The sequence below is a fragment of the Chelon labrosus genome (assembly GCF_963514085.1).
Source record: "Chelon labrosus genome assembly, chromosome: 10".
NCBI lineage: Eukaryota > Metazoa > Chordata > Actinopteri > Mugiliformes > Mugilidae > Chelon > Chelon labrosus.
This window is the reverse complement of record NC_140360.1, coordinates 22,010,790-22,299,147: the sequence shown is the minus strand read 5'-3', so window position 1 is coordinate 22,299,147 and position 288,358 is coordinate 22,010,790. Positions and strand designations below refer to the sequence as shown.

The window sequence follows — 288,358 nt, the reverse complement described above, 5'->3', positions numbered from 1 at the left end:
AGCACCTCTAAATCTCATTATTATTATTATTTTACGATTATTCAGAATTTTAAAAAAGTGGTGTTTTAGAGGTGCTGTTATGACCTTTTGGTTACTTTTAGACAAGTTGTTTCCCCGTCTCCAAACTTCATGCTAAACTAAGCTTTACCTGGCACGGAATCATGGGACAAGGAAAAAGGTGGACCACACTGCTCCTATTTTTTAAATGTTTGCCTTTAAAAAAAACATGGCACCACCTCCATGCTGTCAGGCCAGGAGTTTCCTCTTCATGGTCAGCCTGTAAATGATTTGGTAGCCATCGTCCCAGCCGTAGAGTTGCTTCTCCTCTGGGTTGTATTTCAGACTGGCATGTGCTCCATACCTCCTGGGGAAGTAGAGTAGGGGAGCCTCCTCGCTGACCACTATGTCATTGACGTCAAACACACACTGGACCCGGGAGCGGCTGGGCAGACGGGTGTTATAAACGACGTAAACAGTTCCGCAGACTACAAAAGCCGCCTCTGCATTCTCCCGTGGGCACCGGGTGTCCCAGATTTGCTCTATGTCAAGTGTAGCAGCGTCCATCTTTGCGAGGTTGATATTTGGTTCACTATCACTGGTAGCATGCAGGAGCCAGAGGCCCTCGTCGTCTACTGCAAGGTCTGCAACGGTCTCTGGATTGAGGCTGTAAACACTAGCTTGACTCTCCACAGGGAACATGGCAGTTTCTGTCACTAAGCCGCTAAGCAGGTCATATTTGACCACCTGCATGTCTGTATCAACCTCCTGCTGTATGTAGTACAAATAACCATTATAAATGGCATTACCAGGGCCGCTCCACTCAGAGGGAAGCCTGACGTTACTGCTGTGGGTGACTCCCGGAGAGCGGGAAAAGTCACGTACAGAGTTGAACTGGTAGATGGTGTCTCCTGATGTCCCATTAAAGACGTAAACCTTGGATGACCTGGGGTCTCTGGTCCACATGCCCTTGGGACTGCCCACTCTCTTCAGGATCTTCACAGATCTGATGCCAGAGATGATTTCCACACAGTCTGCAGCGAGGAACAAAATACATCAGAGGTAGGGACTGCTTTAGTGCTTAGAGAATCAACCATGAAAGAGTGTGTTCACAATGACTGTACTGTTGCTATACCAAGGCTTTCTTTCTCACTGGATGCAAAATGTAAGTGAAAGGGAAGGACCTGTATTTTGAAGTTATATTTTTAATATGCCAAGCCATTTGTCTGTTGTGTTGCTCCAAGCAAGTTGTTAATTATTACTGGGAGCAAAATATATCTAACAAAACTAGTCTTTCTTACTGGGACAGCTTGATCATCTATTCTATGTAGTCCTAAATTTAGCTCCCTGAACTCTGCAGACACCCGGTTAAAAAAAATGCTTAAGGGAAAACAAAAGACCAAAGCACACAATTAAAAACCTGAAATTTGGAAAATGCGGCATCCAGATGCTACACCTTCAGATTACTGACTAAAAGACATGAAACATTATATAATTATAGAAATGTTTCACAGATGTTAAGTTGAAATAACTATAATAATTGGATTTAGATTTCTATCTCTTGACACAATTAGTTCCATTAGCACGTTTCATTAAAGTGCCATTGCTTGGCTGAAATGTGCGTCTGCGGCCTTCAGAAAACATTGAGCAGCCTGCAGGCGTCAATATCTGGCTCTCTAAATTAAGGCAAATTCAAACCAGTCAGGGGGAAATCGGACACAGACGCATAATGAGACAAAGTATGAGTTCAGCGTACAGACGAGCTGGAGATGCTGTCTGGAAAAGAAGGGCATGCTTTCACTATAATGCACAAACAAAGGATGCTCTGATGCCTCATGTGTCCAGGAGCAAAATCAGCATTATACTCACAGATCTGAACTCGGTCCCTACAATGCCATAAAGTTTGTTCTGGGTCACGTCACACACATTCACAATGGATCACTGTGTGCAGAGCTCTCTGCTGCGAACATGAGCTTGGAGAGTAATGCCGCGGACCTCAGGCCAATTTCCTGTCTGTCCTCCATTGCATTCAAATACTAATAAAGTAGGCTGTTCTCTGCGCTTTGCCATCACTGACTTTGTGTTGTGCATGACTAGCGTTATGATTCTGAGCTGAGGTCTTATATCACTCCATAATTCTTGTATTTATGCATTATTGATTTCTTTTGTAAGAAGTCTAAATGGCACCAACGTAATTTAATGATCCATCTTCAGAGGTTTATTTTTTTTGGAAACGTTTACGTGCAAAAATAATAGATCTATTTCTTAATGTGCCACATTCAGTCAAATCTGTCAAGACACAGTCAGGAATTGAAATCTGATTTCATAACTTCACAGCTTCCCAGCTGTACAAACTTTAAGTCCCTGTATTACCCAAGTAAATGACTCAGTGCAGCAGTGGTGTCTCAGCATCGTTAGTAGCAACAGGCTTTGGGATGCAGAGATTATAATGACAAACGCTGTGCTCAAACACCACAAACAGGGGAGTAGCTCTGCAGTAATAAATGAGCTGCATTAAGCCACATTTCTGCTGGAAAACATGACTGCACACTGACTCAAAGCACTCCGCTAAATGACTTGTAACAGCGCCGTGTTTGTTCCCCATTTTCCAGTGGCTTTTCCAAGACAGCAAGTCTGCAAAAGATGCCTGGTGGGAATAATGCTAAGTATACAGACCATATATCCTATCCGTCCTGTAAGTTATAGCTTTACCAGGCCTGCACCGCAATAAATGAAAGTGAAAGATCAAAGACCTCCAGAGCACATTTGGCTGAAGTGTGTGTGCACTTCCCTGCAGCTCACCAGAGACTCTAGACTGAAACTCCTCCCACTCTTCTTCCTCTTCTTCCTCTCCTCTGGTCTCCTCCAGCCCCCAGGCCTCCTGCTCCACCACCTTGTCTGCCCTGTTTGCACAGGCTCGAGGGGAAGTCTGGGTCTCCACAAAGTCCATCTCTCGCTCCACCCTGTCTACTCGGACTGCAGCTCCTTCCAGGTCTTTGAACAACATGCTGTGATCATTCTTCAGTCCCTCCATGGCTTGAGCACTCAGCTTTTTGAAATCCTGCATCTCTGTGTGGTACCGATGAAACTGTTCGTGCCACAGCTGCATTTGGTCCTATGAAACACGGAGAAAGCAACACAAGCGTTATAATGCACTGTGAGGAAAAAAGTATGTTTAGTTAGTTGAGGTTTAAGCCCATGTCTAAGTCCTGGCTTATTCAAAAATGGGCAGAGAGGTGGAGCTGAGGCAATTGGGTCAGACTGAGGCAGAGAACCTTTAAGGACAACCACCTGCCACTCCGATTGGCCATGACCTCAATTATGCATAATGTTATGCCCCTCTACACCCCTCTGGCTTTTCATTAGCAATTGGAGTGTCTTTGGCTGGTGCATTGGCTTAATTAGACTAAGCAGGCACATATGAGAAGGTGGACATGAAAGACTTGGCTGAAGAGGCCTGAGGTGACATCACATTTCAGCTGCAGAGACTCACCAAGTGTCACATGTCCTCCTATGCCTGTTTTAATAAATTAATGTGGGATATTTTGAACTTCAGGGTTTTGTTCTTGGATGAGTGAATTTGTCTTAAGTTGTCACTGTGGTTGTTGGCTATGGTCCCTGTTAGTGAGCTGCTGCAGTTCAAGAGTAGTGTCTCCTCAGGTCTCTTTAGCTGTGTCTTTTAGCCACACCTTCTGAGGCGCTGCTGGTTAGTCTAATTAAGCCCATGCACCAGTCAAAGACACTGCCACTGTATGGCCAGTGGGGGTGCAGTGGGACATAACAATAACTTACATTTACATTCACCTGCTGTGCAGTTGTCATGAATGGACACCTTAACTAAAAAGACAAATAGGGTTGTTGTTTTTTTGTACCAGGCTGTAAACATGTTTACTTCTGCTGTGAAGCCTCAAGTGGCCATTCGAGGAACTGCAGTTTTTGGGACGTCTATGTTGCAGGGGGTGGACTGAAACATCTCAACATCTATAAGAACTTCAAAATGGACTGCCATGAAATTTTATTTTTTATTTTATCTTAACATGTGTGCAGTATAAAGTAACACATGGATTTTACTTCAGTATTCATATCCACCTTCAATAAATTAATTCAGCATGACATGAGTACGAGCATTAACTCTTAACAATAGTAAACATTGATCCTAGTGGTCCTTTTAACACGGATGAGGTTGGCAATACTGGTATCTAATATAAATTTGTACTACTGGCACATAATCCACTAGCAAGAAAGGTTTTGTGTGTGTACTGGGCAAGTGGCTCTAAAATCCCCTCAAATGTGGTCTTCTCTCACTGGAGACACAAATTTTATCAGGAAAAATCCTCTGTCCAGTTCATTTTCTATGCTCATACCTAATCACCAGCAGTCTGTGGTCTCATCTCCTCTACACTGTCCTTCTTTTTGATTTTACAGACGCTGCCGCTCTGCCTCTTCAATTTCCTCATTTTCCACTGTGCCCTGTTTGTCTCCTTCTGGTTTATGATCGTGGTTATCAATCAAACACTTTTATTGTTGCTGTTCTGCACGTTAGCTAGAATGAATCCCAGGAAGAGCTGAACGAGTAACAAACTAATAACGCTATGAGTGTTGCAGTTGCCAGATTGGTGACAGTTTTATTCCCTTTAATTCAGAAGCAGTTATTTAGGATTTAGTAAAAACAATGAAGGCATGTAATTTAGCCCCTATTTATCCAACACAAGCCCAACATGTAGACGCCCAAAAACACTTTTTGTAGTTCACCAAAAGGCAGCGCATCAGTGAGGTCGGGTAGCTCTTGTGCTTCTTGTGAGCATCTTAACATGCTAGCCTTTGCATTTACACAGCCTCTCTGACTCCTCATCTTGTTTCCGACTATAATAAATCTTAAATAAATCAAATATCCCTGTTTAAGTCACAGCATTGGGACCAAATAGGACCGTGTTTCTCAGCGTGGTGACTGGCACAGTGAGAGCGACAGGTGAATTTTTCAGAGTGAGATGCAATAACTGATGTCTCCTCTGCCTTGGTTTCATTTTCTACCTTTGCCTGCTGTGGGCCTGTGGTCAAATGGAAAATGAAAGTTCGGTGAAAGCTCGCTGATGAATCACCGTGTTCATATCAGTGCTGAGGCCGGGGCCCACATATTGGAAGTGAGACTGAAGGAAAGCGAGCAGGATTTAGCTGTAAACAGACGATTCATTTCACGCATGTAACACTTTAATATTGTCATTTTTTGCAACATGGACACGGTGTTGATGAAACAGAAAACTTCAGACTTTAGAAGAGGGTAAAATTACTTGATCCCCGACGTGAGCAGACATCTAATCATCTTGCGTTTTACATCACACTTAGCTGAACACAACAGACGATTTAATTTACACAAACTTTACTTGACATTGATGCGGTATACTGCCTTATAACCACCCTTTTAAGAGAAAACACCAAACTATCAGTAATTTGATGCCTTCCCCGAGGCACTTAGTTGTAATACCTTTGCTACGCTTTCGGGATGTTTGATGCCACAGCAGCAAAGGTTGAGCTTGTACTCATTACTAGCGGGTCATTGTCTTAAACGCAGAAGAAATGGTAATGCTGTTGAACAGAAGCTGCGTGTTGCATGAGAAAGAGCCCTCTGCATGCATCAACTGATATCCCCCCAGAGGCCCCAGCAAAGTTGATGAGCTGGGCAGAGATTGCATTAATTGGTTTGTATTAGTTAAGACATTAAATTCAAATAAAAGGAGGCAATCAACTGGTGTTTTCTAATTTTTTAATGACTGCAGAGAGAGGTCTGTGCTCCCCCTGAAATCATAAATCATTTAAAAGGGGAGCTGCTTCTTACCTCTATGGCCAACAATCTGTTCTCGAGATAATCCATCAGCCCCTGGTAGTAATACTGAGCTCCAGTGAAAGTCCAGGCAGTGGAAACGAGGAGAACAAACAGCGGCTTCATTGTGATATGATCAATGGGACAGCTGAGTCTCTTTTTCCTCAGGTTTCTCCCTTTGATGTGTTCCTCTGCAGAGCTGTCCTGAGATATGCGGCGTGATGAACAGCTCTGAACTGTAGCTACTCAAGCAAAAAGGTGAAGAGGATACAGAGAGAGTAAGAGGCCGCTCTGAGAGTTTCCAATTCTTCGACCGCTCTCACTTTGCTGGAATGTTTTCACAAACTCTCAGGGAGGAGCCTTGAGCCTCAGAAAGTGAATGTGCTCCGCTCACTTTGTGCATGTGTGCTTGTGTGTTCATGTCATATCATTACTTACCTTCTGTTTGTGCTAATGCATCATGATCAAATCAGTATTACAGGATGAAAACATTTTCACATTTGAATAGACAGCAGGCATTTTGACTTCTCATGACGGAGAAACACAGCTGTATCAAGTTTGGATGCATAAATTGTCCCAGTAACCCATGACTGCACTGTTTACATGGATGCTAAATACAATATAATCTGATCAGATACACAGCATGTGTTTACATAAAACACCAGAATATATCTATTTGGGATATGGGAAAAGTCTTTCAGTCTGCTGTGGATCATCAAGTCTCCTGGAAATATAACTAAAGAAGATGTTATTTGTTTGTAACACTGAATTCATTGAATAGAGGAAGATGACCAAAATGAACCCATGTTTTTAAAGGCACTGTCCACATCAAACAGCTTCCTTCCTGGAAACCTGTTGCCTGATGTACACTCCTCGCGAATGTTTCCATAAATAATGTATTCATTGCAACCAGAGAGAAACAATCAGATACACGGTTATTAGGTGCCAATATCTTACTATTGAACAGATTACAAATGGTCTACAGTACACCATCCCTCTGATCCTGATTGAAAATTAATTCTGCTCAGGTCGGTCAGTTGAGATGAGGCATGAGGCAGTTTTATTCCGATTCGGCTGTTATCAGTGTTGGGCACGTTACTTTTAAAAAGTAATTAATTATAGTTATTAGTTACTTCTCCCAAAAAGTAACTGAGTTAGTAACTGAATTACTCCACTATAAAAGTACCAGTGAAAGTAAGTATTCCATTGCTTTTTTTTTAAAAAAATATATGTTTAAATACGTCTAAGATTTAGACTTTTTTCAGAATCAATAAGAAATGAAATAAAATCAAAGTGCTATATATATATATATATATATATATATATATATATAGTGTTCAGAACCACAGCGTAGTGATGCAATCATGTCGGCATGGAGCATCTCAAAGTTTCCAGCATGTGGTTTAATCCATAACATTAAGAACTGAAGAAGTCTGAGAAGTCTATGCCCTCTGGCTAACTAGTAATGTCGTTAAAACTGGGAGCAACATTGCAGCTTTTGTATGTGAGATCAGTCTGATGGTCACAACAAAGAGGAACGTCAATGAGCGTGTATGTCCTGACAACATAACATATATTAAGAAATGTACTTTAATTCACAAACTAACTTTACTGCACTTTATTGCATAGTGTGGTGAAGATTAATTTCTTTACTTCTTTCCTAGGGAATGTAATCAGATCAAAACAGAGATAAACTTGGAGTAATTCAGTGCATATCATATTATTAGAACAAAACAAGACAAAAAGTGGAAAAACGCAGAAATGTATCTTTAAGTGAAGAGTTTATACAGAAACTCTGCCAACAGATAAGATAAGGAGAGCAAAGCAATTGAATGTGTACCAAACAGCAGTTATTTAAAAGTTCAGGGAGATAAAAAAATATTTGCAGTGGTGCATTTGCTCCATTAAACACGATTCAGACATTTATGGCTTCACTGGTCCTCATGGTTGAGCTGTGTTATTGGTCTGAGCACGCAGCTCTCCTCCCACTCTGACAGCTAGAATGAGTCAATACCACTACACTGCTGCTCGGAAGGGGATTGCATTTCTGTGATATGAGCGTGCAGGGGCATCGGTGCATGAGGGTTTGATTACACAGGTAATGACAACATGCGACCTCTGACCTGACAGAGGTGGTTTAGAAACATTCATTTGCGGAGGCCAAAAACTGAGGCCTGGTAAATGAATAAAAATGTGTTAGGCTGACATTTAAATCCCACAAACCACACATTGTAACAGTCATGAGCAGATTATGACATAGACAGGACATCCTCAGAAGGCCCATGCCCATGAGTCACAACTATTTTGGAGGCACAAGCGAGACCTACACAATATTTGGAAGGTGGTCACAGTGTTATGCCTGATCGGTGTATTTCACTGATTTTGGTCATTTTGTATTTGTGTGTATTTGTGCCTAGAGGTCCAGTCCGCTTCTGCGCCAATCCTGACTACCCCCCTGTCTTCACCCCAGCTACAGGTCAGGCTTTAACCCTAACCCAGGAACTGTTGTTGTATACTCGAGGAAACAAATCACAAAGTTGTACTGACCTTGTTGCTGCATCGAAAGTCTGATTAAAGACCGGAGCCAGATACTCCGGCAGTCTGATGACTGTGGTCTAATCATGCTCCAGATTTTATTTTTATTTATTTATTTTTGATTGTCTCCTGCTCACCATCATCTTAGTGAGTCCTGAACTGAACCACAACCCCCCTGTCTATTTTTATGCCGGCAGACAGCAGACCAGACTGTGAGTGTCGTCATGGTAACAAAGTGCAGAACGGCTGCTTTTAGAATCGAAATGGGCAACCTGGAGTTTGATCTAATCTGGAATACATTGCCTGTCTGGAGCTGGCAGGAGAGGGCACTAACAGGCCACCGGCTGTAAACAGCATGTGTGTGTGTTTTTTATGCCCCGGAGATTTTTGTTCAATCATACGTTTTGATTGATGTAAGTAATTACAGTTTCAGACCTCTTTTTTCATTTTGCAAAATCGATTTGAAGCATGCCTCTCGTACTGCCTGCCACTCATTGTGAATTTTTAATCTATTATTCATTACTGGCTTAATTGCACCATTGAGTACTGTGGTATGATCAAAGGGCAAAGCATCATTCAAGATTCATTATGTTCCACTGAGCATCGGCATATTTCAGTCTCATAACCTTTTAGCTCAGGGCTGGTGTACGATGAGAGGCTAAAACGTTTGTTTAGGGTGGGTCTTGATTACATTTATTCAAGGAAAATGTCCTGTGGCAAGTTTTCCTATCCCCCTCTGCGGAGCACTGCTCCTTCACAAAGTTATCCACAAGATGGCAGCATCCGTCTTTATGTGAAAAACTCACTGTGTTGACAAAAAGTTTTTATATCATTTACTGGTTTACTGAATATACTGTTAATGCTGATACAAGTGTTAAAAGCTTCTCCATCCTGACCAGATGGAGAAGTTTTTAACTAAATAGTTGGGTTGTTTTGTCCAGTGGCTGCCAACCTGAGGTTTATCATCCTACAAAAGGTCACAAGATAAATACAAGGGGTCTGTTGATATGACTGGAAGAAGAAAGAAGAAACACAATTGTGCCAAGATGTTGAATGATTGGACCTCGTTTGGGTTTGGTAAAATGTTATTTAAATAATCTGACAAGTTTAGATTTGAAATGTTTCATTAGTAAAACTGGTGTCAACTTATATACATCTGAGACAGGAGACCCGAACCTGACTCTTAAAGGGGCCACACATTGGTTTGTTGGTAACTTCAGGTATAAACTTTTTACACTTCACCTTATTGACCCAGAATTAAAAGTACAGTAATTCACCACAGGCACCGTAATATTGTCCTTCAGATCAGTTCATTTGAATAAATTCCACTTCCCACCAATGACCCTCAAATGGCTGGTTTTACTTCCTTTTTATTTGGGATCAATCTAACTCATTTTTCAAAAATATTTTCACATTTCTTACGACTTTATTAAAAACAAGTGATACCCTGTCTCAAGCATATGATGTCGATTAGACAAAGTTAGTTGTGCACATCCTCAAAACTACAGTGGAAAAACTCATTAATAGGAGCTCCTGTTCATTTAAGCCACAATTACCTTTATTAGCAACAAAATTATCAGCAACATTTAAAACAACTATGGGTAAATATTCGCAGAACTGTGTCAACGTATGGATAGACATATTACTAAAATACACTAGAGCCTTGCAGAGACCTCTAGTCATCAGGTCAAAGGATAAAACAGAACAAAATATCAAATTCTTTGGTTATTAAAGGGAGTCATTAAAGGGGAATTACTGTTTTTTACAACCTGAACCTCATTTCTGGCATAGAATACGATTGTTTACTCACCCATATAACTTTGGTGTCATTTGGAGTCGTTCGGAAGATATTTAGATCCAGCGGAGCGCTGCGTATATCCATATAGTGGGAGTGACTGGGGCACCGAAACACAGCCTCCAAATAAGGCCTCTAAATATATCTGCTGCGAAACTCGTTCATTTTACCAATATTTTGTTATGATACGCTAGTGCTATTCCCTGTTGAGTCCGGAGTTACCTGTTATCTATTCGTGGACGTGCAGCAGTTTGTTGTTCTTTGGACAGCTGTTCCTCTCTCTGCTTCCGCATCCTTGTTTCAACAAGCTCCTCATCCGTACACTCTGGCTCAAAACGGTAAGGACGTCCATCATAAACAAAGTCGTTGTCCACAACCTCAGAATATTCAGCCATGTTGCAAAAAACTAGTAGTAGCAAACAGGGAAACAAGCCGACCGTTGCGGGTGCGTGCCGCACTCAGAGATGACATCATCTAGGTCGGACGTTAGTAGGTCAATCTACAGACCCCGGATGATGATAACAGGTAACTCCAGACTCAACGGGGAATAGCACTAGCATATCATAACAAAATATTGGTGAAATGAACGAGTTTCGCGGCAGATAATGCGTTATTTAGAGGCTGCGTTTCGGTGCCCCAGTCACTCCCACTATATGGATATACGCGGCGCTCCACTGGATCTAAATATCGTCCGAACAACTCCAAATGACACCAAAGTTATATGGGTGAGTAAACTATCGTATTTTATGCCAGAAATAAAGTCCAGGTTGTAAAAAACAGTAATTCCCCTTTAAGAGCAAGTGCACGAGTTCAAATCTCAGTAACAGTCAAAAACTATTTATACAAGTTTTTTTTTTAAAGTTATCCATCTTGGGTTTTGTTTTGTTCTTTGATTATTGTCTGCTTATAGCATTTCTCATACAATTGTATACTCTGTGTGTGTGTGTGTGTGTGTGTGTGTGACAGGGTGCAGGATCTCATTTAATCTCACAGCTCTCTGTGTGTTTGCCTTCACACCAGGCATCAGGAGCCAGCCATAAAAACCTCTTTCCTCCGCAACTAAACAAAAAGCCAAATACCCGTAAAGGCAACATTCTTTATTACCCTTTCGTATTGATTGAGGGGGTCAGAAAAACGCAGCAGCACGGTGCCAGGTCGTATAAAAGCGCAGACCGGGTGGGTGAAGCGACGTAAATCCTTTAGTCCCTTGTAAATAGCTTTAATACACCCGAGGCGCCAAATCACTTGACCTGCGTTAGCCCTGCCGTTTGGGGTCTTTCTGGCTGACTGAGCAGTGTGGAGCCAGCCCTTCTCCTCCCATTCTCTGGCTGTCAGTCCAGGTAATAGTCAAGGCCTGATTAGTGACACGCTTGCTCTGCCTGGCTGCAAACCTTCATCTGCTGTGTTTCAGCCACCGAAGCCACATTTTTATTAAGTTTTCCTGAAACCGACCTCTCTTTTTTTCCCGTTTATTGCAAGAATTTGAAGCGATCAGTTTGGAACCCAGAGGGAGAAACATCAACTTTCTTGGGAAGTCAAATGAGGTTTTCAGGATTTATGATCTCAGAAATGGAGTCAAGACTTTCTTTCCGCAGAGCTCCTCGATATCATTTCTTTAGTTAAATAGCTCATTAATAAAAACCAAGATGTCCATCATACAAAATGCAGGTTTTATTTCCAACCTATAACCTGCAAATATGTGAAAATCTTCGAACTTGATCTTGTTTTTAAAACCAAGTGCATCTTATACAAATTCTGTGTATTTGTGGATGAGGAGTGTGGGAACCAAGAAATATAAAATTTTATCAGGCTCATAATTCATGTTTTAGTAAGTTCACCATTAAAACAAACACAAAAGTGCATATTTATGTCACACAAAAATGTGTCCTACAGGGGAATTGGAGAAAGGGGGAGTTGTCTCATCTATGTTTTATATTATATTCATATTTTTGTGCCTGTTTTAAGTTAGATATTTGTTATGTACTTTTATTTTGAAAGTACACAAGCTCCATGTATTTTATAGGTGTTTTTTTTTTTTTTACATATTCTATAAATCAATGTGATGAACGGGCCTGCACATTGTTTAGCCAACTGCCCTGATCAAATACAGCAAGACAGGGGTAGTTCCAGCTGGGAACTGCTTACGGTGTTGGTCAGCGTTGTAATGTCTAAGGTGACCCAGTGGATGGGTAAATGAACAGGAGGCTAACTAGACATAGTCACACTTCTTTGAACAACTGGTTTTTGCTTTTTAACTCATGTAGCAATACCAGCAGTAACCACTAGATGGCTGTTTTTGTAGTTCATTCGTCAACAAGTCACGCATTACTAAAATAAGTCCTTCAGAAATCCATTCAGACTGTAGTATAGCGGCGGCAGTTCAAAAAAGGACGCCTTCATTTGAAGCCATGTTGAAATTGTCCAAAGGGGCGGGTCAGCAGTACTCACAGCTTGATGATTGGACTTTATTCAGAGGCACAGGAACAACAGTGACAATCAGTGACAATTATCTAAACAGCTTGAATGTGGTAGAAAAAATATCCTCTCTTTGTCCCTTTGGTGTTGCCTGATCGTCCCCAATGGGGGAAGCGTCCATGCTGTGTGATAACTTGTGAGTGATCAGAGCGTGGCTGTGGATTGTGGGTTTACCTCTTTTCGTCACCTCCATATCTTCTGCAGTGAAAACTTTTCCATAATCCACAATAGTACTGTCTATATACTGTCAAAGCGGCGCCAGATCTTCATGTTTGTGTTGCTGGCTACATAATCTTGGAAAGTTAACAGCTTAGTGAGACTACAAACCGACTTTGGGAACGTTCACAGACCATCAATGAGTCATGTAACTACCAGGAATTGTGAAATGGTTTGAGGTGTGAGATGTATCCACGCCAGATTTCAGTGTGGTATGCATTGTGTACACACATCACGTTCACACATTACACAGGTGTGTCTACTTTTAATTTAATGCATACAGGGGTTTCTTGACAAAAATATTTTTTTCCCAACGTGATATCTGAAGTGGGCTGTGCTCTATAATGAAAACTGTCTCTCAACCTGAACGTTCACTGACAGTCGACATGCACTTGCTCGGATTGCTGAGCAGACGAGAGCCTAAGGGGCTGCGGACAGCTGCTCAGAGGGGAAAAACTCTTGACAAAGCTGCATTTATCCATGGTGGGAGCTGCATGGGAGCTTGACCGCTGGAAATAAAGACACAGTATGTGAGAGAGTATCCAAGGAAATGCCGTCACAGGCAGTTGTCCCTGGACAGGAGCACACAGCTGTTAGCCATACTGCTGCACGGTCTAGACGCCGCTCTCTGCTGAGCATCCACCAACAGCTCAAGTTCAAGTCATTTGCTGCGTTTACATGGACACCGGTATTCCACTAATAAGAATACAAGCGTTTCATGTAAGCAACACCAAGAGGGGTGGTGTAATACCTTTGATAATCCATTCAGTAGCAAAATATTAGCACACAATAACGATGAATTTGAACCATTGGATCGCTCTGGTTGGAATCAATACATTCTTTCTGCACATGATTGCCCCACGTAGGGTAAAAATCAGGTGACATGACGAGTTTCCAGGAGGGACAGAAACATGGAGGTAGTAAAAGAATCAGTTGTTCAAAAAAGTGCTTGAAAAGATGAACGAAGCCGAAGGCGATGTGGGCATCGTCACTGGCAACGTAGGTTGGTCCTAGTTATCTTCTTCTATTGAATAATTTCACTGTTGTTCTTCTATTATATTTCTGGCAGAGCTGATGCTCTACAGCAGACAGAACCACTTTGTTCTTTTGTTTTGTGGCATGTAAACCCATAATTCTTATCATATAATTTTACTGAGCGTTCATATAACTGGTTAAGTTGGAATTTCTTATCAGAATGATTCAATCGGGTTGAAGAAATATTGTTCATGGCAGCGTAGCCTCTTCCAAAGTAGAGGCTCCTGCACTATATTGGATTTAGCAGTCTAAGGGATTGTTTTACGAGCTCATAACATTTAGCTTGCAGTAAAAACTGAATTCAAAATATTTCTTTCCATTATTCTTTCTTTACAGGAGATGAAGGACAGATTTTCAAGTGCCCTCTCTGTGCCAAAATGTATCCAAAAATCTATTAACGTAACCTTTAAGATTAGCTTCATAGCAAGTTGCAACTCATTGTTTAGCAGAGCACATTTACTGTTTGGGTTTGCTCTCACTGCTCATTTTCAGCTACAGTTTGCAGCTGCTTTCAGACAGTCTGTTCTCTCAGACCAAGAGCTGGGCTAAAAGTAGAGAGAGCATATTAGACTGGAACCTTAAAGTGATGGTCAGATAGGCCTCATGAGATAAACTGCAGATATCCTTCAAAGTTACAGCCTTTCCGGTGTGTGTTACTCTTCATAAAGAGAGAATAGGGTTTTAGAAAACAGTCGTTCGATTACATTTTGTGCATTTGAACAAGGGGGTTTTATTACCAGTAGAGATGGAAGGACTTCAACGGAGGCGTGTAAGGATTGTTGTAAGACAGATTTTCCCTTAACATTGATGACAGCTACAAGTGGGAACAAAGAGTTTCCAAGCTGTCAGCAGTACTTGGGAGTTTTATTTAGTGCAATCATCCCCTCATAATCGTGTGCCATGTAGAAATCAGATTATATTGCCTACACACCCCGCCAACCCGACCTTGTCTACATGACATGTTTCGGCATTGTTCCCGTTGTTTCTGCCTCTGGATCTGAGTGAGGAAACATAGCAGGAGGTGGGGTCGTGCATACCATTATCTCACAAAGCACTCATTACAGGAGTGTCTCCCATATCCTCTATACCAGCAAAACATGTCACCTCATGCTGTCCGCCGCATTCTGAGCACTGCGGCACTCAAACCCAACACCTTTTTGGCAGGGCGCTCCACGCTAACCATGACTCACTTGAGTGAAATGCCTCAAACATTACAGTTGCCAAATTATGAAGTGAGCAGAAATGTATGCTTGGGGTTAGGCCTCGTGTTCCTGTAAGTGGCAGCCACCTGCAAGCCCCCCTTATTTTTTTGGTCATGTTTTGCTACCATACATCACGATGACATATATTTCATTTACAGTAAACACCAGAGCAATAAAAATGAGGTAATAGTCTGCGGACATTAAATTACAGCTGCTGTAATTGCTCAGGGTCATTATGCTAGACGGTGATTGGAGTGTAAACACCAGATCCAAGTACTTATCTTGCTGAAAATGACCAGATCATCTTGCTTTAAGTTCTGTTGAATGCATGTTAACAGGTCGTGCTTCTTTTGTAAGGTAATTACACGTTTAGTGGCTCCATGTTTGGATTAGTGAAAGTATGAATGCATCCTGCCCTGAGCTTTCTCTATAGTTGCTTTATAATTACCACATGTCACGTATGAAAAAACGTACTACAATACTTCAGCCATGACATCCATTGCATCACGCTAAAACCTGTGATCACACCGATAAGCAGCTACAATTAGCCCGAGTATGCTGCTGCAAGAAGGAAATGATTTCCAGGATTTCAGTTAATTTAAATCAGATGTAGTAGGAAACCCGTTTTGTGTATCGGCCCTTCGTCTTGTCGTACGTCCTGAGAGCACCCTTCACCCGAAAAGCAGCGTCGCTGTCAGAGCGTCACAGCAGACTTTAGAGGGACTCGGGAGAGATGGGCTTGTCAGCAGCTGTTTCAGTCTGTTGCACGGTGTGGAAAAGCTCTGTCATGACCTACCTAATGGTAATTGTTTGGAGCGGTGAGAGCCCAGCGTCCTGTCTGCATGCTGGTATCTCAGGGGTTTGCAGGGGAGGCGGCAGCAGTGCTAGCAGAGAGAAAGAGGGGGGTGTCTGTTACAGGATATTTTAAGATGTCTCGTAGATTAAGATTTCTCACATTTTTATGCATTAATGTACATGTCGGTGGCTAGGGCTTGTTCTAAGTCTCTTAAAGCAGAAGTTTATGTACATTTTGTGGGAGGGCGGAAAGCTTCTTATTTGTTGTTTCAGCCTCCCTGTATAAGATGTATTATAAAAAAAGAAAACATCTATTAGTGATGGTGTGTGTTACGTGCCAGGCAGCAAGATGTGTGTTTTTGTTTCTCTCCTCCCCTTTCCCTGTGTTTTTTTTTCAGGTGATCACTGCAGGATTGCTCCTCACCTGTGTAGGCAGGCCTTGCTGCTCACTGGTTCCCTCCATCCTTGGCCGGCCTATCATGAGGGAGGCTATTCTTTAAGTAGAGAGCATGTCAGGCCTTCCCTCTCTTGCTTTTTGACTGCTTGCCTTTGTTTGAGATCGGTGTGACTTGTGTTTTTGAAGGTATGTGGTGGGAGGTTTGTGGACTAGGTCAATTTGGGGTACCCTGTACATGACGCATTCACGTAGGTGAAACTTGTTAAAGACACTAGGTTGATTGGTTGTGCCACTGCTGTATTGTTTTGGTGAAGTTCTTTGTTTTAGATAAGCCAGTTAGGCATTTTGTTTGTGCTTTACTTTTTTAGAGGAAGTTTAGCCAGGCCTAGTTTTGTTATATTAATTTCATTTTATTTGGCACAACCACTTTGTCCTGTCCTCCCCCACCTTTGTGACCTTCATTATACTTTGCAGACCTGTGGTTTACAAGCAAATAAACCACTTTTGTTCACTGCTACTGAGTCTCATTTAATTTCTTGATTGTCGTGTTTTCATCTGTTTGCTGGTTTCAGCAAATGGACGTAACACAATTGGGGGCTCGTCCGGGATACTTTTTCCTGAGCAATGACAATCAAAATTGATGAGTTGATGTGGTTGTGGCATTGTGAGTAAACATGAGCTTTAGTTTGCAGGACTTTATTGATGATCCTAGTTTTGAAAAACTTGACTCATGTCGCAAGGAAGATTTGTTGTGTATTGCAGCACACTTTGACATTACTGTACAGAAGTATGGTGTTAAAAAGGAAATCAAAAATAAAGTACGAGAAAAGCTAATGGAGTTACAGGTCCTTACAGACCCTGGTGACTCTGTTCAGTCAAGGGCTGAGGTTTCTCCAGACTTGGCTGGACCAGGTGCTTTCTCTGTTTTAGATGAAGGACAGCAGGTTGCACAAGCCACACCTCTGAGAGATAAGGCTGTCCATGAGATTCCTCCTGCAACGTTGCCTCGTTTTGAAGCTTTCTCCCCAGAGAGTCATGGGTTTAGTGGCGATGCCAAGTTGAGAGTTCGTTTAGCCCGCCTTCAGCTTGAGGCACAGGAAAAGGAGAGCGTGCGTAAAGCAGATTATGATCTTAGACTACAGGTTCGCAGGTTAGAGATAGAGGCTGAGAAAGAAATCAAGCTACGGCAGCTTGAGGTAGAGGCCATGAGAATCTCCCCTGCACAGATGACGGCACACACATCTGAGAAGTTATCACCTTCACAAACAGTTTTCCAAAAACAAGGTTTTGATGTCAGTAAAAATATTGCCCTAGTGCCCACATTTCGAGAGACAGAGGTTGACTCTTATTTCAGTGCATTTGAAAGGATTGCAACTGCACTAGAATGGCCGAGGGACATGTGGCCTATCCTGCTTCAATGTAAGCTGGTTGGTAAAGCACAGGAAGTTGTGTCAGCTCTTTCCTTAGAGAACAGTTTGGACTATGATGTGCTGAAAGAGACAATTTTGCGTGCCTATGAGCTTGTGCCAGAAGCTTATAGACAAAAATTCAGAAATCATAAAAAGTCAAGTGGTCAAACCTTTGCTGAGTTGGCACGAGAGAAGGGAGTTCTTTTTGACAAGTGGTGTGGTGCTAGTGATGTCAAGAAGAGTTTTGAAGCACTTCGTCAGCTGATGTTGTTGGAAGACTTCAAGAATGCTTTGCCTGAGAAGATGGTGATTTTCTTAAATGAACAAAAAGTGACTACACTGTCTAAAGCAGCTGTCTTGGCTGATGAGTTTGTCCTAACACATAAAAATGTGTTTATATCCTCTCGCCCTGACAGAGTCTCAATGTCTCGACCCATGAGACCTGACTCTGGTCATACTACTTTTGAAAAGGCTAAGGGACCACAGTCACCCCCACGTGACACTCGTGAGTGCTTCTACTGTCATAGGAAGGGTCATGTTATTGCTGATTGTCTTTCTCTGAAGCGTAAACAGCAGTTTTCCTCTAGCTCCTCACAACCGAAAGGCATGGGCCTGATTAAGACAGTTTCCCTTCCAGACACTGAAATGTCAGAAGATGATGCTGAAGATGATGAACCTGATCCCTGTTTTAAACCCTTTATTTCGGAGGGCTTTGTTTCACTAACTGGGGATCCAGAAGATCAACGGTCGGTAAGGGTGCTTAGGGATTCAGGAGGTGCTCAGTCCATTATTCTAGAGGGGATCTTACCTTTAACATCTGAATCATCCTGTCAATCAAGTGCAGTTGTTCGGGGAGTTGAAATGGGTTTCATACTTGCTCCTCTGCACAAAGTTCATCTTCACTCACCTCTGATCAGTGGATTATTTAAAGTGGCTGTTCTTCCTGCCTTGCCCATTAAAGGTGTTGATTTCATTCTTGGCAATGACATAGCTGGAGACAAAGTTGTGCCAGCCCCTGAGGTACTAGACCGACCTGATCTAAACCTAGAGTCTGACAAAACCACCCAGAACTCTGATATCTTTCCTGCTTGTGTGGTAACCAGAGCCCAATCAAAAAAATACGGTCTTGACTTGTCTGACTCTTTTATGGTTACTGAGCAGGATCCTGATGTGCTGATGGCTCAGTCCAAAAATCAGGTAAAGGTCAAACCTGCTGATGCTGATCCATCCTCTTCTAGTTCAGAGGTTGTGAACCTGCCAGCCACCAGAGAGGAGTTCATTGCAGCACAGCAAGGTGATAGCACACTTTCAAAATGTCATTCTTTTGCTGTTAGCCAAGAGGAAGCCAAACTTAAGAAAGTGGTCTATGTTTATGATGACGGCCTGTTGATGCGTCGCTGGGTTAGTGATGTCTCTGAGGATGCAAACTGGAATGCAACATACCAGGTCGTTGTGCCTACGGCCTATCGTTTGCAGGTGCTGTCCTTGGCTCATGATCACGCATGGTCAGGACATATGGGGGTGACCAAAACCTATAACAGAGTCCTGAAACATTTCTTTTGGCCAGGACTCAAGACTGATGTAGTCCGATACTGTCGTACTTGTCATCTGTGTCAGGTTATTGGGAAACCAAACCAAGCTATCCCCCTTGCTCCTCTTTGTCCCATTCCAGTAACGGGAGTGCCATTTGAGAAGGTCATTGTTGATTGTGTGGGACCATTGCCAAAGACTAAGACTGGAAATCAGTTTCTTTTGACAGTGATGTGTGCTTCCACCAGGTTCCCAGAAGCCATCCCGCTCCGGAAAATAACAGCTCCAGTCGTCACCAAGGCTTTGGTAAAGTTTTTCACAGTGTTTGGTCTGCCGAGAGTAGTCCAAACAGACCAAGGCACTAATTTCAAGTCCAAGGTGTTTGCCCAGGTTCTTAAGACTCTAGGCATTAACCATGTAACATCTAGTCCTTACCATCCAGAAAGCCAGGGGGCATTAGAGAGGTTTCACCAGACCATGAAGTCCATGTTGCGCAAGCACTGCCATCAGTCTCAGAAGGATTGGGATGATGGTGTCCCATTTGTTTTGTTTGCTGCCCGTGAGGCTGTACAGGAGTCACTAGGTTTCAGTCCTGCTGAGCTAGTGTTTGGACATGAGGTTCGGGGGCCTTTAAAGGTCCTTAAGGAGCATCTGGTTACACCAGAAGAAGGAGTCACCAATATTCCAGAGTATGTTGCCAAGCTCAAGAACCGCCTCCAGCTAGCCTGCTCCTTAGCTAAAGATGCCCTGACCTCTTCCCAGGTGAAGATGAAGAAACATTATGATCAGAGAGCCGCTGCCCACTCATTTCAGCCAGGTGACAAAGTTCTGATTCTCTTGCCTGTTCCTGGTTCTAACCTCTCTACTAAATTTTCTGGCCCTTATGTTGTGGAGAAAAAAGTCAGTGACACAAACTATATCATCAAAACCCCTGACCGCAGGCGGCGGTCCAGGATGTGTCATGTCAACATGATGAAACAGTACTGCTCCAGAGAGAATCAGTGTGGGTCATCCACAGCCCAAGATGTGCAGACTGCTGTCTCACCTATGGCTTCCATCTCAAAGGTGAGCTCTCTTGATGATGATGATGATGACGGTGATGGTGATGATGGGTTGGTGATGCGCAGTGCTACACCACAGGGAGCAAGGCTCAGTAATACTGAGGTATTGTCTGATTTGTCCCACTACTTGTCTCATCTCCCTGATGACCAGCGTTGTGATGTTGAGAAACTTATCTGTGATTTTCCAGGTCTGTTCAATGACATTCCCTCCCAAACTTCTGTCATAGCTCATGACATTGTTCTGACTAACCCAGTACCGATCAAACAGCATGCATACCGGGTTAATCCCACTAAGAGGGAAATTATGAAGAAAGAGGTTGACTATCTCCTACAGAATGGATTTGCGGTACCAAGTTCTAGTCCATGGAGTTCCCCTTGTCTTCTGGATACAAAGTCTGATGGAAGTCCAAGATTCTGTACCGACTTCCGCAAGGTAAATGCTGTAACTGTACCTGACGCACATCCTTTACCTCTTATTGAAGACTGCATTGATGAAATCGGTCCAGCAAACTTCGTCAGTAAACTTGACATGTTAAAGGGATACTGGCAGGTTCCTTTAACCCCGCGAGCTTCTGAGATTTCAGCTTTTGTGACCCCTGACAGCTTCCTCCAGTACACAGTTATGCCCTTTGGACTGTGTAATGCACCTGCTACTTTTCAGAGGCTAGTGAGTAAGGTACTGGGGGGCGTTTCGAACTGCAGAGCATATTTAGATGACATTGTTCTGTATTCAGATGACTGGCTTAGTCACATGATGACACTGAGGGAAGTTTTTAACCGTCTGTCCAGTGCATCTCTGACCCTCAACCTTGCCAAATGTGAATTTGGAAAAGGCACTGTTCTTTATCTTGGTCAGCAGGTTGGTCGAGGACAGGTGTGTCCTGTGGATGCCAAGATCTCTGCCATTGCTACGTTTCCCATACCAACCACCAGGAGGGAGTTGCGCCGTTTCCTTGGAATGGCCGGCTACTATCGCCGGTTCTGCAAGAACTTCTCCTCTGTAGCTGCTCCGCTGACCGCTTTAACCAGTCCCTCAAAACCATTCACGTGGTCCAGTGAGTGTCGACAGTCTTTTGAGAGTCTAAAAAGTTTACTGTGTTGCGCTCCTGTTTTGTCCGCCCCAGACTTCTCTTTGCCTTTCAAACTTGAAGTTGACGCCAGTGCAGTTGGAACTGGGGCTGTTCTTCTGCAAGAGGACCACCAGGGCATCGCTCATCCTGTGAGTTACTTTTCACGGAAGCTTAACAAACATCAACTTAAGTATTCCACTATTGAAAAGGAAGCTCTGGCACTGCTGTTTGCCCTGCAACATTTCGAGGTTTACCTCGGATCTAGTGTGAAGCCTATTCAGGTATTCACAGATCATAATCCTCTTGTGTTTCTCTCCAGGATGTATAATCACAACCAACGTCTCATGCGTTGGTCCCTGATCATTCAGAACTACAACCTAGAAATCTGTCATAAAAAGGGTTCTGAGAATGTTCTGGCTGATGCCTTGTCACGTGCTTAGTAGTTATATTGAGTGATGTAGTTCTAAACATTATGTTTGGACTTATATGGGTGGGGGTGTTACGTGCCAGGCAGCAAGATGTGTGTTTTTGTTTCTCTCCTCCCCTTTCCCTGTGTTTTTTTTTCAGGTGATCACTGCAGGATTGCTCCTCACCTGTGTAGGCAGGCCTTGCTGCTCACTGGTTCCCTCCATCCTTGGCCGGCCTATCATGAGGGAGGCTATTCTTTAAGTAGAGAGCATGTCAGGCCTTCCCTCTCTTGCTTTTTGACTGCTTGCCTTTGTTTGAGATCGGTGTGACTTGTGTTTTTGAAGGTATGTGGTGGGAGGTTTGTGGACTAGGTCAATTTGGGGTACCCTGTACATGACGCATTCACGTAGGTGAAACTTGTTAAAGACACTAGGTTGATTGGTTGTGCCACTGCTGTATTGTTTTGGTGAAGTTCTTTGTTTTAGATAAGCCAGTTAGGCATTTTGTTTGTGCTTTACTTTTTTAGAGGAAGTTTAGCCAGGCCTAGTTTTGTTATATTAATTTCATTTTATTTGGCACAACCACTTTGTCCTGTCCTCCCCCACCTTTGTGACCTTCATTATACTTTGCAGACCTGTGGTTTACAAGCAAATAAACCACTTTTGTTCACTGCTACTGAGTCTCATTTAATTTCTTGATTGTCGTGTTTTCATCTGTTTGCTGGTTTCAGCAAATGGACGTAACAGTGTGCGTAACAGGTCATAAACGGGGCAGTTTACTAAATGCTGATGACAAAAATCCTCTTTGCACAATCAACTGGTGTGTAATGGGAACAAATTTGTGACTTTTAGAGGTGTCCCATCCATTAGCTCAAATCCCTGTGCAGCATCACCCATTATTGGGCCTGGTTCACATATTCCTAAATGTGTGTTCATCTGATCTTATTTTACAGTGAGTAGAATATTCGCCACAATCTGACTAAATAGATTTTAAGAAAGCCTCGGTGTGGGAGATTTATGTTTTAATTAAAGGAAGGGTGTTTCAACTTCTCTCCTCTGTTTCGCAATGGAGTGTGGATGTACAGATAAGGCATCTCAAGTGAGTTTATCAGATGATTCTGAACAAACTTCTGCATGCTGAATCATAGCGAGCCAGTGCATTAGAAGAGAAACGGAAGTGAAGAAGGTGAACAAAACAATGCAGTTTAAATGCCACACGCAAAAAAGGCTCTTCTCATTTTACCTCTTTATCTCATTTCAACATTCAAATATGTAGATTTATGTTCCAACAGCATGATCATGTATAATGACTCGAGTGTGGACCAAGTGATGAGCACGATTCAGGAGAGGAGCGCCGTGTACGACAGTTTGTAGCTCTTCCAGGCTTCGTAGCCTCCCAGCTGAGAGTAGATCATCTTGAATAATACAGACTATTGCCACCATGGTAAGAAGAGATGTCAACTCCTGTCAGTTCTTCCTGTATCTAAAAAAATAAAATAAAATACAATAAACACTAAGAAATCAGAATCAGAATCTTTATTGTCACTATGCCAAAGTACAACAAAATTGTATGCACTCCTATTCAGTGCCGAGAAAGCAACCTAACTATCTAATTAAAACATTTCCCTGCAATGGTTCTTAACTCCTGCAGTGTGGACTCATTATAAAAGGGCAGTACATCTTCCTACTGTTATAGGAACTATGAAAAAGTCCATCCATAACTACCCACATTCCCCTTGATAATTTTTTGTTCATTTCAACACAAAACTTTAAAAAATCTGAGCAAGGAAAAAAAGTGTGGTTAATAACTCAATGTTTGTATTTAATAACTCAAGTTTTGTATTTAAAGGTTCATGATGACTGAATGAAATTGAACATAATCAGTTCTATTGTGTTATTTTGACGCGTTGTCGGGAGGGTGTTGCAGTTTTTCTTTCCAAAGTAAATATTAGTTCCTCCGGGGAGTCTTTTTCTTTAAGTGCAACATGAGGTTCCGCACCCCTTCCTGCCCTAACAAATTTGATACAGTCCCTGAGATAGCAAGAGAGGTGAGGAAAGAGGGAAGAGTGGGAGACAGGCAGAGAGAGAGAGAGAGAGAGAGAGAGGGAGAGAAAGTGTCAGGAAGAGAGAGCGATGGCGTCTCAGACAGACAGTCTGGCTGCAGCGGGATCTCCAGCACTCAGCGTCATATGATTCTGGGGTCAGAGGTTATCCCCACTGATGAATATCGGGCCGAGCCTCGTCTTCCTCACAAAAGAAAGGGAGTTGTTTTCACTCCCCGGGTCTGGAAAGTTTATTTCAGGAATCCATCCTGCCAGCACGAGACTGTAAACCTGTCTCAAGGCAGAAGAGTTACGTCCACAAATATTACTTTTCTCAAAGGTTTTATCAGATCCTCTTCTTCATTGAAAAGTGTCACATAGCAGTGGGAGAAGGAAAGTCCTTACAAATGTGTGTATTTACCAGTGAACCGTACTGTACATCCGAGATTTTGACAGGATTTGGAAGATTATAGTTTCCAGTGTGTGAACTGTGTGAAAGTACACTGCTGTTTTGTATTTATCCTTTCAGACTGAATGTTTGATCAGTAAGCCGTCTCATTATATCCTAACACCTTAAGGCGATAATACACCAGATCTTTGGATGATGTAGACCTAGTAAGTTAGAAAATATATCAGATTATTTTCTTTTTTTTTTTGTGCTTTTTGTTTTTTAAGTTTTTCCCACAGATGTGTAAAGGAATTATCTCAGGGTATTTCAATTAACACTGACAGAAGGATTTCTCCTAAAAGCCTCTGGAGATTATAGCTGCTTAAGAGTCACAAGTGTTTTATATGAGATCAAACATGTGAGTACACGGATGACAGGCATCTGTGCACTCATGAGGATCAGTCTTTGCCGAGATGTCTTGCTTTGAGTCATGAAAAATCACAGAAATGCTGGACACTGACTCAGGTGTTTCAAGGGTCAAGTTGTTGGGGTTCAGCTGAATCATCTTCTCCTTCACGCTTGAAAGGGCAGAAAGACGCCCAAAGGGGAAAGATTAACGCATGGTAACGAGTCAGGGTGTGGTCAAGTTTGAGGTTAAGAGTTCATTAAATTGTTGGCGACAAGCCGCAACGCTGCTACGTGATGAAGAAGTGTTGTTCACATGCTGCATCTTGTCAATAGCACAAATTAAATCAAAGATTAGCACCTTTTTCATGACAAGAGTTTCAGGTGTGCTCAGGAGCAAAAGAGAATTTACCGCAGTTATCGTCTATGATCCCCAGAGGATGGATCCTAATGACTTTTGTGATCCTCTGATTTTCCATCTAAAAGCCAGAATATGGCCAAATCCCTACACAACTAATACAATTCCCATCAGCCTTAGCTGTAACTCCATAAGGAGTCCTTTCTTGACATATTTGATATGATACCAATCTCACCAACTGGATATTTTTGGTAAGGTCTGAGTTCATAAATTCTTAGAAATAGTAAATGTGCACGCTAAGTTAATACATGATATGTAATTTATTTGTGTATAGCTTCAATTTGTAATTTTACAATGTCTGAATCAAATTTTCATCTTGTTGTTTCATTATCCTTTTTGCGTATGCACCATTAACTTACCTGGTCGTTAGCTTGCTATACCGTTAGCCTCGATGGCTTCTAAACTCCAACAGTTGCCTAGCAGCGGTGTTCTCACAACTTACGGCCGATGTTACTGCTTGAACGCCAAGTATTTTGTGTACACAACATCCCATGTTGTAACCACAAGCTCGCAAATTCCACCAAGGCGAGAGAGGAGTTGAAAGCTAGTAGCAACTGGGGATGTCCTGATCGGTATCAGAAGATCGGTATCGGGCTGCCAAACCCCATCTTTAATATTTGTTTTACAACAGCCTTAAACCAAAACCAAACATTAAAGAAGGTGACTAAACATGTCTGTTGTGTGGAAGTACTTTACGGAACTGAGATTTCTGTTGTGTAGTTTCATAAGAATTGTGATTTAGTATTTATTGTCACAGTACTCTACACCAGTTTATTAGCTGCTTACTTATTTTGTTAAAACATTCAAATGTTTTGTGTTTCTCTGATAAGAGCCAACATACTTTTAGTTACTTTACCATTATTTATTTTGCGAAACGTCGAAGGTGATACTGTTATCTACTAAATAAAATGAAAATCTTCAAGGAATAGCTTGGAGGCAGTTTATTTTCTTTTAACTGCATATAGGCCTGCATTGGCTTAATGTTGATGTTTCTGTACTGCAAGTAAGATAAGAAAAACCTTCATGAATCAGGGGACGTACATTTTGCTCACTTAGAAAGCATGCAAAGGAATCGTTTTTAAAAATCTGACTTGCATTGACTGATATTTAATATTGATGGATCAGGAGCATAAAAAATAACTTGATCAGGACATCCCTGGGAGCAGTATACAATATGACACACATACCAGAATGCAGGCAATCACTGTGCTAGTTTCCAAAGCATAAAATTACATAAATGAACAACTTTTGTTTATCTATACATATACATTGCATGTGCATAATTATATACATATACTGTATTTATAATATAGTATGTTTTGTTATTATTACAAAGTCTGACTTGATGGAAAAAAATGGGAGTTTATCAATTTACACAGAAAGTGAATGTATCTGAATATTTTCTAAATCCACTGTTTATGTACTTATCTACTCACATAAATATTTAAACATACTGCAGTGCCAGTTGCAAACCAAACACAGCTTATGTTTATACTTTTGCATTAAATTTACACTGTTCCTGTGCACTTTTGTACAGTTTATACTAATTATACGTGGCCAGCTACACTGTCCTTTGCATTCGAGAAGCAAGCTTTGTGAGCCCTTGTATGACTCCTTAAATACTGACACCGCCTCATCACTCAGTCGTCCACACATCAGTCTCTGGACTCTTATCACTGCGAGGCCTTGTCTTATCCACACTATCAACCGCAACCTGAGATATGAGCTACACATCCTCGATCAGACCAGCAGATCTGGTGTTTTTATTCCCAGGAGCTCCAAGCCTGAGCCGCCCCATCTGTAACCCCTGCTCCATCCTCTGTTATCAGTCAGGGAACAGATAACGAGGGACATTTTCCCTTATTAGTGTCAATACTGCTATTTAAGGCCTAACGATCTGTCATACGGAGAGGCCTGACATGTTTTTCATAACAACCGAGCCTAGTTGCGATGCTATATAAGAAAATATGAGAAATTCAAGTCAATAGAGGATTATAACTTAATTTAGTATAAAGACTACATTAGACATTAACATGTTTAAACTCATCATCATGAAGGACCTACAGCCCAAGATACTGACCAAATCTAAACACAATCCTCTTTAACCCATGACACACCAAGCCAATAGTTGGCTGTTGGCCATGAGCGTTTGTGGCCTTAGGTTTGGCAGTGATTTTGGCAAACCGTTGGAACTAGTTGGACGCCAGTCAGTGGCGTTTTGGCGGTGGCATGTTGAGTTAGCGTTGAGTTGGCTGATCAGGTAAGAGATGCCATGCAGGAGAAGAGAAACGACTGTGACAAAAGAAAACAAATGGCACACACTCGCTTTTCATCTAATCTGGACACTCAAATGCAAATATTTTCATCATAGTAACATGATCATTGAGGACTAAACCTTAGAGCAACTGATCAGTTGATTCAGGAGAGGCCTGCTCTCTGTGACATGTAGCTCTTTCTAGGATCCTAACCTTCCAGCTAATAGAAGCTCGTCATTGTCGGTATTTCCTTGATGTCGGTTTGGTGTGTCCATACCTTTAGAAATTGGTAACTCCTGACAGTCAAGTACCATCATACTTTCTTTAAGTGATCAAGTCAACACTACATTCATGGATACACTGCAAACAAGAACAAGCCAAAATTGTGCAAAAGATGGAATGTACCAGCTGCAGCCTAATTTTAAAACTCATAGCCACGAGAGTGCTATCACACTTTTTATCTGGCTGTTGTCAAAAACAAACTAATTTCCCCAAATTCCTTTAACGCTCACAAACACACACGCAGTGTATTGAGACATGAGAAAAGTCAGACCAGATAGGTCCCAAATTAGCAAAATAGGTCCTAGTTCTGCATGTGCAGTTGTCCCTAATTATGACAATGATTCAAGGGAGCTCCACATTCCAATGCCTCTTATGGTTTTGCTGCTATGTATCTTGGAGCCTGCAGAGCCATTAATACGATACCAATCTCACCAATGGCTCCAGTTTGGGCCTCCCATGGGCTCCTGAATGCAACCTGTCCAGCTCAGGGGAGTCCAAACATCCACTCCCCTCCCTCCCCTCACCACTCACAAATGTTGCTCCCCAAAGAGGTGGGCATCAGGACAAACAATCAGTGCTAATGACAGATCCATGTCAGACAGAGGATAATTATGGGAATGGCGTTCTGAAAGATACTGCGTCATTAAAACCCACCGTCTCCACTCCAACTACAACAGACTCCTTTCCTGCTGCCTGTTCATGCTGTGAGGTGTGTGTATGTGTGTCTGCATGCTGTGTGAATCTCAAGCTGGACCAGCGTTTCTAATGTGTCCTGTGTCCTCATATAACTTTCTGCGTAATTGCACCAGACGCTGCTGAGTGAACCTGTAAAGATGCAGAGATCGAGACATGATAGAGACATGAGACACAATTTAAGGGGCCTTGCACGACTGAGGGAAGCCTCAATGCACTTGACAGGCGCAATTTGAGATCTAAATTGAAGAAAATGCTTACATAGCTGCTGTCAGATTTTGAAAAAACATTGTTGCCCATTTACCTGTGAGATTACTCAGAGGAAAATGTGACATGGTTGGTTTGCATGACTTTGCAGAGAAGTGGTTTTGGCACTCATTTGCTCAGGTATATTATGATAATGTCCTGCAGGCGCTGTATCAAGACATGATCTGTGTCTTCTTCAAGGCAGTAATTTAGTTGCTGAGACAGGTAATGAATCACGCGGTGGAAAAACATCCTGGAACAAATACGCCAGAATCGAAATAGCCTCTTTCTCTTGTGAGATAGCAGTTGAGCCATTATCACTATTAGCACAAGGACCATTTGTTCTGCTTTAAACAGCCAAAAAGGAGCAACTGGATGTTTGGATAAGATGGCGATCAGCAGCTATACCACCTAAATAAGATATAAATGATTATTCTGGGTGGATATTAGCAACAAAACAGAGCTAAAACAAAACTGCACTGACACAATGTTTACCAGGCTAATAGCAGCCAAATGCTGGGTTAGCTTAGTTAGTTAACACTGGCACTAGATGTTTTTGGTCTTCACCAGCTCCTAGGAAAAACATTTAAGTCTTTTCCTGCTTTACATTGTTCACCAGATACATTCAGATACTAAACCTTACTTGACAGTATAATTTTACCCTCTCCTTTTAATGTGCCAGAATAAAATTCATTATATAGAATGCATTTGAAAAGATGTAATAGGTTTGAATATGATGCTGTGTTGTAGAATACCTATCTGACAGTAAAAACATGCATGCAAACATGTGAGACATGTTCTCAAATCTTTTCAAGCAAGTGCTATACTGGAGGAAGATTTATTTATTTTTTTACAACCTGGCACCCCGAAGTTGTTTTTATTAACGGTTAGAATAATATTAAGGTCATTAATTGCAGCTTGCTAGGAATAATGTTAATGTGAAAACCAGCATGCAGAGAGCTTCACTGTGCTGCATTTATCTTTCATCTCGTTCTCTATACTTGGAGGACGGTATCACAGCAACAGGTTTGTTTAGGGCCGCCTTGGTATCAGCAGGACTTGGACTGCTCGGCTCTGTTTGGAGTAACTTAGGCTGTGTTGAAAAAATCCTAGGCATGCTAAAAACATAATATACAGGAGCCTGGCATCCCTAAGAGAGAGTCTCCCTGTCTGTTGCGCTCTGCAGGTAGCCATGTTTGGAAGTGCTGACAAACAGAGAAGAAAGACAGAAAGCATGGGGTCAGGCCGGTGGCTGGCCCCTCGCCAAAATGTCACATCCTCTTCATATTTGGGCTCCAACTATGGTCACCTTTCATAACCACGCTTGATTGTATGTATTCAGAGTAAACTTAAGAACTTTTAGTAAATATTAGAAGTGATTCGGATTGATTTTTCTGCTCTACATTAGTTAGGAGTTTGTGAAGACAGCATATAATCAAAGAAATGTGTGTGTTGCCAATATAAGGTCAAACATTAGTGATAGATTAACAGTAGTTCCTACTCATGAACTTCATAATATTATCTCTTAATGAAAATTATTTTGATTAATTACTGTGCTCTGTTTCCACGTGGTACTCAAGTATTTGTTGCACTGAGACAACAGACTTCCCCCTTCCAAAGGCGGCCCTTTAGATAAACTAAAAGCATTCTTACAGCACAGCTGGGCTATACATTTTTAGATCTAGTTTTGACAGGATAACCTGGAGGGTACAACTGGTAATTGCTAATTGTTTGACTTTATTGTGTAGTGGTATTAAGGCTGCAGCCAATCAGCAAGTTACCTTCTTGCAGTGAAACAGTGCACTACGCCAATGTGTTACCTTAAAATTGAATTGATTAAATCACAATGAAGCATGCAAAGAGAGAAGGGATTTGAATATATAAATAGGCATTAGGTAATGTGAAACTGCCTGAAATCCAGATAAATTTCTGCTGAAAGATTAAATAGTGAATCATTACAATGTCAGTCTCTGATGTATTCTTATTTAACACCGATAAAAATGAATTGTATTCAATAATATATAGAATACAGGGGGGGGGGGGGGGTATTTTCTACCCTGAATTCATCAAGGATCTGCTATTAGACTGCATTTAGAGTTTTTTGTTAGTTTTTTTTTTAAAAAGAAAGAAGATCTAAATGTTGGAGGACTACATGAAAACAAGAGGAACACAAGGGAGATTGTCACAGATGAACACAAACAAGACAGAGGCAAGAAAGAGGGACTCAGCTATATATACACACAAAGTGCTGATTGGACAATAAGACACAGGTGAAACAAATCAGGATGAAGCACACAATCACAAGGGCAGGAAAACAAAGACAGGAAGTAAGAGAAGTGATGTTACAAAGTAAAACTTTGGACATTGGACAGTCATCCTTTACTATCGTCCTCTATCCATTTTCTCTCCAGTGACCAGTGACAGGCCATAAATCTAGCTTAAGCCATTTAATTAATGTGTCTTTTTGCTGACAGACATGCATTGAAATGGGAAGTGCAACAATTTGTGACCTAATGAATTAAATAATGCTTGGCACTCAAGTGGTAACATCGACTGTAAAGGGGTGTACACACAAAGACAAGAGGCAAAGACAAAAAAACTGAATTAAACTCAGTGAATTGTAATAATGACAAGAAAAAAAAACCTTTAGCGTTGTAAAGTGAGCTGGTACAAAGTTGAACCAATGGAAGAGACCAATATAGTTGACTGACATAATACATTTTCACCACGCTGAAAGCAAGCTGAGAGCATTGGGTGGGCCCAGATGGAGTGGCAGCATCGTGGATGTTTTTTTTGTTTGTTTTTTCAAATAGGGAGTCTGGACGGTAAAAAGAATTAGCTCTGTTCATACATGCCAATATATTCATGTTCTGCTTGGTTCATGAATCATCCGGGGTGGGAAATATACAAAAAAGTTACCTAGGCAACCGGAGTCTGGGTCGTCCACTAGCAACCAACTTGAGTTTTGAGAACATCATCGCTAGGCAACTATTCACGTCTGTAAATCCCTGAGGCTAACAGTTTAGCAAGCTAAGGACTGGCTAACTTAATGTAGGAAAAGTAAAGGAAAAAAATGAAATACTTCAAATGACTAAATTACAATAAATTAGATTAGCATCCACCGCCACCATTTCTGAATACATCAACAAAATGGTTACCCAGGCAACAGGAGTCTGGGTCGTCCACTAGCAACCAACTTTAGTTTTGAGAACACCATCGCTAGGTGACTGTTCGCGTCTGTAAATTCCTGAGGCTAACAGTTTGGCAAGCTAAGGACTGGCTAACTTCATGTAGGAAAAGTAAAGGAAAAAAATGAAAAACTTCAAATGACTAAATTACAATAAATTAGATTGGCATCCACCTCACCATTTCTGAATAAGTCAACAAACATATCACAACTTGAGACCTTGTTGAAAATGTCCACTTATGGGGTTGCGAATGTTATGAGACAGGGGTGTTTGTTTTCTTGTAAAGACGACCCCACTAGAAGGCAGCATCGACAAAGACTTTTGGACTATTGGGTTGGTCCTTCAGATGTTCCTTCCAGGTAAATAAGGACCCTGGTCTCCTTTTGTCTTAAGGAAGCTGTCCTCAGAGCTTATAGCCATCACCCAATGAGTCAGTCACTAAGGTAGAGGAATCTCATAATTAAGGCCTCATTAAATCTACACAGCCCAACTATTTTGGTTTACAGGGCAGACAGGAACCTCAGAGAGTCACAATGGGGCCTTTCATAATACCTCACTTCTCCGAAGGAAAAGAGAAAAAGCAGTTGCTCTTAGCATTTGGGCAGATGTAATTGCAATCACTCAGCTTGTCTGATGCTGATAATGGGGCGATGGGAAATTCCTGTCAGAGTCGTGGCGCAGGGCGGTTTCGCAACCACTTTGGCAGGCTCCACGTTCCACTGCAGGGCAGCGAATGCGTTACGGCATGCTCACATAGCTGTCATTAAACACATTTTGAAAAAAAAAGAAAAACATAAGACAATCAAAACTCACAAGTGTGTGCCATTCTCCTATTCCTTGAGCAATGAAAAGGCAAATATTATATCATCTGTCATCCCCACACAGTTAAACACGCTGAAAGACTGCAGCTTATGAAATAATGGAAAGTGAAGAGAAATCCCACTCACCTAATACACTATAAATTGTGGCTGTGCTATTTTCAACATCTTTATTTTCATTTTTATTTCTCTTGACTGGTCGAAAATTACACTGTGGGGAAATAAAAACACATAATAAGTGGTACCTAAAAATGTTTGCCAGTTCACGTATAAATAAAGATGTTTGTTTTTCAAATTTCGGGTGTGCTTTTCAGCAAGTTCCTGTCTGAAATGTGTGCTACAGTAAGAGGCTGAAATAGCACGTGGGTGCAACGTTCTTGTGGTTGGTCTTTGGGTACAGTATGTGACACTTGGCATTTCAGCAATGCTTCCATGAGTGGGCTCTATTATAGGGCATTCATGCAATGATGCAAACAAGCTCATTTTACTGGCTGGACAAGCATTCATTGTGAGACCACCCAAGAAACAATATACTGATATTATATTTTTTAATAATAGCACAAGAGTAGCACTGATTTATCAGGACTGCAATGTGCTGTGAGGGACAATAGCTATTCTGTTTTAATTAAATTGGAAATTTGAGGAATATAAAATACATGAAAAAGCCTGGATGAAACAATCACTGGATTTAGTTGTATGGACACATGGTCCGAGATGCTCTGGAAATACTTTCCAGGTAAGGAACTGCAGTCATACTTACTTGGCAGCCTGCCAGCAAAAGTATTTGAGATATTTGGGGTATATTACAATTCAAATGAAGCCACATAGAAATGAAGAGCTTGATGCTTTCAAGAATAAGGAGGAGATGAAGAAAGAAAAGAAATGCTGCATTATTACATGCGAAGACCAAATAGGGACATGTTTTATTTCAAATTACAGCATACAGTAATATGCTAAAAAATATAATAAAGATATAATTTTAATCTGTGTTTTCAACTGCCATCAAAGTGTAAATCAACACGGGATTCACAGATTCTGCATTAAACTGTGGTTACATCTCAAACATCAATGCTTTCCAATGATATCTGTTGTTTCATAAATTGCCGCCATCTATTATGGCAAGAAGATACCGATAAAAGAAAAAAGTCTTTCAAAACAATGTGAATGAGGATTTGTCTGAACCTAATAAAAGTGTTGCGTCACTTTGGAGTCACATTGTCGGATAGACATGCTCAAGATTACAGCGTAATAACATAGGACCATTGATATCTAGTGCTTAAGATATTTTTTAGATAAAGATATATAAACAGAATTATGTTAAAATTGGCGAAGAACCAGAGGTCAGACATCTGCTTTCTCTTCAAACAAGATAACCAGGAAGTGTTCTCATATATTATAAGATAATAAGATAATTTAGCCAAATATCCAGAAGACAACAATAATCATCTGAAAGTCACATGTTGTAACAGCTTGACTAATTAAAAGCATAAAAGAGCCTACAACCATGCTAGTGCTGGCTATGTAGGCAGAGTGATGCTCTGAGCTACATGCTAACATCGGCAGGCTAACACAGTTACCACGACAACAGTAATGGAGCTTTCAAATGGGGCTGTGTTTATCGCATTCACAACAAGAGTCTATATGAAAGACAACCCTTGAGATATTTACAACCTTCTGTATGGACATTTTCTGTAGTTTCGTAGGTCTGAAGTTTTCAGTAATGGTGGAGGTGAATGTAAATTTATTGTAATTCAGTCATATAGAGATTTCTCTTTAATTTTATCTCTGTAGAAAATGTTGATATGTCCAGCCTTATGGCCTCATCCTTATTGTTGACTTTACATTTCTTACTTTAAGCTAGTCAGTCATTATCTTGCTAAACTGTTAATGGCCTATAGACACCAAAAGTTGCCTAGCAACAGTGTTCTCAGGACGAGAGCCCATCCACATATAGAGTGTTTCACTCTTCATCCATTACTCTGTAGTAGGACAGCTGGTCACGAGTAGACATTCTAGGCTCTAGTTTTTTTTCATTTCCCACCCCAAATATTTCCGGGTGAAATAAGTACAACATAAAAATATTGCTAGTGTATGGACGGAGCTAGCCTAGTCTGAAATAGTGACACTTCACCCATATTTGTTTTAGTTTACCGATAGGTCAGATCCATACATTATGGCATTATGGATCAACAAGAGCTAGCTCTGCTTGCCGTCACAGCTCTCTGTTAGAAAATCCCGCCAACTCCATCTGGGTTTACTCAACGCTCCAAACCCGCTATGGTTAGCAGTTCATTTACTAATTTGACCATAGTTATGGACGGTGTTTGTGATAAACATTTGGGGAATTCTGTATTTGCGTCAACTGTATCAGACAGTCCAATTTGTCTTTGTCTCAGACATGTCACCTCAAAGTTAAGATGATTTCAGCTTTACCGCTGACATTACTACTTGAATGCCAAGCATTTTGTATGTGAATTAGCATGCTAGTTAACTATAAAAAGAAAAGTACAGCTGAGGTATTTAGTCACAAACCCGAGTATTGGACAAATTAAAATTCTAAGACTTTAAATATAAAGGTTTGCAAGGGATATAACATTTTATTTGGGGGCAACAGATTACAAACTGTGTAATTATGTAAATGGAACATTCTGCCTGTTGAGCATTTTTCAACTGTCCAGTGTACTCACAGAGTCTATGTACCATTTAACATACATAAATGTGAATTTTAAACCATAAAATAATAGTTCATGAGAGTGTACACAATCGATATAGTCGGACAAAAACAATGACATGTCAATATACATTAAACACACAAAGATACTATTTCATGTTCCCTAGAACTTTAAAAAAAAAGTTGCTTGGATTACTGCAAAGGTCTTCAACAACCATGAAAAATATGCTGTAACAAACATATTTCTTGTTTTATTTCAGGTTATTTTATTGGTGAAGCAACATGCATCCAAGTTCCTGGGGGAAGTGCCAGTGCACTGTGAAAAACAAACTCAGTCCTTGAGTTCTTCACGCTGTCCTTTCACCATCTGACTAGCAGTCAGGTCAGTGTCAGTCTTACTTCCTTTACCTACTTCAAACCTCTCCTGTGGTTCGGTCCTGTGTGACAGTGCTCAGAAGCAGTCCTTTGAAAGACACAAAATAAAAATGGCAGCAGTGGACGGCTGCAGTAAATAGTGGAGCGGATGCCCTGCTCAGGTGTGAGGCTATACGCCAAGCAGCATGCCCATGAAATCTGAGCCGTTCTGTATTGTTATGGAAGCGCCGGCTGCGTTGTCCACAAATATGGAGGTGTACTGCCCAGCCTGCAGAGAAAAACACAACTTTAATGTTCAAAGACTGCACAGATTTTTATATTGTAGATGTGAGTCTCTTATCATGGCACTCACCTGTAGCTCCAGCAGTCCTTGAACACTGACGGTGAATATCTTGCTGTTACTTTCTAATCCAACAATCATCTCAAGTGAACTGCAACCAAATTAAAAATAACATAACATTGTCAATACTGCATTCTTCTAGAGTTTGGAAGGGCAATCAGGTGTAAAAAGCCTTTTATTAAAGTGATAGACAGTTGGTGTGCTTCCTTGCCAAGCGTTGGTTGAAAGGATCAATGAGGATTTTTGCTTGACATGAAACTATGTATTTATTGTTTATGTCCCTATGCTACGACTTTAACCTGCATTCAACAACTAGCCACTGCATGTTCGGCTGACTCAGACACTGTCTGTTTTTAAATCCCATCTTAAGACACACTTCTTTGTTCTGGCTGTTTAATTTAGCATTAGAGCAGCTTTTCACAACTAATTTTTTTTATTATTTCTTCTTCTTCCGTGTGTTTGTTTTGACTGTGTGACTTTATAGTCTTTGCAATAGTTGTTGGTCAACTTTTGCTGTTTTTAAATGAGCTTTAGACATGAAATTGACTTGACTTGGCTGCCGTCAAATGGAGTTACGTTTACTGTGTTCATGAGAAACGTCAGTACGGTGCCCTCTTGTGGTATGCATGACTTTGTAAGTGGAAATTTGCAGTGAGGGCCAAGTTCCCGAGTTGTGACGTGTTTGCTGACATTCTGAATGACATAGCTGCATGGTCAGTTAATGTATTGTAATTTAGTTGCATAGAGTTTTCTTCGTAATTTTATAATTTGTCTGATATTCCCAGCGGCATCATGATTTCATTACATATACCTTTGCATTTCCTACATTAAGTCACCCAGTCGTTAGCTTGTTACACTGTTAGCCTTAGTGACTTCTAGACATCAACATTTGCCTAGCATGTTCTCACGACTGGTGCATTCACGCTATGAGCGCCAAAAACTTATTCAGCGTTGCCAGTGTCATTCAAGCAGTCATCACGTCAATGACGGGGGTTTGGAGCGGGTATTGACTGTAAATATAGCACAGCAATCAATGGGTGAAGCAAGTTGAAGCCAGGTCAACCTTCATGTTTTGCTTCTTGCCCAACAAGTGTCAGCTCGTATCGCCGGCTTCCATTTATAATGTATTGAAGCCCGTCGCTACTAGTGTGAACATAGCATTATGGCTGGATGATTAATGCCACTATCATATCTGTATGGTAAACATGAGGTCACCATTATCTGCTAGCTAACTTAGCTTTAGACACAAAGGATGGAAATATGCAGCTAGGCTAAAGTAATTCACATGTTCAAATTTTTTTTTATTCAACCACTACAAAAAACAAAAAACTCTCTATTCTTGTGTTTTAAGTAGCCATGGATAAAAACATGAAATTGTATTTTTTGGGGGGTTTTGTACGAAGTTACAATGTGTGAATAGGGAGTGCTGATTGGTGTAGTCTGCTAACAGGGACAGAGATTAACTGTTTCTTCCCGTTTTTAGTCTTTATGCAAAGATAAGTTAGCTAGCAGCTGGCTGTAGCTATTCAGCATAAATGTGTATGAGTGGTATCTTCTCATTTAACTCTTCCCAACAGTCAGAGTGTTCCTTAAACAGTTCAGCGTTCTCAGCTCAGAGCCTGCATTGATGGTTTGTAACATCCCTGCAGATATAACCGCAGAGAAAGACCACTGGCTCCTGTTAAGTGGAAAATGCTACATTTTTATGGCAAATCAATCACGTTTGTCTTCACTCCGAGCTGCCGTCACAACGAGCCTCATTTCACATTCTCTGCATTTTCATGTGTGGGAGGGCGAGACTGGCCTGGGTTTTGGCTCAGAAAGACCAAAAGCCCAGAACTCTTTTGGGTTACCTTTCATAATAATATTATTTATCATTGTACCACACTAGGGGGGAGGCTGTGGAGCGGGGGAAGAAGACTTCAGGGAGCCGTTCATTTCAACTGTTTTCACTGACTTTATGTAAATAGAAATTTTGAAGCACTGGAAAGAGCTCATTCTAGATTTGTATATATTTTTTAATTATTTGTACAGCCGTTGCATCAGTTACTTCATTATCTGTCTCCCACATCCCAAACAAGGGCATTTCACTGCAGTGCTACTCTGCCTGAAGTGTCAAAGGTGACTCTATAAAGATTAGTTAGGCGACAGGGACAAGGGCTCTAAATGAGAGGACATTTCCTTTAAAAACCTGCTCTGTTTTTACACAGGAAATGCCAAACTGGTTCCATACAAAGTGTAACAGACAACACCGTTAACAGCTCATAAATTCTGGTGAAAGTTAAGGCAGCATTAAACCCCAATAAAGTATCTCTGTTAAAGGGAAGAAAAATAAATAAACTGTCAAGAATGTCGAGAATGCAAAGTGTGGTTATTAGGGTCAGATTAATGATCGATTTTAGCAACTCGGTAATCGGTGGGGTCTGCTGCTCACCAGCATGCCATAACAAATGCAAACCACATGGTTACAAAGGCGCCAGATAGGTAGGTTATTTATGACTTGGATGAGTTTGCAGGAGACTCATCTCCAGCATGATAAATAACCTTATAGAATACCTACGTGTATCTGTGGCAGAGTGATTCAATGCAGATCAACACCCGAACGTTATCCCTGGCCTTAAGCTGACTCTTGCTCCTCTTCACCTCGTTGTGATCTGCAAGCAGGCATAATGTTCAGCGTCACATAAAGTATAGAGGCTAACCAAAACATATATTCACCTTTTGAACTGAACTGGCTAAAATTTACAGGACACGTATAAATAAAGTAATTAAAGTATAGCATTTCTGCACATAAGGACTCAAATTACCTTTTACACCCGTGAGGGATTTACAGGCTTCTGTTTCAGCCTCACTATTTACTGCAGCTCAAACATTTTCCGACTGCCAATTCACATTAAAAGCATTAAACTGAAACATGCAGCAGGACGATTTATTGTGAAGCAGTCACTTTAGATTTAATGTATTTATTACTAGCATTTAAGCTTGCAGCAAATACAGATCAAAGCAAAAGAAGACAATAGTAATTTCCCGCATTTTTAACATTGGGTCAGTTTTTAAGGGTTGCAGAGACTAATGGAGTCTGAAGAAGCAGCTACAGTGAGCTGTTAGATGAAGAGTTTCTGCACCTCCAACTTTTCTGCAAGGTAGCCGACTCCTCCCTTGAAATCAGATCATAGCCATTCATGGTAGGGATGTGCTCTTTAAATAGTTCCGGTGTATTTCACACTAAGTATCAGCTCAAGGCGTGCTGGTGTCTGCTGCCAAAAGAGTTCAGTGATGTGTAATAGTTTTATTACAATTAAACCGTAACTAGTGTTACTGTCAGTAACCGTTGGCGTTTCCAAATCAACCAGGACTGAAAGTTTGTGGATTATAACACCCGTTAATGTATGTGTGAGTGGATTATTGGAGTGGCGGTCTTTAAGGTTTTGGTATGTGTGATGCATATAGAAAAGTGATTTACCAATGTGGACATTAGCAGAGAACTGGTAGATCCCAGTGATGGGAGCTGTGAACCTCCCAGTGGACTGGTCCATTCCCGACCCTCTAAGAAACGCTCCTTTAGCGGGCGGCTGAAAACACATGAAAACACCTGAATTAATATGTGTACATCTCATGGCAACGATGCATTGGTATTTTCTCTGAGGTCACAAAAAAAATGGTACCTAATCCTAAAGTTATAATGAAGCTGACAAGTTTTGTTAAGATGGTAATTCAGCTCAGACTTGTTTGTTTGCACCAATGGCCAACTGCAAGACATCTTGATTTTTGAATAAGAAGAAGCAGTGTGTCAAAAATGGAGACAGACACTGTAGCACAGCTGCATTGCATCCCTCACATCTGAGTATGAAATAAGAGGAACTGTCCACAGATGTTTTTAAACAGTTACACAAACATGTCTTTTGAATAAACTGCATCAGATTGCTCGCTTGGAGAACCCTTCATTAAATCATTATTTAATAAAATTATGCACAGTCCTGACAGCAAAAGACAAAGACAATGACAATGAAAATCTTGTTAACTTGTGTATACATTTCCAAGAAGAAACTGATGGATCAGATTCATAAACTGTGTGTATGCTAAGCTCATAAATAAGGCCCCTTGACTTACTGCCGCCTCCTTATGTCCCCCCTCGCTGTGTGCCTCTTTATTTCTGACTCTGCAAAAACATTCAAATCTAAATTTCCAAAGCCACATAAACACGTCTTCATAACATCGTCCTCTGTTAGCATGTTAAATAGTTTGCAAAGCTTAATCCTCCCTCCTCCAGCCTTGTCAGCCCGTCCTAACAGGGCATAGTTCTTCCACTACAGCATGCTGTTTCAAACAGTGTCTATTTCTGTCCTCTCCACACTTTATTCCAAGTCAGAGACAGAGTGCCTTTTGTATGCCGCCCAGAGAGTGATGTGTAGAATTGAAAAAGTAGATATTTTTGACCAAAGAGGCAGTCAGAGTCTCAGAGTGGCACCGCATGCTTTGCCAGTGCCAGTTACCAGAGAGGGGATGATCCGCTCATAATTCTCCCACATGCAAACTAAGCAATGATTACTGAACACTCACTCTTTCAAACACAGTTAAGACAGAGAAACAAAGCATGTAACCACGCAGAGGCGGATTAGCTCAAATTTTACTTTTTCAGTCACGAGCAGGGAGCGAAGCTTCACCGATTCATAAACATTTACTTGGTTTCAAACAAACGTACTGTCTGAAAGTTCTGGAGCTCCACCAGAGTCTTCTTGTCGACCACCACAGGTCCCTTGAGCTTGCAGTGGAAAGCCTCTTCTATTCGACGGTAGGAGGTCATCCCCTCCAGGGTGAGGAGGGCTGTTGGTAGCTGGCTGGGGCTGGTTTGTCTGTCCAGTGCTGCTGCTCTCCTCTCTGTAGCCTCTGACAGAAATTCAACCAGGTTATTAAAGTGCAGAATGACCACTAAACTATTCTCTAAAGACGATTCAATAGAAAAATCTGTTGTATTAGGCATCTTGAGGTCATTTCAAGAACAACTTGCTTTTACCTTTAATCATCTCCTTGAACTCCTGGAGAAGAACTTCCTGGGTCACTTCAGCCCCAGGAGAGCCAGGTGGTCCCTGCGGGCCAGGAGGGCCTGGAGGACCAGGTGGACCTGGCTGATGGAAAACAGATACAAAAAAATCGAAATGTGATGTAGAGATACTTAAGTTTCTCTTAAAGTTTTTGAGATACACTGTCTGCGTTTACCAGGGGTCGTTTGCGTTTGCGACACTTTCCAGGAAAGTTTCCAACAGGTCTTTTGACAAAGTCCATCCATGAGCCCAGTGGATCCACCCTCTGGTGATCAGAGATCTGCAGCAGAAAAGAAGGCCACGTATACTTCAACCAATCAAAATAGGGTATCAAGAGAAATGAACCCAGTGATAGCAGCCTTGACAGGGAAACCTCTTTCTTTCTTCTTTCTTTCTTTCGTTATTTCGTTCCTGCCCAGTCGACTGCAGGGCTTTTCAGTCACCATTCTCCTCCGAAAGCTTCACTTCATGCTTATTTTTTCTTCCCAGATAATTCGCTCAGGTGCCACGTCAGTTCTTATTTGCCCAACAGACTCGGATTAATGTAAACAAACCTTGTCAAGTGATTTTTTTGTTCAGCACATCGAAATTTCCATGAGCACCCTAGTGAAAAATGAATCTGCCCGTCTATGTGTGATGTCGATCCTGTGGACCGCAGGCCTCAATTACTGTAGTTTATAACAACATGTCAAAGTTGCCAACACTTTCTCCCTCACCCAGAGACAAACTAGTGTTTTCTTTTATTATTTGACTCGCATGAGTTATGCAATGACGGAAAATTTGCTAAGCAAGATAACAGATGTATGTGCAGCAGGTTTTAGGCTATGAGTCTGTTTTCTAATTGGGCTGCATGGTCTGAAATAACTCTTTTTTAATAAATTGCTGTATAGAAGCCTGGGATCTGTTACAGAGATAAGAAACCAAGGAAGGCCTCTGGAAGCAATATTTTTATGCACAGTGCTACAACTGGATTGTTTTCATTTTGGTAAAATGTGAGGCTGAATGAAGTCCAATTACAGCGAGCTCAGATCTTACCCTAACCCTTCCCCAAATGTCAAGAGCCTTCAGTTGAGATAGAAGAGGAGATAAAGACGAGCCATGGAGGTGAGCTGTCTGAAATGGAATTTGTTTAGGTTTGGCAGCAGGACACGGTTCACTTATCTGCTAAACCAACATGCCCCTTTCTTCACTGCTAAAGACTTGCCTCTTGTTTTACCCCAACAAAGTAACTCCTTGTTTGTCTTTTCAATATGCTGGAATAAAAAAATCTGTTTTTTTATGTGTGGGATCTGCAGCTCTCTCCCTCTCTCTCTCTCTCTCTCTCTCTCCCTCTCTCCGACTTTCTCTTCTTCCTGACAGCAGACAAAATAAACAACTTAACAGGCGCTGCGCTGGCTGCATGTCGGATTGTTCTGTGTTTTTGTTGTGATTTTGAGGCTTGGAGGCAGATAAAAGCAGGACTGATTTGGTCAAGAATACTCTTACACTGCTCACAACTGTTTCCAAAATATTGGAGGCCTGTTGGGAAAAAGTTGCTTTTTCCTTTGCCATGTCAATTTTTCACATTTGTTAGCACAACAGTTCTGCAAGCTTTAGTGGAAATGTTTGATAAAATGTTTTAAATTTGTTTGCTGAAATTTAGATGAGAGGATTGATACGACTCATGTCTGTCTACAGAATATGAAGCTAAGGCTTGTAGCAGGTTAGTGTAGTTTAGCATGAAGACTGGGGGAAACAGCTAGCTCTGCAAATGAAACAAAATCTGCCTGTATACACATCATATGTGTATTGCTGTTACCTGTTCCTTATATTAATCACTGACTGTTTATAAAGATGGACCAACCTCTCCATGACATCACCTATATGTTTCCTGAAAAGAGGTTGTGAAGCTCAATGGGGGTGCCTGGCTGCCGCCATCTCGGCTGTGCCCGATAGAGATGGCTTTCTCTCGGGATTTTGCGGGACAGGATTTTTTTGGGGGGGCAGTCACGTGATCGGGATATGTATATATGAGTATTTTTGTGGGCTCAGGATGGGATGGTAGCGACAATTGATTCCCGTGTCACCCTCTAGTGCCCGACTCCAACTAGCTCCGGTCTGATTCAAAAATTGGCAAAAAAATTGAGCATGATTTGAGCCGAGACTGAGCAAGAGTACTAGCAACAAGTGAAGGCACCTACCTGTCACTCAAAATAGTCACACCCATAATTATGCCATACCTTAAGAATTTATTTAAACGGGTGAGTTTTATAAACAACTACTTCATGATGGCTTTTAAGATAGGAAAGCTTGGATTTGTCCTAATACACTTGTATATCTGACTTAATAAAATAAAGCAATTAAAGGTTTGCCAAATTCCACTGTTCAGTGCAATTTAACCCTTCAAGCCCAATCAATCTTGGTCGCTACACATACTTTGGAAAAAGGTAAGAGTGAGAGAAAAGTTCAGTGAAGAACAGCCCTATAACAATGACTCAATAAACACTGGTGTTATTGAACCTGCACTATAAATTCTTAACTGCAGCTCTACCAAGTTTGACGCAACAGAAATTAAGCACTACAACACCACACCCATTTTAATCATAGTAATACTCAGCAGACTATTCACTGAATGTGCCACACTTCTATGTATGGCATCAGCTTTAACACCTATAATTAATAAGATACTGCCTGGTCCTGGGGCAGAGGCCTCTAGGGCGAAACTTGGAGTTGATATATAAATACATAGTGGTATGTTGTTAATGAAAGTATTTTAAACACACACCCACAATCAACTCTGCAACCACACAATGCTCTTGAGTTGTCAGGTAATGCGTATGCATGTACACTTGGCATTCTTTCCCATCCATTCCATCTGGCATTAAAGCAACAATAACACAACAAAAAATTTAAATGTGTTGGTTTGAACAAGCAAAATATAACATTAGTGAGTCGGGCTAGCTGTTTCCACTTCCTGGTCTTTATGTTGGGCTGAGCAAACTTGCTGCTAGCTATAACTTCGCATTTAACCTACAGACATGAAAGTGTTGTCAATTCTCAATCCTACTTTCAAGATATCAACTGTTTTTTTAATCTAAAGCTCTATAAGTTTGTATAAATACTGACATATTGACGAGTAGAGGTAATGGTGAGCTTAATAACCTCTGAAAGTAAAATAATGCAACTGTAACACTTTCTGACAGCTCAGATCTGAAAGTCACTCATGATGAAAGCCACTAATTGCTCTTAAGTCAGTGTCATAGATCTTAGTTTTTTTTTTTTTCAAAGGTACGAAACAGTGCAAGTTGGCCCACACATGTGACTTATAATTACATATCTCCTCCGTTCCCGATGTAAAAAAAAGTAAAACAGACGGCATATCCTTGCCAGGAAATCAGCCATACTCTGAGCTTGGTATCCTCTTTAACACACGCCATTGTAATTAAACCATTAAACCCTTGCCCTCAAGGATTTTCTGTGCTCAAGGAAGAAAGGCTATGACCAACATAATTATTACCTTCATTTCTGAGCGAAGAAAAATAACAGCAAATCAGTGTATAAATAATTTAATCATCAGCTCAAGGCATGCTCAACTCTTTCCATTGAATATATATAATACAATTCCAGTGGTCTGTTCTCTGTGCTGTTAAGAGTTACATGCTATATATAGAGCCGGCTGGGATGGCTCACACAACTCTTCAAATACCGCCTGATTCATTGTATGCAGGTTGGCGTTTGTCTCAAACGAGAACTTCAAAGACTCCACAAAAGCAGACATGAATACCATACTGCTTGATGACACAGAAAAAGCTGTCAGAGGCGTTCAATCTCTCACTGGCTGCTATTGACTGCAGCGTAAAGTAAACTATGGATTCTCTGGCATAGCTCTGTATCAGCACGTACAAGCCCTGAACAAAGTGGGGAGGGAGTGGATCCAGGTATCAGTCTGAGAGTTGATGAAGAACACCGGGGCTCTGGCTTTGATCACCGCTGATGTGTGAGTGCCTCAAAGTGGCCTCGTCTGTCGGCAGGTGTGAGCGTACACCGTCGCATCACGGACCGCGAGAATGTGTCAGGTATTTTGTCCGAAGGTGAGAAATGTTAAATCTTCTAGACAGTGTTTATCCTCGCTGATAGGGCTCCAAATCCCACCACATTACCACGGCTCAGATCATGAGAATGGGAAGCATTGTGTCTACGATTGGAAAAAATCAGAGCTTTCAGTAAAGTAAAAATACCAGAGTAAGCTTATTTGCTTCCTTGCAGAAAGATTGATAAGATTGTTAACAACTCTCTTGATAACAACTCTCTTATCTGAAGCTACAACCAGCAGCTAATTATCTTATCTGATCTTGTCTTAGCTTATCCTAGCTTAGTTTAGCTTAGCTTAGCTTAGGTTAGTTTAGCAGACTAAAAAGCTGAAAGCGGGGGAACAGCAAGCCTAATTCTGTCAAAAAAGGAGACAAGATTTCAAATCAACATGTTGTATTTCTTTTGTTTAATCCATACAAAATGCTGCAGTTTTATGGCAGCTTGCAGAGTATTTCTTGGTAGGCAACCTTTACCCGTACTTTATATACAATTTTGTAACGTAGTTCCCAACTTAGGTGAACAAGGGTCAGAAGAAAAATACACTGTTGCTCATAAAGTTGCAATAAAATACTTTTCTACCTCTTCTTATGAAATGATTGTGACAGTGTGATTAATATAAATAGGAATAAAAAGAGGAATGTGTCTGAAAACAAAATTATTCCAACTTTATGGGCAACAGTGTATAAGAAATCATCAGATGGGAGGGAGGGAGTGAAGAAGCATGAAATACAGTGACACAAATATGCACTCATATTTTGGATTTATACTCATATTTTGGATTTTAAATGTGATCATATGAGAATTTCATAAGGTAAAATGTGGTTTAAACGACATTTTTGTAACACCAGCCAAAAATGCTGGGAACCATTGCGTTTTTAAGAGTTTGAACTTTTTGTCTTTTATGTAAAATCTAAAACAAGTGACTATGGCGAGTGTTAATGTGCAAAGTAACGTAAAGTGGAAATATTCCAGTGTAATTACCAAAAAGTTTATATATTAATACAGTATTTGAGTGAATATACTGTAGTTGGTCCTGTTCTGCCGCTGATTGTACCGGGTGTCCATGGCTTACAATAACACTAAAGAGAGATTGTTTCATTAACCAGCAACACAGTGAGTTTAGAGCTTTTGGATCAATTAGTGGATCAGCTGTAATCATTGCTGATCATTCACAGAAGCCTATAAGATTTTATGACCCAGAAAAGAATGACTCCGGTCTGTATGAATAACTCTTCTACGTGCGCTGCTGTAAATGTGTTTGTCATGTAGTTTGGGGAAAATTAGGTTGAATTTATTTGAAGCCATAAAACGGGAAATATTTCCCTGGGGCAACATGCCACCAAAAACACAAACACAACTGTTAAAACATGTCTCTGGGGCTGCAACCAGATACTGAAACTCTACTCCTCTGCAGGCAGCTCCTGAATTTTTCCGTGTGTACAGTGCAACTTATCTTCTTTTTTAAGATTTTATCTGTTTTCCTACCTTTACGTACACACTAGACGACATGAAACTTTTGGCTGCTGATAAAAATGTTGCAGATGCAGGTTTAAGGTTGGGCGGGATGATGGAGAGCGTTCTATAATCCCTTGTTTTTACATCCCTATACTGCTCCCTGTGCAGTCATCCATGCATGGGTGGAAGGGCCTAATGCTGGGCCAATGCCGCCCCTGGAGAAGCAGGGATCCCCGGGCTGTGTGGGGCGAGGGGATCCTGCTAACCTGCGTGCATCCCAGTCGTCATGCATCCACCCACATGTTCCCCTCCGCTGCACTTCACAGACACAGATTGTCTTGAGGATTTATCGCTGTACAGCTAAATACAGTTAGGCATGCAATGTTGACTCTGCTCTCTGCCTACTGTATTATTACTCAATTGGGAAGCCGCCTTCCACTATGAAGACGCTGTTATTAGTTCAACAAATGTTGCGGGCACACATATGGAGATATAAATTAAATATGGTTATTATATAATGATAGGGTGAAACCCGCTTTTGATTTTAAGTTACTGTTTCTAAGAGCGTCTGTGTTGTCCCAACAGACGTGCATCTCTTTTGTTGTCAGAGAAAGTGAATAAATTTGTGTTTATGCTTTAGAAATCACCAGAGACAATCTTGGTTTCCTCTTAAAATAAAAAGGCAATCTAAGCTGAACGAAACATTGATCGCTGTGTCACATCTGTTTTGTGTACAAATTACAGCTTTGAAATCGAAGTGAGTGCTCATTTTCTCTGTGGTAGGTAAAATGAGCTGTTGAAAAGCGCCAGTGATCCCGTTCCATATCAGGTACAGGTTAGCCCACAAAGTTTAACAGTGGGCAAAACTTTAAGGAAGTCATTAGATCCGGCTTAATGTTACATAAGTACATACCAGATTTCTTTTTGTACTTTTATGTCACTAATTTGCCCTTGACGAGTTGGGTTAAGCATATGTAGAAATATGAAAGGTGGGAACATTAACAGCTCAGGATATTAAATGAAACTTCTAGCTTAGCTTAGCACAAAGACTTTAAAAAGGGGGTTCTATTATTAACACAGAAGCAACAAATAAGACAGGCTAGCAGCAGACAGTTAGCTTAGCTTAGCTTAGCATAAAAACAGCAAACAGCAAGTGAAACAGCTAGCCTAGTTCCGTCCAGAAGGTTTACCCAACATAACCCTTCGTAAAAGAATATTAAAAATGTATATGTGCAAAATTAACAGCCAAGATAAGCTAGCTCAGCATAACGATTGGAAAAATAACAAAAAGGCCTGGCCTGGTTCAACACATTTTCTTTGCATAACCCACAAAGTTAACAATGTTTACTTAACTACTAGGATAAACAGACACAATTTTAAGTTGTTAATTAATGAGCTTATAGGTGCACCAATTCTGGCCAATTACAGCAGATTTTGTAACCTCAGTCTCAGGTCTTTATGCTAAGCTAAGGTGTGTTAAGATAACATCTGTTGGCTATATGTTATTTACAATGAGTGCATAAGCTTAGTTAGAGGAATGTTAAACAATTCCCGGACAAACATCGAAAATGTTCAATAGACACATCTGCAGCATCCATTTGAAATATAACCTTAAATAATAAAAAAAAAGTGTATGCAGATGAATGAGCACTAGAGTTGTTTTACTTCAAACCACAGTTTACTCAAGATATTCTAAAAATCGTGGTTTCAGGAACATGAACTAGCACATGACATGAATCAAGCAAGATTAAGAGATTTCTATAAATCTGGCATCAATCTGAAGTAATTATAAATAGAACTACAACCAAATAAAACTGTGTCTGCGACATGGAAATACGACCCTGTGGTTTGTTTTACTTGCAAATTTCAGATAAAATGACAAAGGGCTATTATTTGTTTCTTTTTCTCACTCTTTCAGATGACTTCATTAGATAATTGTACAACGTTAAACAAGCATAACCTTTGTCTGGCATGTTGAAAGCGGGGTTCACTATCACACCACAGAGGCCATAGGTAGGATCAGTGGTGTATGAGAGGTGTGTGCTCTCACAGTGGCCCTGTTTCCTGGGGAACTGGACCTCGTCTCTTATGTGAAGGTTGATCCAAAAGGTCCCACACGCAGCTGCATTAATCATCACAAGGGATGAGAGAGAGGAAACAAAAACCCTCGCCTCAGGCTAAAACCCAGCCATTACTCAACGCGCCAGGCGTGATGTTTGACTTGACTCCCTCCATTACAGCCATCAGAGATCCCTCGCTGCTCTCAACAGTGACAGATCCCTCTCATCTTTAGAGTGGAGAGCAATAAGGCTTTGACACACTGCTCTAAAACTGTACGACGTGGCGGTTCACAGAGATCACAGTTGTTTGAAATGTTCATCATCTCATTAAAAAAATTCCACCCGCAGCACAACTCCACACCTCACTGTTGTGATCACTTTCAAATGGAAAATCTCCAGAGGAATGCAGCGTTCGAGTGCACGCTGCCAGCAGCCCACACACAGGATTGGTCGGATAGAAAACGAATGCCATCATAAGAACTGTTTCCACTGGGCACAAGGGAAAAAAATGTAAATGTGGAGTGTAAATGTTTGGCTTGTTTGAGAATACAAATTGCTTGCCAAGACAGCTCCAACGGACATGTTGTTTTCTCTGAGACCTAACAGATGTGTAATAGGATAAACTCACAAACTGCCCAAGAAAAGCAAGTTTACCACTCTTCATGGTGTGTGGCATGCTTTTTTTCCTTTTTTTACTTCCCTGAGCAGAAGCTCAGATACAGGGGCACCAACAAACGCAACCTTGAATACAGCCACTTCCACTGATGTCAAGCTTAAATCTCAAGTTCCATCAGAGGTGACAATGTTTGGCAAAGGCCCTATGTGGCATAACACTGCGTCTTAAGAGTGATTATGTCATTACTGTCTGATTGTGGGAGATGAGATGAAAAGAATGTTAGAGAGGGAGGAACAGGGGGCTAATCCTCACTGAGGTGTTCCCTTTCAGGACCCTTTCTATGGGGCTTTGTGAGGGGCTTACACGACATGCTGCCCCAGTTTTCAGAGCCACACCGCCCCTATCGGATGTCCCAGACACAGCGGAGTCAGACTAGGCCTGTGAATGACAGAATCAATGGGCTGGGAACAACGTTGTTGCAGGTCTTTAAATATCTGCCCACCTAACTTTCCCAGGAGTTGCATCGCGGCCTATAACGCACCGCTGGGGAAAGCAGTGGTTGTGTAGACACCCTGCTCCCAGAGGGATGAGACGTAGGAGTGGGATCCCAATGGGTGCAATCCCCATCCAGCTTTAGGTTGACACAAGGTCATCCTTCATAGCTGCTGCTTTTACAGGGCGACCCAAGACAAATAAACACAGCTAGGCCACAACCACCTACAAAGTGTTCTTAAAGTTACAAAGGAGACCTCACTGTGTGGTTTGAAAGGCAGTGGAGGTTACTGCCTGGTAGGACTGAAGTGAGGAGTGGTATATAGAGCAGTGAGGGTTACATGAGAATGCCAACATAATGGGTGGGCTGAAAGCAAAACAAATACCCTCACAAATATGCAACACCAGCAATAAACCAATAAATAACAAGAGTCAAGGGCCAACTGCTGCTCCTGAAAATGGAAGTATACCACAGCAGTGCTCTTTCGCAAGAGGACTACGTTTCTAATGAAAACAACGTGGCTCTTCAGTTACCAATGAACACTTTTTTTTTAACAAGTCTCTCTAGAAAACAAAACTCTAAAAGTTCTATCTTAATCTGTTCTGTTTATAAATTCATTTCCTGCTGCAGTGTCGAGGTGTTTCTGAGGATCTGGATCATGATTCGTTTACCATAAGCTGGAAAACTGGTGGCAGACACCCGCGGCGCACACTAATTGATGCATTGATCAGTCTTCAGACATCCACATTCCTGGCATTCCTCCGGAAGTCATCCATTTAGAGTTTCACACATTCTGGTCTATCACACTGTCTGAGGCTTGACCTGGTGGGGCACACCTGTCCAGTCCGGGTTTTTACCCTTCCCATTCATGCAGCCTGTCCTGCAGTCCTGACAGGGACTGATCTGCGGGCTGACCTCAAACTCTAACCTGAAGCTTGTAAATGCAAAACAAGATTAACATACAAATAAAAAAGTTAACTCACTGGCTTGGTGCTTCCTCCAACCTCCTCGCTGTTGGACAGAGTTGCGTTGTACGCCTCTGTGTGTTGTGGAGTGGCTTCCTTTGGCCTCTTTCTCTCCTTCTTGGCATCCACCCCATCTAGAAGAACACACTGAGTCCAAAACACAGCAGCCACCACGGCCAGAGGCCCAGCGCCGCACCACATCTTCACGCTCTTTGGATCAGCACAAGAATACCTTCAGACAGAAGCTGAGGATGCCCACGAGGCTCACAAACACAGAGTCCCAGCGGGGCGAAGGAGACCAGAGGAATGCAGCTTCAGGGACTCCCTGTCCAAGAGGCTGTCAGACTGACTGCTGCCGCCGCTGCTCCTCTCTTGATGAGCTCTCAGCCAGAACAACGTTGCGGGGGCACTGTTAAGTCTAGCCAGAAAGCCAGGAGGCTTACTCAACTATGAAATGTGTCAAGCAGAATGGTCCAAGGGAATGACAGATTGGCGCGGATCTGACAGCAAATAAACCCATTAGTGAGATTTTTCACGCTTTCTGCTCTGTTGGGGGGTGAGGTGTTGGAGGGGGTTGAGGTGGGGTGGGGCGGGTGTGCAGGGGGCAAAAGAAGAGGCAGAGAGGAGGGGCGTCCGAAGCTGAGGGTGGGCTGCTGGGAGCTAGAGATGGATGGCAATATTCTCTTTTTCCCTCACTCTCTCCTGCTGTTTCTCACACTGAGCAGTAGATCCAGGCCCCAGCACAGTGGTGTCGAAAATCTGCAAGATCCACGGAAGTTTCAGGGCTTTCATGAAAAGACGCGGGTCAGCGCTAAGATCAGTCTGTCTGTCAGGACACCGTGCACCCACAGGGATGCAGAAGGAGGAGGTGGATGAGGTCCAGTATTGATCTTGAGCTTTTCTTCTTATCTCCTTGAAGTACAAACTCCTCACAACACGTGAAACTCTACAGGTAGCAGTGTGCTCCTCTGCCTCCGTCTGACACAACTCAGCCGCTGCCTACTGTCTGTCCCAACAAGTCCAAGAGATTTAGTGCCTGGTAGGTCTCTTTTCGCCTGCTCCGCTGCGCTCCCTGCCCTTCTGGTCTCAGCTGCTCTCTGACTGAGCTTACAGGAGAGCTCACTGTGGAGTTTTATCATCACCCATTCTCCCTCCCCCTGTCCCTCACTCTCTCTCTCTCCCCTTGCCTCTTTTCTATTGGCAACCTTACTAGCCTATTCAGCTCTGTTTTATCTCATAGATGAAGCTGAAGAGGTTCCCTGGCAGTCAAGTTGTGTGTGTGCGTGTGTGCGTGTGTGTGCGTATGAAGTTGTGTATCTGTCACTTTGGCTCAATACTAACCTACCCTACCAAAGCCCTGTGTTTAGATCCGAACCTGAAATAGAAACAAATTCATGCACTGTTTTATTTTTTGTGACCTGAAGGCAATATCTTGTGTAATCTGCTGTTTGAAAACCTGCCAAAGAATCCTGATTCATATACTGCCCTGCGTACCTGCTTGTTTTATTCACTCTTCAGCAAAACGTCTCACTTCTCTAAGTTCTCTAGCAGGAAAAGGAGTGAGAGTAATACTCATATTTCGACTGGTGTAAATTGTGGGTTTCAGTAAATACCCCTATGACTGATGAGAACAAACTGTTGGTGTGGGTATTCCTACAATACCCTCATTTGTCTAAAATGAATTCAACCCTCTTGTGCTTTTATTAGCTCAAATAACATGTTAGCTCATGGGTGCATTACATACATACATACATATATATGTATACGTATATATATATATATATATTACAACTCACACTTCTCACTTCTCTTACACACGTCTGCTGTTTGGGCTGTGTAACATTATTACATTTTAACACAGTGCCACCTAGAGGCAGCAGTCTGAAGTACAAGCAACTAACCATTACCTCTCCACTATGGCTTCTTACTGTGACATCTCAGTTCCTGGATCCGCTGGCACATCTGTCTGCAAACGTAGCAGGAAGCTGTAGCCAAGAAAGGTCAAGCTAGACGCCGAAAGACGGAACGCCACCGGAACCTGCTCAAAATAAACAGGCTGAAGTAAATGAACTGGAGAAAACTCTTCTCGTCACAGACCAGATTGTGGTTCTTACTTATTTTTCTACTATTTATTAAATACTTTTGAGCTATTTCAAGCATTTAACTGTCATCTACAGCTTCAAATGAATATTTACAACTATGTTAACTGTTTATCTGTTATTATTTCAACTTTTAGCTACCAATATCCACTATTTTTAGATGTTTTAACAATATATCCATTACTAACTAACTATATGAACTGTTTTTCATTTATATAAAAACAACAATATCCAATCCTTTTATAGTTTTATCTATGCATCCATTCCATGGCTAAAACTTTATTTACATTGCTTCTAGCTATTTGCTATTTTTTCCACAATTAATTCACTACTTTTTGCTGTTAACTATTTCAGACATATGTCAGTTGATAATAGTTATTGATGCTTAGTTGCATTACTTTTTACAATTACATCCAAATCACATTGTTGGTCATTTCCATCGCAGAGAGGGAAAGGAAGAAGCTGGATAAGATCATCAGGAAGTCCAGCTCTGTCCTGGGCTGCCCCTTGGACTCAGTGAGGGTGGTGGGTGACAGGAGAGTTCTGGCTGAACTGTCCTCCATGCTGGACGATGAGTCCCACCCCCTGCATGGTGACCTGACAGGACTGAGGAGCAGCTTCAGTGACAGACTGCTTCACCCTCGATGTGTGAAGGAAAGATGAAGAGGGTCTTTCCTTCCTGCTGCTGTTAGGCTCCACAACGAGCACTCCTAATATGTGCAATATTATTACACCTTGTGGTGTAATAACACCAGTCTGTGCAATATATCTATTATCTGTTCTATCTCTGTCATTTCTGCATGCTGTTGCAAACTGCAAATTCCCCATTGTGGGACAAATAAAGGTATTCTTATTCTTATTCTTAGTAAGGTGAAGAGCTGAAATATTTCAACAATATTTGCCATCTGATCTACATTACTTTTGGCTATCTATATCCATTACTCTTAGCTAATTTTACAATTTGTGGATCCTTCTCTACTTATTCACTATTTAGTAGTATTGTAGTATTTATTTATTACACATTTGAAATGAATCTTAGCTATCAATGTCCATAAACTGTTTTATCACCTTTAGCTACATATGTAGTTATTTCAGTCATTTATTTATTACTTATGTATGATTATAAACAGTTGTTACCTTTGACCATTTGTTATTGAGTCTGGTAACACATTTGCTGTTAGCTATATTAACAATGAATCCATTATCTATATCTGTTTATCCATTACTTTAAGATACTTCATATATTTCTCAATGAATTGTAGTTATTTAAATCTTAAATAGATGCACTTAAATAGATGCACTTCCTTTTTCAACATTTTCTTTCAACTGCTCCAGCTGTCCTTTTTTTAAGAATACTTGAGCCACACATCGCCCCCCAGCCAACATACCGCACCTTAGTTGAAGTCAGGGTTTTTACTTTGAAAGTGCTGACCGGAAGTCATACGTGTAACTGTTAATTGACGGAGTCTCTCGGAGCAGCGTTAGCGGTTAGCCAGCCACCAGCTCCGGTGACAGCCTGAGTGAATTAACTTGGACGTCGGCAGTGACTTGGCGTCCGCGATCGTGTCTCCAGTGTTGTTTTTAGACTGAGCCGTCCCACCTTCTGGAGAGTGTTGTGGAGGAGCCACGTGTACAGGAACTGGACTCTGACAGCTTGCCTGACTGACTGGAACCACTGCAGGTCTGGTTGAATAGGAAGTCACCGCTAATATTAATGTTAGCTAGCTGGTAATTCTGTCAGCAGTGAACCGCCTCCAACTCCCCGGAGTCGTTTTAACTAGACTTTAGTCACGTTTCTAGTCGCGTTTAAGAGGTTCGTGTGACTATTTACTTATTAACAAGCGCTGGCGTTAACCACAATGTTTTTTGTTAGCCTAGCCACGTAGCATTGGGAAGTAACGTCCGGGGATAAAATAACTCATAGTGCGTGACGAGGCTAAATTAGCCTGCTAACAGTTACCTTGGCTAAGAAGCCGCTGGTGTTCTTGTGTTCACGTAGATGGTTACTGTTTAATTATATCAATGCGACGTTGCTAGCTAGATTTGCTTTGCTAATTTGTGTAACTCCTAATTTGCCTGTGTTTGTTTATTTGATTCTATTCATCCTCGTTAGTATTTGAGGATACTGGGGTCAGGATCAGACTGGATCTTTCAGTGGGCGTGGACGCGTATTTAAAGTTGAAGCAGCTGTGTTTTATTATTTGCAGCAGCATTACTGTATTTTTGCATTTGCTAACTTGGCCTTTTATAGTAAGAATTTGTTCAAAACACTGATCTTTTACTTCACATTTACCTTTCTAAAGGCAACCATGGCTGCTTGGAGAAAACTGTGGTGCAGAAACCTGCTGGCTGTGTCTGTGCTTTTCTCTGTCCTGCTGCTCTCCGTGGATGTTCACGCCCGTCCGGCCAACATGTCAGCCTCCAAAGATAAGGCTCCTGCCAGCAAGGATGAGAACGAGATCCTTCCCCCAGACCACCTAAATGGGCTGAAGATGGAGATGGACGGACACCTCAACAAGGACTTCCATCAGGAGGTTTTTCTCGGGAAAGAGATTGAGGAGTTTGAAGAGGACTCAGAGCCGAGGAGGAACAGGAGGAAGCTCATTGACATTTTCACCAAGTAAGACATGCTTCTCATTCTCTGACTCTCAATCAGGAGTTACAACATTCCTCAAGGGCCAAAGGAGGCCATGCCAGCTAGGTGCAGATATGCTCCATATAGATTATGAACGTCCACGCTGACACATACTGCTGCAGGGATAGATGATTTGAAACAACAATGACTAAAAAGAAAAGGTCTGATTTGTGCTTTTAAAAGTCAGTGACGAGGAGTTGAGCTTAGGAATGTGGACAGTCCAGAGTGAAGAAAGAATAAATGTTCAGGCCTATGTCAGGCAGCCAAGAGAGACTGTAGGCTGCTCAAACACGTGGAGATCTTGGATAGGTTTGGTTACAAAAGAAGTTGTGACAAATGTTTTTAATTGATTTCTTAATGAGTCGATTAAGTTAAGGATTCTTATTATTAATCTATTATTTTAAGATTAGTCAATTTATCCTAAATTTTATTTACCAATAAATAATTACATTAACTTCTACATTAACCTTCCAATCTTTTATTCATTCATTTTCTCATAAACATCTTAAACGGCCACAACAATGTATATATTGCCCAACCGGCTGTTCGTCTGCTTACATTCATTGTATCAGTGACTGTATTCTGGAAATCTAAAACTTTTCTTGAAGTGGTTTCACCACTCATCAAAGTTGCTTTTGGAAAGATTCACCAGAGTAAGAGAAATGAGCACCTGCAATGAGAGCACCACACTGTTCCTTTTGCTACTGCAGTGATAATGTGTGCATTTCTTCAAACAATTCAGCCCTACTGTAACAAATTAGCCCAGAAGTCAGTACAACTTCCCCTTCTTACAAATTTTTTGCTGTGGAAAGTTTCTCTAGATACACTCTGTTGAGAACTGATCATGCTTCATCAAAGATTTGCCAGGCAAACTGGATGGGCCCATTACTTTTACCTTAGATACATTTGATAAGGTGTAAGATTTTGTCTCAAACGTAGCAATACATATGGTGCAACAGGTGATTCTACTATGTAGAGACACTTTTCAAGTCAGTTGGTGCAACCCTTAAATTAGATTATTTCTGCTGATCGAGTTCGTCATAATTCATTAACATGAAGTCTGCAACACAATATGCTATTACAAGACTCGAATTATCAAACATTTGACATGCTTGATAATCAAACGGGTGCTACCCCTTGGATAAATATCCTGTGTGCAGTTGTACCTGAGCATATCATTGTTATTAGAAGCTGGAGGTTTGTTTGATTTCGATGTGCTTGGGCTGTGTCACAACAACACAGTGTTGCAGAACACACGTAGAATGGACAAACGGAGCTACAGGGTTGTGAAACCCCAATATTGTTAACTCTAAGTTACGTACCTCTGTGTAGGAGGCAGAAAGAAAGCATGATGCAACGTCTATGTCACTATTCAGATTACAAATGTACCCAAGGGGGGGAAAAAAAACAAGCAAATGCAAATATTTGTTTGCATAGTGGTGCCATATTTTTTAAATTATATTGACACTTTATCAAATTTCCTTTTAGTGACTGGGTTAATTAAAGGCATGAGCCCTTTGCATGTTTGACACAAGCCAGACAGAGAGTGCCTTCTCAGTCAGTAAACCATATTATTAAACTGAGCCAATAATGCTCCATAGCTGGAGCTAAATAAGGAGACATTTATATTTTTAAATTGTCTCTTCACAGAGTTGACTTCAACAAAGACAAGAGCGTGAGCGCCAAGGAGATGCAGCGCTGGATTATGGAGAAGACGGAGGAGCACTTTCAGGAGGCTGTGAAGGAGAACAAGAACAGTTTCCGTGCTGTTGATCCAGATGGCGATGGTGAGAAAGTGGCTTCCACTGTCTTTTGCATCACAATGTCTCAAAATAATGAAAGCACAAATTTGAAATGTATTCTCTCTGTAGGTCACGTGACATGGGATGAATACAGAATCAAATTTCTGGCCAGCAAAGGTTTCAATGAAAAAGACATTGCGGAGAAAGTAAAGCACAATGAAGATCTGAAACTGGATGAGGAAAGTAAGTGCAGAACGTCATTGATATAGCTGTTGTCAATAATCTCGTAGATTCTTATATAGATATCACAAGTTGATATCTGTTCATATTTTTTCTTGTCTTCATCACTGCAGCTCAGGAGGTCCTGGAAAGCCTGAAGGACCGCTGGTTTCAGGCTGACAATCCTCCAGCTGACCAGCTGCTGAATGAGCAGGAGTTCCTGTCGTTCCTCCATCCTGAGCACAGCAGGGGCATGCTCAAATACATGGTCAAGGAGATTGTGCGTGACTTAGGTACAGTTTACCTGCTCAGTATACATATTGTGAGCTTCACTGTCTTGCAGGTTTTTTGGCAGGGTAGCATCAATAAGCTGTAAAAACAGACGTACCATTGTAAACTGATACATAAAACATGTTAGCAGATAGTGGCTTCTTTTCATACTCTGTAAATATGGAGCAGCAGATAAATTGATGGACTTCTGTCTTTTAGTTAACAAGACAGAAATGATATTGAATGAATAAACGTACATCCACGGCCTATATTGACATTGATGTACTGCAAACATAATAAATGTTAAAACTAAACAGATGACAGTGCTGACAGAAACTGTGTAATTAGGTACATAAATACATAATTTAAATAAGTGTCTTGTTCACAACAAGCGTGTAATATATTAACGATGGTGCTGTACATGTTGAAAATTTAATATCAGTCTGACATTAAGAGATAATTCTGTTCCTGACTTTGCTGGATGATATGGTTTTGTGTCAATGAATGTTCATTTTATGCCATAGTTTTGGTTACCATCTTAAACTCACATTCATACTGTCAAACATGTTCATAGGTCATGTTAATTTCTTCCTACTTCCTACTCACTCTGCAGCTCTGTCTGCACAAACAAGCCATGTTGTTATCTGTTGGTAAGGTTATGTCATTAATGATGAGTTTTTGTCTAAATGACTAGTTAACTGTCACATATTACGCAGAGAAGTCTGTTGATTATTGAAATTTTACTTTCAAGGTTGATGCAGATTAATTGTCTCTTGATCAGTTAATTAATTGACTAAATATGATATTGATAAAATATGCATTTGCATATTTTAAAGGGGAAGAAGAGGAATTTAACCACTACAGAATAAAAATCCGAGGTTTATTGTCCTTTCCTCGTAGACCAAGATGGTGATAAGAAACTGACCCTGTCGGAGTTCATCTCTTTACCTGTGGGCACCGTGGAGAACCAGCAGGCTCAGGACATCGACGATGACTGGGTCCGAGAGAGGAAGAAGGAGTTTGAGGATGTCATCGATTCAGACCGTGATGGCATCGTAACAATGGAGGAACTGGAGGTGAGTAAAGTAAAAATCTATTGTGTCAGTTTAGTGTAATTCACTACATCAATATTTTTTAATCATTTCACTCAATAAAATACAAACTATTTACAGCACAAAGCATAAACTCCAGGTGATACAAATAACACAGATGTGATAGAAGAGGTGAAGCCAAGGGACTGTACTTTATGTGCAAAAGAGTTTTTATCTTAAAGATGTTGTCGAATCATGGAATTATAAGGCCCATCTTTCCACCCAGTAACTGGTGGTGGTTAATGTTAGAGAAAGTAGTAGAAAGTAGTAGTATTCATACCCCTTCACAGTTTGCACAATTTTATTATGTTGTAGGTTTAATAAAGTTGTGTCTCCTCCATCTACACATTGTTCTTTGTTTAACTATTTCACACAGCAAGGTCTTTGTTCAAATGTGAGCCTGAATTGAAACTGACATTTCATTTACTGATTCGTCTTTCAGGAGTACATGGATCCAATGAATGAGCACAATGCTTTGAACGAGGCCAAGCAGATGATTGCTGTGGCAGATGAGAACCAGAATCACAATCTGGAGCTGGATGAGATCCTCAAGTACAGTGAATACTTCACAGGAAGCAAGCTCATGGACTACGCCAGAAACGTTCATGAGGAGTTCTGAAGACAGATTCATCCCCCCCACCTCTCCTACATCACCTTCAGGGACAAGCCTAAAAAGTGGGAGGGGGGGGCAACATAACAATAAAATGTTCTAGTGTGCAATTCAGTGTATAAAAGCTCAGCATCAATGGCCTCTGTCACTGCTGACTCCAGTTAATACTCCCCTCCTTCAGCCCTGGACCATCAAAGCCAACATGGTCAGCCTTCTGCGTGCCATTGGACGTTTTGACTTTTAAATGTTTCCCATAAATTTGAGGCGTTACATCAGTTCCAAATTAATTTGTGTGATATTGTGAAATGTTTGTATATCAGGAATTTTATCCCTAACTTCATCTTTGGTTGCAGCTCAGCGAGTTGTTTGTTCCACAGGATCTGTTGTTTTTATCTGCCGTGTTTAGATTCAGTGTAAATAGTCACATTTGTCACAAACTAATGCCTTTGTTAGGGATAAAAGCTGAGAAATTGAATGCTGCTGAACCCTTAGAGAAATACTATATCCTTGTTAAAAGACACAAATGATGTCTTACTATTATGTTCCCCCAATCCAGCGTTGTTAGTGGTATACAGTTCCACTAGTTTCCACAATAGTTTGTATCCGTCCTTCTACAGTACTGAAATAATAGAGAAATAGAACTTAAAAGCAGCCACAACAAGCAGTAAACCTACTTAGGACAGACTTTAATAAAAAAAAAAAAAAATCTTACAGATTATTAGTTGCTCTAAATGGAGGAAAAATTATTAATATATGAGAACAATGTGTGTGATATTACGACCCACTGAAGGAAAAGCACAGGAGTCATCCGCAACACAATTCTTCACTACAAGCAGTCTCGTCTACGAAATTATTTATTTGATTGGTTTCATTTGAATCAGCTGGATCTCTGAACGTCACACAGGTGTATTTATTTAGTCCTCATCTCAATTAGCTCCTCACATTTACTAAACTTTGAATGCTCTCGGTTAATCTATGTACTTGTTTTCAAATGCATGGACAAATGATAGAGTTCTATTAGTTGGATTTTTTTTTGCAATTTTCAATAACCTGTGGAGACTTTGGGTCCTGCTGCAGTTTCTTCTGCTCTTGGTCCGATTGTAAAATAAGATTTATGATAACAGAATGTGACACAGCTTTATAAAATGTACTGCAAATCTACCAATAAATAAATATTTCTATCAAATGAAGATTGTCCTTGTCCTCTGAAGGGTTGTGGGACACTGACTTTTTATTAGCAATTTTTGGAGACTCTGACGGTTGGATAAAGAAGGAAGGTTCGAATCGTAACGTTAAAAAAAAAAAAAAAATTGTCAGAATAAAGTTTATTTGTAGTGCTAAACATATTTAATGTGTTTGTTACTCACTTCTTGTCTCTCCCACGATGTTACAGACGTTGCCCATAACCAACAGGCTACATGGATTTCTTTCAGCTTTTCTTGGCTGCCACAAATCCTACAAAATGTAAAAAATAGGCTAAAAAAGTGAGAATTACATCTGATGTGCCATTTAAGGCTCACAGCCAACGTACTTAAAACATCATCTCCTAAAAGCCCAGGACTGACCTGTCTAATGTGCGGGTACATGCAGCATGCAGAGGTTATTTCTGAAGGTCTCTGTAGCTCAATAAGGCCGCAGTCATCGGGTCAATAATGATCCACACTGTAACCATGGGAGGAAAGTACAAGACTATAATTAATGAGAGAATCATCTTGTAATATAAACACACCTTTTATTTATATCTGTCATAATAACGTAGCTGACAGCAAGTCAAAATCCGAAAAATCTGCAGTTGTATCTTAATAGGAGCAGTCACATATCCACTTACAAACGTATGACTAAGTAAACCAGTGCCAATAAATCGTTTACAATTAAAAATGAGTACCTTATGAACGATAACAATAAAGTGACATTCAAATAAACGACAAGTGTTAACTGAAGTTAAAGGAATAGTATGTAGGATTGTGGCCAAAACTGGCCAAAACTGGTACTGCAATCACTTTCAAAATACTGTAGAACGGTGTATCCCCTCCCCCTCCCCCCTGACTCGAGGTTGCCAGTTAAGCTGCAGGATCCAGCAGGAACGTAGGCTGCTACAAGGAGCTTCCAATGGCAAGTGACGAGTCCTACACAGTAAGTTTTTTTTTCTGTTAATAAAGTTTATGCTTCATGAGAGATGTTTTGCGAAGTAATTATGTATCGCAAAAATTTACTAATGGCGATTAGCCAAATGTTTCGTAAAGATGTACTGTAATACCACATTTCAGTAATACCATTAAAATGCATAACTGTATGTAAAATAGCATCAAAATATTTCGCCGCTGAGATATGGCCTGTAGGTTCAAGAAAAGAGGTTATACGTGTAAAACAATAGATTTGGCTTACAATAGAGCTAAACATCTCACAAGAGAACAACTACTAGTTAAGAATCAGAACAGAACAAGAGACTCTAATCAGGTGTACTTTGTGACCCAATATAACAGCGAGGGACACAAAATCAAACAAATAATTAAAAAGAACTGGGATATACTGACTAGTGATGTCTCTCTCAGGGAAGCATTTCCTGACGCTCCTACGATCAGCTTTAGACGAGCTTCTACTCTGAGTGACAAATTGGTTAAGAGCCATCTCCCTCCGATACAGACAAAAACTTGGCTAGATACTAGAAGAGGTAACCACCAATGTGGAAATTGTAATCATTGTGGCAATATGACAAAGACAAACTCTTTTCTAGACATTACAACAGGTCAAGAGTATAAGATACATTCATTTATTAACTGTAATACTACTTATGTTGTTTACAGGCTTGAATGCCCATGTGGCTGCTTCTATATAGGAAGAACAAAACGAAAACTCAAGACAAGGTTGGCCGAACATAAATACGCCATAAGAACATCTAATCCCAGGTACCCTATGGCTTTGCACTACAAACAGGCAGGCCATAGCAGTAGTGACACACTAAAAATATTAGGAATAGAACATATTGCAAAATCAATTAGAGGGGCTGATATTCTAAAAAAACTTTTACAAAGAGAATCGTTTTGGATCTATACTTTAAAAGCAACAACATACCCAGGACTGAATCTTGAACTCGATTTCTCTCCTTTTCTCTAGGTTATTTCAACATCCCAGGTTATGCCCACATTAAATGTGATGGAGATTAGTCTTTCTGTTGTCTAGCTCTAAATTATAAGATAAAAAAATGACAAAGTGCTTCTGTATTTTGATAAATAGTGTTGCTTTATGAAATGTTTTGTATTGATACCAATTGTACTTCTTGTTTTCTATTTTCTTTTTTAACATGGATTGTCATGTGATTTATCAAGCAGGTGATCTTTGTTAGTCATGTGACCTGCTTGATTGATCAGCTTAGAAAGAGTGGCAAACACACAGCCATTTTAGAACTGCTCTGATGAAGGCCAGCTAGGCTGAAACGCGTAAGCATGTTTAAGTAGTCTAATAAAAGTTTTTATATGCATCTTTTTTGAGTGCCTCGGATCTCTCTTCTTTTTCAATTTCGCCGCTGTGTTGGGGGGCCCTGTAAAGATTCTTTTCATGGGGCCCAAAATCCCTAGCGGCGCCCCTGGGGCAACGAACACTGCGTGGATTTCTTTCCGTTTTTAGCATGCCTTCACTTTTTTTCTGCAACTAGCTGGTGCAACATCATCATCAGTGTCTAAGTGTGTCCTATCTGGACATCTCTTTTGACCTCCAGGTAAATAAATTACCAGTGATTTGTTTTACTTTTAATTCCTGCTCAGCTAATAGCATGGTACTGACCCAGCTGTGTTATAAGCAAGCGGCAAACACCGGGTCTGAAAAGTGAAGCCAATGCGGTGGCTAACGAGCATATGCTAACATTATGCTATACGTGTTATTATTACATTCATGGAAGTAAAAAAAATGTTTGTCTTTGCTCCACACCGGACCAAGTTAATCCTACGGGATCATAGGGATTTGATTTAACTGATTTAGCACAGCTGCCAACACACCTTAGTGATTAGAAGACCTCTGATCTTCTCTGACTTCTGGTCAATTCCATCCAAACTGTGTCCGTGGGAAAAGGCTTGTTAACGTTTAGCATGTTAGCACGATGACACGTATTAATTAGTTCTCTGTTGAATGAGATTAGTTTTACAGGTATTTGAGAAATTATAACCAAGAGATGGCGCTAAAGGACAGGTCAAGTGGAATAAACTTATTTATACTATTTTATAACCGAGTATTTTGAAATATGTCACGTTCAGTGACTGTATAAGCCAACAAAAACCTTCACAAGAAACAGGAAGTAAAATGTTGCCATGGATACAGTGAGTCGCTTGTACTTCGCGCTTCGTGCAAACGAACATGAACGCTTCAGAACTGTGCTTGAGAATCAATAAAATTTAAGATGTTTTCATTATCACAATAATCCATTGATAGTCGTAAATACATCCAGTGGAAAATAGAAAAAATAAACAGTTTATAGATGATTCGGCGTACTGGCTTTTCCCAAAAATGTTAACAAATCTAAAATAACAATCACTAGGTAATCACTGGGTAATCACTATCAGCATGGCAACTATTTCTGGTAAAAGTTCACATGTGACGACTGTGTGATCATTTTATTAATTATTAAAATAAAAAATCAACTACTTTGATAAATAATTTAATGCTAGTAATTTTAAAGCCAAAATCCTTTTAATACTGAATTTCCTTGGGTTATATAATGTTGGCTGAAAAAAACATTTTCACTGTTAATCCTGAGAAAAACATAGAGGTTTAAAGGTTAGAGTATTGTTTATATTTAAATCAGCACAAAGTCCCAAATCCTGTTTTGATCAGATTTTATTGCGTATATACGGGTTAAGGTTCATTGTGTGTTCTATGTAATATAGCACTTCACAACACAGCAGGATCGGAAGAACAACCATCATTTCACCAGACCAATGATTTGTTTAGAAGCAGTAACATACTGAACATCAATTTCTATTCTTATAAATCAGATTTGATTATTCACAATTCAAATGCAGCACTTTGAATTTTTATCTAAATGGCTTTTACATAAGTGTGTGATACCCAATCAGATTTTATGTGCACACTTTACTTCACAGACACCACTTAAGACAAGAACTTTGACATTTTCCCAATATTATTCATGTGTTTGTCGCACAAATTAACATTACTAATCTGTCTGCAGGCAATGATGCAGATTACAAATCTCTCCTGAATGCTACTCCATGTCAGACACATGCAACCTTAACAGTAACTGTAAACAAAAGTCCCAAGTCCATCTGAATACATACTACTAAGTTAAAATGCACCGTGTCGCTAACACCCTCAACATATAAATACAATTAGTCAAAGATCAGTAAACAGAATCGTCATGGAAAACAGTGACACATTATTATACAGTACAGTACGTAGCTTATGATTTCATAGAGCACAGCTAAAACACACGCAGTATATTCATAAATAAAAAGCACAACATTAATTAATTAAAATAAAACATGTGCCTAAATAAGCAATTGTGTATATGCAAATGTGTAATTTTAAACTTGATCTTTAAAATAAAATAATAACAGAGCAGCATAACAGTTAAGTATCAGTTTCTCTGCAACATATGCCCTACATAAAATCCAAATTTTGGGATTTACAGGTGAAGAATGAACTTTAAAATCTCAGTCTGTGGAATTTAGCTTCATGTTCAGTCTCCTAAATTTGGGCACCATGTATAAAAAGGCTTATAGTTCCTACATGACATGGTTACAAACACGTCTGAATGCTTTTAAGCTTTAACCTTCCTTAATCTTTTATTTCAAATCATACGTGCTGCAGTACAATACTGTGATCGACCACATTAAACAGACTGATCTATTGGTTCACATGATCTGACGCAACAGAAAGAATCCTTTAAGGTGGAACTGATAAAAACTAAACATGAATAAAATATAAACACATTCTGGGGCTGGACAATCAAAGTAAAGAAAAGTTGAGTTGAAAGCTAGTTCAATCACTGTGATGAGCTTGTGCTCGTCTCTAGTCTCTCAGTTTGGTTTGGTGTTTACAGGTAGGGGTATTGGTTGAGTTTTCGCTGGTAGGCAGCACTGGAGCGGTGGAAAGGCTGCCCTCCCAGCTGTTGCTGCTGCTGCTGCTGCTGTTGGTGGTTACCGTACTGACCTGGGGCAGATCCCCCCAGGGCTAAGCTTCCGTTCTTCTGGAGCAGAGCCAGGGAGGAGTAAGCCCCGCTCGCCCTACTGTGGCGGGACGAGCCGCCCTGCATCTGGTCCACAGCATGGGACACGGAAGCCAAGGCAGCGGAGGCTGGGTAGGCGTAGAGGTTTGGAGTTGAGCTGAAGAGGGTGCTTTCATGAAGGCGGTAGGATGAGTGGGAAGAGACGGAAGGAGGGTAAGTGGGGTGCCGCTTCAGTGAACTGCTGCTTCCTGTTTGGTCGTGTGACGATGGAATCACAGACTGTTGTATCTGCAATGACAGAGAAAGATGTAAACCGAGGCTCTGTCCCAGTGCCAACACTTGTGGTACCTGAAGTGTTAGTCTCCATAATGAGGGCAACAGAGATTACTGGCAGTTAGTACAACAGTCAGTTATTGATTTTTTCACCTGGCTGACAATTTGTAAAGAAAATTGCAAGTAGTCTTAATGGACACTGTAGGTACTGTTAGTACAATTGTAACGCTACAAATGTTGGTTTTGGGACATACTTTATGGGTTCACTCCTCGGCTGAATTTAAAAACCGTTACCTGACTCAGGTTTAGAGGCTGAGATCTGCTGGATGCGGCCCGTTGATGGCGATCAACAGTGGAATCTCCTGGCCGACCGGACGCCTTCTTGGATTTTCCTGATCCACTTGTAGCCTCATCTAGCAGTGCAACACCAGACAGGAAACAGTGAGCACTAAGAAGACTATAAATTACAGCTGCAGGAGGTAAATCAGTGTCAGTCCGTGATTGATCGGAAAATAATAAAGTGAAATTGCTCTGGATTTATAAATTTCCTCTTAAAGTGCAGATAGTATGTGCTTTAAAAGGATAGGATTTTGCTCAGGTTTCTAGCATGCCATAAAATAATTAAAGCTCTGGTTGTTCTAAACTAACGAGTTTTGACGAGCATTGATTTGGCTGTGATATCAAGGTTTTATCCCAGTGCTTAGATGTTTGTCTGCGGCAGGAAAGTCATGACTAAAATCCACTTGATGGTGGCTCCACACAAGTCCATCAAATGTGGATCGAAGGACAAAATGCGTTGGGGAAATTAGAACCTGGAGCTGCTGGAGCCTTGTGGGTTGTGCTCTCTCCAGGCTGGCTCTTAACAGAGGGCATGATGATGGCTAGAGACTTGGTGGGCTGAGAGGTGTTTTTGGGGCTCAGGGGGCTGCTGGTGGAGGAGTCGGAGTCATGAGAGTCGTGCACTGTCACACAGCTGATCACATTGGTTCTCTGGCTTGTTCCAGAGCTGCAAGTCAAAATAAGAGAAGAGTAAATTATCATTTCACCTCTGAAATACAATAGGACTAGTAAGGAAACGAACCCACCAGGCAGCAGGGAACTTGGTCTCATCTTCGTCTTCTGAGTCGCTGTGGATGGTGATGATGCTGACGGCAGGACTCGGTGTGTCAGAGATGACGATGGGCTGAGACTGGTCACCAGCAAAAGAAGAAGTGTTGTGGACCACAGTCGTGACAGAATGCACAGACGTCACCGGCCTGGAGAGGAAAAAGACAAAAAAAGTATGTAAAATCAGTGCTGCCACTAGGGAAGAAATCTATTGAAAGGCTTTCCTCAGTCAGAACAAATGCTGTTACTTTTCACACACGGGATGTGATTTTTACCCACCATATAGGATAATATGTTTTACTTCAAACATTAATCCAGCTTTAAACCTTATGAACTGAGCTGAACAGAGGTTTCAGAACAGCTTTCCCAGAGTTAATTTCCTTTTAAGCTTTCCCCGGCTTACCCATAACAAATCATATAATAACGAACATACACATTATGGAATTAACCTTAAATACTATTCAAGGACCTTAGAGATTGTGACAGCTTGACTGAATACCTGGCTCTGTTCTCGGTATGTCGAGCCTTCGATCTCTTGCCCTGTTGGGATCTTAAGTGAGCAGCCCCTGAGCTTTGGTTTTGAGAGGCAGCGTGACGGCCAACACCAGAGTCTTGCTGGCTGCCACCATCGTACTGGCTGCCGTGACGACCCCTAGGAACCCGGAGATATCACCTCTGTATGAGTGACCAACATTTACTAGTAACATTAGAACGGCTCAAAGTCATGTCAGACCCAACCAACCTCCAGCCAGAAGCTTGTTGACTGTCGGAGATGGGGCCTCCCATGGGCGAGTCAGGCACCACAGCCTGCCCAGTATTGTGGAGGGCCATGCCTGGCATCTGCTGCCACGTGGAAGGGATGAGGATCTGCTGTGTTCCTGCTGGCCAGCCCTGCTGTTTGCACACACACACAAACAAACTGATAAACTGCATGAAACAGATGTTAAATTCACAGTTCGGTGTGTCAGCAGAACAGAAGTCTGAGTTATTCAGAGAATCACATGGACAGAAAAGATTTAACGAGCACATGCAGTCTGCAGACAAACGCATCTGTCCTACACAAAGACATTCAGCAACTCTAATATGAAAACTGAGATAGGTTGACAGCTGAACAAAACGCTGCTTGGTTTCTTGCATCTTGTCTCCACTTCTCTGTTCCTGTTTAGAGATAGCTGCATTAGTAACTGAAGACAAGGAAATGGGTTACTCAACAAGCAGAGAATACCGAACAAAAGAATAAATGAATAAATCTCAGAGATGCCGAGCGTTCATGCCATAGTCCTAAAGAGAAAACGATCCAGGCAACCTGAAAGTGAAAAGAATGTGTTCGTTTGAGAAGTATGAGAAAGAGAATGAGTATGTAAAGGTGTCCTGCTGTCTACAGCTGTGGGATGTCAGCTAATGGCAACACTTATACACATTAAACAGTTCTTGATGAGTGCTGCCGAGGGCAGTAGCTCGGTGTAGAATAACACACCAGAAAACTCCAACTGAACTGCCTTCAGTGAAATGCATCGTGGGTAATGTAGATCTACTTGTATCCACAAGTAGACACAGAATTATGTGATGAAGCTACTGGACACCGAATTTCCTTGGGATAAATAAAGTATCTATCTATCCATCTATCTATTCATTTATCTATCTATAAATCCAGACGGTTGTAAGGACTCAACTGCTGTAGTAAAAAAGCCACATCTCATTAACATTATGTCTAATTAACAGGTAACCTGTGGAGTTCACATCATTTCCCTCAAACGACACCATGTATCAGAGTTGTAGGTAAGAATAAACATGATGAGATAACGCAGAGAAATTTAAAAAACAGAGTGTCAGTATCAGACAAATAATCAGCAATGGAATGCTGGTTACACTAAAAATACCGCACACACTTCTGTGGCAACAAGATTATTCTGCACTTGTTCCTCTTTTAACACAGTGAAACAACAGAGAAGACCAGAGGCTACCAGTAAAAGCACAAACCAGACTGCTACATGCAGCATACCGCTGGGATTTATGAAGAAGAGAGAAGCAAGTTCATCCATGGTTGTGATGACGGTGCTTTACCAGCATGGAGGTATTCTGATCCAACGAGCCGCCGAGGCTTCCACCTCTGCAGCCGAGCGCCAGCTGGGCTGAACCTAAACCTGCCATTCCTGCCACTGAGGCGTACAGGCTGCCTACCAGCAGGGGGTCAAAGGAGGCCTGGGAGGACGTGTGAAGGGAAGGCGGAGGAAGTGGAGGTGTTAAGACATCCAGACCATGTCCACGCTGAACTGAGCTTTTACATAGATGTTAACATGGACTCAGTCGTTCCTCTCATAAGAAATGAAAATGCGTCAAATGACCACCTTAATCAGAACCGAGTGACCGGTATTGTCCATGTAAACTTAGCCAGTGACTAAACAGATAGGGGAAGTAATTTTTTATTTTTATTTTTTTTTTGAAGAGGAAGAAATGTTGTTGATTTCTGGTTATTCTCAGACAAGGAACTAAAAACTGAATTTGTTTAAAAAAAACTATCTTCGCAATGACAAGAAGAACCATCTGTCTAGATATTTAAATATACAGCATATGGAAGTATTTGCAGAAACAAACTGTAAACACACACGTCTAGACCAGACCTGCTGAGCATCATAAAGTTGAATTTGTTTGCAACAAAATGGCACTGATTGGTTGAGGGACTATCAAATTGTGTGCAGAGTTTTTTTTTTGGCATTTAGGCATTTAGGTGTATATTTAATTCTAAATAGTGGATGTTTTTTTATCTATTTAGGCCATAAAAAGATACTTAAATTAAACCACTGTTTTTTTTGGTGGAAATGCTAAGTCCTTCTTCTCCTTCTTCTGAAACATCATGACAGGTTTCTTTTATCTTAAAATCTTTCTCTCTTATCACAAAAGTAGTTACTACAGCTGTCAAATGAAGTTCAATATTTCCCTACGAAATGGGCAAAATATAAGGAGAAATAAGTCAGAATGCTAAAGTATAAGTACCTAAATAAAAGCACAGCGGGTCTCACCTGTGCCAGCATGCTGGGCTGGATGTGAAGAGACTGGGAGGACTGGTTCTGAGGAACTAAGGGTACAGAGTTGTCCATTCTTACTGGGTAACCGGACGGCTTATTGGAGGTTTGAAGACCTACATGGAAAAGATAGAGGCAGATTATATCACTGAAGATGATGGCACAGAACATTACATATGGTTATTACTGTTAAACTGTTATCTCACCCTGGATGGTTGGTGGGCAGACTATGAGTGTTTGTTGGAAGGGTTCGGTTTGGGTGCAGAGCTGGGTGGGTCTGGTCTGCAGAGGGACGCCCTGCTGGGTCAGACCGGGAATATTGATGGTGGCCTGCTGGTAGAGGCCGGGCTGGTAGTTCAGCAGCGGGACGTTACTGCTGAGGGACAGGGACTGACCTCCTGTAGAGGCCATCTGGAAAACACCAAACATTGAGCCTGAAACTATGAAATGTGTTCAGCAACCAAAAGTCCACAGCCCTCATTTATGAACGCACAAAGTCGATAAGATGTAAACGTGCTCAGAGGAACTGTCCATACGAACGAGAACAGAAGCTTTTTCGAACATGTGGCTGCACATTTTGAAACAATGCTAAAAAAAAAAATCATCTCCATCTGCTCGGACTGGTGCATTACAAGAGAGGAAGACAGAGAAGAGCTACCGACGTCCATACTCTAGCATTTTAGCATTTTTATGTTCCGCTTGTTTCTCTTGGAAAACATTTGGGCTGGGAAAAGTGGAAATTACCTAGGCAACCAGAGTCTGGAACATCCACAGCTTCAGAGCAACGGACGACAGCAAATCAGAACAAAAGTCTTATTTCATCATGATTGTTTCTGTATTACTTCCTGCCGTTTAAAATTAGTATGACTATAGGGCTACAATCATAATTAATCATTTCTAATAAATAGTTTCAGATTCTAAATGAAACAGTTAACAGTGTGCATGGTTTAAACACAAATGCTCTCACTTTGCAAAGTCACTGACCAACTGGAGATTAACTGGATCACTGAGAATAATGTTATAGAATGAGTCAGATCAGAGTTGATATTCTCACCTGATTGTGCTGGTTTAGCTGGCTACTGAATGTGACGGTGAGGTTGGTGGCTGCACTTGGGGTGTTGTTGCTGGCAAACATATTCTTCCCGTTCTCAAAGGCGCTGCATCTGCGTTTGCATATGTCCATGTTTTGGAAGCAGGATTTTACACTGCAGAAGGAAAACGATTAAAAAGCGTCATCAGACAGGAATCCTATGCGTAACCACAGCCACCACAATCGTCTGTGCAAAAAGCATCTTCACTTGTCCTCTTACTGCGAGCTGTGAGGGAAGTGCAGCAGGTGCGTCATGGTGACAAAGGGGTGGTTCAGCGTCTTCATGGGCGTGATCCTTTTGTCTGCGTCTAGTGTCAGCATCTTCTTTAGCAGGTCTATAAACTCCCGTCTGTCAGCCTTCTCTGCCAAGATGTCCGTGCCCTCCAGGTTTGTCATGTTCACCTGCAGGAAGTCAAACTGTCAAACATCCTGGCGTGCCCAAAATCAGAGAGGAGAGCAGACTGACTCCTGCAGAGTATTTGCCTACACACACACACACACACACTGTCCTCCTACACCATCTTAAAATAACCAGTTCAAATAAAGGTGTTTTACTGTAAATGATGTTACAGGAGTTAAGAACAGGAGCTGATCTGAAATCAAACGGTTACCTCCTCACCTGCATCATATCATCTAGACAGTTGAAGATGTATTTTCTTGCCTCCTTCGACTTAATACCCATTTCTGCCTCATGCTCTGCAGGTGTCTGCATTAAAAATAGCCACAGCATGAATTCATTATGTATACTACTGTACATACAGTAAACTTAATGCAGAAGTATCGCGTTTGTTCTCTTTGTTGACTCGTCTTGCGCGGGGTCACCTACTTTGAGTCTCCACAGTGGGTAGCTGGAGTCGGGTCCTCTGTTGAAAAAGCGGCTAGTCTTGGTTCCTGCACTCAGCAGGTACTCTGCTGGAAGGCCCTGCGTCTGGGAAATGTAACGAATCTGAGAGACACAAAAAAAAAAAAGGGGGTATGAGAAATATACAGCTTGTGACCTACAGTGTTGTGTTCAACAGCTAAAACCACCTCTGTGTTGCTAGTCAGATTTAATGGAAAGATATGGCAGCTCTATTCCTGTTTCTATTAATGTTTAAGATAGACAGGATTATTTATTAGCATTTGCTACTAAAAGGTAAAAAGGTGAAAAATGTCACTTTGAAGTATGAATGCGTCAAACTGACCTGATCATACTCTGAGGCACCAGGATAAAGAGGCCATCCCAAAAAGAGCTCAGCAATGACACATCCTAAAGACCACATGTCAATGGCTTCACAGAAAGGAAGGCCCAGAATGATCTCTGGAGCTCTGTCAGAACAGACGAATGACGCAATCACAGGTTGATAATTCAAAGCTGTAGTTGTTGCTGTGCAGCTCAGGCTAAAATACTCACCTGTAGTAACGGGACTGCAGGTAAGTGGAGCAAACCGCTTTGGACACGTGGCTGGCAGAGCCGAAATCAATCACCTTCACCCTGTACGGCTGCCTCAGAGGGTCCACCAGCATGATGTTTTCAGGCTTCAGGTCGGCGTGGATCAGCCCCAGGCTTTTCAGCTTCATCAGCGCGGTGGCGACCTGCTGCAGGATGGGCCTGATGCATTTGAGCAGCAGAGGGCTGAACTTGCTGTGCTTCAGGAAGTCGTAAAGGTTCTGCTCCAGCATCTCAAACACAAGGCACGTGTGGTTCTTGTGCTGGAAACACTCGTAGGAACGGACAAAGTTGAACTCATCGGCGTTCTCTGTGCTCAGTCTGCTAAGGATGCTCACCTACAGGAAGACAAGAATTAAGCAATAAATCAATGAATGATGGGGAAAACCTAATCTATGGTTTGCTTTTCATTTATGTGACAACCCATGCTACTAGTGGCAATGTGGTCCAAAAAGAGAGCATACAATACAAGATGTATGAATTTAGATAGAGCTGGACATGTATAGAACAGCCTTCTATCTATCAGCCTCATACACACCTCAATTTGACCTTGTCGAGCATAAGAGGGATGATTCTTCAAGATTTTAATGGCCACTATCTCATTTGTGCCCCGCTTCCAGCATTTTGCCACCTGACCGAAGGTGCCGCGTCCCAGAAACTCTAGCACCTCATAACTGTTGGACATGGAGCACAGAATCTCATGCTGGACCAGCTGGTAGTCGCCCTCGCTGTGAGAGTTGCTGCTCTTGGTGGTGGAGGTGGAGTGTGCTATGGACTGGGCTGTGGTGGTTCCCCCTCCGCCACCGGTGCGGTTCGAGACCACGGGGGCCGAGAGCTCCTCCAGTATCTGGACACTGTCGCTGCTGTCCACCTCCTCGCTCTTCCTCTTCAAGCTGTACTGCTTGTGGTAGAGGTCGCACGGCTGCGAGGACGACTCTGCATCCTTGATGCGCCTGCTAGAGGAGGAGGAGGAAGAGGAGGATGAAGGAGGTCCACGTAGGCTGCCTGTGCTGTCTGCCGCCCGCACCACCGTCTGCTCCCGGGAGCCGACCGTCGGCGGGTGCACCTGGTTGGAGTTGTACACCGGGTTGAAGCTGGAGCCGGAGGTGGAGGGGGCGGCTCCATGCGTGGGGCTCTGCTGGTAGTAACCGTTGTCTCCCAGCTGACTGGACACATCCCAGGCAGGGTTCTCCACTTTGAGCCTCTTTGAACGAGAGTAGGCACTGGAGGATACGGAGGGAGAGGAGAACGCCTGGAGCTGCGACGCCATGTCTGCAGAAGAGATTACAGACAAGATGCTGGTCAGTTTGGTGAAGACGGACACAGATATAGTGTGAGTGGTCTCAGACCATTTGCCATTGTCGGTGTTGTTATGTTGCTTACTCCATGTTACCCACATTAGTTCAATTCATTATTTATGTATTTATTTTTGTTGGAATGTCTGTTTGAAGTATTTATCTTCAAAAGATAAAAGCTGCCATGGTCAATTAACAGAAAATCTGTTAATCCTTATCCTTTTTATTCATCTTTGGTGATAAACTTTTGATTGTTTCAACTTCTTACATGTGCCCCTTTGTTTGCTCTGATGAAGTAAAACATGATCTGGAGACTGTGCGTTGACTTTCTGCCTCTCTGATTTTCAATAAAAATATAAGATAAGATATGTCTGTGAAGGTCCTCATTCATCCAGGTCATGGTACATCCACAAAAGGTTCAAAAAAGCAACTGGACTTGTATGCTTGTAAGACGTTTCACCACTCATCCGAGTAGCTTCTTCAGTTCTAGGGCCTGAGGGGAAGTCTGAGGTTTAAATAGGAGCTCCTACTGGAACTTGCTTGTTATGTTAACAACCAGAAACCGGTGCAGCTAATTTCCATTAACGATAAGATAATCCCTTATTTATCCCACATTTATTATTTATCCAGTCTTTTATAATTAAATGATTATTTCTTCTTTTTTTCACCCTGGCATACACAGGCACCACTTCCCTTGCAGAGATTCAAGAAGTCGTGCAGGACATGCTTTTAGAACAAAGCTAAAAAAAAAAAAAAAAAAGGCAAGTGGAGATTTTTTGAAGACATGTCACCCCTGATCCAGGTTGTCAGGTCTCGACAGTACACCTACACCTGAAGGACAACGGATGCTCTTTTGAGGACAACAGTGTACCCACTGTAGCCAAAGAAAAAAGACAGATTGAAACGAGTGAAAGAAGCCATTTATGTAAAACTGGAGAACTCCTCTCTGAACACGGGAGGCGGACTGAGACATAATTGGCCTTCCCTTTATAACACAGTCACACTGGGTCATGAAAAGAGGTTACCACGCAGTTTGGTCTGAACAACATCCTCTAATTACAGGTAAGTATTATGCGGTTGAGAGACCATAATCATGTAAGTTTCAGGTGGGCACCACCCACAAATGTTCCCACTAAAACCTACCAATTTAAAACTGAAGAAGCTACTTGGATGAGTGGTAGTTCATCTCTTCTTGTTGTTTATGTTGAAGCTTTACCAATTCAAATATTCAGTAAAACCCAAAGGTTTAAATAAGGGTTTAAATATATATTTTAATTCTTTTACCTGCTTAGGAACTGGATTGTGTTGTGTGATGTTCAACCGTTCTTACATATTGATCTGTCTGGCTGTTATCTCGTAACCAAGTGGCTTTCATATGAGATGTTCTGTATTTTTGTTATTGTTAGCAAATCCCTTCATATACAAGACAGAAGCCTGTTTTTTTAGAGACTATTTTCAGCAGCAGACTGATTTGGTTTGTTGCTATAGTGCAGGAGTTCCCAACATTTTTTTGCTGATCACGTTCCAGATGGATCATTATATAACACTAATAAATACATAATACAAGAGGAGACTGTTAGGACAATTCTTTCAGCCAAGACCCTCGTCCAGATGTAAGGGTCTTCAGACAGTGTGCAAGAATTACACACAACCTATTGGTCAACATTAATCACATATAAACAGCACTTGGAAATGTCCAAACATCAACGATATTTAGTTTACAGGGACAAAAGAGAGGGACACTGGAGAGTTCCTTGAAAAAGTAGCCTGAATAATGAATTAGTCGTCAAAATAGTTGCTATTAAATTTTCTCATTCCATTTCCTGATTCATCGACGAAGAGTTCTTGACGTAGACTGAGGATGCTGGGAACGAGAAACTTAATTAGTTAGTATTTATTTGATTTATACAAGCAATAAAATGCCAATTTCACTGTATTCTCCCCTATCCAGACAGCAACATATACTGTGCACTTATCAAACCTACACTCAATTAACACGTAGACTCCAGCAAGTGTTTAAAATGCAGTTTTAGATTTGTGACACCTTTGTGACACCTTTATTTAACTTGTACAAACAACAAAAAGAAAGATTTCACTCTTTTTTTTCCATCCAGGCCATGTGGACCAGGTCTAATCAAAATGTGCCTACTGTATAGCTTTCTTTTTTAATTATTCAAAAAAATAACTTGTTAAATAAATCATCCATGACAACAACTTCAAATACCAGTCCAGAAATCCAAACTCTTGGACCAACAAAAGCAAATAAATTTCTCATTTGTAACAGATTTTTATTGTTTATTGTTGCAGCTCTAGACACCACACTCACCTAAACTCGACTTGTCACACCTTCTTTGCCAACACACAAAAAAAATTTGAATTATTTTCCATTTAAACCCGTCAGCCTGGTTCTAGATCAAACAAGACAAACCCGACATAAAACACCTGTAACATGTTAAAGGCTCATGTCCTTCTTCTAAGCATCTTACCCTCCTCAGACTTCCTCTTTATGTCTCACCTGGACCACACATCAGGTCCTGATTTCCCCCCCACTAGTAAACCCCTACCCGCCAGCTAGTGTTTCACCAACCATGTACCTGTATTTGAAGACTGAGCACACCGTCGCCGATCTGACATCTAAGGCCTCCTCCTCATCTTCTCGCCGGGCTCCGTGTGGTGCAGCAGCGGATCAGCTGAGCTGCTAGCAGACTGCCGGGGAGCAGCAGGATGGATGAGGGAGCGCTAACTGAGCTAACAGCTAACTAGCTGGCTGCGAGCATCCGAGTCATATCTGACTCCAGTCAGCGCTGTCACATCGCTCGTCAAGCGAGCAAAACGTGAAGCATGTCACTCGGAATGTCAAACGAGATCATGCTGAGCACCGTAGCCCGGTCAGAGCTCCATCATCTCGGACCGTCTGCTCGCCCTACTTCCTGTCCCGCGGACGTAACCGACGGAGAGACGTGACGGACGTCAACGGCGCCGGTGCTGTGTCAGAATCCGTTTCCTGGTCAGGATATGTTCCCACAACTGTCAGAATCTGTTCACTCGCCCAAACCTGTACTTTAAAACAGGTGGAACAACTTCTATCTGCAGCCAGAAAGTTGTTAGTCAGGAAAACGGACCACTTTTATTCACTTGCAGAGGACTTCATAGTTCCTGAGAACACCTGACAGAAACCATCACAACACATGAACAGGCAGGTCCCTTTTATTTTGTTAAACTATAACTGCAGTAAACTCCCACTGAGATCATATGAAACAATGTACCGATGTGAACATGCTCTGAAATCTAATAAAGCTTTATTCTCTCAGGGAGAAGATCATCCAAATCCTTATAAGCTTTTCACACTACATTTCCCAGTGACTGGTGTCTTAATGCCAGTCCTCTCTCTGGGACGTCTGTGGAGAAAATGACTCTGTGCTGTTTTTCATCAACATGATCTGTTCCCTTCGGTCAAAGCATCTTAAGGTTTTTGCATAAAAATCACAAACAAGACTCAAACGGCTTCTACCCTCATGACATTAGACTACTGAACACTTCCCCATCGATCTGACTGACTGGGTCTGTAGCACAAGGCACTTTCTCAAACTCAGGTTTAAGTTTTTAATGTTGCTAATTTTTCCTGTGCCTTTTTGTAGTCTATTTTGATTTATTGTTCTTAATATGGGATACTTGAAAAGTAATACGGCTGCTCGAGTCCTCCTCTAAGTCTACAGGACACTAAGCGAGTGGACACTTGCATCTTGTTCTGCTGCTGTTAGGTGGTGCAGATAATTACTTTGCATCCACAAAACATCTTAATCTTTAAGTTTACTCACATCTCACATACTGAGAACAATGATGTGTACTCCTCACCACACCAAAGTCAACTAAAGGTAGGCCAGTACGGGCTGTTCCCATGGTTAATGTGTCAACAGCCGGGTGTTGCCTCGTGAAATGGATCTGTAGTGAAGGGTGGATGAAATCTTTCTTTCTACTGGTGCTGAATCATGGAAAGCTTCAGCAGTGCAAGGACATCTGGTGCTTTCACAAAACTCATCTCAGCTGTTCACGTCTGAAGCGTCACAACAGCTTGCTGATTTTAACCTGCGTGAGAAGTGATTGAAACGCTCTTCGGCATCTTCCTCTCATCTACAAATCTGGTATCAAGAGAGAAAAAAACTCCTTTTAGTCGCTACTTGTCCATTTAGAACAGCTAACGTGACCTTCTGTGGTTAAGTGACATTTAATCCATCATCCATGAGGTTCAGTTAACAGTTTATTATTTGGGAAATGTCTAGTGTCACACTGTGTAATCACATGTGAGGGAGCGGAAACTTGATCTGACGTGAGGATCAAATTCATTGTGAGCCAATGTCATCTGTGGAAGAACAAAGCTTGTTTCTTAGTGACACTGTTCAGCAGTTAGGGTTAAAGAAAGGCGTTTAGTCAGACGCCATCTCACATTTCAACACAAGGGGGCGGTGTTGTATCATCAAGGAAGGAGGCATGAATCAAACACAGACACTATTTATTTCCATCCAGCTTTCATCATTCTGATATATTAGCATCTTTACCTCTACAGCATGTTTACAGTAACAGAAGCCCTGCATTTCATAGTGGTACTGCAAAAGTACATTTTGACAAATTATCACGAAGACTACACCAGCATAGTCCATGCAAAATAAAAACAGACTGCAGCTTCAAGATGACAATAATGATATTATTATGACACTTTTTTTTTTTTTTATCCATAGCAGAGTTCAAGTTTGAGTATGAAATATAATGGAGTACATGCATGCAGGAAAAACAACATTTATATAAAGTACTGATGAAATTCCTTCGATGGAACTGATGGCAGCATATAAATGAATGAAGAAACAAGTGCTTATCTATCAATGTACAAAAGCAATGCTGTATTTAAACACACATTTAGGAGGAAAAGACCAGCAGATCCTCACAGAACACAATCCTACCAAAATAAAAGTTTAAATCTGAGAAACAATGCAGCTATCCTAAACTTCTTTTCTTTGCTTTAATGCATTTTAAATATGACTTTTGTACGTTTCTCTGTGGAATAAAACAAACCAGGTAGTACATTTTGATTTATTTAACAGTATCAGGCTTCTCCTCAAGGATCGCTTGCCATTAAACTAACTCCAGCTGTGACTAATGTATGGAGAGTTGCTCTTCAAGTATTCCTCCTTCCTCCTCTGGATGCTCGGAGGACTACCTGAAGGAGTGTCGGAAGTGCAGACTCCTTCGTTTCAGCTTCTCTGGGTTGTGGGATGCCATGTGGGAAAATTCTCTGAAGATGTCGAGGTACGTGGCGTCTCCTGATGAAGAAAACAAACAAACAAAAAGACAATGAAACTCACAGCTCGCCTTGCTAGAGTCAAAACATCTTTTATATGAAGAGTACAGGCAACGAAGGAAGCACAGCAGAGGAGCCTCATGAATGAAGGCCCCAGAAAGCCTCAGAAGCTTCCCCTCTTTCAACTTCCCAAACACTGAGCTTTTACTTTTTCTGTCGTCATGGTAACCGCTGAATCTGCAGCCACAACAAAAGCAGCTGAACTCTTTTGTGTCCGTGAGAGCTCCCAGAGTCGGCTAATTAAAAAGGGGATGGACATTCCTGGTTTTCCCCGTTTGTGTCTGAGAGTAAGTGACAAAGAGTTCACGTCTAGTCTCAGATGTGCAACTTTCTCACTAACCCCCACTGTTTGGCGTTAATAAGCAGAGCAGAAAGCTGCAACTGTTAGTGGATCAGTTTGTCCATCAAGAATTAATAGTTTCTAAAAAAAATAAAAAATAAAATGCCTTCGCTTCATCATTATCAGTTATTAAATATAGACCTATGAGTAAAAATGGCAAGTTTGTTCATTTAAAATTACATTTACATTGTAATAAAGTGTGGAAAAAGTGTCAGCGTTTGCCAAAGAGGCAGTTTCTGACTCTCGAACCAGATGTTGAATTTGACATTAATACAACAATGACAGAAGTACAGGGAAGAAAAACATGTAAAGCAGCATGCAAGTTAGAAGGGTGAGTTTTAAGATTACATGCAAAGGACAGGAAGAATAACTGTTTAATATATTTAAGGCTCTTATTGTGAAGGCCAAACGATGTTTAGGACAAAAATCCCTCTTATTGTTAATCTGTTGCCAACATAAATATATATATATATTAATGAGTACAGTTTTAAGGTCTTTGCTTTTTTCAAAACCAAAAAACAGGTTTACCGGTCTCTCTGAAGAGGAAATACTTTCTGTATTCTTTTCTTGTTATAAAACTTTCTGCCCTGTCTTCTATGTGATAAGTTCTGTACATAGTTCACGGTTTTATTTCACCACAGGAAAATTTCCTTCGTTTCTTATATGGCCATGTGCCAGTTATTTGTTACATGCATAAAGTTAAACTGTTACTAAACTGCACAGGGAAATGAATATACAGATTTTATATAATTTCATATGTCACATTATCAAATGACGGTAGTAAAAAGGCTGTTAAAGACAGAGAAAGAGGATCAAGAAACGAAGCACACAAACAAAGGGAGAGGTTAGTTTTAGTCACACAGTTTATTTTCAGAATCACTTTGGAGGGAGGGGACAGGTAGCAGTGTTAATATGCACAGGTACTCTGTATTCAGAGACACACGTTCTCTTACAATATTCAAAGAAAATGTACAGATAACGGTAAGAGACAGAAAAAAATACAAGGAGGTTAAAAACAGCATGTTAGAAGCAAGAAGTTAAAGTGTTAGTAGATTTTAGTTTCTATACACAACAGTCACTGTAGACACACTGAACTGTACAACACGTGATCCTTCAATGGCTCAATGCAAATGATTGTTTTTGTCGTTCATCTCTGAACTTTGCTGTGGCTCCCACGGCCCTCACACCACATACTGCACTAGATAAGAGAAGGCTGATTAAGAGAGAGAGAGACGGTGTGTTTTCAAAGTGCTTTGAATCTATCGCTGATGATGAAGGACTGCCATGCTTTTATAAAACATTTAATTGGCGAATACAAGTGGACGACTGCACAAATATTACAGAAAATAGTTTTTTCTTTTTTTGCTGAAGGGATGGTTGTGTGAAATGTCTTTAAAATTCATCTAAAATCAGCCCAAAATGAGCGAATTTTACTAAAGTCTAAATTTTCCACTGATCACCAGCAAACTATCTTGACTGGGGATGTCACTAACACCAAAATTCCGATACCAAAACACTACCAAAGTTTTAAAAAGTGACTTTTTATGTAGAACCGCAGATGCTGTAGGTGCTAGCAGCTGCGAATGAAACAATAGGTTTGTCTTTGAGTAAAGACCTCAAAGACAAACATCTGTATCTAAATCTTTCAGTTATTTACCTTATATTAACCATATACTGTATATATGTATTTATATACAGTGTGTAAACAACAAGATATAAAAAATGTTATCTGAAATGCTAAATATGATTGTCGGCAAACTGCGACAGCTACATCTGTTGTAGCAATGCTCCATTAGCAATGTTCACAAGGACTAGTTTTAGCTTGCTTAAGCTAATGTAGAGACAGCTCACAATGTTAGCAGGCTAATGTTAGCAGCAGCCTTTGAAAAGATCTTCGAGACAGAGTGTTAAAATCCCAGCAAAACCAGAGCTGGTTACAGACAATTATGAGACTACAGTAACTACAGTAGTGAATCATTTGTAAACTTATTGTCTTGGTACGGTGGCTAATAAGCTTACAAAGTAACAGTTACCAAGGCATTAGCAAGTCTGTTATGTTTGCAGTTGCGATTAACACCTTTTATTTTGTTGTTTATTTTAAATTACTATATGTGCAAATCAAAAAGAAAAATTGTCAGATGGGAGACAAAACACTTCAGAAAAAAGAAACAACATGAGCTGTTGTGACTGACTAGCGGCAGTAATAGCATGTTCCTGGATGATTAGCGTGTTAGCAGTTAGCTGTGTAGCAGCAAATAGCCCCGTACTGTCAAGCTTTAGAAGCAAACTCAAGTGCGTTTGTTTTTTCTATTTTTGTATTGACTTTTGGTGCAACTGGGGCTTTATATTTTGTTTTTGTATTTTAATTTTAGTTTTATGGTCAATACACGATTGACTAAACCCTTAAGACCACTAGGATTTGTAAAGGTTCGTAAACAATCACGTCTTTGGAGTAGGGTTTGATAATTCGGGATAAAGACGTAAACCAGGCATATCATTTTTTATGCTTACTCTTAATCTGAAAAAAAGCTAATTCCATTCCTTATGTGCAATGTGGCCAACATACAAAAAGACTGTTCAATAAGCATATTACGTCAACCATCCACTCCATTACTGTAATTTTTGCACAGTCCCTTGCAAATTAAAAACAATTATTCGTCCATGTCTGGCTATGAAAACAAAAAAAATGGTAAGAACACTCGCTGGCTCTCTGACAAACTGCAGGTTTTCTTTGGTTTGAACTAAACCCCAACAGCATCTTTGAAAGGCGAGCAACATCTTTGGGAATTCACCATTATTTTTCTGTCGGCTGAACTGGCCTCAGATAATGCAAGATTGCATATCCAGCATATTCGGACTCACTGCCATTTACTGTGAGCTACAACTAAAAAGACTCATGTTATAGTACAGAACGGACGGATGGATGTAGCCATGTTCACCGTCATCAGTGTCCAGCTAACGGAAGACAGCAAAAGGGCGTTTTGCATTCACTGATTTGTGTCATCAATGTCACTCCATGCACTGTCATCATGATTTGGCAGTATATCATAAGGATATCAACATTATTCAACGATACTACATGTCAAATATTCACATACACTGGGTACAGAAATAAACAAAAGCAACAGGGCTTTGAAGGACCTGGGCAACAGCCACCCATGCATTATAAACAAAGAACAAATCTAATATAGGCCTAGCTGTGATACATCAGAATACCATAAACAAACATTTTAACATACAAATAGTGTATATACAGTAATACATAGCGTGATTTATCAAAAAATGTCTGTCTCCCACTGCAGTTTGTTCTGCAGAATGACTCCTACCAACAAGTGATTATATATTATGAAGCTGTGGAGTATACCAGTGCTATGTGAGTGCACGGCAAAATAAAATCTAACAAAATATATCCAGCTTAAAAAAATACCATCTGCAGTTGTTGGTAAACACAATAGAAAAAATACTGATTATCTGCAGTGAAATAATCACTGCACTATTGCTCTGGGAGTTTTGTCATAAATAAAAAAAATCAAAACAACAAAAACTAAATTCAAATCACTGTTGGTAAGAAAAAGTGCATCGTTTCGCTTTTAATCAAACGATTAAAAGCTTCACTTGATCAATCTCTCAATCAATACAGAGACATGATCCTAAGATCATTTACTCTCAGTCACAGTTATCGCTAGCTTCACAGTTTCTCCTCTGTCATATGACCACACGTACATGGTGGATAGACCCTTGGGTTAAATAAAAAAAAAAAAAGAAAAGACCCACTGCACAGATTTAGCTGATCACAAACAGGGAAGTGAACTGGCTGCAGCATTATCTATTATTATTAGTACTGGGCTACAAACACTCAGCAGAGTTATGAAGTGGGAGAGATTGCTGGTTCCAGCTCTTTTCCATTTCAGTAGGTGGTGCCTATCCCTGCTGCAGTTAGCAATAGGGACATTCCAGAGGGATCATGTCTGTCATCAAGGGCCAAGTGGCAAATGGCTGAAAAATTAGGTTAACAAGTAAACAGCAAAACTGCAGTTCCTTGAGTGGCCACTTGAGACTTTGTCCAAAAGTAAGTCAATCCCCATGGACCTCTATGTTACATCCAAGTCTACAGCTGGAATAAAAAATAGTTGTGGTCTCCAGAGCTCATTTATCCAATAATGACATCTATAGGGGGAAAGTTTAATATAACTCACCTGTATAAATTATTTAAAAGCTAATGTGCGATTTAAACTTCAGCTGCAAGTTGGCAGCGTAGTTGCGGCATCGCCCCAGACCCTACGCAGACCCTTAGAGTTATAGGTAATTACGGGTGTGGCTGCTTGAATGACAGGTGGATGTCGTCACAGGTTGCTAGCTGTCTGCATAAGCTCTTCATGGAAATGCCCTCCTAAACACTGCTTGTTTCTCAACAACAAATGCAAAGAGTGCAAAGTTAGTGGGATCGACATTAAAGACAAAGACTGCTGGATTTTTTCATGCTAATCCAAGCTGTAGAAGTGTTCCAACTCTGAGTCCTGTAAAAGGTCAGTTCGAAATATTCAAGAGCCTTTCAATTCAGGAACCGGTGGTGCCCAGAATATCAGCTCCCACTAAAACAACAACTCAGCCACACGATGGAATGAAACCTAGAAGAGCTGTTCTTTAGCCGGTCTTTGGTTCAGAGCACTCCGTTCCCTCTAAATCTCCAAACAGAGGGAAGCATTGGTTCCAAATACTCTGGTGACTATTTGTGGTCCATTTATTAAAAAGTAAACTTTGCCTGGCAGTGATTTCTCTGCTGTGTTTGGATCAATCAGCACCTCACTAAAATGATCTATGACGACCTTATTTGCTCAAATGTGACATCAGTAAAAGGGGTTAATGCTGAGTTCTGGTTTGATCCTGAGATGGGAGCTGACTGCAGGCAGGTTTCTGGTCTAAGGTAGTGCAGGAGGGAGGAACACTAGTAATACTGTATGTTGACAAGAACATAATCTGGTAGAGAAAAGTCTTTTTTTAGACGACCTAAACTCCTCCTATTAGATCCCAAACGTGTGTTATCATCTGATTTCTGGCACCCCCTGCATTCTAGTTTTACACTGTAGTCAAACCTGACCGGACTCGATTAGCAGTCTGCTATATTGAGACAGATAAACTCCTGAATGCATTTTTTATACTGTTGCTCGGTGGGACTGCTTGTTGGGTATTGACCTGGCTGTCCGAAGGGTCCCTCCGATTCCCGCATCTCCTCATTCATCCTGGCGAGACGGAGCCTGTAGGAAAGGTGGAGAGACGAGTAGAGGACATTAAATATTCATCAAAACAGGAGAAAACCAGACTGTATAGCATGTATAATATACATTAACATACAGTGTAACTATATCTGCATTGGCTTGCTGCACGGCTATACTCAAAGGGTCCTGGCCGTCTTCGTCGCCGTCGTTCTGTGTAGCTCCTCTTTTGAGGAATAAACACACCTGCCTGGAAACACATAGGAAATTGAGTTAAATACCAGCAAACAAACATCCAAGTCTGATACTGTACATATGTGTAGCTACGTCACAAGGAAGTGGACTCATAATATGATATATTTGTATATTAGAGTTCCAGTTAAAAGGAAAAGCAGATGTCTGCTGCAGCAGAGTGTTACGCTATGAGAGTGATAACAGTGACCCAAATTGGTAAAGCTGCAGACAAATAAATGAAAAAATAAATAAATAAATAAAATGAGCTGGAACTTGATATAAAGCTCAGTAAAACCAAGTAAAGTTACAGCTTCCACAATGTTTTTAAATTGTTATTTAAAACATTACTTATATACAAATGTCACTGTAGCTCAACTATTGTTTTTGTTTCGACTTGTACATGAGACACCTATGAGGATTAAAATCAAGTCTCTTAGATTACTCACGTACCTTATTTACATCTGTTCTGTTCTGCATGAGTCCCATTGTACTGGACATGCTGAGCATTACGTCAACAAAGTGTGTTTTACTGAACTGTAAATAGTGTGTGAAGTGGCTTCAAATGCAACAAATGTAACCTGAGGAGTAAACAGCTCCGTTGCCCCTTATGACTCACCCTGTGTGTCCCAGACTGGTTGCATGATACAGTGGACCCCTCCCTCTCGTGTCTCTTTGGTTGACGTCAGCAGCGTTCTGGAGCAGGAACTCGCAGGCGATCAATGACCCCTACAGTAAAGTTAGCAGTTACACTAATTAGCTTGGCAATGATGACTAAATTAAATGGAGTTTAAAATTAAGAAAATGACTAACCCCGATCACAGCCTGTATGAGGGGCGTCTTTCCTTCGTCCTCATCGTTGACCAAATTAACATCGGCCCCGTGAGCTAATGCTTCAGCCATGACCGGCAGGTTGCGAGCTTTAGAGGCTTTGTAGAGCAGTGCTCCAGGGTGAAGGTCTCTCGTGTCCTCTGGGTCTGACGTCTCTGGCTCTGCCTCTAGTTCTGCTTCACCGCTCGAGTCCTCGGACACCTCACATTCTGAGGGCAACACAACCACGGACACTTAGAGTGATCACACGACAGCAACGCAAGATACACAAAACATAAACCGATCCTGCAGCTGATGATAGTTAAACATTCCTCTACTGGACTCACCCTCCTCTGTGACGCTGTTCACCACTGAGCCAAACACCAGGATGTCTGTGCTGCCATCTGTGCTGCCTCCCAACCCACTGTCACTGCTCAGACCTGCCGGACCGGGAGACGCCACAACATGGACACATTAGTCTCTAGTGTCACTTTCAGGCTGATGCCAAGGAGTTGTACATTTTAATCACATGTGATTAATATGGGTGTGTGGTTAAAGGTGTCAAACTAGTGAGTCGCTTACTTCGAGGACCAGATCCTGTGTCAAAGTAGGAAAAGAGAGAGTCCAGCTCATCGGGACAGAACAGAGATTCTCGTCTGAACTTAGCAGCTGCTATGAGACAAACACAGGTCAATGATACCTGTTAGATCACATTATATTGTCCATAATGTCATAATATGAAAACAAAGGAACAACATCAACCTACAGATAAAGATCAGCTGACATACCTGAGGAGAGTGTAGAAGGGGAGGTGCTTCCAGGCTCTTGGCGGTACCTTCTTCGTGTTTTCGGCACCATGGTGGCGCTGTTGTGTCTCCGACACTTCTTCACGCTCCACCGCCGCTCTGACTTCCTCTCTCCATTGATGAGTATCTCTGTGGAGCCTAGTTTCTTGAGGAATTTCTTCTCTACGTACTTTGCCTTAATCCAAGCCTCTTTTTCTTGCCTGCATGAGACAACACCATATGTGACAGATTTGAATGTCTTCATAGTAATGCACAGTATTTACTGTCTATACTGGCTGGCTGCATTTTGTGAATTCTTACCTTGAACTGGACGGTAGTGGTTTCTTCAGACCTTGTTCTTGGTATGAGCCTTCATAGATGTGGTTGATGACACTGTTTCCAAGCTCACACATTAACTATGAAGAAACATTAGGTATAACATCAATAGTGTTCACATTAAGGTTGTGACTTCAACCAATAGTCATGACATTGTGAAAAAAAAAACCTGATTTAATCTCTTGTCAAGAGTGAGCAAAGAAGATCGTGCTCATATCTACTCCTTAACTACGAATGTAATTAAGTAAATAGAAAGTGATGGTTAGCTTAGCATTAACAAGGGAAAACAGTTAGCCAGTCAGCCCGGTTTTGTCCTAAAGAGCAAAAATCCGCTTGCCACTCTTCTAAAGCTCATTAATTAACACATTATATTTTATTTGTTTAACCCATAGGTTGTGGTTTACAAGAGTTAAAAGCGTTTGCATGCCTACTTCTTGATGACCATTAATAATTTAGGTACTTGATTTCAGACATCAGTTTCTTCCAGTTAGCATCACTGACACATAATGATTACTCCTTATTCACAGTGGTTCAACAGGTTGGAGATACTTTGGGAGGTCAAGAGAACTGAGTAAGACTTTACCATTTTTCGCCCCTGGTTAACTGGTCCTAGCAAGAAATGGTTTTGCACATAACCTTCAGTAGAACTACAACTTATTGATCTTTGTAAGATTTTTGTATGGATGCAAGATACCGAAATGTAGGTAGGTGGATTTGGTTGGTTGGTATATCTTCAATCAGAGCACGGCTAGCTGTTTCCCCTTGTTTACGGCCTTTATGTTCAGCTAAGCTAACAAGCTTCTGTATGTGCGTTCTTATTTGACAGAGAGATAAGATGGTAGTACCAGCCTTTCCATCTTATTCTATGTAAAACACATTCAAATGCATTTCTCAAAAATTCCTATAAGGCATCAAAAACATTTCTGTGGCTCATATTTTGAGACTGTACCTTTAATAATTCTGGCTCCCATGAGTCCAGCGTGAGTGAGCGCACCTTCGAACAGTGTACTCCAAGACTCCTGCAAGAAAAACATAGTTTAAGTCCAAAATATGTTGTTGATGTTCTGAAGTCAAACTATTTAAAGTGGAACAATTTAACTTTGTTATGAGGCAGCAGATGGTGAACCAGTCAAATAAATAAAAAGTACTTAATATTCCACTAATATGAAAATAGGAAGTTTAACAAATGAGTCATGTACTATGTTGTTGTGCGGTGACCTGGTTTGAATAGCTGCAAGTGTTATCCCAGCTCCTAATGTCATGCAAATCACTGTATGGTATCCAGGCAACAGTTGCACATTAGAAAGAAACTGCATTGGAACAAGAGGCCATGTCTGATCTCACTGTGAGAAGACGAGCCCGAAGAGAGCACATGAATATTCAACAGGTGGGAACACACACAGGGACGGGGGTTTGTGATTACGTAAGCAGAAATAATCGCAATTTAAAAATGAACACACGACTCCCAAAGGCTTTTTTTCCCACCGGGAACATCAATGACGCAACTGTGTGATGTAACAGAACAAGGTCGTGATGCACTGATGTGGATAATGAGAGGCTGTTTATCGCACGACGATAGTTTCATTCAACATCCTGTTCACCAGGAACTGAATTATACTGGCTTTCCTTCCTCACTGAAAGCTCAATCAAAGCCAGACTGATCCAATAAGCAACGTACTGCACTTTAATCCTTCTGTGGTGTGTGTGGCAGAACGTGCTCGCTGTCTTTAGCAGGTCTTAAGGCACAATAAGAGACAACTGGAATCTCTTCCCATCTTCAGAGCCAGCAGCCTCACAGCACATGGCAGGATTGGAGGAGGCATTCAGATCCTTTACGTACTTAAGACATTATATCCAAACATGCTCTTCATCTGCAGTACAAGATCAATAGACTTAACTTTTAAAAGCCTCCTCAAAACATACTCGCACAAGATGACCTACGTCCAACAACATTTTCTTAAAACATCACTTCTGTAATCCTTTTTTAAATTGTGGAAGGTGATATAATAATAATAAATAAATAATTTTATATAGTCTTAATCATGATCATATCTATTTTGTGCTCAATTGTTTCTATTTCTTGTATGTCATACAGGACCTACATACGTCCACTGAATCAGGTTGAAACTACAGTGTAGGCATAGTTGTTCACTTATTAATTTACCACCAAACAGAGAAGTTCTTGCAGTGTAAAAAAAACTCTACCTGTGGATGCCGGAGCACTCGATGCACAGCAGGATGCCCAAGTTGATTGAGGCCCAGCGAGGATCGGCCTGACCACAGTCGCAGCACTGCTCGTTTCCCGGCAGACACTGGATGCGTTGCAGGATGGTCTCCCCTCGGGCACTGCGCTCCCGTGGCTCACTGGCTGAATCGATGCTGCTGGTGGATGGAGAGGCCGTTCTGTCCAGATGCTTAAAATAAAAACAAGAAACATGCATTAGGATTGCAGGAATTTCCTCCAAGTGTCTGTCCGTTTACAAAGTAAAATTAGCAAATCACAAGTAAATTTGAGTTGTTATTCACCTGTTGTCAGGAGGATTATCTTGGATTTTTGTGGCATGAATTGTTGTTTTAACACTTAATTTGTTGTAGAGATTAAATGTTGTACAGATGATAAAAAAAAAACACAGGAAGCTTTATGACATAAGAATTGTGACTCACCTCTATATAGTAGGTGTCTGGGCTCTCTCTGTAAGCTGAAGCAATGCTAGCTTGAACTGCTTGAATCCACGCTTGTCTTAGCTTCTCAGACTCAGCCTGAAGCATGCAGCTCCTGTATGACGGACAAAGAAGTATTACCAAATCACAAACCTACTGTAGTGTAGTTATCATTTCATAAAGCACAGTTTAGACTTAAGAGTAATAAGAGGGTTCATGTTACAAATGCTAATATGAGCCTGCTAACATCCATACAATGACAATATGTTAATGTTTGGCATGCACGTCTACCCTGTTCACTATCCCAGCGTATTAGCATGCTAATATTTATTTATAAGTACTGAACTATTACAGCCAAATGTATAGGACTAGGCATTATTTATGTAATTCAACATACAATTTACATTTAAATAATATGGCTCCAAAACGGTTGTGATCCTGAAAGCATGGATGCATGTTAGCATGTTATTCATTCATTAATTAGCACTGAACACACAGTAGAGCTACTGCCATTCATTATTCTGTAACCATGTACTTGTATAGCTAAACCACACAGGTGTTATGATCATTTACTAAAGCACAGTAAATCCTGATGAAAGTGCACATTTTTACAATACTAACGTGGACCTGCTAACAAGAATGCTAATATTTGCTAAACTACACTAAGCTATTAGTTGAGCTGAATTAATTCTGTATTTTCACTTAATAGTACTAAACAGCCATGGTTTACGTTTTGCTTAAGAAAAAGACACTAAGACTCATTACATCTATGTTACCCATTTGAAAAGATTAAAGCAAAATATAACTAATGATATTGTACACTTAGCAATGCTGACGGGAGCATGCTAACATATGTACCATAGACTGTGTAAACTGACAGTACTGATGTATGCTTACGCTGGCCACTATTAATACTGAACTATTAATACCAAACTATTAATACAGACGATTAAACAGTTGTTTTTTTTACAAACGAGGTGTTACAACTATTTCTCAATAATTAAAAAGTTTAAAAGATTATGACTCAATTGTCGTCATGCTATCTTGCTCACAGTGATTAAGATGTGCTAATATTAAGCACATTTGCAAGTATTTTAATGCTACTATACGAGTGTAGCATTATTGCATGCTAACTGTCAGAAATCTGAATAGACTATCTTTTAGTAGGTTTTGATGCAAATAACTAATTTTGAATAACTAAACTATAATCTCACATTGCTGCATGTTAGCACGCTATCATGCGCTAAAGTGCGCTAAAATGAAAGCCCATATGCTGTGGATATGGGCTTTCATTTTATCTGGAAATACAACAAAGCACTAGATACATTTTAACTTTGTGATGCGGCGAGAGGAAAAGTCAGGGGATAATCAAAGCCAGTGTGTTCCACTAATGTCCATGACAACTAAACAGACCAAAATGGACCAAACGATTGACTCTGCCAGTCTTACATAAATGCTGTTAGTGTGGCTGAGTGGGCCTTACTTGGAGGGGGAGACGACCTCAAAGCAGAACCTCCTCTCAATGTCCTCACATGGTTTAACAGAGCACAGTCTGAGGTCCTCCACCACCACCGTCAGAGAATCCTGCCAACACAAAAATAACTTCTCATTTATGCCCTTAACAGCTAACAATAGAACATGAGCAGAAAACAGCTGTCTCTCTCTGATAATACATTTTTCCTGGCAGGTAGAAGGCTCTGCGTACCAGGTCATTACATATTTACACACCGTTGTCAAGCAGAAAAACAACCTGAGAGCCACACTGCAGATCGAGTACCCTGATATCAGCTGAAATCTCTTGACCCAGTCGGTGAGCAATGATAGATTGCAGTGAAGATCAAGGTAAAGAACTCTACAGCTGCACTTAACCTCGAAGAGCCCACGTTATCCCCAGGGGAAAGCTGATAGCTGGGAGATATATGCACTTACCTTGAGCTTCTTCTGATAGACCAGCTGACTGTTCTGTATGGAGAACCACCGTCTAGAGAGGGGGAGATAAATAAAACATATTTGAGATATCCAAAAGGGTCAGTGCGCAAAGATGAATTACTGACTTTCTAACCTATTGACATTTTTCATAGTATATATTACAAGGCATAGTATGGGGTTTCCACTTTGGGCTTTGTCCTGTATTTGTTGCTTATATGGGTTTACATTGTGACCAAATTAGCTATTAGCAGCTTCTGTTTGAAGTGTACCAGTGGACAACTATCACGGGTTTGTCTTCCTTTTAACAGCCTCTTCCTTTCATTACGCCTTTGTTCCTACATTAAGTTACCCGGTTGTTAGCTTGCTGAAGTATTAGTCTTGGTGGCTGGCAATAGCTGGCTGGCACGTAAGCAAGTTCTCACGACTCACTGCTGATGTTACCACTAGTACCACAAGTATTTTCGTCTACACAACTTCTCATGTTGTAACCATGAACTCACAAGTTCCATTTGAACTCACAAGTTTCATTTGAAGACGCAATATGCTTTTGAAAAGGAGTACAAGGTTTTATACATGTTAACTACATGAAGATTTGAGTAAACAGAGGACTATGAGAAGAATTAAGAGTTTACTGTTTGCAAAAGTCAAAAGTTGACATCCAATGTCTTAATTTCCAGCTGTTTTTAGCACTAAGTTGATTAAACCCCTTTAACACCTTTAAAATGTGTTTTGGCTTTATTCTCGCAAAATAACTTACACACACATAAGAATTAAATAAACAATGTTTAATGTACTGTATATGTTTATACTGTATATGTAGACTTAATTTTCTGTATAGTTTCACATTACTGTGTAATGTTAGAAAAACAGTAAACTGCCAATTCTGCTTTCATAGCAGCATTACTGAAATATACAATCATCAATTCCCTGTGTATAATGTCAGATATTATAGAGTTATAGAGCTATAGCAGTTACCTGTTCCAGGTTTTAAAGGCATTGCTAGCCCTCTTGAACAAGTAGCCCTCCATCACAACACCATTAGGAGCATCCACGTTGAACTCCACCTTAGAGTCGTCATATGAAAAGTCCTGGAGGAGAAGAAAGACAGAGGTGAATTTAATCCCGGCTGGAAATCAGCAAGCCTCTGATTATTTCCAAGGGTGTTGATCTAACCTTTTAACGATCAAACACTAAGCTAAACATTTCTCTGCAGTGAAGAGGCAGCATGTGAGATGTTCATGGCACACCAGTAGCATCCCATGTGCACTGCAATGTACACAGAGTACATAAACCAACCAGATCAACATAAATCGTGCGATCGTGTAGAAACGATCACGTGCGAGTCCATGTATGCATAGAAGTGGCATACAATGTTCCTGTGTGGCACACTGGGGCATTTCATAACTCAACAGATGTGAGTGTGACGCAGATTATTATATAAACCGAGAATGATTTATTTAAAATTAGCCTCTAACCTCTTTATGACTTACGATGTGACACTTGGCACTATAATGTTAGCCAGATGAAAATGGTCCACGGTCTTCCCACCAGAGCAAATTTTAGCTGTTTCCTGCTAACACGCAGAGAATTTATGAACGTCTCTGCTGGCGTGACCCATTTAAATACAACCTCCAACTGCTGTTTCATAACAGGGTATATGTACTCACAGCAGCTCCTAGCACTCCACTAACTTCTTCCTGCTTGTTTGAATAATAGAACGACTTACTGTGTGAACGACTCACTATTTTAACCTCTATACATATAAAGATAAAGGCTGAATTCCTGGAGACACAGCTTTTCGGTTGAAAGTCTTAACCCGACATTAAAATCACAATGTGAGACGAAACATAATTATACTAAAAGCACCGTTTGTTGCAGCCAGTCGACTCTACACATCACTAACTGATCCTTAAAATAAGGGAGGCAACCAATGTAAGAAACAAAAATATTTTTATATGCTAAGAAATGAGAAGGGTAATGCAACATTAACCGTTTATGAAGGGGTTAAAGTTTCATAACCAAACAAGCAACGGATTAATGAAGATGAATAAATTCCTATTAAGGATATATGAAATCATTACACTAATATTGCATGAATTATTCAAAATGTGCAAAATTCAGCATAATTTTCCTACGTATATGTCTCGCTGTGTACATCTGTTATAAATATGTACACATACATCATTGAACATTATGAATTGTAATCGGAGAGACTGTCACTGATCCTTAAAATGCGGGAGGCAATACATGTTTATGACAGTGTTCCTGTCGAGAATTTTCACCAGGGATTAAAATCACAATAGGAGACGAAAAACATTTTTATACTAAAAGCACCATTGGTTGTATCCAGTCAATGTTCAGCCAACTAACTTATTCATTAAAAAAAGGGGATTCAATGCATGTCTGACACAAAAATACAAATAAAAGAGAGACTGTGCTGAGAGAAAGTAATAGAGAACCAGAAAGAGACAGTGAAAGGAGAGGTAGAGATACTTAAAATAAAGTTGAGCATGACTACGATGAATAATGCAAATCCACCCACCAAACTGTGGTCCCACTGGCAAAAGATCTTCATTTTCAAACGTTTACTGTGTTCCAGAAGCATTAGGAAACTCAAAAAACGTAAAAGCAAAAAAAAATAAAAAACTCAAAAACTCAGAGTAGAAACATGTCCCTCTTCACTCTGTGGCGACTGGAGCTCTTGCAGCGAACGCTGTGTGCTGCATCAGTGAGGAGAGCAATTCCAACACTGACATGTGTGCCCTCCACTCCAGCCACCTGCCTGCTGCCCCGTGAGCCACAGGATTACAGCTAATTACCATACAGCTGCCAATGAATGCTGCAGAGACATAGTGGACTCGCGGTACTGTAGCAGCTCTTGACCCAAAAACAGACAGGCTGCTTTAACACTTCAGCGCTGGGTTTGCCTCAGTTTTACAACTCCCTAAACACACCTCTCTTGCTAAAGTAGGTGGGAGTTTCAGTCCCATACTGACCCATTGGGAATCTATCTGGCAGGCAGCCAAGATCACCAAACAAATATGACTGAAGGCTTGATTTACTCTCGACCGACAGCAGTTTTGCTCACCATCAGTTGCTGCAATACAACTAATAAATCTGTAAAAAAGCCAATTCAGCTTACCTTGATCCTCGCTGTTGTGAAAGTAGATCACATACATGAGCGGAAACACTGAACAAGACGTGCACTGGGTGGTACTCTGCAATCTCTCAAGCCCACAACAAAGATCATCTATTTTTAATGAAGCAACGTCACACAGACAGAAACTGAATATCAGTGAATAATTGAACAAGAGGCAGACTTGCAAACGTTACAAGCAAGTAAGTAAACTGTTGTGGATCAGCAGGCAGGTAAAATAAAAACAGCCCCACGATGCAGACAAAATGTCCTGATGCCCCATTCACCTGCTGCTGCTCTACATAGGCTGGTCTACAGGCCATGCTGCAGAGCTCCAACGCCAAATGGTGAGCCGTTGGTCGCAGTGATTACTCAGTCTGCTGTGAAGCGATTGTTTATGGTCTGCAGGATCCTTCTGTGTCTCATTATTACTACAGTCAGACAGCTTTCACCAGTTTCAGACCGGCTTTGTGGCGTAAGTACAGTACCTGCCTGACATCTGCTCAGCCTCCTACATCTAATCCTCAACCAACCTGCTCCACTTCACGACAAAGACATAGAATGTCTTTTCAAATAGGACCTTGAACCACTGATCATAGCAGACAGTGGGCAGTCCACAGACTTGTGCCAAAGTGATGGAAACTACCACAACACAGCAACATCAAACAGTGATGATCAGACACATCCAAGTTAGCGACAGTCTCCAGGAGCACGTGTTAACGAATCACTCAAATCCTTGACAAAACTATTTTATTCTGGACACACTTCTCTGGAAATCTGTCCTTTGAAACATGACTTTCTGTGACTCCTCTCATGAGCTGTGCTGAGGTTGATGTTTCGGCCCCTCAGTCTATCTAACGAAGGCCTGAGGGCTGAAACAGCATGTGTTAATGAGTAAATGTGTTAAGACCTATTTTTGTTTGTCCATTTTCACTCCTGAAGGAGAGGAATATTTCAACAAAGAGGACATTTTAGCATCAAAATCTTTTAAAAATAGCATACGAACCATCATTTTAAAATTTATTTTGCTTTTACAGATGAAAAACAGCAATGCACAGAGGCAGTAGGTAGTGCTATGCTGGCGTTGTAAACACAGAAACACAGAGTAGCAGGCAGAGCCGTTGCCGTTGGACAGGACTTCTCCATTAAACCTGCAGTTAAAAATGAATGGCCCTGGCATTTAGATGCTTTCCCTGCACTATGTGCCCTGCCAGCACGGTCGGAGCACTTTAACTCCCGTTCTGCTCTCCTGGTTTTTGCTTGCACTGAGCAAAGGCTGCCCCTTCGTCCTGTGTAAATTTACACAAGGCTTATAGCACATACTGGAGGTGATGAGGACGAAAGAGAAACAAGGAAAAGGAGACTATGTTGTTCTAAAATTGGCTAACAAACGGAAAAAAATAACTTGTGTGCATAAATAAATGTAATTTGTCAGATCTGCCATTAAATATTTCAGCTTCAGAAAGATTACTTTTTAAAAGACACATAAACTGAAATGACAGAATAATAAAGTATGGGATGGTAAAAATAGAAAGGCTGACTGGCTTAATTTTATGCATGAAAAGCCCATTCTGTGGTAAATACTTACGCTGAGTTACCTATTTTAGGATGCTGCAATGATCTTTTTTCAGCGGCTGATGTAACAGACAGTTCCTATATAGGCCATTCAAACTAAGTTTCTAATTGTTTTGTATAAATGATTCAGGATGCACTTCAGCTTGCCCCCAAGGCTTCTGGAGTCCAACTACAAAAAAACTTCAAAGGGGTTTGCTAATGTTCCCTGAGAACACTGTGGGCTACACAGCAACCGCCTCACACACAAAACTACAGTAAAAAGGAGAATACAGGAAGGAAAACAAATGGTGGTGTACTCACCTGCATGAGGGTCTTTGAGGAGGGGGTGCCATTGGGAACGGAAAAGCAGAAGAAAACAGAAGAGAGCATTAGAGCCGCAAACCGGTATAAACGAGGATAATACAATAATCTTTCACGGTCAGTACACTTGTCTTCTCATCCTCCTTGATGGCTCCCCATCACACTTCAGCAACAAGAAAAAAAAAAAACCAGCTCATAACACAATATTTTATTCAATATGGCCTCAGCGTGTGACCTTGTTTATTTGCCACTGCATATCCCTTGGTGATGGATGTTGTATGAAGCTTGGTGTCTAAAAGCGCTGGCAAAAACAGATCAATAACTCGCCCCACATGTGACCCAGCCCTTCCCAGTGGGTCTCTCCACGACACACACCACAGCGCCTGGAGGCTGGAGCTGTCTGACAGATGGTCACTGATCCTGGGGTACAGGGGAGCTAGACACTGGCCCCACTGAAGTTAAGGCTTTCTGAATTATTAAAGATGGAGACCCCGTATTTATTGATTCTACTATTTGAACAATAGGAAATATACTCCAGATTCTGAAATAACTGCTTATCAAGACGAGCGTCAGCGGTTACACTTGGTACTTGGACATACTGGTCATTTCAGCTAAATGCTGAAGTCTGCATGCTAACATAATGCTACCGATTTTTGGCAATTAAAATGCATCTCTGCTTAGCGAGTTAGCATGCTAAAATTACCTAATTGCCAGTAAATGCAGAGCACAGCTAAAGGGGGAATGACATTTGTTTGCAGGTAATACATTATCTGAGGGCCATGTAACCGAGCAGGGTTTCAATATAGCTAAGAAGCTAATCTGCAAACATTCTGCCTACCAGATTATTACTGCTGACTAAAATATCTTGAAAGCTAATTGTTGCACTGTTAAGAAAGTTTGTATAGACATTTATGGATACAAGACTTCATCAGTCTTAATTACTTTGGTGATTCACTGAATTTTACTTTTGCACCACCACAGGATTGTGTTTTGTGGTCCACCATGAAATAATTCACCATTGAGGTGATAACCATAAAATTAAATTGAAATTAAATTAAAAGGTCCTCTGAGGAAATGGTGTATGAACTTTGGTAATCCTCTGACTTTCCAGCGAACAGCTTTAACGTCATCTGTTTATTTTGTCCAATATTTTGATTCAAGACCAAGTAGCTGTGTATCTGTTGACATTCCCATTACCATGCTAACACACTTCAGTATTTACTCTGTTGGATTGATTCCACACGGTTAGTTTTGTCCCTGCTAATCATCAGCAAGTTAGCATCACTACCGTGAGTGTTTTAGCATCCTGATGTTAGCATGTACCTAGGAAGACTGTAGACTGTGAATTGGTATATTACCATTATTCATTCATATCAGGCCACATTTGTGAAGGAGGCCAATTTTTTCAAACCACAAAAAACTAATTAGTGTTTTACTAAAAATCCCATTTATATTTTTTGCACATCAAAAAAGATCAGCTAGCAAAGCTAATAAAAACTAGCTCACTGACACCTGTGGCTCTCGCCATCAGTCACATGACCCTTGTTGGAGGTTGTAGAAGTTCATAGAGATGAAATAAAACCTGATAATAAATTCTGTGTTTGAACCAAATAGAAGCAAATTTCAGAGCTTTCCAACTAATATATGAGATATCCCACTAAAACACAAATATCAACCTCACAGTGGCAACAGACATATAGTCAGTGGTCACCAAAGTCAGTAGGATGAATGTATAAAATTAGTTCAGTTAACCATAGCTGTTGAGATATTTCAGTCTGGACAAACCATCCATAGAGACATTCTGCTGACAACACTAAACAGACCGTAACGTCAGCAGTCTGCTGGACTTAAATGTCTTAAAGCCTCCTGCATATTCATTAGTCCATACACGTGCTGACTGTTTCCATCTACAGCAGACAACACTGGGATTAATATCTCTTAAAACACTTAATTCCACCTGATTTACTGCTTAAATAACTGCCTGGACTTTGTTAGGGAGATTAATCAAACACTTCCCAGCTGCCCAGGTCTAATCCCTCCCCAGTCACAACAGACGCACTGGACCAAGTGGCAGACTGGATCTCAGAGGTGTGATGTGAGCACATTCACACCCTGGTAGCTCAGAACACCTCGGTAGAAACCTGTCAGCCAACTAAGCAGTCAGATGTCATAGGCATAACTTAAAACCAGAGATAATGTCTGACATACATTTATTCCATTGTAAAAGAAAATATGATAACCAAGACATTTAAGGCCACATAATGTAGAAGGTCATTGAATACTTGCAGTAACCTGTATGGTAACGGTAAATAAATGTGACCAGGACTCAGATCAAGAGCCTGATATCTGGTGAATGGATTGAAAGACTAACATTTTAAATTAAGGTTAATTTTATGACACAAGTGACAGTGTTTACATGGACAATATTTGATCAACCTAATCAACAAATATGTCTTTACATGCCCCAAAATGTCAATCAAATCTCCTGGAAATCTAACAGAAGAAAAAAAAATTCCCCACATTTATTCCAAATGTCTTTATCTTTTCAAACACTTGTTTGAACAGCATGTTGTTTTACTACCTCCATGTTTCTGTTCCTACTGGAAACTCGTAAAGACTTTACGTGGGTGGCTATTAGGCATTAATATTTTCCTATTGAACAGATTATCAAAGGTTTACACCACCCATCTCAATCTGATTGACAATTCCTTCTGATCAGACCAGTCTGTTCTGATTGAGGTGGTCACATGAGACATATTTATTTCAAATACTAATTGAATAATAGTGTCCATGTACACGAAGTAACTGCTACACATTTTTATGTATTGTCTTGTATCTGCAAATAACTGTAACTATATAAAAAACACAACAAAAGTCCAAAGACACAAACATTATTTCCTCTCCAATTAATTTGGAAGGGTCTGAACCTTAAGCATAACTATTTCATAAACTAGTTAAAACTGGCTCTGTCTCCAGCAGCTGCAACAGTAATGTTGCACACACACATTTATGTATTAAGGAATCAAATAGTATTTGTTCGCTACAAGTCTGATGCTGCTAAAACAAACTCCTGCAGCACAAGCCACTGTCACAACAATCACACTTCTCACTCCCAACAGACTGCAGACTGACGACAACCATCATGAGAGTGTGTAAATCAAATTTAAAACCTTTTACTACACACAGTCTAAGAGATTTCTGAGGTAACTCATCCAAACCTGTATATATTATCATGTTCAGATTTTATTTAGATGATCTAAACAGAAATGGACACTCACCCTCTGCTGAATGGTTGCATGTTTGTGCTCCATTTCCCTCTTCTCCATGGCTGAATCAATCACCAGCTGATCGAGCTAAAAGTCAGTGCACACAGACAACAATCAGTCAAAAGCACACTCTGTATACACGTTGCAGTGAAATAACACTAACTCATACTGTTAAACAGTAAACACTGCAGAGCTGGAGTGAATCAGAGCCGCTGACTGTAACACAAGCAAACAGATTCCAGTCACACATTGGGTCAGTGTTTTGTAATGAAGCATTGATTCAGTTCTCAGCCTGCAGCAAATAAGCTGCTTCGAAAGCTATTCTTAAAGGGAAGTAGACCAAAATCAAATATCTAACGCTTCAATAATCAAGCACAAATTTAAAGGACAAACTGCATGGAGACAGAAACCGACTCAGCAGAGGGCGGAGTGGGGCTGGTGGAGGTTATGTTGATGATGGCACTTTGCTCACCTCAGCAGCCAGCTTCTTCATGTATGGGTCGATCTCATCCAGCAGGTTGTAGCCCTGCTGGAACAGCGAGTACTGGGCGTGCATGAATGACAGCATCTGTATGGGAGAGATACATGAACAATAAATACAGATACAAAGATTGAGATTATTCATGAGGAATATACTTTATTAAAAGGGTGTATCTGCACTGACTCACAGCGTCTAGGATCTCAAACTTCTTTTTTGCTTGCAGGACATTAATCTGTAGAAAAAACAAGGACAGAAAATGATCATGCATATAGTGTTTGGGACACAAGATACTGTGATAACTCCCTCTAGTGGACATTGGTTTCCTTTTTCTCACTGAACTTTATAACACTGCCTGATGGACTTATTTCCTTTCTACTCCATAAACACAAGTAAAATGAAAGCCTTTTCATTGTACTTCATAAACGGCGCAAACCTAAATGATATTTTGAGCTACATTTAACAGGTCACTTACATATATAGTGCATCTCCCTACAGCGTTGACCTTTTCTGCCTTGAGACACTTTCAATTAAGACTCAAAAGGGTCAGATGTCTGAGAGCCGTGAGAGAAGACTGCCAGCAGACAAGCTGAAGAATAGAAGGAGGGCACGGCCACCACGGCGATCACTCTGAATCAGTCTCCTTTTGTTCCCGCAGGCACAACTTATGGACAATATAAACCCACGCTGCACACGACCAAAGCGACCGGCAAGCAGAAGGACGGAAACAAGTGTCGCTGCAGGCTGACAAGATACATCATTCTCTGAGCGTACCACCAACATGAGTTCATCTAGTGGCAATGTAAACTAATTATTAATTGAAAATAAATGACATGTGTCCCCGTCACCCACCTGATCTGCCACAAGCGTCTTTCTCTCAGAAAAAGTAGTGTGTCTCTCTCACTGAATATCAAAAGTAAATGTTCTCTGTTCCGTGTGAACAGAAGCACCTATTAACAAATGTGGCATCTTTGGCCGCCAGTTACTTTTCAGATCAGCAGCTTCCAACTATTTTAACGTGATATGTTTCAGTGTCCAAATACATTTATAAAATTGACTTCACTCAACAGAAGACTAAATGGACCCACGTTTTCTACGTTGCTTCCCATATTTATCCCGGATTCATTAATCTTTTCAACCACTTGTTTGAACGACCTTTTGTTTTGCTAACTCCGTGTTTCTGTCCCTCCTGGAAACATCTGATCATCTGATGTTTAAATGCATTTGCTTCGTCCAGAGAGAAACGATCAAGGTTTACACCACCCCTGAGTAAAAATTCCTTCTGATCAGGTCCGATCAGTCTATTATGCCTGAGGCGGTTACATGAAGCATTTTTATTCTGATTATCAGTGGGATACTAGAATCTACGAATAGTTTCAGATCTTTAAATAACTGTAATTATACAAAATTTTGCAACAAATGTTGGCAAAAATAAATAATTTTTCAGTTAACACTACAAATAATTTGGACATTTGTACCCTTAAACTTAACTCTCTAGTAATTTAGATTTAAAAAAAAAAAAAAAAAAAGCCAGCAGCTACAACACTAATGTTGGTAACACACAGATGTATCAGTATTAACAATTACATAATGCCAAATTTAATGATATATCAAACACGGGACAGTTATTTGGACACTTTAAGTATATTTTGCTGGTAGATTTTATTTATTTCTTCCACCACTACTCTATATGAAACACTACACAGAAAGAATAAAGAGGCATCGGTCCGCAGTCGTGTCTCTGACCTGTAGTACATAGTCCAGAGCGAGGTGTCGGAAGCACTTGCGGGTGATGCTGAGTGTGCTGGTGGCTTCTTCAACCTCATGAGGCTTGTTCCTGGGCGCCTGAGCGTTCTTCACCTGTGCTATTTCCAAGTCTTCACGAACCCTGTCAAAGTGCTTCTTGGTCTCCTTGAACTTCCGAACATCCCTGACAGAAATTCAAGCGACACGTCAGCACAGAAACTTCGCACCGAATTGCAATTTCAACTCAAGAAATATTCCCCACAGTTGCCTACTTTAGCTGCATCGCTCATGATACATCTCAGACAACATATTTGGGCTGTAGCAGACTGTGTCATGTTTAATATTTAAACACACTAAAAAGGTTTTCAGGGGTAACAAGGACATGTTTGCCTTTTAAAGGTTGTAGACTTCGCTTTTTTTCCACCTGTGCTGAATTTTTTATACACTTTTTCATATTCTGCAGCAAAATCTGACTGGAGCAACATGAATCAGGGGTTTTACTCACTCTTTCACAAAGTTGTGCAACTGCTGCTTGACAGACCGCTGGGCTTGATCAAACAGAATCTGCATTGGATGAAAACAAGACATTAGTGCTTCTTGATCATTTTCACTGGATGTGAAAAGAATCAGCAAACAATATCAGACATTATAAGATTACTGTTTTAATAACGGAGTCAAAATACCAGATGCCTCAAAATTCACAAACATCTAAAATGTGACAATTTGTTGGTTTTCTGTGTCTAATGTGACAGGAACAGGAACAGCCAGAAGAGCTTTAGGAAATTGTGTGATTATTTATCTAAATTAAAATATGAACTGTTGTAATCTATTAAAAATGAAGTTATTTTTAAATAACTTTAAATAAGCCTGCAGAACAGGGGATTTTACTATTTCTTTTTTCTTTTTTTCTTTTTTTTTTTTTTAGGTATTTTGGAGGGAAATGCATTCTTAACCAACAGGGGGCGACAAAGAACATATGTTGTTCACAAGATTCTTCATGCAGATTATGCAAATCAGCCCTTAAAGCCTGTTGGAATGAATAGAGGAGGAATGTGGCGCTCTGAGACGAACACACCCGGTCTAGTACAATAGCACGCTGCCTTCAGTGAGGTGTTTTACATTCAAGATCCCTCCTATTCTCCATCAGCTTCTGAGCACTTCGTCTGTGGTTGTTGCTTCTAAATAGGTCACTCGGGCGGAGAGGGAGGGAGGGAGGGAGGGAGGGAGGCAGCGAGAGGGAGGAGAGGAGGTTTTTGGTACAATGTGACACTGCAGAGTCTGCATCCGAAGCAGGGTGACAACCAGTCAAATTGTCAAACCCCATGTGTTCACCACTCCTGAGCAGCTAGACCGGCTAAAGGGTTTTCACCCTCATCCTACCTGAATAATTGGATGAACAAGTGCATGTGTGGATTAGATGATTTGAGTTTGCCAGGCCCGATAAATCTAAGCTTATAGGTGTTTTAGCTTGGAGATTACACACACTGATGATGAGACTGTTGTCGGATAAATGGGCGTACTTAAAAATGAACATGTGGCTCAGGTGGAAGCGATCAGTTTTACTGTGTTTCTGACACCTAAAAGCCTGGACAACAAAGAACAACCGGCAACAATTTGCAAGTGTTTGGACCAAATAGAAGCAGCTGAAGACACCACAACGACTACAGCCAGCAGCCTGCAGGCACAAACAGTACCTTCGTGCGCCTGCATGAAAGGAAATAACTTTTCACACCAGTAGGTGGCAGAAGTCTTTATTATGGCTATAGACTTTATTCCAAAGGCGAATCAAGAAGAGCTACGCTAGAGTATTTAGTTGCTGCCTTATCCAACTCCCCAGTTACACACTGAGAAGTGAGGCAACATTTGCAGCTTCTTAAAAAGCAGCATGTTCACAGGCAGCAACACACTCAGGTCTGATTGCACATATGTGGTCAATCTGTTTCCATGGATGCAGTTTAACAAGCATCCTTAGAAAAGTGCAAGTGAGAACTAAAAGCTTGTGCCATCAGGCGCTCCCACAAACAGGTGATGACTCAAGACAAAATCAGCAGGGCAGCAGTGCGCGGAGGCCATAAAAACACCAGTGTCAGATTAGTTTGAGCACAGTGCAGACAGATCGGAGATGGACGGTGGCTTGATGTAAACCACAGTCTTTAAATGCGGTCAGCTCAGCCAGCACACCTCCGTGATGTTTGTGTGTGGCAGGAGAGCTGCTGGGAGACTTCCTGGCTCTGGGGGTAAGAACAGGCTGTTGCATTCCTGAGCTGCTTTGTGGCAAGTTGACACCCTGCTTTCATTGGACCAAGATGCCACAGGTTGTCTCTGCAAAATGTGAAACAGAGCAACTGAGACGAAGGAGAGCAGCACTAAATGCACGGGACCTAAAGCAAAATGGAAGTAAAGTTTGCTTATATTTTATTTGCATAAATGACAGTGGAGTACTGGGGATTGTGATGTCAGTCAGTTGCTCTTTGGGTGTTAAATATGCAGAAAAATACTGGACTGATTGCCATGAAATTAGTAACAGACATTCAAGGGCATCAAAGGTTGAACCTTAACAACTACTGCATTATCTGGCAGGTCAGCATCAGGTCAAAAGCTCCTTTTATCAGATATTCTATTCTAATTAATGGGATACCTAAAAAACAAAACGGAGTTTAAGCTTGACTTTGAGCTTAAAGGTACCACTTTGAGTTTTGATCATTGAACATTACATCTCCTGTTTATTTTATACAGCAAACAAACATACTTTGCTGTTTTCTGTTTGATGCTGCTCAAATGATCAACTGTTGGCGGCAGCTGTCTTAAAATGTGGCTACAAACCATGAGAGATAGGGGAAAAGAACACTAATGCTAGTGGAAATAAATAAGGTTGTAAAAATTTTCAAAATATGAAACAACTTTGATTTCCAAAAATTATATTTGGAAAAAGAATTAAGAAAGAAAAAGCAAAATGATACGTGAGAAACATAACTGTTTACAAGAAACGTTGACAGGCTATTATCCTATCATCTTTAGCTTCTATAATATAATGTATTTCCAGTCTAAATAAATATTTTTTTCAACTGTGATCCAAACAAACTGTTCCTATTTTGTTGCTAGCTGCTATGACACAAGCTAATAATCAATGGTTTGAACAATTCCTAGCTAGTCACCCCAAACCACACCGGATAGCATTACAAGAACAAGAAGTATATTATATTTTATAAAAATATGCAATCTTTTACATACTATATACTCAATGATGATTCTAATACACAGAACTACAACTTTTCTTCTCTGTTGAGAATGTTAGCATGCTAAGGTGCTAAAAACGAAAGCATGCTAATATGCTAACTGTAAGCATTGTACCATCCTGGATTAGAGGGCTCCATGGAGACAGTACATCTGAAAACTTGGAAAATGTGTTTTATTATTTAACATGCTACACGTTCAGAATATGAGTTTCAAACTGTATAAACCTATGGACTAACTGAGCGTCTTGCATTTGTATCATAGACTACACATTCAAGAAACTCCTGTTGTGGCAACAGATTAGTCATGTTAGCATAATGAACGAGATGTCGCTATGTTTGAACTTGAAAGACAGACCACCGGAGCATTTTACTTCCATACTTGACAGATAAACATACATAATGGAGCTGGAATGTGACTGAATGTAAAGGAAACACTGTGAAACATGTTGTAAGTAGGTCAAGAAAATTTGGCACATCTTCAGCAACCTGATATCAGCGCTAAGGAATGAGACGGCTACAGATATATCACAATGGACTACTGTACTGTCTGTCAGTTTACTAATTCCCCTCTCAGTCAACCAGCGTGTTCAGACAGAATAATGTCATGAAATCCGTTGAGCAATTATCTTTATCCCTGTACAAGCGTCACAACACAACTTAAGCACCTCTGTTAAATCGGGGGAAATGTCTAATTGCTATAAATTACTGTTGTTTTTAGGTTTTATCCAGGAAGTCGCACATGCTTCTTCCAGCACATAAATGGTCAAAGTTCCTAACATAATAACATGTGGTTGTCCACAGTTTCCTGTTGCCAGTGGGCAGCTCCGGTTATGGTCGATGCATCAGACATTTCAATGACTGATTCTCCATGAAAAGATGAGGGAAATACTTGAACCTTGAGCATTTACTCAACCAAAGCTACAATCAGCAGCCAGTTAACTTAGCATTAACAATGGAAACGAGCTAAAAGCTAAGCTAAGAAGAAAAGTAAATTTGTATTACTTCAGTGGTTTTACACTTAGGTTGGATGAAACAAACAATCATAATTGATAATTAATATGCATTAATTGTGTCTGTAAGAGAATTTTGTACTGGAGTCAGGCAAGCGGTTTCCACCTGTTTTTATTTTAAGTTAAGCTAAAGAGGTACCTACGCAGGAAAAGACTAGCAGCATGTGGCAACATGTTAATGAAAATCAGGAAGTTAGAGCGTTTATAGAAGAAAAAGCCTTTGGTAATGTGAAATGGACGGGCACCAAGTTTAACTAGTCTCACATTTGAGGCAACAGCCAACTGGAGTGAATAATATATTTCAAAGACATATTAACACAGAGTTCCCCAAACGTTTGCTGCAAGGAAACACCATCCAATACTTCGGTTTCTACTACCACATTCAAAGTGCTGTTAGTGGGCTTGAAGCATGGGGTGAAAGCAGATGACACTATGTTGTTCTGCTGTCACACAGAGAGCTAAGAGACCAAGAAGAGCCACTTCTTGGCGATCCATGTCACTTTATGTTCTGCTTGAATAATTTAGAAATATTTGGGGTGCAAAATATGCAAAAGGGTTACCTAGGCAACCAGAGTCTGGAACATCGACCAGCAACCGACTGTGAGGCACAAAGCGATGGGTGACGAGCGAAATGCTTTACACATGGACGGAGCTTAAGACTCCACTCTTGGTAGGTTTACATTGACTTTATAGACATTAAAGTGATTTTGATCTTCTCGTCTCTCACCAAGAAATCACCACACGTGGATTTGGAGGACTCACATTCATGTCATTTCTTTCCATGAATAAAGAACGGAGTAAGGAATGATCAGGATTTCGTTTCTTTCCTACTGTGCCTTGCTTTGTTTTCCAGTTTCCAAATATAACTGAGAGACAGTTTGGCTTTGGCATCCCACAAGGGAATTCACTCATTCAGTATTTACATCCTACAGCAAAAACATAATTATTTCTTCCAAAGTCAACCAAATCCAGGAAATCATACTGAAAATGCATCTTGAAAATCAAATTTCATTCTAATCTACCCACTGTGAATCCTATCTAAATATGACCTTTTACATTTTTCAGTGCATTAGGACATGGCAGCTCAGCTCATCTCTCTTTGCCTCTTTGTGTCCGTCTCCCCTCATTTCTAATGTATGTTCAGAGAGTCAAACACAAGTCAATAATTCATTGAGTATTCAAATGGAGTTTCATGCTTGAATTAAACAGAAACTGATAAAATGCTGGCCTGATTCTGGTGATGTTTCTGCCCGTGTGAAAGAAAACTCTATTGTGAAATCTTTGGAAGGGAAAGGACTTGCAGGATTTGAGCTGAAGTAAAAAGAGCTATACTTGGCCTGCTCTTGACATTCATACAAACAGAGCCTGTTTGTTCTGTTGTGTGGTATTGGACTGGCAAGAGCGCCAAGCTATCAGGAAATGGAGGGAAGCAAGGGCCAAGACTCTTTTATACTTCTCTTGGATCACTGAGTTCCCTTGTCTCTGTATATGTTCAAACATACGTGCCGTTTGTGTTTCTCTTCTAGATTTTAAAGGCATCAGAGCGCGGCTGAGACAAGGTCGGCTGGCACACAGCAACCCCATTTGTATGACACCATTTATTATTCTTGAGTGTCTGCTGCGCTGGGAAAGCACAGTGGCAGCTGCGCAGCAAAGCATGCACACAGAGGGACATCCATCACAAGTAGCAGATATAACCATCATCATTTCTTATTTATCGGGGCACTGCTGGAGTCCCTCAGCTACACCACCACGGCACCGTAAAATGCACATTCCTGGTTAAAATACAAACATGTAAAATATGCCAAGAAGAAAATGTAACTGCACATCTTCTTTCATCTCAGGGGAAACCCTCTCATCACAGCGCTCTTAACCCCCGCCCCCCTACACTGTTCCGCTTTCACATCAAAGAAAAGAGGAAAACCATTGAGAGACAATCATATTAATGTCCAGTCAGATTCTCGGCTCTAATGGACTGTAGGGAGGGAGAGGGGAAGCAGGGGGCTGAAAACCCAGCTGAGCTCACAGTGAAGGAGGCCAGCTGGTCCCAGGCCAAACTACTCTCTCATGGTCTCTAAAGTGTGACACACTGAACCAGACACACAGAGAATCTGTCCGTCAGTCTGACACAAACACTGAGTGACGGACAAGGCTTTGAACTCTGGTTTTTAAAAGTTGACAACAAGAAATGACATGATGCAAAAAGTGACAAATTCTATTCTCTATAAGGGGAGATTAGATCAAACATTGACGTGTTTATTAGGCGTTAATATTTTCCTATTGAACAAATTATTAAAAGTTCACACCACCTCTCTCAATCGAATCGATCTAAATGGATAAGGCAACTAGATTCTGAGTTGATGGACCTCCTTGCTTTAGTAGAATAGCTGCAGCAGGGGCTGTGTTTGAAATTATTCACTGTTACAAGAATCGTACTTTTTAGTTTATGGGAGTAGAATGTCTCCTGCTACACACAGATTTTTTTTTACAGCTGACATTACTGGCCAAACTACATCCAAGAACAACAATTCGGACCTTTGTAAATGAAACTGAAGTCTTTTTAATACCTTTTATGGTCTTTTTTTGAGGGAAGCTGAATGCACACACATGGTATTGACATGCATACTGTACACCTGCTTGGCTCTATTTAACATGCTCTACAACAAGTCGAGGTTATATAGGATTACCACTGTCCAGCGGCTAATGCTAATCCACGCCTGTCTTAGCGACCGGAGCCATTAACCCTCCATTTGTAAAGCTGACCTCCTGCTCGGCCGATAGACTGAGAACTCATGGGGAGCAGGAAGTCGCTGATTTGCGACGACACATCTTTGTTGCAGCTTCAGAAAGGAATGTGGTCCACAAACGCGCACGCGTTCTGCACTTTGCAGCATTGCCAAGCATGGCTTTAAGTGAATGGACTTCAAAGGGCCTCGGAGGGGCAGGATGGGGGCAGGGGGTCATGAGCCTTCGAGGTGAGTAGGGGGAAACGACTCGATAAGTAAAGCACAAGCTCTGGTTTAAGGTCAGGAGACAGATGTGGATGAAGACAATACAGTAACAAAGCGGGGAATGAGGAAAATATTGCTTTAATTTAACTGTTATATGCCCGCAGAAAGCAGCTTTGAAAACTCACGCTGTACTCCGTATCTGTAGCCCCATTATGAGCAGCAACTCAGTGTTTATCAGGACAACTATTAACAACAAGTATTTGATAATTAAAGATTCACAAGACCTACAGACTTAATTGACAATTAGAAAGCTTTTATTACCTAGAAGAATGAATAAATACCGATCTATGGGATCACAACCTAGCAACCCCAAATCTGTGTTGGCTTCTAAGTGAGCTATACAGCATTATCTGTTCAAGTCGGTTAGTGATGACATGTGAGCCATCATATTAAAATAATGCCTCACATGTCATTTTAATATGACATGTGAGGCATCATTTTAGCAGGGCAGTGTCTTTTTTGCAGCCTGACACTGACACAGACAGCAGACAGATTTACTGATGTGTAAAAGAGGATGAAAACAGGTCAAATGCAGCCCAGTGTGACTCCTCAGTATCAAAGTAAAGGGAATATAGGACCTTAATGTGGCCTCAAGTGCCATGTATTATTTTAGGATTGTGCCGCTCGGCCTCATCTACTATACGTCGAGCTAATGTCTGACTTACCATGTGGTAATTTATGATCTCCTGGAGGCTTTCCCCACACTTTTCCAGACACTCCTGCACAGAAAATGACACCAAACTTTCTTTAACAACACAATATATCCAGAAATATTCTCTTAAATGCTGCTGTTATTGCATTCCTAATAATAAAAAAAGGAAATAAAAGTTGTCACAGACTAAATCCATAATTTATTTGAATTCTTAATGGAAGAAAATGAAAAGATCCACAATGTGAAAATGAAGTCAAACCTGGTTAATGCAACTGAGGGGTACTTGAACCATGTACGGGAAAAAGAGCTTTAATAGCCGGTATGATTCAGTTCCTTTATTTTTTTTTAACAATGGAAACTACAAATGTGAACAAGACTTTAATAAGAAACTCACAATTAGTCATACGACAGGAGCCAAGAAGGCTTTTAATAGTACTTAATGTCAGCAGCAGCAGCAATGAAAATAGTCCAACAGTGCTACGAGCCGAGCCAGAAGTAAGTTTCCAGGCCCAACTGATCCTCACTGACTAATCTGTTAGTAATCAGGTTTGTTCACACACAAGCAGAGCTGCAAGGCTAACGCCCGAAGAGGAGGAAAGTCCCCGTTCCCTGACGACACACACTGCAACAAACCTCTCCACTAAATTACAAATAATGACATTAAAACCACTATAAAGGCCTTGTTGGATCAAACTGAGGCTAGGACCTCACCGAGATCATCTCGTCCTTCTTGCACTGCTGAGACAGATCCCGGATGCCACTGACAAAGAGCTTGTTTGCACTGGCGTACGCCTTCCCTGCTTCGATCATCCCACTGCATAGCTTCACCAGCTGTGGAGAAAAGACAAACGGGAGGTTAAATGACAGTATGTAGAATAGTATGATGCTGGCAGCCAAAGCAAGTGTCTTGTTTGGCTGATTCAGACATTTTTAAGAATTTTTTAACAGGATTTATTTCTCAAGGAGGGATGATTTCAATGTTATCTAATGGTCTGAAGCAATATGGGCAAATGGAAGCCAGAAATTTTGCTACAAAAACAGACACAGAGAAAGTTTATTGGTGACATGTATCAAAAGTATCCTGAGAAAGTGAATAAAATCATTCTTTAACTTAAGATTTGTCTTAGTTATGACTTCTGATTTCATCCATGGGGTCTGGAACTATGTTGTAGAGGTGACACATTACTATAAACCAAGCTTAACCCATCACACCATGGAAATGTTATTGCTGTTAAAATACCGTCCAGTACGATGAGTTAATCATGTCTTCATGGGACTTTACATTTCCTAGTGTTTACACTGTCTCTTAATGTGTGATGATGCTTGATGAAAACAGAAATCCGCTCCACCTCAGGCTTCATGTGACTGTCAGAGAGGTACAATCAGTGCTGGAGGGCGTTCATTTTTACAGCTCAACGTCATATGCTGAGTAAAAACCCTCCAACATTTGTTTCAGCCTCGGGGATCATACAGCTGCATGTTTGTTGTCCACTTGTTCTCACCTACAGTACAGTAGTGGGTACAGGTGGGCTCCATATGTTAGCACCTCACATGAGCATGCCACCAAGCACACATGTGCGCAGTGGCTTAATGTTAGCCAGGGCCGGATAATTGATGCCAGACACTGATAATTCAGCATGAATGTTTTTGTGTACGTCAATGTACATTTTCTCTGCAACTGTCAGCGGAACGTGTGACATCTACTGTGAAGCCTGCTTCGTTTGGCTTCTACTTTCATGAGAGGAAAATTTATTTCTTTTTAATGTTCAACTCTTTGTTCTAAGGCCAGTCCCATTTCCTCCCAGCTGCTAACCAGACATGAGGCTGATAAAGTCTTTTCTTTAGTTTAAAGGGCAAGTTTCACATTTTGGGAAAAAACACTTATTAGTTTTTTTTGTTTGCTTTGTTTTGTTTTTTTCATTTTTTTTTTTCCCCCAGATAATTAAAGCTGAGAAAATTAAAAAAGCCCAACTAAATCTGACTAGTTAACATGTATCTATAGGCTAGCTCTTTACCCTGCTTTACCCTCTACTATTTATGCTAGGCTGACCTAAGTCTTCCAACTAGCTGCATACAGACATGAAACTTGCTCTTGTAGCAATCATACAACTACAGATGTCATCAAAATTAGGTGTAAGGCAAAGATATGTGTAGAGTAGACGAACCAAAATTTTAAAATAGCTGATTGCCTTCAAGTCTTTATGCTAGGTTGAGCTAACAGTCTCCTGACTGTAGCTTCATTTATGGTGTACAAACATTGAAGTCGTAGATGTAGTGGTCCTAAAACCACAGATCATAGGAAATTTAAATGTGAGGTGAATATATGTGTAACAGCAGACAAACCAAAATAAAAAATACAGGCTTTACAGGCTAGCTGTTCCCCCTGTTTCTTTATGCTATGCCAAGGTAGCAGTGTTTTTTTTTAAAAAAATAGCGCCATTTGTGGTGCAGTGGTCAATTTTAATATTTAAATTAAAGTATTTAAATAAGTGTATTTATCAAAAACACTCAAGTAACATGAGCTTGCCACTTAACCGGCCTTGAGAGACTTGTCTTGTTAGTGGCAGAAAATTATATTGCCAAGTCAGCTGATGTATTTTCTTTTTCCAATTTCCAGATCTAATTTTAAAGCTTTCAGCTAGTTTATATTAGAAAAAAAATATCCAAAGTACAGAAAACATATATTGAGTGCTCCCACAGCCGTAGACGTTATCAAATTTAGTTGTGAGGTAAATACGTGTGTGTCACATGCAGTATGTGTTACGGCAGTAAAAGCACTCGGAGTAATCCTGGCTCCCTTGACACTGTCAAGAGTCAAAAGGACCAGATGGACCTGTGACATGAGTGTTGTAGGAACAGCATCTGGCTGCCTCATTAGAGGGCAGCTGGAAGCTTTGAAAACTATGCAGTCTGATGTCTTTCGTGATTCCCATCTTGCACTGCTGCCATGTCACGTTTCACCAAACCTTAACTGAACTTTTCAACTTGACTGAGCGACAAAATATGCAGGCCATAATGCAGAGAGGGGACTGTGAGGAGTGCAGGCCGAGAATGTTAGTAACATGGGATTAGGCACTGCAGAGTAATGCATTGCTGGGAGTAAGCAGCTGACTGTAATGGCAAGCTGTGTCTAATATCTGCCGTGACACTATAAAGGGTGACAGAATGAGAAGAACCAAGAATTCTCCTTTTCAGTCATTTGTTATGCAGGAATACTACTGTACCATGAAGAAGAGATCAGAGTGGGAAACCATAGGGCACCATATGTTTCATGGGTTCCTTTATATATTATTTAAAATGTTGAACACAACACTTGTGAGATTATTTGGCACAGAAAGACCCCATTTTTAATAAATGGGTTAGTTGAGTGTTGAAAAGATTTTTCATTTTGCGCCTTCATTATGCAGACAGTAGAGAGATGAAGCACATGCACCAACAGGCCCTCAGACAGACACCAACTGGATACATCATTAATGGTTGGTGCTCTAAACCATATAGGAACTGCTCTTTTTTTTCCAGTCGTTGGACTACTGAGAATTAACTACAGTTTATTAAATATGTAGAGGAGGACGCATTAATTATAGTATTTGTGTGACCAAAACAACTATCACACTATGATGTCCATGCGTGCCAAATAACAAGAAAATAATTCTGCATATTTTTTAAACCTCCCCATATTTAGCAGCTTTGAATTTTGTACACAGTAAAACACAAGAGGCGAATCCTATAGATCTCACAGTTCTAATTTTAGAATTAAAGGACAAAAAGAAAACCCCTTGCAACAATATGATTACCTGTTAAATCCCAGAGCAGGTTGCCATGTAATATTCTGGCCGTGTGTGTGTCAGCACAGTATTATTTTCTATTATAATACAGCTGTCCTTCTGAGGACAACATTCTCTAGGATGTCTCTTAACTGCACCTGAGTCAGCAGGAGGTGGTCGGGGTGGATGGTGGGTGTATAAAGAGACTAGGGTTCACTAGGGTTTAGATTAAGGTTTGGAACAGACACTTGTTTTGGTTAAATTTAAACAGACTTTGTGGATCACAACCTTTTCAAGACTTAATCTATACAAAAAAACACCGCCAATGGACACATCACAGTCTCAAAGTATGCGCAACTTGCAAAATACTAATAAATAATGTTTTCTCATTGTGTTTGCTTCATACATATCTGCTGTTGCAATGTAGTCGAATATAAACATATTTTTCTAGAAGTTGTGGTTGGTAATGATTTGTTAAACAAAACTATGCTTGCAACAAATCACTGCTGCTTTAAAGCACATTATGTAACCGGAGTTTTGCCTTCAGCGCATAGAAAAGCAACTGATGGCTTGTAGAACAAGAAAAGCAATAAATGTGGGTTGTAATAGATGAATAAAATGCTTTGCTGCTGTTGCCAAAGAGTAATAAGATGGTAACTTTAAATATTGGCCAAACTGACAAGTTCTAGTAGGTATCAATTTCTGCTTTAAGTCATTTTGTAGAAATTGAACAAATAAACCTCATTCCTAAAAACATAACTTGGAAAGTGCTTTACAGGAACATAAAGGGGGGGAAACCAAAAGAATATGTCCAATAGAGAAAAAACAAAAACAAAAAAAACAAGAATTGTCTCATTAACATTTGCTGAGTTATGGAGCTGATGGATGGACAGCCTTACCTTATCTAGTTTTGCCTCAATCTCCACAACCTCCGTCTCCACCTCATCAATATTTGCCCTGAAAAATAAAAGCAGTAGAATCTGTTAATACATGCGTGGTAATGTGTCTTATATGACTCTAAAAAATGTCATCGAAGTCATTTATCTCGTAGGAAAGCAGCCATTCCACAATCTGCTCGTGATTTCCCACGTTCTCAGAAAGCGTGAAGAGACGCCATAAATCTTGTGACTGACAGATGGAGTTTTGCGGACCCGAAGCCAGACATGTTCGAGCAGCCGGCAAGAGTTTGGCCGTGATTTAAGCGAGTGAGACGCCGTCCGGGGAGCAGTTCGGCTCTGTCAAAACAAAGCGACATGGTCTCGACACAGCGAGGAGAACATGGCTCTCTGGCTCATCCCGCAACCCCCAATCCACCTACTCAATGTCAACACCACCACCACCAAAACCACACCCAACCGCATCTGGAGCCCCCCCACCCTTGGGAGAGGTGTGATTTACACCCAGAGGCTGCATGACGTAGCCCCTAAAAACACCACTCCCCGGCTTCTCTCTGAGTTAATGACAGAGTTTGTGGACTAACAACTGATCCGTGTTCACTGCCCTGATGTGTCAATCTATCTGCTGTTCATCCATTATGTTCTTCCTTCTGCACAGTGGGACCTTGTGGTTTTAGTGGAGTATAAAGATGATTTATAGTCAGCCTCTTCGTATAAACACTGCTGTGTGTCCATCAACCTACAGTAAGATCAATCAATGGTATAGAAAAATCAGCCAGCTGATGGGTCTTTGGTCCTGGCTGAAATTGAGCAGACAATTATGTTGCCCAGAGGATGAACTTAAACCAATCACATTCCAATATTCACTTATTAGCACATGTTAGCATGTTAGCTTAGTTTAGTCTTCTTCTGCAGAGCCTACACCAGAACCCACATGACTGGCCTATACCACTGGAAGCATTTATACTACTTATTTATACTCGTCTGTCAGCATTGCCAGTAATTGCACTGGCAAATTGCTAGTCAGTGGCTAGTTGACTGTGTTGCATTTCTCACTGTACTTCAAACTGTGGTGACTGGAACTGGGAGGCTAATGGTGAGGTTCAAGCCAGTAAATGTTGAACAGCGGTAACTTTTAGTGAAATTACGGCAACACAGGAAAGAGAGAAGACGTCAGAGTAGATGGTGTGCAGAGGGAGGGAGGGTTTTTTATGAGCTTTTCAAGCCACTTAGAGACATTATTTATATTGTTTGAAACCCGGTGATAACGGCAGACGCTTTCAGACGTCACCACAGAAGGATATTTACAGTTATTGACATGTGCGGATTAAAAAGTGGCAGTCATAGTTGTACAACGAGCCAGAGAGAGAAAACAGAAAGTGGGTGTGGATGCTGGGTTCTGGATTTAGGAAAGTTGCAGCACTCCCTAATCTGTTACATTTCTAGGGAGGTGCACGTCAGGTTGTGACATGGTACAAATCTCACTCTGATGCGTTGACCTAATTTTAGATGGTCAACTAAATTTCTGTCAGTCTGTGTAACTACTAAATTGCAATTTTCCGAAAGTTCTGATAAATCTGACTTGAAATTATGTCAATAGCAAGCAAATATGGATATCCCATGGCCACCAAAGGCAAGGTTTCCAAAGGTAATTAATTGCTAACATTTAATAGATTTGAAGTACAACTTTATTACATATTGTTCACATTACATTTCATTAAGGGTGTTTTTAAGAATTAGCTGAGGATTTCAGTTTAGTTTAATGTTAACTGATTAAGACAGTTGAGCTTCAGCGGGAGCATCAGACCTGACGTGTTTATACAAGTTGTTGTGAACGCGTCCAGACTCACGCTTAGAGAATGGAGGAATCATATTAGTTATATTGTTTGGAATGTGGTGATAACATCAGACAGATCCAGAAGGATATTTATAGCTATTGACGTGTGGATTTTAAGAAATAGTAACAAGTAACGAGCCACAGAGAGAAAACAGTTAGTGGGTGTGAATGTAGGATCCTGGATTTACGAAAGTTGCAGTGATCCTTAATTCGACATTTGTAAAGAGAGAACCATCTTCTCAAAGACGGCAGCTCTTCACTCTTGCTTTCTCACACGTCTGATTCTGATCTGACATCTTGTTTTTCATATGATACAAAGGTTGTGTTGAGCTTTGTGATGAGAGCATCTGTGGCACATATCAGTCATGGATGGCAGCATATCCAGTATAACTTGTATCTATGTCTCATCTCGTCATCTCCACCATGGATGGATTAGCCTGCCTGGCCGGGCACAGGGGACGGAGGATGGCACGTGTTCTCCACCCCCACAGCTTTACTCTCACCATCTAATTTTATAGGGAACTGGGAGAGTGGATGAAAAAATACTCCAGAGAGGGTGTATCTGTCCAAAGCTCTAACTCATGCAGAGTGGAAACATGCATTACCTAAATAATCAATGCCATAATATTCCACATGTGCACCAGGGTTTCTGTTACTGATGTCCTACTGAACAGTCTTGAGCCAACCACACCCAGGGATAATCTTGCAGTGAGCAAAGCTGTTTTCGTTGCTGATGTCATTTTGAAACTGCTCTTTTTATGTTCATAATGCAGAGCTTAGCAGGCTCTTGCTTTTCAGGAGGATGGTCCTCCCCACATCCGCAGCAGACAGCCAGAGTGATCACAATATGACTTGGTTTTATTGTTAAAAGCACTGATAATCAACCGTTTTTGTCCGCTGTACCTTGAGCATGACAGCATTCATGAAAAGAGCATCTTCTGGGAAGCTGCAAGTAAAATCATTTGCTAATGAAATCTTCATTTAACAGACCACACAGGCGGATGTTTAACCCATTAATCAAATGCAATGTTACTGCTAAAATAAGCGAAGCATCAGTTGTTTAATCTGATCTTTCTACTGCTTTTTACTTCAATTGTTGTAGAATACCAAGTGCTAACAGTTGCCTTAACTTCTGATCAACTTTTTGAAAGGGGGAAATTGATGCTACCCTTTTAAGGGAGGGAATTATAAAGGGAGATGATGCGGTCCATATGAAGGACTTTCGTTATTTCATCCCTCATTGTGGCAAAGGGTAGAGTAGCCGCCTACACAAACGTGACCTTTTACCCACAAAAAAATTAAATAAAAAAATAAAGATGGCACAAATTTTAGATTGATAGAGGTCTAAAAATACCCTCATGTCAACAGTGTGTGTCCCGCATTGATGGACAGGGACGGCCTCGCTTCTTCTGCCTGTCCAACAGCTCTACATGCTGACAATCCAGCTTGCAGCTCCAGATGTGCGGACTCTGGCTCATGAGGCAGCTGCTCCCTCCAGGCTGTATCCCCCCCACTGCCCCTGTCTCACTGCACATGCCTCCCATAATGGATGCGCACAGCGCCCCCGGGCCCGTAGCCATGGCAACCACCTCCTAAGTGGGCCGCAGAGGTCCCCCCCAACGTTCTTGTGATTTGACCCTTATTCACACCACGAGGAGCGCAGAAGCTAATAGACAATAACACGACTGAGCAACAAGGCTGCTGCGACAAGAGAAGGCCACCATAAAAAGCTTGTCAGGAGACTATTAAACTGTAATATATCTGCTTGTGGGTCACACGTCAGCTTCCACACAGAGATCACTGACTAAACTCAAATAAACATGGCTGCTCTTAATGGCTGATTAGTAGACAATAGCAGCAGCAACACAGTACGTTTATAACTTGTCAGGCGGGATTATTTATCTGAAATGAAGCAGTGTAGTTAAGCAGCGGTGAATAAACATAATAAACATGGAGACTGTGCTGAGCAAGCTGCAGCTCTGGTGGTTTCTGGCTGGTGACATGCTGACGGGGCATGGCCAGGGGAGCGGCTGAGGTGCCGTTGACTGGCCCAGAGTCGCGGAACACCTCTGTTTAGTTTCACTTCACAAGCTACTGCACACATTAACCAGTTTCACTTGATGCTAGGCCAACGTCAATAAACATTTTCTCCATGCTGGCGTTGTTTCGTGTGTGAAGCTTTGCTTTTAGAGGTTCCACAAGCATCACTACAAAGAAAAAGAACTCTATAATAAAAAAAAAAAAAGTTTCCATTATAGTAAACAGAGGGGAAGAATATTCACCTAGTGCAAACTTGTCATCTATTTGTGTCCAAATTTCACTGGTTTTAGCTCTGTTTTGTATCTCCAAGGGAGGTATGAGGATTAAATGCACCATTACACCGATCAGGCATAACATTATGACCACCTTCCTAATATTGTGTAGGTCTCCCTTGTGCCTCCAAAACAGTTGTGACTCATCAGAGAATGGACATGGGCCTTCTGAGGGTGTCCTGTGGTGTCTGGCAACAGAATGTTGTTAGTGGGGTCCTTTGGGTCCGATGGGTTGAGGGGAGGGGCCTCTGTGGATCATCCCACAGATACTTGATCAGCTTGGGATCTAGTGAATTTGGAGGCCAGGTCAACACCTTGTGCTGTTTTTTCATGTTTTTTCTGAATTGTTCCTAAACTGTTTTTGTGTGTGTGTCTGTGTCAGGCTGCATCCTGCTGGGGATGGCTGCTGCCATCAAGGAGTGTCATTGCTATGGGGTGGGGGTGCCTGGTCTGGTCTAGGTGGGTGGTACATGTCTAAGTAACATCCACATGAATGCCAGGTCCAAAAGTTTCCCAGCAGAACATTGAATTGTCACAAGGTGGTCAATGTTATTTACTTCTCCTGTCAGTGGTTTTAATGTTGTGGCTGATCGGTGTAGAATAATAAGCGGTCATCATTTATAAATATAGTACTTGAGTAAATATAGTCAGTTGCTTTGCACCACTCCCGGTAGGAGTGTCTTGGCTGCTGTTTGTGAGCCGGATGGCTGAGACAGATGCAGCTGGGCCCAGAAGTCCCACAGGGTCGTGTTTTGGAGGCAGAGCTGTCTGGTGGTCTGGGCAGAGAGCAGGTGGAATGCTGAGAAGAACGCCAGCACTGGGTCCAGGTAGTGACCCCTGAAATACAACCAAACCCAACTCGTCCTCCAGCTGGGGCACGCAGACTAAAACTCCAGACGGCGGCCCGGCGGGGAGAGCGAATTAGCCACTGAGCGATGCAGCATACAAATGAGAGCAGCTGTAGAACAGACCTGACGCAAGCTTCAAGTGATCCTCGGCAATCAGCAGGCTGTTTGCTCATTTCTACACTCTTCAGCATCTTCAGTCTCATCCTAATTCAGAAGCTTTCATCGGTGTGGGTGAAAGGGTGTGGTGGAGGTGGAGGAGGGGAACTGTCTGTCTGGCTGTCCCTTTGTGACAAAGCAGCTTCCTGTCTGGAGCATCATTTTGTTGTAATATTGATTGCTTTAGTGCCCTAATTGAGGCTGGATTGCAGGGTTGAATGGTTGATTGGAGGGGGTTGGGGACCCTCAGCATTCTCCCTTCAGGCTCAGGTTATTCTTAGCTGCATGGCTCCTAATGCCCTCTGTCCTGACTTGCCCCTCCTCCTCTTCCTCCCCCTCCTCATCTTCCTCCTACATGTCCAGACTTTTACATAAACTAAAGGGTCAAGGAGCCCTTGTTACATGATGCCAACCTCTTAAAATAAATCTACACAGACCATTTTCAGAGCACTAACTGGACACCCGAAAATGCCTTCGTCCCTGCACATGTGATCATTTTTTAAACTACTACCCTGAGCAGTGACTGGCAGGCCTGTGAAGATATGGATTTCTCTAAATGCTGAAGCAGTGTGTGTCCTTTACAGCCCAGAAGTAGCCTGATGTTATTTCCAATGCCAAAAAACAGCTAATGCATTACATTAGTTTGTGAACTGACAGCACATCCATTAGGTAATATTTCTGTCCTGACTGCAGGATGCTTTAAGAGTTTAGGCCAACGTTAGCAGCTCCGTCTTTCTCTTTAACCTATACTTTTAGTCAGATTTCACATTTTTGTTAAAGATATTTGAAGTAGCTAGGTCCCTGCTGCATCATCTGGAGAGGCTGCTGCCCTTTTGCCTGGAGTAGTAGTAAAGAAGCAGGTCGCGGTGAGCAAACAACATGCTGCACTGTAAACAGCCAATGTTGCAATCGCTGACCTCGACCTCATGACCCCCAAAGAGACCTTTTCACCCATCCAGCTGCCGTCACATTCACTCGATCATCCTGATAATTTAAGAATTACGCCGCCCCATAATCTGCAGTAACCCAATCCTAATGCATTTAAGGTGCAGGGAGAGTTCAAATGTCTCTGATAATACCCTCCCCAACATGTGTTTAAAGCCCTGACTATTGTTTCATAAACCCAGGCTTTTATTTCCACTTGAAAGCTTAGATGTGTCCCTCATACTTAAACTGGCCCGCTTTCTGTTCTGAGAGAGATCAGGCGCCATAAACGCTGCTCGCATTTCTGCACCAGACTTGCACCAGAGTGTGTAGCTGCTTTAAACCTCAGACCCTTTCCAGCAACACACATCTGCACTAATGGCTTTGCAGAAGTGACATGTCTGCTGCAGCAATAATTACTCATTTATGCTCCGATTACGACACGCTGAGGCATTAAGCCATCGCTGAATGTAGATATGTAGCCGTGTGCGGTTTCCATCACAGGGTTAACATGAATGTCTCACGTCGGCTATGTCAGGTCATACATTAAGGCCTGATTAGTGCTTCTACAAGCATAAGCTAGTCCTCACCAACCCCCCTTGTGCTTTTCTTCTGCGCCAAATACTTGTGTGTAGCCAAACAGCTGAGTGGCAACCATTCACCAAGCCCCATTTCTACAGCAACATTCATCCACCCTGGCAGACAGACGACACTCCCAGCCCACCCACCCATTCAGAGGGTTCAGAAGAGAGACCACCAAACGATCTCCTCACAGGGGCCTCAAGTGTCTGATCCCTGCCCCTCTGTATAGAAACTGTCTGGAGACGAGTTCAGGAGAGGACAAGACCTCTGAGGAGCAACTGATCAATAAATCAAGCCTAGAGAAAACGCATCAGAGACAATGCCGTAGAGCTATTAATGATTAGAAGTTATTTACTGAGTACAAATGGAAAACATCTGTAGTTTAGAGTCTCTTAATGTTGAATCAGTTGAAAATAAAGAAATTAAACATGTTCTATAAAGTCATGTAATTCTGTGCTATTACTGTATAGAATGTTTACTGCTGTGTGTCCCTCCCCTGTCTATACCCGGCTGGCCTTAGGCAGATGGGTCCCTCCATATGAGCTGGGTTCTGCTCAAGGTTTCTTCCTGTTAAAAGGGAGTTTTTCCTTGCCACCATCGCCTTCAGGCTTGCTCTGGGGGTTTCAGGCCGGGTTTTGTAAAGCGTCTTGAGACGATTTGTATTGTTATTGACGCTATATAAATAAAAATGAATTGAACTGAATTAAAGTTATTAAATTGACAGAGTAACAAAACAGGTCAAAGGCAAAATGATTATTGATTAAATTATTTTTCAGTTAATGTGTCTTCAAAAGCCACATTGTGAGGGCACGAACGATATAGACCTGGCAGAAACATCAGAGGTTGAAAAGTAACCTAAGCAGTTCCTTGGTGGCCACTTGAAGGTCACTCCAAAAGTGAGTCAATCCCCTTCATGTTAAAATGTTTTTTAACATGAACAGCAGAAATCAATATTTAAAGTTATGCATCATTAAGGGCGTGGCTGCTTTGAGTGACAGGTGGGTGTCGCCTCAGCTCCACTGACCATTTCAGAATAAAATACACAATATTAGGAAGGTGGTCATAATGTTATGCCTGATTGGCGTAAGAGACTAGACCTGCAGCTCTCAGTCGTCATCAATAAGAATAATAAACTGTTATGAAATAACTAGCGACAGACCTGACAAACTGCTGTGAGCTCTTCCATCATTCTTACAGTCTGAACACCGCGTTAGCGTGACGCTGGATGAAATCCAAATCTATTACTGTCTTGGCGCCTCTCAGTGAACGGTATCGACAGTGATTTCCACCTGAGCTTGTCCTCACTGAAAAGTCCCCACATTACTGTGTGTATCTCAGCAGAGGACGACATATGAATATTTACATCAGGCTCTAAGATGAAACATCTAAAAATACAGCAGTTCAAAATGAATCCCTTTACGCTAATTTGCACAGTTTTGTTGTGGCAAGCAAAAAGAAGCCTCTGAAATGCAAATAAGATTGAAAAGGTGTCTGTCTCAAAATAGAAAAGATTTTCAGCAGTTAAGCCACCCTTGCCATTTCAGTTGAGAGCTGTAAACTTTCACAGCACAATAAGTACACACTTGTCTGTTTTTATGTTTGTTTCTCTGAATCCAGAAGTGGGACATTTTGGTTAGCCATCTTCAGACATCTTTGGGCTTCACTGAGGTTTTTCTTTATCACAAAGCTGTTAGTTCATCATCTATCATGTGTTGCTGTGACTTCAGTGTAAGGAATTCACCACAGCCTAAATTTGGATAAGATATCAGAAACTTCTCTGCATGTGGAGCCCAGCTGAGTTTATCGTAACACGCCGCCATCGTGCAGCTGAGAGACGTCTGGCCCGGAAAGAAAGGGCGGGAGGTGTTGAAAAGGAGAGTGAAAGAAGAGGAGAAAGGTAAAAGGAGCACGCAGAGAAAGAGGGAGGTCAAATCAGGGTGACAACACATAGACCTCTCTCCTGACTGCGTACAACCTCTCCAAAATCAACACTGCTTATGTTTTTTCAAACTGAAGGCGATATCTAGTCTGGCATCGGGTTGAGCGCTCCACCTCAGATGACCAGTCTGCCTGCTGTGGGTGAACTTTTGCATGTCTGCTCCCTCCACCACCTCCTCTTCCTCCTCTGTCGTTTGCCACGCCCCCGCCAACTCTCCCTCCTACGACTGTTTCTCAGACCGCAGGGCATAAATCAGTGCAAAGCTTCAAGAGTCTTTTCAGAAAGTGACCCAAGAACACTGGAAAAACAAGCAGTTGGTGTAAAGAAAAACACAGAGCATCCAACTAAAGCTACAAACAGAAGCTATACTTGACAAACGTAAAGATTTCTGTGGTTTTAAATATTTGTACCAGAAGATGAAGGCTGATTAATGCCCATTTATGTTCTTTCGGTGTCAGGAATTGCAAATGTTTGGCATCTGTTCTAGATTTATTTTTTCCTTTGAAATGGAATTTTAATCTTAAAATACTTAAAAAGTATTTAAGTCATTCAAAGGAGCTGTTGTCTAGTGTAACTGGAGTGCACTCAGAGCTAAATATAAAAATAATACCATTCAGCAATATTTCTTTTGGCAACAAAGTATTCCCTCGCCTTCACATATGTCCAATGGCTGTGACTTATGAGGAATAGACAGACGTGAAAAGGATCATCAATGTATTAGAAAGCAAGAAAAAAGCAAGAAAAATCCCAAAACGTCAGAGCATTACTTTAAATGTATAGTAATTTAATTGTATTTTGAAGTTGAATCTGACGGGACATACCAGAGAACAACCTTGGCTGCAGGATTCTTCTATGATCTGAATGTTTCGGCTGAAGAATGCCTCTCTGTTGTCGTAGATGTTGGGGAGATGAGATTAATTTGCTCAGACTAGGCGGGAACATTATCCCCCTGCTCAGGGACGGACTGGCTGCCTGTTTGCCTGGCTGCTTTACGGCCTGTGAACCGCTGGTTGACAGACAGTGCCAGAACTAATGTCTCTTGCCAAGAAAGGATGTGAAAATATGCACACATGTTGTCCAAGGTCGAGCAGGACGATACAGTGGGGACGATTTGCAACGGCAGAGAAAGTGTGAAGATATGAATCTATAACTCACAGAGAGCTTTGTTGATCGTCCTCTTCTTGCGAGTTGCTTTGTTTTTGTGCATATTAAAGGCGCATGCCAACTGTTTTACACACAAAGATCTGTTTACTCATCACATGAGCACAAAAGTTGTGTAATGTCTTCTAAGGCTTTGCAGAGTTTGAGAAAATAACCTTGGTGATACAAAAGAAAGCCTGTATTACAGAGTGAAATGGACGCTGCACAGGTGGCAGCCCACTGCTCAGAGTGTAGACACTACAGTGGGGAGGAATGGATGAGTCAAATGCAGAGAAGGAATTTCCCCATGTGGGATTAATACAGCAAAACTTATTGTAATTATTCTAATGAAAAACACTGCTGGTTGGAAGGCTGTGTTGTCCTTGTGCAAGTCAGTTCCACATACTTTTAAAGAAATTATCATTTTTAAAAGTTTGAACGCGCAACATAAGCAATAAGAAGACTGACCTATTTGATTAGGTTTAGGAAGTGTTGCCATGGTAAGCAGGACATTTATAGTTACAAAATCAAGTTGCCAATCAAGATGTCAAAGCTTTCTGTTATAGGTGTGTTTCATATGTGTCATTTGTAATTTTGTCTTCTATATCTTTTTCTTCATAAGTAATGTAGTTTAGTATAGAATGACTATTCGGCTTAGAAGTCATCAACTCCTGTGTCCTGCAAGGATAAATTACTATTTTTATCAGTGGAGTCTGGTAGCTTACCATCAAACATGGGAAAAGAGATGGGCTTGAGTGGAGCAGAGGCGGGCAGATGATGCTAGTGACCTGTGATGACACCCACTTTACACCTAAATTATACATTATATCAGCTGTAAAGTTGAGCACTTTAATGTGTAGGTCTATGGGGATTGACTCACTTTTAGGGCCAGCCTTAGCCTTGGCCATTTCAGGAGTTGAAGTTTTGGGATCTACCATGTTGACTTCATTTTGGGTCTTTTTCAGTCACTTGGTTTAGTTGAGTATGAGTGCAGCTGAGGCTGTAGTTTAGCAGGTGTGTGGTCATGAACCTTAGTTTTGGACAAATAAAAATCAGGAAAAGCCTAGAGACCACTTAAGTTACAAATCCATTTGAGGAAACTAACAATTTTCATGCTAACAGACAGTCAATAGTTGTCAAGACACGTCAACCTTGTGGTGAAATTTGTGTAAAAACGTCAGGGGATCATCAAATTCATCATCTGGTAACCATGAATGTCTGATAAAAATTCCAGTCCAACAGCTATTAAGATATTTCACTTAAGCCCCTGATTAATGCAACCATGGTTACAGCCAGGTTGCAAGCATGGCTACGTAAACTAATGGATGAAGCAGGCGCTCACAATCCCCTGAGCGCTATTCAAAGCCAAAGTCTTTGAGTAATACTTATTCACACATACAGTAAACACTGGCTGCCAAACCCTGACTCCCAGCCTTGCAGTGACCTCCGAGCAGCTGCCTTCAGCTTCCGTCTGATCACTCTCCAGACTCAGCTACACCAAGACAAGAGGAGGGTTTGTCTGCCAAAAGAACAACTGCTCGTTCCCGCTCTTTTTCCAAAATCAAATCCTGAACACAATCTACCAGGACAACAAACACACACTTTCATAATTTGGACCAAATCAAATAAACATCTTAACATGAGTTAAGACACCAGATGATAAAAGGCCCCTTTCATGTACAAAATATGCAAATGTGTTGAGTATAGCTGCTTTCTTCTCCTTGAAGTCATCCTCAGAGATTTTTTTTAATGTCTATAATGAGGAAAATAACTTGGCTTCCATTTATAACTGGTCTGGCACGGGGATTTGCGCCACAGAGAAAAAGAGGAATCTAAATTTAGCTTCTTCTCCGACAGATTCATTTGAGGGTACACGACCCGACTGAAGCCAGACCCATTAGCAGAACATCAGACATGAATTCTTGTGCTTGCGTCAAGAATATGGACGGATGTGTCAGACTAAAAAGCCAGAATGTGGCAAAAAAAAAAGTCTCTCTTCTGCTACATCTGAGCTGGATCCGCGAGGCTTTTCTTTCCTGTGTCAGCCTTTCCACTAATATTTCAAAGCTTTAACTACGGGTCAGCTTTGGAACAGACGTCTCCTGCACAATATCTCCTTTCATTCTGCACTCAGACAGCTGGAGAGGTTTCAACACTGAAGACGCTCAGAAGGAAGACTCAACGTGTCCTAAAGCAACATCGAATCCCCTTTATCCTGAAAAGAGAACATACTCTTTGTACATTTGACTGTTAATCTCCCTGTTATTTTTATAATAAGCATCTTTTCAGACCCTCTTGATCTGTTTATCCAGATAGCTGATACCTGGGAACCAATGAGATTGAGACTGTTGCCAGGCTAATATATGGGCATTATCATCCCACTACTTTCTAAAACTAAAACATAGTTGGTAAAATAATCACCAAATTGAATCAACTGATTTGTGTGGCCTACTAAACCGGCAAGTATTTTAGGGGCTGTTACCACCCAATGATCTCAATTATCCAGGACTGGTGGAGCCCTTTATATCGAAGTGTAGACATCTGTGAGACACTGGCACATTGGCACCATAAACTACATATCAAAATAGACAACGTGACCAACTCCCAGTAGTGACGCTAAAATATGTCAATCGAATATGAAAGGATAAATCCATTAACTGACAAAGCAACAGACGGACTTGTAATTCATTGGATATCTAATTAATTGTTTTGATTATTTCCCCAACAGCTCATTTGTCATAATTTTATGTGAATTGAGAATCTGAATCTCAAAACTGATCTGAATCTCAAAAAAAGGTGGACATAACTTCTATATTATTGTTAAGCATCTCTCAACAGATTCAAATGATTAAGGATAATGATACTGCAAAGCATTTGTTCTCATTTTCTAGTCGTTAAAAAAAAGTGTCAATATTAGTCAAATGTTTCGTATTGGTAAACCAGGAGTAGGTGCAGCTAATTAACACTATATTTCAGTTTGATTAGCCAACGTAATATAATATTTGAATAAATAAGATTCTTTGTGTTTATTGGAGTCTGAAGTCACATTCAAACAACTGGTTTAAAAGAAGGAACCACAATAATTATATATTATATTTTTTCTTGGTTTTTGGTCTCTCCAAAATGAAGACTGATGTCTTTTTCCATTTTCTTGATCATTATAAATCAAAAACACTTCCAGGATTAAGACTGTTGGTCAGACAAAATAACATTTGTTGCAAACCATTTTTATTATATACTGCCATTTTTTGACTTATGAATACTTGATAACTGTTGAAGCTGCATTAGAAAGCCTTCTAGTATAAAAGTTTAAAGTTTAAAAAGGCTTTTAAACGGCTCCTTTAATGCTTTTTAGGTGCTTTAACTAGAGCCACTCTAAGTAACATCTCAGGCTATTAATGTAACGGCTTTTGCAGTTTTCCAGTCACCAATCAGGTTCCTAAAAGCCTCTGGAGCTTTGTGGTTAGAACTGTATTAGCTGCTAATAGAGCTCCAGTCTGTACCGAACACTGCAACCACAGAAGATTATAGAGATCAGCTGATGATACTGGGTCCAGAAAAAGAGCTCAATCTGATTAATGCAATAAGGAAGAGGGGAGGAAGTTGATCTATAAATGTAACCGCCAATCTAGTATTTACAGCACTGCGTCCAGTATTTACAGCGGATTTGGACACAGACACGCGTTCTAAACTTCCTGCTGTTCCTAGAAAAAATAGAGACAATGAATGGGAACATGGCCAAAGAGGTCTTTCATGACCTTGAGTTGCTGTGTGTCAGCGAGCGGTGAAGTCATTCTGGAGAGCTCATAAACAATCAACTCCCACTCTGATAACAACACAGGAAGATCCAACAGTCCTGGTTTCTCTATCACAGCTTGAGATGAGAAATCATGCAAACGAAAACCACGACCGCAGATTTATTCAAGGGAAGAAGAGGAGAGTGGGTGTGATGCAACAGCCTGTAACTTCACCAAAAATAACTCTGAAATAACTGCTTTTTTTAAAAAAAATACCACAGTATTTTTGCTAATTCTACGTCTTGAGCAGTTTCTCAGATGACCCCGAGGTGTAAACAACCAAAACGGACCAAGAACCTGAGACTAAAACGACTGGTTGACTCTTCAACCAGAACTATTTGATGTTAATTTTGACAACTGAATGAATTTGTTGAATAAAAACAGGACATTTGTGTTGATTAGAGCAGTTTGTTGCTATTCTGAAGGTAAGTGTGATAACATGTCACATTTTTTAGGACAAATAATTGACCAAAAAAAGTGAAAAGAAGATCAGCAGAGTTTTGATTTGTTGAAAACTATGAAAATGAGAGACACAATCTTTACATCTGAGCAGTTGAAATATTAATTACTGACACAAAGATCTAAACTAAAAAGATCCGTACTGTTATAAAAGCTCGAGTCATTAATGTGGGAATGTTCCTTGCCTTTATCATCCATCACATAGGATGCTAACGTAGCTAGCTTAGGCACACTTGTTCTTTCTGCTAAATGCTAACATCATCACGTTAAACTTTTCAGCATAGTAACCATTAGTAATCGGACACTTTTGCTAATTTGAACAAACTGCTGTTTTTCCAGGTACTGGATCATAGCTACAGGATAAATTACAACTTTGATATGATAATAAAAGTGTGTTCAGGTCTTTCTGAGGGAAACATATGTTTGCAGTAAATTTCACAGTAATTCCAAACACTGCATCCAGGCGGACCCACTTTCTTAGCGAGGTTAATACAAACACAGATTTAACTCCTGATGTAGGTCTTTATTTAAAAAGGTCTTTAGATTGAGGGCAGACCACTTCTTGTGTTCGGCCTAAACTCTGGAGCAATCAAGACTTGGAGGACCGCAGGTTCGAAAGTCTTACCACTGCATGATTATAAAATTGGCTTGTAAAAGCAGCTGCAGTTAAGCTTTTTAACAAACCAGCTGGGTGTAGTCGCCATACATAATGCAGTGCCAGCTCCATCCTTTCCCCATCAGCTACAGCGAGGGGGGGTCGTGCAATTAGACCACCACAGCCCATGGGGAACAGCAACAAAGACCAATGTGACACAGATTAACCCTTCACAATACTCTGCAGTATTTACACCACTCCTGTGTCAAGAGCTGCCCCCTGCGCAAGTTTGGTCTGTGAGAGCTTCCTGTGCACCGTCACAAGGGAAACAGGCTCGAATGGACAGTCTCCGTCTGCGTGTTTATTATTGCATAGGGAGAGGATGTGTGCGACGTCATAACAGCATTGTGAGAGAGGGGAGGGACAAGAGACACTGCTGATCAGCACGCTGATGTGCCAAAGAAAGATCGGGATGTGAGAGTTTCTCGGCTGGCGGCGCAGGTTTATATTAACTCAGGGTGGTCTGAGATGACTGCAACGCACAAAAATGTCAATGAAGAGATTCGGGACGAGAGAGACGAAAGAAGGAACACACACACGCGGAGGATCCACGAGAGGCCTGGGCTGTGAGAGCCGGCCTGGACAATGTTCCATTGAAGGGAGGGAGACAATAAAGCCCACAGACGTGGTGATTCTCGCCGGCTTTTTCTGGGCAGCACACCAGGCCGCCTGGGTAAAAACAGAGCGCAGAATAGTAAGCCAGTCCTGCAGCGTAACACCCTGACATTTTGGTGAAATAGCTGAATTCCCCTCAGTGAAAATCCTTACGCAGGCGTGATGTGTCCGGCGGCGGCGGCGGCAGTGGTGGTGGGGCTGAGCTGGGAGTCTTCCCGGCATTTTTGTGGGCTAAACAAGCAGCTTGGCTTGCACTAGAAAGACATACCAGACGTGTGAAGCATTCAGCTCCTTCCTGTCTCGAAGCTTGAGAGATGGAGCTCGCAGAAACAACAGTACAAACGACAAGAATGAATTATGCTCACATGCTTTTCATTCAACTCAGAAAGTCGGATTTCTTACGTTTGGTCCAAAAATTAAACAAACTTCCTTTTTACATGAGATCTGTAGTAACATGTGGATCTGAGTTAAACAGCAATGAGCTGTCATGTGTGTGTCACAGTGTAAGTTCAACTAACTGACAGAAAGAGGCGTCACATCCTCCTGGATTTCCCCCAGGTGTTTCCTTTAGTCTAAAGTCAGCAAAACGGCCCTGACGTCACCCTCCGGTTCTCCTACATGACCCCCAACCCCTTCAACATCAGCCCCCGAACCTGAACGTCAACGTGACTCCTGTGTCAACCAACAGAGATCTAACCAGACCCTGACGCTGCCTGCAAGGAAGCATGACTAGGAGACAAAGACAGGGAGGGAAAACATGGATCCCAGCAGTTTCTCTTCCTTAACCTGAGATCTTTATATGAAGATAAAGACAATGTGTGAGTGACAAGTGATGTGCAAAAGGCAGTGTGTGGGACAGACGTCTGCCCTCAGATAAAAATGCTATCATGGAACTGAAAACGGCCCCCTGGAGAATCACAGCCACAGCAGCTCCACCAGACTGAGAGGAAAGAAAGAAAACAGGAGAATTACAGAAAAATGAAGCCGAGTCACGGCTCGTTGGCTTCTCCGCTAAACCACGCTCTCCAGGGAGAGCCGCAACAAACGTCAACAACGGTGAGGAAACAATGAAAAATGAGTTAAATGGAATGCAACTGTCGGCTTACAGAACGTACAAAAAAGGTCAAGGAAATAATACGATACGAGTGCCGGTTTAGTGACTGAAAATTGGGTGGGAAATACAATAAACTCTGCGTCCATAAATCTTATAATAAACATTGAAAAAAAGGCCACACTTTGAAGGTCCAGATCTCGCCTCAGAAACATATTTCTTCAGAACAAAAGGTAATCTAGTAACAGGCTGTACATTCATATCAACCTGTGCAATACAAAACTACTCTTCTGCCACTATTTATGATGCAGATTCATCAAAATGTTAAGAAATACAAGTTAAAGTCTCCAACATCATACCTGCTTTATAGTTGTTTTTTTTCAAGTTGTTAGTTCAAACTTAAACCAAACAGTTTAAAGCAAAAATTATGAAACATTCATCAGTTACAGATTCTTATTTCTGAGATGTGACTGTTCATTGGGGAAAAAAATTACATAAAGAAAGAAACTAACCTGAGCTTTAGGAAATTGAACAGGGCCTTTGTTTTAGTAGCCCTGAACGATCAAGACAGTACCATTTAAGGTAGGCAAAACACAGGCAAATGAATTCATGCAAATGTTAATATCCTGCGCGACTTCTATGGAAATCACACGAAGTGCAAAACAAATGAGATTCAAAACAATGAGACGCGGTCATCCGGGGCAGGGACTGGATGACTAACTAAACGCACGGACACACCAAACATTAAAGAACTACCGGCAATTATGAGAAGACTGTAACACTGAGTCATCTCTATTTGGACCAAAAAAATTTTTATTTGAACCGCAACCACAGAGAATATGGCCAACAGACAACTGGCACAAACGCTGTGCACCTGCATGAAGTCTTCATAGCAGCAGGTGGCAGTAGTCTGTGCTCGTCATTCAGAAAGGAGAAACATGAAGAGCTACTATTAGCAGGGAGGCTAGGAAGCTACTAAGAGGTACAAACCTTCGTACAGAGCTGACCTCTCCTGAATCATGTAGATCAGTTGGTGGATTGTGGCAAAAATATCACTATGTATGAATGTTCATTTAGTTGAAGATCTAAAACGAGAAGACCTACATTTGTCACTCAGTTTTTCATCTCGTGCACCGGTGTGCAATCGTGGAGATCTCTTTCAATTCGACTTGTTCCGCCAACGACTGAACATGCACAATCGTCTGAAAAGCTGCCATTTGGGATCTGACAAGTGGCTACCAGCAAAACCTAGGACCACAGACGCTCACTGAGGCCTTGACACCAGCAAGCTGTCAACCATTGGTTTGGTTCGTCACATTTTTTAAACAAATCTAAAACAAAGGAAACTGGATTTTTTGATGAGGACGTTTTCCTACTCAGACAAGTGGCTTCTTCACTTCTAAATGGCTAGTGGGGAGATTAGGTTTTAAATATTCAAAGAAATGCTTCTTATTTTTTGCCAACCAACCAACTCAAGCAGATCAATACAAAAGCATTCAACGTGCAAAACAGAGAAGCAAAACATCTGGAATGAGGACACTGAACTTTAAAAATACTTCTTTATTCCATTAATTAAAAACAAGTAAGCAACATGTTTTTTAAATTGGTGGAATAAAGACAGAAAAAAGAAGTCTTCTCTTTGTTTTCAGGGGTGGACTGCCATTAGCATTTTTTAACACGATGTCAGCGACTTCCTCTCACACACCGTCTCCCAAAGGATTTGCCCTTTACTCTGAACCCGCTTTTAATATTTGAGCGAGCTGACGCACTTCCTGACCTGTCCCCAGACCCGGTTCTGGCCCAGCCGCGACCAGAAGTCTGCCCCCGCACACAGAGGAAGGCAGGGAGGATGGAAAAGGGGAAGAGAAGGGGAGAGTGTGAGGCAGGGAGCGAGAGGGATGGAACAAATCAAAAACAGATGCTCGTACACGTGTGATTCAGCATTTCGAATGTGAGCGGAGACGCAGCCCGGCCAAGTCTCCCTTTATCTCCGCTTCACACTTAACGGCCGCGTATTTGTGTTGAACCTTAAGTCATTTCATATTCCCCAGGTTGTGACAAACATCGACAGCTGTGCAGATATCAATGGCTCTATCCTATTTCCTGGCCCATCTGATGATAAACGTGCAGCAGGGGCCGATGTTGACACACCTGGAAACTACCCAGCTTTCCAAGCAGCCTGGGAGACATTTCAGAGACACGACATTAAACAGTGAAATATGTTAGTCATAACTTTCTATTGGTCCTATCAAACCCAGATTCAACTCTGCGTAAAGCTTATTTAAAATATCAAGAGCGCAAAGAAGGCCAAATGCAGGTTATCGTGTCTGCTTTTTGTGAGTCTGCTGACAAATGACGCAAAGACACGAGCACAAAGCCCAGAGGACAGCTCCTCACATGCTGCCTTTGAGATGGAGATGGTGAGCGTTTAAAAACAGCAAATCTCCTCTAATGTGGTTGAAAAACACAGCTGAGAGACCGGTCACGAGATAGGAGAGGTGCAGCTGGTATGTGCTGAGGAAATTGGGTATTTTCCAATTAGTGATCTGGATATGAGACAACCCGATACAGATAAATCAGATTTTTAAAACCTAAAGCTTGCGTGATGTTTCTACATTAGAGAGAAGACCATTTTAAATGTCTAGGCACAGACTTATTATATGGGCTAAAAGACAAATACCACTGTCATATCTGATCAGCCACGAGCTTTATTCAAGTGATCCAACATGAAGTCTCACAATTTGTCTGTGGTTTGTAGAAGCGCCACAAGGTTACTTGACGTTAGCATGCTATGAAGGGGCGTTTATCTGTGAGTCAATCATAAACAATAAAAACAAACATCTCGCTTTAAATGTAAATGGATTTGTCTTATGTGTTTTGGCATTTGTGCAGCTCAGCCCATCTCGACCTGTCATTTTTCCAGAAGATCTTTGTGTAATTGACCTCCAGCTTCTCTCTAAACACAGGCTAACCTCAACGAAGGCAACAAAGACTACAGTCAATGAACGGCTGGCACATCAATGTCATATCAAATAACTCTTCACACCAGCAGGTGGCAGTAGTCTACATTCAACACTTCAGTCTCTCTTCTCATGCAGTCAGGTAAGATAAGACCTGATATTTTTTACCCTTCATCCTTTCATTATATCTTTACATTTCCTACATTAAATTAGCCTACCATTAGCTTGCTAAACTGTTAGCCTCAGAAGCTTCCAGACGCCAACAGTTGCCTAGCAACGGTGTTCTCGTGATTTACGGCTAATGTTAGCATTTGAATGCAAAGCGTTTTGTGTACACGGCTTTCCACGTCATGACCACAAGCTCACAAACTCCATTTGAGGCCCGCATTAGCCCCTGTGACTTCAGTTTTTGTACATCTTAAAAACAAAACAATATAATGTAATGCTGAGTTCAAGAAGTGTTGGCAAATGGAATTTAAATCTTACTAAGTATTTCTAAAACTCCAGCTATTTCTTTAATGTAGTATAAGAGCAACAAAAAAGGGAGCCTGGTCAGAACAGAGCGGAGGATAATAGCTGCTGTCCTGTCGCTGCAGAACATCTGACGGCTCCACTTTACAGTGTGGTTAATCCAATAGGAACATTAGGTGGACTATTTATATAAACTCAGAATCATACTCCCTTCATGGAGTCACGTTGCAGCTGAGGCTTAACTCCCTCTCTGCATGGTCAGAAAGGGCTGAAGGTGCACAGATGAAACCACTCAAAAAAAAATCAAAGATTCCTGCAACCTGTTGTTAGCTACGCTCCGGTATACGAATGTTCAATGTTTCTGTCTTTGCCGTCCCGGGGCAAAACACATGATCCGGCCAAATTGAAGCCCTTCGCCTGCATATCAAGGGAAAAGTGGATTTTCTCCTGCAAACTGTATGAGACATCTGATATCCACAGCCATAAAGAATTGAGATCAGATGTTCGGCCTCCATTACCATAATCCAATCTGCTAGGAAAAACAAACGCCAAGTTGTGAGCAGTTTTATTCAGCCGCACTGTGAACAGAGACCAAAGTCTGATCAGCGTTAAAAATCTGCTCATTGTGTGGCGCTACTGGCCGGGCTCTTGTTTTCTAACTCCCCTGCCTTGCATTAGTCACTGCTGTTCCCTTTCACAGTGGGTTGTGCAAGGAATACTAATGCCAATTTACTACAACTCCTCCATCATTTAGGGCTCAAGATGTTGCCATAGTGCTGATTCAATGTCTGCGGCACAGCATGCTCAACCTGTGGCACCACCGGATGGCTCATGTGAAAGAGGGGAAAGAGGATTTGAGCAGAGCAGCGGCAGTGCGGTTTGGCTATTAGATTTCATTGCACTTAATAAACCGTCCGTGCTCTTGCTGGTCGTGCATGCGGGTCCAGGTCTTTGTCGCGTCTCAGGATGTCCGACAGAAGCAGATTAGCACAGCGTTCGGTATGCAGGGCCCAGCTTTTGGGGGCTCTTTGTGTGCGCAGTGTGTGAAACGTATTGCCATTCATGATAATGAAATGAGAGGGGACAGCCAGAGTTCCTGCAGCGAGTCGCCTCCTTCAGCACAAAAGACTAAAAAGGGGATGACATCATCTCTGGATCCCAAAGCATTTCACAAAGGACTAATCTCCATTTACTCAAATCATCATTCAACTTCCAGGAAACACAATATACAGTATAAATAGAGACACTTCATAGAGCACTGAATAACATTATTTAAATGAACACCTGTGCAACATACAAAACCTGTCTCTGATTCTGCTTTTAAGACGGGTAGTCTTGACCATAGACCACAGATATAAAGACAGAAGACATGACAGAAGTTAGTTGTCAGGTTGCCAACCAATATATGGGGGAAACTAATAACTGATATGTAGGTAGCGAACAAACAACTAGCTAAGGATAATACTGGGCAACCATGGCATGCAAAGACTGACGGGTTGGCTATAAGATGTTCAAAGGGTCTTTGCTCATATTTAGGTGGGGCAGGAGGCAAGACCATGATTTACTAAAGTCAACAATGCAAGATGGCAGCGCCCATTAGAACAATATTTTGGCTTCGGCATTGTACAAAAGGAGGAACAAAGCATGGTCCTATGGTTCTACATACACCGATCAGCCTCAGCATTATGACCACTGAAAGTAAATAACATTGACAATCATGTGACAATTCAATGTTCTGCTGGGAAATTTTTTGGACCTGGCAATCAAGCACACACCCAAAAACGGTTTAGGAACAACTCAAAAAACATGAAGAACAGCACAAGGTGTTGACCTGTCCTCCAAATTCTCTAGATCCCAAACTGATCAAGTATCTGTGGGATGATCCACAGAGGCCCCTCCCCTCAACCCATAGGACCCAAAGCCACTAACAACATTGTGTTTCCAGACACAACAGGACACCCTCAGAAGGCCCATGTCCATTCTCTGATGAGTCACAACTGTTTTGGAGGAACAAGGGAGACCTACACAACATAAGGAAGGTGGTCATAATGTTATGCCTGCCGGTGTACATTACATACACTGTACATAGTGTCTGAAATACATCCCTATTTTCTATGCTATTCAGTGTTTACCCTGCACCGTTACATTTGAATGCCAATCAAAATTATTGCTCAACAGCTGTATGAATAACAGAAACTAGAGTGGACCTGAGCAGAGTCCTGCAGATCCAGCTCCAAGCTGTGGGATTAGGATCCAGAACTGCTGCCTCTGCTATATCAAGGCCAACGTGGCCTCAGTCCACCTACATGCACTGCAAAAAAGACTTTCTCTCCTGAAGAATTTTTTATCTGCTGCTTTTGCTTTTGCACAGAAGACACATTTTTCTTCTGCGAGCAGCTTTGAAGGGACCTTCCTATAGCTGCCCTACATGCTGTGGAGCCTGGAGAGCTTCCATACTCCGAACGAGGAAAAGCCCTTCATCTGGTCTTACTTTAAAAAGATAAAAGCCTTTTCCAGCTAATGGTGCCGTGTCTTCTCTGCAGGAGGGCGACAATGTTGCGACTATAGAATCACACAGCCCTATGTATCATCGGATCTGTTTGCACTCCTTCACACTGGGATGACACCAATTGGATGTTAAGCCTCCAGGTGTCACACCTTGCCGTCCAGAGACAGAGCATGTGAATGTGGGCCAATCCCTGATTAAGACCATCAAACTGCACAGCGCGGACATAATCCCTGTCACTTTCATTACCTGCAACGCACACACAACCTACCGACGCCCTTAACAAGATGGTAAAAAAGCTCACGGGCCAGGGCCGCTGAGCTTTCCCGGTCATTAAAAGAAGCTCACGCATGAAAATTGGAATAGCAGAATAAACTCGGATGGGTGGGGAAATGGCAGCAGAGCATGTGTGTAAAGAATCTAAAGCCCAAATCGCCAGGAGAGGTCATTAAACTGATGACACGCTAGACCGAGCAGCTTTTTGTTTTTGCTCCCACCTGAGAAAAAACATGAAATATGACACAAGAGAGACAGTTGAAATTAATAATAAATAAAGGCCGTATCAAGAGACAGAGGTGATGGGGAACAGCTGGGTATTTCAGTCACAACGACGGTGAATCCTCCGCCCTTCTCTGGCCGGAGTCACAGACCTGGGAGGAGCACTCTTGGCTGAACAGAAGGGCCACTGACACAGATTCAAGATGGAAGGAGGTCAGTCTGAAATAGAGCAGAAGCAACAAGGCCGCGCAGCAGAAATCCCTTCCAGCTCCATGCAGCTGGAGATGCTGCTCCTCCAGAAAAACAAAAAACACCCGCCAGGCTTCCGAAACGATTCGTCACAACCATGGGCCGAGACAAACCCTATGACTGGGAACGGGCCTGACTTAAAGAAGGAACATTATTTATTTGGATATCATTACAGGGGCGTGTTTCAACCGATGCAAACAGAAACAAGAATTATCTCTGCACGCAACTGAATACAGGCATGCAAACTGGTCAGGGGTCAAAAAGGTGAGAAGAGTGTGAAGAGGGAAATGGCCACGAACACCCCCCCCCCCCTTGGTAAACAGAGATTTACAAAGACAACAGACTACAAATTCACTAATTTTTACCAAAAAAAAAACTTTTGAGCCATTGAGCCTGAACAGCTCAATGGCTGTTTTTCCTCGGGCCTGAAGGGCATATTTCACTGCTGGGCCTTTATTTTACTCAAGCACATCGCGGTCCAGGCCTTTATTGGAAGGAGGCCAGAATTAGAGGCAGGCCTTAATTTCTATTTGAGCAAAACGAACTACGAGTAGAATGAATAAAAACAAGATTTTGTGTCTATTTGAACCTATAAAATACTAGGTTCATTTATTGAAAACGTACCGTTACCATAACATGGTATGCATACAGAATATTAACAACAAATGAGCGGCGCGACGCGGTCGGAGCGCACTGAGGACAGTGAGTCCGCTGCCGGTCGGCAGTCGCGCCGGGAGCGAGTGGGACCCGTCCCTCCCCGCACGGAGAGAGGGCGCAGTGAGCACTGATTCCACGACCCCAGGGACCCCAAGTGAGATGCGGGGGGTCGCTGTAAAGCTCGCGGCCGGAGCCGACGAGCCACCTTCGCCCCGAGCACTTCCAGGTCGACCCAGAGCCGGTCGCGGCGCACCGCCACGGAGGAAATGCGCCCGGCGGGGGCCGGCCGACGCCGGGGAGAGGTCCCGCTGAGGGGATCCTCCCACACCGTGCCGCCGAAACCCTGACCCGCCGAGATGACCGGCCTTTATTTACCTCCGCTGACAGCGAGACCGGCAAATGTTGGAGACCCGGCCGCTAATGGAATACAGGCCAATATTAGAGGATTTACGGTATATAGAACATTATATTATTATATTATTAAAATATATTAAAATAAAAGTCAACGAGTAGGCTACCCCCCCCCCCCCCCCCCCCCCCAAATATTTTCTCCTCGGATTTGCACGAATCACATAAGTCACCCAATTTGGATTGAAAACGGCGAATTTCGCCGAAAGGTGAGGAGTTTGCATGCCTGTGAATAGTCCTAGAACCAATCAGAGCCATTTTGTTGTAAACAAATTCAACTCCATGGTGCTCAGAAAATGTGGATGACTTCGTCCATCATCGCATAAAACCTGCACAAATTATTCAACTGGCCACGCAGATCTTTGTTGGAGCATAATCAGTTCCCAACAGAGCAACTCCAGAACAAAATTCCTCTACAAACGTTTTGTGGCTGGCTTCCAGGCTACCGTAAAAGTGCAACTGCAATCGATTAACTAAGCAACTTATTGTTCCCAACTCATTTTGATTAAAAGCTAAAAATCATTTAGTTTGAAGCCACTGAAGAGTTGTTTTCTGATATAATGCATGAAAGTAGAACAGTTTCTTGGACTGATTATCAGTTTGATCATTCAGTATATATGATTGCATGTATTAAACACAGTGTGAGATTTCAGATCTACCACTGAGAACTAACAGTTCATTCGTGATGAATACGTTTCCCGATTGTACAACTTCAATTTCCACTAAATTAATTCACAAAATACATCCTCCACCCCTGGCCTCTCCAGGAATGTGACGCATACCCTCCCTCATTCACCCTGTCATCTGACTTTGTGTCACAGACCCATCCATCCAGTCATTTTCTCACAGATGCTGGAGACTCACAAGCAGCCAACACCACAGGTCACTGGCCCCGGATTCCCCGCCTGTCGGGGCTCTCTGCTCCACACTGTGCGACTCACTGAGGAGCCCTTCATCATGACGGCGGCCTCGCCCCAGCTCTCCGTCCCCCAGCTGTTGACACGGGAGGGGAGGAAGGCTCATCAGGGCTCTCTGCCCTGGGCCATTCAGAGGCAGAGAAAAGAGTCTGTCTCTCAGCGGAAGTAAGACGCTCACTGGACAATAGTCATATTCTGCTGGAGGACTGGAAGCTCACGGGAACGGACCAGCAGAATCCCGCCAAGTTGGCAAAATGGGCATTAGTGAAGTCTCCTCTTGACATTCATAGCGGCTCAAAATCTGTATTCACTAAACGTCTTAAGAGTAAACTGAAAAATAAGAGGTGTGTTCATTCTAATCGTGCAGTAAGACATCTCTACATTTTATCACAGCCTTAGAGCAACAGTTTTAATGGTGGGCAAGATAATGAACTAATCTGACAAGGGCCAAAAACATCACCTCAGACCCCTCAGAGGCTGCTGGCCTCTGGAAGGAGGTTTCGCAGCCTACAGAGCAGAACAGCCAGGTTCAAAAACAGTTTCATCCCGTATGCCACAAGACTTCTTAACGCATTATAAATAGTACCCCCCTCTTCACCCACCCACTCCCATTACCCTGCAATTAAAATGTGCAATAATATGTATCTACATTTTTTATATGTATATTTATTCTATTTTGTATATACCGTTCCTGTAAATTGTATATACCGTTTCTGTTCACTATTCCTGCTGTACTCTGAGCCATTGCACCGAAATTTTATTTTGATGGAAATCTAAATGACAAATAAAGTCTGTCTAAGCCTAAGTCTAATCAGCTGCCAAAGTCCAAACATTTACATGTCCTTTTGTAGTGTCTCGTATATTATCTTCCATCAGCCTGTGAGTGTGACTTCAAATTGACATGATGGTGGGGAGAAAACAGTTCAACCATCGCCTGTTGTCAAATGTTGTGCCAGAGCAAACACAAACACAGGAGTTCCTGTGGCCGTGTAATCATCACAGACCAACTCAGAGGCTCAGAACATGGCCGGCTGCAGCCCCACATCTGCCTGAGTCAGAGAGAGTAAACACACAGTCTGCTTAAGAGATCTTTGGGCCATTAACTCTCCGTTGTTCATAAGTGATAAGGTCGGGTTCAGACTGCACCATATTTGTGTCTGGTAAGACGCTCTGATGCGTCAGATTGGGCATAATAGTCATACGTTGTTCCAATTATAGCTTGAAGACTTTAACAGTGTTGGTGCTAGAGAACGACTACCAGAAAGAAAGATGTAAACAAACAACGGTGTCTGGTGTGGTGTGTTCAATACCAGCTGTCCTGAGTTTGGAAAAGCCTAAATAAGGCCTATCTTCAGGTTATGGTAGTTACGATGGAAGCAGTTTTTTTTGTTGGGATGTTGAAAAGCGTCCAGGATGCGCTTCTGTTGTCAAGAAGCCCCAGACAAGGACAAGGACAAGAGGTAAAACTAAAACCAAATTTTAACATTTGTAAAAAAAAAAAAAAAAAACAAGAAACAGACCCTAACATAAGTGAACAATAATATTGTTACCGTCTCCCTGGTGGTCCAGTCTCTGATGTTCATGTTTCATCAAACATTTCAACAAACAAGATATGTTTGTGATCAGCTGTCCTTTAACAAACGCCACAGTTTTTCTCTCCCATATGTCCAGAGTCAGGAAACATCGACTCATGCTGACTTATTGAGTGCAGGAACCCACAAAGAAACACTTGTTTGAGCAAAGGTCCATGGCTACCTTTGGGTTGGTAGCTTAGATTGTGGTGACAAAAAAAACACACGCCGATCAGGCACAACATCATGACCACCTTCCAAATATTGTGTAGGTCTCCCTTGTGCCTCCAAAACAGTTGTGACTCATCAGAGAATGGACATGGGCCTTCTGAGGGTGTCCTGTGGTGTCTGGCAACTGAATGTTGTTAGTGGGGGACTATGGGTTGAGGGGGCCAAAGTCCAAACATGTAAATGCCATTCGTGACACAAATATGTAAATGTTTAGACTTTGGCAGTTGATTGACTCCTTCATAAACGTGTCCACCATTGAAACTGTTGCTCTAAGGCTTTGATAAAATGTAGAGAATTACACATCTTTCCAACTTTATCGTACGTTGCTGCACCTCAGTCACAAAGTTCGTTCTCTTCATGTGTCGACATGTTCCCAATGACAATAAATGGACCTTGAACCTTAAACCTAACTCAACGCAGTATAGGAAGAGCTGAGTTAAAGAGGTAAGTTAAAGACCTGTCACAGCTAAAACTAAGACCTTCATTTGTTAAGATGCCCAACGCTCATCTCCAGACTCCCAGACTGCTTCAGGATAAGAGCAGCTTGAAAGAAAGATAAGAAGAATCTAACTGTTTGGCTCACTTCACTGGGTGATCCATCAATAAATGGTCCAAGCTGGAGCTAACAAACAGAGGAGACACGCGTCAGAGATAATTGTAACGAACTGATTCCTCATGATTTCGCACGTGTGGGAAGCTGCGGTGCGTCACGCCAACCCTAACAGTGAAAAGCCCTGATTTTCCTGCCGCTTCCTTCCAGTCATCCACCTCCAGGTTTGTTACATAACACTACATACTGTAACGCCACTTTTAGCAGCCGTCTGGGCGCTCTCTGAAAACACTGTTGCAGGCTTCAGTGCCTGTGAGAATGGTTTACTTTGTCTCTTTGAGCGTCTCTTCTAGTCATTTAAACATCCTGGGCAGCAGATAAAAGACTCTACACACTGTAAACTGGAGGAAGGCTCACTTAGGAGAACATCTCTCTGCAGCCAGAAGACGAACCTGAAAATCTACAGGGTCTGGAAAGAGGAGGCGGAAGCACACTGTCACTCGCAGATAGGAGATAACTCTATCCAGCCACTCGCGGCACAGAGACTCAGCGAGGCGTCTTAGAGCGCTAAATAATGAGCAAGGTGACTCTTTAGCATGCAGCTTGTCTCGCTGTGGCCTCGCCACGCTGCTTAGCATATGAAACGAGGAAGGAGAAGGCCGAGATGTGTGCCTTCCTCCGGCTCCAGATGGCAGTCATTAAGGTGCTGCTGCCAAGTCTGGAAGTCTTTGATTTTGGAAGCAGAGATTTTATCTAAGAGAGTGCACAAGTGCAGCGTCGGGAAGTAACAAGACAAGAACAATCACAATACTGTAACTATGAATTCCCATTTTATGTTGTGGTAACTGTGGTTAAAGACTAAATTAGACTAAAATAGATTTGTGCATTTATTTCATAGAAGAGAGAAAGATTAGAGTCTAAAAAAACAACATGTGCCGGTTTATGCCGGCATCTAATTAATGACAAATTCCAAATTTCATTCATTTTTGTCTTTGATTAACATCTTTGAAACTGCCAATAATCAACATACATTCACATTTTTTCCAGTTGGACTTATCATTGTTGCAAAGTAAGCAAATACTAAAGTTGCCAATGACCAAAAAAATGACTCCAAAGTCTGTCCTTATAATCACAATATATATGATTAGACTACTTCAGGGTCACCAAAAATGTTGTCTGAGTAATGCAGCAGGAAAATATGTCCATCTGATTTCACCCTGAATGTTCCACTGACTCATTTTTATGTTTTATTATTATTTTAAAACCATCTGAATGACTCGTACTCCCCATGGAGGATCCTTACTTTCTTGAACGGATTATTTTTCTTTTAGTAAACGACCTGATCCTCCGCTGAAGCACAGTAAAAAAGGACCCCGAGTCCTCCCCTCACAGCCTGACAGGACTCTGTGGGAGCGGAGGACCAGGTTTAGATGTGGGTGTAGAAAAATTCCTGCCTTATTTGTGTAACCTTTGGAGTTCGGCGGTCAGGGGCTTTGGCACAGTCTGTGTGGAAACCTTCAGTTTCCCCTGATCCATGATTAGTGACAACTGTTTGAACCGGAGCTAAAACAATCAACTGATTATCTACAAGTGGAAAAATAATCAGCAGCTATTATTTATTTATTTATTTATAAATGAATTGCTTCCAGTTCCTTGGTCTTGTGTGAAATCATGAAAATAATCATTAAATGCAGCCATGAACTACTGTATAAGGGAAATCAGTTAAATCACGGCCAAACAAAACGTTTCTTTCTTTCTTCGGTTTTATGACATCTCATGTGAGATGACACATGGATGTAAGGCATTGGGAGCATTGATATGAGCGGCTCCACTCAGCCCATGTGACAACTCATACGGCTGCAGTGCTCATCATGAGGCTTACTGGAAGAAATGAGGCTGTGAAAATGCACACAAATCTGACTGATGTCCAACTGTGATCGTAACCCGCCATTTATCGGTTCGACTAACTAAAATCCCACTGAGAGTAAAACAGTTCAAGTCGCATTGTTAAGTCTCTCCTCACCTGAACCGGGGTGAATCTTTAATACAGTCTTCAAAATCCACCGTCATCTTTGGGCTGGAGAGAAGTTTCCACGCGTTAAAACAAAGATTTCATCTCCTGGGTGGATTAGAGTAGAGGTGGAAGTTATCCGAGTCTTCCTCCCGTCTCCTGCTCCTCCTGCAGCGGATCACTCACTCGCTCTGATGATCCGCAGCCGCTGCGCTCAGTACTGGACCCGCTGGTGCCTTCATGTGCTCCTGTTAAAGCTCGGATTTTACAGCTCTACACTCCGGTTTACGACCAGTTTGCAACTTGATGCCTGAATTTAAAGGGAAACAAACAAAACGGTCAGTAATGAAAAGTAACTCCTGCTGCACTTAGATACACTTTTAGGGCACTTGTGTTTTATTGTTTAACGATGCTACATTGCTATTTCATGCACAGATGAAGCAAACATGTAGACTGCTTAAATGTTGCTTCTTCAGTAGTAAACATGATCATTTTCTGGTTTTCAAATTTCCTACCGCAGATCAGTCAAGCTATATCTGATTTGATTTTAACCTTCAGTGATAGACTATAATTTAAATGATGATTAAATTTAGTGTTATCAGTTTGAATCTGAGATCAGCAACCAATTATTAAATACATATAGCAGAGTATAAAGTTCAATATTTTCCTGTAAATGGAAATAAAAGGTAAGTCCTTAAACACACTCACCTTTACCATCGTTTCAGCACAAATAGTAATTATTCATTTTGCAGATGATGCTTTCAAATACTTAAAGAGCGTTAGCAAAAACACATTTACACATTACGATATTCCACAGCTTGTATTAAATATTAAATGATCAAATAATAAGATTGTAGCCTACATATTGATAATGTAAAAGAAAAAAAAAAAACACCATGCCATTTCATTTAGTGTACATTAATTGTTGTAGTATTTAATGAGCATCATTTAATCATAATGGAGTGCAAATATACATATCTCAGTTTACATGCAGCATGTACATTAAATCCAATGTTCAATTTCCAAACAGTTCCAATAACTAGTAAATGAGCATATTCTTTATAAGAATAAAATGTACTGCGTGAAGGCCAATTCATTGTCTAAACATCATAATGTATTTCTACAAGGTAAAGCCAGAGGTGGAAGGAGTATTAAGATCTTTTATGCTAACAAAAAGCAGTTACACCACAACATACAAACATTATAGGCCTATATACATTTTTACAAGTATTACAGTAGACCTAATTGTTATGTAGCTATTTGCACTTTTTTGTATGCTAAATCTTAATTTTCAATGTAACTACTAGCGTCACATAAATGTAGCAGACAAAAAGTCAAATATTTCCTTCCGTCTCCTAACAACATTCATCTTTCCGATAGCACTTGAAAGCAACACGTGTACAACGCTGACGTCACGGTCCAACTCATTTGAATGAATACAGCGACTCATTCCCGCCATAGCTGAAGTTATGCTGTCACTGTTAACTGTTTTGTCCGTTGAAAACACTAAAAAGGAAATATTAAAATGTAAGAAGACAAGTGAGAACCCTGATACAGTATTTTTACCGTTTCAGATAAGTTTGTTTTGTTGTGAAATCCATGTTATACAAAAAAGGATTTGCTTACTTCAAAAGAACATGTGAAATTTACCATTAATGTAGCCTATGATTTTTATCTTTTCCTACTTTCCCATGCAGCTGTTGAATGGACTCTATGTTTTCCTAGCCAGGCTATTATTAATTCACCGGGAAAAACGGAAAAGCTTGGAGAAAAGAGCGGCTGCTTGGGATTTCACTGCAGGTTTTCACTGAGCACCATTGTTCCTTTCTATCCCAGCTTTAAAAAGGCTGTGGCTCAGGCCATGAATGGAGATGACCTCATCAACTCAGCGCTGCCTCTACTAAATGCTTATGTCTTTCAGTGACATGACCAAATGTCAGCGGAATGATACGGCAGAGATTTATAGAGGGAAAAAAATCGCTTTACATTTGCTGGTCAAAAATAACAAGAAAAACTGCATCTGGGGGGGCGCTAGTGAGCACCGCATGGATCAGACGCTTCCTTGAGAGGCTCCTGAACACCCTCGCTAAAATTATATTTAAAATCAACATTTGCATCACATTAGTTTAACCATGAGCAACTCCAGCAGATCTCATCATAGGGGGAAAACTATTAACCCAAAAGTACCCACCAAAAAGGACAGCGAAGCTACTTTCACCGCTGAAGAAGGCGACGAAGCTAACATCCGCACTGAGCTAACAACAGGTGCTACCACCACGACCAACGCGGCCCCAAATCAACAACCCACGCTAGCCAGCATCCTGGCGGCTATCGGAGAGGTGAAGGACGACATGACCACCAGATTCAACACCCTTGACTCAAAGTTACACCTCCTCCAGACCTCCCTGGCTGACCATGCAACGCGTATCGCCGACCTAGAAGGGTCGGCTACCGATCATGAGGCTCGCATCTCAGCCTTGGAACAGCGCTGCCAGGAGCTGATGGATGCCAACAAAGCCACGAAACGTAAGCTGATTGACCTCGAGAGCCGCTCAAGACGCTCAAACATTAAAATCACCGGCTTACCCGAAAATGTGGAGAAAGGGAATCCGACGCAGTTTACGGCCGAGTTTCTGCCGCGGCTCCTCGGGTCCGACAGTTTCCCCAGCGGCCTCAGGGTGGATCGCGCGCACCGGATAGGCGCACAACTCTCATCGGTACGACCCCGCACCATGATCGCCAAAATCCACCACTTCTCTAAGAAGGAGAAAATCCTCAAACTTGCACGCCTGCAGTCTCCCCTGTCTTTCGACGGAGCCCGGATCAGCATATATCCTGACTTCCCTCTGGAGATATCGGAGCAACGCCGAGCTTACGATGGAGTAAAGAAGAAATTGCGAGAAGCGGGAATCAGACATGGTCTCCTCTTCCCGGCGCGCCTGATCTTCACCTTCGGCGCTGAACGGAAAATATTTCAAAACCCTCCTGACGCCGAAGCATTCATAGACAGGTTTGTTACACCTGCAACCACGGCTCCCTGATGAGCCTGACCTGCTGCGAGTCGCATCTCCTCGTTGACCCTTTGTTGATAGTATACGTCCGCTTGCTGTCCTATTTTTCCACACCTTTGTGTTGATCTCTGCTCGACTTTACCCGTATAAGCAAATGTCACTGTTATAGGAGGGTGGATCGGGTTAGTCAGCGAGGCCTCCGTTGGGGTAACGTTACGACATGTTTGCTTCACGGACCTACAAAGTTAGTCTATATAGACATTTCCTTGTAGTGTTAAGCTGCTTCCCAATGTTTATGAGGGTATTGATGTTCTGCTTCGTTTGGGGAAGTAGATGGGGGGAGGGTTTAATGTATATTTCTACTGGTTTTTTTTTTGTTTGTTTGTTTGTTTGTTTTTTCTTCCCCCTTATTTCTTTCACCTGCTCTTGTACTCATTGCCAGCGTTTTTATCACTGCCAGCACACCACAGTATTTTGATTATGTTTTTTCATGGCTGCTAGTTGTTCCCTTATTTCGCCAACAGGCGGCAGGTTAACATTGTTAAGCTGGAATGTCAGAGGTTTGAGGACCAATTTAAAGAGAGGCAAGGTATTCTCCCATTTGAAGTCTCTACATGGTGATATTATCTTTCTGCAAGAAACGCATATAAAGCATATGGAGCAATGGAGGCTAAAATGCAATTGGATATCACAAATTTATCAGTCTACATTTTCTTCTAAGGCTAGAGGTGTGGCAATTTTATTTCGTCGGAACATCCCATTTCAGCATATTTCAACCATCTCCGACCCAAATGGTCGCTATCTAATTGTAACAGGCCACATTCTGTCACGTCATGTGACTTTTTTAAATATATATGCACCCAACTTTGATGATCCGGCTTTTTTCAGGAAAGTTTTCAACCTCATCCCAGACCTTTCCACTACCCACCTCATCGCTGGGGGAGATTTTAATGCGGTATTAGACTGTTTCACTGATAAGCTTTCCACTCGCTCAACTGTTGCTTCTAATTCCACCATCACTCTAAACAATCTAATTGGATCTATGAATCTTGTCGATATCTGGAGGTTACATCATCCTACCGACAGAGACTTTTCTTTCTTTTCTCATGTGCACAAATCGTACTCACGAATTGACTATTTTCTAACAGATGCCAAATTGACTACTGATATAATTTCTACCAAATACCACAATATCCTAATTTCCGATCACAGCCCAGTTGAACTCAGTATAGACTTTGGCAGTGCAAAACCTATATTCGATTGGCGTTTCAACCCATTATTACTCAACGACTCACACTTTCGCCAGCAAGCAGCCAACTGGATCACAGACTACCTGTCCCACAATGACACCCAAGATGTCTCTGACTCTACCCTTTGGGAAGCTTTTAAAGCTGTAATGCGTGGCCACATCATAGCCTATGAGACCAAAGTGAAAAAAGACAGACAAAAGGAACTGTTAGAAATCACAGCACGGCTGTCTACCCTTGAAAAAGACTACAGAGCGTCTCTCTCACCCTCTAAGCTGAATGAAATAATGCAACTTAAATTTAAATATAACACTATTCTTTCCAATCAGGTGAGCACAATGCTATTAAAAGTGAGACAAAAACACTTTGAACTGGCTGACAAGCCAGACAAACTTTTAGCCCGTCAGCTCAGGAACATCCGGGCTAGCAGAGCGATTCATAAAATTAGAACCAAATCAGGCGCCATCTCCACTGACCCTAAAGAAATTAATGAATGTTTTCGCAAATTCTACGAAGACCTTTATACATCAAAGACTACTGCAGATCCGACACTAATTTCTGAATTCCTCCAAGCCCTTCATCTTCCTAAATTGAACCCCTCTGACCAAGTGGAGTTAAATGCAAATATAACACCGGAGGAAGTGGCGGGAGCAATACGTTCTTTCCCCAACGGGAAGGCTGCTGGCCCGGACGGGTTCAACATTGAGTTTTACAAAGCATATCTGGACAAAATCACCCCTTTAATGCTAAGGATGTTCAACCACTCTATTACTACCGGTAGACTCCCCGACTCTCTATATTCAGCCAACATCTCTCTGTTATTGAAAAAAGACAAAGACAAGACTGACCCAGCCTCATATCGTCCCATTGCCCTCCTCGGATGTGACCTCAAGGTGTTTACCAAAATACTTGCCAATAGACTTAATAAATGCATAACAAGCATAATCCATCATGACCAAACTGGATTTATTCCAGGAAGATTCTCCTTTTTCAATGTCAGGCGTCTGATGAATGTAATGTATTCCAGATACGACAAAGATTCCAAAATTTCCATTCTAGCCCTTGATGCAAGGAAAGCTTTCGACCAAGTTGAATGGAAGTACATCCTAGCAGTAATAAAGGAATTTGAGATGGGCGACAACTTTGCTTCCTGGGTTGAAATGCTATACGCTTGTCCATCTGCTTCAGTCATCACCAACTATAACAAATCGCCCACTTTTCCTTTACAGCGCTCCTGTCGTCAGGGCTGCCCTCTGAGCCCGCTGCTTTTTGCTATTGCAATGGAGCCTTTCGCTATCGCTGTAAGAAATCATCCCTCCATTGCTCCATTGATTTTAGGTAAAGTTGATCATCGTATCTCGCTTTACGCAGATGACGTGGTCTTGTTTCTTTCCCGCCCCGAAGAATCCCTACCTCACGTATTAAATCTTATAAATAAATTTGGTGAACTATCTGGTTACACTATAAATTGGGATAAGAGTGAATTTATGCCTCTAAAAGGAGTACTGGACCCAAACTTTATTAATAATTTGCCCTTCCGCGTCGTCACAGACAAAATTAATTATCTAGGAGTGGCTGTCCCCAAAAATCCCAAACTGATTTTCAAACTGAACTTTTTGAGCATGATAGAAAAACTTAAATCTAACATTGAAAACTGGAGACTGTTACCATTGTCTATGATAGGACGTGTGAATGCGATAAAAATGATGGCACTCCCCAGGTTTCTTTACCTCTTCCAAAGTTTACCCATATTTATACCCATGTCATTTTTTAAACTGTTGGACTCCATCATTCTTGCCTTTGTATGGGGTTTCAAAACACACCGCATCGCCAAAAAACATCTGACCAAGCCTAAATCCGCAGGAGGCCTCAGTCTGCCTAATTTCCAACATTATTACTGGGCCGCGAACACTAGAGCGCTGATGTACTGGCAAGGTGCGTACCCATATACAGTCACAGATTCTACCCCTGCATGGCTTGCGATTGAACAGGATCTCCCCAAAACTTCGCTTCCTGCCCTTCTCCTCACACCAACCATCTCCCCTAAATCTGTCATAGGTAACAACTTCATGGTTTCCAGTTCTTTGAAAATTTGGCGGCAAATAAAGAAGAATTTTAACCTTCCAGACACCTCAGTGTACGCGCCAATCTGCTATAATCACAACTTCCCCCCTTCACTTACCGACAATACCTTTTTGCTCTGGAAAACTAAAGGTCTTGTCACCATTGCAGACCTGTATATTGACAACACTCTTGCCAGCTTCGCACAGCTACAGGAAAAGTACACACTTCCTCCTTCACATCTCTTCCGCTTTCTCCAGATTAGAAATTACATCCGTACTAACATACCAAACTTTGAATCTTTTCATACCCCCTCTGACCTTTACACCATTATGAAGCGGGCCCCCGGCTCTAGAAAATTAGTCTCTTGCTTTGTTAATTTTTTTGCAGCCCACAACTCTGCTTCTACGCAACATTTAAAGGAAGCCTGGGAGGTAGATCTTGGTGTTGTAATCAATGATGATGACTGGGAAAACTGCCTCACTGCTATCCATGGCTGCTCTATAAACTCTAGACACCAACTTATACAATTCAAAGTACTTCACAGACTCCATTACTCCTGTACCAAACTGCATTCTCTCTACCCCTCTGTCTCTCCGATCTGCTCAAAATGCAAATTGTCCGAAGGCACCCTAGGGCACCTTTTTTGGTCTTGCCCCAAACTACACTCATTTTGGACAGATATCTTTAAATGCCTAACTACAATACACAATTGTGACATCTCTCCAGACCCATGTACTGCAATACTGGGCGGGTCTCAACAACTCTCATTTCTAACCCATCACCAACAAAAGACAATACAATACTGCATGGTCATCGCAAAAAGGAACATTTTATCCCTCTGGAAAAGTGAGGACGTACCTTCTTTTAAGACCTGGCTGTCTGAAGTAACTAGCTTATTGCACCTGGAGAGGATACGACATAGTGTCTCCTTAACCTCATCATCCTTTGACCAAATGTGGCAACCTTTCCTGTTTTATCTGTCAACAATGTCCTAGAAACATTTATTTTGTGGCTGGCACTGTTTTCATTTTCACCTTGTATTTTTTAAGAGCAGGTGTGTTTTGTTTGTTTGTTTTGTCTATTATTACTACTGCTATTAATATTAATCTTACACTATTTGATTTTAGTTTTTCTTTTCTTTTTTTTTCTTAGGGTGGGTGGGCTGGGAGTTATTTCTGTACTTTTACACTTATGTTTATGTCCCTGTTGTTTACTATTTGAAAATCTATAAATAAAGTAATTAAAAAAAAAAAAAAAAAAAAAAGAAAAACTGCATCTGATGGACTTCACAGATATTCATGATCACCAGAGTATTAATTCCTCTGCTTCTAGTGAGTTGACTTTTCAGCATTATCAGTAGTTTAATGTTTTAATTTAACAAGCAAAATACCTCACAAGGTTTTGCACAAAACATTATAAAGGTATTCATGGTCCTCAAAGGTTGAATCCTACTGCACCTGGTGATTGTTTGATGTTTCAGCTGGTGCCACCACCAGATGAAAGTTCTCACTTATCAAGAGAAATATATCTTATATGTGGTTCAGCACAAAATATTATAATAATATGCATTGTCCTCTGAGGCTGGATCCCATAGCCTGTCTTTTCAGCTAGCACCACCAGCGGATGAAAGTTTTTATTTATCTAGTAAAATACATAAATTAATGAATTGGCCCAGTAATTGGTATACATATTCATTGTCCCCTGAGGTTGAATCCCACATACCTACATATATAAAGATATTTCCAGAATCTAAGGTTTACATTTGTTTGTTCAGGGCTTCAGTTGTTACCTGGACTGCCATGACACTTTGGAGACTCATTTAACCTCCCCTTAGGATACACCCCTAATCAGTTCCTTGGTCAATTTTAATTTGTCAACTACTTTGGTTTCTCAAATATCTGGAAAAATAGAGATTCATCATCCTCAGGCCTGCTACAGATTACCTAGATTAATGTGATTAATGGTAGTTATATTGGTATTTCAATGTTCACTTAAGAAAGGGCTTTGAATACTTCCTCTGTCACTGATTGTAAATATGATATAAATTAATATATTAGTATTTAAGAAGAATGTGGTCCATGTCACATAAATGTCCTCCTCTAGTTCGCAGACTAAAGCAGGATTTTCTCAGTATTTTGACTCCCCCAACCTCTCTCTCATTTGCCTCACCCCCAGCTCCTTTTACTAATCTGAGATCAAAGCACCTACTGCTTCTTAAATAGCTGTTGAGTCAGCAGGCTGCCGATCTTAAAGTGCACACTACAGGAGAAACTTAACGGTAAACTCGGTAGCACACTGCTCTGGAGTTGATTACTGTGGCACATGGTCTTAGTAGAATATGTGATGTGTTGGAGCACTGGGGTAGCTCTTAAAAGTCCTCTTTTATTTGATTAGGCAATTAATTGGCTGAAAGCTTTACCTGGTGTTCTTGGGCAGAAGCACCAAAAATTGTACCACCAGGAATTAAGTCAAGAAGAAAATATACTCAACAAGTTACTGTAATAGTTAATTGACAAGTTTTTACTCTCCAACTTGAATATAAACCTGTAGCAGCAGCGGGTCACTAAGCTTAGAAAAAGATTTGAAATAGGTCGATTAAACTTAGACCAGGAGGTGATATCAAACTAATTTAAATCCAACCAGGATTTAAATTAGTTTTAACGACACCAGCAGGCTACGTAAACCACTGAATCAAACTGAAACGATTATCAGAGGGGCCTTGACATATTAAGTGAAATATCCCACAAACTAGTGGAACATGAATTTGACATAACTTCTTAAATTTAGTTTATGCTAATTAGCAAATGTTATGCTGACACACTAAACCACAATGATGGACATGCTAAACATTAGCATGTTTGCATTATAACTCAATGTATGCAAAGTATGTGGTCCAACACAAGCCTTGTATTAAAACACTGATAATTATTATGACAGACAGGGCCAGGCTATGCTTTAATAACTTTTGATCTAGATTTGGTTTATGCTAACTGGTTGACATGCTAAGCTAAAATTAACACAATGGACATTACACTTGCTAAATATTCATGCTAGCATTATACATTTTAGCAATTTAGCTTGCTGGTGTTAGCTAGCCTTGTATTACAGAAAACAAAATGTGGCATTTACAAGCCAAGCTAGCTAAGTGCCTACCAACACTAAAACTGTAGCTGAAACATATTAGATACAGCAAGCACATTAAAGAATGACTTGTTAAGGGAAACAACACACTCAAAAAATATTAATAAAAAACAATCTTGCATTAAAATAACATTGGCTCAATGTTTCTCCAATTTTCAACACTTATACTAAACTAGCCAGCTGCTGGTTATAACTTTATATTTGACAAAAGAGATTTAAGGGTATTATTATTATTTAAAAAATTATTCATTTACGATTTTATATGCTGAGACTGGGGGATGGGGGGTTACAAGCTATGATATCAGTGATGGACTGCTCCTGTTGATACCTATCTCCTGTTATCTTTGTTGCCAACTCTGTGTGGCATATAACAGGAGCAGGGATGAGTCTTTCCTGCCTTTGTGCAGAGAGGAAGCTGTCGACTCCCATTTCTGCTTCCATCAGAGGCAGACACAAACACCACTGCAGCATGGAATCACTGGGAGAGAGATGTGTGGGTCTCTGGGATGGTGACCTACTTTTGCTCCCCTCTTCAGTCTGCCGTAGAGAGCCGCAAGTCGCACTGCTGAGCACACAGCTTGTAATGTTATCCCTTTTGACTGCAGGTGCAAGGCGCTACTCCCACTGATGCATGTACAAATGCAGCATGGATATTCTGTATTATGCATGAATGTGTCTTTCTCCCAAAGTGTATTTTCAATTAATCTTAATCTATCTTGCACTAGAACTGCTGTGCTACTAGTAGTGATGTCTGTGTGCCAAGAATGAGAGTATTTGTGTGACCTGAGCATGATTTCTCTACGTCTTGATATTTAAACTGAAATCGTATTGTTTAACATTCAGGGAAATACAGTTATTTTTGTTCTTTCCATGAACTACATTGGGCGACTGATAAATTTGACATGTTTGCACAGTAAATACAGAGTGTCTGTTAGTAGCTAGTTTAGTTTGCTCACGTTTATGACCTATACTGCCACCAGCCACTAGGGAGAGGTACACTGGTAGAATTTGTACTGTTATGTCTGTACAATAAAAATGAATCCGCAGTTAGCATCTAGCTTACTTAGCTTAGCATAAAGATGGGAACATAGTGAAACAGTTAGTCTGCCCCCCTTAAACACACTGTATGCTGCTAATTAATTAACGTACTTAGCCAATTTCCTGTATTTATGTTAAGTTACATTAACTGTCTGCCATTGTGCTCTGTTTACATTAGCTATTTTTCACGGATTGTGCCTAAATTAGGGTTTCTAATTGCACGCAGCATTCAATTTAACTAATGGTTCCTAACTTCTAAGAAACACATTTACTTTCCTATGCATGTGTACAGTTTAACCTCAAAACTTCTACCAGTAAAGAGGGGTCACAAATAGACATGGATTTAATTTAAAAATCATTAGCAACCACTCAACTAACAGATAAATGTCGCTGTGTTAATATTACTTATTTTAATAAATTATATTCTGCATACTGATTCACATTTGAAAGCCCTTGACACATGACCTTTCAGAGCTTGAACTCCGCATTGCCAGAAGCTGTTTGCAGTCATGTTAAGATCACTGCTGACTTATTTAACAGTCCTGCCAATGTACATTAGCCTGTAAAGATAACGCCTTACCCAGAGTGCTTCTCTGGCTCGTGATGCTCCTCACAGCCTCCACTCGCTGCTGCTGCTGCAGTAACTTGATTTTCATGCTTTTACATGAGCTATAAAAATGGATCATTTGAAGCCCACTCATGAAGACATTTCAAAACTACACGGACAGTTCTACAACTGCAGTTAAACCCAAAGAGAAAGCTCTGCAGCAAAAAGTACTTTTCCTTAACAAATACCATGAAAACAAAAAATGCAAGACTGACCTGATCAGATAACAAGAACTGTTTGTCCATCCATGGCTGACCTACTAAAAATACACAGTTGCCTCATTACCAGACACATTATAGATTAATTACGTCAATCCTTCTGCCAGAAATGCTCACTACTAGTTTGTGGGTGAAAATGGTATGAACAAAAGTAGAAACATTATCTACTGTTTGAATAATCTGTCCTAAAAAACGCATACTTCTTAACCCTGCAGCATTCAATCCCCTCTTTTTTGTGCTAAAAACAACTTAAAGCTCTAACGTATCTTGTTTGTTGATTCAGAAAATTGTGGTTAAAAGTTCAGTAAGAAAATCTGGATATTGTATTTGTTATCTTAAAATGCTTGAAATCAGGAGTCTTTCAAATAATATAGAATTTATGGATATCAAGCGAATGCTAAAGGGTGAAAAATGCTTTAAATGTTTATGTTTATGAAAAGGAGTACTTGGCTTGGTGCTGAAAATCGAAGACATGATCATTTAGGTGTACTGACAAACAGAAAGAGCAGGCTAGGACTATTTTTGAGATGTATTGATTATAAAATGTTGACTATCACAATTGTAGGTGACCTGAGATTTACTGGCAGCAGAATTATAAAAAATTGGGAATTTCTTTCATTCATTCATCTCCTGCTGCTTGTCCTGTGAAGGGTCGTGCGGGTGCTGGAGCCTATCCCAGCTGTCACTGGGTCCCCAGTCTATCGCAGGGCTAACACAGAGAGACAGACAACCATTCACACCCATGGACACCTACGGCCAATTTAGAATCACAAGTTAACCTAACAGGCATTTCTTTGGATTGTGGGAGGAAGCCGGAGTACCCGGAGAGAACCCACGCAGACACAGGGAGAACATGCACAGAAAGGCCTCAGTCGGTCTGGATTCAAACCTGGAACGTTCTTGCTGTGAGGCATCAGTGCTAACCACTATGCCAGTGTGAAAAATGGGGATCTATTTAGCACATTTATATAGCATGCTATCAATCTGTAGGAACATACTGTAATAATAAAAAGACTCTCAGCAGAGCAGCAAGTCATTAGAAGTTCTGACCTTGGCTCCTTTGTGCAGTAATCGTGTTAGGATTAAGCCTAATTGCTTACGGAGTCACTGGCTTTACAACCAAAAGCCCTTCAGTGTTGCGGCCCCTTATGCAATGCAGTGTGTTGTTCCTGTCAGTGATCCCCGTGAGGGAAACAGTGACAGGATCTCATAAAGAGTGGAGAGGGTGAGTACTGGGTCAGGGATGGAAGAGCTGGAACAAAAAGACAAAGGAAAGTACATTTCAGGAAGCTCGTTCTGCTGAATCAGCGTGACTGGTATCAGAAATTTAGAGATATCCACATCATCACTGCAAACGTGTAAGGACGAAGGGGAGCGGGGTCATCCAGGGTCACAGTGGAAACATGCGTCACCAGAGCAGAAAAGCTGACCTCTTCAGAGAAATATTATTGAGCTGAAACGTTGTCAACAAAAGGTCAATTTAGGTTGGTCATTTGGCTCTAGCTGTTTCCCAAGGAAACCTTGAAGGAATGGTTCACTATAATGCCAAATGTATGACTGTTAAATATGAAGGCCGGCAGTTTAGTCTAGCTTTGCATGAAGACTGACAACAAAAAGAAGCAGCTAGCCTGAAAGTGTGATAAGAGCTTAATAACTTGCCAAACATCACAGAACTCGGTTGATAACCCAATGTCGGTCTTATTCATGAAACCATTAACACTGACCAGATGGCTACCATATAACCATGGTTGCAAAGGATGTGGAGGAAGAAGAAAAAAACAGAAGAATTCAAACTGCATTCAACAGCAAAGGAATAAAAAGTTGTTTCAAGGGAGGATTTAAAAACAGGCAGTGTCAAAGTGCAACGGTAATCTTTTCCAGAGGTTGTGGGCTGCAGCTGCTAAAGGATGTTTTTCTCTATGGCTCCACCTTGTTCTAGGGACAACCAGAAGAAACTATTCAGCACACAAGAGTGACCTGAATGGGACATGAGGCTGTAGCATGTCAGAAATTAAAGTTTACATTTGTAAGACCATTCATTTTCCTGGATACATTTCATTGTCCCCAGGAAAAGGTAGGACAGTGGAATAATAATTTACTTTTATATATACAGTATTCCCTGCTTCCTATGCTTCTTGTGCACAAGTGTACTAAACTACAGGTTCATAGTTTTCAAGGTTCAAGGTTTTAATAAATAAACTGCCTTGCATAAAGTGCTTTTGGACCTACAGAAGTATTTAGAATATTTGAGATCCAAATTTGTATGAGACCATTTGGTTGTAGTTAAAAGAAATCTGTAGATGCCAGCATCCACTCAAGGTTGATATAAAGGTCTTTGGCATCAGTCATAGCACCAATAAAACTATCCAAAATAAGAAAAAAAGAAATATGTTCAAAGAATGGATTATGAACAGTAGCTGAAAGTAGATCCTCTCCATGATGCTAAGCTGACTGTAAACCAACAAAGAAGCTCATAACTTGCCCCTGTACATTTTGTCTTAGCACCTCGAAGCATCTCACCCAGGACGTTTTGTTCACGTCGTCAGTTCTGCTCGGCTAAAAACGTCTGGCCAATGAAGGTGAACATTTGTTTCTCTGAGCACGTTGTTTTGGGGGGAAAGTAGGGCAAGAAGAGCTGCAGGCTTGTTAAGTCCCCGCCTACCGAATCACAACACGCACAGCTCAACCGAGCATGAATATAGTGCACGTGAGCTCTGATAACTTTATTATAATATTGACACACGAGGATGGCTGAGCATGTTCTTTTAGTGGAATGATTTTTTTTTGGACGTTACAACGGATCTTTTGTTCTTTCATCTCTCCCAGACATCATCAAAAGACTGATTTAATATCAAATGACCAGAGTGTGTGTCCTCTTGTGTACGGCTGGGAGAGACCCCAACAAAACAGAGGCTGGTGTTGCTAGGCGATGGCTCAGTGCTGCTGAGGGAGGCGGGATGAGGGACAATCAAAGGAGCTGCTCACTACTGACGTCTTTGACTCTTCATCACCTCAGCTCAGTCTCACATGCTTCTGTTGGTTGAAGACTGTCTGAGACGGACTAAAATAGACAGACTGAAATATCTCAGCTACTATGAGATGAATAACAATAACCTTTTATACAAAGATTGATAGTGCACGGAGCATGAATCCTGCTGACTTTTCCTACAGCATTGCCATCAGGTTGACTGTTGTGGTTTACATCTTAACACTGGTGGATGTATTGGCATGATGAATCACTGCACAATCATTTCCCTCACAGCGAACTATAATGATCACATAATGAGCACATAACTTTGCCAGTGCTGCATGAAGATTAGTTTATGAAAGCAAATAATGTAATTAGGTGAAGACAAAGTACCAGACAATTTTATTTTGGGAACATTTATGAAAACAAGCTGCTTCTAATGTTGGTATAAAACAAATACAAAGACATAAGAACCCCCAAATCATCCCATTAAAGCTTTATTGTCTTTGCAAAGTGTAAGAGGGGACTGTCTTTCTAATTAAATGTCCCTGCAGAGTTGCACTTGAATGATTGCGTTTAAGGGCCTATAACTAACATTCCCCACCCAAATACGACATTGCCTATATTCAAGTGACATGGTTCAGATGCTCCAAGTCCAGCCCCTTTATTAATTTCACCCAAAACAACATGTGCAAAGTCTTAAATCACACCAGCTCTCCTCTCCAACAGAGAGGTAATTCACTGTCACTCTATTACCACTGGTGTTGAAAAACAAATCTCAGTTTGAATTCCCTACTTAAAAGTATAGAAAATAACAATAGATAAGGAATATACAATGTAAAAGAAGCCTTATCTTTCATAGAAAGTACACAATTTTAAACTCTGTGGAAAATAACTTCACTGAAACAGGTGGGGCCTGTAGTTGAGTGGCAGTTTCTGAACCTGAACTTGTACTAACACAATGCTGCCATCTAGTGGCCACATCCAACAACAGCACCTTTAACTGCTGGATGAGTCCTGTCTGTCCCTCAGCTTGTTGGTGACTCACGCTGCACGCTTTCTCCTTTTTCTTGTCTTTAACTCTGTGAAAGACAAGTTATGTTATGTTAAAAGAAGTTCTTCAGACAACACTAGATTATAACTGACAGGTGATTATAATATCCTGCTCATTAACCTGTATATATGGTCTCACCTGTACATACAGTTGAGGCCGAAATTATTAGCCCCCCTATGAAATTAAATTTTTTTTCCAAATTTTCCCAAGTGCTTTTTTAGTAGAGCATGGAATTTTCAACATAGCATTTCTAAACATATTAGTTTTCTTTAGAAAGCATAAATTACTTCAATTTGCACACAATAACAGAATTGTTCAAAAAAATAAAAAATTACCACAGTCAATATTATTAGCCCCCTTAAGAACTGACCATTTTATTTAGCCATAGCACAAACCACTGTTGTGCAATGATGTGCTTTGACTTTGTAATGCTCAAAGCTTGTAAAATCAAGTTAAAATTAAGAGTTATCTCCCAATTTACACACAGTATAAATCCTCCAATAAGGGTTTTGGCTGGCACTTGAGGAAGCATCGTGCCAAAAACAAAAGAAATCAGTTTAGACTTGCGAAAGAGAATTGTTGATGCTCACAAAGCAGAAGAAGGATACACAAAGTTATCACAGCGTTTCCAAGTGTCAAGAAGTGGAGTGAGAACCATCATCAAGAAATTAAAAGAGAGCCACACAGAACAAGCCTGGCAGAGGTAGGAAGCGAAGTATTCAAAGACCCTGGAAAGAAAGATGTGTCTAAAGACCCCAGAACAACCGCCAAGATACTAGGGAATGACTTAGCCTTGTCGGGAATTGTAGTCTCAAAGAAGACAATCACTGGAGTTCTGCACAGGAATGGACTGCGAGGTTGCAGACCAAGAAAGAGACTGCAGAGAGTGCAGAAGAGACCTTAAAGGCAGACTGAAGTATGCTAAGGACAACCTGGAAAAAGATGATGCATACTGGAAGCATGTCCTTTGGTCAGATGAGACGAAACTAGAGCTCTTTGGCCACAGAGACATTGCTTATGTGTGGAGAAAGAAGGGTGAGGCGTATACCAACAGAACACCATGCCCACAGTGAAACACGGTGGAAGGAGTATTATCCTGTGGGGATGCTTTAGTGCATCTGGAACTGGGAATCTGGTCAAGGTGGAAGGAATCATGAAGAAAGAAGGATATTTGAAGATTTTTAAAGAAAATGTCAAGCAGTCAGCAGCAAAACTGGGTCTAGGTCATCGCTTTGTCTTCCAACACGACAACGACCCAAAACACACGTCACTCCTGGTGAAGAACTACCTCCAGAAGACCAAAGTGAATGTTACTGAATGGCCTGCACAAAGCCCTGACTTGAATCCTGTAGAAAATCTGTGGGGTGAACTAAAGACCAAGGTCCATGCCAGAATGCCATCAAATCTGGAAGATCTTCAGAGATTTGCCAAAGAAGAATGGGCTGGTATTCCTCAGGAGACATGTCAGGGACTTGTTGAAAACTACAACAAACAACTACAGGCTGTTATCCAGCAAAAAGGATACACAACTGACAATTGACCTTTGGCTAAGCCCCGCCCCCCTTAGTTACTGTTGCTACGTCCGACATTCTCTTCTGGGCTGTGGTTTTCTGGTTATCTATAAGGCTCTGGTATCAATATCAAGGAGCAACACTGTTCATGCAAAGCTGGGTACGTCTCTATTCACTTCTATAATCGTTATTACGAAGCAAACGGACTAACGTTACGCACGTATAACGTTGTATTTCTTCAGCGTGTGCTAGCGTATCAACAACTATGCAACTTAAGCTGTAACGGTGATGTTTTGGTTAGCTCCACAGGGTTTTGCGCGCACATCATTGGGCTTATCCATACCCTGGATGCTGGATATATACCGACAGTATAGCCTGCCGAGACCGAAAATATGAGACGCCTGCGTTAAAGTCAATGGAGCTCTGCGGAAAAAGTGTCGGACCCCTGTGGGAGCTCTCTTGGCTTTGATTGGTCAATCTACATTCTAGGGCGGGGCTTAGCCAAAGGTCAATTAACATCAGGGGGGCTTATAATTTTGACCCTGGTAATTTTTGTTTTTTGTGAAATAATTTCATTTCTGTGTGGAAATTAAAATAATGTAAGCATCCAAAATAAAAGGCGGATGTTTGAAAGACATGTGTTAAAAATCCTTTGCTCTGTTTAACAGCACTTGGGAAATATTTTAAAAAGAATCAAATTTCCATAGGGGGGCTAATAATTTCGGCCTCAACTGTAGGTTCTGATCTGTAAATATTGTCCATATGCTGTAAAACCATACTTATTTACCATAATATTTATGCCACGTGCACTTACTGCCTATTGCACTTCTGGTTAGATGCTAAACTGCATTTCGTTGCTCTGTACATGTACATGTGTAATGACAATAAAGTTGAATCTAATCTGAATCTAATTACTTACTGACTGAAGTGCCGCTGGAACCACTGTGAGGAGCAGCCTCTTCAGATGCAGGTCTCGCTGCTCGTATCAGGTATTTAGGTACATGCTGAAAAAATAAGAATAACAGCGTTAAGGAAGGTTGATTTCATCATGTGGCCATGATGTTTCCTGCCCGTTTCCTGAATCTGGATGAGTATAAGTCCTGGATGGGGGTCAGGCTGGCACCAGTAATCTTTTCTGCTGTCCATCCCGTTTGGTGGCTGATCCATGTTACATGGGCAGGTTTAGCTTCCTGAGCTGGTGCAGGAAGTACATCCTCTACTGGGCCTTTCTGAAAATAGCGTCTACGTTGGATGTCCATTTTAGGTCCTAGGGGACAGTGGAACCCAGAAGCCCAAATCTTTCCTTCGCAGAGACAGTGTTGTTGGATATGGTGATGGGGGCCGCACCAATACTGGATTTCTCTTTTACTCAGTCTTAACATTTGGATGACAGTTCAGCCAGGAGAGTCCTGGTTGAACTGTCATCTTGCATTTGTGACTTGCATAAATGTAGGTGATTGCAGAAAATCTGATTTCCATGCATAATTTTGAGGACATGCGTATTGGGGACGTCTGGACTGATTGTGCAGTGATAGCATCTGTATCTGTAAGTGTTTCAGCAATAAAGAGATATCACACAGGCTACCCACAGAGGTCCTTGACCTCGATTCAGCAGAGCTCTCAGCAGTATTTATCACAGTGGGACACCTGAAACCAGCACTTTGCTCATTTAAGAAGGTTATCAGACATCTCTGCTTCCAGACTGCGGGAAATCACGATGAGCTAGCGTCTGCACAAGCAGCAGCAGCAGCAGCAGCAGCAGCAGCATAAAGATGAAGCAACCGAAACCAAGCAGCTTTCTCCAGACAGCAACTACAAACACCACCAGGCGCTCGTCTTCACAACGACACGCCTGATGAAAAGGCATCTTTGCACCCACAACAGTAAATGAATGACAGTACGTGTATGTAAAACATTCAGCAAAGGAGGAAGTGTGGTCGAGTGCCACAGCGGTGTGTGTACACTCACAGGTTTGCATTGCACAATCTACGGTATCCATTAAACAAAAGAGGTCTTCTCTTCCTGCGTCTTTGATAAAAACTACAAATCTTCTTTGCTTTACTTGCATGAACAAGACAGGGTCATACGTGATGTTACTTAGATTAGTATCAATACATTTGGTACATTTTCAGAAGACGCAAAGAGCATAGATTTTACATCACAGTTAACATCTTCCATCCATTTAAGTGAAAAATATCGAGGCATACATTTACTAAAGGCCTTTGCATCTATTTTTCTTTTAGGTCAGGTGTGGTTAACTTGTGCAAGATCTCCAAAACAGCATTATTTATCTTTAAATGACCGATGATTAAATGATATGTTTATTGTCCAAAAAAGGTGTATACAATTATAACCAGTGACCAGTGGAAATATGAACACTCAACAATTGAGATAACAAGGACAACGTCATTTACTGTGTTTTCATGAACACTAACATTCTCCTAATTATCCGAATAAAATCCCAATCAGAATAATAATACCTCATGTAACACCCTCAATCAGAACACTGGTTTCTAATCTACTAACCATGTAAACACTTGATCTGATTGTTTCTTAGTGGTTAGAACAAAATCCACCCTCTGAACATGTTTGCTCCACATGAGATAAACATCAGGTGGCGTGAAAAGGTTCTAGGACAAAACAGAAACACGGAAGCAGTGTGGTTGAGCCCACTAAGTAAATCTTCTTCTTCTGTAGATTGAATTCAGTGTCAGTGAAGTTTGGGGGGGGGTGGTACATTTCCTGCATTTTTCTGGTGTATTTTAGATTCTCCACAGTGGGCAGAACCACTTTGTCAAAAAAGTTGTATTGAGCTTGATGTTTCCTTATCAGATCATTGTATTTAGGGTCCATGTTAACAGTTAAATTGGAACCTCTAATCAGTAAGGTTAAAGAAATATTGTCCGTGTAAACGTAATCATTGTTAATTGCTCTGTGTAGGTCTTGTACAACATCGTGTAAACAAGAAAATATCAGCTGCTGACCTAAAGACTTTGATTCAAGCAGTCAGGGCACTCAGGGCAGCGTTACAGAGCACTGTGCGCCAAAACCACGTGCCACAAAGACAGTTTCTTCCCCCGGGCTGTCGCTCTGATCAACTCTGAGCAGTCACAGAGTGTGAACCATTCACATGAACAACAACAACAACTCTGCATTAATTGTATATACTGACCGTACAAACTCCTGGATCGTTGTATATATCTGCTCTTATATTTTATGTGTACAGATTGAGATTTAGTTTTTACGCTTATTGAAGTTTTGTGTGTTTTTGCACAAGAGAGCAAAAACCAAATAAATTCACATGCATGTCAGCTACAGTATGTGCCATGTTTACAGCCTATCTATGGGTACCTTAAACTTTTTTTATAATGCACTCCTTGCACAGATAACTGAGAAATATGGTATATGTACACATCTTAATAATGTTTGAGATGTACACATTAATTAAGTAAATATTAGTCTGCTGAATACTGTACTGACCCAGGAGGCTTGGGGGCGACGAATAGGACTCCTGTTGGCTCTGTTCTGGATCCTTGCGCTGTGTCTCCGTTCAGTGGAGCTGCTGGGACGACTTACGGTGGAGGGCCGAAGGCGACTGCTGGTAGATGCAGTTTCGTCCACTTCAGCGAGTAGGTCTGTCAGTTCTCCATCACTGATCTCGTCCTCCACCATGGAGGTCTCTGCACAGAGACAACAACACAAATTCTTCACTTATCCCATCACATAAGACCCACAGCAGTAGGCCTACTCCTGCATGCAGAGCATGTTACAGTGTTGGGGAAATGTTACAGCCATTCATCTTTTCTGATTTCCAAACAGGAAACAACTGAGAAATGTTCTTATAATTTAGCAAAAGGTTGGAAGAATCCATTCTTCCAGACAGACACTATAGAGTCACTGCAGGTGACAGTCAATATTAGTTTTTTTTCTTTGCTTTATTGTATTTAGAGACACGTGTGTTTTAGTGCTAACTTTTTTAATGTTAGCATGTTAACATGTAAGATGATGAAACACAAACATGTTCACATTGTCATTGCAAGCATGCTGATGTTAGCATTTAACATAATGCACTGCTATGCCACTTTTCAACAAACACAAAGTATTTGGGACACAAGCTACTATTTCGTTAACGCCACCGCTTTACCTGCACGAGGATGATCGATCACACACTCAGGACAAATCCAGTCACCTCCAGGGTCAGTGTTTAATGATGGTGTCAAGCAGTCCATGTGATACCTGAAAACAGACACATCAGTGTTTCTGTCACTACAGCCCACACCATCCCATTGCGACAACCGAAGTGTCAGACGGTGGAATCACGACGCACCAAAACTATGCCAAATTCGTACCCTGAATCGCAGTGTAAACACATTAGAAGTCGGGGCCTCCGGTCGCTGCGCCCACATTCCTCACAGATAATAGCACTGCTCCCTTCCTCTTCGTCATCGTCCTCATTTTTCCTCGTCCTCACTTCGATCTACAGCAGCACAAACTCTTCAGCCAACAGCACAGATTACATATAGAAATTACATTTACTTAATTTCCGAAGGGCTTATTTCATCACACCTTCTTTTGAATGTCCCCTCCAGGACACCGTCTCTGATGGATGAAGGCAAAACTGATCCGATCGATTGGGCAAGTGTTGGAAGTCTGAGACAAAGACATGCAGCTCAGTTTACACTTAATAGTGCTTTATAAAATAGGGAAAATAGAACAAAGAAAAGCACTGTAACGTACAACATACATTTATGAGTACATATTTCCTCCTATTATAACTATTTGAGAAAATCCCAAAACTATTTGCAAGAACAATAGTCTATAATACAACTATATTTCATTTATTATTGATATTATACATTGATCATGTCATGTGCATCATCTATAGTGTCTTTTTTTCAGCTCAGGTGGATTAATTTCTTTTGATTTGAAATATAAATCAGTGGTTTATTGAAGACATTCATCGAGCAAACACATTGACAAAGTGCTTATGGCTGCAGTGACAAATGCATGTGACTTCCTTGTTTTTCTTTTTTCATACATAGCTGCAAATTAAATATATGATTTCTGTTACTGCAGTTTGACAGAACAAGTGTATGGATGACAGGGTCGTTGTGGACATATGGAAGATACCTGTGTCAGGTGAAGTGTGTATTTACCTGGGACCACTGGAGAATACATTCAAGACAAAACACGTGCTGGCAGTTCCCCAGAGAGGCCACAGTTTGCTTTTCAAAGGGACTCAGGCAGATGTAGCATTTATCTGAATCTGACTTTTCCATGATTCAAGACAAGAACTCTATATAATTTCAACATACAACAAAATCAACAGTAACGACTAATATTCCAAATAAGAGTTATTATTTAACAGTTAAAGCAGAGCGACTCTAAACCAGACAACCATTAAGCTATGACTATCGTATAAACTGTTTTTAATTCAACTCTATATTTCTCCAAAATGGTGTTGTTAACTACAGACAACAGCTAGCTAGCTAGTTAGCTAGAATTAGCCGGGTAGCTAACTCTATCATAAAGCCGCGTGGCTGCTAATTAAATTAAACAATGTTAAGTATCCTCCAGCTTTTATCTATGCAATTTAAATCATGTGTTATAAGACTAAATTATGATTCGCATATTAGCAGAAACGTTAAAGTCTCTCGCTGCTACTCTCAAATCTACTTCATGTTCCGCGCTACACATGAAAACATCCGGTCTAATTCCTTCAGAATAAGAGCCGCAAATTTCCAATTGTATCGTTGACTTTTATTGTTTGTTCATTAAAAAAATAAATAAATAAATAAATCATTCTTAAACACTGCATTTATAGGAAAATTATATATATTATTGCATAACATATTATGCTATAATATTATTAGTAAAATTAAATCTTTTGTGCACAAGACATGATCTAATGTTCTACATCACACAGCGTGTTCATCTCTAAATCAACTTCATAGACACACAGGACCCATACCTTGCATAAAAAGGTCTTTATTTGTAATTAAAAAGGCAGCAGTCAAACTATTTTTGGAAATCTTGAAGAACCACGTTTAAGATGTCACTTTAATTATATAATAATTTCCCTCTACATGTTCATGACTTCAGAATTAGGTAACAGTTCAAACTAGTTCAAGAAGTTTGAGATGAAATTTCTGGTTTTCTCTTTGACATTTTTAACAGACTTTCCTCAGGCAGATGTGTCACACACAAAAAGAAGCACTGTTTTCCATGTGGGTGAGTTGTATTTTTGCACTTGGTACAAAAGAACCAATGTGTTTATTTACTGCAGTGGTTGGGTGGGTGAAGAGGAGACAGTAACATTAACGTATGCTTTGGTTTCCTGCTAACAAGTTTACACCTGCCCACTGAAACAGGAAACGAAGACGATACTGAACACAGAGTTGTGTTATCTGTACTCACTGCAGTCTGAGGGGAGCAGAGCGAAAGAAACACTTGGATTTCGTCACGTTCTCAGCATAGTGTGGAGGTTTTCTATGTTTGGAGATAAAGTCCATCAGGTGAGTGATTTTAAATGAATGACCGATCTTATATTTCTTGAGAAGGTTGATTATTTCAGAAAATGTTTATCTATTGAACACGTGTTTGGATTCTGCCAAAACTATACCACTCAGTATTCAAATTTGTGGAAAAATCTATGAAAAATGAAAAAAATTAAATACTTAAATAAGACGTGTAGTCTAGAAGTGTAACTATGTTTGTTTTCTTTTTTGGTGGAATTCTTTCGTCTGGTTACACTTTTTTTTCAGGTAATTCCTGAAACAAAGCACAATAAGAATGCATTACCTGTCCCTAATAAATCATGAGCGATTTGGAATGAAGTTGAACTTTAGGGACAAGTATGAAGTGGAATAAGAGAGTTGTTTACTGTAGTTGCCACTATGCTGTTCCATAAAAATCTGTGTGAACGTTATAGCGGAAAAACTGAGTGGAAACATGTTTGTCACTACAGTTACAGGAGACGCTGTGCCATGCTGCAACATTTTTGAGAATCAACCTACTCGGTCTTTTTTGAGCTGACAAATAAACCACCTGCCACAATGAACCACACAATGAACTGCAGCAACCCATCAGCAGAGTACCAGTATTACTTTTTCCCGGTGGTCTACATCCTCACTTTAGTTATAGGTCTCCCAGGAAATCTGGCTGCCCTCTTCGTCTTCACCTTCAAGATCACCCCACGCACAGCCTTCAGCACCTACATCAGCAACCTGGCTCTGGCAGACATCGTCATCCTCTGCACTCTGCCCTTTAAGATCCACTACCACCTCAACAGAAACAACTGGGTGTTTGGAGACATCACCTGCAGAGTCACAGGGATTCTGTTCTTCACCAACATCTACTTGAGCATCTGCTTCATGACTTGTATCTGCGTGGATCGCTACATGGCCACAGTGCATCCGCACACTTATCTGAGGATGCGGAGCCCCCGGGGCTCTCTGGTGGCGAGTGTGGTGCTCTGGTGCATTGCCGGAGTGGCTGTCCTGGTCTTTATCCTCATGGGACCTCTGGAAACCAACGCAGATGGATCAGGAGTCCATAGCTGCTTTGAGAACTTCGCCAAGGAAGAGTGGGACAAACGTCTGCTGCCGTACAGCGTGCTGGGTCTGATCTTTGGCTCCCTGCTGCCCTCCATGATCATCCTGGTGTGCTACCCTCTGGCTGCGAGGCGTATCTCCATGATAAAGACTAAAACAGCCCAAAAGGCCGTGAAGGTCATTTACACCATCCTCGCCATCACGCTCCTCTGCTTCCTGCCCAACCATGTGGTGTACCTGCTGCACCTCCTTTGGCGGATGGAACGTATCAAGAGCTGCTCGGCTGGCCAAGCCATCTACAGCGCCAGGCGAGTCACCATGGCGCTCGTCACCCTCAACACATGCCTTGATCCTGTGCTTTACTACATCACCACCAGCTACTTCAAATGGAAGAACTTAAAGATGACGTGGCTGTGGGGGGCAGTGAGCGGGAGGAGGGGTGTTTATACCATAACAGTGAACGAATAGGTATAACAGCACATGGGTACTGTAAATACAGCTGTAAATATAGTTCTGTATATGCTTCAATATCATGTAATATGAATCTGAAATGAAACATTAATACAAAACTGTTTATTCAAATAGATTTTGACCATCAAAATAAAAAGGCTAAATCAGAAATCAGTATCTCATTTTTTTTTAGTTTATGAAAGAGTCCAGTGTGCTCTCATAAAGAATGGCCCAATCAGGAAGGGGGCTGGTGCACATGTAAGGATCAGGGTCCAGACAGTAACACATAGCAGGTTCAGCATCTGTGTTGGTGACATTCACAGGGGGAGCATTTGAGAATTGTTGCACTGAGACGGTGTTTCTAGCCTCCAGAAATAATGGCTCCAAATACATCTTTAAACGTTCATGTTCTGGGACTAAATATATTTTAGCACAGTCCAGATGGAAGCCCCTTTTTCAGCAGATTTGAGAGGAAGCTCCCCAGGTCTTCATCCTGAGGAGAGAAAAGAAGTGGAAGATGTACATCAAAATTTGATGTACAATTTTTGAATGTCAAAAAAAGACAGAACCAAGAAAACGATCACATTCAAGAAGCTAAAACCAACATATATTTGCATTTTGGCAACAAAAGTGTTTTAAACCAATTATTTTACAACATATTCAATAGTTTTACATGTACATTTTCTTTTAACCACTTATATTTATTTTATACACAATTTTTCAAGTGAATATTGAAAAGGTTAACAATCATTTTATTTTAAAAATCCTTGAGATGATGAGTTGGTTTTTAAGGAGTGTTAATAGTTTACTGTGGCTCATACACAGAAAAATGTTGCCTCTTTTAACCTACATATACTATATTATTACTTTCCCTTTTTATAAAAATCATTAATGTAAATTTCACTACACTGTTCCTATAAAAGGGATCTTTACATTTGTTATAAGCTGTATTCTGTTTTTACAGCCAGAAAACAGAGACGCAAAGAAAACGTTTAATCTGTTTTAATTAATCTTCTAGTGAAAATATACTATACAATCTGTCAGACACTTTATGGGGGAACCAAATGTCGAGACAATGAGGCAAAAAATAGACACGATGCTCTTTGTGCTTCGGAATGCGTGCAGCCACAAAAACCCCTCTGCCTCCATTGCGCAGTGGCAATGTTCAAACAGGCAGGTTTCCCCTCTCTCTGCCCTCCCTGAAGTGTCACTTTGAAAGCCCCCATGCTCATACTGTCCACCCACACGAGCGCTTTCACTACTCTAGGCTGAACTTCGGACAGTGTAAGCACGTTGAACTGTCTTCCCCTCAGCATTGTGGTCAACCCCAAAATATTACACCCACGCATATACAGATATAGGACAGGAAACTGTGTCATTGTCTTTTATCAGTGTCCTTAGGCTCATTTTGATCAAGATCGATCCCTCCCTCTCTACTGCTTCTTTTATTTAGTTTAATAAACGAGAATATCAAATAGAAATAATAAATACCTACTTCAAATCTTTGAGATTTCACATGTCAAAGTCAATTAAATAACACTTTGCAACTAGTAGTGAATATGACTTGCTTTCATCGTCTCCACTGAAACAAGCTGTCTGACTGTAGCAGAATGTTTCTGTTGCTTTCGCTGCATGCATTAGTACGACACAGCTTTATCATTCTTTTAGGTAGCTTTAGACAAGTGTTTGGTAAATACCCACTGAAGCCCTGGGAATTGTATTAACGAAAATGCCTGAGTTTTCAAATGTGCACTTATTATGTCATGGTTTGATCTATTGTAAAAATTCAAATGGTATATGGTTCAGTCACTTATGTTTTCCAGGTTCTTATTGTGTTGAGATGGTGTAGATGTACAGGAATAGTCAAATTACCTGATAACTCCAAGAAAGCAGCAGGACTTTGGTGGTGGTGTCTTCTGCGGAGGAGGACACTTTGATGACGATGGACTCCACCATGACTGTGCCATCAGGGAGGTGTTGGATGGTGTAACCCTTTAACACACTGAAGCAAAGAAATACAGAGGTTACAGGAGTTTTACAGAAAGCTGATACACATTAAACATCTCTTCTACGAAAGCCGTCAAGTCAGAATTATACTGACAGTCATTTTAAAGAGCAAACGTCAGAACAAGCAGAAAACAAGAAAGTCATGTGGTTTGTAGGAGTACGATCAAGAAAGAGGAGCGCAGATGAATTGCAAAATAAAACACATGAATAATTAAACAGAGACCCTGTGACCTTCCTCTTCCTCTCACCTCTTGAGGTGTGTGTAGATTCTGTGGAGTGTGTCGGGGTCGCTGTGCGGGTCCTGGAGCTGGACGCGGCAGGTGAAGCGTAACTGATGCTCGTTGAGGCCGAGCTCCTTCAGGGCCTGCTCAGACGACACCAGCTTCAGACTCTGCAAATATATGGTTGTTGGTAAATAATAAATAATGGTAACAGAAGAACTGCAGGTCAAAAATGAAATAGGTACAGATACACTCTGTCTCACAGTCCTGCAGTAAACTGAATCTTCATTATGATTATAATGTTTTCTTAGAGAGGTCTTTTGTTATTTAGCCTTAATGATATAAATTAGGTGGACAAAATAATGGAGGGTAAAAGGAAAACAGTTCATGAAGGCAGCATTTACTGCAGGACTGCTTGATTAGTTTTGGTTTTGGTGTTCATAAGAAACTGAAGAGCATATTAAAAACTGTGAACTTACGTTTTCTTTCATGATCAGGGTTCCATGCATGGTGCGAGGTTTTTTAGGATCAGGTAGGGGCCCTTCAATACAACAACACGTAATACATAAACTAGCAAACAAATACATAAAGACACATGCTGATGGAGATACAGAGGGTGTTTGTAGGTGTTTCTCATAGCACTGAAAATTACAGTCTGTCCAAAAAAAGAGAGGCAACAAATCAATATTCAACAACTCTACTGTTTTTCTCTATGAGAGTTTTTCTCCTTTATGACACGTGTTCTTCTTTCATTTCCTCAAACTAAGACCCACAGATAATGTTAGCCAATATTAATACAACCGTCTGGTTATAAATCAGAGTGAACACTATATATATATATTTTAATAAATATATATATATATATATTCTATTCTGATTAAGAAATGTTTGATCATTGTTGCACTGTTTTATTTCACGGCTGTCTATGACTGTAAATCTCTCACTGACAGCCTCTGATCAGAGACTGAAGATAAAAATTAATTTTATACATTAAATGTAAGGCTCAGTTTCTGTTAAATAGACAATTGTAGCTTTGGACGTCTAATATTACAACTAATAGTACAGCCAGCTAAGGTAGCCTAGATAATCTGATATGATTTCAATTTAATAAATGTAATGTAGTTTCATACTGCCAGCTTTTACCACCACTTGAAGAGACAAAACTAAATCTCTGTGCCTCCTAAAACTACAACAGAAATTGTACAAAAGTCTGCAAATATAAGAATTCATTGGGACTGGCGTAAATTGAGGTAAACAGTGACCTTATCACGGCGACGCTAGGACACAATGACCCCTTTCCCATTCAGAAAATCTCATCACTTCAGAGATACCTGGATTCCAACAGTTTTCAGGAAATAGCGGTTTCAGACCAACACCACAACGGAACAATAGGTTTTGGAAAGCTTTTAAATTTAACAAAAGTCACTTCAACCAAATGAACTGAAATCCCAACGTCAAAACAAACAAAAATCTGAAGTGAAACTTTGTAGGCGGGCTGTACCTAAACCATCATTACCACAGAGGTGAAGGTACTGTACCTCCAAGAGCCATCTCCCTCTTGAGCAGGTTGAGTGACATATCCACAGGCACACTGGGGTTTGTTGTCACAGTTTCTGTCTCTCCGTTCGCTGGCATGTAACAGTCTATGTCTGCCATTTAAAAACAAAAGCATTAACCAGGCTGGAAACGCCCTCTCCTCCTACATTTTTAACATAACTGATGTGTGGATGGTCTAAATCTGCAACTACAGCTGCACTCACTGAACTCCTGCTCGATCTTGCCCTTGAGGAACTCCATTTTCACGGCCTCTCCGTGCACCAGCAGCATGTTACGAGGCTCTGCCATTCGAATGAGCTGCATGATGCCTTTGGCATCTGCATGTGCACTGAAGGACATGTACTCCACCTGCAGCTTCACATCCAACTGTAAGGAACATTCAAAGGCAGTGATTCAACTACTAATAATGAGAATAAAAGTGTCTCATGTATTCAACTCAGTCAGATCAGATTGACTTGATCTGAAGGAGTTTTCTGAAGGTGGTGGAAACCTTTAATAGACAATGTAATAGGAAAATATTATGGTTATTTCTAATAACCACGTAAACACTTGATCTGACTGTTTCTCTGACTGTTTTCTTTCTGACTGGTTGTTACAACCCCCACGTGGGGCAAACAAGTTGTACTGTGTCTGATATTTTGGGGCATGTAAACACATACAGTACATCTTATTAGATCATTTTAATTAGCGTCCATGTAAACAGTTAAGTGGGAAACCTTGATCAGAAAGATTTCAATCACATTGATTACAGCATGTTGGGTTGACTAAATTTGTGACTTTGTGGCTCAACAGAGAGAAACTATAAAAAATAATTGAAATAGCTCACTGTTGATCTTCCTTCCATCTCCAGTTTCCTCTGCCCGTTCAGGATCTTATGACCGATCGTTCCTTGTACACAATACCCAGGCATGATTACCTGTAAAAAGGTTCATTTTGTTAAGTTTTACGTGTTCTTATTAAAAAAAAAACAGTTTCTTTTCTTATAAGACTCACCATGTTCTTCTCATTTCCAGCCCATTTCTTGAAGATCTGCAAAGACTGTCCAGCGTGCAGCATACCTGGTGTGGCAAACACCACCTGAAATTGTCCATATAGTTGCACTTCACAGCCGTTTCACTTTTTAAAAAAATACCCGTTGGAGGAGAAAAACTTACCATAGGTCCAGGGTTATCAGCATAGGAGCGATCGAAGGGTTTGATGTGTTTAAATTCAAACATGTTTCTCTGCACAAAAGTTTTTCGGATCTTCTGGTTGGTCCACGTTATGAACAGCTTGTAGTAGTGATTAGCTTTCTCAGTCAACCCAGTGGAGAAGTAGATTGGTGCTTTCAGGTTCATTCTCTCCCTGTGTGGTGAGAGGAGGTAATTAGAGTCTCTGTCCAGTGAGCTGGTAGAAAAATTAATATACCACCATTATTTTATCAGGTCTAATAGGATCAATACCATGACTTTTTTTTTTTTTATTTCAGTCATGCGCAGTTACTCTATGCTGAAAGGACTTTGTTTTTAATTGGAATCCCAACAATTATGGTTCAGAAAATGGCCTTCACTCAGCCAGGGAACAGACTGTGATTATCTTCACATATCACCGTCTACACTCTCTCATTGCTAGCTTTGACAGACACTTCCTCTATTAAAAACACTATATGTATATGACTTATTAAATCTTATCTTAATGCTAATGTTAATGCTTCTGGAGTTTCTTTTAAAGGTGAACTCTACCAAAATGTTTCCAACAGAATGCAGAGTTCTTGAGCTCGTCCAAGGGCGAAGACTGGAATAAGAACCTGAAAGGTTTATAAGAAAGCATATTAGAGAATTTGCGACAGTAAAACAAACTTCTGCCCCAATAGTACAACATTCAACTAACTGAAAGTTTACCTTCCCTCCTCTTTCTATGGATTCATGCACTTTCTTCAAAAAGTCCCTCTCTCTGCATCTCTTGGAGTCACGGATGGTGGTGGCGTACGTAGACTCTGAGATGAGGATGTCTGGACGGCACTTATCGATCCACGCAGCGCTGCAGATATAAAACACAAGACTGAAGAGACTGCACTACATACAGGACAGAATCAGTCGAAATCTACTCTGAAGACATCAAAACTACGAAATAACACACTTAGAGTTATGTCGTGTGAAAATAATGTAAAAAACACATTATGTTTATTTAAATACGCAGTGTAGCCTGCTTTTGCTTTGATAACACTCTTCAATCTCCAAACCAGACATATGAGGTTTTCACTCGGAGCCTTGAAGAGGGACTTGTCGACAGTTTTTTCTTCACTCTACTTCTATCAACTCATCTGAAACCATCTCAACTGGATTCCCACTCACTGGGCGCTCTAGGCAATGTTTTTCCAATCTGGCTTTCTGTTCTCGGCAGAAAGGAGTGACACTCTGTGAGGTCTTCTGCTGCTGTAGCCCGTTTTCTGCATACCTCGGTTGTAACAAGTGGCTATGTGAGTTACTGTTGCCTTTCCATCAACTCGAACCAGTCTTACCATTGTAATCTAACACGTCCCCATTCTGGTACTTGGTTTGCATTGATTGGCTGCCATGTGATCGGCTTATTAGATATTTACATTAATAAGCAGTTGAACTGGTGTACCTAATGCACTATGGTGCCTCTAAGCACAAACCATTATCTCTGCAGGATGTTTGTGGTTGTCACGCTGGTTAAGCATAACATATCACGAACAAATCTCCAACAGTGTCACCAGCAAAACTACCTTACAACTACAAAGCGCCTCCTCCATGCCTCACAATGTAAACCACCTAACAAATACACAGAGAATCTCACATTTGAACTCATCCAATTAGATTTAAGATTTCCACAGGTTTTTTCCTTGTGTTTCTTGGCCCAATCAGCTCTCTTCTTCTTCTTCTTCTTCACAGTTTTCTTCTTCTTTTCTTTGCAGCAGTTCCAACACGAAGGCCTGATTCACACAGTCTTCTCCGACGGCTGATGTTGATATGTGTCTGCTCAAACTCTGGCTGCTTTGATGGAGGCTCTAATCATTATTAGATGATCATTTCTGAGGATGCACTAAACTTCTTGACAGCAGCAGCGGAAACGTTTGGTTTTTGTTTTACGTGCTGCTCGTCATGAGTGATAGTTTCATCGTAGATTAAGCTGAAAATTTGTGATTGGACTGAATTAACTTATTTGAGGAGTTTGGTTCGTATGGATTACTACCTTAATGAAACGGGAAAGTTTGCTGCTTTTGACGCATTCCCGGTTACAACCTCATGAAGCTGGTTAATTATTAATCATGTTCAAAGCTGAATAGTTGCAAATAGAGGGGAATCGAATATATAAAACATATTTGTCTATTTTCCCTGACTACATAATTTCAACCCTTTGTATGAGTGGGAGTGTTTTGACTGCTACTGTTGGTATAAACGTATTATCAATAAGTAAAGAAAAGGCCACTTACCCTAAATGCCTGTCTGGTGTCATGTTGTAGTCTCCCTAAAATGAAAGAGGTAATATTCAAAGATTGCGGGTGTTAAATTCAACTGTGGCACTGTGCAGACTTGTTTACACTCACAGTGTAGACCACAGACTCTGATCCCACTTTGATGTGCACCATTGCAGCTCCCAGGACATGACCTGCATAGTATGCCTTGATCTCCAGCTCATCATCCACCTGCCAGGAGCACAACAGAAACAGCTTGATTTGCCATCAAAAGAGACGAGCAGCTGGCGCAGAAGCGACTATTAGATGTGCGTCTGCTTCGAACATAATGTCAGCACAGCACCTGGACAGTTTGGTGAAGGTTCAAAGGAACAACTTTCTTCATACAGTCCTTGATCATCTGCGAGGTGAAGAAGTTGGTTTCTCCTTTTTTGTCGACAGTGATCTTCCGAAAATCTTCAAGCAAAATGGGACAAATGGCCTTGGTGGGGTGGGTCATGTAGATGGGTCCATCGTAGCCCACCATCTCACTCATGTAGGGCAGCGCGCCACAGTGGTCCAAGTGGAAATGACTGAGAACAGAACAGGTGGCGCCATAAATGTAACAACACAGAAGTTTCATATTTATGTTGTCGATATTGTTGCTATAGGAAGGGAACAATATGAAGGAAGATACTCAGACAACAAACCTGATGATCACACAGTCCAAAAAATCTGTGAGACGTCCGTTCTGGGTTATGTAAGAGAAGTCTGGGAAACGTCTCTGAAATGATAACACACACTGTTACTTAACTGAGATTGCAATGTATATAATTATCTTCCAAAGACCCTGATGACGCTGACAGTATAAATTTAAGTTTTTATATTTGAGTGCATCCAATACAAAGCCCATTTTTAACAAGCCACTTTAAGAACAAATCAGGATTAGACCTTGAAATGAACAACAATTACCTCTTTGTTCAAACTGAATATGATTCTCAAGTAACCATTTAGTCTTTAAAATGTCCTAAAAGATTACCTCAAAACAAACAAAGCCAAAATCAGAAACTGTTTCTGATATTACTTTACAGTTGACTAATCAATATGTTTCCTAATCTTTGGCTTGGATTTCAAGTAATGTTTGAGTTACAGCAGATAAAACAGATTTCTTTTTAAGTATTGACAATAGGAAAAACAGGTGAACACATGTCTGACAAACACTGTATTATGAAGCATGAAAGCCTTCTCATGTTCATTTTTGTTGGATGCAGACAGGGCCACAAGAAAAACAAATTATATCAACGTTTAAATTCATACAAGTTTCATGTCCTCGTGTTTTGTTTTGGTTTAAGTCTTAGAAATGTTTTATGTATGCACATTGACTTACATCGTCATTGTACCCCATGTGCATCCCACAGTCCAGCATGATGTTTTTGCCTCCGATAGAGACAAGGATGCAGCTGCGGCCGACATCCTGTCCAGCACCTTGGAGAGGGAAAGTTTAAAAACACACTGATGTAGCATCTCTAGTAAACAAACAGGTGCAAAACAATGATACCGGAAGCAGTTTTTAAACACACTCATAGAAAATAAATACACCGTATACAGTTCATGTTGTCTAGCTAACATACCAACTTAATGTTGACGGAACTAGCTTAGCAGATTCTAGCTAGCTACTGTACTCACCCAGTGGTGTTACTTTAATTTCCGGCATATTTTCTCATGGGGACAGCCTGCTTATGAAAGACAGATAAACGACACCAAGATAACCCAAACAGCCTTACAAATAAAGAAATGTTTTTGTCTTTAACCTGTATACATGCGTTTCATTTCATGCACCGTTTTCTTAGCATGGTCAACATGACCGGTAAATGTAGAACTTCCGGGTTGCACATTCAAAATAAAACCTCCATAGTCACAACATTTCCTTAGAGCCAATGAAAGCCTAAAATATACATTACTCTAAAATGAGCCCTTCTTCCCCGCATTTACTTGAGAAAAAGCTGTTCTTATTTCATGCAAAAAAAATAAAAAAATGTTCTCTTTGAAATGAAATAGTTATTCCATTTACGTATTAGTAAATAATGATCAGTTTTATCATTTATTAATCTGCAAAAAGTTTTTTTCAGTTAATTTACTAATCGTTTATTCTTATAAAATGGCATACAATTTAATTTCAGCAGCTTTCACAGCTGAGACATGAGCTTTCAATGTTTTTCATTTTAAGACACCTGTTTACATTGTTTTCAGGTGCAATCTTTAATTCAAACAAGCACATTGCTTCTAAAAATGTAAGCCCTTTTCCTTAACTAAAAAACGTAACTAAACTAAACTCACACGTGCTGAATTTCCAGCTCTTTTATTTTGAAGGTAAGTTCGCCAATTTCCTGATGATCCCGTCTCGAGTCTGCGCAGGAGAAGCGGATTAGAACAGGACTGACTTGACGTTTCACGTAGTCGCTGAAGAGAAATGCTTGTTTTGCCTTTCACTTTTAACTTCTCCAGCAGGTAACGCGTTCATTCTTGTGTTGTTCACCTCTCGCGTGTTGGGGTCTCATTCAGTGGTTTCCTGTTGGTGTTTGTCGACAGCACTTCCTTGTAGAGCACCATGGCTGATTCAGTGGCTTCAGAAGACCAGAAATTCTGCTTCCTGGAGGTCCTCGAGACTTTTAAGTTGTGTCTGTCACCAAATAAAGAGGTCTATCTTGAACACTATGTCGCGGGATGGCGTGGACTTATAAAGTAAGTGTTTAGACTCAAGTGTGTTGACATGTGTTGGCATTATATACTGATGGAAGAAGTATTTGATAAAGGGGAGAAGTCCCATGACTGCGGTCACCAACGGACTAGTGCGGAAATACTCCGGTATAAACCCTGTATTTAAAACCGATGAAAGTAAAACTATGATATATTTTTATTATAATATCAAGAATGAGAGGTAAATTTGTTTATTCCTTATAATACTGTTATGCATTATCAAGCTATTTGAAGCAGTATTTGCCCCCCCCCCCCATAAATATTTGATCATCTGAAAAGGAACTGAAAGTAAACTATGTGAGAAATTGCCTCTGGTAAAATGGAAACCACTTATGGACTCGAAAATAGACACTGACTGAAATTTTATTTGTTTTTTTAAGTCACATGTTAAAACTGGTTGTCCAAAATCCAACTTGAAGCAAACACAAGATCAAACAGCCACTGATGATGCAGGTTGAAGAGCCCATTGCCCGCACCATAGTTTTGCGTTTCTTTGTGGTTTATTCGAACATTGCAGGCAAACTAAGGAACAAAGAAAGGATAGCTCCTGTTGTCTCTTTTGCTAAGGAGAAAAAAAAAGAAAGGCCCCCTGCTGGTTCTTTACAAACCCAGATGAACTAAAGAAACAACCAGGAACACAAAGCAAATTAAAGAAGCTTGTAATTGAAGAAAGTACTAGCTTCAACTCTTCTCGGAAGGCTTTCCACAAGGTTTAGGTTAAGGTTTAGTGTGTTTATGGGAATCTTTGATCATTCCTCCAGAAGTGCATTTGTGAGATCAGACACTGATGTTGTATGAGCTGGTCTTGCTAGCAGTCTTCGCTCCAATTCATCCCAAAGATGTTCTGTCGGGTTGAGGTCAGGACATCTGTGCTGGCCAGTCAACTTCTTCCACACCAAACTCGCTCATCCATGTCTTTATGGACCTTGCTTTGTGCTCTGGTGGTCAGTCGTGTTGGAACAGGAAGGGGCCATCCCCAAACTGTTCCCACAGAGCATGGACTTGTCCAAAATCTCTGTGGGAGTTCTTTTCACCAGAACTGAGGGGCCAAGCCCAAATCCTGAAAAACAACCAAACACCATAATCCCCCCTCCACTAAACTTCACACTTGGCACAGTGCAGTCAGACAAGTACCGTTCTCCTGGCAACCACCAAACTCAGATTCGTCCATCAGATTGCCAGATGGAGAAGCGTGATTCGTCACTCCAGAGAACACGTCTCCACTGCTCTAGAGTCCAGAGGCGTTGTGCTTTACTCCACTGCATCCGACGCTTTGCATTGCACTTGGTGATGTATGGCTTGGATGCAGCCGCTCGACCATGGAAACCTCTCTACACACTGTTCTTGAGTTAATCTGAAAGCCACATGAAGTTTGGAGGTCTGTAGCGAAAGTTGGCGACCTCTGCACACTATGTGCCTAAGCATCCGCTGACCCCACTCTGTCATTTTACGTGGCCTGCCGCTTTGTGGCTGAGTTGCTGTTGTTCCCAATCACTTCCACTTTGTTATAATACCACTGACAGTTGACTGAGGAATATTTAGTAGCGAGGAAATTTCATGACTGGTCTTGTTGCACAGGTGGCATCCTATCACAGAACCACGCCAGCATTCAGTGAGCTCCTGAGAGCAATCCATTCTTTCACAAATGTTTGTAGAAGTAGTCTGAATGCCTAGGTGCTTGATTTTATACACCTGTGGCCATGGACATAATTGGAACATCTGCATTAAATTATTTGGATGGAAGAGTGAATACTTTTGTAGCAATATAGTGTAGTAATTACAATTACACTCACATAATTGCCACTACACTGGGTGCAGATACAGGACCCTGAGGTGCAGAAGGGCTTGCTATGTCAATAACCTGCTACCAGTAGCCATAATAGCACTTAACATAGTGAGCCCCTTTGGAACCACACTGTTAACGCAATGCTGTTCTGTCTGTAACTGTAGTGTGCCAGTGTGTTGTACCTGCAATTTAGATTATTATTATTATTTATTTTTTATTTTTTGGTGTTGATGTGTAAAACTGTAAACTCTGGCTAACTGAGCTGCACTGGTATAATAAGCTGTAGGTAGAGTCTTAGAATTCCTCATGTGAACTGAACTGAATATAATGTGTAGACATTTACAGCATGACTATACCATACATGCTACACTGAGTTGTAACAGAGTGTGTTTGTTTATCCCTTTACTAGGTTTCTGAACTGCTTGGGAAGCGTCTTTGGCTTCATTTCTAAGGATGCTGTCAGTAAGATCCAAATCCTGGTGAACCACCTGAACGGTGAGAACAGCTCTCAATATGCCACCGTGCAGTCGATGGTCAAATATGAGCTGGAGGCTGAACTTGTGGACTTGACCGAGAGAGGCAACCACCCGGAGTCAGGCTGCCGCACTCTGCTGAGGCTCCACCGCGCACTAAGGTGGCTGGAGTTCTTCCTGGAGCGCCTCCGCACGAGCACAGAGGACAGCAAGACGTCTGTCATGTGTGCAGAGGCCTACAATGAGTCTCTCGCTCAGCATCACCCTTGGGTGGTCCGTAAGGCTGCGGGCATGGCGTTCTGCATGCTCCCTGGGCAGCCTACTTTCTTTGAAGTAATGAATGTCGGCTCTCCTGAGCAGGTCGTGGCTGTACTGGGTGAGGCCCTGCCTCTTATCTCTGAGGTGTATCAGATCACAGAGGAACTGTATGCTCAGCATAAGCTTCTTGATTTACCATAGAGAGGAACAAGTGCTGTTATCACCTTCACCAATAAATATTAGCAACCTGTTGACAGGCTGTTGAGCCAGCTGCTACTACTGTTTGTCAAAGAGTTGTGTTATAACTAAGTGTAATTTTCCTGACTCTGTACCTACTGTACTGTTTAAATATAAAAAGCTGCATGTTTGTTCATGGCATTATAATGCACTTTTAAATGAACTTTTAAATTCAGCATTTTCTTCTAAGATTAATTAAATATTAACTTAAGCGATGGAAACAACAGCAGGGTTCAGAAGTCTTTCCTCACTGATAAAGGTTTTTGTGTTCGTCACTTATTGAACAAAACGGGACCAAGTTGACATTTTGTATTTTGGGTACATTTTGTAGTGGATTCATTTACCATTTATCAAATATTTGATTCTCAAACGCAAGAAATTTCTGCTGTTATTGGTTTTACATTAGGTGAAATGGAACATTTGAAGTTTTTGTCAAACAAAAGAAGATATTAGTTGGCATGATTAATTGCAGCCAAGTTTATATCTGAATGATGAATAATGTAAGTTCAGGTTTTCTGAGTTTCTCATACAAGCCTTAATTTAAATAGTACCACATTTGTGCTCCTTTTACATAGTCGTAAATTACCAAAATTTGGATGATTATCCTTCTGCATCTACTGTATTACCATAATATTAAATTAAAAAGGATGGTCTGTAAGTAATGGTAAGAATACGGATAAAATACTACCTAACTGCGGCCTTAATGGAAGAGCTGCAGTTTTCAAACCAATCCCAAAACCATCTGCATATACCAAAATGCTACCAAAAGGTATTTAAAATGCCAAACATACACTGACATTATTATTATTATTAAGAATCCCTACATTTGTACAAAAACATTCAGAATGATAGCTTTACAATACAATTGCCACACAATGTTAAAATTATAAAATATGTTTACTGCTGATGTACAGGTTTTGGGGCATTTTTGAATTTTATTCCATAATGGGTTATTCTTTATTTTTAGTAATGGCTGTATTATTTTACTGCATGTGGGTTACTCTACATGTAACACATTACTGTTGTTTATGTCATGATCTGTGTATCTTAATAAAAATGTTTTCACCCAGTTGATGGTTGTGAATTATTTGTTCAATCTTTTGTCCAGTTTGTCACCAGCTGACTTAACCAGTTCTTTCAATTCACTAATGATAGAGAGTGTAGTCGTCGAAAAACAGTACCTCTCACAAATCCCACTACTCTGTGTTATAATTATAAATTTCTCTAAATATTATCTTTTCTACAGGAGTATCAAACCCATGAACTGAGCTGCACATTCGATAAAAGTGAAATTACTGTGAAAAAGCATTGCTATTTGATGAAATATAATTTATTTTTGCCACATTTTTGGCTTTTCGTGTGAACTATTCCCTGACTGAGTTATTGTGCATTTTTGGCACTGTGTTGTGGCATAAAATACACTCTTAACACCAATCTCAGGTATAGATTTTGTGAGCTAAGTACATTCCCAAGTTTGAGGCACTACATTTCTTAGCTTTAGTTACATGTTACTTTGCAAATTCAGATTATTACTATAAAAAATTAACCAACATAGAAAGTTCCCAGTCTCTGTAACAGTGCATAGAGTAACTAACATGAGCTTAATTCAACTTATTTATTTTATACATTCTTGGTAGGTACTTTAACAGCGTAAATACTACTGCAACTACTGTTTTTACAAAGCTCAAAATATAAAAACATGTTTATACGAAAATGTGATAATTTCATGAACTATTAACACGACAAAAACAACGTTACAGATGTTTTTTTAAAGACAACACTGATTAAAACGATTGAATTTAGCTGCAGTTACACACTTCCAACACAAGGGGGCTGCGGGCCTCGCTCCGATCACCCGTCGTCATGGCAACCAGAGTGCCATGGCAACCCCGCTGACGCTCAAGAGAAGGGACTTCCTGCTCAGACTGGGAAACTGGGCGGAAAGTAATGCGCATAAACGGTATTTTAACCTTTAATATTCCTCAGTAGCGTACATGTATACGTCCAAGTGGTGAGATATGCTTTTAAAACTATGTTTACAGCTTAAGCCATTCTGTCCTAACTAACTTAGATGACTTTCTTTACTCTTTTTATGAAGGGCTGAAGCCGAGAAAACAACTGGGAGTCTTCTCTGACAGACTGAAGGTTAATCAATGCATTTAACGAGGCCGAAGTCCTCCAAAGGGCGAAGCAGACCCACCATAAACAGCTCCCTGTATGGCGGTGAGGCAGACAGCATCCAAGGGACGCCCGAGTCTCAAGCGTGCAGCAGGCCGGACAGAAACCTCCGCTCCCGGTCTCAGCCTATAATGTGGCAGGCCGGCCAGCTGAGCCAGGACCAAGTTCTGCACATGCTGCAACACGCTCCTGACGCTCCGCCACAGTCCTTGAACAAGTACAAGGTCCTGCCGTCGATAGAGAGGAGGCGGTCAGAGGTGAGTGCAGGGAGAAGCCTAGATGAAATGATGCCCGAGCTCAACCTGACTCATGATGCTATGACCCAGAACTGCAGCTCTGATGGGGACATGAACGCTGACGGAGACCTCAGAGTCTGGCCAAAACCCCCTGACCCAGCACCAGCAACAACCAACGAAGCCAGTTTGCTTCTTGCTATAAGAGCGCCGTGTGGTAGGAGATTTCAGCAACACTTTGAGCCTGCAGACACCCTGCTGACGGTGAGAGCCAGTGCAGAGTCCAAATATGGAGTCAAGTACGGAGAGGCTTTCATTGAGACCATGGGTGTACCACGCAGGACCTTCACAGATCTAAACATGACTCTGGCACAGTGTGGCATCTTCAACAGATCAGTGCTCTACATCTCCCTGAGTACTGGCAGTGATGTGGTGGAACAGAAATGAGCTAAAATGATTTATTTTGCAGGTGAACCCTGGCTATGTGGTGGTATTTAATGATGTCTCACTTGCATATTTGACCATCATTTTGGAGAATTTAGAGGCGCTTACACTAATCCACTGAAGGGGGAAGGGGTTCTCGATACATACTCACCTTAAATCTGAGTTTAAAGCACCTTTGTACAAGACAAACATGGTCCCATATGCAACTCTTGTGAAGTAGAAGAAATTTAGTTAAAACTTGAAATCTAAATAAATGTGAGCTTGTTCTTTAATGTGTGAGGAGCTACTGTGCCCCAAGTCCTGGGACAAATATATTTAAATGTTACATTTCAAGAGCTTCATGGGGAGCTTTTCTTGTGAAAAAGAAAATCAAACTTAAATTATTCAAAGCTCTGTATCAAGCTTATTTTGTATCAACTAAATTCACTGTAGTTCACTGTAACTTGGTTTGCTGTACTATTGCACAAGAATATTCAAGGCAGTTTTAATGAACTCTGTCCTGCATGCCTTATTATAACTACAGCTACATGTATCGCTCAATAGTTTTATGTAAATAGTAAATGATGTTCTGACAATTACTTGTTTAGAACATTTGTTTTTCAGATTTGTTCTTATTATTGCTCTTTTCTTTGCAGTTCTTCAATGCCAAATAAAGCCTGTCATTAGTTTGTACATATGAACACTGTTCTGTTCCTCTGTGTACCATGACTATGTATTTATTCAGAAATAATGCTTTTTGTTTTATAAACCCGTGTTATTATTCCAACAGAGATAAAGTCCAGCTCAAAATGAAGGAAATGAATCTGCTTAAACAGGCAAATGCAATTTTTTATTTTTTATTTATTCTAACTCAAACCAGAAAACATTCAAAATAAACTCCAGACAAGTCTTGAATACCACTCTGAAAAATATATTAACAAAACAATCAAAGTGCACACTGAAACTTAATACAACACTGCAAACCAACATGCTTCTCAATGTTTCACATTAAATGTATGTGATACATTTTGGCAATAATTATCACCAAAAAAATTGCATTCATCAGTGCAAATAAACTCTTCAAAGAACTCAAGTGTGTAGTGCATTTATCAGAGAATTCAGCTCAGCTGCTTCTCCATTGCTTCAAGATTGTAGGCGTCAAGTTTAGTGATTCTTCTGTCTGTGGGAAAAAATAGGAACACATTAAAATCTGGATTTATTTGCTGTCAAAATAAAATCAAAATAAAATAAAATAAAAATTTCAAACGTACTGAAATGCATCTCAATTTGGTTGATAATATCCATGCTGTGTTTGCTGTCCACCATGTTGACAGCAAATCCACGTCTGCCAAAGCGTCCTGTGCGGCCAATCCGGTGAAGGTACGTCTCGTTGTCAGCATTCCCGTCCAGGTCCACTGGGAGGTCAAAGTTGACCACCAGTGAGACCTGCTCCACATCAATACCTGTAATCCACATAAGCAAAATTGCGTACCGATATATTATTATATTCTTTATTCCAGACCCAGGGGGATCCATATCACAGTAAAAAAGTAAAAACAGTAAAAAAAAGCACACAGGGCAAAAAAATAAAAACATACAAAGAGACCTCAATGGTCAATGTCCCATATACAGACAAGTCCGCCAATGGTTCCACAGTCTGGAAGAGAATCTCACAGAACTGCGTAACGGGTTGGCCAACACAGTAATTAAATCATTTTGTGACACAGAAACTCTACACATAAATCTATACATCAGATTTCGTAGAACTGCAGAGCATGTAGGCACACCAACACTGACAAACAAATGGCTTGCCCTGGCGCTTCTAGGAGCACCCAGCAACAGCCTCATGCTGTCATTATATACCACTATGAGTTTTCTCATACTGCCTTGTTTATAACGACACCATAGGTTGGCAGTATACAAAGGTGTGCAGTATGTTCTAAAGAGTGAGATCTTCACAGATACAGAGCACATGCTAAACTTACGACCCAACATGTTCGCTTGAGCATACAGCTTCCGTCGCTGCCTAAAGATGTCCTTGTCATCAGACAGATCATTTGCATAATCTCACCTCTCAAAATGTTTTCATTAGAAAATCTCAGTTTACATTGGTTTTACCTCTGGAGCACACATTTGTGGTCACCAGCACCTTCTCTTTGCCACTCCTGAAGCGTTCAATGACAGCTGCTCTCTGCTCTACGGTCATTTCACCAGTTAGCAGTGCCACCTGGTGGCCCTCTTCAATCAGCTGTGAAGCCAGCCAAGCGGACAACTTGCGAGTCTGAGGCAAAAAACAAAAGAAAAAGTGATTTTAATTGAAATAAATTGCTTGGACCACATTTCGTTATCAGCAGCTACCCTAGGTAAAAGACATTCGAGTACTATTCCCCTGATCAATACTAGCAAAATCAGTCACAGGGTGGGTAGAAGGGGGCCTAGGATGGGTTGTGGAGTATAGCTGATGTAGTTTAGGGCCTATATAGGTTTAACAGGGTTTATGGTTGTCACGGTATTATGTATTTTTTTCCCCAGGGCCTCAAATAATAGCTTGGTATGCCTATTTGTTAGGGTAGGTACAGCGACACTGTACAAAAAGTATGGAATACATTTTGTATCGTCGTATTTTAGATTAAATTCTAACCTGATTTCTGCCAATAGGGTACTCAATGTCCTTCATTTTGGCTCTTGTAAGGAGTATATTTGTGGATTAACCAACAGCGGTCACACCTGTCAGTTTACCATAATGTATTTACACTTGTAAATGTTTGTTTAGTTAGTGTAAATGTGCACAGAACAAAGTGAAAATAACATTGGCCAGAGCAGTCTGTGCATTTTCTGGTATTTCAAGTTTGTTTCCAACACGAGAAACAAAAACTGAATGAATGAAATGAATGAATAAATAACTAAATACATTTTTTATTTTTAAATCCAAAAACAAACAAATAAAACCATCATGTAATTAATATTAGACTTAATTTTCTTTCCAGCATGATCTAAAAAAGCAAAAGTGCAACAGGTCAAAAAGTCCCCACTTGTACACCATTCTCACAGGCATGGATCATTACATCAGTCCAGGGCATGCTCAGAACCAAATTTTGGGAAAAACCCGGTGCTTCTCCATTATCAGAAGATAAACTCAGAGATAAATTCAGACATACCTCTACTATTGGCCAGTAGATGTGTAACCTCTGCCAACCTCTTCATTTTAACTGCAATAAATGTAATCAATGTTGTCTTCAGTAGGGTTTAAAACAGACTTACGTGGCAGAAGATCATGGCCTGAGCAATGGTGAGGCTCCCATACAGATTGCAGAGAGCCGTGAACTTGTCCTCCTTGTCTTTGCAGACCACATAGAACTGTTTGATAGTGTCCAGCGTCTCCTCTTCTCGCTTCAGCTTGATGATATTGGGGTCAGGGATCACTTTCTCTGCAAACCTCAACACAGAGTCCTCAAAGGTTGCAGAGAAAAGGAGATTCTGACAGTCTTTAGTCAGCTCTCTGCATCAGAGTGAAAACAAATGCGACAAGAGAAGCTTGTTGACTTAAAGAAAAAGAAACAAAAACATTTGTTAAATGATTAGGTTTCTCTAAAAGGAGCTCACCTGTGGATTCGGATGCTCTGGTCCCGATGTCCCTGCGTGGCAATCATCACATCAGCCTCGTCCAGCACAAACATAGTAATCTTCTTGGGGTCAATGATCTTGTACTTGGTGCACCAGTCGAGGACGGTTCCCGGTGTTCCAATAACAATATGCTCCTGCAGCTTAATTCCTCGCTCCACTGAACACAGTGCAGATAGTCGTGCAGCAATATAACCAACAGTGGATGCCTAATGACCAGAAATATCATCTCCCATCAGGGGTAATTAAGATTATGTTCAGGTTCTTACTTCGGTTTCCCCGAACAGCATATGCCAGTTTCACCTCTGGACAAAACTTCCCCATTTGCTCAATTACTTGACCAATCTGCAGTGCAAGCTCATATGTTGGTGAGATACAAAGGCACTAAAAGACAAAATGTATCATGGTGAGTACATTTCAGGGTATGATTCAAGACACCAGCTGGCTCTGGAGACAGAAGATCTTATGAGAATACTCTGCTTACCTGTGTCCACTTATTGGCAGGGTTTACATGGCTGAGCAGAGCCAGAGAAAAAGCTGCAGTTTTACCTGTGCCAGACTGTGACTGAGCGATCAGATTCTGAGGTCTGGAAGCAGAGAAAGTATACACACCTAGAAGTAACTAAATCAGACTCACTTGGACAGAGATATGGAACTGGACAAATGGATAAACAGAGTGGTCAAGTCCTACTTCAAAATCCAGTTCAAAGTCTTGATTTTAAAGGGGTTATACATATATTCATCTCATCCATTCCTGACTACTGTAATGCCCTGTATGCTGCTGTCAGCCAGGCCTCTCACTCTTGCAGTTGGTGTAGTATGCTGCAGCTCATCTTAACAGGAACAAGCAAGTATGTTTAACAATTGATTTTAAGACTTCTGGGTTTGCCCACAACTCATGGAACAGACTGGCCCCAGCTTATGTCTCTGATCTACTACAACTACATGTTCCATTCAGGTTCATTTGCAGCCCCAAAACTATGAAACAGTTTGAACACGTAAGGAAGGCCCAGACACTGCATGTTTTTAAATGCAGTGTCTGGGCCTAAAAAACACATTTTTATAGTTTGCCTTTTAATTCAGTTAGAGTACTGCTTTCTTTTGCGCGTGTTTTTTAATTTTGTATTTTGATTTCCTACTGCTGCTTTGTCTTGTGCTATTTTTGCTTTTGCAACTATGTTTATTCAGCACTTTGGTCAATTTGCTTTATAAATAAAATTCTGACATTGAAAAGCATTAATAGGCAACAATTTTTCCAGAAACATTCTTTTAGTTCCATATTCTCACACGTGTGAAGATGCGTTGCTTTTCTTGATATTACATCAGTAAACTGAAAATTTGTTGATTCTTTAACTTGCAAATCATTTTGTCAACTGCAAAGCGGTTTGCTCGTCATCACCCGTCTCTTTGTAGTTGACAGGTCGCCACTAGCGGACGTTCCAGGTTCTGGTTGCCTAGGTAATATTTCAATAAAATGCTTCTGAGTAAACAAGCAGAACATAAAAATATTGTTGGTGTATAAATTAAACTATCCTATGCTTCAACAATGACAATAGACCCTTCTCATGTTCCACCATCCACAGGAATATGTTAGATAACTCTGACTAACAGTTTGTGTAGGCTTGTTTTTGACAATGGTGGAAGAAATATGTACCTGAATATGTACAGTCACTCACTCCCCATGACCACTAGTGTTGAAAAAGTTAACATTAATGGACGGGACCAGATTGGCCGACCTGTTCCCAATAACACAATGGATGAAGGCTCTGATAGGATGAGCTACTGAGCAACGGTCGAATGTTTACAAGTGATAGAGAAACCAAGCGTGTACACTCAGGAGAAATGAGGGCATATAAATCTATAGAAGCCTATAGCTATGTCCTGAATAACCACGTACAAGACTTAACTTACAAAGATCTAACAGGGGCGTTTTGTGTTGTGTGACCTGAAGTTCTGTCTCACCTTGGATTGCAGAATCGCTCACAAACTGGGTTAGGTTTGCGTCCTTGGCCATGCCTGTGGCTAACTCTCTGTATGCCATCAATATAATGGTTGTGCACATTTTTATCGTGTGTCCTAATTTTCCATAGCCTAGTTAATGTATTTCATGTATGAGTGTAACATATTTACTCTAGTTTATCTGACATTAAACTGCACTGAAAAAGCACGAGATGGAGCAGCCAGTGCTTCTGCCTCATGAAAGAGGGCGCTAGTGAGCCACGGGTTCATGCTGTTGCTCTTCTTCGACGCCGAGTCAACTGTACTGTGGTCCCTTTATTGGGATCTTTTCTGTGTGTAAAAGCCAAAAATAGAAGATTGTATATCTAAGTTTGAAACATTCTAAAAACTAGACCTTCAGTCAAAACAGGAAGTGGTAAATGATAGAAGATATTTTGTTGAACAGTCTGTATTAAAAATGAATCAGATCATCAGAAGATTTAACAACTCCATTTGTGTGTGTTTTTCCTCACTGGGTGAACGAACTGTGGTATTGCAGCCGAAACGCACCTATACCTATATGTCTGTAAAGAATGCTCATTTGAGATATGAAACGTAACCAGTTAGTGTGAAAGCCAATTGAAAGGTGAATTTAAGCTATTCCATTGGGTTCATAATTGTGAATCTGTACCTCACTATCCACGAACCTCACTGCACACCACTGGTGTTACATATGTGATAGTTATATAGGCTAATGGCCAAGAGGCTAATGTAAAGCAAAATGTTGTTAGCTGTGTTATGTTTAGCAAAATATTTAGTAAATATTAAGTAACTGAAGCTTCGTATTATTTCTAATGTTAGCTAACTTTCTAGTGGGAGCTAGCAAATGTTATTTTGTGAAAACACACGCAAGCATTTTTAAAGATCGCCTCGGTCCAATCCCTTCATCTTCTCAAGTTTAATCACAGGTTTCTCTGATCTTTTTGACTCTGAGTGGCAGTTGGTACGCAATAAAATTTCGGTTTGGAGCTATTAACATCACTCCTCCAAGTCTGGCACCCAACAACACAGCAGGATGACGCCTCAGTGAGTGTTGACTGTCGGTGCGAACGCTCCTCTGAATCTCGAGCAGCGGTTTTTTTTTCACAGCTGGGAAAACTGGACTGGCTGGTTGTGTTTCAGGTGCGCGTACAAGTTGGTTGCATTAGCTTTTTTCGTTGCCACTACTTTAAAACAAATACAACATACCGGCTCGTCCGTGTTAATGGGCTCACCTTATACATTCGGTTTAAATCCGAAATGTTCCCACACTGGGGCTGTGGCACTCTTCTTTGAAATCATCCCTTTTAGTCCTACAGATTTCTACTCACGTTACCTTACTCTCTACTCCTCACGAGGCTCACCTGCTGCACTCTCTGTGTGTGTGTGTGTGTGTGTGTATGCTAGCGGCCCCGCCTCCCCCACTAAGACAAAGAGACTGGATGACTGACAGGAGGGTTCACTCCATTCATTATCCTATGGAACCAACGCGTCCAGGTGCTGAGACCGATCCACAGCGTGAACCCTCTTGTCATCCAGCCTGTTTGGTAGAGAGAGACGAGGAAAACAAACGCGCATGCGCATGGCAATATATCGAGGCCGGCAAAATTAGCGAGTTCGTTTTTATTTATGGCGCGATTAATTGATTGATTGATTATTGTGACAGGCCTAATTAAAACAAAAAATATGACAACACCTCATGAAACAGTCTTTCCTAATACTTTAGATATCAGAATATACTAAAAAAAAACTAAAAAACTAAAACATGAGGTTACTATGATCAAGCATTGAAGGTTGAGAGTAAAAAACTGGAAACTTGATCATGAAAAAACATTTGAACCCTGAATACTCAAAGAGCTCATTACCAGCTAATTTGTAGATGTTTTTTAGTAAGTGATGAAGTAAAAATAAATAAGTCATTAAAGTCTCACAGACTTGTCTAGTTGCTAAGTTGCTAAGTTTGTTGAACTGAACTGTAAAACTGAACAAGTCCAATGATATAAAGTATAAAATATCAGGTAAGATCAGGCCTAAACTGTTATATTTTAATAATCAATGCATAAGTCTATCAGTTAATTGTTTTGTCACTACTTCAGAAGAGTGAAAATGAACTCACGGCAGTGCCAGCATCATGGGCAAAGCATTCTCCTGGATTCGGGATGGTCTGTTGAAACCCATGTTGTACACACCCTGCAGCAGCTCAGGTTTCCTATTAATGGGGCAGAAACAAAGTGTTTGTGATGGAAAATAAATTAAAATGTGCTCATCTGTTTCTCACTGGTGTATCTATGGTGAAGGGTGTCCTGCAACTGAGCATGCAGTTTGTAATGTTAAGATCATAGACTGTATGGTTATGATTTACTGGGGCTCTGAGTCGTTGATAATGTTATGAACCCGTGCCATGTCTGCTGGGATGAACGTCCATACAGGTCTCCCTGGCACACTCACAGTCTCAGCTCTTCAAACGTCTTCACAGAGTACAGAGGAGAAGTGGGGTCCGCCTGAAGCACCTCCACCTGGTTCCTGTTCTTCACCAGAGAGCGGCGGATCAGTTTATTCAGCAGGGACTGCTCAGCCAGGTCCACCTTCTCCCCGTCTTCTACCCAGCCCCCATGTTCAGTCTTCCCCGGCACGACGTTGCCTGCACAGGTGGAAACACCACCAGAGTCAATGAACGCACCATGACAAGTCGGTGGTCAAATTAAATCCGTTGAGATTTTTTTTTTAAAAGAAGAAGAAAACAACTAATAATTAAGTTACCGTTTATGTCACCAAATTTCTTGCGGGTAAAAGGCACTTTATCCACTTTCTTTGAGAAGTCAAACTGTTCAGAGAAAATACAGTTAATTGCATTATTAGCGAACGAAGTTAGCATGTTGCACACAGTGATAGCACGACTTGCTAACGAACGATGCGCCAGTTAGTTAGCCAGGTTTTGGCGTTACTTTTGGGTCACCTTTAAAACTTACCTGTGTGGATAGCTTTGCAGCTTCTTGTATTTCGACTGCCACAGACCACGAGTCACCGGACATTTTGAACTGAATTATCTTTCGAGGAAACAAATCTTAGAACTAAAGTTTGACGCAGTCTGAACAACGTTATGGAACGTGCCGCTGTCTGACCTGAACCGACCGCAACCCACTGGACCACTCCAGTGATGCCTTCAGAAGCACCGTAAATATCGACATTTGACCAAGAAAAACTACCAATAAAGCGGGTAAACAAACGGGAATATATAAAGTTACAACTATTGGACATGTTAACGATCATTATATGGCGTATTTTAAGAAATGTTCAAAATCTGTGAGAAATGTTTTATTCACAATTGTTTTGAACGTGTTGTCGATAATTTAAAGTACAAAATGTAACTTATTAATATTCGACAACAAATTAAATAAATATTTGTGTGACATTAGTACTAATTTGTTCTTTACAAAGAAAAAAGTCATAATTTGTTCTGCAAAACTATTTCACAAACAGAATCATCTGAAGTTTACTTTTACGAACTTTTTGATCGGGGCACCTGAAGGCAACATATTTTCAGCGTGAACTTGCTGACACATAAATCACACATGATGTGCTCCCAGCCGCTGCATAATCAAATAAAGGAAACAGATAAATCACATTTTAAAGTCTCTCGCACGTTGTATATTTATTAAAATTTTCATTTTAGACTTGCTTTGTGCAGAATTTCATAAACTGTGTTGCTAAAATGCTGTCTAAATTATTAGGGGACTTTCTGTAGCTTCCTCATAACATTTGTTACGTTTTCTTTGCTTGTGTAAAATTTATAAAAATGCACAAAATGTTAAAATGCTTATTATTCTACTGAGCATTGTTCTTTTCACAGTGGGGGTACAGCCACTAATTACCATTAATGATCAATTAACCAACCAATCAATTAATTGATTTGTGTTTTTAATACATCCAGAGGGTTAAATGGCAAATTTCATCTAAGTCGCATGTTTGATATTTTTCTGTATAAATAAAGTACCTCATCATTAATTGATGAGGTAGTATTTAAGTAATTATTTAGGCAAGAACTACAGACCATTTCCTCTTTAGTTATTTTATATTATACATCTATACAATAAAAAGTTAATCGATAATGAGAGTAAGGTTTACTTCCAAACATATAACATAACTTTCTCATTACTTGCTTGTTGTGGAACGGACAGAAAGTGAGTTAGCATGTGTGAGAGGTTGAGAAACAGAAAGACGGTGAGGGGGAAGGACCTCGGGGGAGGAAGAGGGGGAGGTTTTATTGGTTGCAGGTTAATTCAATTTGGAGGCGGATGCTGAGTTTCAGCCAACCCGCCCACACGCAAACACACACGGAGACACACGGACACGCACCGTCTACATGTTCACAGCTACACCAAAATGATGTTATAAGCCCATATTAATTGTCATGGTAACCCCACAGAGAAAACATGGATCAAACCAAGTGATCACAAAACATGGAGACAGCCAAACACCCACGGTGCATTTAAAACATTAGAGGCTATCCAGTGATACCGGAGGCAGGGGAGGGAGACAGGGAGATAGATTAGAGGTGATATGAGGGAGTATTGCTCCCTCTCCCACCCAGCTGCTCCTGGTGTTACGGTACATGTCACAGACACTGATCACTTGCTGTTAAAAAGGATACCTGAATGGTTCATGTTGCCATCGAGGGCTGGAGTGAGTGGGTGGCGCTGATGCTTTGTGTGTGAATGGGAAGGGGGATATTTGGACCCTCTGTCACAGCCCCCCCCCCCGTCTCTCTCTCTCTCTCTCTCTCCAGCATCCACACAGGGAAGGGGGGTGGAGAGGAGGTTAAATGAAACTGTTGCTCTAACCACATGTTGCTGTGCTTGATTGAACCGCTGCAGCAGCTATCTTCCCTTCCTTTGTGTTGTATATCTAACTAACGATGTGGTCGCTGCATGTGTAGCTCCTGCCACCTGTGGCAGCACTCTTATTCCCTCTACGACACAGAGAGAGAACAAAAAAAAAAGGAAAAAAGGGGGAGCCGAGAGAGGTCGGAGAGGAGGAGGATATCTTTCATGATAAGTGGACTTCTGACAGAGAGAGCTCCTCGCTGCATACCCAGCTGACACAAATGAAAGGTAAGATAATGAGACTGATACTGTGACCATATCAGATGAATTTAAATGCCGCAGTGTGTCTCTCTGGGGATGCATATTTTAAACATGCCTGTCATTTGTTTTAAATGAAAAAACTGTCAGCCAGTGAGGTGGTGATTAAAGCTGCCTGTGATGCGTCTCGATTTCCACTGTTAACAGATACACAAACACAGTATTTCAACAGGTGGTTGTTTTGGCACAGATGAGCGCTGAGGACTGTGGCAACAGCAGTAGGTAGAAAATGCTCAGAGTTGCTGGATTGGCGATCTTTTAGCAAACCCCAGAGGGTTGAAAGGGTGATTCATGTGGCTGAGCCAACCAGGAGAAAAGCACCTTGGGATTGTCACTTTTAACACTAATTACAATAAACTGATAGACCGTAAAGAGAAAGCTTACTGAAGTGCAGCCTTTTTAGAGGAAATTGTTAACTTTTATTGAATTCAAACCTTTTACAAGAGACAGATGTTTGATTTGTGATTGTATATTGATGTTTGGTGTCTCTGTTGTCTAGTTATCCATTTATTGCTCACAGCAGTTGGATATTCCGCAGTCTAGCTGTGCTTGTTTTTTTTTTCTTTCACTAAGACTTTCTATTGTCCACCTGTTAGAGGATGTTTTTTAATACAGAGGGACAAAGGGATGTATTCTTGTTTGCTTTTCAGTCTGTGGTCGACCAGACACATGATGGCACTGTTGTGGCAGACAACAAATGAGTCTGTAATTGCATCTATGTGACCTTTTCCTCACCATAAATAACCATGTGGTGGTGCCTAAAATCCTCATTTTGAACAGCTGATCGATTGTGCTATTGATTCTGAAGGGCTTCTTATGTTGGCTAGGAGTGAGTGGCTGAAGTTTTAATGTTTCAGAATTAATAATCTTTTTGGTTGTGTGATGGAAAATGATCTCCTGGTATTTTAAAAGCAATCAGTCCCACTGTTACAAATAAAAAAACACTTTATGGTTGTTACTGGACAATCTGCAGGCAAGCAAGCAAGCAGAGCTGTCTCTATGGATATTGCTTTCGTCATAGCACTTCCTATCAAGCCTGTGCTGGGGCTCTGGTCATGCAGCAGACGCAGACCCTTGACAGCACATAACAAAGATTGCTCGTGGAGGAGACGACGTTAACACTGATGCCAATCCTCAAAGCAATAGATGATTTAATTGAATATATTAGACAATTAGTGATGCTGTATTCCTCCCTATCATAGCACTGAACATTACTTTTTCTTTCTACAGGTGATGTGCTGTAATGATGATGCCGCTTTAAACTTTGTTTTATTGCCGCGACCTTTATCTCTGATTCTCAAAGCACCTGTGCCACTTTACCTTAGGCTTCTTGGTTTGACACAGTATTGAAAACGATTATTGAGGCTGACGTATTCACAGAACGTGTTGCACTGAACAGACATCTGTAGCTTGCAGGTTCAGCTCTAGTTTTTGAGTCTGTAATGAGACCTTGCTGGGTGTTTGATGTTACTGCTGGGTAACGAAAGTGATGAAACCGAGAAAAAGAGGATTTTTCCTGCAAAGAGCTCACTATTGAATATATAATTTGTGTCGTGCACACACTCAAATATGAATATGTATTAAAGAAAATTAAAGAAAAAATTGTAAGATAATACAAGCAAATTAGGCTTGTATGTAAGCTTGTTTTACAAAATGTTGTAGTTTCATAGGGGTCCAGTCTTGGCAGCTGCTACTTTAGCCAGTTAGCCTTTGTTAGTTAGGTTATTAAGATTAAAGGGAAGAGAAAGTGGTAACAGCAGCAGCTAGCGAATTAATTCAGATTAACATCTGTGGTCTTTTAATAGTAGCTAAAGATAAACAATGGAAAGTCTTTCTTTGTGTGGGTGCTTAAATGAGCAGGTTGGGTAGCTAACTCGGCCAGTTAGCAGTCCTTACTAGCTAGTTGGCTATATCGCACTAGCAAGCTTCGAATGCTGCATAAATCAAAGGAGGTGTGTCTCTGTGTTGTTTTATTTTCAGTTAAATGCATAAAATGCTGATATTGTTGTTGTTGTAGCTAACAGAAGCTAACTAGCTAAATTTGTTAGCAGTTATTGAGCTTTTTAGCTTAAAAGAGGCAGGTTGTGTCATGGAAAGTGAAATTAAGATATAAATGTGAATTGTCATAAAGTAAAAGTAATTAGGAAAATGTTATTATGAAATAAATCAAACTTTTGAATATTGCTATTTTATTACATAGCATTAGCACATTAGCACAATTATTAAAACAATAATGATTTTTTTTTTTTTTAAGTTACTAATTACAGAGTCTACACTTATTTGCATGGTAATTTATATTTCCAAATATTTCTTGTGCACAAGCAATATAGCTGGATAAAGGACGATAAGCACTGAACACACCATTTATATATGCTCAGTAGTGCACACACATACCAGAATATTTTGTTCTACAAAACAACGCTAATTAGGTTTTTTCTCTCAGACACTCTGCCAATAATACATTTTCAACCGTTAAATATATTTATTTAATATAGTGCTTTTTATTTATTTAATAGCTTACTATACCCTGGTGATGACAGCTTTTTTTCTGGCATGAAATATTGATGTGTGTCTCCTTTTCAAACCAGAATCCTAAAACCAGCACCATGCCTGGACTCATAAACAAGGAGAACCGGAGCGCACTGCCACTCAGTGTGTCTGACATCACTTCCTGTGTTAGGGGTTATACTCTGGCTCTGACAGCATCTATGACTTATGAAAATATTGAGGATCATGCGATCGAAGGTGAGTGAGACTAATATATTTTTGTTGCCAGCCACTTTGAACCAATCTAAACCCATCGTACACTCAGAAACACTTGTAAAACTCATTATTATCGACTGAATATTGGGTAAGGACTTGTTTACTACTACTGATTCATGCTCTTATTTCTGCTTTCTCTGTCTTACTGCCTTTTAGGGATCTTCATATATCCACTGGAGGAAAATTCCATAGTTGTAGGGTTCGAGGCTATGATATCCAGTCAAATTATAACACTGCAAATAAAAGACAAGTCAAAAATTGACGACTGTTATCTGGATTGCTGCAACACATCTAATGGAGCTCTCCAGAGTGGCAACGGTAAGATTGAAGCAGCTTTAATCAATATTTTTTAATTAGTAAAGGGTCGAATGAGTTTATTTACGTGTAATGTTAAAGGTGTTGATGACTAAACAACAGAGAAGTACTACTCAATTCCACAGCTTTCACCACCCCTGTGGAGGGTTTAAGGGTTTGAAGACCATTTTGTTTGGTTTCGCAGCTGCAACTTTATTGTTTGGCTCACTCTCTTTCAGCAACCCTGTTTCCTCTGCCAGTTTCCCCTCTGAAAAACCCACTGTGCACTACCTGCCGAGTGCCAAACATTAGACAGACAGTGAAAGACTAGCTGGTGCAGGCATCAAGCCAGATATTTCCATTATTAGTTTGTGGAGGCCAAAAGAGCCAAAAAGGAGAACGAACACCATTTCAGATTTATGCTAAGATTGTTGCATTGTTGATCCAGTGGGTAACAGTTTGCTGACACATTAATCAATTATTCTTTAATGTTTTAATTTTGAAGATGTTAACAGTTTAATGTTGTCACCAAGTGAAGACTCCAGGGCTGAAGGCTCGCTGAGTGACGCATTATTTTGAACTCTCAGGCCACCCATAACAAACTGAACGCATGGATTTGTATCATCTAAATCTACTAAGCGTAGAAAAAGCTCCAAAAGTGACACTTCCGATGTCCCCTTTAAGGCAACGTCTAAGTGTCAAGAACTGCAGTTCCCCAAATGGCCACTTGATGCTGACTCCAAAAGTGAGTCAATCTCCACAGACCGCCATGTTAAAATGTCCAACTTTACGGAAATACACACTGTTTCAAAAAACGATTTTGGTCTGTACAGCTAATTTCTCCAATTTCTCCAAGTTGAGCACAATTATGCCCGGCAACCCTCTGGAGGACACGCAGTTATGAAAAATTAATGAATATATCCTTTAGGTGTTGCCATATAGTGTTATTCTGTCTTTATAAACTGTCTGTGGTTGATGCATGGAAGTGGCCAGAAAATGAATTAGGTTAATACAGATTTGAAATGCATCCTCGTGTTTTTTACACATGATCATCAGATTACTGGTCACAAGATCTAGTGGAACTGTGTGAACCATAAAATGTCTAATTAATTTACTGCTGCTCTGGGTTTCTGCAGTCAACAAATTGAGAGGTTTCAGAAATATCAGACAGCGATACAATGGAGTTGCCTTATAGGTTGGAGCCAGTTTTTGGAGTTTAGCTAGTATTAGATTGAAAAGTCAGAAAATTAAAAATTAAAAATTATTATTTTTTTGTACCTGTTTCACTAATGACCTTTATGCAATACTAAACTGCTGCCGCATCTCTTTAAGCCTTTTTTTTTTTTAATAGTTAAGCATGAGGAAATCAACACGCTTTTATTAAATGGACAGGATCTGTGAACCAAAACACTGGCACGGGTTAGCTGGATGCTGTACAAGTGTTTTCTTAAGTAACAGCAGAATGCCAAGAGACCATGCAATAATGGCATTATAGTGTGGTGCTTCACAAAAAGAAACTGAAATGGCATCTGCAGAATTAACCTTAAGAGCATTCTTAATCTTAAAAGACAACAATGGAAAGGCAAGCCTGAGGCCTCGCTAACGATGCGACATACTATTATGTCAAGCATTAGGGATGCACTGATAGACACCTACTTAAGGACAGCTTAATTTGGTCACTGTTTTGTTTGAGGTTGGAGAGTCAGAGGTATAACTGAGATTTCAACATCGATTAGTAAAAGTGTTGGTTTGCGGTCAGAGTGATTGTTTTTGACAAGATTAAAATGAATAATCAAGGTATCCAAGATAACTGCTGGAGATTTTGTACTCGTTCTGACACAAAGGGGCATAATCACTATGGCCATTGTTATCTAATCAGGTGTTACGGGACACATAGTGATGGATGAAGATTTTGAGAGGACAGTGTTGGTGGTTAACCTTGGGGTGATCCCTCCAATGGAGACAGTCCACATTCTGGTCAGTACCTCTTCTGAGCTCTCCACTCTGCCTAGCGGAGGCATCAAGGTCTCATCCCCGCCAGTGTGTACACCTCGGGTGCAGAGGACCATCAACGAGGAGCAGGGACTGTCCCCAAACTTCTCCAGAACGTAAGAAAACAAAGAAAAAGAGAAGTCACAGTCTTATTTGCCTAGTAAACCATGATGCATGTTGTGTTTTCTTTTGGGGTATTCCTAAATTGGTTATAGTTACTATAACTGGATTTCCAGGTCCCGTATATCTGTTTGTATGGGTGGAAACGGCCTGTACTTAACATAGTACTTTAATGTAGTTAGTCTTTGCCACTTTTAGGCGGGACAGACACACCTGTGCCTTGAGTCCCCATGATCAAACTCCCAACTGCCCTCAGCTGTGGTTGGCTTCACTGCTCGAGGAGGATGCCATAAACTCCATGGACTATGAATTCAACTTCCAGCTGGAGATACGGGCTCCGTACCTCCTTGCAGGTCAGTGAACTCAGTTTTACTCATATGGCAAATTCGGAAGCATTGCATTTCTTTGAAGTGCTCACATTTCCAGGAACAAATGTGATGCATCTTGTTGTACAGTGCAGAAAACGTGTGTACATTTGCAGTTAAGCAAATATTTTTTGTATATCTCCAGATAATACATTAAATGACATTTTGGAAAGTATGCTAATTTACTTTCTTGCAGGTTGAGTTGGGCCAGAAAATCATCTGTTATGCAGTAATAATTGGCGGCCAGTTAGCTAAGTTAAAGACCGGGAACAGCTACACAACCAGCCCAGTTCTGTCCAAAAGTCCAATCACTTCTAAGACTCACTATGAGTACCCATGAGTATTTTATATTTTGTTTGATAAATCTGTACAAAGAGTACAACTGAGAAGTTAGTTTCATGGGGGATTGGGAATGACTATACCTAGGCCAAAAGTAATAACTTGTGTCTCACCATTAATTTGACATCTATCAGACAGGGATACAATGGAGTTGCATTATAGGACGGATCCACTTTAAACTTGAAGAGTGGGTGTTTACAATTTTTGGTTATTAACTCTCTAGTTTTCGCAAACACCATAATCAGTACTGTACGAATGTTGTCTTTAAAAGTTTTTGCTCATATAGGAAGCTTATACTGATTACACTGATCGCTAGAGGTGCAGACACTTGACCTGCTGTGGTTTGTGCTCTCTGTAGGCGTGGAGAGCCCTTCTCATGCCATCCGAGCTGATGCGGACCCTCTGGCCCGCTCCGCCACCAGCGTTGTAATCACCCTAGCTGACAAGTACACTTACGACTTCCCTGTTGAAATCCTTATCTACCCGAGCGGTAGGTTTACAATTCAATTTCAAAACTCACTCACAGCACAGCCCTGCAATTAGTCTTTCACTCCGCTCAAATATTTCGAAATTGTTTATTTCCGTTTTTTTTTTGTGTGTGTGTGCCTTTAATCAGATCCGTGGAAACATTTTCACAGCAGCTCTTTGCATGTGCGAGTGCCTCATCAAGAAAAATGGTCCTCTGTTATTAATGTATGACATGCCAGCAGAGTCAGACTCCATTGTGTGGGTGTGCATTATCAGTGGTTTTTCTTCTGGTGCTCTTGTGTCTCCCTTATCACTGTCTTGACCTTCAGCATGTGTGTGCCAGTTGTCTCCCAGAGGCAGGAATGAGCCCCGGTCTCACCGATCCAATAGGCCTCTTATGAAGGCTTTGTTCACAAACAGACCCGAGGCCAGTGGTGGGCAATTTAATTCAACTCAGACCAGTGCTACGGTTTCAGTCTCACTATGGATGCTCAGCTTGTGCAGACAGATGGAGGAAACAGTCTCTTTTCAGCATCAGCTTAGTGGATTAATGGTTACACACTGCAGGGTCTCCGACAAGTTAAACTGAAGACTTAAAGACATTTTAATTCTACATGCAACATAAATTTATATTTACATATCATACTGGATGAAGTATGACACATTGTTGAAATCCAGATGATGTGGCCATTTTCAGTATAGTGATAGCCTGGATAGCCAGCGGATGAAATCTAAGACGTATTTGGAGAACACCGAAATCAATACTTTCAAAGCCTTTTCAATACCTGCAGAAACACAGCACAGAAAAGAAATAACAGTCCAATTCCCCAAGATTCATTCAATCCTCAGAGCTCGTTTTATTTTTTGAGGCCCAGCTGTGAGACAGCATCTTTATAGGCAATCACAGTTTAATTCTAAAAGCAATGAGGATAATTCTGTGCTTTTAGATCACTCTGCGCTGTCATCCTGTGAGTTTCAGACATCTATTTTATAATCTGCCTATAATATTCATAATGATATCTTTGTCCTGTGCCACTTTAGAGCCCCATCTGCCACATGTGCTCATTGAAAATGGGGACATGACGCAGGAGGAGTACGATGAGTATCTTCATGGCCGGAGTGATTTCATCAAGGCCACCAAGAAGGACTCTAGCAATGAGAGGAAAGTGAGTGTGTCGCCGACATCAACAGCATCTTTCTGAGCTAATGAGAACAGTAATATTCAATATCATTTTGAGGGAAGAGGTACACCGCACAGTATCATGAACGATGGCCTGCAACAAACACATGGCAGTCTAACACAATAATACACAATTGGCTTTTGACTGACACAAAAATTTGATTTCTGCGAAGGCAGTTCTTTGGTCTATGTTTCTCTGTTGTTCAGTCGAGATTATTCTGTTTACAAGCACCTCATCCTCTTCAAGTCCATAATTTCACAAAATATGAAGACATGCAAATTTTTTAAGTCTATAAATGATGAAGTGAAATGTGAAAGGGAAAGTTTTTACCTGTTTACAATTGCAATACATAATGTATACAATGCCTATATAATACCAAACAAGCAAACACACACAAGCTGATAAGCTGACAACCAATGCTAAATCTTAACAAGTATTTTTTTAATTAACTCATTAGTTATCTCATTAGTTATCAGGTTATCAGTTTTGTCTGTATTTTATAATACAATATAGCACATATAGCAACATTATTTCAAAATAAAAACAATAATTAATTAATTCATTCATTCTTTAAAGCTACCTTAACCACAACAGACGGCAGTTACTACTAACCACTTAAGCTAGCTAGCTTTGGCTTGAACTGCCTCTGTTTTTTTGTCCTCCTTCGCAATTTCTTAGCTACTACCTACACTGTTATGTGAAAATGTTGTACTGCCAACATATAAATTGTTAAAATGACGACTGCCTCTTATTTGGGAAGTCTGAAAGAGTAAGTACGTTTAGCTTTAGCTAAAGCTATTCTGTTTGGCTTGTTAACTTCAGAGCTAATGAAGATTTTTACCATAATCTCTAGTTGCAGAGCTGAATTTTTCTAACTGAATGTGCACACACGTTCGGCTTTATTATTATTATTTGTTAACCTGTCTACGTCAATATCTTTGTTTATTCATAAATCTCCATCTGTGTATACAGTCTTTATGTCACAGTACTGCAAAAAGACATCACTCAGAAGAGGTCTGAGGCACTTTTCTAATGAGGTTTGCTTACAGAGGTTGTAGAAGAAATGTCCCTCGTGGCTGTTTTCTGTATCGGGCATAAGACAGTCAAGTGCTATTGGATAATGAAGGGCAGAGGACTTTGCCTCGGCTAGTGATTTCCACTATCAGTACTACACCCCTGGTTGTGCATGTGTTCATTCACATCTCTGCTATGATGAGGTTGTTAAGTGACCAGTAGACCTAAACACGAGGAGGAGAGAGATAGAGAAAGAGAGCACTTAGCCATAAAAATGGGTTTCTATGGAAACACTCCAAAGGTTAGGTACATTCTGCCTGGACTTTTCCCGCACATCTGCAATAATTGCTTTGCTCTGTCTATCAATCTGATCACTTGTCTCTTTCGTATATCCTTTCTTTTTGCTTCTTCAAGAGTTGCATTAAAGCTTGTGTAAATTCAGCCAAACATCTTTGGGCGCCAAGCCCCCATTTAATCCATGCTTTTGATTTCTCCGTCTTTATAGGTAGATATAATTCACAGGAGACTCCATAAAGACATCCTCCACAACCCTGTGGTCATGATGAACTTCTGCCCTGACCTCAAGTCTATCTGCTCAGATCTGAGGAAGGTTCACGGTGAATTCATCTTCCTCATCGACCGTAGCGGCAGCATGAGCGGCGTTAACATCAACCGTGTGAAGGTATTTTAATCTCAGCGTGGCATATGTTGTCCTTGTATAGCTGAGCTGCAAACATTATGTTAAGGCGAATGGAGATTTACATATATATTACATGTTTTAAACGTATCAAACATCATTACCAGTTGATACCAAAATGTTCACGTTTTCAGAAAGAATAAATGGATAGCTGATGTTTCACAACACACAATATATCAACAGATGCTGTATAATTGCTTTCTAGGCTCACATCCATACTGTGTCTGCGGTCAATGGAGATTGTACATGTGGTTAGTCAACTACAAGAAAGGCATGTGCACAAGGTTATTGATCACGCAAATCATTTACTATTCACCAAATGTCTCCCAGTTGCCAGGTTTTAGAAAGATTTCAGGTTTCAGGTGAGCTTCCATCAATTCCTACAGGGCTGATACATTCAACACTAATGTTTTATTCATGTGTTGTGATGTGCGTTTTTTGTCTGCTTGTGCACTGACCCTGCTCTATGGTGTGACACTGGTTGGTGTTCATTTATGAGTCACACTCAGGCTTTTATTGGATGTGTCTGATACTATAAAATCTGGACTCAAGGCCAGGGTGATTCTGATAGTAATGGCATGACTGTTTGCCATTAATATTTCACAAAAACATGCAGAATACCTTTGAATATATCTGTAAAATTGTAGATAAAACAGTGAAAATCACCTGAACAGATGATTTTACTATTGTGTAGCTGATATATTCTTTGTTTTCCTGAGTGGATGTTCTTGTAGAAACTGCTCCTCTGTTGTAGAAGAGGCAATGAGAGCTGAAATGACACCGAATGATTCTCCATTCACTGCTCTCTTTGAGAAAATGTGCTCAATAGCAATGACAGCTGTGTAGAGCACCATACTGCTATTCAGCAGCACACTTACAGATGTGTGTATTTCACTGGAAATAATCAAATAGTTCAACAGGCCATTAAGCAACTAATAGGCAGAAGATTTTTACCTTCAAAGAAAATAATCATATCAGAGTGTAATTCAGTTCTCTGATAATTAACTAAATCTGCTCTCTGTCTTTTTCTCAGGATGCCATGGTAGTCATTCTCAAGAGCCTGGTGCCTGGCTGTCTTTTCAACATCATTGGCTTTGGATCTACATTCAAATCACTCTTCACAACCAGCCAAACCTACGAGGAGGTAAAGCAGCAAAACATTTTAAACACGTTCTTTATTAGCTTATTAGACACTATAACTCAGACACAGACGCACAATTTTTTCTGTGGCTGCGGGCCAAGAAATAAACTTCGGTGGAGATGTGGTGTCAACTTCCTGCCCCCTGTGGGTCTCATTTCTCATCTCTCAACTTCACGTTGCTGAGCACCCATCTTGACTGTCTTGGACCTGCATTGATATTTGCTGTGTGCTGCTGTTTAAAACAGCTAGCTATGTGGCTAGCTAGCTAGCCACATATCAACTGCTTCTAGATTTATGACCTATATACTGCAACCAGGTGGAGATCATGATGAAAAGTATTTTGGATTGATTTCACGGGAGTTGTCATATCATCCATCTTTATATACGGTCTATACAATAAAACGACAAAAGAAATCAAGACACTAACAATCAGGATTTGCACACTTCTTTTAACCTTGAACTTCATTATTCCGTGACCTTAACCAAATGGTTATTTTTAACCCAAACTAAGATGTTTTGTGCCTAAACCTAACAAATGATGGTTTTATGTTTCTGGGCTCTGTTGGTACACATCTGCGGCTCAGACCTGCAGAGTATTTGGTCTTTTATTTTCGTAGGTTTGCACAGTTTTGGAACGAAAAACGACAAAGAGACTTTTGTAAAACAAGCTTCTATCTTTAAAAGCAACACATGCATAAATTACATAACCACTGCTCACTGCCTCATTTTGGTTTCTGTGACTGTAATTAACGCCACAGACCTGAATTAATACAAGCACGTTTCCTAATTTCAACACCCTTTCCCTCGTGATCAGCACTGCAACGCAAAGTCTGATTATTTTACAACCAGTGCCCTTTTAGGTGTGTGGAAAGGAAAGACGTACTTACTTTCTAGCATTTCACAACCACTGCTTATCGCATTTTAAATGATTATTGTTAAAGGTGTTGAATTTATTGGCATCCAGCAACCAGCCTCCTTCACTCCTACCACAAATATTGTTGTGGTCGATACAGAAGAGTGTGAATTTGTTATTAATTAATTCATCAGTATAATTATTGTTACAGAAGGTAATCTTGAATGAATGAAAATATGAATGAACAGTAAAATGGTATATTCAATGAATGTTTTTAAATTTCCTCCTCATCTTTTTAAAAACTGTCTTCTGCATAAACTGCACATTATTTATTCCCCGCAGTTAATTTTTTTGTTATCTTGAGGAAATGAATGAATACATGCTGTGATGTTAGGTGATAAATGACTGCATGCATATTACCTGATTTGATGCAGTTGATGATTATTTTCTGTGCTATGTGAGTATAGCATTCTGTGTTACAGTAACTCCTCCTCATCTTTGTCATCCAGGAGGCTCTGGCCCTTGCTTGTGAGTACGTCAGGAAGATCAGAGCTGACATGGGGGGGACCAACATCCTGGCACCGCTCACCTGGATCCTGAGGCAGCCGGTGTTCAGTGGACACCCCCGCCTGCTCTTTCTGCTCACAGACGGGGCCGTCAGCAACACAGGCAAAGTTATTGAGCTGGTCCGCAGCCATGCACGCTACATCAGGTAAGTATTACTGTTAACACACTCTGTTCTGAATGTTAGATCAATAATGAGTAACACTGTTATGGATATTTTCAATATTGTATCACAACCACCTTCGTTGTTAAAGCTCTAAACACATTGCATGACCCAGTTTGTGCTAAATGCTGTAGGTGTGTCAAAGCAAAGGATAAAAAGTTCAGCTTCTGTTTATTTAAATAGCAAATGCGGAGATTACTGATATCAAAAAAATCACATCTCAGGTTTGTTGGGGGCTTAAATGCAGCCCCCGGTTATAGAGCTGTAATCCTCTCTAAATTAAATCTGGGAACATGCAGCTTATGTTGTGTAGATGTCAAACAGCTTATATCATGGCAAAGAATCTGTCAGAAAAGCACCATCAGTGCTGTTTCAAAAACAACAACAAAGCCGTATTAAAGCTGAAATAAGGAAATAAGAAAGCTCCCAGTGGCATGTGAACACCAGCTGTCAACTGCAGCGTTGGCGGCACAATAGATGTGCAGTACACTGGGAAATCACTTCATTTTGCTGCTTGCATCTCACACTGTGAATCCTCTGTCCTCAGTCACTCTGGAAATAATTGACTTTTTTCTCCCCCTTTTAATGGATGACTGCCCCCAGACGATTGCATTAGGTGCTCAGAGCTCGGCCAAATCATCATCACTTCCTGGGTCTTTATCACACTATGCTTACAAATGTGCGCATCCAGTCAGAGACAAGATCAAACAACAATGAATCTGAAAGTCCATGTCTGGTTTTTAGGCGGTGACATTTCCGTTTTAATCTGAAACTCCTTGATGTCATCAATAATGCAGTGGGGCAAGGCTGGTGCATAGACATTAGCCAGCTCATCTGTGAAAAATCTAATAAAAATGGCGAAATAAGAAGGCACCAGACAAAAGGCATGTCTCAAAGCTATATCTAAAAACTCCAGTTTCTATATCTCCACACTATCGCTTCAGCTGTATGGAAAATGTGTGCACACCTTGAGATCGTGATCTGTCCATGGAGCTGCAGTGTTTAATGTGTTTGTGCAGATGTTTTACGTTCGGCATAGGACAGAACGCTTGCAGGAGGCTGGTGCAGGGACTGGCTACAGTTTCCAAAGGAAGAGCAGAGTTTCTGGCTGACGGAGAGAGGCTACAGCCCAAGGTACTAATTTCCAGCTTTGTGTATTACTCCTTATGACAGCCAGCTATTCTGAAGACCAATGGAAAGCCATTATGCAGAGGTTTCAAAGTGCTGAGTGTCTGCCACTGATACCATTAGGAAGTCATATTTCAGAGATGTCATCCGTGTCATCCGCTTTATGCACTGGTGAGAGAGAAGTTGTGTTTTATATATGCAAGTCTATTTTAGCTGTTTTTACTTCACAGATGATAAAGTCCCTGAAGAAAACTATGTCTCCAGTACTCAGCGACATTTCCATCGAATGGCTCTTTCCTGAAACCAAAGAAGTGCTCCTCTCCCCAGTGGGCAACACCTTTCTGTTTCCAGGGGACAGTCTGATTGGCTACAGTGTGGTTTGCGACACCACCCGCTACCACACCAACCCTAAATCTGTAAGACACCTGCTGAAAAGTAATGGCATGAGGATTGTCTCTGTTGTGAACATTTTGAAAAAGGACTCCTCAAATTCATCCATGTGTTTTTTTTAAGATCAGTGTGATAAGTGTACTTAAGTCACTTCTCTGCTACCTCTAAAAGGTGTTCTAATAGGGTTACTCTAAATAAGCTTTTCATCAGACCTTGTGAATGGGTCTTCACTGAAGCATTTGTCTTGGATGTGTCACCTACTCAAAATCTCAACAGGATAAGAGGAGGCGATACAGCATGATGCGCTCCATTGAGTCCGCCAGCTCGGTGTTTTACCACTCTCAAGAAGAGGAGCCAGTGAAGACAGGTATTGACAGTCAGGGGTCTCACAGGGAAGTACCGTCTCCTGCTCTGTATGACTACCACCAGGACTCCATGACAGCCAGCAGTCCTGTCACCACAGAGCAAGACCCCATGGGTAAGAACTAATAGTATATATGACTATATACTGTACCTCCTGAATGACAGGATTTCCATTTTGCGCATTTTTCCATGCCGGTAAAATGTTAATTTGTTTGCTTTTACTTCTGCCATTTGCTTTAGTTTCTGGAAATACTTTGCACTGATCACTTGCTGAAATTCTGATAGGTGGAACCATTATTTTTAGCTCCACCGCGGGTGTGGTGTGTTAGTCAGCCCACCTCTGTGGTCCAGACTAAAATATCTGTTGAGTGGGTCCTCTTGGATGCGGTGATCCCTTGACATTTTACATCTACCACCAGTCTGAGGCTTGTATTTGTGGTTTTGAGTGAAATGTCTTGGCAGCTATTGGATGCATTGCCATAAAACTGAGTGCAGACATTCATGTCATGTCAAGGTCAATAATAACTTTGATGGCACTTTAGCTTTTTAATCTAGCACCATCACAAGGACAAAATGTGTCCAGTGCTGACCAAATACCTGCTGAACTACATCCATTCCCATCATCCTAGTGACAGCAATTAGTGTGATGCAAGTATGCTAATGCGCTAAGCTTAGCATTTAAGCATTGCTGCTGCCGCTGTGAGTACATTCTCTTGACTGCTGGTTGCCTTTGCACACGGCAAACTAGTTTTCATGGGGTCAAATTGGAGCAATAAAATTGTAAGTTTTTAATGTTCACAAATAATTCAAAGGTTTGCAGTTGTTTGCAGTAATACATTTCTATTTAAAACTGCAAAATAATCAGGAAAAAAGGTTTGAAATGAACTGTGTGACTAGCCTGGAAGCCAGCCCACAATTTGTTTGTGGCAGAAAATTGGTCTGAGGTCGCTCTGCTGGGAACTAATGCTCTGGCAAAGAACTTCCAGGCCATACATATGGTCTGGGTCGACTTTATGTGGTGATGGACTGAAGGGTAACAGTGACGTAGTGATATGTCAGTGAAGAGTTGAATTTGTTTACAACAAAATGGCTCTGGTCTGGCAACGCAAGGCTAGTGTATGGTATTTTATGCATTCAGGATGGAATCCAGAAGAAAGGCTGCGGTGAACTGTCCATGTTGAGCTACAAGTTATCATTTCACAATGTAATGCGCACAAAACTCTTTTGATGATTTTTTTTATTTTTTTTTAACCAATCACCAGGTTTAGATAAGATGTCACCAAGAAGGCGTGCATACAGTACCAACCAGATAACAGAGTACAACCCGGCAAAGAAGAGCTACACTCCCAGTGACCCCAGCTCTGTGGTGAAGAATCCACTGAGGAGGGCCAAAGTCCAGGAGCTGATTGGCCAGATGAGCCCTGAACATGAAGCACAATGGAAGAATGACTACCAGGTGTAATCACACACTGAACAGCTTCATTCACATTCAACAGCCACTATTGTCTATTTTGCAAACTGTCTCTCATTCGGTTGATAATTTAGCTCTTAACTCCCTGGTACGCAGAGAAAAGAATCTAATTTTGTAGTTGTCAAGTTGTTATATTGAAAATGATACTTGTATTCAGACTCTGTTGAAAGATTAAACAGACACCTCACCCCTGTGTGAACTGCAGTATAATCAAGAACAGACTAATGTGCCCTCCTCAGTAATGAAGGGCAAAATTTATGAATGCAATTAGGTCTGAATATTACTTAGGGAGCATGTGAGTGTAACTAAACAGAATTAATCAGTCTGCAAAGAAATTATATTTCCTCTTGTAACTCCAGCTAAGGACTCATTACATTCTTGCTTGATTAAATGAGCAAATACAGGAACTTTCTATTTTTTGCACAAATTAAATAAGTATAACCACGTAAGATATCGCAGCCATAGGGCTTTTTCACTTCTTCAGACTCAAAACAGTTTAAATACTCCTTTGAATTATTTCATTGTACACGGCACCCCATGGGAATGTATTACTTGTCTTGAAAGAGAATTTTATGAAAAAGAAAATAATCTCTAGAGTAAGTGATAATGACAAATAACCCTTAGTTGTAGCCGTGCATAATACCCAGTATGATTTGCATAGTCTATATATCTGTAATCACTTGGAAGCATGAAATCTGAGCTAGATGAGGTTCCATACCTTATTAAACCCTGTAATAAAGCCTTGGTATTTTTATTGTTTTCAGCCACAGCTGGCAAGCCTGTGTGCCACAACTTCCAGAGGGCATATTGCCAGCTGTCACAGACCGCTCCCTCAGCAGGAGCCGCTTCTGCAGCAGGACACTGAGCCTCATTTCCATCCCCAGCCGCAGGACAACCCTCTGCCCAGTAGCAGCAGTGTGCCGCCTGTGGCTCACAACACACCTGGGGAAGACGGATCCAGATCATCCACAGACAGCCCGTCTGTTGGCAGCACTGGAGATTCAGGTGAGAACACAAACATAATCCCACTGTGTTAATGACATGAACTGAATTTATGCCTTCAGGATATTAAATACTTTGAAGTTGGCTTTAGATTTAAGCAAACAGCAGTCTCTCGGGCTGAAAAATGAAACCAAGACAGAAGTGACAAAAACTTTGGTTTATCCTGGTACAAAAACAGTTATGGTCTCAATAGGTAGAAAGGCAGCTTTTTGACACTTGATGACCGAGCACAGAGTGGACTCTTTTTTAAAACGGGAAATGTTTTTTTGTTTTTATATCTGGGGACAAAAAAGAAAATTATCTAGGAAATGAATAAGAAAGCCATTCAAACAGGCTGAGCACTTTGTAAACAGGAAATTAATTAATTTAATACAAATCCAGACCCAAGTGAGAAGCAGCAGGTAAATTAGAATGAAGCTCACAGTGTGACTGATAAATGCACATTCAGGAATCATATCTTGCTCCATATTTCAGATGGTTATGGACACCAGTTATGTCAAGCAGAAACCCCACAAGAGACTCCAACTTCAGATCTGGGTGCTGCCAACCGGCAGAAATGTGACTGCAAGGCTGTGGTGTCTGGACTCCTGTGTGGGAAACCGATGAAGTGGGAAGTGGTCTTTGACATCGAGCCATTTCTGAACGGCCGGGAACGCGAGGAAAAGGTTCACGAGGAGCTGTGGAACGAGACCTTCCACCATCTGGCCGGGCGCTCTATCATACACGACTTTGAACACATGGTGGATAAGGAGTGCGAGATTGAGCATGGTGAGCTCTACGGGGATTCAGGTCTTTAAAGAGAAGATTAGGGGAGCAGATTCTGGGTGGGTTATAAAGACAGAACAGCATTTAGCCCTCAGTTAAATTGAATATTTTTCTCATCTGGTAATGAAATTTGAGATATTAAACTTAAAGAAAAAATAATTGTTTGGCATTTTAAGGTATTTGTTGTCTCAGCAAGAGATATCAAAGCAGAACCATACAAGTGTCATATCTGCCCATTAAATACAAGGCTACAGCTAGCAGCTTAGCTTAGCATAAAGACTAGAAACATGGAGAAACAGCTAGCCTATTTCTGTCAATAATAAATAAGTAAACAAAACAGACACGTGTTTATAGTGAGAGGTTCTGTTAGGTGTAATTTTGTTCCAAGCCAACGCTTTTTCACCTTATTTCTAGTCTTTAAGCTAAGAAAAGCTAACAGATATGAGAGTAGTAGATTGACACGGCTCTTGTATCTGTTAACGTAGCTTTTAGGTAATGGGGTATTTTATAATAAAAGTAAATGTTCTGTAATATTTTGTAATCCTTTATTATTCTGTATAATAATTTTGTTCTTCTTGTGATTCACAGGTTCTGGCAGGAAGTACCAGTTATATGCCATTCACACCAGTAAAGCCTGCAATATACTGAGCAAATACACAGCGTTTGTTCCCATCGACCTTGACACAAATGAATATTTGCAGACATGTATTGAATACACATATCCTGGTAAGTGGCGCTGCTTTAATGTGATGATTTTTCAACCCATTGTTTGGTCCTCTGTTTATGTTTGTACAGTGCAAGCAGGCTTTTAGAAAGCTTTGGTTAGCTTAGGTTAGCGCAGCATAAAGACTGGAGACAGGGAAGGATAAAGCCATTCTTTGTCTGAAATTTAAAGAACATACTTCCCAGCACTTGCTCAAGCCTATTAACAGGAAACGGATCTGCAACCATTTTAATTATCAGCTGATTATTACAGTTGATGAATCAAATTAAAGTCAACTTCATTGTCAATTCTGCTATATGTGCAGAACATAAGCAAGAAACGATAAAAATGTATACGAAAGGTAAAAAGCGACAGAAAATCTGTAAGTATGTACAAATATTGCACATGGGATATGGCCTATATACACCAGTCAGGCATAACATTATGACTGACAGGTGAAGTGAATAACACTGATTATCTCTTCATCATGGCACTTGTTAGTGGGCAGGATATTTGACAAGGGAGGGAGTTTGACAAGGGCCAAATTGCGATGGCTAGATGACTGGGTCAAAGCATCTCCAAAACTGCAACTTTTGTGGGGTGTCCATGTTCTTCTGTGATCAGTATCTATCAAACTTGATCCAAGGAAGGAACTGTGGTGAACCGGTGACAGGGTCGTGGGTGGCCAAGGCTCACTGATGCATGTAGGGAGAGAAGGATGAGATGAGCTACTGTAGCTCCACTTGCTGAAGAAGTTAATGCTGATTCATGCTGACCCATGTCCACTGCAGAAAACACCAACAATGGGCATGTGAACATCAAAACTGGATAATGCGCCCTATCACAAAGCAAAAATGGTTCAGGAATGGTTTGAGGAGCTCAACAATAAGTTTGAGGTGTTGACTTGGCCTCCAAATTAACCAGATATCAACCCAGTCGAGCATCTGTGGGATGTTTCTGGACAGACAAGTTTAATCTATGTCTCCAGTACTCACTTCACAATTTACAGGGCTTAATGGATCTGCTTAGCGCCAGATACCACAGCACACCTTCAGGGGGAGTCCATGCCTCGAAGGGTCAGGGCTGTTTCGGCAGTAAAAGGCGGACCAACACAATATTACAAAGGTGGTCATAATGTTATAACTGATCAGTGTAAAGAACCGAGTGAAACGGTTGAAGCTGATTTTTTTCTGATGTCTAATTATTCCTTTAACTTGTGGGATTTCTCTGCTAAATTATCACATTTTGGGGGAGCTGTGGGTGTTGGTTAGAGAAGCAAGTTGCTACCCAAGTGACAGCCCACTGCTCCGAGTGTACACACCACTGTATGAAAGAATGGATGGGCCAGTTTGTTTTCATCTAAATGTGCAGCAAAGGCACCTGCCGGCTTAAAAATCTGCCTAAATTCAGATTTTGCTTTCAGGTGAAGGTCTGAAGAGGGGCTCACACTCCAGGTCTCGCTCAGGGAGCAGGAAGAACAGAGGTTACTCCATCGGGCTGGGTCGCTCTCAGTCTGGTGGCATGTCGGAGGAAACTGAAGATGTTATGCTGCCCAACAGTAGGCTGCGTTTTTTAAAATTCTTCATTCACATTTCAAGAAGGAACAGCAGCTTTATTTTCTAGATCAGCTAACATCCAGAGATACAGTAGAAAGCAGTCAGAGCTGTAGAGGTAGTTAGGGGCTCTTTTTCAGCATAGCGAGTACTTTACTGTATGGTAAAAACAATATCATTCTTTGGGGAAAAGGCAATATGAAATTGATGTTTATATATTTATGTTAATCTAAACCTGCCTTTATTTGAAATGGAAAGGTTGTGGTCTCACAGCAGCAGCTCCTGGAGCCGTGAGATGTTGAGCTGTCAGAAAGCTCCGTGCTGCTTTACATTAAAAAAATGCTTTAACTTCAGCAAAATAACACAACACTGTAAATTGGTCTTTGGTGGTGGCATAGCAACAGCAGGGGCAAAGACAAGCTTGCTGCTCAAGCATCTGCTTCACACTGGCAGTTAAAAATGAAGGCGCACAGATCCTTGTGAGCCGCACTAGCATTATCAAGCAATACTGTCTTTTTTAACAGCAGAATGTACGCGGTTAAATATAAAGTAAAGGCCAGTCGACAGTTCATTTAAAATCTTTTTGATGATTGTCTCAGATGGAGAAGACGTCGCCTCTCCTTGCAGCACCCCCTCCTCCTCTGGCTGGGAGAGATGCAGCTTTACGGAGGGTAAGAGTAAGACATCAATCGGTCAGTGAATTTCCTGCGTCTCTTCAATTTTCCTCCTCAAAGACCTTTGACATAAAATGTCTAGCAGTCTGGTGTCTTTTCAGGCCAACATGGCTGTGTTGTTCCGAATGTGAAACATGAGATTATTGATATTTTAGTTTCCCTCTTCTTGTAAGTGACAACAGAAGCGGACACTGTTTTGTGGCTTGTATTGACACATTCTGTCTGGGCCCATACAAAACAGCCAGCATATACTGAAGTCACAAACAAGAAAGGCTTTACCTGGAAAGGAGAAACAGCTGCTAGGATATATGTCTTCTGTTGTCACAGTTACAGCTCAGTAGGTGTATTTTAAATCTTTATTATGAGAGACTCATGTTGAGAAATAAGGAAGTGCCACTGCTTCTTTCTCTCTCTCTCTTGGCGTTTAACTCTGCTTTTATCCCTGTCTTTCTGTCTCTCAGTTTCCCAGAGGAGTCCGTCTGTGACCTCTGACCAATCACAGAAATCGGTGGAGAGCCTTTTTTCTGCCAGGTGAGTGATTTGAGGCTGACTGTAGTGCCACTGCATGAGCAAACACAGGGAGTTCAGCATTATAATTCTGCTGGCACAGAATATTTTGAACATCTTCATCCCTGATTTCGAGTTTTAGAATGTGCTGTCTTGAGGCTAATGCATCAGGACAGTGCTGGGTCCTTCTTCAGCTGTAACCACATAGTCGTGACTCACAATTCCTTCTGCTTTTAGGAGCCAAACTAAGTGTCTACAGCCACGCGAGCTGCTCTGTGAGGCTGTACTTTCACTAGAAAATAACTAGTCTATGAGGTGAAAAAGGGTGAGATGCAGTTGTCCCATTTAAACATGGAAATAATGGCACAGACACTCCTAGTCTGGCACTGTCCATGTAAAGCTGAGTAAAAATGAAAGAAAGAAGCTCCACTTCATCATAGTGTGAAGCTGGATGCAGGCATCCTGACTGCAAATTACAAAATGTGTGGGAGGAAAGGGTTTCCAAAGCTGTTCGAAGATCCCACAAGCGCTTCTGATGTAGAATGCAACCCCTTAGGCACAACAGACCTTTGAGCTAATATCTACATTGTTGTTTATAATTAGAAAGAATAGTTTTTATCTTGATCGCCATTGTATTAGGATGCTAACATTTACTAATTCACACTTAACACAAAGTACACCTGAGGATGATGGGAATGCCATTTGTCTCGCGGTTATTGAAGAACTAAACTGACAAGGTAATGCCGCTAAATGAAACAAGTCATCAAATCTCTTTTGGTTCACCCGGAGGGGAAATACAAACTAAATTTAATGGCAGTTCTATTCAATACACAGTATTTCAAGTCAAACAAACTCACTGTCCCCATGATTCTCATCAGGGCAAACATGATTGGCCTTTGAAAATTTCCTATCACTCCATTTATTGATTGTTTTGATATTTCAATCTAGACAAATGAAGCAGTAGAAGACATTTAGGTTGGCTATCCATTCTGCAATTGAGCTGATAGCATGTAAAATTCAGTAAATAATGAAAGAGTAGACCATTCTAATGTCAGTAGTTCTGACATAGAAAGTCGACAAATGGGTAGACGGACAACAGCTTGCTTGGCAAAAAATCATTTTTGCCCTTTTTTGCCCCTCAGACTTTTATGTTTAGGTCTTGAGGTGTACTAGAAATGTGGAAAACTGTGATTTACATCTGCATTCCTCTCTCCTCTGTAAGGTTGGCCCTCAGCAGGACTCGCCTCCTGACTCGAGCTGCCAAAGGATTCATGTGTCGATCTCACAGCAAGTCCGGTGATTCAATCGGAGAGAGTGACAACGAGAACAAAGACTATATTCCTCTGGTGGGTAGCAGATCTATACATGTTTTTGATTGGCACTCTTTTGAACTGACTGCAGATTTGTGTGGAGAGACGAATGTGTCACAGTTTGTTAAGTGCAAGTGAACAGCAGTAGTAGGTTCTGGATAGTCTTGAGGGGTAAGGTGCACAGCATGAAAGCATTTCATTCATGAAGGTTAAAAGTTGGCAGAAAATGTAAATCTGTTGACTGCAGTAAAAAAGACCTTTTTATGTCAAACTCTAAATTTCCTTCTCTGCAGGTGTTGTTGCAGCTGGCTAGTGGTGCATTTTCTCTGGATGCCGCTCTGTGTGATGCCATTAATGTGCCCATGGACAAGCTAAAGTGGACGTCGCCCTTCACCAGTCACCGCACCAGCCTGGGCCACCTGTCACACTCCAGCAGCCGCCGCACTGACAGTGCTGATGACGGATACAGATCATCGTTTGAGGCAGAAACATATCAGCAATCTGCAGAGCACACTGTAGGCATCCACAGTCCTTGTCATTTGTCCAGGAGTGCCTGGACGGATGCCGGCCCCTCTTCATTAGCCAGTCCATCCAGCGCTGCAGAGCCCTCACACTCCGAGGTGGATAATGCACGGAGCTCTGGGTCCGGGGGCATGGAAACAGCATGCTCTGGCAGTGTGCTGAAGAGGATCCTGGATCCAGAAAGCATGGTGTGGGCTACAGCAGTGGCCCTTGCTTGGTTGGAGCATAGCTCTGCCAGTTATTTCATAGAGTGGGAACTGGTGGCTGCCAAAGCCAGCATGTGGCTCAGTGCACAGTGCATCCCAGAAGGCCGAGACTTGGCCTCCATCAAGGCTGCAGCCAATCAGCTCTTCATCATCCTCAGACACTGGGATGAAAACTTGCAACTGAACATGCTCTGTTACAACCCTAACAGTGTCTGAGGTCTGCAAGTTCAATACTGACTGCTGCAAGTAGTCCATCCCACATGATACTATGCTAACTGAGGCTGTACTATTCTCTGTTCAGAAGTATGTCCTCTGGAGTCTGAGTTTGCCGTTGCAGTTGTGAACAATGTGCGTTTTCTTCTGTTTGTGTGCTGTTCCTCCAAACATATCACAGGCTCTACAGAGGCATTATGTGCAAGCTAATACCTCGCTGGTGCCATATACAGTAGCTAGATTCCTGTTAGCAAGGGATCCGTTAACGTTATGCCACAGATTTGATTTCCAAGAAGAAGAATGTCAGTGTTAAATCCGTAGCATGCTGGACCATTGCGCATCAACATGTGTTAGAAGCTAATCTTGTCATCATATTGATGTTATTGGGAGAATGCTGCAAAACAGTGATAAAAGAAATCTGTTCCACTGATTGTTGTTTTTCCGAATTAACTGTATTGTGGTAAAAATCCTACAAGAAAACATCTGGGTACTTGCTTTCGGTACCGCCACTCTTTTCTAATGCCTGTTACCATTAGAGTGTCATTACTATTCGCCATTTTTGCAGTTTTAATATGGCAGAAACAGAAAAATATGCAAAAATCAAAAGAAAACTCAGAACATGGTTGGTTTTAAAAAATGTGTGATATAGGTGGGACTCTATGAACATGTATCCCACTAGCATGTAATTTACTGTTCATCATTTAACGATAGATACGTTGTTTATAGTTTTACACTTATCTGAGTATTTCTGTTTCAGAGTAGAAGTTTTGATCATGCATTTGAGTCAGAGAGCGTAACACAAACCGGGAGCCGACTTCACCAGCAATTTGCAAATCCAAAATTAGTCCAGTTATAACCTGAAGGATATTTACACTAATTTAAAGTTTCTGAGTTGCACCACAGAAACTAACCCTAACCCAGAGATTAGTTGTTATTAAATACTCTGGTTTAACTGTCGCTTAGCTAACAAAATGAAACTGCTGACTTTGATTGGATGATACGTTTCCTGTTAATTTATTCTAATAAAAACACACACACACTTTACTAGCTAGGGTACAGCTCAATCCTGTGAACTATAGGCAGAGATCAAGAGTCCTGCTGTGGCAGTAAGAAAGGAAATGTCACTGCTAGTTATCACTGTCATCGCTCATTTACCACAAGTGCCTAAACAGGGTTAAAAGTTGGCAGAAAGTGTAAATCTGTTCACTGCGGTAATGATTTTAGGAATCCTCTTCTCTTTCTTAGACCTTTCTTGGTCCATCTAAGCAGTTTTGAGTATTGATTTTCTTTTTGTTCAGTACAGTGTTGCTTTACTCAGGTATTCATTTTTTTCCTCTCAGGCTGAGTTGTGTAAGTCCTCCTGCATGAACACAGGTATTCATGTTATGATGTTTGACGGCTGAATTTGGAGACAGTGGTGCAGTATTATCCTCTGAAATGAGAAACACAGCGTAGATGTCATATAGTAATATTTTTGTGCTGTGATTGCAGTAGTAAGTGCAGCTGTAATTGTAATAAGTTGTATTTTTATGTACTGGGTCAGTTGTATAGTGCAGTATCTTTCAACTTGCTGTTTGTGCCTTTACAAAATGATCGTTGACTGTTTGAGGCTGTAGTGTCTTTATAACTGTTGATGCTATGACCAGCTCTGCGGGTGCATGTAATAAAATTATTCTACAACCAAACTGCTGGGTCTGGAACTGTTATTGCTCTACTTCTAACAGCAAGGAGTGCCACACGTTGCTTGGACCCTTTTGTTTTCTTCTTTCTTCTTCTTGTTTGATTATCCACTCACATAGTTTCTCTTTCTCTGTACTGTACAAATTTCAACCCAATGTTTCTACAGGCTGCAACATGCCAAACCAATGGTTGGCTGTTGGTAAGCGTCTGTTGGTGGATTCAGCCGATTCAGCATGTGGAACGAGTCTGTCAGAGAGATTACTCTGATTGTCTGTTCAGCTTAGCAAACCAGTGCATGAGAAGAGAAATGGAAGTGGCAAAAGTAAGCAAAATGACAAAGTTCAAAGGGCATACACAGTTTTTTAATCTTCCTCTTATCTGAACATTCAAATACACTAATACTTTCAACATGATCATCCTCAAAGAATAAAATGTAAAGCAGCCGATCAGTTGATTGATTTGTAGCAGCTCTCCTGGTTTCCACTTTCTTGAAGAAATAGCATTCGAGAAATATCCCTCAAAGTACAAAATCGTAAGCTTGGACTACAGAAGCCTACTATTACTCCTCCTCATTCACTGTGGTCATGATCCCTGATTTAGTTCAGCCACTGACCGTACATAAAAAGATGGACAAACCCTCAGTGATATCATCCATAGGTCTCCTGAAGAGCGATTTTGAAGCTCAGTGTGGCTGCCTTTGGACGACTCAAAGAGGCCCCACATTTGCATAACCTTAAATGGATGAGTTAGAAAGTGTCACATCCTGTCTCAGTTGTATAAATGTAGAAATAGGTTATAGAGGCCAAAACCTTTTAGACCAGGCTGTAAATATGCTAAATGCAGCTCAAAAAGCATTTTTTCAATAGACTATAATTATGAGGCATCTGTAAAACATTTCTAACTGCAAACAAGGTTTACTCTCTCCTGTTGTTGAAAACCTCATCAGCATATAAAAAGATTTATTTTACATTTGTGGCATATTTACAATGTAGAAAGATTAAACTATATAATAATATAAATACATAATGCTGTGTAAAAAAATATACAGCAGTGGCAGCAATGATCCTCACAGGGAGGCGTTGTAGACAAACAACCTCCTCAACAGCAGCCTGCCATTGAACGAGCTTCTCTGCCTGACTATGGCGTTGTGTAGTTGGTGGTGGACATTGTTCATGATGGATTGGAGTTTGTTCAAGGTCCTTGCCTCTACCACTGACGTAGAAGAGGGCACTGGTAACAATAGTCTAGTTAGTAGAACATGCCCAGCAGCTTCCGGCAGATATTAAACAACCTTAGCCTCCTGAGGAAATAGAGACAGCTCTGGCCTTTTTTCTATACTGAGTCCATGTTAGCCGACCAGTCCAGCTGTAGACCCAGGTACTTACAGGTCTGAAACACCTCTACACCCTCCCCATTCGCGGTTACAGGCTGAAGATGGGGCCTGGACCTCTGGAAATCCACTACCATCTCCTTGGTTTTAGCTATATTGTTCAGAAGATGGTTCACTCTGCTCCATGAGATGAAGTTGTTCACTAGATTCCTGTACTCCTGCTCCTGTCTATCCCTGATACACCTCACAATTGCAGTGTCTTCTGAGGACTTCTACAGGCGACATGACTCTGTGTTGTGCTTGAAGTCTAAGTATTTAATTATCTGACTGGTTACCCTGTTTGGTTTTCCTTGTGTTTCCTGTTTTTAGTTTGTAAGCTCTTCCTTGGTGTTTTGCCCAGCGCCCTCCCTTGATCGTTTGGTTTTGGTTTAGTTGATTGGTTTCCTTGTGCTCCGCCCTCATTACTTTCACCTGTGTCCTGTCAACCCTTCAGCCAATGTGTACGTTCTGATGTGTCAGAACTGTTTTGGAGGGACAAGGGAGACCTACATAATATTAGGAGGTCTTGCCTTCCCCTTTGTCCTTTGTCAAGTCATCTGTGGATCTACCCCTGTATTCCTGTTGTTGTTGTAGTCTTGTGTATCCTAGTGTTTCTGTTCTACACCTTGTGATTCCTGATTTCCAGAGTTTAAGTATCACATTTGGATTTTGGATTACCCTGTTCCAGAGACTGTGAGTTTTCATTAAAGTTCTTTTGTTTCCTTCTCCTCCTACCTCGCCACATAAACATAACAGTTAAGACTGTATTTGTGAACACGGGAGACCCTTGAGCAATTAGTAAACATAGAAGTTGTAACAGATTTAAATCCTTAATGCACTTATGGACATTCCAGTTGGCTAATATTTGTGTTTACTTAAGATGGAATAAGATAATCCGTTAATTTATCCCACAGTGAGGACATTTGCTCTTACATTAGTGTATAATTAAGGACAGTGCACAAGACAAGGAAAAGTAAACAGCAGCAGGAAGGAAGAACCTGGTAATAACACACCTCCACACAGCGAACGCGAAGTAGTCGGCTGATGAAGACGCTGCCCAGTGATGTTATAGCACCATAGAGGGGGTGGGACTGGAGTTCCATCAGGGATGACAGCTTTGCTTTCATGCTCTGATCACCCACCGGCCGACCTCCACAGGCTCAAGAGGGCAGCCCAGAACAGAGCCAGCTTTCTTCACCAGTCTGTTCAGTCTCTATTTGTCTTGAGATGCTACTACTCCAGCTGACCACTCTGTAGAACATGGCTGATGCAACCACAGAGTCATAGAAGGACCTCAGTAGTGCTCCCTGCACTCCGAAGGACCTAAGTGTTCTTAGCAGGTAGAGTCTGCTCTGGCCTTTCTTATAAAGTGCCCTAGCATGGTCAGTCCAGTCAAGTTTTTGTTCAGGTGAACACCCAGGTACTGATAAAGACTCATGTCTATTCGCTATTCACTGGTGTGTGTGTTTTGCCCACATTCAGCTGGAGGCAGTATTTCTGGCACCAGACTACGAAGTCTTGGATGAGTCCTCTATGTTTTCCATCTTCGCCATCCTGGGTGAGGCCGATGACTACAGAGTCTTCTGAGAATTTCTGCAGATGACAGCTGGTTGAGAGGTGTCTAATGTCTGCAGTGTAGAGGGAGAAGAGGACTACCCGTGCTCCCACATCAGACACACAGTGCTGTGTCCTCACATGCTGTGGTCTATTGGTCAGATAGTCCAATGTCCAGGATGTGAGGTGGTGGTCCACTCTTGTGTGTGCCAGCTTGGTCCTGAGTATGACAGGCTGGATGGTGTTGAAAGCACCGGAAAAATCAAAGAACATGATTTTTACAGTGCTCCAGCCTTCTTCAGGTGAGAGAGAGCTCTTTCCAGGAAGTAGATGACGGTGTGATCCACTCCGATGCTGGGCTGGTAGGCAAACTGAAGCGGGTCCATCGATAAGCTCACCAGAGGGCACAGATAGGCAAGGATCAGCCTCTCCAGTGTCTTCATCGGGTGAGACGTCAGTGCCACTGGTCTGTAGCTCTTCAGATCTTTAGGATGTGGGATCTTAGGCACAGGTACCACACAGAATGTTTTCCACAGCTGTGGTACCTTCCTCAACCTCAGGCTAAGGTTGAAGATGTGCCCAAAGACCCCAGCCAGTGGATCGGAACATGGCTTCAGAAGCCTGGCACTGATGCCATCTGGACCCGCAGTTTTCCCGACCTTAATCCTTCCAAGCTCTCTCTTCACATGATGTTTACGAGGGACAGGTTGGTGCCAGGGAGTTGGGTGGGTCTGAGTCTGTGGACAGGGTAGGAGTGGAGGTGCAGGGTAGTTCTGTGCTGTGTGTTGTTTGAGGAGGGCTAGAGGAGGGGGTGGAGCAGGTGACAGTGGCTGCAGCAGAAGAGGCACTGTGGGGGGAGGGGCAGACGACTGATCGAATCTGTTGGAGAAGAAAATAACACTTGATTCATTTATGTAAAACTCATGCTTTTTTTTTGAAAGATGCAACAAACTTTATGCTTTACAATCGAGGAATCGAGGAGGAGAGTTAAGCATGGCTGAGAAAAACTGGTTTATCCTTTCAGTGATTTCATGCTCAGCCCTCAACTACAATTGTTTATGTGTGTTCTTGTTAGCGGTAACCAGCCCACATACAGCTGCTGCTACTGCCACGGAAGTCTCCATCCAAATGATTCACCTTGCATGTACCCAGCAACCTTGTGGCACTTGAACAAAAGGGTGGCCGTAAATGTAAACAACTGGTTATTAGGAAGCACTTTTGGCTCCACACTTTACAAATACGGTACATTCTGTAGCCTGCTCAGCAAACATTCTCTCAGTAGGTCTCTTAAGTCTGTGAGTTGATGTCAAGGTGACATGTGCTGCACTGGTTGTGTCTCTTCCCTGAGTGACACAACACAAGCCTCATTAACAACAAAAGGTGCCGTAATATGGCTCCTTGAAGTCAAAGAGGGCGATGGTAATTAGGATTAGATTATACCATCTGCCTTAGTACTTGGTAAAACAAGCCCAGCTCGAAAGACAAACATTTGAAAAGAGAAAGGGGAATGGGGGAAGAAAAAGCTGCTGTATGAGAATGATTGCTCATTACTGCGGCACTAATAACCATCTTCACCTCTGCTTCAGAGATCAAACAAGACTCAGGCAGTTCCTGACAGCTTTGAACAGTACAGATTTGTAGACAATATGGTTTGTTTTTTTCCAGGTGTTTTGTGATATAACACAGTGCAACAATTAATTTCGCCGACACACAAAGGAAAATTACCTTATAAAACGTTTGAACCGTGTACTGTTGCTAGGCTTCTGTGCATAAGACGTGAAAATGTGTTGTCAGAATTTATACCATTTTGATTAAAGAAAATACTTTTCAAAGCTAAGTTTCATCTAACGGAAGTAATATTGTTTTAAATCTAGATTTCATCCCGATTTGTCCTGAAAAACATCAACCTGATTATTATGATTGTACTTTTTTGCCTTTTCTCCACATAATCATAAATGACAATTATTCTCTTACATTACTGCTACTTAAACGCCTCTGACTGCATGGAGGATATGTAATTTAATCCAGCCCGCTGTATCAGAGCCTTTTAATAGTGGCCATAAATAGAACATAAGTAATTGCACTGTCTGCCTGAATGCTAATCCAGGGGAAGGTTGTGGTAACAGTAAATGACTATTGTTTCAAATTTGGGATACAGGATTTAGGAGGTAGATTGCCAGTTGCCATGGCAGCCGCTCATTTTTTTTTTCTATTTGAAGTGCTGGATGGAACATTTATTTTATTTTGCTCCAGACTAATTTAGTTTATTTATATAGATTTATCACACCAATCAACAGTTAGTCAAACTCAGTGTAAAAGTTAATAGGTACTGTAGATGAACCCTGGGAACCTCTTAGAACAAAATGGACTGAAATTAAAGTATGTCTCTTCAAAGTTATTGCAATCAGGAGAGAGAAAGGAAAATAACTTTAATTAAAAACTCACATGGCCACAATGGTTTCTCACAGCTATAATTTATTACTAACATATACTATAATCCATTAGCCAAACTCTGTAAACAGTGACGCGATGCAACTCAACTGTAATACAGTAAATAACAATAATAAAAGATTCAATTCAGCAACATAGTTTTACTTTTGATCATTTTATTTTTTGCGGAGGCAGTGATAAATAATGAAAGGAATAGTCCCAGTAGTATCAGCTTCATTTTAAAGCAACAAAATAAGAAGCATGATGCTAAGTAATGACAAGGCAGTTAATGAACTGTGTGGCTTTTCGAGTATCTTTAGCAGCCAGGGACTCGGAAAATGAAACACACAGCTGAACGCTTTTGTGCTACAATAAATCCTCGTTGTTGAGAAGGTGCTGCCACGACTGAAGAAGAACTGCATCTGTAAAGTCAGTCCACTGCCTGGGCAGTCAACATCACTTATTCAGATAAAAGAAGAGAAGAACTGAAGTGATTCAGAGGTGTCTGCTCTCTAATGGCTCTATGAATGGCGCCTTGCTAGAGCACGGTGCCGATTCCACTTATCCTGCAGTATGAGGATCTTTTATGAGCTTAGAGAGTGGTGCAAAACAAAATGAAATATGAGAGAATTAGTCAGGATTAAGATTTTGATCGGTATAAGCTGCTTCAGATTCCATTTTTATTAGCATTAATCAAACTACAATAAGTGATATGTTTAAATAAGTAGCCAAATGGTGTATATTATTTTTATTCGCATATTATTGAACGTGATAATATTGTAATATTACAATATTTTATTGTCTAAAGACATAGCAGCCAGTTTCCATGGTTCTTGCTGCAGTAAAGCAGTAATCCCATGTGCTGTACAGATCAGTGTCATGTCTGAGGTGCTATTTGCCTGATAAATCTTACTGTCTGAGGAAAAACATGCCATCTGGATTGATGAGGTGAATTCTGAGGATTTACAATCAGGGCCAGTGGATGCATGTGCAGCAAAATGTGATCTCTTTTGAATTGCAAATGGCGTTCATCAGAGAGTAACCACTGTAGGGCAAACATCTCACCTCCATCATTAAGCCCGTGTGCCGCTCTTATGGGCCCAGTTCTTGCACAATCCTCACGCGACATTGAAATTCAAAACTCTTAAGTAGGGAATAATAGAAGGAATATCTTTGATGGTTCGCTCACAGTTACAGCTCCTGCTGCTAAAAGCACTGCAGGACTACGTTGATGGGTTTCCATGGCGTTGGACCAGAGCTGCTGCTTTCATGTTTGCAGCACAATGAGAAAGAGTGGTTTGTTAATGCGGCCCTATTGGCTCAACAAGTGATGTTTCCACAAGTGGGACCTTTGGTATCATTGCTCGATTATCTAGCCAAACTTAAAAATAAAACAAGTCAGTGTATGCTAAACATCTTGTGACAAAGATTTGGAAATAAATAAATTAGCTTATGAGAAAAAATCTAAAGTAAACCTACATCTACTATATTCACATCATATAAGATTAATAGAAACCCTTAAATCCCATTGAACGTCAGTGTTTGTCTGATCATCTTTGTTTGGTTTGAAGGGCTAATGTGGATGTATCTGTGCTTTATAGAGCTTCCGATGTTAAAGATGGATTCAGAGTCCTGGCATGATGCATGAGTCAAAACAGTTTTCCAGCTTCCAGGCTTGCCTCCATGTTGTGCAGCCCAGTGCATACACTCATTAGTGTTTTCCTTATTTCCCCAGTCTATTTAAAACCACGACTGTAACAGGAAGCTACAGGAAGGGATTTTATAATTGTAGGAAAAATTAGATATCTGTGTTGTTACTGAAACATATACTCTCCCAGATAACATAAAAGCCCTGCCGGTTTCCGTCATGTTATCAGTTTTAGAGAAACCATGTTTCGTCCATCATTTTGGCACGGGGAACAAATCTAAATAGTCTACTACATTCACTACATGTAGGATGTGCAATCCTCAGCCCTTACCAGATGTCAGATATGGCTGAATCTTAAGCCACAGTCGCTGTTTTTTTTCCTGATGATTTTATTATGTACACAAGCTTGTACTTGGCTTTTTACTTACTTTTAATTATTCTAACTGGTGATGTGGATGGGTTGTAAAAGGTGATGCAACTATGAGTCATGTACCATTTCATAGGAGGAGAATTGTTAATTGCACAACTCTGAAACTATCAAAAAGTAGCAGTAGGCAGATTTAAGGCTTAGGCTGAACTGTTGTATACACCGATCAGGCATAACATTATGACCACCTTCCTAATATTGTGTAGGTCTCCCTTGTGCTTCCACAACAGTTGTGACTCATCAGCGAATGGACATGGGCCTTCTGAGGGTGTCCTGTGGTGTCTGGTAACAGAATGTTGTTAGTGGGGGGCCTTTGGGTCCTATGGGTTGAGGGGAGGGGCCTCTGTGGATCATCCCACAGATGGTTGATCAGTTTGGGATCTAGTGAGTTGTTCCTAAAGCATTTTTGTGCGTGTCCCTGTGTCAGGCTGCATCCTGCTGGAGATGGCTGCTGCCATCAAGGAGTGTCATTGCTATGGGGTGGGGGTGCCTGGTCTGGTCTAGGTGGGTGCTACATGTCTAAGTAACATCCACATGAATGCCACAAAAGTTTCCCAGCAGAACATTGGATTGTCACAAGATGTTCAATGTTACTTACTTCTCCTGTCAGTGGTTTTAATGTTGAGGCTGATTGGTGCATAATACTATTACCAAGCTAACATGCTCATAGTTATGTTGTTATGATGTTAATATGCTGATGTCCACCTTTTTTGTTTACTATACAGCATACTAACATTTGCTAATTATGGATGCAACTTAGGCTAATAGGAATATAATAACAACCGAAGTACTGGATAAGTTGTACGTTTGCTCTGCATAAAGAAAAGTTCATCCTGTGTGGACCATGAATTGATGCACCAAATTTCACAGCCATCCCACCCAGTAATAATCAATATATTTTAGCATAAAATTAGAAATTTCAACCTGCTAGTCATATTATAGTAAAGTCAGAGAGAATCACCAAAATAATTGAGATTCACCTTCTGGGGACCACGGGCGTCTGAACCAACTTGTAAAGGCAATTCAATCAGATAATTATAAGGATATATCAGTTTAAACCAAAGTTGTGGACAGGCCACAGATAGCATGTCTAAAAACACACAGAACATAAACTAATAAAATGGAGGGCATGGATGTTTGTAAGTCAGTCGGTAAACTGGCCCTTTAGTGCCACCAGTATATCCAACAGTAAGGAGCGCATAATGCATTACCCTGCTCATTACACTGTATACCTGACATTTAACTCAGGTTCCTCCAGAGACCAGCATCAGCTCACTCCCAGAAAACAGGTATCTGTGGGCCAGGCACTGCATACTAATGTAATGGTAATGCCATGGTCCCTGCGTAATGTTAAGTAATACACCTGAGGTTTCATGGCATAATGTGGGATGATAAAACGGGATTGTTTGAATAATACACAATCGTTTGAAAATACAAATGCATTCTTGTGTGCTCACACTGCCTTAAGACAGCCTCCTCTGGAGGATATGCATCCCTGCCGGCATGAAACTGAATCGGGCAGAAGCGTTTTCCCCTGCATCTAGACGAGTCACTCTCAACACTTTGATTTCAGTTGCTTCGGTGCTTGAACTGTCACCTGGTTCATCACACAGAATGAGTAAACTAACATCGTCACACCCTGCACACAGCCTTAAGATGAAGACATTTTGCAGCTCACTTGATCAATTATTGATCAATTTCACACCACAGAAGGAGATGGAAAAATAGTTTATAAATCAGCAGCTGGATTCAATATTCAGCACACACAGTTTTAGCTCAACTTGCATTGCAGGACCTTGTGGCATTAGATTTTTATGCCTATTCATGCCGTCTGACTCTGAAACCTGAATCCCAGCGTTTCCTCAAAGGCCAACACTCCCCTCTCCTGGCCGAAATCTCCACCTTCCCCTAACAGCTTCCTCTTTGCATCCTCATTTTAATCAACAACATTACAGAAATGGACACAGTCAGCGTGATCCCTCTCTGCAGAACAAGGACAGAAACTCGTACAATTTTCCCCCTACAACCCTACCTCACTTGTAGCAGTGTGAACCTTTCCTGTGCCTCCCCTGACAAAACACAGCCTTAAATGAACCGCAAGACCTTACAAAAACCAAACCATAAGACACTGAAAGAAGAATATTCTCAATTACAAATCAAATGCAAAGAGCAAAACAGACTCTGTTCCACAAAAGCAACTTAAGGCTAAGATGATCATGAAATCAATCTAATTAAACTGCTTAAGATTTTGCAGTGTTTGACAAAAGCACTGTTAAAGACACCTCCAATGAGAGGTCAAGGGCATCTCACTGTAAGAAGCTGCAGGAGGGCTTGAAATGGATGTTTTTATTGCTTCTGCCCATTAAGCTTTTCACGCTGTGTCAACCTGCCCAGAGACTGCAGATTAAAGGTATCTGGTGGCTCACAACAACATGGAAGCAGCAACCAAATGTTCAGACGAGTGTTTGAAAAGACGAGCAAAGCTGGAAGTGTGGGCAGCAACGTTGCAAAGGTGGATCCATCTTCGTCATCTACTATTCATTAGAATTATTAACAGAGTTGGAAAAAATAACTCTTCTTTTATTATATTTCTGGCAGACTTGACCCTGCACAACGGGTAGAGACACCTTACACATGTCAAAAGATGTGATACATTTTTTGGTGCATGTAAATACATCATCATTTTATTTAGAGTTAAGTTGGAATCTCCAATCAGAATGATTTCAGTCGTGTTGAAGAAATGTTTTCCATGTAAATGTCAACAGTGACCCAACACTGATGTTATCATCAATTTTTTCTGCCAGCATATTCAACTTTTTTGTTATTTTTCATGGTGTGCATGTGGTTTTGTCACACGCCTACATAAAGAATGACAGGCATTCACCATAAAGGACGTTCACAGTCATGAAACTTATATAGAAGCTGTTCTGGCTTAGCAACAAGAGCAATAAGCAACTGAGGCGGGTATACTGCACATAAAGCTTTGTAACAATTATGTTTGTAATTGATGTACTGTATTAAGTGTCTTAGAAAATGCTCTTAACTTGTATAAGATCGATCGTTGTCAGGAAGCAGGGCCAAGATCAGTTTCATCAATATTTGTGGGGCCGAGTACAAAGAAATCTTATTTTCTCTCTCGAGAAGACATTAGGAAATTCATTTTCTCAATCAAGATGAATTACGGTTTCCAAATCTGATTGGAACAGTTGATTGGAAATATAATTGCATCATCATTATTCAGCACAGACACACCCACTACTTATCTGAATGAGTGAAAGGAAAAGCAAATGTCCTTTTCAGCCTGAGAAGAAAAGCTTTTGAACGACGTATTTTCAAGTTTACAGTGACGGCAAAATGATGAGTAGACTTCCACAGATTAACTGTTGTAAAGAGGCACGGCCCGGGCAATAGTTGCCCTGCAGATGGGGCATTTCTTTGGCTCTGGCAGGGCCTCATAGCACTGGGAGCAGGCACACACGTGACCACACTCTAAAAACACACAGGAGCGCTCCTGGCTCAGGCAGACAGTACAGCTGGTGGGGGACACGCTGCTTTCATCTCTGTTGAGTTCACGCATCCGTTTCCTCTGCTGCTCCTTAAACTCCTCAAGAATGCTCTTCTCCTTCTTACACTGTCGGTTGTGCACGTATCTCTTCCACAAGATGAAGGCGAGCATGGAACACGCAGTGACGCCAAACAAGATGGTCAGAATCCTCCACAGTCTGACGCTGTTCCTCTGCCTCCTCAGGAGAGACTCGTAGTCCATCCGAGTCAGAAAATAACAGAAGCCCTGTTTTGGAGGTTGGAGCTTGATCAGGTTGTTATCAAGGACCAGCTCTCCGACCCCTGTGACATTGTCTCCCACGCGCAGCATCTCCTCGGTTTCATGGATGCCCTTGGGTCGCTCCCCGCTGATAAAGTGGCCGATAACATTGGACAGGGACTGGACCGTGGGGTGGAAGTTCTCGTAGGTGGTCTCCAGGTCCAACTCTGCAGCGTCTAATGGTCGAATAACCCGGACCGCGGTGGCGATGTCTTCATCGTGAGGCCCGAGGGCAAACGGAACGGAGTTGGTGCGCTGGTGGATAACTTTCTCTGTGCTGCTCCTGTCGAGGAATATCACAGTTAGGGCTGCAACTGGTGACTTTTCAAGGCAATTTTTCAAGTTTTTAGATACAACAGAGCAACAAATGCTAGAGACACAATCTCCTGACATCTTGTTTTGTTTGACCAACAGTCCCTAACTCAAAGATATTGAGTTTGGAATCATACAAAATGGAAAAAAATGTGAAAATAAAACACACTCTGTGCATTTTTTGTTTCTTTTATGACTAGTTGTCCCACAACATTTAAAATAATGTCAGTGCATCTCCAAAAGTACTTTTAGTTGTAACAGCTGTAATTTTCACCCCAAAGACTGGAGAGGCATGGGAGTGTGTTAAGACTAAGAACCACACCATCTACCACTTCTAAATGAACTAAAGTGAGATTTGTTTAATGTCTTGCATCTAATAATAATATGCAATTTAGCCTGTTTGTTCATTACTTTAATAAGTTAAGAGATCTGTGATTATATTTGGAAAGTAGATAAGAATCAGACATTAGCAGGAAATACTGGTACATTAACGTTAGTTGTTCAGACACTGTGGATCTTGTTTTATGTAGCAGGCGGCTGTCTGCGTCAGTGTTATCATCATCTCTGTCCATAATGCAATGCTGACATTACCTCTTTATGTCAGATTTCAATGTGTCAGCCTACACAGACAGTTGACAACTGACAAAACAAAATTTGGGGCACCAGCATCAGCTAACTAAAAAAATTTACAGTATCTCCCTTGTAGTGCTTTTAAGAAGGGAGAACAGATTTTCAAAGCAGTTATGTTTTCAGTAACAGACAGATAAACAAGTGCCACATAATCTTGATCAGTGTTTAATATTTTCATAATCGCTGACGGACTTACCATAAATGAGTGGTACGATTCCACACCATCTTTTCCTCCTTCAGCGTCAGTCTCTCAATGACGCCTTTGCAGTTATCAACAAACTGACTGCTCAGAGTTTCCTTCACAGATCTCACCACACCTGCAGTGCAATAAATAAAGACCCTGCGTAAATGTACTGTTGTAATTCCTGTATTTATATATACTTCACGTAGATTATACATGTATGTGGCTCAGTAAAGATGTGATTCACAGTGCAGTTATTAAGACTTTCACAGTGGTTGCCCAAACCTTCTATGACCGCATATGGGACACATCTTCCAGGTGTTTCAGACAGGATGTTTTTCAGATCCTGATCTAGGGAGATTTTCTTTGCTTCCTGTGGGAAGAAAATACTTAAAATTAAAATAGTTCCAACATTCCCATGATAGAGTGTGCACAAACGTAGCTAACCTTTAATCTGGTGACTGTTGTAGCTCTGCTCCTGTAGATGGAATAGAAGATGGCAGTCAAAGCTGAGCTGGTGGCTAAAACCACGATCTGTGCAGTTGAGGGTTTCCCACTGGAGTCCATCCTGAGATCTGCAGCATTCAGGTCTGCTGAGAGAGAAGTAGGAAATGCATATACTGTAAATAAAGGTGCCTTTAATGCGACTTTAATGGAAAGTAATTCAGTCCAAGCCCTGCAATAGACTGGCGACCTGTCCAGGGTGTACCCCGCTTCTCGCCCAATGACAGCTGGGATAGGCTCCCACAGGACAAGCGGTTATAGAAGATGAGTGCGTGAGTGCGTAATTCAGTCCACTTACTGAAAACCTTTACCTTTCTGCTACTATGCACTCAACAACATTTCGGATGGAAATATTGTACTTTCCACTATATTCTACATACAATAATGGCCAGTCTATGAAATATGATTTAATCTAAGGAACGAAAGATTAACTACTCAACTGCGGGCTGCTACTAACAATTTTACTGATCAGCTTGCTTTTTATTACGTAGGAAAGAAATGTGAGAAAATAAGCAAAAAGCAAAAATTCCAGCCAACAAAAAACAAAGCAAAAACAAAGATGAAATTTAAGAAGAGGAGAAGCCCCTAACTGTTTGCTAGATATTCCATTTGTAATTATATCATTTGATAAGGTGGAACCAGACTATTTTAAAAATGACTTACAGAGTGTTGGTTAGTAAAAAATCAACATAAAAAACTAATTGGTGCATGCCTGAGGGAAATTGGTTTGGAAGATTGTTAATACTTATACTGTGAGTAAAATCAGCTTATAAATAAATGAAATAAATTCAAAATATATCACTATTAGTAATATTAAGTAGCACTCAGCCAGCAGAAATCAATAAAAATAAACAAAATACTTCTGAAAGGGGAAGCCTTTTAAGATGAGTGGTTTTACTTTCAAAAACTTAGGTACATTTGCCTAATATTTCTTATAAATTTTAAAGGTCTGGATTTAGTTTGCAGGGGAGCCTTTTAATCTTGTGCAGCACTTTAACTTAAGCAAACAGGTTGAATACTCTTTCTTCTACCATTACAGACTTAGTTGGAGAAACAGTAGCTTGCTAAAACAGAACTAGTTTTGTAGTTTTAATGATAGTATTTTACCTTTAAACCACTCCAAGCACACAGTAAAATAGCCCTAGATATTTGAACATTAGCCCACTGGCTTAAGTCCCAGACTGTACACAAAGTCAACAGTCTGTGGTTTTAGTTTTGATTGTCCTTCAACTGACATGACAAAGAACTTAGCTTCAGGTAACAAAATACTGAGATGCTAATATAATCTTGCATTTTAATAATAGTCTTTATCAGTCAATGGTCTTTCGTTTGAAGCCTCCAAACTCTGTGACATCGTTAGCTCAATGTTTTAGTTAGCTATCGTTAGCTTACATTCCTGTCACTTCCTTAACTGAGCCTGCTAGCTAGCTTAGCCAAATTAGCTGTTTGCTAACTGGGCTTCGGCTAACAAGGAGAAGATGATGGTTTAGCGACATGTCTAAGAGACGTAGCTGTAGCTGTCGCGTTATAAAGGACTGTAATCAGTTAACAGTTTGTACGGACGGAGTGTCTGACCTGTATTCACACTCGTCCTCCTGTCAACAGACCTCCTTGCGTCTCCTCAGTTCAACACAAACACCAGAGAAAAAGGTGCAGTTCTCCTGTCTGCCAGCAGGTGTAAGTAAAGAACCACCAATTCATAAAACAGCCAGCCACTTCAGAGCTTAAGTAACTTGGTGGTAAATATTTTTGTTATGACAAGATTTTACTATTTTATAGACAAAAGATGGGTCGGTAAGATATGTATGTAAGATTTATACATACATACATTTAGCTTGGATAAATTCCACATACAGTACCACAGCATATTTAGCCTACACAATGTTTAGTTTTAGTTTAGTTTATTTCGAACATGTGCGGGTAACATAACAAAGTAAACTGAAAACAAACAAATCCAATAAGAATAGTCAAAACAACAATAACAATAGTCAAAACAAAAATAATAATGTGAACCCAACATGTCCGAAAAGGAGTAGGATGAAGCATATGCTTATTGAACCTGCCCCTTCTCTACTACTCAATTAACAATCTTTTCTCTCCAGATATACATATTTACATTAAAAAAAAGAAAAGAATTAGAAAAAAAAATTGATTAAATAAACAAATACATAAATCATTTATGAAAACACCCGATTGCTAAAGCCCTTCTTCCTCCCTGTACCTCGTGAAAACCGTGTATTTGTACCGCTTTTTAAACTGGATCATGCTTGGACATTGCTTGAGCTCCACACCCAGTGTGTTCCACAGCCTCACTCCACAAACCGAAGGACAAAAACTTTTTAATGTTGTGCGTGCCTGCTGATGTTTTAAATTGAACTCACCCCTCAGATTATAACCCCCAACTCTGTGAAAAAACAATTTTTGAATATTTCCAGGAAGTAGATTGTTTATTGCTTTGTACATGATTTGTGCTGTTTGGAAATGAACCAGGTCAGTGAATTTTAATGTTTTTGATTTTAAGAATAGTGAATTTGTGTGGTCTCTATAACCGGCATTATGAATTATTCTTATGGCTCAATGACCTAATTAAAGCACCTTAAAACAAGAAGCACCTGATAATAAATTGTGACGTGATGGAATGAAAACTGTAACTGTTAATCCAGACAAGATCCAGCTTGAGTTCTGCTGGATAATAGTTCCACATGAAAAATCCCCAAACAGAAAAAGCTCCTTGTCCAGGTGACAGTTAACTTAAAGAGACCTTCACTAAGATGCACTAAATTGTTCTGTCCCTTTTAGGTATGCCACTCTGACATGCACCCATCATTTATGTCATTGGTTACGTCTGCACAAGTCCACCTCTTCACTAATATGTGCCAGGCGACAGTACAATTACGAGCTGATTCATAATGCTGCCATTTGTAAAATAATTAAGCAACTCATCATTCCAACAATTTAATTTCTTAGTGACGCTCTAAGTGTTTACCTACTCATTTCCCTGCGACATTTAGTTCGTCGGCTGCAGGATTTAGCATTTCTTGTGCCACAGCTGAGGCCATTAAGTCCTGCCTGGTAAAAATGAATACAGATTGAAAACCATAAACATGTGACTGAGCATCCGCAGGCCACCTGGAGGGCAGGTTGACTAACACGACCTCCACTGACCCTCTCAGCTTGCAGTTCATCAGGGGCCACATACAGACACACATACATATTCTGACCTCAACCACAACTTTGGGTCCACTTATGAATCACTTCACAGTACACTCATGCCTTTAATACAGAAAAAAAAAAAATATCCCAGAAATAAATTTTCTGTTATAAGACAAACTAATGCACACTGTTAGTAAGTCGATTTATAAGCTGTTTTTTTTTCATGGATTGCTCCTTAAGGACCACATCAACTGAATACTGAAATTGATTTTACAGTCTAGCTTGTCATGTGCTATGCTGCAACTCATACTATTTAAAGTATTGGACAGAGTTCTTTTTCCAAAACATATCTGACAGGTATATATCCTAACCTTCAAGACCAGTGAGACAAATGTCAAGCCTCTCCTTGAAATCTGACCAATATCGTCTATTCTTGTCCCAAAATACAGAAATTCTGGAAAGATTTTTCTGTAATTGTGTCTGGGGTTTTCAGGTGGACCCATATACTGCAGTATTAGGAACTTCAGCCATCCCCTCGCACATTACAGACTTACAAGCAGACATACTGTCTGTCACTTTTCTTCTGGCTAGATGTCGTTTCCTCTTTAATGGAAATCACCCAAAGCTCCATCTATCTCCCTCTGACTAAAGGATGTTATGACGTACCTGAAGATAGAAAAGATAAGCGTTTTATTAAAAGGTAACTCTTCTAAATTTCATCTGAAATGGGGTCTTTTATAAATTATTTCAAGTCCTTGTCAACCCTGTCTGCTGACTAATTGGGTACTAAACTTTGAGAGTAGTCTTATTTTTTTTTTTTTTTATTATTATTTATATAATAATTTGTTCTCTATGTATTTAGTTTGCACTTTTTATTTATGTATTAATTCTTCTTTTAAACTATCATGTGCCATTAGCTGTATAAATGTGCATAAAAATGTAAATGTTAAGTAGTTTTGTAGTTCTAATATCTTACTTGTCAAATAACAAAAACGGTATGTATTGCAATTCAATAAATTCCCTCAATATAAACAGTATTAAAAACAAAAAGCCCCGGTACTGCAGTGCTGTGAACAAATGACCTGACAGTGAACTATGGTAGAAATAACCAACAGCCAGTTTCACATAAAAATAGCACTGCCACCAGAGCAGGAAGAACTTGGGGTGTCTGTTTCATTGATGTGTTGCAGCTGCACTCTGAAACTCTGAATGGGACACAATTTCCCGATTTTAAGAGTCAGTTCTCCAGCAACATATTTTGGTCAGTCAGTTGATAATCTGATCGTAATCTTTGAAAAATCATAGCACACTCATGTCTGTTTGTTGAACGTGAAAATGGCACTGGACAAAGGAGGAAATAAAGGTAATAAAACTGTTAACGTGCATGTAAAAATGTATATTTGTGGGGTGATGTATATGGGACTTTGTTGTGACTTGTATCGTATGTTGACAAACAGAAATCATTAAAAGAAAGTGAGGTATTTGCCCCTTTATCCTGCCCTTACATTACTGCTGCATCAACACCGACACTGCTGCTTCACTGTTAGCTGCAAAAACATTAAAATGTATATCACTGACCACCGTGCAACATTTTCCTTTTTGCGTTCACATGGTTCAGTTAAATATGAATTCACATCAGAGTGAAAAAGAAATACATACAAGAACACTTTTATATGGATGATACTAAATATTAAATGCTTTTCAGGTTGAATCCCACTCAGTTCTTTCACTTTCACTTCTTGAAAAGTGGATCTTTGGTGTATAATGCATATTATTGCATGATTTACACAGAATAAGGAAGAAAGGGCTAAATAATAAGGTCCTATATAGTCTTAAACAATTTCTTTATTTGAATATTTAATCTTTTTTAGTCTCTATATAAATTTTTCCCCCACTACATTCAGAAGAAATTCTCATCTCCAGTTACATAAGGTGCTGGGATTTTACATTAAAACAACAAACGTATAAGAGCTTGTTATTATTATAACGAGCATGTCTTTGGACGGTGGGAGGAAGCCGGAGTACCCGGAGAGAACCCACGCAGACATGGCCCATAGATTTGAACTCGGAAGAATAAAGGGTCAGTTAAACCCAACAGATGTTTTACTTGTGTCTACTATCAAAAACCATGTCATTTGAACCAGTTAAGTTGTCACAACAGGTATAGCACACACGACACTCATGTTGACAGCACCTAAATGAATTGCAGATAGTATTAATGTTTCCAAGTGAAACTGGAAGATGTGAACTTCCAGCAAGGTCACGGTTAGGGCAAATTTTGTATTTGTATTCATTTGTATGTATTTGTCTGTCTGTGCCAAGAGCTTTCTAAAGGATTTGAAAGGTGAGGTAGAAATAAAGATCATTATTATAAATATTAAGTTGTCCCTACAGTTCAGACAGTGTAAACAGACACCACTTTACCATAAAGAGCTACGGAGACCGAGTACAGAGGGACAAACACAGTTGGTGTCTCATAGGCAGCCCAGGGAGCAACGATAAGGCCAATCCTGATGTATCCTGAAACAGACATACAAACCAAATTCACAGACAGCCTCCTCACACGTGTCCTAAAGTCACCTTTGAATCACTGTGACATCTATCAGCATAAATGCCATAACAGTGGGTCATGTGACATGGAAGCTATTCAGAAAACCTTTTCACCATGAATAAAATATTACTTTAAAAATGAAGAAACCAATATAAAGAGGTGTGTCTGATTTGTCCCGTGTAGTAGTAATTTAGGTCCAATGACTAAATAAAAAGACTGGTTGTCAAAATTAACACAGTTTCCAATAAATGTACCAAGACTAAGGTGTAGTTTAGTGCCTCGTTTTGTTTAAAAATCAGGGATTTGTCACACTTCACAAATTCATAGAAGAAAACGTTATTTAGATTTTCCTTATCATTATTAATAAAAATGCTGGCAACTGATCATCTGCTTTTTCCAAGCTGCCGTATGAGTGCTTAATGTTCTTGAGAAGATTTGACCGAATGTCCACTTTTATTACTCTAATCTGTGTCCATAGAAGGACATGGACTAACACGGAAGAAGCAGAGTTTGTGACCTATAGCAGGGGTTCCCAAACTTTTCCATGCTAAGGGCCCCCAAACAGCATTAGCTTCTGGCCGAGGACCCCCTTTGCAAACCCACAGACAATGCTACAGAATATGTAAAGACACATCAACTTTTAGAATGTTTTTTTTCTTACTTTTATTCACTATGCAATAACTATTACATTTGTTTAGCATAAGTGCTGCCTCATATTTTCTGATTTTAGTTGGCCAGGAGGTCTTAGTTTTTTCTTGCAGCAGTGTCCTCCACAGCAGGGCTGTTGGTCTGTTCCTTCGGTCTCTTTCTTGTCAAAAACCTGTCCATTTTGCACTAGCTACACGCTAGCTTGAGGGACAAAGCAGCTTGATAAACGGCGCAAACCGCCAGGTCTACACAGATTTGCAATTTTTTTCTTATCTTCCCTCCAATTGTGTGAGCCCCCCCCCCAGCGCCCCCTGGCAGCCCCCACTTTGAAAACCACTGACCTATAGTACAGTCAGCCACTCCACTTCTGGAGAACAATCATGGCGTCCATGTTTAAGAACACTCTGTGGTGCAGAGCAAAGGTGGACTGCCCATGGAACCCCTGTTGCTGGGCAACACCTTCAAGAGTAAACAAATGTGGTCACATGATGCTGCTGCTAGGCAACATCTTCAAGAGCAAACAAATGTGGTCATGTGACTGTAGGGCAAGATCAAAGACATGACATCAAAGGCAAAGTGTGGTCACATGATGATGTCATTTTCTTTAAAGGACCATCCGCATGTTAACAGTCACATTATCGGCTATCGATTGGTGAGACATATCTACCTTCGAGAGACTTTGATACAGTTCACAACGAGACTTATCTACCTTCAAGAGACTTTGATACAGTTCACAACAAACCTTGACACATTCTACAAAAGACTACAAAAATCCAGCGTACGTTTGATTCTACATTGACCTTGTTACCCAGATCAATGGCCCGAAGAAACTACCCAACCTACAGACAGGAGTCTGCAATGACTCCTCAGAATAATGCCGCCCCGAAATTCTTTGCCTTCACCGGGGACGAAACGGACCTCGACTTCTGCGCTGAGGAAGTCCGCGATCTGCGACGTCAGCTAAAATCAGTGCGCAAGCAGAATAATTGGCTTTCCTCTGAAAAGGACAAGCTCCACAAAGACTACAACTTCATCAAGCGTGAGAATGACAGGCTGAAGGCACTGATGCAGAAGCAGAAAAACACCACAGCCAAAGAGCTGAAGGACGAGACACCTTCACAGAGCCACAACAAGCTCCAGCTAGAGGTCAATGACCTGAAAAAGGAACTCAGCCAGAGAGACCAAGAACTCAGCCAGAGAGACCAAGAAATCCTTCAGCTCCAGAAGGAGAAGGAGAATTTCTCTGCAAGCCTCAGTGACAACAGGGAGCTGCTGGCTGAGAGAAAAAATATGGAGGAAGAGAAGAAGGCTCTGGAGGACCTGAAGAACCAGCTGGAAGAACAGAAGACAAAACTGAAAGAGCAGAAGAAAAAATGGATGCAGGAAAAGAGAGAACTGTTTTACAAGGAAGCAGACAAGAAGGATAAAGAACAGGAAGAACTAGAGGAGAGAAACAAACAAATGATGGAAAAGAAAGAGCTAGAAGACAAGAATAAAGAAATGGAGGAGAAGATTAAACAGCTGGAGGAGACCAAGAAAGAAATGTCAAAAAGCAGACAAAAACTGAGTGAGAAGAACACTGAAATGGAAAAACAGATGACAGAACTGCAGAAGAAAAACAAACATCTGGAGCAGACTAAGAGAGAAATGGTGAAGAAAACTAAAGATCTGAAAACCCATTGTGAAGATGTGGAGCAAGAAAACATACTACTAGGACAAAACGGTAAACATCTGGAGGAGACCATGAAAGAAATGGAGAAAAGAAGTAAAACACTGACAGAGAAGAATGCAGAGCTGGAGCAGGAGAAGAACGATCTGGAGACGAAGAGTAAAGCAATGGTGGAGAAAAGTGAAGAACTGAAAAATAAGTTTAAAGACTTAATTAGAGGGAAGATAGAGCTGACAGAGAAAAATAAAGAACTGGAGGAGCAGAAGAGAGAAATGGAGGAGAAGAATAAAACACTGGAGGAGCAGAAGAGAGAAATGGAGGAGAAAATTAAACAACTGGAGAAGAGTAAGAATGACATGCAGGAGACAGGTAAAACCCTGAAAGAGAAAAACAATGATTTGGAACAGGAGAAAAAAGACCTGGTGGAGAAAAACACACATCTGGAGGAGAATATGAAGGAAATTCAAGAGAAGAACGAAGAATGGAAGAAGAAGAATGGAGATTTAGAGCAAGGCAAGAAAAAATTGGAGGAGAGGATTCAAGAAATTGAGGAGAAAATTCAAGACCTGAGGAAGAGGAATAATGAATTACTGTTGAGAAATAAAGAACTGAGGGAGAACAAGACAGAAACAATGGAGAAAAATAAAGAACTGAGGGAGAAGAAGAGAGAAATGGAAGAAAAATACATGGAAATGAAGGAGAAGATCACAGAAGTGGAAGAGGTTAAGAAAGAAATGGAGAAGAGAAATGCTACTCTGGAAGAGAGGACTAAAGAGCTTGAGGTAACGGAAGAAATGGAGACAGAGAAGAAAGACTCCACAAAGTCAAAGAAGAAAGACAAGAAGAAGAAGAAGGGTTTCTGGAGCTGGCTGTGCGGAAATAGGAGTGAAAGAATGTGAGAGTGGCAGATCCTAGTTAGGTTGGCCAAAACCACCTTCTTTCACCCTTCCTCCATCTCAGCCATCCTAACCTCTCCATCCTCCCCATCCTCTGCACATTACCTCTGCTACCAGATCTCTACCACCCTTACTCCACATTTTTTCCACCCTCCCTCTATGACCCATCCACCTCAGCTCTTCACCCCATCCACCTCAGCTCTTCACCCTCCCTCCATGACCCATCCACCTTAGCTCTCTGGAGGGAGAAAGAAGAGTGAAAGAATGTGAGAGTGGTAGATGCTAGTTGTTCAGGCTGGCCAAAACCACCTTCTTTCACCCTTCCTCCATCTCAGCCATCCTAACCTCTTCATCCTCTCCATATTACCTCTGCTACCAGATCTCCACCACCCTCACTCCTCTTTTTTACCACCCTCCCTCCATGACCCATCCACCTCAGCTCTCCACCCTCCCTCCATCACCCATCCACCTCAGCTCTTCACCCTTTCCCTCGATGACCCGTTCACCTTAGCTCTCCACCCTCCCTCCATCACCCATCCACCTCAGCTCTTCACCCTCTCCCTCGATGACCCGTTCACCTTAGCTCTCCACCCTCCCTCCATGACCCATCCACCGTGACCCCCCCATTATTCCACCATTCCTGTCACCCGCACCCTCGCCCCTCTTCTCTTCACCATCCTTCCATTACTCTACTCCCCTACTCCCCCCAGAACGCTCCTACCCCTCTAGAACCTCCCCACGCCCCCGCCACTCACACCCCCCAACAGCCCCCCCGCCCCTAACAGCCCCACTACACCGCCCCCTGCCCCGCCCCAACACGCCCCACGACACCGCCCCACGCCCCCGCCACCCACACCCCCAACAGCCCCCCCGCCCCACCTATGCCCCGCCCCACCTATGCCCCGCCCCTAACAGCCCCACTACACCGCCCCCCTGCCCCGCCCCCTGCCCCGCCCCAACAGCCCCACTACCCCCCCGCCCCAACACAAACCTAAAAACCATTAAAAAAAAAAAATTATTTTGTGTGTCTATGTATCTCTATTTATAAACAACAAAATACAACTGCAACACATTATAGCAGTTTTTACAATGACAAGTTAATGTTAATACATTTTATTGTAGAATTTGTCAGTGGCTAAAGGTTTGATATTATTTAAGAAAGGTTGTCGCACACTAACAATAAGGGTTCACATTTTTAAAACCAGTTCCACAACAGTTGGGAGTTCTGTTAATGAGCAGCATGAGGGTGTGTGTCCTATTTGTCCATAAATTTGGATTAAGTGGGTCACATGATGTGGAAGCTATTGAGAAAATTACTGAATGAAAAAGTGGTAAAAATTATGATTTTTCCCTTAACATATTAATATAAAACAGTAACAGACATTGAAGCCTATATTTAGAGGTGTGTCATTTTTGTCCAGTGTGGTAGTACAATTTGGGATAAGCTTGTAGTCAGGTGGATCACATGACATGGACACTAAACTATAAAAAAATAAATAAAAAATTCTTCTTTCTACATATTAAGTTAATATAAATTACTTAGGTATTACATATCAAAATAGTGTGCTGCATGAGGTACATGTATATGTTTCATTCATAATTCTCACTAACATGTTTATGTAGAAATTAAGATATTGAATATAACATGATTTTGTGAAATGTATTCTGTAATTTATTGATTGTCCCTACGTGACCCCTCGCTGTATCCCAGTGTTTCCCAAACTTTTCACAGCCCATACCCCTTTAGACATTTGACCTCCAGCCATGTACCCCCTACTCTCACGCACTTGTAGAGCTAGAAAAAGAAATGTCTGTGAGCCTGCCGTCACCCCCACCACCCACATTTAGCATGCATAACATACAAATAGGGCGGCAGAGTGGCGAGGTGGTTAGCACTGATGCCTCACAGCAAGAAGGTCACCGGTTTGAATCCATGGGCCAGCTGGCCTTTCTGTGTGGAGTTTGCATGTTCTCTCTGTGTCTGCGTGGGTTCTCTCCGGGTACTCCGGCTTCCTCCCACCATCCAAAGACATGCTCATTAGGTTAATTGGTGATTCTAAATTGGCCGTAGGTGCGTGTGAGTGTGAATGGTTGTCTGTCTCTCTGTGTTAGCCCTGCGATGGACTGGCGACCTGTCCAGGGTGTACCCCTGCCTCTCGCCCGATGACAGCTGGGATAGGCTCCAGCAGACCCCCGCGACCCTTAACAGGAATAACCGGGTATAGAAGATGAATGAATGAATGAATACAAATAAAATCTCTTAAAGTGAATTATTTCTCACAAAATAGATTTATTTACCGGCATTTTCAGTGAGCAACAGCAGTTCTGAAATCTATCAGAATTGTTGTCAACATAATATAAAGACCCAATCAAGAACAAGATTTGCTTGTTTCTGAGGGGAAAATCACTGTAGTGAGTATAGCTATATCATTAGGAGATTTGCACCTGCCCACCAATCACAAGGAATTGGCGTTTTTCTTATTTAGGTGACCTAGCTCAGGGATGGGCAACTGGCTGCCCGAGGGCCGCACACGGTCTGCGACCTCACTCGAAGTGGCCTTTAGATTACTTTTTGATAATTATAAAAATGTATCCTCTGCGGCACTGAATCAGTTGTAATGGCACAGTTGGCCTCTAATGCAGACACCGCCTCGTACACGCTTCCACCGGGTCTTCTCCACCAGTGAAGAAGAGACGTTGAGCCATGGCTAAGAGCGGAAGAGAGAGAAAATTTGATCGAGAAAATCGTGTGTGTGTTTCAGGTGAAATGGGAAGAAGATTATCTGTTCACAGAATGTAAAGGCAAACCTATGTGCTTAGTCTGCTTAGAGACGTTATCTGCCATGAAAGATTTCAATTTAAGTTGCCGCTAAAACACGTTGCACAAAGCTAAATATGAGAAGTATTCTGAAGCTGCAAGGGCTGCTATCATAGCGGACCTTAAATCAAAAGTACGCAAACAACAGCGACTTTTTACCAGTGTCCACTGCTGGTAGTGGTGAGGTAGAGTGGGTATACAGGGAAAATGTTGAACTCTTTCTCAGTGTAAAAATGCACAAATTAGTTCTTGCAATTAATGTTTGTCTGCTGTTCTGCAGCTTTCTGACATCCTTGAAATGGATGGTGATTTGTATGTTTTATTTTCATGAGCCCTTTGCACTGAAAAACAAAAAAAAATAAATAACAATAAGTGGTTATTTTGTTTGCTTCAATAAACACACACACACACACACACACACACACACACACACATATATATATATATATATATATACACACACATACATACATACACGCAAACAAACATTTAAAATGGCAGTTTTATCATATCTGGTTAAGTGTGCGGTCCCTCTGGTAGTGTCGATGAAAAATTCTGGCCCCCTCCATCATTTAAGTTGCCCATCCCTGATCTAGCGCTAGCTACATTAGCAGCAAACTGATACATAGCTTCAAAGCCGGTTGTCCTACAATCTAGCTATTAACATAATTGACTCACATGAAAAACAGTCTTTTGATTTTTCATTTAGGTGGAGAATCAGAAAATGAGAAAACAACCTGTTATCCATTTTTTCAGTTTCGAAATGTAATCAGGCTGAGTTCAGAATCAACTCTTTTACCCCTGCGTACCCCAGATTGGGAATCACTGCAATACACCTTCAAAGCAACTGTTTAAAAGCTTTTTGGCCCGTACGGGGATCGAACCCGCGACCTTGGCGTTATTAGCACCACGCTCTAACCAACTGAGCTAACCGGCCTACTGTAATCCTGAACCAAAGGTGTCTGCTTGGTGCATTGACTTGACAACATGAAACATTTGCCAAGTTTCAACAGTTTCAAGTGTTGGTCTTGGGTGAATGAGATATTAGTATGTCTACTGTGTAACTGTGACCTAATTAATGTGCAGTAGCAGAATAACATGAATGTTTCATCTACCACAGATGGTAATATCTATTTGCCTGTACTGCATCTGTTTTTTTTTGTTTTTTTTGACATGTCAATTTTAACACACTTTGAACAAATGAAATATTTGCATATGAAAGCATTTGGTTGACAACACATTGTCACTAAAAAGAAGCGATCAATACAATTAAGTCTCTATATGTCAGTATTCACTAAAAGGAAGCAGCAGGTAAGCAGCTTTTAATCCTCCACTCTCAGTTTTTTGTTATTGTATATTGCATTCAACAGCATTTACTGCTTTGGAGGGTCTCTGAATTCCAATGCATGGCCTCTTCTCTGAAGTACTGTTTCAAAACCTTTTATAAATTATAGAGTAAAAGAACACACACAAAAAACTCCTCTGGCTGAATCGGTCTGACATAATCAGGCTGACATGTGAATGATTGGCCTTCAACAATATGCAGCTTGCTTCTGTCGAGAAAAGGTGCAAGCTTGTTTTCAACCTGAACAAAAGAACAGCAGTGTCCTTGGGGCTTTTATTCAGCATTAGTCACCTTGTTATGTGGACACAGTCTACCTTGCAGACGCTGTGCCCCTCTCTGCCCACGTGAAGCCCCCACTTTCTCACTTTCTTCGTCACATAATGACTTCCGTTTAAATGCCAGCCTGATGCACGCTCACATGGATTTCAGAAAGACGCAAATATCCACAGCAGAAGGAGGGTGCAGCTTTATGAGAGGTGAGAAGAACACTGTGTATGGGCCCTCTTGATGCTGTACTGCTGAAAGGATGACATTTTGAATTTACTGGGACTGCCTCAGATAAACCTGGCACTTTGCCTGCACATTAGAAGATGAAAACAGATTGCAAAGAATTACACATTAGAAGACACGCAGCAGACACGCACGTGCATACATCCAAAGAACATTTAACCTTTGAAATGTTGAAATATTAACAGCTTTTGGTTGAAGAAGCACAAGCTGTACTAATGTTTAATCAAAGAATATTTAAGACCCAGCCTCAATTTCAAGTCTTTATTTAAGCTTTTATGAACTTAAACATTCTGTATCATGTTTTTGGAAAGAGTAGAAATCATCAAAAGAACTCTCACTTCTCACTAAAGCATTTTTCTCTCTAGCCTTGTCTCCAGCCCTGTCTATAATTGTTCCTATGCAGTAATTCTATTGTTTTTTTGTTTTTTTTTTAGCAGGCAAGTTGGTCGGTTATTAGCTAAGTAGGCATCACAGTTACTAACAAATAAAACTATATAAGAACTAGACTGTGTGGTACGACATTTTACAGTGTATAAAGATGAATTAACCTTCTGTGACATATCCAGGAGTCCCAAATGGCTATTTTAAAGTCCAGTATGATGACAGACCATTGCCATCTTGGCAATGTCTTACTCCTAGATGATTAAATGAATGGACAAAGAGGTGTGCAGGTTGATGCCTATGCAGACAGCTAGTAACATGTGACCGACCTATCACTCAAAACAGCCAATAATTATGCATAACTTTAGACCTTAATATAACTTAAATAAGTAGGTTCAGGGACGGCACAGTGGTGTCGTGGTTAGCATTGATGCCTCACAGCAAGAAGGTTCTGGGTTTGAATCCCTTGGCCAACTGGGGCCTTTCTGTGTGGAGTTTACATATGCAGTTGCTCCGGCTTCCTCCCACCGTCCGAAGACTCGTTAGGTTAATTGTGATTCTAAATTGTGTGAGTGTGTTGTCTGTCTCTGTGTTAGCCCTGCAATAGACTGGTGATCTGCACCCCGCCTCTTGCCCAATCACAGCTGGGATAGGCTCCAGCCCCCCGCGACCCTCCAGAGGACAAGCAGTTACAGAAAATGAATGAATGAGTGAGTCAAGGATGGTAAAATGAGTTGTGGACCAAACACTTTTTTAAAATGTTTTATGCCAGGCTGAAAACATGTTGGACATTACCTGGAGGTCTATGGGGATTGGCTCACTTTTGGAGCCATCCTCAAGTGGCCATTGGGGGAACTGCAGTTTCTGGCACTCCACGTTGCCTCCGTATTCAGCCTGAGAAGTATATACTTGTCTGCAGCCAGTTTTTGATGTGGTGAACGATAATGCCATAATAAACAATAGGTAAATGTGTCCAGGAATTCCCTGGATTACATAAACCACTCAAAGATGAACTATATCTCAGATGAGTATGCCCCATGGTAATCTGTGGTCTTCAAAGGTGACTGTCATACTATAAGCAAACCAGTATGTCATCTTAATATTTACATTATACGTGGGTCATATCAGTCCTATCATCTACCTATTAATGAGAAATAATTATCCTTCCTTGATCACTGAGAAACTAGAGCAACAACCTCAACTAACTGTAATGAACGTGCACAAGTTTGCCCTTCAGATTAAGCTTGATCTTTTGGCTAATTGGCAGTTTTTCCTTTGACCTTGTTGTACATACAAACAATAAATCACTGACTGCAGTACAGCTTTTTCATTATGGTACTGTACAGGAGTAAATGAGGGGGAGCTGACCCGCAGGTCTCCTGTGACTGTTCCGTTCTTTTGATTAAGGGATGGAATGACTCTTGTGCATATAATGCCTTGCAATCTCCATTAAACTGCATTATGCATTCAGCCAAGCTTATGGAATCTATAGGATGGGAATGAGATGAAATAGATTTTTATCCCTCGAGACTTAAACAGCACTTTTTGTAAACAAAAAAAAGACCTCCATAAAGTGTTCAGTAGCCGCCCCCTCTTCATTTTTTGAGTCTTATTTTTGATCGTGTTATTAGGTGGCAGTAGTCTGATGATATATGAAGAGCACAGTGGCCCTTTCCATCATCATTCCCTCTCGCTCGTTCTTTACCCTGCGCCTGTATAACCATAAATCAGTCATCTGGGAGCTGGGCCCCTCTCTGCCAGGCTCCTCTCATTGATTTCACTGCACGGGGAAAGTGTAGCGTGATGAAGAGAGCCCACTTCAATTAGGCTGCCTTGCTGGACAGAAATGCGTGGCATATACCCTGTCCTGGATAAAAGGATGTCTTTGTGCGCAACGAGATGAAACTAAAGATAAGGAAGCAGAGTTTGGGAGGTGAGAGATATCACTTGGATAAAAGTAATTGGTTTGCTATAAAACATTTCTGGGTTGCTTGTGTGAGCCGATAACTGATGTGCGTTTTAAAGGGGAGGAAATGAACAGAGTTACAGGAAATGAGGACGAAGCAGGAGTTTCCAAGTTGGCAATTCAGCTGTGAATAAACAGTTTTTATTTACGTGACGTTTTACTGATCCCATGAGCTTCATGTATTTCAGTGTTTTAGTAATAAAACTGGGCCTCTTGTGGTACTCGCAATCAAACGTTTTTGTTAATGTCCAAATCACAAGTTTTTAGCCATGGCAGTGGTGGATGGTAAGTTAATATATTGTAATTTAGTTGGATAGAGTTTTCTTTATAATGTATTATTTTAAAGGAAATGTAAAATAACTCATTCTTTCTTACTTTACCATTAGCATGCTAACTGTTGCCTAGCAGCAGTGTTCCCACGACTTCCAGCTGACATCTTCACTTGAAAGAGTTTTGTGTTCACATCCTCAATAACAACGAGCTGGCAAGGTCCATGTGTAGGCAGCAATCATTTGGTTGATGTTTGTGGTCAAATCAAGTTGGATGGACTAATCAATAAGATTTGGCGTAACTATGGTGACCTTTTCGGCTTTATTTGTATTTACTTTTATCTAATGTTAGCATGCTAACATGGTCAGTTAAGAATGTTACTGAACACAAGCCAGAAATCTACATAACTTTCTTCCCTTCTTCATACCATTCTTCAGCTTTCTCTCTCGTAGCGTGTCTTTGGGCGTGGCTGTCTCTCCTGCTCCACCTGTGGCTGACACACCTGATGTCTGTTATCTCATTAATCCCTACAATATTTAAAACCTGGTCGCTCCAACAGTCTTTGCTAGATTATGTCATGTCAAGTCACAGCAGATGTGTGAAGAGCTAGTTGTCTTGTTCTAATTGTCTGTCTGCATACTGACTGTTTGCTGTGTTCAGTTCCTTTGTTTGCCAATCTGGTTCCCAACCATCTAACTGCCTATCCATGCCTTCAGCCTCAGACAACTCAGCTTAAAAGAAAATCTGCACAATTTCTCAGCAATAGACTGTAGGTTTGTGTCTGCATTTGGGTCCCCTTCTGTCTGTAAGCCGAATTTAGGAGACAACTAACTACTAACTTCTAGAAGATTAAACATGTTTTATACTTTCTGTGTTGCTGGTATTTTACACTTACGCACTTAAATTCAATACAATTGTAAACTTAATGGGCTTTCTTTTTGGCACAGTGTACCTTTATTCTTTTCACTTTTTAAATATGTTATCGCATGGATTTAAAGGGGAACTACTGTTTTTTACAACCTGGACCTTATTTCTGGCATAAAATACGATCGTTTACTCACCCATATAACTTTTGTGTAATTTGTAGGCAGTCGGGAAATATTTAGATCTGCATATATCCATATAGAGGGAGTGACTGGGGCACCGAAACGCAGCCTCTAAATAACGCATTATCTGCTGCGAAATTCGTTCATTTCACCAATATTTTGTTATCGTACGCTAGTGCTATTCCCCGTTGAGTGAGAGATTCCCCTGAGTGGCGCGGTCGGCTTGTTTACCTGTAATTTGCTACTGCTATGGTTCGTCCACAAAAAATATTCAGCCATGTTGCAAAATACTAGCAGTAGCAAATTACAGGTAAACAAGTCGACCGTCGCAGGTGCCCACACCGCTCAGAGATTACATCATCCAGGTCAGAAGACATCATACATCACCTGTATATTGACCTACAGACCCCGGATGATGATAACAGGTAACTCCAGACTCAACAGGGAACAGCACTAGCGTCCGATAATAAAATATTGGTGAAATGGACGAGTTTCGCGGCAGATAATGCGTTATTTAGAGGCTGCGTTTCGGTGCCCCAGTCACTCCTACTACATGAATATACGCAGATCTAAATATCTCCCGAAGGACTACAAATTACACAAATGTTATATGGGTGAGTAAACGATCGTATTTTATGCCAGAAATAAGGTCCAGGTTGTAAAAAACAGTAGTTCCCCTTTAAGTAAAGTTTTATCCAGATTCTCTCTTGAAAAAGAGGTTGCTAACCTCGGTGGGACTGACCTGTTAAATACGTGCATGGAAGATGGATTTACACTTCTAAAGCAGCTTCTTTAGAAAGAAAAACACGTAATATTCACCCTGAACGCAGATGGAATTATTAAAATGGACCACGCTCTCCGTATGAGAGAGCAAATTTATAAAAGGCCCTTTTTTTTTCTTTTAACCACGACTACAGCATTCCTTACAAAAGCTGCTGCACAACACCACTTAAAAGCTGTTAGAGTAAACAAGGTTTAGCAGCTAAAAAGACTGAATATAACACCCTAATTTAAATAAACAGCCTCTCATACACGATGATAACTCAGATATGTCAATACTGAATACACTCATCCTCTTCTGTAAAGGCCAAACCATGATGGATTTTTTTCAATTTAGCATATCAGGGTCTGCGTTAATCTTCTGTGGTTAGCGATGAGCTATCTCACATCAAAGAGGTGATTTATGGGGCCGATGCTGTTTGTAGAAGGCCTCTCAATCTCATGGCGTTTGGTGGATCGGATCACGGCCCCAATCTTTATTGACTAAACACTCAACTAGACTAAGAACAAACATTGCTTAATTGTTTCTCCACAGCAGGGTGTCCCTTATGGCGATGCCACAGACTATTCAGAAAGCATTAACTTAGTTTTAGCATTTCCGAAAAGCCTAAAGTTTGGCCACATGCCCTCTGAATATGTATGTGGCTTGCAAAGGTGTTATTTTCAGTGAGCATCCCAAGCCCTTGAAAATAACTGGGATTTTAAATAGAGCTGAAAAGAAATTCTAAATATTTCTGCACATTTTTCTCTAATAACAATAATAGCAGGCGTCTGTATGTGAGATAGTGCCTCTAAGGCAGCTCAATTTATTTTTCTATTCACAGCATGCAGGGGAAGAAGGAGACATTTATTTTCCAGTGTTGCCACAGTAACTATTCTCTCAGCAGAGAACATCATCTACCATCCACACGACAGTTCAGTCCAGTCTGGCACAGCTCGGTGGCAGACACATACTGTGTGACATTTATTTTGATTCATTGCAACATATGTTGAAAAAGTTAACCCAGCTACATGTTAGAACACACAGCGGTAACATTGATAAAATTGCGTTTTTTTCTTACACAGACTTGCGACCAAGGTTTTATGTTTATCTACTGAAGTATGTACATTTTAAAGGAGTATGGTGATGGGTAAACTGATTTTTTTTTTTAAATCAATAGAAAAAGATAAAATGTTGATAGTGTATTTCATTGGTACAGTACAGTATAGCTGAGGTTGACATATTGAGATATTTCAAGAAGAACCTTCACCTGTTTGTGTCGTTAATATAAAATTGGATCATCAAAGTATTCATCCTCTGAGGACCTTGAACGTCTACAGCAAAACTGAAGGCAGTTCATTCAATAGGTAACCTGGCACACAATGGTGTGTCACACAGAACCATCCCAGATTTCATCCATGTTATCTCTTTTTTTGAGAAGGAATGGCAATGAATAAGTGACAAGTGACTGGATGACCCAACAGTCTAACACCGCATCAGTCGCTTCTTGCTGTTGTCACCATAGAGAGTCGTCACACCAAATATGCTATCCTCGTAGGGTGCAACATTGAGTTTTGGCCACAAGCACATAGCTTGACACCTGGCACTTTAGATTCACATATGATCTCATGAATCTTGTGAGAGTCCATCTCCTCTATCAGTTATATTTGTGGCGCGACATCACCTGCTACAAAGGTGCATGGAGGAGGAAAAGAAACAGTAGAAAGCAGTAAATAGAACAATTTTGCTAGACATGTTTGAGCTTGTAGTCTTCATCAGGGCAATCAAGAAATGCTGCAAAGGACAATTTAATTTGTCATTTTTAATGGAAACAGCTAATCATGTACATGCACATATACATGTAAGCCAATAGGGCACCTGTAAGGTGGGCTTGGCCCTGTGGCATCAGGCTAACCAATCAGATACCTCCACAAACACATATACCAGCCAAGGTCCACAAGTGTGCCCTATTGGCTTATATGCATATGTACATGATTGTTTTTTTCCATTTAAAATGACATATATTTTTTTTCTTGATGACCCTTATAGAAATAGATTGCTAGGGAACAGGATGGGGAATATGTTTGTTATACTGCAAACCAGTATGAGCAGGTATGGCCTAAACGACATTTCAGTCCTAAATATAGTCTGCAGGTTTCATCCCGTGGTGTATACTATATTCTTTATTTCGTAGCACCACCAAATGGAAGTTTTAATTCCTGCTCTAATTAACTTGACTGTTATATCTGATATATTTTTCCACATTCATATTTTGCAGTTGATGGAAAGTCTGCCTTTTTGCATTTCTCAAGTAGCCACACCTCAAAACCACTGATGTGAACAAATCATTCACAGCATTAAAGAACACTACAAAGTGAGTTGTAATCCTCTGATAAAAGATAGTTTGATTGATTGGAGATCAGCCTGTATTATGTCTTGATTACTACACTACACAAGTGACTTTTACACTTTAATTAAATTGTAGTCACCTTAGGCCTTTGAGACAGAGTGACTTGGTGATGCGCTGTGTGTGTTACAGTGACACAGTGAATACACCTCAGTGCAGGGCTGGAAGAATAAGTTATGCTTTGGTAGGGAGCCATTTGGAAGCAAAACAATAAAGCAGGGAGGGGGTTGAGGGTGCCTGAGCGCTGGGCTAAGGCTCCAGCACTGATCAGCGCTGGATGATGCAGAATACGGACGAGAAAGAGGAGGAGGAGGAGGAGGAGGAGGAGAGGAAGGAGGAGCGAACGGGTGAACAGGCTGGCTGAGGCTCGCAGCTCTCAGTCTCTCCTCTGTGCTTCGCAAAGCAGCTCCTCTCTGCTTTTCCTCTCTCTCCCTCGCACACATTGACTTTCATACACTTCTTGCCTGAGCTGACGAGAAGAAACGCAGCGGCAGAGGGGCTTGCTCGCTACAACTCCTCCCGCACCATGCTGCCCTGGAGAAGGAATAAGTTTGTTCTGGTGGAGGACGAGGCCAAGAGTAAGCCCAAGAGCCTGGGGACCGGGCTGACCTACCACTCCATCCTCTCCTCTCTTCTGCGCTCTTGTCCTGACTTGCTACCTGATTGCCCCTTCGACTGGGTGGGCAGCATCTTTCATACCAAACGGCAAAAGGTGGAACTGAACAAAGAGGAGCCTGTTTACAATGTGCGCTATTTGGGAAGTGTGGTCACCATCACGGCAAAGGGAGACGGCTGCACCCAGGAGGCTGTGGCCAAAATCTGGGCGAGGAGCAACTACGGGGAACAGAGTGTCAAGATGAGGTTAACAGTGGGATCACAAGGCATCCGAATGAGTGCAGACAAATCTGGGAAAAAGAAACCCATCCATCTTTACTCTCTCAACCGAATCACCTACTGCACCGCTGACCCGTGTCGACCAAAAATCCTGGCTTGGATCTATAGGCATCAGGTCAAAAATATGGCGGTGGTGCTACGGTGTCACGCCGTCCTGGTAAGCAAGTCTGAGAAGGCCCAGGCAATCGCTCACAGCCTGTACCAGAACACCACCTCCGCCTTCAGCGAGTTCAAACGGCTGAAGCGTCAGAGTGATTTCCGGCACTGCCAGCAGCAGTTGCTGGGCGAGGAAGCGGTGCCCCTGATGCCCCTGAGGAGGCTGCTGAATGGGCAGTGCCACTACAGACCGCCTGCTGACAACCCCGGGAGTGCCACCCGCCTCTGCTCCATCACAGAGGAGGACGAAGAGGAGGATGAGGAGAAGGACGACAAAGATGGGAAGGAGGATGTAGAGGAGCCAGAGGAGGATGCGGAGGAACAGCAGCAGGAGAAACAGAAGGTTTTCACAACAAACACAGATCCAACTCAGCTACTGTCAGAGTTGGACATTGGGGATATTGCCCAACTGGAGCAGTGCCAAATCAACTTTGTCAGTGACAGCAACAACAACACGTTTACGTTTATAACCTCTTTGGTGTGACTATAACGCATTTTAAAGAATACGATTCTGCAGCACCACAGTAACACATTCCTCTCTTTGTCCTTCACTGGTACCCCACTCAGGCTCTCTCCTCACCCATCCATGTAATGTGAAGTGTTTACCAGAAACTTCTCCTACTACCAGGTGGTGGAGAAAAGGCAGCCGATCGCTCTGTGGGAGTCATTTCTATTCTGGCCAGATGGCTCAGACGCTGGTTTGACAGTAGCAGTTTGAGAAACTGCGTGTTTACAAAGGAGGGCTGGTGATGCACAGACTAACGACAGCACAATGACGAACGAGGACAACGGCTTCAGACGACACGAGAGCACTGACACTGAGATCACTGACTTGCAGGTCACATATTGATCCCAGCACCGAGCAGGATGTATACTTAAAGCTGTGTTTGCCAGCAGTGACATTCACTTTTTGGATCGACATGTAATATTTTTTCAGGGAGGTTCTTTGTAAATTTGTGTACGTTTTCTAATACGACAATCCTCACTGAAATTCACAGTCACAGACTGATCTTTCTGAGCGCTCACAATTGTCAGAAGTTTGTTACGGTTTTGCTAATGATCACAGCCGACTAATGAATAAGGCTGTAATTTAGGAGGCAAGCCATTGAGTTGACGTGTTTATTGCTGACATTTGTTACAGTCCTTATCATTTATGCATGACATGTCAGCAGTAACCTTTTGGAGCTGAGCTTTTTTTTTTTTCTTTTTGTGACATCTCGGATCCTCCAGCTTTTTAAATGAACACTGTGATAAACATGTGACCAGGGACAAATTACAACTGTTCATGCAGCATTGTCTAGTTTATGTAATGCATTTATATATATACATACATATATATATAAATCTATCGCTGTGCTGCCTGGTTTGCCAAAAGAAAAATAGTTTGCCATTGCTGTGCCCTTTTTAGTCAAGTTTTGCTAACGCAGTTTTTCCACGAGCCCTTGCAGACGTACCCTCAAAATTGAACACCAACTGTTTTGAATATGACCTTTGCTAATATCCTGTTGATAATATCTGTGCTACTGTCTAAATATGCATTGTGATTGCTATAAGATGAAGCTATTTATTTTCCAGATCCGATGAATAAAAATTGCCCTCACTTGGGTTTCCTTCTTGAATCTCGGAGGGTGTGTATTTCTAGATGTTATCCGAGGCATTATTCAAATGACTCCAACAGCTCTGCATTCCACTAGTGTGCATTTGCATGTTTGTGATGTGGAAATGCATCTATCCTACACTTCAAAGATAAAAACAGCAACAAATTCACACTGGCATATTATGCTTCTTGAACTGTAAAACTAAAAGGAAAAAAAGAAAAAAGGCCAGGAGGAAAAAAAACACCAAGTGTGAACTTTAAACTGCCCGTCAGTCTCATTACATGGTGATGTGGTGTGATAAATTTCTGGAGGCCTTCTACCAGCTTTCCATCGCTTGACTCAGAGGGGAGCAATTAATCAGCAGATTGAATTGTTCGGGAAATGAACATAAAGCACCTGCCTCTGCAGAACGGCTGACGGGCTCTGTCAGTGCCGAGTGATCCAAAACGGGTACCAGGAAGTTGACTCACCCATCAACCATTTTACTGCTAACATCAGCCATTTTAGTGAAGTCTCTGAGCTGGTTTACTGGAGCCGCATTTATAATTAGAGCGTGTTTGTGATGTGATGATTTGCAATCAGGCAGTTTTACAACCGCCAACAATGAATTAATATTTCATATTCCACAAAGTATCACCATAATATAACATTTCACTATGATGAATATATTAATGCTGTGAAATTATTAATGGTAAATCTCTTCATGAATTCACTTTAATTGTCTTGCATAACATCAAAAGCTGTTGGTTTTGACATCCCCCATTAATGCTGCATTTGAAGGGGGATACTGCCTTTGCAGAGGAACAGGTGCAGCTCCGTTGATGTATGAGAGAGCAAAGCCATTATGAGGAGGTTTGAGTCACTGTGGTGGATTGTTCTGAAGAGATGAAGGGAAGGGATACATTCAGCTGGAAGCTTTGAGATCAATATTTTTCTTTCCTTGGAAGAAAATATCCCTGAAAGAGAACAGGGTCTAGTGTCAGGTGATAGATAATAAAGGATTCCCGTGTCCTTGCCACAAATCCATTCAAAGCAAGGATAACTGCACAGTCTGAATACTTGCTTTAATGCATTCTCCCTGCATTTTAATCCTCGGCCTGTTTGAGAGGGTTCTGCCTGTTCTGCATAGATAAACAGTCACATACACAATACATGACGTGAGTAAGTCACACCATTATCTCACTGACATTCATGCAAAATGCATTGTGTGGAACCTGCTGCCGGTTCTATGTTAGCATGTAATGGTCAGAAGAGGAGCCACTGTGCTTTTATGTAAACATAACTCTTGTCAGCTAAACAGAAGAGAGGGAGCAGATGGCAGCAGCAAGGTGCACGCTGGGTTTTATCACTCTCATCTTCCAGAATAACAGGGGCTCAAGCCCAGATCTGGAGCTTGTTATGTTTTGTCACATCGTTAGCCGCAGGAGATGCTCTTTAAAATACATGAAATCAAATCAAACATGGCAGATGCCGGCCTTTCAAGCATTACGTACGATCGCGCCGTGCCATTTCTTACAGCAGGGTGTCTGTCTTTGGAGATCCAGAGAAGCTGCTTCTGCCCGCACGCATCTGTTCAGAGGCTTTCTCATCCTCATGCAGCGTCTGTGAAACACACACAAGTGGCTGAGTGTCATCAGCACGAGCCCACTCGTATTCATCACAAGGAGGAAGAATGGGAGGAACAAAATGTTGTGTCCCAGAGCTTCTGGCAGCAGGTAGCAGTCTGTTTTGTTCCAGTGAGAATTGTACAGAAAAAAAATGAATAAAAACACCTTCTGCATGAGTATACACTAGCAGAGAGGAAGAACAGCCCATACAGGCCATAGAAGGACACTGTGAATCTATGAGTCTCTGCTCAGTATCCTCAGTACAGAGACATATGAACAGTGACGTAACTAAAAAAAAAGGTACATTTTGTGTGTTTTTAAGTTAACACTACTGGACATTTACATACACCTCTAGATTGGCTCGCAGGAATGTTCCTTGATTTAAACCCAATTTAAATCAGCAATACAGCCTTCAGAAATGTGTTTAAAACATTGTGGTTCAGGTTTGCTAAGGTAATTTATGGAAACACTGTGGTTGGTTAAAACATGTATAAGGGTGATGATCAGTTTGCAAACATGAAGAGTAAGAACATAATGTACCTGTAACATCGTCCCTGGACTTGCTGTCAAACACAGAAATGATTATAAGGTTAATTTATTACACTTCAGAACATACACGCAGGAAGAGACTGATGTGGTGACAAGAGACCATTAAATGGTAATGAAATTCAGCGAGTTGTAGCAATGACAGGAGAAGAAATGCAACATGAGGTGGGCGGGTACCAAGTTGAACTATTCTCGTCTTTGCGAAATTGCGACTGAGGAGACACTTAATGGGAGCGACTGACACAGCTGATGCAAGCGCCAGTCTTAAGATTTCTCCCCAGGAAGCTTCACGCCTCAGCCCTGGTTAAACTAGCCTATGGGTTCAAGATCTTGATGCTGTTATCAACAAAGGGGCAAACGACCTCAACAACCCTGCAAGAGGTTAAAAAGCCAGAGAATCCCTCAATAAGTAGAAAGTATAAGTAGTCTGTATACAACTGGAGATGTCTGTTGGATGAGAGGTGTAACATCTTCAAGAACCTCAACAAAGTCGAGTGGAGATGGACACATAAGAACTACTGGCAGCAATGGTCGACTGTGACGTCTGGTAACGTTGCCTTTGTCTGGACCATAGACAGTATAAAAAACGACGGAAAAGAAAAAACCAAAGCAAGTAGAGCCCCCAGTAGCCTGTATTTGTCATTCAACACTGAAAAAAGGCTGAAAATCAAAATGCCACTGCACAAACAAAGCTAGGGTTGAAGACGCTCAACTGCCCAACTGTGACATGAGATCTAATTAAAAACAGGATTCTTCTGTTTTACATGAGAAATGTCCTGAACAGAGAATGAACTGTAATTGGTTGATTTAGCAAATGTGCATCCGCTTAACATCCCCACCTTCATTAAACTGCAGCACAAAGCTGCTTCACAGAAATTTCCTGTGGGACCCATGGATCACCTGCCAGATGAACTCAAAATACTTTTTAGCTTCCGTGTCGTGAGGCCTGCTGCACATGTGCATTAGTCTTTCCAATAAATGGACCTCATTTCTAGGTGCTGGGAAAATTTTACAAACATGAAATCTCCATGGATTACAGCTCATAATAGAAAGAGTTTGGGCCTTGGGCCACAAGTTTTTTTTTTTTTTTTAATACTGTCAAATTGGCAGGAATTGTGAGTGGCGGCACCATATCCAGTTCCCTTAATACACTTATGATGGCGCCCTAAGGGACTATCTCCCACACACTGGATGAGACAAATGAGGATATATTATTTCATCACCGTCTTTGCTCTTGTCATAACTTCTACAGCTGCTATTGTGACCTGAGGGTAAACACATGTCATAATAGGGCACTTGCAGACAACAGCAATCCGTGTTGTTCTTCTTGAGGTCAGCCCTCACGTCTAACATTATTTGATGCTCCTATCATTCTACAGTCGCTTGGGCTCAAGTTACAAGTTCAAATGTTCAGACTATCAAAGCTCGCAAGCCTCATTTTCCATCTCATGCATATCTTATAGTATCTTCTGAGAAAGGAGATGCATACCTGGCAATTTCCAGACAGGTTGCCCTGTGTTTTGCTGCTCAGCAACACTGTCAACATCACACTGAGGCAGAGGATGCTCTCAGCAAGATGCACAATCATGATTTTTATTAAGTGATTTATTTATTTATTTTTGCCTTGAATAATAAAAGACACAACTTTGAACAGATATTCTTGATATGAATAAGACCTCACTAGACTATAGTGTTAGACAATCTCCTACAGCCATAACTGTTCTTGTTGCGTGTAAGTTGCAGACAAGACATCTGTGAAAAGGAAAGAAACTTGAGTGCCAGGGAGCTGTACAGAATGAAACTATACAGATAACTTATGCATGAGAATCAGGGATGAGTTAACACCGAGAAACATTTATGGTTTCATCTCATAAAAACATAATCAGTAATGCCCGAAATTGTCTGGGAAGAAGTATGAGATAAAAAAATCATGCCTCGTGCATTATGCTTAATAATGCTGTTCAGAAAAAATGACATCTCTGCCTCTCGTTTCCCCTGAATGAGTGCATGTTTTTTGTAGCAAGACAAACTCTACATTCATGGCCATGGAACTACAGTCTTCTCCTCCCTTTGCTCTCTTTTGCTGCCGAGTTTATTGAAAATGAGCCATGGAACATATCCTATATTGTTTATCATACTATTCTACTATTAAACCTGTTTAAATTACAGTTTCACGAACTTGGTAAAAGGATTTTCGGTAATTGTGTTACGCTAAGGAGAACCTACAGGGGGAAATGTAATAACCCTGTCACACACCACCTGATGTCTTTCTACCACAGGCTGCAAAATAGGATTGCAGGGGGGCTGCACGAATTACTCGTTTCTTGACGTCACGGAAGAGCCATTACACAAACTAATTATGAAATCAATAACCCGGGAGGGCAGGTTTGAGTTTCCAAAGTGTTCTTTTATGGCGCCCAATTGGAGGCAGCGCTGCCTGCGTCCTTGTGGGGTCTGCCTAAATTGTTTTGTGGTTGTCGTTCTTATGTGTCAGCTCCTTCATTGATTCTGAACGTGGGATCCAGTTACACTCTGCGTCAACCTTGACCCTTGACTCATTCGCTAACGTCGACAGTGCTCAGAAAAAAACAACAACAGCACAGATCTGGATTTAAAGATGCACAAAATGAATAAATGGTTGGGATTATTTGTGACCTTCAAGGAATCTTGTAAAAACATGCTCATCTGCTTTCTGGTTTTGAGTCAAGCTCAAGCAGATGGACTAATGGGCAGATTTTTTGGTTAATTCACAGTCCAGTATGCCCCTTGATATTAGGATTTGGCAAGTTCAGTTTCATTACACCAGAGAAAATAGAAGAAATCCGTAAAACATTATCATTTATTTTGAAAAATTAACATGTTGTGTCTGATATGTATCCAGTCAAGCATATTAGTTGTAGTCAGACAGAGACTGTAGATGGAATTAAATGACATTGTTCTGTATATTTGTCACTTTCCAAGGACTGATAGAGCGTTTCCTGGCAACATCTACTGCATTGTGTGTTTAAATCTAAAGGAGTCAGATAGCCCTCTGTGTAACAGTTGATTTAGGAGGAGGCCAAGACATTTAAAGGAATATGGCATTGAAAGAAAGAATTCAGACCCTTCAGATTTGTATCTTCTTCTCTCTGTTATCCAAAGAAGCTATTTCTTCGTTTTTGTTCCTACGAGCCTAGAACATTTTGTAAAAGTTATGAATGACAGAAGAAAGCCCATGCTGCAAACCATTACACATTTACTTCAAACGCAGCAAGGCTAGCTGATTCCAGTCCTTATGCCAAGCAACGCTAGCCACCTCTGGGCCGTATTCATATTCAACGGAGAATATAATCATCTCAGCTCTCGACAAGATCGCTCCTTAAATCAAGGCTGCTGCATTTCTTCCCCTTCACCTTGCCTGCTTCAGATTAATAACATCATAATTAAGATTATGTACCCGTCCGATGTCTTCTTTGCTTTTGTTTTAAACCATTGCTGCAAATGGAGAAAGGCATAATATTACAGTCATGTCAAGGCTTCTTATATTTAGCTCTTTCAAAACACCAGGGGGCAACCAGAAAGTAATTGTCTGCAATTATCATCACCGTTGCCTCTATTCGCAGAAGCAGCCGAGGTGTACTTGTCATTATACCTGTGGCTCTTGGGTTTCAGTCTGATAAAGCATTTTTAGCTCTTTGTTGTTTTAGAGAAAGGCAGGAAAAATATACCGTCCGCACGGAAGCAGTCTGGAGAAAGTTTTGTTAAATAGAAGGCCCCAACAAGGCTCCATGATAAAAAATAAATAAATAAATAATCCCTATTTACCCCTGAAGCATTTTGTTGGACAGGGAAGAGGCAATCAGTCCAACATCCGTTTATTTCCCAGTTTCCCATTACCTGGGGAACGACGAAACAAGGCACCAGAGAGCAATCACTCAGACGCTCTCACACACACACATAGACCTGCACATGCTCAGGCAAACAGTCAGATGAGAAACTGGGCCAAGATACGATACACGCACATGCACATACCAGGCTGGGGGCATTCCATTTAGGTAGACAGTGTTTGAGAATAAGGCTTTTCTTCTCTGTTTGATGTTCTGCAGAGAGTGGCAGGAGGATAAAAGGGGCACTGGAGTGGGCGGACTTGGCCGGCATGTGAGTGGGTTGGCACATGCCACAGAGGAGGCCGTGCATGGATACAAGCCAGTCAGTCAGTCAGTCAGTCAGTCGCAGCCACAGTACCTGAGCAAACAAGGATGCACACAAACAAACAGGCCTCGGCAGCCTATTAGAGGGGACACGCCGGGATGCAGCTTTGTTTTCAGCCATTTTATGCACTGATGGTCACATTGCAGCGTCAGTGGCTCATGAAATTATTTATTTATTTATTTTTATTCACCTGATTTAAATTGAACAGCATTAACAGAAGAGACATCAGCAACAACAGACAATGATACACAAGTGCAGACTCTTCATGTTTAGAGTGTAGCTGTAACATAAAGTCTATTCGTGCATTTCAGTGCAACATAAAACATCATCATGCTGCAGTAGTAGGCCCTTTATATTAGGAGTAGGAGTGTTAAATATATAATTTTTTTTGGCACACACAACAGAAAGAGACACAGATGTCTGATAATGACAACAATGAAGTCACTGGTCCCTGTTATAGACTGGTGACCTGTCCAGGTCCAGTCCCTGCCCCACCACTCTCCCCCGACCCTCCAGAGGACAATTGGTTACAGAAAATGAATGAGAGAAGTTACTGGACATTAACAATGAATGAAGGCCAAATACGCTATATTTTATATTGGTCAACTTAAAGAGTTTTACAACCCTTTTAATCCCAAAAGAAGGAGGGATTGGCGGCTTTATTGAGATCGAACTGTAAAGCTAGCATTAAACCAAGCAGCATTCCACTGATGTTTTGTTGTTCTTTAAATGCTGTCATCAATGGATTTGTATGCAAGAAGCAAGTTTTACTTAAAAACAAGCATGATCACAATTTCTTTGCCAAATATGTGAGTGACTGTAACCAATGATAAAAGTGGATGAGGTCTTCTTCTGATAAATCTTTAGTATTAGTCATTCTCTAGGAGAGTTTGAGAGCTTAATGGACATGAACGATGAACTAAATTACAGTGGTAGACGTATTTGCGCTGTTGGGGTTTTAGTGTCTTCTTGCATGTTGTAGTTCTTTCACAAAGTAGACATTTAACTTCAGTAAAATCAATTAGGTTTCTATACATGTGGTTGTTGTAGTGGACTGTAATTTGTCTGAGAAGCGGGAGAATAACCCTCAGGAGACCACTGATGTTTAATGAAATAGCACCGATTTACTGAAGCTTGTGAAACAGAGGTTTGCATAGACGTGATGCCATGACCATGGCTCTCTCTGCAGATATTTGCTAATTAGAGATCACACTCCATGTGCATCAGTCTGTGTTTTAAGTCGCCTTAACATAGATTCATGAAGCCTTGAGCAAAGTCCTATCTTTGAGAAGAACATACAGAATGTCTTTATATTTCTAGTTTTTTCTCTATATATTTTTCAGAGCATTGTTATTTTGTATATATTTTTCAAATTTGTATTGTGTCGTTTTGGTAACTCTTTTTTTAACCATGTCGAAGTCGTCATTGTCTTCTGTATATATATTTGCCAAATTCCGTTCTACTGTGACAAGGAAATTTCCCATACGTGGGATTAATAAACATATCTTATCTTATCTTATCTTATCTACAGTAACTTAGTGAATGCAATCAGTGATGGAAGTAGATATGACCTGGTTACGTTGCATCTGTTAGTATTAGTCACTTTTGGAAGAGTTCTATGTTAATCTCATATAACTTTGTACTTTAACCATAAACGTTTAGCACATAAAAGTTATTATTAGGAATCTTGAGGATGACATGCATGCCTGTACCAAGTTTACTGGCAATCAGGCCAAAAGTTGTTAACTTATTTGTGTATGTTTCAAATACAAGCAACAGAAAAAAAGACACGCAAAGGTTTTGACCAAGAGTGCACCAATCCATCTAAATACTGAGATATTTCTCAGATTTCTAAGTGGGAAATTGGACAGATTTTGACACTGGATGAAAGGTTAGGCGAAGATGGTAGGAATCAGTATCTGTAGAAAATGTAACTGCAACCCATCTGACAAGTATTATAGGTTTCACAGATCCACAGCCATCCTGATTCTATCATATCACAATTGTCAAATGGGAATATATATATATATATATATATATATACACACACATATATATAGATAGATATGGACATATATTCTACATCTATTTCATCTGTCCAAAATCTAAGCAGAAGTATTGAGTTCCTCTTGGATTACCCTGTCTGGCAATTTACAGTCACAAGAAATCCCTCTTGCTCTTTCAAACAGAGCGCTCCTTCATTTACGATCAGAAGGAAGTCATTATAAGATCCGTTAATCTCTACAAGGTTTAACCCTGAAACTGAGGTTATGGAGTGCATCTCCACCAGACGTGTGCTTCTATAAAGGATAAGATGGATAAGAGATGTAAAACGTTACATTGCATGAAGGTTTATGGCAGGCTGAAAGCTGAACAAAACTGTTTAGTTTTAACAGCTGCGCTTGACACATAGCTGCCAGAACATTCGAGCATCTGTAAATTTGTCGTCTCTGCATTTAGGCTGTCTACTGGCTCGTGTGTTGTTGATGTTTTTCCCGTTGAGGTGAATGTCCTTGTATCCATTTTGCCAGTTATCTCGCCACCGTGGCATGACATGCCAATTCAGCTCCGAAAATGTCGACAAGAGCCTGAGGGGATTACTGATGTGGTCCCCAAAGGCACGACACACACACACACACACTTACATGCATGCACACTGTAATTCTGATTAATTTTGAAGATGAGATGCATTATGAGATGTTTTCCGTCTGCATTAGGAAAACAGACAGCCATCAGCACAGATCTCTCAAGAACATGAATATCCTCCAGATGCCTGCAAATGCTGTGCTTGATTTCTTTCATCAAGTTCCTTCATTACCTTTCCCAGGTAGACACTGAATGCATTGCAGCTCTATGAATACCAAACTTCAAGTCATTTGAGGAAAAATCCAAAAAAATGTGTTCAAAACAGGTGACTGCTTACAGAGTCAATTGAAAGACGCAATAACTGCAGATGAAAATTTGCTCAGGGCAGCGTGAATTGATGTGAAGGCAACTTAAAGCACAGACTCATGCACACGGAGTGTAATTTTTAATCTGCAGCTATCTGAACTGCACAGAGAGGCAAAGTCATGGCATCACGTTCGTGCTAACCTCTGTTCTACAAGCTTCAGTAACTCAGTGCAACCTCATTTAAACTCACTAGTCTCTCTGAGGATATGAAGTACATTCATGAGGTTATTTCCCATATCCTTTGGCGCATGGCTGTCCACTGCAGAAATCACGAATCTCTGGTAGACGCCCATTTAATCTCACAGGACTAGGGTTGATTCCCAGTACTCACCTGCAACTTTGATCAGTTTAACCTTGTGGGGTCCTGTTTTGTTTTCACAGTTAGTGGTACTCTAAGGACTTATTGATCAGAAACCCCAGACTCAAGCTGTGAATGGTGGTGAAACCCACACAGGTTCCTCACAAAAAAACGTAAACTCTCTACCAAGTTATTTATAACTAGAGAAGCCACTTGGATGAGTGGTGAAACGTCTTCGTTACGCCTGCAAAGACTCAGGGATTATGTGCTGTAAAGGCGACAAAGAACATAAAAAAATGAACAAATAATTTTTCAGGCCCACAACACACTGCTGAGAGAGGCCTGTTCCAAAGCTGTATTTTTTAGTTATTGTTACCATTGGCAGAGTTTTAAATTAGGTTTTTATACTTCTCCAGGTGCTCAACGGCCATTGCATCAAGCATAACCGCAGCTTCAGTGGAGAACACCAATATTGTGGACTATGTCAAAGCAGGAAAATAAAACTTAATTTCATTCTTTCCGATAAAAAGTTTGACCAAGTATCAAGTAGACAGGCAGCTTTTGTATGGTAGCAACCCTCACACTATGAGCCTTGCCAATCTCCTGAGATGTACTATGTGTATAAAGTTGAGCTTCTAAATCAGTGAAGGAGTTTCTTTTCCTTCATGTGTACAGCATGCTGCATCTTAATAACACCTCTAAAAGCCAGGCCTGAGATTGCCTTTGAAAAATGATAAATGAAGGCAATCAATACCAGTGTGTTTTTTTTTTTTTTTTCACAATTGTGAGCTGCATCTCCCATTTCAAACACAGCTTGGGGTAAAATTAATATCTTGGTTATGTCACCCTCATGAATGGAGACTATACCTGTCTGTTTTATCTGTTTCAGAGACAAATGGGTTGGGTGGGATGTGAGGTATTCAGTTAGGTACATACTAGAGAGACACAGTGTTTAATATTCTGCTTCACGAGGCTGAGAACAGTCAGTGCCACTATAAAATGTGTGAGCGAGACAAAGTCAGTGTGAGGGTGACCGGGAAAGCAGAAACAATAAAAGATGCTGCATATTCATTTTAGCCAGCTTTTTTCTTTCTGATTCAGATCAAATTTCTGCAAGCCCACACATTTCTCCCCAGACTCAGAGTCTGTCCTCGGGCAATGCTTTCTCTCTGGCAGATTGCTTCTGTCCTTTGATCTGCAAGTGCTAAACTACTGTATACCCACACTGTCACATACGAGATCTGCCCTGCTGCATCATCTCTGTCCCTGCACACCGACTGCATGGCAAACAGATCGATGAAAGGGCTTTTATGGTGATTCATGGCGAGTCAAATCAAAAGAAATGGCCAGGTCACTTATGTAATATCCATCAGTAGTTTATAGTGTCGAGTACCTGAATTAAGCACAGTACACATACAAACAGTATGATCCTGAATTATATTTGAGTTTCAGTCTTTTGTTTTGCAGATAAATTACATTTTAAAGAAACCTTCTAATCAAACTAAAGATCATTCATTCAAAGAGCAACATGTTTATTCTGTGCTACAGCTCAAACAAATGAGAGAGCAGCAGTTGGCAATTTCTGATGTTGTTGATCCGGTGCAGGGAGATCATCAGTCACTGGGGAAGTAGGGACGATTTGTGAAGGCAAATTAAAAAAACATTTCAGATTCAAACTTAATCACAATGACAGAACTTTCTTAAGCCTCTTGGCAGCAGCAGCAGAAACAGATCTGGTATGATGTTTTGTAAGTTGATATGGTGAAGTTGCCTGCAGACAGTCGCCTATTAACATATCCGGCAGACACACAGCAACATTAGCATTCAGTCTGAGTCATGTTTCCAGCCAGCTGATGAATCAAAGAACACTCTAGGTACAATTGCCCCCCCCCCCCCCCCCCCCACCCACCCATACACCCCCACACTTCCCTGCTGGTCAGCATCACATCAGTTTCTTGTACCCAAATACACTTACATCATCATCCATGTGTCACTTGCACACAGAGTTAAAATGTTCTGCTAATGAACTCCTTCTGGTTGCTGCTATATTTGATTTGGGTGCGCAGACAAGGAGGACACACTTCAGAACTCGTATGACGTCCGTCTAATGGATTTTATCAAACCAGGTTTCAAATAAACATTTAGATTCTCTGTGTGACCAAAGTATTTCTGTATGAGGGGCCATGTTTGAAGATGACAATGTCCTCATATCGATACGCCTAGCTTTCACCCAAATGGATCTGGATGACGCAAAGCTTCTGCACTCTGGGTCCAAACTAACTTTAGTCCTGATTATAATAGTCACTTTTCTTTCAGCTGTGATTTGGTCCAGACTAAATGTCACGCTCCAACATGTTCACCCATGTGGCTTGGTGTTAAGTTATTATTAAAGAGGAGAGAGTGAATAAAAGATAATGAGCTGAAAGTTATGATGGTCTGTAGAGTTAGGGGAATATCTGGATTTGTTGCGATGATTTGCAATGTTCACGCTGCGAGGGACAAACGTTATGAAGCAGCTAAGCATTGACACTGTTATATCGTCATTCCGTTTAAAATCACATGGGATTGGTAGCACTTCGTGGACGAGGGATTCATATTATTGTTTTCTGTTGAAAATTAGTAGTCTGCGTAGCCATGGGATCCATTGCTATAATATATTGATAAAAGTTAAACAAGAAATAGATCTTGTCCTTTGTTCTTATTTCATCCGGTGCAGGATTTCTGTTATCATACCAGCTGCAGGAAGTCAATACGAAACCCCAATTACAGCCATGTCTTCTGTGTGTGAATCTTCCACCTCCGTCTCCTCATTCTGCTACTCTCCATCTGGCACAGTCCTTCTTGCTCGGCTTCTCAGCCGACACGGACCAAATGCCATCTGCAGAGGCGAGGCGAGCGGCAAACCTTGTAGGCCAGGAAGGTTGGTGAGGAAGTTTAGCAGGGCCAAGGATCATCTCCAATTAGCTGTGAAGCAGACTTTGCTCTGCAGTGTCCTTTTAGTGTCCAGGGATCTCTTGACTCCGAGGTAACTGCCGTTCTGCGCTGAGCGGCCACAGAGCTGAGACCCCGTGCACCGAAACAAGGTCACCGCCACACAGCCTGTACCAGACAAAAATATCATTATCTGATGCAGAGCACATTCAGAGTCTCATTAAAGGGAAGGACTTCAGTTTTAGAAGCTAGTCTGCAGTTTCATCTACTTACCCGTGCAGAAAACAAGACTACGTGTCTGCAGGCATGGCTTTGTCAGACTCTAATTAGGCCGTTAATGTTAGCATGTTAATGTCGACATGCTAATATGCTCACGACGATAACAGGCTGATGTTTTGCAGGTAATGTTTCCCAGCATGCTCAGATTTACTAATAAGCACTAAACACAATAAATAGACCAATGGAAGTCTTCAAATTAAAATGCTGCACAAATATAAGATATGACCTGTGTAAATCTAGGGGAGGAAAACTATTGTAATTTATCTTTTGTGGGTCATAAATTTCTGCTATTTGATGGTAATACATCAGAGCTTGTTAAGATATTTAATTTAAAAAAACTCAAATGCCAACTTTGAAATGGAACTAAAGGAAATGTCAGGCGATCACAAAAGTCATTAGGATGCATCCCCTGGGGACCATGAATCTGAGTAACAACATTGTCGCAATCTGTTGAACAGTTGTTGATATAGTTCACTGGCTCTGAAGTCAGGATCAGGAATCACCTTAGACAATAGGCTTCATCCTTTGGAAACCATGAATGCCTATACAAAATGGCAACGCAATTCATTCAGTTGTTTACAGACGTTCTCTGTACATATGGAATTCGATAAAATTCTCATTCATTTTGCAGGAAATTAGAAATGTGACTGAAGAAGTAGGGCATCAAATATATATATAAATATATATAAAAATATATAAATGTGGCGGTATGCCATGCCACGGTATGGATAAACAGGCTTCATCCTCTGGAGACCATGACTGACAAACTGTACAAAATGCCAAGCCACTCCATTCAACTGTTTTCATAAAACAACCAGGCCCATGCAATTATCTTGTCTTAACACTGCTATCATGGCGAAAAACTGCAGCAACACAATCTTTATATCAAACACTGACCCTTTGAGAAAGTTACTACTTTAGACAGGAAGTGCTACATGATCCCATATTATTAAACTACATTTCATCAGATGTAAATCTGGTCTCAGTCCACACACTAACATTACAGAGTTGTTTAGGAGCAGAAAGCTTTTTTAAGGGTTGATTTCAGGTTGTAGAAACTTGTAATGATAGAAACCCCCCTGTGACTACTGAAAACTTGCCAGAATTTCTAAAAGGATGCGTACCATCGAATCTGTTCATGCAATATTTTATAGCATCTATTTCTGGAGTAAAATTAAATCTGCTGCCTAGATTTCACCTCATCCTCCTTCTAATGATAATGAAGATGGGCCACAGTCACACACCATATACAGTATTCTCACGATAGCTTTTCTTCACCGCGTAGAAGAAAAAAGTCTGCACTAACAACTTCTCTAATTATTAGGAACTGCAAATGTGACAGAGAGAGATAGGCTGTGATGATGTTGTTTCCACTGCTTAGTTTATTTTTTTTTCTGGCAGTCTATTGCTTTCTGGGACTCTTCAGTGATGCATACCAACAACAATTACCTCCTTTCACGCTAAGAATGGAGAGAGAGTGCCAGGATGTGCGGTTAACAAGACATTTAGCAGCAGAAAACGAATGCTGGAGCGCACACAGCGAGCCACCTCAGGTCTTCATTACTCATTCCTGTGCACTATTTGCCCAAAGCGAGGGGAACAGTGTGCTGCTGTACGTCTTCCGTAATGACCTGAGAAGAACAACTCGTCTGACAATAAATTAGACCACATGTTACCCTGGGTGACTTGTACTCATGGCACCAAAGTACCTGAAGTAGCGTGTACATGTTTTTCTCGCAGTGCTGGACACAGGCTCAGTGTTTTTCCTAAAGCATTTACTGTACGAATCTGAAAGAAAAAAAAGCTAGAATTCAAAGACCCAACGCCTCCATCTGTGCAATCATCAAGAGAGAAAACTTTGAGCGTTTTTACTAATAATTTATGCAGAGAAGGATTTGGGGGACTTTAATTTAATTACATATTTTTTTTTAGCTGTATTGCTAGAGGCTTTTAACTTGGTAAAAATATCCTTATCGCCGCCAGACTTTCAGCAGCTGTAGGATTTCTCTGTGTTTGTATCACCGTGACGGTCTCATGGTCTTGCTTGGAGAAACCGCAGATCCTTCCTTTTAGGAAAAGTCCACAGAAACAGCAATCAGAACCAACATTCTCTCAGTGAATGTGTATTGTGTATTGTTTTTCATATGTTTAAGTGGAATCTTATTGTAGACTGAATACATGTCACTGATTTGTACTTCCATTTTGCTCTTGTACCTACTAATGAAAAAAGGAAAGCATACTCTTGAGGCAGCCGACGTGGCTCTGAGCCTCCACACCATATGCTGAGCTCCCTGAGCATATGCCGCAACATTTTTAGGCTTCCCGTTGTTACAGCTTGTGAGACTACCTAATCTGAGTTTGAGGTTTGGCATTTCCAACAAGGAACCTGTGACGAAGCCTGTAGCACTCGAACTCGACTGGCTTTCAAGTAATATCTGTAAAAAGAGGGAAGAGGGAGCTGCAAGTATCTGGTCAATAAACTGCCTCAGCTTTTCCATTATTTTCAACACTAATGTCTATTGAGGGAATGGAAACTGCAGTGAGGAAAGTAGCAGTGCATTAAAGTGGAAGAGATGCAAAACCAAAAACATTATAATTGAAAAATGGATTCTATACAAAAGAGAGAGGAGTCACTCATTTTCCAAGCCATCGCACTTCAAGTGATCTAAAAAAAAAAAAAAGTAAAATATTAACTGCTAACAGCATTTAAAATAAACCACATGATGTGATGCTTTAGTGGAGATAGTCCAGATAATGACCATGACACCGAGCTAATATTAATTCATTTGATTAGCAATTAGTAATTCTTCTCCCTTGTCAGCTATAGTAATCAGCGGATTAGCAGTGTGTGTGGTGAGTTTGGAAGCGCTGGGAAGCTATTAGTCGGCGTGGAAGCTCCATGTCAGCCTACTCGAAAATAAATTGGATCCGAAGGATTTACAGCATACCTGATTGCAGTAGCCTGGAGGTAATAAGATCCTTTTAAAATGAGATTGCCTTTGGGTGGGGGCATTGCCGTCGGGCCTAACCTCTGTCCCCATCCCGTACTCAGCCCTAACAGCACTGCAGACGCCTTTAGTCGTGCTCTCGCTTGCACTTCACAGCTGGAATAAACACACCTGCCTATCACAGACCCCAGAGAGTCCCAAACTAGACAACTTTCATTCAGCCAGCCTGCTGTAAATTCGGCAGCAGTCATATCGGCGCCTGGCAGAGGCTGTGGCTCAGCTAATCTTCGGAAGCTTTAAACAATGTGTTTGTCAGAGGCAGTGTCTGCCAAGCCCTTTAGCTAAGCCGGCGAATGATCCCCAGCAATGCTCGCCTCTCTCCTCTGCTGTTCTGCAACCAGATGTTGATGGAAGAAATGCCTAGGGAGATGCAACAATGCAGTGAGTGCTTGAAGCAGATGAGCTGCTGTAAAGGAACCTCATTCTTTTATCTCTTAACATCGCTAGCTGTGTGGCTCTACGGCTGCCAGCATTGTTCCAGATTGCGTTCATGGTCTCCTGAGACTCAATCACAGCACTGTGAACTGGTCAGCCTAGGTCCACTGACATTTAGCACATTCTTGGTATAACTTTGGTGGTCCTTTTAGTTTTAAACCCGTTCCATCATCAGGTCAAAATGTTCTGAGTTGCTTGTGTGCTAACTAGCAAATGTTAGCATGTGTTAAACCTGTCTAATATCAGCACTTTAGCTTTGTTAAGTCAGCAGGGCCATGCTATATTTAGCTCACAGAACAAAAAAAACAGGATTGTGCCTAAATAAAACCAGTGCAGAGGCTGCTTCTTTCAACATTTATGTACATGTTGTGGTTTTAATTAGAGTGTTGTCCCTTCTTGAACGTCGAGCACATGTTTTGGGGTTTTTTTTCCTACGAGAGAGGCAGCAGGGTGGGAGGCTGCAGATGAGGTACCGGCGCCATCAGATAAATCAGACAGGCAGAATCGGGAGGAGAGGAAGGTTATGGTGTAAATTTCCCAGCGTGTGAAAGCATTGCCTCCCACACTTGACATGGTTAATCACGTTGCTCTCGCTGACGTCCATAAATAGCCCCACATTAGTCAGTTCACATCGCCTCGGCGTTCTGCGTGAATGACACTGCAGTGACTCCATGACAAAAAATTAGCAGCGCTTATGTGCACGTCTTAATGCTCTGAAGCCATTAGACTTACTACTACTTACTACAACTAACGAATGCTGTTGTGCTGTGTTCACCCTCCATGAGAGCAATAAAAACACGATGGAAGTGTGTCTCCTGCTGAGGAGTCCTCTGCAGAATATTCATCATTGTTTAGGATCATGACAGCATGTATTATGGAAAATATTGAAAAAAATAAATTGAAATCCCATCAGAGCATGGGTCAACACTATTTGTCATGCTAGCAGACTTTGTTCCTAGCTTTCTCATATTTCTATTTAGTCCGTTGCCCTGCAAAGGAAAAACACCTCAACTGCTGCACTGGTTAAAAAATAATTAACCTGCATCTATCTCGCATCTAACTACAAACTACGTTCCTTGATGAAGACTTTAAAATGTGCACTAACTGCAAAACTAAACTAAGAAGCGAAGGCCCAGTATTTGCATTTGTTGGTGTTGTTGCTAAAACTGCTAAATGTAGCTAGCTCAGCACAAATCATACGCTTAAATGAGTTAAATGGGAACGTTGTTTTAAAAAACAGAAACAAACCTCATCAAGCACAGTAGCCCTTAATTCATATCAGCTGTAGATTGTAAAAACAATAAGCAAACTAAAGTTCATTTTCTTAAACTAAAGGAGAGAAGACATTCTGTTGGTAGATACAGTTTAGGTAGGTACAGTTTCTCTCAGCAATAGCCTGTATAACAATGATCAAAATGCAAAGTGCAGTAAATCCATTATTTTGGTACTACAGTAATACAGTGATAATCTTTAGTGCACATAAAAATGCATAAAAATGAATTATACCATATCTATGTGATTTACCTTTAGCAGTTTAACTTCAAAACGTTAAACCAACTCTCAGCTTTAATGCTTCTTGCACAAGGGGAACACAGATAACTACAGAGACATACCATAAAATATCCTCCACTCCATCAGTGGATACAGGAATATGGTATAACCTTGCTGAAAGTATTTTTTAAATGGTCATAATATTGTTTTTAGTATCTATAAGGATCTATACATCATGTTACTGATCAATGAACTGAGTGGGAAGCCGGAATCAAACACAAATACCACAACGATGAAGCCTCAAACCTTTTTAACTAATATTGAACTAGTGGAAAGCAGCATAATTTGCAGCTGAGGCCTTTGTACTTCCTTTTATTGATTTTAGACTAATCTTTAAGTGATCTTATTTGTCAGTTTTCACCAGGGATTTATGTAAATCAGATGTCGGTGCTGAGGTGCGGTGGGCAGCGGCTGCGCAAATGTCAAATAGATATTGCCTGTTTGAGCTGAGATTTAACATCCTCTTCTCCTGCTCTCCTCTAAGAGACGCCCCCTGGGAGGTCTGAAAAAGAAAATAATAAGTAAGAGGAGCTCTAATTGTTTCATACCCAGCCAGTCTGTATGAACCCTTCCTACTTCAGAGCCACTAAAACCCCCAAAGTGGGCACGTTCATTAAAAATGTTCCCACACAAAAGGCGTCTTAAACTCTGAGTTGACATCCTGACACGCAGCTTCAAGCAGGCAAGCATGCAGTATTTCTTATCCAATGAGAGCAGCAGGGCTTTGAATATTATATGTCAGAGCGTTTCCTGACTACATGTATTACAATAAAGCTTTGTACACTGTTTTATCCGTCCTCTGCAGTACATTAAGGCTCTGGAAACCTGTTTTCTCTGCTGCCTTCTTATTCTGCTGCATCAACACCAGAGTCTGATGAAGTTTGAATATTTTAAGCAATTTCACTTGAGAGATTTCTTTCTGTTCTGTTACTGAGTGTGCTTTTTTTGCAGGTTCAAATTGGGCCGGGCTCTGACAGATTAAAGCTAATGTCACTTACTAACAATCCCACAATGCAATAAAAATCAGTCACCGGTATAACTGACATTTGAATTTACTGATCAATAGAGAGTTGGGACTCAAGAGGATTTATTCTCCATTTTACAGCAGCTCCTTTTTTCATTTTCCCATAGAACACCACTATAGGACATGTGAAACAACAAACAAGATTGTTTTTTTATCTTTGTGTTGTGAATTTGGGATCCCTGAAGGTTTGATCGCAGGCAAGGCAAAGTCTATAATAATAAGGGCAGGGACATGAGGGAGCGACTACTGCACCTGCATAAAGGGCAACACAACACAGAAGCAAGCCAAATCATGCCTATCATTATTCTGAATTTATTCATTCAGTTTGTTAAAGGCTTCTTATATCAAATGCATTTTGGCACCATGCTGATTTTGAGAGAAGGAAAAAAAGATTTTACCTACAAAAATGTGAATTCCTGCAGCTTTAATTATAACTCTGTGGGTATGCCTTTGGTATGCCATAACCTGATGCGCGTACCCCCTCAACTACACTATAACAACACTTTTCAGTGATGCAGACCACAACAGCTGTGACTGTTCCTTAAATGCATTTTGTTTTGTCGTCTAGGTCTCTCAGTGGTAAGACAAGACAAGGACAGAAAATTCATCTTCCTTCTTCCACAGCTGGTCAAGCGGTCATGCATACCAACTCCTCAACAGTAAGCTCCAACTCCAACATGACCCCCACCCCCCATTTCAACACAGAGGAAGAGAAATCACATTGTGACTCAGACCAGTGCAACAGGCCACTTGCCTTGCCTACAGTGTAGGCCTTATGTAGATTTGACACCTAGGTTAAACCTCACCCTGCTCAGTTTGTGCTGCAGACTGGCTCGTTCTGGTTTAAAAGTTAATGCTGAATAACATGTCAATAGTAAAGTAAAACAAGAAAGTTAACTGTGAGTAATAACTGTACTGTTGAGTAATATCAGCCACACAGCCTTAAAAGTTGCAAAGACTAGCACCAAGGATCCTTTGAGTATTTCCCTGAGTAACGGTTTTTAAATTTCTGATAATATTTTTTTTTCTTCTTTTTTTTTTTTTCCTGCAAGTAGAACAGAGAGTTCTTTCTTTTGTGCAGTTGTTCTCTATCGGAGTTTGGGAGTTTTAGTACTCTGCAGTATCTGTCAGAACTTGGACTTGTTCCCTCTGTTTTAGTGCTTTTGCACCTACTGAACCAGCATATTGCACACTGTGTGGTATATTTACTTTAATCAGCACAGTACAGCTCCCGTCCTCATATCTCTTTTCTTCTCTTCATGCACAATTCTGGGATTCTCTTGGCATTTGGTAATATCTATAATACAGTAAATCTTTCAAAATGCAATTACCCGCTTACCTCTGAAAGCATAATATACTATGGATTTCCCCATTATCCTGAATGTGTGTCCCCGTGACTGTTAAAAAGACTGAACTCTTTCGTTTTATTTCAAGTTTAGTGTTTCATCATTGGCATACAGTAACAATTACTCTGGGATTTTAAAGTCTCTCAGAGTTAACTCAGTACACCTCCCTGAGGACAACTCAACTGATTTGACTTCTTTGTTAAAATTTCAAGCAGCAAATATTTACACAACTACCGAAATGCATGAATCAGAGATCTCCGCGGAGAGGCTCCCCAGAAGGAGGAGCGGAAAATGAAAGAGCAGATAGGCATGAGGGGATAAACTTCCATCCTTCCCTCCATATTTTGACTGAATGGGGTCCAAATCTCACTGACACTATGAAGGCAACAATGATCTGATAATAGCAACGGAGAAAGGAGAGGAAGTGACAGACAAAACAAGAGGAGAGATCTGGAAATGAGCTTAAACGGCCCCAGTGTTACATAAGGAGGAAATAGGTCAGTGGAAGTGGAATCAGTAGTGGGAATCTTTCCTCAGAGCGTGCACACAGAAATATCCAAAAGAAGCAGAATTATTCCCAAAGCAGAATTACGAATTCATGAACCTCGTGGTTGTTTTGACGAAGCAGAACAGAGTGACTGACTGAAGTATTGTACAGTTAAATCACACCACATGACTGTGAGCGAGAACACAGCCGGGAGCACGGAGCAGAACTTTAATTGCATTTAATATTCAAATGTAGTCACATCAGTGTTCTCCAGCCAAACTATGACAGAAAATTACTGATCTGTTCCACAACTTGCTTTGTTTTTTCCATTGGGCATTGGATAATTGTGCATTTTTTTTTATCTTCTAGTTTTATAGAAGACAAATTCAAGCATCTAGAAATATATCTGCGATGGTACAGTCAAGTGCGGATGTGCTGCGAATGTCGAATTACACCCTTGAAGTTTGCCTGAGACAGCGCTCCTCCTTGTCTTGTGCTCGCGACGCAAACTGTTGAAGTGCTCTGCCTCAGCAGGAGAAGAAAGGGCAAATTTACATTTCAATTTAGCAGCTGGTAATTAATCCAGAGAGCCGTTAAGTCTGACTCAAGTTAATTGTAGATTAAAAATAAAAGCGTGCCCCTCATTCTAGTCCTCAACACAAAACGTCCTCGCCACACTTTTGTTAGTTCAGTAATCGCCAGCTCTGAGGTCACATCGGCGGCAGGAGGAAGCAAGTTTTGAGCCACCGGATAGCAACTGTTCAGAATAAATCCTCCAATCGTTTGTCTTGATGAGGACTGCACTTCATGCTGGTTGATTAGAATTTATTTGTTTATTTATGAGGCTGATGGGGGGGGGGGGGGGTTAATAAACTAATGTTCATGATGATAATTCCTTCAAACACAGTGTGATGTGTCATTAAACAGAAACTTGTTTGTGCTGTCATGTCACCAACACGGCTGTCAAACTACTGAATAGTAATAGCAATAGTAAAATTCAAACTTTTTTTTAAATTATTTTGCACATTAGCTGATTTTATTCATTGACTCATTGACTCAGCTTTTATTCTCCGTTGAGAAACTTTGCTTCAGTAGTTTCTCACATTTCATTTTCAGGGGCATTTTCCTTGTACTTGTAAATATTTTATATCACCACAAAACTAATTAATGATTGGTGGAGAATATCAAGAATTAGCCAGAGTTTGGAACCATCATTTAAATCAAACAATTTATTATATCCACAGCAAAGATAACGGTCCTTGTGTGAAACATTAGTCGTGAAAGTTAAGTCCCTGTCCCGGAGAGCAGCATTTTTGTGTCTTTATTTGTTTGTTTGTGTTCTTGCCGATGTTGGAAGTTAACGGTTTCTTTGTGCTTGTCCATTGACTGAAGACTAAGAGTCACCAGCTAGATGCTCTGTGAGGCGTTTAGGCCCAACAGTGCCGATGAGCTAAACACATGTCAGAAGGCTTAACATTTGTTCAGCAGCACTTTACCCATGTGATTGTGTGCCTCACCCTCACTAGTCTCATTTGTGCCTTATTATCCCAGCTATTTGTATATTTAGTCTGTGTCCTCTCCCTGTCTCATTGTCAGTTGTCGACCAGATTGAGAGCAAACCTTTGATATTTCGTTCAGTAGGAAAACATCAGTGCCTCACGTGGACTCTTAATGTGATTATTTCTCTCTGGTTGGAATAAATACATACGTTCTGAGCATGGTTGGCCCAAATGTGGTAAACATCAGGCGACGTGATGAACTTCTTGGAGGAACAGAAACATGGCGAGTGTTTGAATGAATGTCCATCTTGATCATCTTCGTCTATTGAATGAATTATTTATAAAGTTATTTCAGGCAAAACATTATGACCTATCCTAATATTGTGTCGGACTCCCTTGTGCCTCCAAAACAGTTGTGATTCATCAGAGAATGGACATGGGCCTTCTGAGGGTGTCCTGTGGTGTCTGGAAACACACAGTGTTGTTAGTGGAGGCCTTTGAGTCCTATGGGGCATCAAGGAGTGCAATTGCTATGGGGTGGGGGTGCCTGGTCTGGTCTAGGTGGGTGGTACATGTCTAAGTAACATCCACATGAATGCCAGGTCCAAACGTTTCCCAGTAAAACATAGAACTGAAGATGGTCAATGTTATTTACTTGTCCTGTCCGTGGTCATAATGTTGTGGCTGATCGGCATATAATTTGTCATATCATTTTATTTCTTATTCCCATGTATTTTTATTGGGAATTTACAATACAAACATACAAACATAATTACAGAACACGTAAACAGAGACAACAGAAACAGTACGTGACAGGTTGACAAAAAAAACAAAAAAAAAAAACACCCCCCACCCCCTGGAGAAGACCTGCATGGAAAATATCACGAGAGCCATGCTATGCATAGGAGACCGAATGTTAAGCTAGGTTCGTATTAGCAAGGTACTGTATAAGAGGTTGCCAAGTTGCGTCAAAATGTTGGAGTCTGTCTTTCAGAACATACCTTATTCTTTCCAGATGGAGTGTATTAGTTAATTCCTCCAGCCACATCTTAGATGTTTGTACGTTTACACTCTTCCATAACATAAGAATCATTTTTTTTCGCTATTATAAGACCATATGAAATAAAACATTGTTGTGCTTTGTTTAATTTGTTAAAGGTTTCAGAATATCATTTTATTTCAACGTGTAAACAGTTTCTGATTCATTTATGATTTATGGATTTAAATTAAGCACGTAACCATCTCAGTTGTTGTTTTCGAGTGTCTTCCCGCAGAACACTAAAGTGTAATAGCACGTCACAGGCGTCCACCGCCGATCCTGCTGCTAAATGACTCTCTGTGGCTTTCCACTAACTGTCCAGTTTCACCAGACAGACTTCTATTAAAAACCAGCAGCTGGAAAATGAGCAGTCAGAGTGAAGGAGCCCAAGTGAGACATTAATGGTCAGGGCGGAAGGGATGAATGGTTTGCAATTTTCTCCCCCCACACATGCACAAGCAAGTACAAACACGTAGCACGCATAAAGACGTACCTTGTGTTTCAATCAGTTGAACCACAGAGAATAGACAAAAACAACCTTTAAAGAGATATCCAGCACACAGAGGGGGAAGGAGATAGCTAACAAACTCAGAGATGTGTTTTGGCAGCTGTGTTACTGCAGATGATTTAGATATCAGAACACTCAGTTCCCATTAGCTTTACTGATGTTGTCTAATACTAACAGAGATGCAGAGTTGCTCAAATGTCACAAAGGGAGTGTAAGAAAATTATTAGAGAGAGGACAGTCAGGAAAAGGGAAGGTTGTTATTAAAAGTCAGAAATATCTATATATCTATTTATCTATCTATCTATCTATCTATCTATATTAAGGAATAATATATAATATAAAGTCATTCCGTATCACAACACACAGATTTATTTCCCCTTTTGCGTCACGTAGCACTGATCTTTAATTTACTGACTGCCGTTTCATTTTTAACGCTGCACTCTCGGAACAGCTGTCTGCTTCTCGACCCTTGGACCAACAACCCAGCATCATGTCTTCACATCCAATTCATATTTAATACGAGTTTTGAAACCCCGTGGTGAGGCCGCAGAATCGCACAGCTCACATCCATCAACGCCCGCCACACAGCTGGCACCTCAGCCCACTCCTTTCACTCAGTGGCAGCAATAACTGTTTATTTAGTTGCTGTAGTGACTTAAAGAAAACCAAACGAACTTAAATAAGACACTGAGGTGGCGTGCGGGTGAACTTGTTCTGACGCGTCTTCTGGGATACACATATTCGGATTCTAAATCCATTTATTTTCAGTCACAAAAATTAAGTTCTCACCACGCTGAAAATAACAAAGCACTGTTCTAAATCCACATACTTAAAACATCAGCCATTCCGACGCTCTCCCAGTTGACACGGCCAAAAACTTTTTGCTTCCACACCAAACACACACACCTGATTTCCCCCACCTGTAACTCAGTTATATTCCCCCTAGGTGCAGTAACCCCCTAGGTAAAACCCCGAAACTGCACGTAGACCGATGAACACAGTGACCCAAACCAACGAGAAATACAAAATATATAATGGCTCCAACAGTTGTTCTCTGAGCTCCTACGTTATCAGCTGACATTAGGTGAGAGCTGAGGTGAAGAAAGGCAGATCACCATTAATGACAGGGTAATTTAGAGCTGCCACTCAACCTACTCTGCATACTACATAGTATGATGATATAAAATATTACTTTGAAGGCATTTTAATTTATTGATATGATTTCTTAAATTATTTTTTTCAAGTGGTGGGGAGATTCCAAAGAAAATGTTGTGGTCGCTGAATAATTCTGGACGTTATTGAAGCCCCATACCAAACATAACAAATATACAACAACAAGATTTGTTCGGTCCCCATGCCCTGCTGAATAATATTCATTCAGTCCCTTACTACAAAAATTGTGTCATGTACATGCCCATACTGTATTCAGTTCAAATATAATGACTTCAGGACACAGTTGTGTTGTTATCGTCTTACTGGAAGCAACTTTTTCACTAGCGAGCGATAAGCTAAAGCAGCTAATAAATCCAAACTTCCGGTTGCGACTTTGAAATGGCCTTTAGGTCTTTGATGACGTATGGTGTCCCTGCCCCAAATGATAAAGGATAATTCTAATTGGAGAATGGGAGCAAGGCCAGAAGAGGCTCGTGGTTTTTATCCTTTGCAGGGTAATATTTCTGTGGATTCGTCTGAGCTTGAGAAAGGTCATGCAGACTAAAGGAGGCTCTGAAAAGAACTGTAGAGTGAGAGGAGGACAAGGTTACTCTGAACTCTGATAGTTGAAAACCAACTGTCTTCATTCGGTGTTGAGGACATGAATAGTCATTGTTGCCAAACACCCATTTGACAAGATTAAGCACATTGATCTGTGAGGGAGTCTCTTTCTGAGCTTGCACATGAATGAAAATCAGTCCAGGCAGGGAGTTGAGAACTAAGAGAGAAGTAGAAAACAAGTCTCTGCTGGACATCTGCTGCCAAAAAGAATCACTGTCTAAAGAAGTTTCTGAAACAGCAGGTATTTTATTTAATTTATACTCCATCTGTAGCCTTTGTTCTGTTTCAGCACATTTAAACTACAGCAGATTAAGAGAATATCAAAGCCTCGGAGAGTATTCACTGGGGAAGCTGAACCAGCAATATTCCACCAACTTCATAGATCAGCACTGTGCGCAGCATTTAAAAGACTACAGCGGCTCTGGCCTACCAGACGGCATTTCAAATTAAAAACCCTGAGACCAGCGTGAGTTGTTTTCTCGGCCCTGGGATAAATGAGGCTGTCGGCGGTCAGTCTGTGTGACTCACTGGTTTACAGGCCGTTTGCAGAAACAGATGCTGCATCTCTCTCTCTCTCTCTCTCTCTCTCTCTCTCTCTCTCGAAGCACATGTGGAAAAAAAAACACCTTGGGGTAAACACAGCGTCTCCACAGCTCACACAGAGCAGGATGAAAAGATGTGATAGATTCATGGACGCTCCCTGAGGAGGCCACGGCTTTCCACTTGATGATGATAATACAGCAGCTGGATGTAAAAGCTTGGCATGCATTGCAGGATCCACAGCAGAGCACATCAAAGCCACATTGGACCACATTGTGAGAACGGGCATCTGACACAGTTACATATGTTTTCTGACTTTTTAACACTCTTAAAACACCACTAACAGTAACAATCCTAGAATTATTATCCATTTTACATAAATATGGGCGAACCCTTCATATTGTCACCCATCAAATTCCTGAGAAGCAGTTTTAAAACTCAATATGGGTACCCCGGCTGTCAGTATCCCAGCAGTACCTGACTCCTTCTAACTCCAAGCTAATTCAAAAATGTTCAAAGAGTTGAAGCATGGGTGAAGCTGAGATCCAACCCGAGAGACGCTGGGAGTCTAAGGGGGTTGACTCACGTTTGGAGCCAGCTCCAAGCGGCCATTGGAGGAAGGGGCTTCGTCTGTCGGCCCTGGAGGTTGCTGTTTAACAAGTTTCAGTTCATTTTAGCTTTACTCTTTAGGATTTACTCTCACTACTCTCATAGACAATGGTACAGTTTTGAGGGACTTATAATTTACCTGAGAACCTACATTTAATACTCCGCTACAGTTCAAAGGGCAAGACTGAACGTTTTACTTCATTGTAAACGTCCAGTGTACTTCTTATATTTTTAACTTAAAGATTTTACACTGAAAATATATGACAATCATATTCTTAAAGATCAAATCTGTTTTTTGGACATTTTCCCGTGAGACGTTTACAAAAATATGTGTATCAAGTTCATAAGATAAGAGCGAACTCCACTCAAAACACCTCATATATTATTTAATGAAATAACCAAAATCTCTGTTATGAAATGTTTCTTCTTTTCTCACCCGTTATTCATCTCACAAGCTTCACCAATTTATCTAACCCTATGGAGGGACCTCAAGTTGTGAGCCACTCTCCTAGTCTGACAGGAAAATGTTGCTTCCACATCGGTGCATTAATATCAACAATTCAATTAAAGTTATATGATTCATATGAGTTATATGAGTGCATTGTTCTGTAGAATAAGAATATTTACTTTGATACTTTATTTTGCTTGATTTATTTTGCTGATAACACTTCTGTGGTTTTAGTTATAGGTACGTATGTGTAAGTAATATGTTTGAATTCTTGACTTGAAGAATGAAGGTTCATTGCAACTAAAACATTTGTATCAGACCAGTATCAAACATTGGACACACAGCCAGAGACTACGCAATGAACATGGTGGAGCATTTAGCTGCTAAAGCAGATGTTCTGACTCTGACAAGACATTAGACCAGATTATATTTGACTGGAAAGTACAATATGTATGAACAAACGAAGAAGCAAATACCCTTTGTAGACCAAACCCTAAAATCAGTTCGGCACACACTATAAATAATACAATCTAGCACCTAAATTCAGAAGTTAATAATTTTAATTAGTTTATTGACGAAGATGAAGGATTGCACACCACCTGAATAAAGCCTGTTATAAACCTTATGTCTTGAAAACTGAAAGGCAGTATTTATTCAGTATTTATAAGCACAGATCACTGAACTGTATTTCATATTCATCTGAAAATGTTGCAACTCTGTTTCGTAATCTAATTTATATGCTGATATAAATGGTTATAACATTTTGTTTGGACCTCATGTTTTTTATATGATGATGAGTTCTTTTATGTCTAAAGGAATAGTTTGACATTTCGACCCCTCTCTGGCGAAGAGTTTGATGATAAGATCAATACCACTTTAATATCAGTCCATTAAATAAGTACCTTCAGCAGCCAGCTGACTTAGCTTAGCATAAAGAGGGTAAAGGGGTAAGCATGTACCTTCCCATTGTCCAAAGCACAAGCAATCCTTATAAACATCTTGGTTGCTCACTAATTAACACGTTCTGCTGCTTTCTTGGCAATGTTGCAGTAACTACAGGTCACTGCAACAGACCAAGAATAAGTTCCAGCAGAATCTTCAGAGCTGTTTGCACAGGATGAGATCAGTGATGGGGTGACAAGCGACTATGTTGTTGATATCCAGTGAGCTGTAGCAATGGAAGACGAAGTAAAGTCAAGTACCAAGTCAATATAATCTCAACTTTGATGCAGCAAGATTGAAGTGACCATGAAGCGACTGATACAGATGACTGACAAAAGTTCCCCACCATGCTGATAGTGGACTTGCTGAGTATGAATTCAGATGGAGTAGTGGTGTTGTTGTCTGCCTTGTATTTTCTTCTCTGTGTGGAGTTTGCATTCACAATGGTGAATGGCGAATTCACATGCACACCTATGGCGTGTTAGCCCTGCGATAGACTGGCGACCTGTTGAGGGTGTCCGATGGCAGCTGGGATAGGCTCCAGCCGTGAATGAAAGCAAGAAGAGCCGGTACAGGGTGAGCCATAATGTACTGCTTAGATCTTAAACATGAAAAGACCAAACAATGAATTGAAAGAAAAAAAAATTACTGTTGAAATGTAGGAAAGGTCTGTCCAATAAAAAGCAGTACTATTATGTTCTGCTTGTTTCACTCTGGAACATTTAGGGTGGGAACAGCTCTACCCTGCCGAGTAACCAGAGCTGTCAAATGTAAAGCAAGTCATTTATATGTCGACAGGGTTTTCCCCACTGTGGAATAAATTAAAGGATTATCTGATTTTATCTTATAACACACTAAGGTTTTTGTGTAAATTAAGTCCCAAAGCTAGGCTAAGCTAAATGGCTGCTAGCTGTAGGTTCATATGTATTCTGTCTCATGTAGAAAATCCCAAGAAAGTGTCAAAGAATCCAATAAAAGTGTTTCTTTAAGTCAGAACAGATAACAGATTAACGATTCGCCGCACTTCTTGCTCTAACAGTCAGTAAGGACCCAGTTTATCTCACTGTAACTGTCCAATTGCTGCTTTAATCTCAGTTTAATCCAATGTACTCCATTCTCACGTCTCCAGTCTTGTGAGTCTTCCCTTTTCAAGGACAACCATGTGAAGTCCACTTCAAAGAACAATTAGAGCAAACATACTGTAAGCTGACACAGATGGTGGTTTAAGAGCAGGGATGTCAGCTTGTTGTGGCAAAGCCTTGTTAATCCTAATTAGTGATCTTCACTAATGAAGCCATTAGCCCTGTTGTGTAGCCAGAGGCACGCAGAGCTGCTCCTGCTGCTACAGATGCTCCTGTTTTCATCCTGTTTTAGCCGCACAAGTGTCCTCTTATAGATAATCAAACCTCGCTCCAAGTACTTTAAATTGGCAAATAATTCTTGAACTGTTTATGGGCGCATTCAGTTTTATTTTTGTCGTGAGTGTTGAACCGCAACAACATTTCAGCTGATTAAATTTCACACGCGACCAGCGCAGCCCTTTCAAAACGGCCACAAATTGACTCTTTTTTAGCTGGATCTTACAAAGACGCTTGTTCAAGCTTGTGAGAAAGGGTGACAGCTGGCCTGAAGGCTGAAAACTTGCGTGCAATTAATCTATAGAGAACCCAAAATGCTAATGAATAGAAGGCTATCTTGGCAGTGAATCTGCCCATACTGCATGAAAGTCACTGAATGAATTATTTGGTTATCAAGCATCGTCGTGAAGTGGCCAGGCGTGCTGCTAAATCAAAGAGACGCCACAAAGTCAGATCAAGTCATCAGTAAATTATTAAATGCCCTTTATATAACCCTGTCATTTATGATGTTCCCACTGCTCTTCTATAAAAAGCATAAAAAATACTTGTTCGTGTCCCAAAAAAAAGAAGCGTAACTACTATTTGGGCACTGTAAATGGAGCTAAAAAATAAAAAATAAAAAAACATGACAAGGACAGTATTTTAAAATATTTTACTCGAGAAAACCAACACTGGCAGATGTGAAATACAGGAAATTAAAGATTGAATGCAATGAGTAACTAAAACACACATTATTCAAGCTCACTTTGAACTCACCGGGCAAGCATAAAAAATATATTAGAAAAAGAAACATTCAATTGTTTATTTATATACTGAAACCAGATCACCCCAACCCAGTCTGACAACGCCTCACCACTATTTTCATGATCAGCTCTCACAAGCAGTACATTGACTCCAGTACCTGTCTTGCCCAGATTGCTCTCTTCCTGCCCTGGTGCTCTGAGAAACTCTGTCAAATAGCGCCTGTGCATCGCCCCGGGGCTCCTCGCAACACCTGTCTGTGTTTGGAAATGGCCAAGCAGTATCACAGATCTCTTTAGATTAGACCAGTGTACTCCAATATTCAATCAGCCCCTCTTTATCCTTATTGATTTCCACCTCTCCTTCAGTAATCACTGGCTGCCAGCGAAGTGGGGGATGACAGCAGTTCCTACATTCTGCATACGGATGAGATGTAATCTGGCTGCCATCTCCGGCTGGAAGTGGTATATAGCGGCTGAGGGGGCACGGGTGCGGAAATGACTCGGCCTGTTCGATCATTGTTCTCTCTTGAGACAAGTCTGGGGAGGTAAAAGATTTTGCTTGCGAACACAGAAGGTGGAGGCTGTCCCTTTATTGAGAACTATCCGCTGGGAATACAGAGCTTCAAGGCGACAGTCTCTGACCTCTTGGTGTCTGCGGCCCTGCTTCATTTTCACAGTGACAGAGCTCATTTTGTAAAAGTTTCTGCTAGCCAGATCGCCCCTGACAGTGCAGATCAGCAGAGTTAGCTCTCAGCCTGGTCATCTACAGAGACTCGCATGATGAAAGCCGCTCAGGCTGTGATGTGACACAGCGTGTGCTCAGTGACATGGGATCGAATGTGTGTCTTTCCTGCGACATTAAAGGAGCCTGCTGAAGTAGCATCTCTGTGATGAGATCCACTCTACGTTCAGACTGTTTGCCAAGTACATTTACGATTCTGTCTGAGCGGTTCAACTTCAAAAAGAAATTCAGGGCTAATCCACAGTACACCCACCAATCACTGTCAAATCCTCCCTTGCTTCTGTTTTGACAACAGCTTTGGAGATTCTTCCCTGTCTCCCTCCTAGATTTGGATGGAAGCGTGATTATGGTCTCCTCTGAGTGGCAGAATGAGTTTTATACGACGGCGCTTCAGAGCACATGAAGATTAATTGCCCCACTTTGTCCTCTTGCTACCTTTGCCTCACACAATTTCAACTTGCCGCATAGATGTCAAAACAAAAGTCTCTCAGCACTGTTAACACCCCCCCTTTTCTCCCTCATTTTCCGCAGCATTGCCGCTGGTGTAATCAGTGTTGTCTAATCAAAACATTTCAGTAGCTGTCTGAACACTTAGCGCAGTGTATTATTCAGTCTGGATGGATGTTCTCTTCTTCTGTACAAGGTGGCGTGTACACTGGAGGTACACAACACACAGGCCTAGAGCAAGATGTACAAAAATGATGTCTCCTTTATAGTTTATTGTCATATAAAACCTCAGCTCAGAACCAGATCAAACAGGAGACGGTGCATGTGCATTTTTGAAGTGGAGGGACTGACAGCTATCCACATCTAAACACAGGAGGGCTCATGGCTAGTTTGAAATATTCTGTCAGCGCTGATGTGAGCGGATAGTTGACATTCTCCTTCCTCACACGTCCTCCACTTGCACCCAGAATGTTTCTCGCCATCTGACAGTAAGACGTAATACAAGCGAGACATGAGTGTTGCCTTGGCGAGTTTTAAATTAGCACAGTTGTTTACTTATAGTTATCTTTCAGTGTTTGGACCATAGACTGTATATAAATATGGACAATGCGTTCCCACATCCTTCCACTGGTAAAACTACAATGACCAAAGTTTGCGCAGTACGCCCTTATTTCTGCCAGACTTATTCGCATGTGCATTTAATTAATACTGCACTCTGCTCTACCTCCACCAATTATAAAGAAATGTTGGATTATACATTGTATTTTTTATCCTCATCTCATCAAGCTTTGACTTCTTGTCTTGGATTCCCTGGTTCCTGTAATGCAAAATAGAGAGAAAAACAAAAAAGAGACGGATGGGGAGGGTGGGGTTTGAGAACTGAGACAAACAGAAAGGGGAATGGGTGAAAACACACATTTGTGGCATGGGGCTTGGTTTTGTTCCTGAACTTAAGCTATACGCAATGAAAATGAACCTCATGTAAATAGGTAGTCTAATCATTGCTTTGGTTTTCAATAAAGCCAATCTGAATCCTTTCTACACGTGTTTGCCCTACATGGGGTAAACAACAAACGACAAGACAAGAAAGAAACATGGAGGTAGAAAAATAACCAGTTGTTCGAAAAGAACTTGTTTGAAAAGATGAACTAAGCTGATTGATGTGGGTGGCGCCCTTGAAAACCTTGTTCATTTTCTTCTACTGAAGGAAGACATGTTGAAATTCCTTCTTCTGTGATACTTACAGCAGATTGGCCTTAAGAGCTGTTATAAGGTGAGGCAAACTACTAGAAGTAATTTACTGACATCAGAACTTCACATAGAAGCAATACTTGAGTACATACCGTATATTTCATTCACTTTCTTTAGCGCAGCCATGACAATACACAAGTGATGTTTCCACAAGTAAATCTGTCTTGTTTTTAGTTGGTAAAGAGGTGGGGGAATGATGTCAGTGGGCTCTGATCTGAGGCTTTGGGGGGTTATCAGCCATGTATTCTCAACAGAACAAAGCACTGGCTCCCTTTGATGGCAACCCTAAGTTAGGAAACATGATTAAAGTGCTCTACTTTCAGCTAATCCTCTGAGGGGAAACTTGATAAATCTACAGAGCACTAAAAAGGACATGGAAGGGAGCAGAGTCATAAAAACTAAACAAAAAAAGTGTGAGGATGGAAGCAGCAGCTTTTCAAAGTCTGTCTTGTCAATTAGTCTTTACATGTTAAAAAGAAAATCAGAAGTGTTTTTTTGTTTGTTTGTTTTTTGCCTGTGTGCAAATAGTGAAATGTGTGTCAAACTGTGAATTTCCTCTGAGCTCTTTTGATTGTCAGGATTGAACATTTCTCT

General features: G+C 41.0%; 15 protein-coding genes across 21 annotated transcripts in view; 7 read left to right on the top strand and 8 right to left on the bottom strand.

Annotated features, from left to right (window-relative positions):
* olfml3a (olfactomedin-like 3a) overlaps positions 1 to 6,046 on the bottom strand; it is a 6,345-nt gene extending 299 nt beyond the window's left edge. The window contains exons 1-3 of the mRNA XM_084552787.1: positions 5,831 to 6,046; positions 2,800 to 3,112; positions 1 to 1,031 (exon numbers count right to left, since the gene is read on the bottom strand). The exon at positions 1 to 1,031 is cut by the window's left edge and continues 299 nt beyond it. Of these exons, the coding sequence (XP_084408913.1) occupies positions 247 to 1,031; positions 2,800 to 3,112; positions 5,831 to 5,941 (1,209 nt within the window). The 5' untranslated portion in view covers positions 5,942 to 6,046 and the 3' untranslated portion in view covers positions 1 to 246. The remainder of the gene's footprint in view (positions 1,032 to 2,799; positions 3,113 to 5,830) is intronic.
* Positions 6,047 to 35,048: 29,002 nt separating this feature from the next.
* c1qtnf12 (C1q and TNF related 12) lies at positions 35,049 to 51,794 on the bottom strand. Its single transcript, XM_084554210.1, has 8 exons — positions 50,584 to 51,794; positions 41,081 to 41,185; positions 40,878 to 40,989; positions 40,566 to 40,750; positions 39,327 to 39,435; positions 38,424 to 38,517; positions 35,876 to 35,954; positions 35,049 to 35,791 (listed from the first exon to the last, which is right to left on the bottom strand). The coding sequence occupies exons 1-8, from the start codon at positions 50,764 to 50,766 to the stop codon at positions 35,693 to 35,695; spliced, it is 966 nt and encodes a 321-aa protein (XP_084410336.1). The 5' UTR covers positions 50,767 to 51,794; the 3' UTR covers positions 35,049 to 35,692.
* Positions 51,795 to 54,141: 2,347 nt separating this feature from the next.
* sdf4 (stromal cell derived factor 4) lies at positions 54,142 to 60,417 on the top strand. Its single transcript, XM_084553509.1, has 7 exons — positions 54,142 to 54,345; positions 54,968 to 55,284; positions 56,950 to 57,086; positions 57,171 to 57,284; positions 57,395 to 57,553; positions 58,431 to 58,606; positions 59,064 to 60,417. Exons 2-7 carry the CDS (start codon positions 54,974 to 54,976, stop codon positions 59,238 to 59,240), a joined length of 1,074 nt encoding a protein of 357 aa, XP_084409635.1. The 5' UTR covers positions 54,142 to 54,345; positions 54,968 to 54,973; the 3' UTR covers positions 59,241 to 60,417.
* A 3,591-nt stretch (positions 60,418 to 64,008) lies between these two features.
* hipk1a (homeodomain interacting protein kinase 1a) lies at positions 64,009 to 77,454 on the bottom strand. Its single transcript, XM_084552960.1, has 16 exons — positions 76,218 to 77,454; positions 72,867 to 73,600; positions 72,293 to 72,666; positions 72,084 to 72,207; positions 71,726 to 71,845; positions 71,519 to 71,605; positions 71,120 to 71,301; positions 70,864 to 71,014; positions 70,016 to 70,220; positions 69,807 to 69,925; positions 67,529 to 67,680; positions 67,286 to 67,438; positions 66,765 to 66,935; positions 66,492 to 66,685; positions 65,974 to 66,092; positions 64,009 to 65,694 (listed from the first exon to the last, which is right to left on the bottom strand). The coding sequence occupies exons 1-16, from the start codon at positions 76,255 to 76,257 to the stop codon at positions 65,275 to 65,277; spliced, it is 3,345 nt and encodes a 1,114-aa protein (XP_084409086.1). The 5' UTR covers positions 76,258 to 77,454; the 3' UTR covers positions 64,009 to 65,274.
* A 380-nt stretch (positions 77,455 to 77,834) lies between these two features.
* On the bottom strand, positions 77,835 to 144,145 carry LOC311493747 (arf-GAP with coiled-coil, ANK repeat and PH domain-containing protein 3-like). Of its 3 annotated transcripts, none has more exons than XM_084552524.1 (25): positions 143,708 to 144,145; positions 114,355 to 114,412; positions 110,403 to 110,522; positions 109,705 to 109,758; positions 102,288 to 102,346; positions 101,783 to 101,966; positions 100,227 to 100,271; positions 100,031 to 100,126; positions 99,571 to 99,645; positions 96,293 to 96,304; positions 92,257 to 92,369; positions 91,282 to 91,333; positions 90,836 to 90,936; positions 89,356 to 89,467; positions 88,897 to 89,105; positions 87,641 to 87,710; positions 86,677 to 86,771; positions 86,359 to 86,576; positions 86,153 to 86,242; positions 85,918 to 86,019; positions 85,574 to 85,800; positions 85,380 to 85,489; positions 84,669 to 84,779; positions 84,510 to 84,571; positions 77,835 to 78,938 (listed from the first exon to the last, which is right to left on the bottom strand). In XM_084552524.1, exons 1-25 carry the CDS (start codon positions 143,752 to 143,754, stop codon positions 78,832 to 78,834), a joined length of 2,529 nt encoding a protein of 842 aa, XP_084408650.1. In that variant the 5' UTR covers positions 143,755 to 144,145; the 3' UTR covers positions 77,835 to 78,831. The 3 variants fall into 3 exon arrangements, with proteins under 3 accessions (XP_084408650.1, XP_084408652.1, XP_084408651.1); XM_084552526.1 differs by having other exon boundaries at positions 85,918 to 86,010; XM_084552525.1 differs by having other exon boundaries at positions 86,153 to 86,239.
* Positions 144,146 to 144,933: 788 nt separating this feature from the next.
* On the bottom strand, positions 144,934 to 166,147 carry LOC311494542 (PHD and RING finger domain-containing protein 1-like). 2 transcript variants are annotated; one of them, XM_084553633.1, is made up of 7 exons: positions 165,711 to 166,147; positions 165,121 to 165,204; positions 164,904 to 165,031; positions 164,699 to 164,790; positions 164,035 to 164,234; positions 161,474 to 161,558; positions 144,934 to 145,201 (listed from the first exon to the last, which is right to left on the bottom strand). In XM_084553633.1, the coding sequence occupies exons 1-7, from the start codon at positions 165,831 to 165,833 to the stop codon at positions 145,005 to 145,007; spliced, it is 909 nt and encodes a 302-aa protein (XP_084409759.1). In that variant the 5' UTR covers positions 165,834 to 166,147; the 3' UTR covers positions 144,934 to 145,004. The 2 variants fall into 2 exon arrangements, with proteins under 2 accessions (XP_084409759.1, XP_084409760.1); XM_084553634.1 differs by lacking the exon at positions 144,934 to 145,201 and adding an exon at positions 157,436 to 159,071.
* Positions 166,148 to 166,592: 445 nt separating this feature from the next.
* LOC311493746 (lysophosphatidic acid receptor 6) lies at positions 166,593 to 168,575 on the top strand (the record flags this gene model as incomplete). The annotated part of the gene is made up of 2 exons (XM_084552523.1): positions 166,593 to 167,069; positions 167,522 to 168,575. Exon 2 carries the CDS (start codon positions 167,610 to 167,612, stop codon positions 168,573 to 168,575), a length of 966 nt encoding a protein of 321 aa, XP_084408649.1. The 5' UTR covers positions 166,593 to 167,069; positions 167,522 to 167,609.
* A 104-nt stretch (positions 168,576 to 168,679) lies between these two features.
* ints11 (integrator complex subunit 11) lies at positions 168,680 to 177,678 on the bottom strand. Its single transcript, XM_084552522.1, has 17 exons — positions 177,426 to 177,678; positions 177,127 to 177,224; positions 176,450 to 176,523; positions 176,104 to 176,332; positions 175,893 to 175,991; positions 175,779 to 175,813; positions 174,223 to 174,361; positions 174,064 to 174,128; positions 173,497 to 173,686; positions 173,336 to 173,419; positions 173,169 to 173,258; positions 172,546 to 172,708; positions 172,324 to 172,434; positions 171,265 to 171,326; positions 170,813 to 170,955; positions 170,430 to 170,559; positions 168,680 to 169,050 (listed from the first exon to the last, which is right to left on the bottom strand). The coding sequence occupies exons 1-17, from the start codon at positions 177,451 to 177,453 to the stop codon at positions 168,985 to 168,987; spliced, it is 1,806 nt and encodes a 601-aa protein (XP_084408648.1). The 5' UTR covers positions 177,454 to 177,678; the 3' UTR covers positions 168,680 to 168,984.
* A 451-nt stretch (positions 177,679 to 178,129) lies between these two features.
* cptp (ceramide-1-phosphate transfer protein) lies at positions 178,130 to 182,322 on the top strand. 2 transcript variants are annotated; one of them, XM_084552772.1, is made up of 3 exons: positions 178,148 to 178,247; positions 178,329 to 178,481; positions 180,692 to 182,322. In XM_084552772.1, exons 2-3 carry the CDS (start codon positions 178,348 to 178,350, stop codon positions 181,212 to 181,214), a joined length of 657 nt encoding a protein of 218 aa, XP_084408898.1. In that variant the 5' UTR covers positions 178,148 to 178,247; positions 178,329 to 178,347; the 3' UTR covers positions 181,215 to 182,322. The 2 variants fall into 2 exon arrangements, with proteins under 2 accessions (XP_084408899.1, XP_084408898.1); XM_084552773.1 differs by having other exon boundaries at positions 178,130 to 178,481.
* Positions 182,323 to 183,231: 909 nt separating this feature from the next.
* On the top strand, positions 183,232 to 184,786 carry ubxn10 (UBX domain protein 10). The gene has a single exon (XM_084554209.1). The coding sequence runs from the start codon at positions 183,404 to 183,406 to the stop codon at positions 184,106 to 184,108; it is 705 nt and encodes a 234-aa protein (XP_084410335.1). The 5' UTR covers positions 183,232 to 183,403; the 3' UTR covers positions 184,109 to 184,786.
* A 126-nt stretch (positions 184,787 to 184,912) lies between these two features.
* Positions 184,913 to 192,784, bottom strand: ddx19a (DEAD-box helicase 19a). The gene is made up of 11 exons (XM_084554208.1): positions 192,652 to 192,784; positions 192,443 to 192,506; positions 192,131 to 192,323; positions 191,799 to 191,891; positions 188,190 to 188,292; positions 187,975 to 188,089; positions 187,688 to 187,865; positions 187,346 to 187,583; positions 186,203 to 186,365; positions 185,356 to 185,547; positions 184,913 to 185,264 (listed from the first exon to the last, which is right to left on the bottom strand). The coding sequence occupies exons 1-11, from the start codon at positions 192,712 to 192,714 to the stop codon at positions 185,203 to 185,205; spliced, it is 1,464 nt and encodes a 487-aa protein (XP_084410334.1). The 5' UTR covers positions 192,715 to 192,784; the 3' UTR covers positions 184,913 to 185,202.
* Positions 192,785 to 197,116: 4,332 nt separating this feature from the next.
* On the top strand, positions 197,117 to 221,390 carry vwa5b1 (von Willebrand factor A domain containing 5B1). Its single transcript, XM_084552959.1, has 21 exons — positions 197,117 to 197,568; positions 197,743 to 197,904; positions 199,760 to 199,988; positions 200,191 to 200,345; positions 201,055 to 201,186; positions 202,206 to 202,330; positions 203,865 to 204,041; positions 205,090 to 205,200; positions 206,560 to 206,762; positions 207,797 to 207,911; positions 208,136 to 208,321; positions 208,572 to 208,773; positions 209,921 to 210,114; positions 210,894 to 211,134; positions 211,606 to 211,899; positions 212,485 to 212,622; positions 214,023 to 214,157; positions 214,752 to 214,844; positions 215,288 to 215,357; positions 216,556 to 216,679; positions 216,937 to 221,390. Exons 1-21 carry the CDS (start codon positions 197,388 to 197,390, stop codon positions 217,585 to 217,587), a joined length of 3,918 nt encoding a protein of 1,305 aa, XP_084409085.1. The 5' UTR covers positions 197,117 to 197,387; the 3' UTR covers positions 217,588 to 221,390.
* A 7,861-nt stretch (positions 221,391 to 229,251) lies between these two features.
* Positions 229,252 to 234,225, bottom strand: mul1 (mitochondrial E3 ubiquitin protein ligase 1). 3 transcript variants are annotated; one of them, XM_084552785.1, is made up of 5 exons: positions 233,718 to 234,225; positions 232,086 to 232,231; positions 231,924 to 232,011; positions 231,654 to 231,774; positions 229,252 to 230,798 (listed from the first exon to the last, which is right to left on the bottom strand). In XM_084552785.1, the coding sequence occupies exons 2-5, from the start codon at positions 232,203 to 232,205 to the stop codon at positions 230,069 to 230,071; spliced, it is 1,059 nt and encodes a 352-aa protein (XP_084408911.1). In that variant the 5' UTR covers positions 232,206 to 232,231; positions 233,718 to 234,225; the 3' UTR covers positions 229,252 to 230,068. The 3 variants fall into 3 exon arrangements, with proteins under 3 accessions (XP_084408911.1, XP_084408910.1, XP_084408912.1); XM_084552784.1 differs by having other exon boundaries at positions 232,086 to 232,228; XM_084552786.1 differs by lacking the exon at positions 233,718 to 234,225 and adding an exon at positions 233,250 to 233,657 and having other exon boundaries at positions 232,086 to 232,228.
* A 5,016-nt stretch (positions 234,226 to 239,241) lies between these two features.
* Positions 239,242 to 241,062, top strand: LOC311493821 (uncharacterized protein; the record flags this gene model as incomplete). The annotated part of the gene is made up of 1 exon (XM_084552605.1): positions 239,242 to 241,062. The coding sequence occupies exon 1, from the start codon at positions 239,311 to 239,313 to the stop codon at positions 241,060 to 241,062; it is 1,752 nt and encodes a 583-aa protein (XP_084408731.1). The 5' UTR covers positions 239,242 to 239,310.
* An 11,915-nt stretch (positions 241,063 to 252,977) lies between these two features.
* Positions 252,978 to 254,096, top strand: fam43b (family with sequence similarity 43 member B; the record flags this gene model as incomplete). The annotated part of the gene is made up of 1 exon (XM_084554010.1): positions 252,978 to 254,096. Exon 1 carries the CDS (start codon positions 253,089 to 253,091, stop codon positions 254,094 to 254,096), a length of 1,008 nt encoding a protein of 335 aa, XP_084410136.1. The 5' UTR covers positions 252,978 to 253,088.
* Between the last annotated feature and the right edge of the window lie 34,262 nt (positions 254,097 to 288,358).

Coding starts and splice junctions, on each gene's coding strand:
- vwa5b1 (XM_084552959.1), top strand. CDS start 197,388: ATGTGTGTCTCCTTTTCAAACCAGAATCCTAAAACCAGCACCATGCCT. Junction 211,900..212,484: donor GGAGTGCGAGATTGAGCATG/GTGAGCTCTACG, acceptor TGTGATTCACAG/GTTCTGGCAGGAAGTACCAG. Junction 214,158..214,751: donor AGATGTTATGCTGCCCAACA/GTAGGCTGCGTT, acceptor TGATTGTCTCAG/ATGGAGAAGACGTCGCCTCT.
- sdf4 (XM_084553509.1), top strand. CDS start 54,974: ATGGCTGCTTGGAGAAAACTGTGGTGCAGAAACCTGCTGGCTGTGTCT. Junction 55,285..56,949: donor CTCATTGACATTTTCACCAA/GTAAGACATGCT, acceptor GTCTCTTCACAG/AGTTGACTTCAACAAAGACA. Junction 57,554..58,430: donor GGAGATTGTGCGTGACTTAG/GTACAGTTTACC, acceptor CTTTCCTCGTAG/ACCAAGATGGTGATAAGAAA.
- cptp (XM_084552773.1), top strand. CDS start 178,348: ATGGCTGATTCAGTGGCTTCAGAAGACCAGAAATTCTGCTTCCTGGAG. Junction 178,482..180,691: donor GGATGGCGTGGACTTATAAA/GTAAGTGTTTAG, acceptor TCCCTTTACTAG/GTTTCTGAACTGCTTGGGAA.
- LOC311494542 (XM_084553633.1), bottom strand. CDS start 165,833: ATGGAAAAGTCAGATTCAGATAAATGCTACATCTGCCTGAGTCCCTTT. Junction 165,205..165,710: donor GTATTCTCCAGTGGTCCCAG/GTAAATACACAC, acceptor TCTTTGTCTCAG/ACTTCCAACACTTGCCCAAT. Junction 164,791..164,903: donor TGTTTACACTGCGATTCAGG/GTACGAATTTGG, acceptor GTCTGTTTTCAG/GTATCACATGGACTGCTTGA.
- mul1 (XM_084552785.1), bottom strand. CDS start 232,205: ATGGACTCCAGTGGGAAACCCTCAACTGCACAGATCGTGGTTTTAGCC. Junction 232,012..232,085: donor CAACAGTCACCAGATTAAAG/GTTAGCTACGTT, acceptor TTCTTCCCACAG/GAAGCAAAGAAAATCTCCCT. Junction 231,775..231,923: donor CCCATATGCGGTCATAGAAG/GTTTGGGCAACC, acceptor ATTGCACTGCAG/GTGTGGTGAGATCTGTGAAG.
- LOC311493747 (XM_084552524.1), bottom strand. CDS start 143,754: ATGACGGTGGATTTTGAAGACTGTATTAAAGATTCACCCCGGTTCAG. Junction 86,243..86,358: donor CCCTTCTACACTCTCCTCAG/GTATGTCAGCTG, acceptor TTTGTCTCATAG/CAGCTGCTAAGTTCAGACGA. Junction 84,572..84,668: donor AATGCAGATATAGTTACACT/GTATGTTAATGT, acceptor CCTTTCCTACAG/GCTCCGTCTCGCCAGGATGA.
- c1qtnf12 (XM_084554210.1), bottom strand. CDS start 50,766: ATGTGGTGCGGCGCTGGGCCTCTGGCCGTGGTGGCTGCTGTGTTTTGG. Junction 41,186..50,583: donor TTGGAGGAAGCACCAAGCCA/GTGAGTTAACTT, acceptor TTTCTGCTGCAG/ATCTCTGATCACCAGAGGGT. Junction 39,436..40,565: donor AGCTCCAGAACTTTCAGACA/GTACGTTTGTTT, acceptor ATGTGTTTTCAG/CCGCCCGCTAAAGGAGCGTT.
- ubxn10 (XM_084554209.1), top strand. CDS start 183,404: ATGCATTTAACGAGGCCGAAGTCCTCCAAAGGGCGAAGCAGACCCACC.
- ints11 (XM_084552522.1), bottom strand. CDS start 177,453: ATGCCGGAAATTAAAGTAACACCACTGG. Junction 174,129..174,222: donor CCATAGAAAGAGGAGGGAAG/GTAAACTTTCAG, acceptor TAAACCTTTCAG/GTTCTTATTCCAGTCTTCGC. Junction 169,051..170,429: donor TGCTTTCTTGGAGTTATCAG/GTAATTTGACTA, acceptor TTCTCTCCTCAG/GATGAAGACCTGGGGAGCTT.
- ddx19a (XM_084554208.1), bottom strand. CDS start 192,714: ATGTCCGGTGACTCGTGGTCTGTGGCAGTCGAAATACAAGAAGCTGCA. Junction 187,866..187,974: donor TGCTGTTCGGGGAAACCGAA/GTAAGAACCTGA, acceptor CACTGTGTTCAG/TGGAGCGAGGAATTAAGCTG. Junction 186,366..187,345: donor AGGCCATGATCTTCTGCCAC/GTAAGTCTGTTT, acceptor TTTTTGCCTCAG/ACTCGCAAGTTGTCCGCTTG.
- hipk1a (XM_084552960.1), bottom strand. CDS start 76,257: ATGTCAGATCGGCGACGGTGTGCTCAGTCTTCAAATACAG. Junction 69,926..70,015: donor CTGCCCACCAACCATCCAGG/GTGAGATAACAG, acceptor TTTTCCATGTAG/GTCTTCAAACCTCCAATAAG. Junction 65,695..65,973: donor AGCCTCTAAACCTGAGTCAG/GTAACGGTTTTT, acceptor CTGTCATTGCAG/ATACAACAGTCTGTGATTCC.